Below are 267,622 nucleotides of genomic sequence, written 5' to 3'. Positions count from 1 at the left end.
CCTAACCCAACCTACCCCTAACCTAACCCTAACCCTAACCCTAACCCTACAACCCTAACCCTAACCCTAACCCTAACCCTAACCCTAACCCTAAAACCCTAAAACCCTAAAACCCTAAAACCCTAAAACCCTAACTCTGTAACTGCTGTTCTAATCTCGTAAATTTTCGTAAACAACAAAACCACCCCTATCTCTGAAAATATTCCCTATCTTCATCTTTAATTATGACTATTCCCTCTGCTCTGGCCTTAACCCTAATCCTTTCACCTGTCCCTAACCTTGTTCTTTTATTCTATCCCTAACCCTTTCCTTTCATCTAACCCTAACCCTTTCCTTTCATCTATCCCAAACCTTGTTCTTTTATTCTATCCCTAACCCTTTCCTTTTATCTATCCCTAACCCTTTCCTTTTATCTATCCCTAACCTTGTTCTTTTATCTATCCCTAACCTTCTTCCTTTCTCTATCCCTAACCTTTTCTAATTCCCCTGTCCCTAACCCTTTCCTGTTGCTCTCTCTCTATCCTCTCTTACTCCTAACCCTAAACCCTCTTAAAACGCCTTTACTATCTAAATTCCTGTTTTTGTATTTTCCCTTGTCTCTGCTTCGCTCCTGCTTTGTCTCTATCCCTCTAACTCTTGCTTTGTCACTAACCTCTTTGCTATATACTAACCCTACCTTTTTTTTTTCTCTTCCTTCTTCTTTCTCTCTCTTGCTCATCCTTTATTCCTTCCATCTGTATCTTTCTCCTCCTAATTCTTTCCCTTGGACCTCTGCTTTAATTCTCGTTCGTCCTTTATATTGTAAACTACCCCCTTCTAAACCTTACCTCTTCCTTTCTACTATCTCTTCCCTTTTATATCTTCACGCCTTCTCTTATCCTGAACTTATACTTACGGTTTACCTTACTATATTTTTATCTACCTCTTTTAAACTTGAACTTGTTGATTATTTTTACTCCCTTTCTTCCCTAACCCTTCTGTCCTTATGTACTGAAATATTCTCCTTGCGATGAACTCCTTACTTTGATATCTCCTCTATCTACTTATTATCAACCCCTCCCCTATCCTAAACTGATTCCCCTGTACTCCTGCCTACTGGTAAAATGTGTCCTGCTTCCCCTTCTTACCATGCCCCTGACCTTATGATAAAATGGTTGTCTTTGGAACCTTATTCGGCTTGTTCTGTGTTAATTTATCTGGTGCTTACTATTCCTCTATATCTTGGTGTTATATAATCTGTATATATTATGAACTTGGAATTCTCTATAATGCTGCCCATCCACTTGTATCTGAATGGGAACTTTTGACTCTGGCTTTGGACTGGAATCTCTCTCTCTCTCTTATTTATGCCTGCTTATACTAACTACCTTACTTTATTAATATAAACACCCCTCTTGTTTTTCCTTTACTTTATCCTTAACTTTTATCCCTACTCTATTTTGAACTTTTTCTCTACTCTAACTCTTACTTTTATTTCTGCTCTGTTTCTAACTTTCTATTTCTACCCTATCCTTAACCCTTTTCTTTTAACCTATCTCTAACCCTCTTCCTTATTCTAACCTTTACCTTTACTTCTGCTCTAACCCTAACCTTACTCTTTTAACTTATCCCCTACCTTGTTCTCTACCCTATCCTTGACTTTTATTTTTACTCTATTTCTAACTTTCTATTTTCGCCTTGTCCCTTACCTTTTCCTTCATTCTAACCCTCACTTTTATTTCTGCTTTACTTCTAACCCCTTTCCTTTAACCTATCCTTTATCCTTTTCTCTGCTCTAATTCTGCCCTTTATTTCTGCTCTATCCCTAACTCTTATTCCTGCTCTATCCCTCACCCCCTTTTTCTTTTACTCTATCCTAACTTCTAATCCTGCTCTATCTCGAACCCTTTCCTGTTGACATATCCCTAACCTTAACTTTGTACGATCTCTGACTTGCTTATGCTCTCCATCTGTGGGTTGCTATATGAACCTTCCTCCTTCTTTCTTACCTAACTCTGTTTACTTATTATTCCTCCTTGTTATCCTGTCTGTGTATGTTTCCTTTCTCCCTCTAACTCCTTTCTTCCCTTTCCTACTCTATTATATATATTAACTATCTACCTTATGAATCTGCTATCTTTCGTTTGTTACTTATTAACTTCTCCTCTCTTACTTACTCTTCTAACCTTTTGGTTTATAACCTTTCTCGTGGTACATAACCCTTGTTTTGTGAATAACTTATAACTCTTTTTTTACTATCTTACTCCCTTATCTCTCTCTCTATTTACTCTCTAATCTTCTTTATAACGACTCCTATACTCTTACGAACTCGCCTCTACGGACGAACACCTTACTACTCGGCCCTTTTGTTATACTATGCTACTATGCTATCTAATCTAAAACTGGTCCTGTTATCTTCAACTCTGTATCTGTCTATATTATGCTTATATTCCTATGTTCCCTTTTCGCTCCTCTCCTTGCCCTCTTTACTTTTGTCTCTTTCTCTGCTCTTTATATTCCTCCCGTCTTCCCTATCCCTTCTCTCCTCTCTATACTTTACCCTTCTTGCCTCTACTTTCCTCTGCTCCTTGGATCCCCCCTTTCTTGTTGCTTGCTAATTGTATGTCCCCTCTATTATCTGTTTCTTAACTCTATCCCTCCTGAACTTTGCTTTATTGCTGACTTCTATTTCTGCCCTATTCTTGACCCTTCTGTTTGCTGTATTCCTGACTTTGATTCCTACTCTGACCTTAATCCTTCTCTTTAACCTATCTCTGACCTTTACTGTGTACTAACCCTGGCTCCCCTATACTCTACCTCTATGGGCTGCTAAATGAATCTCCCTCCCTCTCTTTTACTGAAATCCGTTTTTTTACTTTTCCCCCCTTGGTCTTCTATCTGTTTGTATTTCTATTTCTCTCTGTCTACTTTCTTTCTACCTCCCTTTATCTTTAACTACTGTCTACTGTATAAATCTGCTATCTTTGGTATGTGATTCTTTAATTCCCCCTCTCTTGCTGACCTTGCTACCCCTTTTTGGCTGTAATCTTTCTCGGTGTACTCTGCTCTCTTTCTATAACAAATCTTTTACTCTTTCCTATTATCTTAATACTATTCTCTTTCCCTCTGCTTGCCCCCGAATCTGCTTTATTATAACTCCTATACTCTTACTAATTCGCCTTTGTTAACGAACCTCTTACTGTTCTGCCCTTTTGTTCTGCTATGCTATCTAACCCTAAAACTGGCCCTGAAATCTTTAACACTACATCTGTATTATATTCACGCTCTTACATCCCCTTTTTACTTCTTTTTTTTCCCTTCTCTCCGGCCCCTTTCTCTGCTCTTTCCATCCTTCCACTGTTGCCTATACCTTTTGCTGCTCCTTGTATTCCCCCCTTCTTGCTCCTTGCTCATGATTCATCCCCTCTGTTACTCTTTGTCATCTTCCACCTCCTGCTCTCTTGTGCTATTAAATCTTTCTGTGTGAAAAAACATCTGATGCTCTGTTTTCTATTATCCTTTACTACTATACTTCCCTACTCCCTACCCTAAACTGTCGTACTCCTATGTACGGCCCCTACTCGCCCCGCCTTGCCCTGCCTGATCACCCCTCTGCTACGCCCTCTACTGCCTTCTGCCACAACTGGCTTGTCAACCGGCACAACTTGCTTGACTGCACCCCTCCCCATTGGATCATCTGCCCTAACCACTTATATACCTCCTTCTCGCTCGACGCCCACTCCTCTAACCCGTCCGCTCTGCGCATCGCCCTCACCGTCTCCTCGTACACCCTCGACCCCACACCGATCGTTGCGACGGCGAACATCGTAACCATCAACCCTTGGTACTGGCATGAACCGCCCTCGACCTCCGTGAACCGCCCGCCGTCCTCGCCCAACGGCTCCCATCGCCGACACCAACCCTGCGGCAATCCGCAATGGAAACAACTGCTGAAATTCTCCATCATCCGTCCGTCGAACATGGCCTCTTCCATCTGCCTCCTGTACTGCGCCGTCCACCCCCACGCCTGCTCCCCGCGGCCTGGGCAATCGTCTAACGTGTGCCCGTCGCTCTCTCTCCGGCGTATCCCGCAATACGTGCACCGTCCCGCCCACCGCGCCAACTGCTGCTTGAACGTCTCCCCCTCCTCCCCTAACCCTGAACGCTCTGCCCTGGCCTGCCACTGGCGGAACTGCCTGGCTTGCTGACTGGTCTCGAACGCGGCCCTGATCTCTTCGTCTTCTCTGGCTCCATGTCCCTCTCTATCCCCGTCCTTGTCCCTATCCATATCTCCATCCCCGTCGTCTACCCACATCACCTCCGACGCCCTCTGCCGGCATATGTCGCATGCCTCTTCGCCCTCCTCGCACCCTGGACGGTCCACCCGCCCGTCCATGACCTCGTCTAACACAATCCGCCGGCATACCTCTCCCCTGATGTATGTCCTTGTTGACACCTCCCATCCCCCTCCGGCTGCCCTCCCATCTTTCTCTGCCTCCCCTGCCTCCTTCTCCTTCTGCTTCTCCTTCTCCTTCTCCTCCACGGCTGCCCTACTGCATATAACAACCGACCGGCTTGGCTGGCCGTCTCGCCCGGCACGCCCGCTCTCCTGGACGAAATCCCGCAACCGCCGCGGCATGCCCGCGTGGACCACCAACCGCACGTCCGGCACGTCGATGCCTAACCCCAACGCGTTCGTCGCCACGATGACGCCCCCATCGGCGCCGTCGCCCATCCTCCACGCCTCCAACCTCGACGCCTTGTCCTCCGTGCTGCCGATGCTGCTGTGGAACGCTGCGCACCCCAACGCCTCGGCCATCCGCTCGACGCCCTCGATCGTGCTGCTGTACACCACCGCCTTGCCGCGTGGCTGCTGCCGCAACCAATCCCTGACCTCCTGGCAACCGCGCTCCTCGACGGCGCTCAACTCGCCGTCCTCACCCTCCCGACCTGACCCTAACCCTAACCCTGACTCTGCCCGGCGCCTGTGGCTTGCCGCACCACGACCACGACCACGACCCCCACCCCCTGACCCTAACGCAACGACAACAACCCCATACTCGATATTCCTCCGCGTCGTCGCCTCGCGGAACACCCGCACCCGCTCCTGCCGGATCCCCGTCACGGCGAAAAACTCCCGCTCCTCCGCCGGCGGCAACGTCGCCGTCAAACACACCAACTGCGCCCCGAACTCCTGCACCGTCCGCCCCAACGCCCGCAACGCCGGCCGGAACCCCCTCGACCCATCCAACACGACGTGGCACTCGTCCAACACCACCCGGTCCAACTGCTGCCGCCGCTGCAACCGCCCGACGAAATCCCGGAATCCCTGCGTGACGGCCGACTCGGGCGTCACGAACACCACCGTTGCTGCGGCCGTGTTGGCCCGCCCGCCGCCGCGCCACGTTGTCGACGCCAACCCCGACCTCGAACACCGCGCGTCCATGTCGGTGCGCAACGCCACCAACGGCGTCACGACGATCGTCACCCCGTCCGGTGCGCAATACGCCGGCAACATGAACGACAAACTCTTGCCGCCGCCCGTGCCCGTCACCTGCACGATCGGGTCGTCCCCGCGCATGATCGACCGGATGACCCGCTCCTGCTGGCCGCGGAACGCCGCCCGCGGGTCCCCCATCATCTGCCGCAACTGCCCGCCGGCGTTGGCTAACTGCAACCGCGTGAACCGCCGCCGCCGCTGCCCTTCGAACTCCTCGTCCGCCGCCGTCGTCGCCGTCCGCCGCCGCTTGGTGGGTGCCCCGCCGCCCCGGTCCTCCGCCCCGAACCCCAACAACCGGTGCCACTGCCGGCTGACGGCCCGGAACCTGTCCCGCAACGCCGCCGTGCCGAACGGTGCCTCCTGGTACAACCGCCCGTATATCATCCCCGCCACGTGCGTGCCGTGCCCGGCCTGCAAATCCAATGCGCTGTCCTCGACGCCTATGTCGTCGTCGTTGTCGTCGTTGTCGTTGTTTTTGTCGTCTGCCCGTCCGAACGCCTCGTTCAAATACCGGTTGGCGATGGCGACGGCCATGTGCCGCCACCCGCTGATGTTGATCTTGCTGCCGACCAACCGCTCGCTGTGCTGCTGCATGATCCGCCTTGCCTTGTCTGACGTCCACAACCGTTCGTCCGTCCACGGCGCCCGGCCGGGGGTGGCGTTGGCGCTCTCGTCTGTGATGGTGTTGTCACGGGCGTCGTCGTCCTCGGTGTTGTCACGGGCGTCGTTGTCCTTGGTGTTATTGCGGCGCTCGTCGCCCCTGGTGTTATCACGGCTCGCCTCGCCCGCCGCCCTGCCCCTTACAACCACGTCGTCCGCCCATAAAAATGCGCTCTTCCGGTCCGTCTGATGGATGATGCCTCCTACCTGCTGCCAAAACGGCAACACTAACCATAAATACCACACCAACAACTCGCCGACCTCGCGCGGCAAATACCGGTGTATCACCTTGGCCGTCCCCGTCTGGCGGTAATTCTTGTGGTACGACGTGACGAAACATATCATGCCGTCGTGTGCGAACACGTTCCTGACCCCGCCGTTGGCCGTGTTGCTGTGTCTGATGCCTGCTAACTCGGGCGCCCGCGCCGGCTGCCCTGCCACCATGTGCATCAACATCCACAACCGCTCCCGGAACGATTCCAACGCCTGTCTGTATGCCTGCACCGTCCTCTCGCGGTATGGGTGGTGGCTATCGCTGCGGTTGGACGTGACCTCCTCCGCCTGTCCTGCTGCTGCTGCTGCTGCTGCTGCCACTGCCGCCGCCGCCGCCCCTCGCGTTGGGTCTAACCACGCCCGCCGCCGTGCCTCCGACTCTGCGATGCGCCGTGCGATCCACCCCTTCCCCTTGCCCACCCACGCCTCGTTGCGGTCGTCGTGTAAAAACGAATACCCCGGCCGGTCCTGGCTGTGGTCGTCGTGCATGCTGTCCCACCTGATGGCGGGCAACGCTGCTGCTAACGCTGATCGGCCTCCGTACCCATCGCCGTGCCCGTCCCTGTCGGGATCATTATCCCTATCCCCATCCCCGTCCACCACCGCCAACTGCGCCAACAACGTCCGCGCCTCCTGCGCTACCCCGTGGAACATCTCGGCCAACTCGCACACCCGCACCCGCACCCGCCGGAACGATATCCGGTCGCCGCTCCAATCCACCATCCCCGGCGCCACCGTGTTAAACCGGATATGCATCCCGTACGTGCGCGCGTCGTAAATCCAATTCATCGCCCTGGGCTCGTCGTCCGGCCGCCCGGGCATCCGCGTCATGAACCGCCGCACCTTGTCGCGCACCAAATGGAACACGCTGCTGGCCTCTTCGTACGCCGCCTCGGCCCCTTTGGTCGCCGTCAACGCCACCACCTCGTCCTTCCGCTCCAACCACGCCTGGTACACGACGAACATCTTGGCCACCTTGATCACGGCTGAATAATTCGTCGTGTACTCCGTCGCCTGGTGCCACCCGCCGTCCTCGCGGATGCCCAACACCGCCAACGCGCCGATCATCGCGCTCTCCTTTTGGCTCTGCTTGTACGGGTCCTCGATGATGGCGATGATGGCGTCCAAACACATCCTCTCGACCTCCTCCGCCTGCGCGGCCTGCCTGCTGCCGACATCCGCCTCGACACGGCTGGTGAACGCATCCCACAACGACCCCTGACGCATGGTGAACCGATACGGCGGCCGCTCGCGCTCCGGCCACTCGTCCATGCGGAACCATATGCTCACCATCTTACGCCAAACCTCCTTGTACCGCTGCCACGTGTCGTCCTCCATGCGGTTGTCGAATGGCCGCACCGGCTTCTGGCCGATCTCCTTCCGCTCCGCCTCGAACAACACGTCGTGCCCGACCTTGTGCGGTGCTGCTGTTGCGCATGCCTTGTCGGCGACGCTGTTGAACACGGCCCATATGGCCTCTAACGTCTCCTCGCCATCCTCAATTGGTCGCGTGGCCTCCTGTAACTGCGTCTTGTTCAACCCTTCCAAATCCCTCGTCCACCCGACGCGGTACAACCACCCGTTCGGCTCCAACTTTTCGTCCACTGTACTGACCTCCTCGCGCGCGTCGGCCTCGAACCGCTTCTCTTGGTTCTCGTGCAACGTGACGAACCACGCCGTGTCGTCCGTCCCCGGCCCCGATGGCTCGCTTTGAACGGCCACCCCTAACCCCCGCCCGACCTCGAACCATCCGCTTGCGGCCCGTGTTAAAAAAAAACGCTGGCATGGCACGCCTGTTGTCCACGGCAAATCTCTGACTGCCGTGGCTTTCTTGCGCACATTGCCCCCCTTCTGCCAATCATTCGCCCACCGGTGTTCTGCCCGGCAATGCTCCTGCATGTTTCGCACGCGGCGGCACACATAACGGCATGCGTGGCAACGCAAACCGTCCGCCCGGGGCGGTGCGATATGGGCAACTGGCTCGACCGTGGGGTCTGGGTATTGAAACGACTGCAAATCGGCCTGGCTGCGGATGATGCCGGGAATATCGCCGACTAATCCGGCGACCTTGCTCCTGGCCTCGGCGGGGATTGACCGATGGTTATTCCGCAAATGCGCCGTGGCTTCGTTGGCTAATACGGCGTACTGACATAATGTGCATATCAAAATGGAATACTGCGTGTTGTGGACGAATGGCTCCATCTTTGGCATGTATTGGTTACTTTCTTCTATCTACTGTTTATGACTGGTTCCTCCTGTCCTCTCTTTATAAACTCACCTTCCTGCCCCTTAATTCCATATACTTTCTCCTTGATCTACTTTCCTCCCTGCCTACGTTCCATCGCTCGGTCGGGCTTTCTGGCCTGGCTGATGGTCCTGTTATATAATTGGCTGGTTAATGCGGGGATTCGGACGACATCACAAAAACATCTACTACCCTATTCACCTATTTCTGGACTCATATCACGGAATAAAACACTGAGAACTGGGTTCCTATAATTATACCGATTGTGGCTTTAATTGCATGCTACTTTTACCTATTTTACTACGGAAAATCTCAACGGCTTCCACCTTGCTGTGAACAACGGTTTCCGCCCTTGTCTCAACGGACCCACCTAATTCCATGGTGGGGCGTTCAATGGCTTCCGACGTCAGCCATCGTGGACGTGATGTTAGCAACACTAACTATAAATATTATACTAATAACTTACTAACCTCACATAGTAAATACTAATATATCACCTTAGTTATCCCTATCTAATAGTAATTCTTATAATATAATATAATAAAATAAATTATACTATTATATATAAATATATTCTTAACCCTACTATTAGCTATATTACTATATCTAATACCTACTAACTTAGGCACTTATACTAGCTACCCTACTACTATATATATTAATATCTATAACTACTCTTAGAATAATTCTAATACCTATCTATATACTTATACTATTCTCTTATAATATAAATAGTAATTATTACTATAATTAGATATTACCTCTTTTACCTCTCTTATTACTACTACTATTATTATTACTACCTCTTATGTTAAGTTTAACTATACCTACTACTATACCTCTAACTCTATAATATATTATATAGTCTACCCTTTCCTCTTACTTATTTATACCTTATTATAGTTATTATATAAAAATAAATACTCTAGCTAGTCTTAGCTATAGTTATTATATATATTATCCTACCTAATAGTAAGTAATACTACTATTAATACTAATTAGCCTCTATACTTATTACTATACTTATCCTTCTTAAGATTATTATCCTTATCTTTATACCTATTTATTATTACTAATTATACTAATAATAATTATACCTCTTATACTAACTTATAGAATATCTCAGCTAACTTATATACTTATACTTATACTTATTAGAATAATATTTAATTACTACTCTAATCTATTATCCCTAGCGCTATTATATTAAACTAGATATATATCTTATATATATATATATTATAAATCTAATTTATTACTTTAGGCTTATTATCTAGCTAGCTAGGTATCTATATTATAAACTACTATACCTTATTACGTACTAAATAGAATATACTACTAGCTACTTTATATACTACCTCAGCCCCTTTAGTTACTATTAATACTATTACTTTATCCTACTACTCTATTTATACTTAATATATAATAAATATCTTAGCTACCTTAATTATAGCTAAATAATTTATTATATACTTTATTACCTAATACTACTTACTATCCTTATAGATACTTAACACTACTAACATACTAATTATTATGCTCTCCTTCTAGCTCTACTTATATAGGTCTTTAATAATAGTAATAATAGCGTCTAAATATATCCTCTTAACCTCTTCTACTTATATAGCTTACTTACTGCTAATATCTATTATAATATAACTAGTAAATATATCTTATAATAACCCCTAACATATAGTAAACTAATATAGTAGCTACTTATAGTCTAGCTACTTATCTATATAAAACTATATACTTACTATCTTACGCTAAACCTCTTTATACTACTACTATATATTATCCTCTATATAGTTATTAAATAGCTATACTAGTTTTTAGCTGATCTCCTTCTGCTTTACCTTAAATAATATATTATACCTAACTTTATATAGAGCTACTATTATATATACCTTATTAGTAATACTATTAAATATAGCTTATATAGACTATAATATCTCCTTATTATCCTTAATTAGTTATATAGCTTCTTATAACTATATCTTATTTAACCTTTCTAAATTCCTTATCTACTTAACGTAGTATAACTACCTATTTAGCTCTAACTTTTTATCTATTATATTAACCTCCTTATATATATTAGCCTTAAACTACTTCTATTAGCTATTATATAATATAATAAACTATACTATATTATCTATCCTTAGCTTTAATAGCTTACTTCTAATAACTACCTCTAACCTCTACTTAACTTTAAACTACTAGCTCTTAGTATATAATAAGAAAAACTATTAGTATAGTACCTCTATTATCTATAGTAAATCTCTTACTACTATAGCCCTTTTCTATATATTACCTCCCTTCTACTAATTATTCTACTATCTATATTCTACTTAGTAATACTCCTATATATTCTATATATAGTAATATATATAATAGTATAAATAGTAATATAATCTATTAACTTAAGGTAGTATAATATAGGTAATAGGTTTAACTATAGCGTCTAAGTATTAGAATAACTCTAATTCAGCTTAGCTATAAATAATATTAGTTATATTACTAACTAATCTAATAACTTCTACCTTAGCTTTAGTAGTAATTAACTAATAGTAATTATATAAATATACTATAACTTTATTAGCTACTACTATATATTTATATAATATATATATTAAAATAGAATACTATATATTATAAATAAATAGCTCTATCTTTAGCTATATATATTAGTTACTTTCTTCTATTTACTATTTATAACTAATTCTTCTTATCCTCTCTTTATAAACTTACTTTCCTACCCCTTAATTCTATATATTTTCTCCTTAATCTACTTTCCTCCCTACTTACGTTCTATCGCTTAGTTAGGCTTTCTAATAGTCTTATTATATAATTAGCTAGTTAATATAGAAATTAAGATAATATTATAAAAATATCTACTACCTTATTTCCCTATTTCTAGACTTAAATAATGAAATATAACACTAAAAACTAGATTCCTATAATAACTTAGTTTATAGTTTTAATTATATGCTACTTTTGTCTATTTTACTCTAGGGAATCTCTATAGCTTTATACCCCCTCTATATACTAGCTTTAACCCCCCCTCTCCCTAGCCCTACTTTTAATCTTAGTAGTAGCTATAATAGCTTTAATATATAGCTGTTATAGATATAATAGTAGTTATAGAGGATAACTATTATTATATTAAGGAGCTTATATTTTATTAAATATTTAAAGCTACTTCTAAAGATTAATTATATTATTTATTAGCTAAATATAATATTAAAGCTATATTTTTACTAAGTAATATAGTATAAAAAGCTAAAAGATTAATAGAGAAGCTTAATAAAGCTTAATACTTATAACTAGCTTTTTTTATAAAGTAATAAAAAAGTATTATTAATAAATTAGTAGGGATAAAGATTATTATTATATAGATATAGATCTATATATAATAATATAAGCTATAGAAGAAGTAAATAGAGTTAAGAAGTATTTTCTAAGAGAAAAAGCTTAAATTACTTAAGCTATAAGACTTCTTAAAAAAGAAAGCTTTAATACTTAATAAAGAAAAGAGGTAAATAGCTACTTAGCTACTTATTTTATAAAGAAGCTTAATTTAAGAGAGGGAAAGAAATTTATAAACTTAATTTATAGGTTTATTATACTTAGAATTCTTATTAAAGTTTTTAATTTAAGTATTTTAATATTTTTACTTAAGAATATTAAGTTATAGTATAAATAGTTAAAAAGTAAAAAGGATTATAAGATTTTTAGGTTTTAAAAGAGGAAAAAGATAGAGTTAGTTTATTATATTTTAGTAGAAAGATTACTATTTTTATAAGATCTTTATAAAATAATAAAGGAAAGTATTATAAATAAGGTTAAAGTTAAGAAGAACCTAAAAGTAATATAAGCTTTATAGTAGATATAAGAGGGAAAAGAAAAGAAAGAGGTATTAAACTTATTATTATTAGCATTTATATAAAGTATTAAAGAGAGAGATATTATAGAAATTAAATAAAAAGACTAAGAAGAAAAAGAAAAGTAATTAAAAGATAAAATTTAAGTATAAAATATATTATTTTAATTACTTTTAGTAATTAAAAAATAAAGCTTAGGTATAAAGTATATTATTTTAATTACTTTTAGTAATTAAAAGATAAAACTTAAGTATAAAGTATATTATTTTAATTACTTTTAGTAATTAAAAGATAAAGCTTAAATATAAAATATATTATTTTAATTACTTTTAGTGATTAAAAGATAGAACTTAAGTATAAAATATATTATTTTAATTACTTTTAGTAATTAAAAGATAAAGCTTAAGTATAAAGTATATTATTTTAATTACTTTTAATAATTAAAAAATAAAGCTTAAATATAAAGTATATTATTTTAATTACTTTTAGTTAAAAAATAAGGCTTAAGTATAGAGTATATTATTTTATTTACTTTTAATATTTAAATAATAAGTTAATTATATTTTTTTAATTTTAAGCTTTATTAGAATTAGAGTTATTTTAATTTATCTATAAAGAGAAATAATATATATTTATTAAAATACTTTATTATATTATAGTTATAAAATATTAAATAATTAATTTTAGGAAAAGGATATTTTATATTAAAATTTAAGTTTTAAGTACTTATTATTTATTATTTTTCTTAAAACCTAACCCTTTATACCTTAAGTGATAAGCTAGTGCTAGTATTATTTAGATTATAATACCTCTTTAAAATACTTATATAAATTAGTAGTTAGTAATATTATTATTAATTAGTTTAAACTAAGTAGGTTACTATTAATAGTTTAAGATTATTTAAACTTAGATTAAACATTTATTAATTTAACTTAATATTATATAAGCTAGAAACTTAGCTAAAAAGAATACCTTATTATTATCTTTAAGTATATCTATAATATAGATATTTTAAGTATAGAAAGTTTAATAACTAATATTTAGTAATATTTTAATAAATCTTACCTCTAGTTTTTATAGACCTACTCTTTTTTAAGTAGCAGTTTTAATAAATAATTATATTATTTATTATTACTAGTATAATAGGCTAGAAACTCAGCTAAAAAGAATACCTTATTATTATCTTTAAGTATATCTATAATATAGACATTTTAGGCGTAGAAAGTTTAATAAATAATACTTAGCAATATTTCAATAAATCTTACTTTTAGTCTTTATAAACCTACTCTTTTTTAGGTAGCAGTTTTAATAAATAATTATATTATTTATTATTACTAGTATAATAAGTCTCTTTTAATTTATTTAGGGTTTTCTATAATCCCCTCTCTATAGTATACTTCTTCTTTAGTTTTAAGTAATCTATAAAGTTAGTAATAAGGAGATTAAATATTTAATTTACTTATAAAGTATTATTAGAATAATATAAGGATTTAACCTTAAGAAAAATAAGAAAGTATTATTACTTTTAATCTTATTTAGCTTAAATATTTAGTATAAGTATTATTATCTTATACTTTTTAATTAGTATTATTATTTATTATTATTATTAATACTTATTATCTTTAATTAGTATTATTATTATTATTATTATTACTATCTAACTTATTTAATATTCTCTATATTACTCTAATTAAGCTATTAATATTATATACTCCTAAATAATAAACTAAGAGTAACTTACTATTAAAAGTATCTTTAGATAGTTAAAAGCCTAAAATAAAAGTTTTTAAGTTTTAAGCTAAAAAGTTATTTTAGTATTTTATTACTACTAAATAGTTTAATAAATTATTTTTATTACTAAGTAAATAGATTTATTTTTAGTATTTTTACTCTTTAATTAAACTAGTTAAGAGTTTAAAAAGAGAAATATTTTAAAAGCTTATAAATACTCTAAAAAGTATAAAGAAAAGTATAATATTACTTAATTTATTATCTCCTTTAAAACTAAAGCTTCTTATTAAAGTATCTTAATTAAGATAACTACCTATTAACTAAGATATAAAAGTATAAAAAGTATACTAAAAACTTTATGCAAACTACTGCCTTATTCTAATATTTCTTCTTACTAATTAATATATTATTAAAACCTTTCTAATAAGTTTAAGTAAAAAATATTTCTTAAAATAGATTAATTAATTTCTTTTCTTTTTTAAAGTTTATAAGAGAAATAAAATAAATCTTATTACTTTTATAATTTTAGCTTTAGAAATAAGAGTAAAATAAATCTATTTTATTTTAATTACTCTTAAGTTATTATTATAATAACTTATAATAAAATAATATATAATAATTTTAAATAAATAAATAGTAAACTAATAAAGAGGATTAACTAAGTTTATATAGAATTTTACTTACTTTTTTCTATTTAGCTAGATATTTTTCTTCTTAAAGCTTTTTAAATTTCTATAAGTTTAGTTAATCTTTAATCCTAGATATTTAAGCTATTACTTTTTATTTTAAGAAAATAGAAATTAAAAAAATATTAGCTAAATTTTCTTCTAATATAGTAATATTTAACTTATTTCTTTTTCTAAACTTTTTTTATTTTAGTTTAATAAAGTAGTATAAAATAACTATAAAAGAAATCCTCTATAATAGTTTAGCTTATTTCTTTATATTAATTACTAATTTTATAATAAAGTAAAAAAGAAAACTTATTAATTATACTAAATATTCTACTTTAAATAAAAAGCCTCTAAAATTACTTAAATACTTATATATTAATTTTCTAAATAACTATAAAAAAATATAAAAATAAATATATAAATATAAGCTTAATAAATTTATACTTTATCTATATTTTTTACTCTTTTTATACTTTAAGTTATATAATCTCTTAAAAAAAATAAACTATTAAGAAGAAGTTTAATAGTATTATTCTTATAGTATTTTACTCTATCTTTATTTTAAATAATTAAAGAAGTATAATAAAAATTAAAAAAAGAGATAAAAATAAAACTAACTAAAGCTAGAAGAGCTTAAAAATACTTATATTTATTTAATTTTTAAAAAATAAAAATTAATAAACCTTTTCTATAACTAAGCTAAAAAATCTTAAAAGCTCTTTTAAAAAGGTAGTTATTAAAGTTATTAAGAGAAAATAAGAATTTATATAAAAATAAGTATATTTCTTATTTATCTACTTAGTCGTTTTTATTATAAGCTAACTAAGCTTCTATCTATTTATATAAGCTATTTCTTTCTATAGTAATACTTAATACTTATAAAAACACCTATCTAACCTCTTACTTTTAAGTTAAAATTACTAAAAATTCTAAGTTCTCTACTCCTTTTTAGTATAAGAAGATATAGTTATTTATTACTATTAATAGGAATTAATAGTTAACTTACTAAATAGGAGTAATTAAAGTATTATAGTTAGCTATCTAATAGTAAAGTTTATTAATAGAAGTTAGAGATTAATATATAGTAATAATATACTAAAGTTATAATTTAAGTTATAAGTTATAAGCTATAATAGATTAATCTTTAGAGACCTAAGTAATTAATCTTAAGCTTAATAAGTAATTTATAGTAAAAATAAACTAAGAGTATTTTAAGGATAAATACTAAATTAATTACTAAAGAGCTATAGAAGTCTAACTATAAACGAAGCTTAAGTTATATTATATATAAGTTTTTTCTAAATAATATCTTTTATTTACTCCTAAGTAATTACCTATATATATAAAGTAATTATAATTAGTTAGTAAGGCTAACTAATTACTAAGTACTCTTTCTTATACTCTACTAATTATTTCCCTATCTTATTATTATATAACTTATACTATAGTTCTTCTATACTAAGTAAGTCCTTACTATTCCTATAATCCTATAGTATAAATATCCTATCCTAGCTGCTTAACGCCTAAGTAAGTTAGTTAACTATTATTTATATATAATAAGTTATAATAACTCTACTATTAGATAGCTAACTATAACACTAAATAGGTTAGTTAACTATTATCTATTTATAATAGGTCGTAATAATATAAATTTATACATACTAAGCGCCTAAATATATACTTAAAAGGCGCCCCTATAGTAGTATTACTTATGCTATCCTTTAACTAGATATATATATAACAGCAGGAAATTAGTTAGTGCAGCATAAAATAGATTGCCTAGAAAACAGACAGCAATTTAAAACGTTCGCTAGTTAACATCATCTATCCCTAATCTAGCCCCACAAACCCCAGCTAGTGGCGCGCCTATAGATCGTCAGAACTTCATCAGAGCTAAGCTGAGTTCTGCTGCACTCACAAGTCTGCTGCAATAACGAGCAAACACCTCACCCAATTGACGCCAAAGCGCAACCCCTATGCGCTCAACCTTATCCTCTGATGCTGCCCTGATGAGCTGAAAAGACCGCACAGAGACATGCCAGGCCCAAGATCCCTACTGCCGGGCGTCAGCGCCGTCGACAATATGTGCTGGAGGTGCTGCCGGCGCCGCCTGCCAGCCGCAGGGCAAAGATTTCTGGCCCCTCTCTCAACCACCGCACGCCCGAAAGCTGCGGCCGCGGCTGCTTCTGCGGCCGGCACGGGCAGCACGCCCGCCCAATCGCCCCGTGTCAAGGGCGCCTACTTTCTGTCAAACACGCTGCTGGAGAGGTTTGGCGGCATCCAGTTCCGGACAAGGGCGCGGAACATGGGCGCGGCTGCGGTGACGTCGCCTCCAGCAGCAACCTCAACCAAGCTCCGCTCAACCTCCTCATCACAAGCTACTTCGGACGCGTCCTCCCCCGCGACCGCCGCCGCTACCGCTACCGCCGAACCATTACCACATCGCCGGAGACAGGCCGCCAAGCAGAACGCCGAGGCCTCTGCTCTTTCCGCCGCCTTAGCCTCCAGCAAGCCAACACCCTCCTCACCTCACGGTGCCCAACTACCTCCCGATGCGTCCTCGATCCTCGCCGAGGCCGCGGCCAAGCAGCCGTCCGACTCGATGCAACGCAAGCTCTCAGCGCTGCTCTCGCTATCGAAACCGCGTCTAACCTTCGTCGTCGTCCTCTCGGCCATGGTCCCCTACGCCATATACCCGGTCCCGGCCTTCCTCTCACCAGGCGCCGCTGAGGCGACCCTGCCCTCCCTCTCGCCGCTCACGCTGCTCTTCCTGACCACTGGCACGACGCTCTGCTCCGCCGCCGCAAACGCTCTCAACATGCTCTACGAGCCGCGCACCGACGCCCTTATGAGCCGCACGCGCGCGCGCCCCCTGGTCCGCGGTCTCGTGTCGACGCGCGCCGCGCTCCTCTTTGCCGCCGGCTGCGCCCTCGCCGGCGTCGCCGCCCTGCACCTGGGCGTCAACCCGACGGTGGCGTTCCTGGGCGCGGCAAACATCGTCCTTTACGCGGGCGTCTACACGCCTATGAAGCGCCTCTCCGCCGCGAACACGTGGGTCGGCGCCGTCGTCGGCGGCATCCCGCCGCTGATGGGCTGGGCCGCTGCGGCTGGCGAGTCGGCCGTCGGCGACGGTTCGTGGCGCGAGCTCCTGCTGGCGCCGGACGGCTCAAGCGTGGGCGGCTGGCTCTTCGCCGCCCTCCTCTTCGCCTGGCAGTTCCCCCATTTTATGGCGCTGTCGTGGGGCGTGCGCGACGAGTACCGCGCCGCGGGCCTGCGCATGCTCGCCTGGACTAACCCGGCCCGTAACGCCCGCGTTGCTCTGCGCTACGGCCTGCTCGGCTTCCTCCCCGTCTCCGTCGGCCTGTGCGCCGCTGGCGTCACCGAGTGGTCCTTTGCCGTCACCTCGCTGCCCGTAAACGCCTGGATGGCCCGCGAGTCGGTCCGTTTCTGGCGCCAGGGCGGCGCCGGCGGCAGCGCCAGGGGCCTTTTCTGGGTCAGCATCTGGTACGTGCCCGTCGTCTTGGTCCTGGCCCTGCTGCAGAAGAAGGGCATGTGGGGCCGCGTCTGGCGGAGCGTCACAGGCGAGCCCGACGACCAGGAGGAGGAGGACGACGACGCCTGGGAGTACGTCGACGACAAGACCGAGGGCGCGGAAAAGCAAGCCTAGAGCGCGGGGCTCTCATACATGATGCCTATGCCCCTCCCCCGCGCTCGCACCGGCCGGCGAATATCGCACTTTTCACAGACTCGAAATTAGTCACCCACGGCGCGTCATCTTGAGTCTGCTCTCATCTCTTCGCCTGCATTCGACTCTGACCGCGCGGCTCTGACCGCGGCGGCGAGGATTCCGAGCGCGCGTCGCTGCCATCGGCTGGTCCTCGGGCGGCATGCTGGCCCTGTCGCTGGCCTGGACGGCGCCCGCGCGCGGCCCGCCGCCCCCCACCGCCGTCCTGGGCTTTTACCACCCGACCGACTACACGGACAAGTGGTGGACAACGCCCATCGACATACCCGGCGCCGCGAGCTCGGGCCTCGCCTTCGACGTGCTCGAGGGCGTCCACGATGCGCCCCTGACCAGCTACGGCGTCATCGGCGCCCACGCGGCCCTGCCGGACCCGCTCATCCTCGAGGACGCGCGCTGCCGCATGATCTTGCACATGAACTGGAAGGCCCAGACCCTGCCCGTCATCGTCGACGGCCTCCCGACCCGTGCCGCCGCCGACCGCGACGATGAGGCCGCCGGGGCCGGCCGCGTCACCGACTGGAACGCGGCGCCGCAACCCGACCTCGACCGCGTCCGCGCCGTTAGTCCGCGCGCCCACGTCGAGGCCGGCACGTACGCGCCCGTGCCCACGTTCCTGGTCCACGGCACCGGCGACGACCTAATCCCGTGGCGCCAAAGCCAGGACACGTACGACGTGCTCGTAGCCCGCGGCGTGCCGGCCGGCCTTGCGCTCGTCGATGGCGCTGCCCATATTTGCGACCGGAGCAGCGACCCGGAGTCTGACGGCTGGAAAGCCGTGTTGAAAGCTTATACTTTCCTTAGCAAATATGTACTTTAGTAGTTTTAGTAGCTCAGCCTCACGCTATTTTACTTGGGCTTTATGTTTGAATATGTAAAAGTTTATAAAAGTTGGATAATAAGTAGAATATTGCGGGGGTGGATTTATTTATAGTGGTTTTGAAAATAAAATAAAATATTTAAAATTTATTGAGTTTACATGGGCCCTCCAGCGTACCAAGTGGCCTCTGGCGTCCCTTTCGTGAAGCCAAACTCGCTGTCGAAAGTATCACGACCCTTCGCCAACTTCACCATCGTCGGTGCTGGCAAGACGGGCATTGACGCCTGCCTGTGGTTACTTTCGCGAGGCATTGGCGCCTCAAAATTGACATAGATCATGCCCCGAGACTCGTGGCTTTTTGACCGCAGTGAGAGTCAACCAGGTCCAGAGTTTGCTGAGAAGAGCCTCAGTGTTATTCCCACGCAGATCAACGCCATCATGGAGGCCACGTCTTTGAACGATCTTTTGAAGCGGCTGGAAGGAGCGCAGCATCTTATGCGCCTTAGTGACGACGTCTAGCCGACCATGTTCCGATGTGCCAGCGTGTCCGTGGCCGACTTCGAGCAGCTCAAAACGATTACGAGCATTGTCCGCCAGGGCCGGGTCGTCAGCATCGGGCTTGATGAGGTCAAGTTCGACAACGGGAGCAGCTATCAGCCACAGCCCAACACTCTCTTTGTCGACTGCACGGCGGATGGACTGCAGAAGCGCGAGGCAATTCCAGTTTTCAACGGAAACCTGATCACTTTGCAGGCTGTCCGTGCCTGCCAGCAGGTCTTCAGTGCAGTCTTCATCGCGCACGTCGAGGCGGCTTACAGCGGAGATGAGATGAAGAATATGCTCTGCCGTCCGATTCCGCATCCGGATCAAGATCTCGACTGGTTGCTCATGACATGCCTCAATCTCGAGAACACCATGCGGCGGCACGCGAAGCCCAAAACCGCCAAGTGGCTTTCCCAGGCTCGTCTGGACTGGGTCGGCGCCATGCTGGCATCTCCCAGTAGCTATGACGGCTCGGCGAAAGAGCAGGACCCAATGCAGGCTATGGCTTCGCCAATTCACGCAGCATGCGAGAAGCTCAAGGTTTTGCTTGTTCAGCTTCCGCCGAAGGATTGGGAACCTGTCAAGGCGCAGATTATTGACGCGTAACTCTGAAATCGCTGAGGGGCATTCACGGAGCGCTTGATTTTACGTGTGATCCTGTTGCCGCCTCTTACAGGTAGTAAAAGCTGGTTAGCGGATTTCGCGGTGGGGTGTGGTGAGCAAACTCCGATTATCGAAATTGTGGACTGTAGTTTTAGGGGAAGCATTGAAACGTGGACCGAGTAACGCGTGAATGAATAAGTCTTCTTGAAATTGGTCAAACAGCTCTCAGATGGTTTTGAAGGTTCGTACCGTCTATTATCATGGTGTTCACAGGAGCTTCGAAGGCCACGGCATTCAAAGGTGCCATCTTTGAGTGACGGTTTGGGGATCTTAAACATCTTTTCCGTCTCGCGCAGGCTTGGTCGGAGATACTTGGGAACAAGTCTGGAAATCCCGCCATAAGCATCTCTCGATCTTGGTTCAACAGCCCAAATCTCAAAGTACGACTAGCATAGAATTCCTGTTTAGAGACGAATCATGGTGGCCTTGACCACCTGGTGTATACTGTAAGTTTACTAGTTAACATGTCACCTTTTCTCCGAGAAAGACTCAGAAGCCGATCAGTTCGTTGGGAAACTAAGTGTCGCATACATTGGATAAGGAACTACCTGTGATTGGAGACACAAATTAGGAAAAAAGCAGTTAGACGGGAAGAAACAGCGTACGAACTATCACGAAGAATTGCTCAAATTGAGAGATTTAGTAGGAAAAAGAAGAATGTAATATCCATGTTTGGTTTACTTGGAGTTTTCCCTCCTAGCAGAAGATGCGGCGAAGGCCGGCAATGACCGGTTCCGGTCCGGTTGGACGACAATCGTCGATTTTCGTGCTTTCGCCGGGTTTGCCGTAGGAGCGGCTTGCGGGGCACGGCTGATCGGCATCCCCACACTGTTCTTATCGGGAGTTCGGCGAACAGCCTTGCCAGGTAATTCTGCATCTATCGTCATCTGATCCTCTGCACTACTACCTAAAGATGGTACCGTTGATGTGCATACTCACCAATAGAGTCCAATGGCGCGCGGAGAGATTTCCTGCAAACCGGCCATCCTCGGGACGAGCTCATGCTGATCCAGAGCTGGCACCGAGCTTCGGCTGGCGGCTTCTAAGCTAAGAATTTGTCGGGGCTTAGTCGATGACTCTAGTAGTTCATCAGTTACTTATCGTGGGAAGCACTGCTCGCTGCAAAAACAGGCTTGGTCCCCGTCTTAAGACGCGACATTCACTCGCCCATTTCACTCTATGGAGTTAACGCAAACAACCCATCATGTGTGCCTCATTTAAAAGTCTTCTTTCGATTAGTCTGCTTGCTTGGCTCACTGCTATGAACTTAGCAGTTGCAGTCAAGCTATCGGATCACACTCAGGACCTGTTTGATGAGTCGATGAACTTTCTGGATAAGATCTATGATCCTGTTGCTGGTTATCTTTACTTCTTCTACTTTCCGCTTGCCGCGGGCAAGCATGAAACTCGCTCCTCCGTCTGGTACGCAACAGGTCTTCTTCAGCGCAATGAGGGAGACGACGTGAAGAAGGCCGTCAAGATCATTAGAAACGTCATCGCGGACCAGAAGAAAGTACCAGGAGAACAATGGTAAGAGTGGCGGCTAGCTCCATTCTGTATTTTGGAACTTGCTAATCAATCCTTGCTGTCTAGGTATGGAGACTACACTGCATATCCTGAGGAACCAACTGTGGGAACCCCGGCATACCCGAAGAACGTATGTCTACTTTTTCGAAGCAATGTCTTTTGGTCTATTGACTTTATAACAGATCTTCAACTCTTGGGACCCAAATTGGCGAGGGTTCATCGGCAGCAATCTCATCGTTATTTACGAGGAGTTCAGGCACCTGATTCCCGAAGATGTTCAGATGCTCATCCTCGAGAGCATGCGGAACAATACTATTGGCGACAGTTATCGCGTCGGGGGCGTGGACGATGATGTCTTGTATCCATCTTACAGTAACCCAGCTCTTATGAGGGCTGTGGCTTCTGGATGGACTGGCCGTATACTCAACGACTCTAACATGACCGCAGCTGGAGAACTGTACGCTCGAGAAATTCTGGACCTTTTTGACCGCAACGACACGCTTTCTGAGTTCAACAGTCCAACCTACGCAGGGGTCAGCCTCTACGCGCTAACAATGTGGGCCAAGTACATGCCTGAGTCGTCTCTCATGGGCCAGAACGGGGCACGCATGATTGAGGCAGTGTGGGAAACCATTGGGAATATGTACAACGCTAATCTTCGCAACATCGCGGGGCCGTGGGACAGAACATACGGGTTTGATATGAACCAATACGTCGCCATCCTCAACATATACATTTGGTCCCTCGTCGGCAAATCCCAGGCGCCGGGTATTGATCAGACTTGGAGCATGGCCCATGCTGACGATTTTGAGTACGCACCGCTCATCTCTGTTCTGGCTCCATATCACGACGCACTCGTGCCAAAGTCGGTCATTCAAAAACTGGTGTCGTTTCCGGGGGAGCATATGTACGAGACCGCGGCAATTTCCCCTCCTCACGACTTGGCGCCTCGCAACGTTACAGCATGGCTTTCTCACAACGTCACCATTGGCGCTGAGTCATACGATGAGGATACTCTTGGTGGTCCCCGACAAGACTCTTTGCAGTGGTCGCCTGCTGCAATTCAATGGGCACGAAATGACGGCAGCATCGGATACATAGTCCTTCATGGGACTGAAAAGGCGATGGAAGTGAAGGTTGATCCAGGGCAGTTGACATTGGCTTACCCACGCGGCAACGTTTCGAGCATCTTTACATTCATTGTCAGCTCCAACTCCATTGGCGGCAAACGTGATCTTCAAGGATTTGGGGATTTGGACGGTATTAATATTACCACCACTGGATCAGTTCTCCCAGATCCTGACATCAGTTTCTGTGGGCTCGTGGGCGGTACGTGCTCCATCATCCAGTAAGTAGACAAGGGTCCCCCATTTTGAATTCATCTTCTGACCAAACACAGTGGCTTTGAGTTCTGGAACATTACCTACGCAATGCCTCCGAATGCTTCTGCAACTCCTTCCATCACATTCAACATCAATCCGTAGTTTAACATATGATTAAAGAGCTGGCACGCTGCACAGAGACGTATTTACAATTGGCTAGCGAATATACTGGGCTAAGAGGTCCAGTCTCAGTCAAAGGATCAGACAAGTCAGGTCCTTTCGACTTTTGAAATTGGGTCATGAAGGGTCATATGTGCACATTGATTTATTCATGAGCGTCGTTATAAGGGTTACGGGGGGACAAACTGTTTAGTGATGCCTCCAGTGATAGATAGCGAAGGCCACCTTACCGTAGAAAGCCTCGGGGCTGATGGGGATTTATTTTTTCTGTCACGTATTTACAGGCCCAACTGACACGTTGTGTCTTGGCCACACCTCGGGAGCCTATTAGACAGAGATGGGCGATGTATGGAACAAAAGTCCCCATAGCCTTGACCATCCCTTCCTAGTAGGTACCGATGCGTGTCCAAGAGATGCATACTTATTCCGATGACGGGCAAAGATCATAGTAACCATCCGCATTGTTGCCCCACCACGTTGGGAAAGGCTTTGAAGAGCCTCCCGCCCCAAACACAGCGAATGACAGAATGAACAGAACAGTAAGGCTAGCGCCGTCCATTGCACCTGTCACGAGATACGAGTAGTCTCTGAAAATTCGCGGGCGATAGTTCCTGAGATAGAACTGCGTGAAAAAGCCAGCGATGATTTGACTGAAGATGACGCAAGTCTGCGATTGATTATATGGAATGAATCCGGCATACTGGATGAACTGGGGAAAGTTGATCTCAGACAGCGAGAATCCACGGATTTTGGGGACGAACTGGTGCGGGGGTAAGCTCGTCAGTACTGTCTGTGACATGGGTGCCGATATATCGGTGTCTTCTGGCATTACTCACGTGAACAACGAGCCTATGAACGGCAACAATACCAAAACCGATTCCCAAGCCGATGGGCACCATTTCGTACTTGCCACCTAGCTTGTACAGGTAATGCGCTAGCGCCCAGGAGGTTGCGTTGGTGTTGTATGACTGCATAGTCGCACCGCTCCACGCGTTATTACCGTCGCTGTCGACAAGCAACTCCCGGTTGCCGTTCACAATTGAAATCATGACAGCGTAGTTGATAAATCCGCCCAGTATAGTTCCATACACTTGGGTCAAGAACATAACGCGGGGAGGAATTTTAACTGTGGGAAACATCAGTGACACTGTCCAGATATAGGTATTGTTGCGACTCACGATATTCGCCCATCTTCAAGTCATTCGACAGAGTGACGGCATTAGAAATCACGTTGTGCGACCAAGCCGCGAAGTACATGTTTCCGATGGGACGTTCAGGCAGTAGAAGTCCAGCAAGCATCTTTGAGAGGTTGTTGGTCGCAATGCCATTACCATACCGAGAGTAGAGAATGGTACTCTAAGCACTGGTCAGCAACATGACTGCCTCAATGTGAATGCAACATACCAGAGGGGCAATAAAGATACCCAGCAGCAACGCCACAATGTATGCCCATGCTGGAAGGGTGATATTCTGAGTTGTCACCACAACTATACCGAGGATGAAACTAAGAACAAGCACTACCACATACCACCACCACGGGGTCTCTTTGTAGTGCTTTGCCATGTGCGCGTGATGCCTGTCGTCGTACCGTCCGCTTCGGGCGCTCTTATAAGCATTAACGACATCTCCGCCCCAGAACAGAAAGCAGTGAGCAATGAGAGCGCCAATCTACTAGTTATTAGCATAATTCTAGATGGCTCGAACTTTCCCAGTCAATATTATGACTTACAGCAGCATTTGCCATGAACATTGCGTACGCAAAGCTACCCGTGAGCCTTGGAATGCCGTAAGTCGCCAAAGCCTCCTTGTTGAGCACTCCGCCAGTGAAAACTTTCGCGATTGGGTATGTCGATCCATCTTCAGACCTGAGACGAGTGGACATGAATGGCTGGGACTTCGCATCCCAGGCGTTGGAGTAGTAGATACCCAGCATCACAATAAAGCACACGAAGTATCCGAGAGCCGCATGCGCCTGCAGCGCCAGAGGAAGGGAGGTATTAAAAGAGGTGATCTGGATCCAGTTAGAGATGTGAATATGTTGTAGCACTGGGAAAGTCCTCTCTTACGTATTGCCAGTCGAAGGATAGACTGAAGAGGCCAAGTCCTTCGTTGTTGATAGAGCCGCCAAAGAGGTTTGTCAAAGTAGCAGCTTTGGCACCAGTTGCGTGCATCGCGGCAAGGCAGGGGATTGAGACCGAGTTGAGCCAGGGCCATATATACGCAGGCAAGAACTCATATGCAAACATGCCTGCAAAGCTGTACCAGAACCACCTCAACGGTTTTGAGTTCTTCAAGTCTTGCCAATGGAGTCCTTGAAGGGTTTTTACCGTAGGTAAAGTGCTCCAGTACACCGCATCAACATGCCATACAGCAATAGGTCGCATGATGCCGCAGATTCCGTAGCCAAAGAGTCCGATGGAAATGACGCTCAACACGACGGTCGCAGGGCTGAGAGGAAGGTCGTAGAAGAGGTCCTGAGCAGCAAACACGGTGATGCTAGCAGCAGCGTTGGACGCAGATGTTGCAGTAATGGCGCAAATGGCATGTTCCTTCAAGTTCCAAGGGCCATGGTTCAAGAATGAGACGGTCCGAATCCAGCGAGGAGGCGTTCCCTCCCCACCCTTCTCCCTCCACCGAGCTTCGAGTTTATCGCCTCGGGGGAGAAAGTTGGCCCATGCTTTGCCCATGAAATAGGCAATGAGAACGATGAAGGTTCCCGAGATGGTGACCTGGGTGGGTTTGAACTGGAACGAAGTAGAACTGTCAATACGTTTCGTCCACCATCTGCAGAGGATATTGCACGACTAGACATACCGTGTAGATCTGACTCATGACAGCTTGAAAGGCCGACAAGCAAGTGGCCAGGAAGATGCTGCGAAATGTCAAAGAGGGTTGAAAGTCATCCCGGAGAGGCAACAGGTGCTGAGCAGCATCTGCTCCAGTTCTGATGATAACTTCTTCGCTGCCATTGTCCTTTTCATGACTACCACTCTCCGATTGGGGGGCCACAGCTTGAATTTCCGCTTGCAACTCTTTACCAGCAGCAGTATCATCGAAGCTGGCCTTCTCGTTGATGGCCGCGTGGTTTGGCACAGAGACAATCTTCCCTTCAACAGGGTTGAGAGCACCGGCGACGATGGTGTCACCAATTGGGTCTGGCGCTGGCATGGCTGCTGCGCCGAATCCTCCGAGGGACTGAGGCTCGAAAATAATTTGAAAACCCCGCTATCTGGGGGAGCGAATGTAACCGTCTGATGTTCAGGAGAGTCGTGAGACCAAGATGATTCTCTAGTCGCATCGGCGACGGTCGAGTCTATAAAGGCTTTGAACCCCTTGCTGGTGGTTTCACAGACTACATGTACAGAGATGATACGGAACCTGTCGTTCTGGAACCTTTGTCTTGACAAGGTGCAGACGTCTGGTGCGATAACTCGTCAAGCTGGGCGGCGACAGATGGTGCAATGGGAGGGGGGTGTTGTGCCATTGGATGTCTTGGGAGGTCCGCCCAGAATTGTCGGCGACACGTTGCGTTGGACAGGGGCGTCCGAGTTCCGACAGGGATCCTCATGCAAACCCAATGGCCCGGTAAATTGGAATGTCACTTCATAGACAGACGAAGCTACACGCAATTAGGAAGGTGAATGTCTACGCGTACTGACGTGATAAGGAGTTTCCTGATGCAGGCTGTTCTTGTTGGTCGTTGATTTCCCTCTGCCCCAGCAAGTGGCGATGCGAAGCTGTTCTCACATTGCTCGTATCATATTCGGCGGCAATTCCAAGGTAAGTTACATGGTGGCACATACAAGCAAACGCCCAGCCGGGAAGGTTGTGCAGAAGCGTCGCCAAGGAAGTGTCGAGACCACCAGTCGAAGCTTTTCAGTGTGCTGGCCGACTTGGCGAGCCTCGGATTCGTGACCTGCCAATCACGAGTTGGGGACGAGGAACTTTTTGTCTCCTTGTCGATTAGTGTGGGGGTGGATCCTTAATCTGGACGAGTCGCAACAGCATCCTACACCTGACGTGCTCAGTCGTCAGCGGTCCGGATGTCTTCTGGAAAGATTTTTTCCGACTTTTACATCATTTCTTGTTCCTTTAGCAATCCCTTCAGTCGACTTGCCCGTGCACATCATAGGCAAAAGTTCCTCGCCAGTGGCGGAACTTGAGGGAATTGAGCGCAGTGGTTGCACACCCGCTTCATTTTGGGACGAGGGCTGAGCCGGAGTTCCGTCCTGGGAACACAACGCAAGAGATAAGCAATGTGATACCATAGCGATAAGGGCAGCTGGTGGGAAGAGGATGCCGAGAGATCCCGGGTCTCAGTGATCGGGACGTGGGGAGCGTTGTAGCTGGAACTTTATCTCGGCCTCTCCCTCGGGGGCAGCCCAAAGTCGATTAGATCAGACGCCCAAATGGAATGGCAGCGCATTGCCAAGTTATCGGGGTCTTTTGTCAAGCCGCACTGAGTTGATGGTCAGGTTGCTTCTGGCTGAATGCCAGAGACTGGGCCAACGGAGTGTGTGACAAAGTCGTACGAACCATCTACGTATTTACGCCGTCACGCGTTGATCAAGCTGGTGCAGAGACATTTCAGTACTTTGAATGTCTGTTTTCGGTCCTGCGCCGGGCACCTTCGTACTCACGTGGAGGATAAGGCCCAGAGATGCTAAGTAACGCGTGACCGTGGAGACTGGGGGCTGGAAGACGGGACACTGCCGTGCCCACAACCTGTGCAACGGTACACTGATTGGGCCACGGCACCTCCAGGTGAACCTGATAGCAGCAGTATCTTCTCTCGCTGAACATGGCCGCACTCAACGCAGTCAGGGAAATGAGAGAGGCCGCACCCGAAACGGCTGGGGCTGGTAACTCCACCTTTGCTGAAGCAGCGCATCAGCGTGTGAGGTCGAGAAGGGTCGTTGATGTTTGTCCACACACCTATGCCGAACAGTGGTTCGCTTACGTACGTACGTGGGCCCGCGAAGTAAGCACCTTGTATTTCCGAGACCATATTGGAACTGAGGGGTCTCGTCGTCGCATCAGGCGGCACCATCCAGCGCGCTAATTAGTGCCGCAACCAAAGCGCTTGCATCCTGCCGTTTGGCTTTCAATTCTTGGGGGCCATTACTCAAATCGGGAAGAGTCAATCTTGGATCCTGTAGGTTATCAAAATTCGGTATCAAACGCCAGGGCACATTCTTTAAACGTTCTGTGTATTTCAACGGGATCCGCCTTTCCAACATTTAATGTTTTACCCGCGCCACATGCTTCCCTCCAGACATTCATTTTCCAGTGCATGCATCCCGCCCGAGTCATCAGATAACAAGCTGGTGCGTGGGGTCAATTCTCTATTTCTTGGGGGAGCGATTCTTTGGGGTTGCCAGTTTCATCGGATTTTTTCTTGACGTCCGTGCCGCAGAAATTCAGCACAGTATATGGAACATTTGAACCCATCGCTAGTGAGGCAGTAGAGCATCTTGGAAACACCAATGAAGCTAAAAACAATTAGAACCCTTGTTGGGATGAACTCTCACTTGCATACTTAATCAGCTCACTAGTATTGCACCCAAACTGCAGAATTGACGACTCACATAGTGCCGACTTAGTGAAATGGACAGCGCTTATGAAAACGAGCGAACCTTTCTCTAAGCAGTAATAAAATCCTCACTACAAAAGCTGATTAATAGTATGGAAACTCCTTGAAATAGTTGCTAGATCTAGGGATAAGCTGCTCAGTAAGTCTTTGTAGGATTTAGATACTTTGTTGTGTATATGATAGGCTTTTATCGATCGCCTACTATGCAATCATCGCCTTGCACAGTAGATGACCTCTAGTAACACAAACTACAGGAATGTCTTATTTTCATATCTAAATCATCTTTAAGATACTGTTAAGCAATCAGATAAGGCTCATTTTCACATATATACCAATCTAAACATATTGATATACCTATGCTATCTTTCGACGTTATTGAAATCATCAACCTGATCTTCACTATGAAGACTTCACCCGCCTTAAAAATGATTTTGCTCCTTTCGCTGTTCAGGAGGCAGGAACCATATAGCTACCAGCTCTGCGCGAGCGGTTAATACCAACGATTTATTTCATGACCACAACAGAGAGTTTCAAAAGTAACATACGTATATCCACAGTCAGTTTCAGCTATCATTAGTAGGGCTACGTCCGAGGGACAGATTCATAAGCGAACTATCCCCTAGGTGATGATGATTCTGGGAGGAAGACTCTCCCGTCCACAACACACCTAGCAGAAGTTTCATTAATATGGTCGTGGCTGGAGTTGTGCTATTTCTGCTCCTCTTCGTCTGGGACTCTCGCTGAGCCAACCAGCCGTTTGTTCCTTTCCGGCTTGTCAGACACAGGACTGTTGCAGCTGCTTGTGGGCTCTGCGTCCTCAATTTATGGCCCTACTCCATGTTTTCGGTATTTTTCCCAGCTATCTGCAAGTTGCAGGTCATTTCTCCGCTGGGCATGCGACTAGAATTAAATAGGTACCTTTCAATCTTATTGATTCTCTTAAAACAAGTACTCATTTTGCTAACCTTTATTACTCAGCAATTCTTTGCGCATATTTTTCCAGATCTCATCTATGATTGGTGCTCTTCTTATACAACATTCTAGAAGGGCGAAGCCTTAGGTCTTAGATAGTGTTCCCCTTTGCGTCCTAGGCCGGGGCCTCCAAATCTACCTCGTCAATATGCGCGGAGCTGGTCCCGCAAATGAGGCGTCTTTCATCATCGCAAAGACGCTAGTTGGATTCGGCAGAGGGTTATATCAGACTGCAGTCCAGGTTTGCATCCAGGCGGTGGTTGACCAGGATGACGTCGCCGTCGCTACAGTAGTGTTTTCTGCGAGCATGAATCTTGGTGGTGCTATTGGAACAAGGTACGTGACTTGCCAACCGTGATGGGGTATGCTTGGCCTGGCCTGTCCTCAGTCTTTCCGGTGCCATTTGGCGTTCAAACCTTCTCAAAAAATTTGAGAAATATCTCCCATCGACTTCCACGTCAAAGGCAAAGTTCATCTTTGCGTCTGTTGTCGTTGCACAGAAATTGGCCATCGGCACGACTGAGCGACAAGCAATCGACCTTGCATACAGAGAGACCCAGCAGCTGCTTGCTATTTCTGCTACACGCGCGCTAGCTCCGATGGTCATTATAATATGGCTGGTCAAAAATGTTGATTTAGTTCAGACGCAAGGATCGAGCGTACCGGAGTTGGCGTTCAATTTCACGGACCTCCTCCGTCAAGATATATTGGTTGTTGTACCAAATGCTTGGACCGCTGGTCAGAAAGCAGTCGAAACTATTCGGTCTCCTGAAAAGGCCATGTAGAACGAAAAGCCCTCTAAGAGGATGGCCAAGGAGTGCCTCCTTCCCAATAGTAGCGCCACGCGTGTCCCGAAGCCTTCGTTCAACCACCAGATCTTTCACCTTACCTTGAATCAGGTCGAGAAAAGCATCAGCTCCTCTTTCCAATGCGAGCGTGCCTTCAGCAGGCGGGGTGAGGTTCTTTGTCCGCCGAGGACACATCACTGTGCTTGAGTCTGGAAAAAGAGGATATCCAATAGCAAGGATAACTCCGTCGCTGAATGATTGTAGTATCAGAAAGAAGCGACGATCCAGTGACTCGAGCGCGGTAAGAAGGACAGAGTTACCGTCCACGAGGTAGCTGCTACGAATTAGTCGTCTTTACGTTTTCAGCATTCTTCACATCAACCTGCAGGACTGGAACGCAAGGCTTGGCAAGGGCTGGTAAAGCTTGTACTCCAGTAGGTCCAATCTCGGGGTTAATACCTGATTTGGTTCGTATAATGCTCTCCCATAGCCGTGAGACTGTTTACATTCCATGATTCGGAGCAAACGTATGATCGATTAAACTCTGAATTAACATTGGATGCAGTCTGGATATTTTACTACTGAATCACCATGTAATTCGGGATGACTGAAAAGTCTCAATCGTGCTTCTTTGAAGATGACTCGTCTCATTACCGAGGCACATGTGACTTGTGCTTTTAGTGCGTAAGGATTCTGTGTTCTTTCGTGGCTTGAAGTGCACATTGCCCTCGTGCGCGATTACGGACGATACGGGCGACACGCCTAGGACAACACCGGCGCTGCCATCGACAGAAACCATGAGAATGATCGGGATTAAATGGATTGCAACACTCCCACTTCGCAGTATGGTAATCCAGGCACAATTCTGGGGAGAAGTTTTGGAAATTGGGACAGTGTACCTTAAAGGTAAGAATCCTCATGCCCCCGCACTCACAACAATCACCAGCGCCGCAGGTCCTGGGTATCAATGTTAGTATGTGGTAAATAGTCTTTGCCACTCTACCATTGGCTAACGTCCATTGCCGTGCAATTAGTTGGGTCTCTTTTGACTTTCCCGTTCAGCAGTCCGTCATCCATCCCACTGGCAGCTATCTATTGGGTGGGGGCCCCAGAGCGTGTCTAGCGTATCACCGCAATCCGCGTAAATGGCGTATCCCCAGCATCTAGATCTGGAATTGACTGGGGTATCCGTACATAGTACCACCTCCAATGGACACTTGCTACAGACACGCCACCTTGCTCTTGCAGTTCTGCCAGCTATTTCCCCACGTCTCTCCGTGTTCGCCTATTCTGTGATTCAACTCCTGTTGAAGCCTGAACGAAGGATAAGGGAAGAAAGTGTCAGTCCCATTAACGAAGTCATTAAATTGACACGAGGACGAGCACGAGCATCTGTTCCCCCAGAGTCTCAAACCTCCCACATAATGTGTGTTTGACTAGAAAGTCGCATAAAAGGTCACCAACATTAAGGATGAAATTACGGTAGAAACTTGTCATTTACAATTTGAGTGCACAATAATAGTTTCAAGCTAGCGCGTTTCGATGCCATCATTAACTCAAGCACCGCGTAGGTACTCGCAAACCGGCTTTCCCCATCTGACAGCGCTTTTATACTTCCACATTCCTAGGCAGTTTCCTTTTTTCAAACCTTCAATTGCATCAGCAAGTGCAGAACCCATGCCCTCCGCCTTGATCTCTTTCAGGGGGTACAAGTATGTCTTGAAAGAAAAGAGAATGCTGTGTGACTTCGGGAGTCGGCTCAAAGTCTGCAATTCGCATCGCACAAATGCCTTTGCAATTGTTAGCTGGCTCATCTCATCCTCGGCCTCACAAGTCTTTCTATATCTACCTTTTCTGCATCAACATATTCTTCGGGATCAGCCTTGTATTCGCCGTGGATATGGTTCCCCTTCGCATTATAGAGACTTGTGTGAGTCTGAATTGTCCACTTTGGTTCTACTGCGTTAGCTTACACATTCTGAGCCTTTTTTTTGTCGCGAGATAGACTTTACATTGACACGTTTAACGCTCTCTCCAACTTTCAGCTTTGTGAAGAAACGTTCCATGCTAGGTCCTATTTTTTCATACGCTGGAACAGTGGTGTGAATGGCATTCATATGTTTCCCAAGCTTCGAGGCAGGGTTCCACCCTGATGGGAAGCAGCACATGAATGCCACACACTGATGTCCACCAGGTGTTGGTTTCAGAATGAAAATGTCCTCTTCGACCGACGTGCCTACTGCACGTAGGTCAGCAAGTGTATCGATTGGAGTTTCGACTGAGTATTCATCTCGTGTTACCTGATTCCTCACGATGCTGCCGTTTTCCGCGAGTTCGAATAATGTGGGATATCGGGTGGGTAGGTATTCTGCCATCAGGTAGCTGTACAGCTCTTGCACAGCATCCTGGCCGGATGGAATATATCCATGAACTGTCTGGCCATGTTTTTCGATGAGGGTTTTGCGAAGATTGATTCGTTCAAGATAGTCTTTGTCGATTGTGATAAGATCGGACGGCGTATCGGACTGCAGGGCTGTACTCAGAGCTGTCAGAACCAGTCTCGCCGGCATTCTTATGAAAAACACGAACCCATGGTGATGTGATAAATTGGCTTGAAAGGTCTGAATTTCCTTGGTGATGCGGATTTCCAGTCGGAGTCTTCAAGCCGTTCCAAAGGGGCCTTGGTCGTTACTTTATGAGCGTGGTTCTCCGATTGTCTGAAACCAGACTTGAGCTCGTTGGAAAGACGCCGTTTTCTAATCTTCATGGTCGATGTCAGTCATGAATACAGGATGAGATATGAGCATAAACCTACCGTTGATGTAATCCAGGCAAAGAAACCAATGAAAAGTACAAGTGCTGTGGCTGGTGCCGGACTGAAACTGGCTTTGAACTCGTAGTTAAATGTCATTGTAGGTGGCGTATGGATTTGGCTGATGTATTTGTTGAGTATCTATGTCGACGACCAAGAATCCCATCTTCTTTGGGGGTTCACTACTTTATATGGAAGCGAAAGAGCTGTAGTTGACCTCCCTGGGAGTGCGGGAGTGAATCTATTCAGTAGGACCCCACACCCCCCACCCCTTTTAGACCGGAGATGCACCCGTGTGGCGGGTTATCAAGGCGGGGAAATGACACGGCAAAACACCCGAAAGTCCTCGAATCCAATCTTGTCTGGATCTAGACCAGAAGGTTCGGGGTTAGAGGTGGATTTTCTTCGGTGTTAAAGAAATTGCACAGTCCGGTAGCGTTGAAATGTCTTTCCTCGTGACGCCGGCATGGCAGCGTGGGCTAGGTCGTACGATGTACCTATTTTCTTTGCCTAAGATGGTTTACTAATGTCTCAGAGATTACCCTCGCCCTCTTTGCTACAAGCTTGCTTCGACTCCGTTGTATGCGAGCAGATTGGGCGTGTACTCCGGTACTCCATCAATGACGTCCGGCTTAGCCAGCTCTAAAATCCTGGCAGTCACTGCCTCAATAGACTCTAGGCCTCCTTCCAGGCTCTTCAGGTACAGCACCAGGCCAGAAACGTGGGGCGAGGCCATAGATGTGCCAGTCAATGCTACGTCTTTTCCTGCTTCTAATGAAAGCGAGTACACGTCAACTCCTGGAGCATACAAGTCAACTTTGGATCCGAAGTTGCTGTAGCTTAGAACAGTGTTGTTTGCAGCGCTAGCTGCGACCGTGATAGCACTGACTACTCCCGCTGGAGATACGCGGTTCACATCAACACCAGCGTTGCCGGCGGAGACGACTGACAAAATCCCCTGCTCAGATGCTGCGTGCACCAGGCTATCAAATGCGTAGTTGATTGGGCCGCCTTTTTTGGGGTCAGCTTATCCGAACCAAGTTTGCCGTCACATATGACTCACCCAGGCTCATATTGATAACTGACACTGCAGCACGACCAGGGATCGACGTGATGTTGTTCACAGCCCAAGAGAATCCATCCATAAAGTCCGACATGACACCCTGCAGATGTATGTGAGCCTCTGTGTCTCCGTCATTCCACTTAGTTACTCACTCTACCAGGTGCAATTACTTTGACAGCAATGACACGCGCTTTCTTCGCAACTCCCCATGTCTTGGACGCAATAGTACCAGCAACATGCGTGCCATGGCCAGTGCTATCTTCGAAGGGGATGTCCGCGAATACAGTGTATCCTAGTTCGGCGCGCCCTTCAAAGTCGGGGTTGTCGATCCAGACACCGGTATCAATCACATACGCGAACGTACCTTCTCCTCCATTTTCTTCGTGGCGATATTCGAATCCATCTCTGAGGTTGTCATTGGCATCAATGGGGGCCACGTGTGAAATAGTGCCCAAACCCCATGTCGCCTGCTGCTGGGACACAACATCAAACGGATAGATGGAAGTGTCTGGCTCCACACGCTCGACCTGTCACAAAAGTCAAACATAATCCCACTATTCTCTTTTTTGACTCGACGTACGACTTCATCTCCTTGGATCTCCCTCAAGGTTTCTTCGTCGAAAGAACCCGTATAAGCGTGGAAAGAGCCGATACCAAAGGTCTTTTCAACTCCGACGAGGTCGCGACGGGATAAATCCCGCTTGTTGTGGACTTCCTGCACCCATCTGAGATGGTTTTCAACAGCAGTCTCGGGTATACTCGTCTTCAGACTGATGATGTATTTATCCGGAATCACAAGTTCTTGACCTGCCAAGATTTGGGCAAGGGCAAATGGAGCGCCGTTCAAAATAATAGAAAGACTGAACCTCATTTTGACGCAGCTGGTGAACTGAAATTGAAAGGAACTAACTTTTCCGGCGGGAGATTTCACGTTTTATGCTCTAGCTTTGATCACGCAACAATAATAGAAACTGCTGGTTACCCGAGTCTGTTTTCTTGGCTCTCGTATTTCTAGCTCGCTAACCCTCAATAGGTAGGTCAACAAGGATCATCACAAGGGGATCTTGACCGAATGTTACCTTGCCATGCCGCTTCACAAGATGCAATCACACAGCCTACACGTTGGCGCCATCTCAACTTTTAAGGACAGAGTCAGGACGCATTTCTCAATTTCTCGGACACGGGTCACACAGTAAATGTCGAGCGCTACGATTGTCAGAACCCATTTGAGCAGCAGCAGTAGAAAATTACCACCCGGGCTCAGTAACTTGTCAAGCTCGGCCAGACGGACCTTTGGTAACCATTAATTCAATCCCAGTTTTCATGGAACTGAGAACCTCATTCTCAGGAGGCAGCCTTGTTCATAATTACTCCCGATGGATCTCGAGTAACCTCGTCACCCCACTGCGCCTCCCAGTTGTTCTCCTGCAGATATTTTTTCCAAGCCTCATCGTCATCGTTCAGCCGGCGGGACACGTCCGGAATAACAAACAGCGCGATTATGGCACCTAGAACAGCAAACCCTGAGCCAATTAGGAAAGCTACTTGGTTTCCTTTGGAGGGATCCGACGTGTAGGAGTTGAGAATGGCCGTAAATACCTTAGATGAGTCAGTTTGAGGAGCAAAGACCACAATCTAGCGAGAAGAGACGAAGTTACCTGTGTCCCAATAGCCGCTCCAGCTTTTGAGAAAGCCGAGATTAGACCCATCATCTGTCCTCTGATGGACGTTGGAAAACACTCAGAAGCAGTCAAGACAACCGTACTGGATAGCTTGTTAGTCGAGCTTTTCCGCCGAATCTAGGCGACTCGCCCTCGTCTCACTTACCTTCCGGGTCCAACTTCGCCCAGCGTCAAGAAAATACCGTACAACACGACGAACAATGGGAAGATGTTTTGGATAGGGTTCATCGCTCCACCGAGAACAAATCCGAGGATTGCCTGCAGTGTGAACCCCAAGGCCATAGTCTGACGTCGACCAATCTTGTCGGAGAGATATCCTCCGATGAAGGGACCGGGTACGTAAAAGCAATTGATTACGACACCCCATCCAAGTGTTTTCACGAGGCTGTCACCGGCGTTGGCTCGAGACATGATGGTGGAGCTGAAAATACCAAAAGGAATGCTGATCCAGTTGTACAGGAACCAAGTCGAAGCGGAGCCGATGAGAGGCCTCCAATATCTTTTCAAAGCCAGCCAGTAAGGTGTGCGCTGCTTACGCATTGCTGACTTGCGGTATGCTGTTGAAACGGCCATGCGCATTCTGAACCAGAAAATAAGAAGCGGGGGCGCCATTCCAAGAGCAAAAGATGTTCGCCAGACGATGTCATACTTGGAAACTTGCTGACCAACACACAGCAAGAGAAGCAAGGGCACCAAAGCGCCCCAAATATATCCCAGACTGCTTGACAGATCCGCCAACATGGCGAACATGAAGCCTCTCCTCTTGCGATACTTGGCGTCTTCGTCTGTGGCTTCGGCTGCACCAGCGCCTGACACAGGATACTCTCCACCAGCACCAACGCCGGCTATACCGCGAGCCACAATCAACATCCAGAACATTCCAGTCGGGTTTGTTCCACTGGCCGCCGTGGAGAGCGTGATGCCCAGCACCAACAGAACTGTGGTTGCAACGGCGCCGGTCTTTCGTCCAAGCTGGTCAACTACCACGCCAAAAAGCAGCATGCCAACAATCATTCCGATGAGGAACGCATTTGACAGACGCTGGTAGATTGTGTCAGTTAGTTCGTCGGGATATAGAATAGCGAGTAGCAGCTCCACATTGCCAATGACGGCGGCATTGCTGCAGAGACAACTGTTAGTTTCGGACGTCAAGAGGGATTAAGACTAGACATGACGAGAGTTCGGAAAGAGTCGTACTATCCGTCAGAACCAATCGCCAAGCCAGAGAATAAGACCATAAGCCAGACAGAAACGGTGCTGTAATAGGTCTTCTCAGGCTCCTCCGTCATGATGTCTATTTCTCCTTTCTCCACGTTCGCAGCCACCTTTGCATCATCGGTTGCAATCTTGTCGTTGCCCGCAAAAGTCGTCGGCACCTTTGCGGGCGCGTCGATGTCGTGTGTTGGTTCGGCGCTCATAATGCCGGTTCGCTGCAGTTCCACGGGCAAAACATAAGATTGATGGGCAAAACCGGGAGAGAAGAGGGTAACGACAATCCTCCCCAAACTCCGGCGGACCACCCATCCATTTTACTCATTACCGCGGCTCGATATCTCACCCAACCCTCTGGACCGGGTTCCTCAGGTCTTCGGCAAATAACAGGCAGCGATTGCATTCCTATCTGCTGGTCCGGTTCGGCGATGTAACCCGAGGGAAACACGCATGCGTTATCAACACCCTTGCGAATGATACGAGTTGGCCGCTGCAAGTGTTGGTACCTGCTGCGTGGCTGGCATGACTCGTGTGGGGAACATTCCAAAGCCAGGAAATGATCCGCATCTGCTGCACCCCGGAGAGGGGTTGGTGCGCGAAGTCGGACAGCCCCCGACATCCGACCTCTCGGCAGTTCATCCTCCGTTGTCTCTGCATTTGCCTGTCATTTTCTCACTCGCGAAAAAATTAGAAAGACACAAATCTGCAATTGTCTGTTGAAGATACAAAACGACCGATGCCCAATCCAGAGAAGCATCCCATAGGCGCTCCAGCCTTTCCGGCTCCGATGCCGCATCCGAAGGCGAGCCGCACCCGAATGGTTCCCCTTGTTGCGACTGCGCTCTTTCTTTTGGCTATCACCTTCTACAAATCTTCTTTGTCCCACGTCAGCCAACAAACAGTCTTCCAAAAGGTTCAGCAGTGCGCCATCGACAACTTGAAGTCTGACTTGTCATTTCTCGACTCTGCTGTGCCCATTTCCAGCGACGAGTTCATTGAGCGACGGGATCGTCTCGCCAGGGCCTTAGCCGCTACAGGTGTAGACGCCTTCGTACTTGAACCCGGCTACACTTTTCAGTAAGCTAGTCCGCCCTGTGAAAGTAGCCTTTCTGTCCGTTCTGACGTGGGAAAAGATACTATGGCAATATTTCCCAGGTTGATTGGGAGCCATGGGAGCCTGAGGAGCGACCGTTTCTGATGTTAGTCTTGCCTCAGACCTCATCATCTGGTGAAGTCACTGCCAAAACAGCCTTTCTGTCCCCCCATTTCGAAGAGGGCCGAGTTCGCATGTTGGGAATTCCTTCTAGAGACGAGGATCTTGACATTGTGATCTGGGAAGAGCACTGGAATCCATACGATACACTACTTAAGTCGCGTCTCTTCGATGGCCACAAGGCCAAAGTCATGGTTGATGAGGAGATGCGTGATTACATCGTCCGTGGTCTGGGCTCCGTCGGATTTGAGACCGTCGGTCTGAACCCGGAAGTGGAGCTCGTGCGACAACAGAAGACTCCTGCAGAAGTAGAGCTGCTCCGCGCCGTCAACACTGGGACCGTGGTTGCGGTTAGGGCAATGCGGCCTTGTCTAGTTCCTGGTCTCACCGAAGATGAGGTAACCGAAATCCTGAACGGTGCTCTTGTGTCCATCGACTTCCAACTCTTCTTCAACATTGTTTTGTTTGAAGAGCACGGAGCCTTACCCCATGGCGGCTTCGTCACTGGTTGGAAGAAGTTGACGACCGAGAGCATGGTCGTCATTGATGTTGGCGCTCACTATTTGGGTTACAGCTCGGACATCTGTCGCAGTTTCTTCATTGACCCGCCCAAGATAGAAAGCCGCAGCATGATTGGCATGCTCCTGGGACTTCTCGGGAAGTCATCAACAATGCATATCTCTGAATTGACCTCCGAGCTCCGAGCGGAGAAGTTCAAGGTCTGGGACATTGTGTTGGAAGCACAGACTGCAGCTGCTGCTGCCTTCAAGCCGAACAACACGGCTGCCAGTGTTGACATTGCCGCGCGCACTGTTATTGAGGATGCAGGCTACGGTTACGGTTTTACTCACCGTCTGGGACATGGCATTGGTATCAAAGGTGAGTTTTCGTACCCGCCGCCGAGACCCACGTATGATTGCTAACGTTTCTTAGCCCACGAGTCCCCTTACTTGAATAAGTGGAACAACCAAGTTTTGCTTCAGCCGGGCATGACCTTCACCAATGAGCCAGGCATCTACCTTGAGAACAGGTTTGGTGTAAGACATGAAGACATCTATCTCGTCAAAGAGTCTGGAGAAGCCGAACTACTCACAGGTCGCCGAGCTACAGGACCGTATGATCCGTAGCTTCTGTGCGGGTCTGAATGAGTAAGAAGGAAGGATATACACTTGAGACTTCCCTAGACAATAGATATTCTCTCCGTATGAGACAGATCAAAAGCATCAAGTCCTGCCCCTGATTGCGGTGTAGAGAAGAATATCCCAACCCGGTAGAACTCTCCACTCACGAGCGTCGGGTAGACCACCAACCCATATGCCGTTCGATCCTTCTTTGCTATAGGTCTCGACGGCTGTTTTCCTTCAATGGGATGACGCACTCCACGCTGCTCATTGTGATCAATGCGGCATTCTATCCATTCGTCGCTCTCAGCATCGTCTTCACAGAACTCATTAGCCTTGGGCTCTTCGATCGTACTCCCAATGAGGATCAATCGAAGTCTTGAAGCCTCCACCCCCAAAGGAACCATTACGATATCATTTTGGAGACATTCAAAGTCCAACTGTATATCGATGGTGGTTTTTCCATCGCATTGAAGCCGGAAAATGCTTTCGTCGCACCACGCCGCCTGTTCCTGTGTCGTCAACATGCTGGATTTAAGAGAAAGCGATTTGGCGGTAATTTCCAATACGCCGTTGGATACTGCACCAAATTGATTGGGCCCGGAAGGCGTAGCCTCGAAATGATGCAGATCATACTCTGGCTGGCAGCGGGTGTGTGAAAACACAGCGTACTCTCCGACTTGATACATGGGGAAGGCAACTCCGTCGCACATGTGGGCAAGTCTGGCCCAGCTCCATGAGGGTCCCATGTAAGTCCTGGGGCTCAATAGCCCATCCAGCCAGACTCGGTCATCTGCTGCCTCAACGCGCATCCATACCAATGCCCGGTGGAGATCCCCTTTCCAGAGTCCTGCTACATATTCGTCACAAACTAGATCCTGGAATAGGCGAGCTGTGCCCGCAAATGCTGGCAAAACGTCCGTTCCAACTGTCAGGGTTTTGGTCCGGTCCGTGTAAGAGGTGACGAGGCGGGAAGACCACCTATCATAAAGTTCAACGCGGTCATACTCCATATGCTTCGCTGATGGAAATTGAAATGATTCGCTCCCAGCCCAGTGACGGCATTGCTTGGAAACGTGAAATTCGGAGCAAGAGAAATGGACACTGCGTTTCCCGAATAGCAACATTCGTGTTGAAAGCACGTTTTCCTGGAAGGTCCATCCTCTGTCGTCCCAGTTACTCTCTGCGACATCATAGTCCATTGACCAAGGGTCCAGACAGTGTCCTGTCTCGCGGATGACTGGCTGGTCAACTGCAAACGAGCCTGTGATGCTGGGATGAAGTCGGGATTGAAAAGGTAGAGTCATCTTTGCTCGCTTCTGCAGAAACCCTTGCTGACAGCTGGCCGACCCTAACGCGCAGACAGTCACGTATGCATTGCGATAAATCTTGTCCATGATGGCGCACTGGATGGCCCAGTCGCTTCCAGCACCCTGAATGATACAGAGTGCGTCGACCCAGAGATATCTCAATCCAAGAGCTCTAGTGACCATTATGGATTCTTGGATTGAAATAGTGAGCTCTGAAAAATCAAAATTCTGAAGCCTTTGGGCCATGTTCGCCGTGGTCAGTTTTGCCTGAGCTAAGGCATCTTCTTTCTTTCCCCAACAGTAGCTCAGGGCCGCATATCTTCGGTCAAATGTTTCGGGTCCCTGCCATATTTCCCTTCTTGGAACGATTTTGAGAGCATCATTGGACACGTCTATGAGTTTGTCGGGGATGAAATGCTCTCGTGCCATGGGATGACAAACTTGTGTATGGTTTTCGCACAAGGAAAGCTTCTCTTCCATCCATTGAACGTATTCAGGATCCAGGTAAGAGATTGGGTCGCCAAGACTGAGCCATGAAGCAACGGGTTGTGCGCCTAGACTATCTACAAGGCCAGGACATTAGTCTTCCTGCTTTTTCAATCGAGTGTCATGTTCAATAGTTACCCGATGATGTGTTGGTGGGAATTACTCTGCTGGACGTGATTCGAAAATCAACGGAAAGACTTTTTATCAAATCTGTATAACTGGTCAATGTCTAATCATAAAAACTACGCCATTTCTTACTTTTGCTGTAGGAGTGAAAGTGGGCATTCATTACTAACGCCCGAAGCCCGCGTCTTGCAGCTCCAGGAGACAGGCCCCATGCGTAAGATAACGATGTCTTGACAAATCCTCTGATTTCATGCAACTCAAACATTCTGTCCGCACGAATCTCAGTGAGTGCTTCTTTAATCCAACGACAAATTGGACAATAGAAACTTTGCAGACGAGCATGGAGTTGTTCGAGCGATGGCCAACTGATTTCGAAATGCCAGTCAATCGGAATCTCGAAAGATTCACACTCGCTGTCAAAGTCAAGATACTGTGACCCATCTGCTGCTACTGTTCTATGACTGCCGAGTTGGTCGTCGTTGAGAGGGATCGCTTGGCAGTGACTGCAGAGAATCGACATTGGAAGGATCATGTCATACCGGTATTGGTCCATTTTGACAGGCAGTTTGGTCCAAATCTTTCATGGTGACGGAGGGCAAAGATAACTTTTGGCCTTTTGCTCCGAAGCACCAAATGTTTGGATGAGTCAGACGGGAACTGTGCAGTAATTGGTCGCGACGACCTGCCATGCTGACGCCCCCACCTCCTACGAACTTGAGTGGGCGACATGACCTGGTTCTGCCGAGTTTCGCATCGCAGCATATGGCAAACTAGTATGCTGTTATTCGACATCTCGAATTCTGTCCAGTCCACTGATACTTCCAGCTTAAATTTTGGCTGGAGATATTAAGAGCTGGCAGCTAATGCCTACAATTCATCATGCCCAATCTGGACCCCATCCTGCTCTGCCACTGGCAACTGACCATCCCAAGGCTGGATGTTGCCCTCGGAGATATCGACAATGAAACCTTCCACGCTTTTGGCGTCAATTTTGCCAATGTACGGGAAAATCTGTCCAGTTTGGGGGTTCTGAAGCGCCAATGCTTCAGATACGTCTCTTGGAAGTCCTAACCCTACTAGCATGTCGGGATACTCGCTAGAGTCCACAGTAACAAAGTTGAGGTACTCCTGAAAGTTTCTTGCGAGCTGTCTGATGTCGCTGGAATACTCTTCCCGTCGGTTGTGGTCAGAGGCGAAGAAGGATACAAGCGATTTGCCAGCCTGGTAGCAGTAAGAGCCCACTCAAACACACGTCTCGACTGTGAAAACTTACACTCAAGTGTTCCATCTCGTTCCTCCGCGTGAGCTGTGCCACGAGAGGCGTGGAGCACTGATGGATGAGCGACTGTAACGCATCAACTGCCGAAAGGTCGTTTGCATTGAACTGGAGGCTGTCGAGGTTGTTATGGCAGCTCACGCTAGACGATGTATCTGAACCTTGCACAACACCAAAGGAATATCGGTCATGGTAATGCTTTGCTAAATTGTCGAATCTCACTCGCAGACTGTCGTCGTTATTCGCCAGTCTGGCGACGAGAACAACATTGTCGCTTTTTGAGAAGTCACTTGCAGCATTTTGCGTGACATATGTGATTACTGGACGCGACAATCTCTTCACAAAAGCCGTGATACTGTCGGTATCCTTTAGCCATGAATCCCTCAGATTTCAAAATGGGACAAATACTCTTTAGTCCTGCGGGGCCCGCGGTATCTTTGCATGCTGCCGTCTTTAAGATACAGTCTGATGGCCGGGAAAGACGCTAGATCAGTCTCGTCGCAGAGAGAACGGTCGTGGAGACAGTCGACTGCGATGGCGTTGGGGTGTTCTTGATGGACCTCTGCCCATTGGGGTTCGAGGCTGTCGCTTGCAGCGCTGCAATACGAATCAGTACAAGCGTGTTCGGCGTCGTCTTCCTGACAATGGGAGACCATACCTTGAAGGCTAATGTAGATCAGAAAACGGTTTTCTGTAGCAGTTATCAAATCCAAGAGAAGAGCTCACCGCAACGACTGGGGCAGGTCAGAACTCATGTTTGGGGCCATATCAGGGATAATGTACTCACAAGCAACCAACGTGTCTTGGTTCCTCGTTAAGGCACTGCGAAACTCGTCCGCGGTCGCGAATTTCCAACAACGCACGAGTTGTGCAGCGCCTAGCACCAAACCGACTGTGTTCAAAAACATAATCAAATATTTGGATCCCGTGTCACCTAGTCAATGACTGAGAAGAGAATGAGAAACCAGACGACGTTGAAAAAGAGCTCGGGGGAGCTTTAGGTTCCAACACGTTCCGGGGGATTACCCCAGTGCTTTGGGGGCCGACGCCCCATGATCGCACCGTTTTCACCCCTTGAGCCACGAAGATCAGACAAGGAAGCCCCTGAACTAGCCTCCGACTTGCTCAGAGAGTTAAGCCACCAGCCTGTGAACGCCAGCCCCAAAACACATTGAGTTTCATCAGCTCCTGAATCGGATCCGTCATCCGACTTTAGCTGTTGGCTTGACTGATTGATAAAAGGGATATCGTGAGACTCCCACTCCCGAACACCATTTTCCATGTACTGATACGTCGAAGTGAGCGAAATGAGGTTCCTTACAGCAGCAAAAAGGTTGGCCCTCGTGGCAGCACTGGCAACCCCAGTTGTCGGACAAGATCAGAAGCCAATGACCAACTACCAATGCACTCACCCACCATATAAGATGCACATAGTCTCGAAATCGCCACTGGTCATTTACATTCCAGATTTCGTTACACCAGCCGAACGAAAACATCTTCTGGAGCTTGGGTGAGTGAACCGAGATATCTATTCCCATGCTTGCCTGCCACCCCGCTGACAGCCCATAGAAGCGAGACCTTCACCCACTCCGGCGTCATCGACGCAGCCGGCGGAAAGACAACCCATCAAGTCCGCACCTCGCAGAGCACAGCTTTATGGCGGGATGATGTCGTTCGCTGTATCGAGGACCGTGCCATCGCGTTCCAAGGCTACAGCATGCCCAAGAGTCACATTGAACCCCTGCAACTAGTCAAGTATGGGCAGGGCCAGCGGTATCACTTCCACACCGACTGGTTCACAGATCCCAAGCACACGACGGCATCTCAGGGGGGCAATAGGATATCGTCCTTCTTTGGATATGTCTCTGTTGTCAATGTGACGGGCGGGGGAACCAACTTCCCCATGTTAGATGCCCCTCACGACGAACGGTGGTGCGAGTTTATCGACTGCGACGAGCCTTGGGAGAATGGGGTGACGTTCCGTCCGGTGGAAGGCAATTTTGTGTACTGGGAGAATCTTTTGTGGGATGGCACTGGAGACCAGCGAAATCTGCACGCCGGGCTGCCTGTGACCAGTGGGCAGAAGGTTGGCATGAACATTTGGACGCGACAGGCGCCTCTTAGCAAGGAACTCCGAGGAGAAGAATAACCGCAACCTGGTGAATAATTTCCATACATGTATCCGTAATGGAAGGAACCAAAATGTCATTCGTCAGGTGGCGGAGCAGACTAGGATCATGTAAACAACCATCTCTAGTTTGAATAATGACTTGAACCTGGGGAGACCCCATTCCAAGCGGTATTTAACGGCGGCTTCGAGTTTTGCGCTTGCACTTGTATGAGGGTTTCCGTAATTGGTGTTTCAACGGACGTACAGCTTCTACCACATCATCTCATCGGGGATCAAGAAGGAGCGTCTGGCGCGTAGGTAGAAGACACTTTCTGTAGGAATTGTCCACAATGCCCCGGACAAAACTCTATCAACAAAACCGTAACATAACTGCATAACGTCCCAAGGGAGTCCAAGCGATGACAACGAGAGCAACATGATAACATGGAGGCCATGCGGTGCTGTTACCAAAACCAAAAGCGATCGCCGGCTTCAAGCGGAACAAGATTGGCCAACGTGCTGTATTTTAACACACAAGCTGCCTGGTGGCTCGAAACATTGTACCATGGCGGGAGAAGGAACAACCTATGAAGAAGTTGAGAGACGTATCAATAGACGTGGGACGGCATCGATGCGGGGTTCTGCAACCCGAGCCGCTGGGAAGATGAGATGAACCTGGCAGCTCAAAACGGGAAGTTTCATGCAGGCGCATCAAGTCAAGCTAGAAGTATTTTTCTGATGCGACGAGAGCGGCAGTTTGTAGCTTGTTCCCCTCAAACAGCCACAGACATGCAGCTTAAGTAGCTGATGACAGAGTGTTGCGGCCCATGGTGGATCGGCCGGATTCTGAAATGTAATGACGATAGTGGCAGCAGTACGCAAAGGAGCATTGAGTACGAGAGCGGATGAGCATTCTGAATGGCAACGAGTGGCGGGCTCGGGAGATGAGATAGGACCCGAGTATGATGGCAATGGGGCGGGTTAAAGTCAAATAAAGTGAGATATCCGCGAGGGAATTTCGGGATTGAAACGGATGAATCGGCGTCGAGATTGGGGTCGTAGCCAGGCCGGGTGGCTGCGACGGGACGGCGGTCGACCAGGATGCTGGGTGATGAAGCAGCCGCGGAACCCGACTCAGGCGATGGGGAAACGGGGCCATCTGCATCAAAGACAAGTCTGGTGGGCACATTTAAAAGGAGAGAAACGGACGACTGCTCACTGTCTCATCAGTATGGTGACTTGGCACAAGTCATGAAGGTGGGCTAGGAAGGTGGCTACGCGGTAACTAGTGCACATGAAAATGTGTCCGACAAGACTAGTCTGTGGTTGACATGCTCTTGGCTTGGGGATTGAAAGAAGAAGAGGTGCTCTGGACGTGGATAGCCAGAGATGGCAGAAGATGGCGGAATCCCGCAGCCGAGATCCAAAAATAGGGGGGGGGGGCGCCTTCCGCCCGGATTGATTCGCGTGGCAAGGCAGGCTGGCGCAGAGCAGCTGAATGTCAGCTGCCAGCTCATGAGGCGGCAGGCTGCGAAGCGACCAACTGATATGAACAACTTGTCAAGAGTCTGACTCTGGATTATGTACTGCGTATCCGTGATTACTTCTTTCCCAAGGTTTTGAGCGCGAATGAAGACTGGGGTTTAGAGTTGATTGAGACAGGCGCGATGAATCTGTGGCAATTTCGCGGGTGCAGCCAGGATGAGGACGGGCGCATTTTCAGGGGCACTGAAGGCAGTTTCCTTTTCAGCAGGTGCGAACTCACAGAGTGGCGTCATGGTGGAGCGACAGGGACTCACTGATGCACCTTCAAACCACCTAGTACTCAAGAGGTAAGTAACGAGGAACATGGTTGACTGCCTAGTACCTACCTATGTAAGCAAGATCATTCAAAGTACGTAGATGGGAGACTGGGAAAACGGCAGCAGCAGCAGCAGCAACAAGAAGCGAAACGAGAAAGAGAAAGCTAAAAAAAAAAAAAAAAAAAAAAAAAAAAAAAAAAAAAAAAGGTTGACTTGACTCGGGGACTTGTCGAGACTCTCTGTTTCTGGGCGCTTTGTAGCAGACATCCTTCCGTAGAGACCGTAGGTACGAATAGGCATGGGGGTTTCTCTCCTTTTGCCGTTTTCCATTTGCAGTGCAGTACAGCGTGATGTCGTTTGGCGCCGTTGGTCGGTCGGCTTGGCTTTCGGGAGGCTACAGATCAAAAGGAAGTTGGTGCGAGGATACGGCATGGAAACGCAAGGGGGGGCACAAAGGAGAGTCAAACGGCGCGGGCTTGGGTTGGGTTTGGTTGGGGCTACACGGCGTTGTGTAGCCGCTGGTGAAAGCAACGAACGCTACACCTGTCGCGAATGCACATGCTCGTCTTTTAGATTTTACGCAGTAGAGGGAGGGAGGGGTTCATCTGACAGACGGTGCAGTGGCGCGCTTCTCCTTCTGCATCAGTCCCATTCTCCGGTCTGTCAAGTTGAGGCGAATTGCCAGCCTAATGATATTTTCCCTTACTTTGGGGGCCTGCGTCGTGTCGTATTGGCAGATTGCACCGTACTTGTACACTTCCATCCATCGCGCCTGCCGTCTCGCCGTCTGTCCGTAATTAACCGAGCTCGCCTTACCGTCGCGAGCCAACCAAACGGCGCCAATCCAGCACAAGCACCGTCGCCCCTGTCGGTACGTGGGTACCTATGGATACCAGGCGAAGGTCACAGTGGTCCTTAGTGTTCTTTTTCCATCGGGGTGTGTGGTGTCCACATGCCCACAGTCCACAGTGCCTTTCCCGCCCTGCTCATGTTAAGGGGCTATATTCAGCACCCCCCAGTCGCTTCTTCAGCACCTAGTTAAACCCCTTTTAGCAGTTTATAAACGTTATAGCTATAGAAAGTACCTACTACCTTATAGCTACTTAAACTATCTTTATACTAGATATTTTATATAATAGCTATATAAATTAAAGTAAGTTACTTAGAACGTATAAATATATTATTTATTAATAACTTAACTTACTATATATCTCTCTAATACTAAAGTATTAATATCCTCACTAAATTTATCTATTTTTTTATTATTACTATATTCTTAGTATGAAATTAACTAATTTTACCTTTAATAAGTTTATTAAAAAGGTCTATTAGTATTAGAAGCCCCTTAAGTATAATATAATTAGAAGTAAATTATAATTAATAGTATATAGTGTTAAATATTAGTAGGATCTAAACTATAAGTATAGAAGCTACCTTAAGAAGTTTATAATAACTTCTAGAGATTTAATAACTAATAAAATAAGTTATTAATAGTCTATATAATTATTATAAACTTTAGAGGGATAAGCTACCTCTATAGTTAATAATTAATATAACTACTTACTTATTACTAATAAGTTAAAGCTATATAGTTAAGCGTTTTAAGCGATAGTATATAAAGTAGTAAGTAGTAAGGAGGTAATATAAGTATATATTAAAGACCTCTTAAAGTTAAGTAAATTAATAGTATATAATATTACTATATAGATAAATAAAGAGGTAGGTATTAATTATATCTATATAATTAATATATATAATATTTAATATTAACTATATTATAAAAAATATAACTCTCTTTTAACTACTTAGATATTTATATATAAACTAAAATAAAGTATAAACGTTAAATATCTAAGCTTCTATTATAATGCTAACTTAGGTAGGATTAATATAGTTTTTTAGATATATTCTTAGTGCTTTAAGTAGTAATAGTAGAATCTAAAATTATTGTTAATAGATACTATATATAAGGTTAGTTATAAAGTTAAAAAAAAGATAAGTAAAACTAACTAATAATAAGTAAATTACTTTAATATACTACTTTTTAAGATTAATAGTCTTACTATAGTGCACTTAACTTTTAATACTACTTTCTACTTTATTTTAAGCAAAAATACTACTATATATAAATAGGTTCTTAAGCAGCTTAGAGATATAATTATAGCTAAAAAAATCATAGTTCTAAAAGTAATAATAACTAATTTTAATAAAACACTTAAAAAGGCTACTAGAGTTATATTTATAAATATATAGTAGTAGATCTATATTTAGTATATACTAAAAAATATAGTATTAAATATAAAAAATAAGTAGGATAAAATATTAGAGAGAGATAATAATAACTAAGCTGAAAACTAGCCTTCTACTAGGTCTAAAAATACTAATAATCCTAATATACCCTATATTAGGAATACTTTTAATTCGCCTAATTTAACTATAAATAGGGCTAAAGAAACTTCAGTTAATCTTACTAACTAGGATTTTAAGGCTAATATTATAGAAGATCTTATTAACTTAGAGGCTAGCTATAAAGTATAAAATTTAATACTAACTACTAACTTCTTACTACTTAATAATAATAATACTAGTAATATTAACTTTATAACTATAGTATTAAACTTAGTTATTTTATTAACTATTAATTCTAATAAAATTAAGTAATTACTAGATAGGGTTTTATAAGTATAGAAGTTATATATTTATATACTAACTAAGGTGCTATTTTAAAAGCGCTAGAAAAACCTTAAAAAAGCTTTTAAAGTAACTTAGCTTTAAATTATTAACTACTTCACTACTACTTACCTTCTATTTTACTTTTAGTTTGCTAATTTTACTATTAGAGAGTATTATAACTATAGCTTTAAAGTAATATTATATATAAAGTCTATTTATGTTAAGTTAAAGTTATATTTATATAACTACCTTATTAATCTCTATAGTTTCTACTTTATAATCGCTAAGATAATTAAAACTAAAAAGTAAGTATTATATAATTATATTAATAAGGAGAAGTTCCTATTTAAGAACGTTTATAATAAGATACTTATATTATATTAGTTAATCTAAGCTATTTTATTTAAAATACTTAATATAGTATATTAATAATATAAAGTAGCTTATAATATCTAAATTAATAAATTATAATTAAAAAAGCTAAGTTCCTATATAAGCTCTTTTTTACGTTAGTAAGGCTTACTTTATTACTATAATATTCTTAATTACTTTAAGTTAGTAGATAATAAATACTACTTTATATAAGAAGCTATAAACTATTATTAATAGCTTAACTAAACCTTAATATATATTTTTTTCTTCTATTTTACTAAATATACCTCTAATTAATATTTCACAGCTAGAGATTATAGTACTTAGAATAGTAATAAAAGAGCCTAACCTTAATATTATCCTCTAAAAAAGGAACTACTAGTAAAATATTATATTAATTAATAATAATAACACCTTTATAGATAACATACTATAATATTAATTAACTATACTAATACTCTTCCCTTATACTAACTATAATATATCTATTAAAAGAGATCCCTCTATATTTAAAGTAGCCTAAGTTAATATATTTATTATACTACTACTACTACTAATATAGCTACTAAAAAAAAAGAAGAAGTTAGCTATTAAAAAGTAAACTAAAAAATAGGAGGAGAAGATATAAATATTAGTTAGCTAGTAGTTCTATTAAATAAGCTAATAATTAGCTTAAACTTTATAAAATTTTACTTTAAACTAGCTACTACTACTTCTACTATTATTACTAACTTTAATACTAACTCTTTTTAGCTAAAATTAGCCTTAATAGTACTTATAGACCTTCTTACTACCTCTATAAGTATACTTTAAAACTTTACTACTCTTAAATTAGTAGTAATTTAAGTAGTTTTTAAGTTAGCTAAAGTAGTAATATAAATATAAATAGTATAAGTAGTATAAGTAGTATAAGTAACCTTAGCGTTAGATTAATATATTAATATATAAATTTTCACTCTATATCTTATAAAACTATATATCACTATATATAATAAATTTTTTAGTAGCTAATAAGGTTAGAGATTCACTCCGCTATATATAGTATAGCACTAACATAATAACTTACTAAAAGGGGTTTAACTAGGTGCTAAAGAAGCAACTAGGGTGCTGAATATAGCCCCTCCTCGTGTTAGCAGTTTTAGGTCGCCAAGCTTCTCTGTGGCTTGCCCATTGGCCCATCCCGAGCATGGCTCTTTCCCTCCTTGATGCCAAGCGAGAGAAAACCGCATAGGAAGTGCAGGTACTTGAGAGCGTCCCCACTTAAAAGTTAACATTGAATTCAAAGTTTCCCAAGCTCCTGTACCTCCAACACTGTGAGCATTCGTGGTGGGGGTCTCACTCTCACGAGAGCCAGAGAGGCCTTGAGGCCTACATAGTATAGTAACGTCCGTGTATCAACCACAGAGCATCGACATCGTCAATTCTTGGCCCCCGGTCCCTGCCTGTTCCCATCAATGCGCGAGCCTGCCTCAACGCGTCAATGTGAAGCTGGATACCTACTTAGGTCCGTTTCGAAGGCAACCCCGAACGGACAGCGGGACCGAAGCATCCAGTACGGTGATATACCTGGGTAGGCAGCTGAAGCTAAACACTAAACCAAAGTATCCTGCCGTTTGGCCCGTCCACTCCCCCTTCTCAAGTTCTCCCTCTACATAGTACACTCTACACATGCAGTGATAGCTCCCCACGCCATCCAAAACTCCAGGTCCCGCCGCCCCGGTCCTTTTTATTCTAGCGCAGGCCTTGGCTTTGGTGGCTCTTTTTTCATCTCCAAGAGGCTGCCTGCCGTGCCTGCCTACCTGCCATCCAAACCGCCTCAGTTCCTGCGTGTCATCCTCTTTTTCTCTTCCTTCGCTTCCGCCTCTTCGTCACTTTGGCTGGATACCCTCTTCCTTGCTCACTCTCTCCCTCGCAAGCAAGGTTGGTTCAGCTCCAATCAATCCACTTGCGACGGCCCGTTTCCTCCTCCACGCATCTCGAGCTCGGCCGCACTCCTTGTCCGGGGCACCCTATCTTCTTCTTGTCTCCGTCATCCATCCGTCCTCTCTTTTGGCTTTGCTGTTCTTTTTGCCCTCGACGTCCCTCGAACTTTCTCTTCCTCCTCTCCAACGTCTCTCTCCGATTGCGATCGCGCGCGCCACGAGTACGACCCGATACCTCACGCTCGCTGTCCGGCGCCATACATAGTACCCGCCGCGATACCTCCTGTCTCACGCAGCGCTTCCCGCGACCGACCGATCGACTTGCACCACCGACCTCCGTTGTGCCCGTCGTTCCCGTCGGTACACCGTCCTAGACCCTGGGCGATACAGACAGATCATGGGCTTGACCCAAAGACGGCATGACGGTTTTGTAAATCCCATACTCGCTTCCAAAATGTTATCCCGCCGTGCCCTCACCGTCCTGGCGCTCGTCACCGTCACCGCCGTCGTCTTCCTCATTTCCTCGCGGAGACTCGGCGCCGACTGGGCCATCGAGGGTCCCAACTACCATCCATTCCAACAAGGCCATGGCCCGCCTCCTCCGCCAGGTCCGCCAGGAAGTTCACCAAGCGCCGGTCCCGGAGGGCGTCCTCCCCCACCCGGCCCGCCGCCTCCCGGAGGCAAGCCCGACAAGCCCAGCGCCGAAGATGACCGCCAAGCGCAGCACAACGTGACGAACCAAGACATCCCTTACCGTCCTCACGATCCCATTTGCGACACCTTCCCCGACACGAGCAACATTCTCGTCATCATGAAGACGGGCGCCACCGAGTCCTTCGACAAGGTCCCGACCCAGCTCATGACAATGCTCAAGTGCTTGCCCGAGTTCTTCATCTTCTCCGACCTCGATCAGACCATCGCCAACTACCACATCCGTGACAGTCTCGACAGCGTCCTGCCAGAGGCCATGGACGGCAACAAGGACTTTGACCTCTACCGCCGCCAGAAGGCCTGCCAAGCCGACCAGCAGAGCTGCAACAAGCTTGCCGTGTCCAAGGATGAGGGATGGAACCTCGACAAGTACAAGAACGTCCACATCGCCGAGAAGACATATCACATGCGCCCCAACTACGACTGGTACGTCTACATCGACGCCGACACCTACGTCCTGTGGCCCACGCTTGTTCAGTGGCTTAAGAAGCTCAACCCAAAGAACAAGCACTATCTCGGCAGTGTGACTATGATTCGCAACTTCATCTTTGGCCACGGTGGCTCCGGCTACATCATCTCTCAGGCTGCCCATCGCGACATGATTGCTGGCAAGGAAAAGGTCGGAAACCAGTGGGACGTCCGCGCCAGTAAGGAGTGCTGTGGTGACTACATCTTCGCCCTCGCCATGAAGGAAAACGCGGACGTGGACGTTCATAATGTGGTAAGTATTGACTTCCCGGTTTCAAGCGCGCGCGCAACCTTCTAACCCGTCGCAGTGGCCCACGATCAACGGCGAGAAGCCCTTCACGCTCCCCTACGGACCGACGCACTGGTGCCACCCCATCGTCACAATGCACCACATGAACGCCGAGGAGATTTCGACCTTTTGGGAATTCGAACACGAGCGCTACGCCGACCCAAGCCTGCCGAGTCCGCCCCCTGTCATGCGCATCAAGGACATTTACCACCGATTCTTCGCCCCGAAGATGATCCCCGAGCGCGCCGATTGGGACAACCTCGCCGACGATCGATTCTACCTCGACCAGGCAGCCAACAAGCACGACGATACACAGCTTAGCCGTGCCAAGCTGGACGACCTGTCGCCCGAAGAGAAGGAAGCGCACAAGTCCTTTGGCCAATGCCGCAAGGCATGCGAAGCCGACCAGAACTGCTTCTCCTTCCAGTACAGGGACGGCGTCTGCGGCTTCAGCTGGGCCTTCAAGCTTGGCCACCCTGTCCGGAAAGAATCCCAGGAGGAGAAGCGCCGCATGTCCGGCTGGGACGTTCGCAAGATCAACTCCTGGATCGAGAAGCAAGGCGAGTGCGGACCCGTCAAGTGGCCCGATGTCTGAGAGATCAAAACTCGACGAACGAGACGTACGCCGATTGTCGCCGGAGATCATCCGTGAGGTTCGACGACGATGGGTTAAGATTGGCAGATTCGAGAGACGACTGCGAAGTTACGACTGCCATCCAAGGCTTGAGACGTGACGTATGTTTCACGTGGGTCCCTATACCATGTCTCAGGGCGCCAATGTCTTGGATACACCAAAGCGGACTGTCTTGGAAACGGCAGGGGGAAAGAAAACGGTTTCTTCCCCAATTCTGAATTTCCCTGGTCTCGCATTACGGTTTCCGTCAAAGAAACCGATCGACGACGAAAAAAAAAGCCACCCGGCTCGGCATATAGAATTTCCCAGCCCAAGCGTGTGTGTATGTGTGTTTTATTTTCTGTATGTACAACTATTACGAAGACGGCGGCAAGAGTTCTTGGAAATGCTCTGGCGTTCACATTGGAAAGACTTTTGTTTTTATTGGAGACGGTGTCTTTGGCTAGCAGACTGGAGCAGGGAAGGGGCCGGGTTCGTTCAGCTGGGCGCCAGACGCCGATGCTCCTGATAGAAAAGCTCTTTTGGGTACCGATTTACTATCTTACGTACATATATTCCGATTCGCATATCATATCCTCATTCTACCATGTCCTTCCTTTCTGCGTGCGTGCTGCCTGTCGTTCGACTTGACGTGTGAGCTCTCCCTGCTGACCGGCAAAGAGCGAAGGTTTCAGATGGCAACCGGCGACTTTCTTGACTCAGGCCTTGAGACACTAGACAAGGCGGCCGCGGCCGAGATGGTACAACCTTGCACACGACTCTCTGCTCGCCCGCTGTCGACTCTGGAACGACGGTTCATCCGGCATTCTGTGTGCTATTTCTGGCTTCCGCTGACTGGAATGCTGATCACTAGGAAAGAAGTTGCGGGGGTTTGATGCGGCACTGATTCAATCTGAGAAAGAATGACGACGGAACGAACGCAATCATGGTGGTGATCATAACATCATGAATTATCTATTCCTTGTTTTGCTTTTTTCTTCCTGTCTTCATCCCTGTAATATTTGGCCTTATTTGCTCATCAACTCTGCGCCGCTGCGAATGACGCCGACCACGGCACCCGTCTGCACGGCTTCGCTGCCTCCACCCGCAACGCGGTGCTCAATGTCCGCCAGCCCGTCAAGCCACTTGATCATCACCTCTGGCTTGACCTCCAACGTGGCCAGCTGCTCCGAAACCGCCGTGATAATGTCCGCCAGCGCCAGGCCCCGCGACACCTTGAGCGAGTTGATGGTCGTCAAACAAGTAGTCACGTCGGTTGTGCTCAGGAGGGTGTCGAGGATCTCTTGGATGGCATCGGGCTGCGGGGCGGCGATGCAGTTGTATATCGTCTCGGTCGTGATTGTCTCTCTGACGATCTCGCTGTCGGGGACCTTGGGCTCGTCCTTGGTCCGGAGTGGCGTACCTTGACATGTTAGCTTGCGAAAGATACGGCTGCCCGCTACTGCTTACTTGATGCATGGCAGGCCTGAAGCACGTTCAGCGCCCGTCTCATGTCTCCCTTGCTCAGCTTCACCAGCGCCTCTGTCGCCTCGGACATGATCTTGACGTGCTCCTCCTCAATGACCTTGTCCACCAGCACCCTGATATCCCGCTCCTTCAGCGGGCTGAACCTGAACCGCGTGCATCGCGACAGCAGCGCGGGCGACAGCTTGTGGGAGTAGTTTGCGATGATGCAGAACCGAGTGTTGACCGTGTACTTTTCCATGATGCGGCGAAGAGCCATCTGGGCCGTGTTGGTCATGGCGTCGGCTTCATCGAGGATGATGAGCTTGTACGACGCCATGCCACCGGCCTTGGCGGCGGGGCCGAGGGTGAAGATCTGCTTTGTCGAGGCAAAAGTTTTGATCTGCTCGCGCACGACGTCGATACCACGGTCGTCGGATGCGTTGAGCTCGAGGACCATCTGGCGCATGTTCTCGGCGCCGTAGATGCGTCGGGCGAGGGCGAGGATCGTGGAGGTCTTGCCCGTTCCCGGGGGCCCGTAGAGGAGGAGGTGGGGGAGGCGGTTGGAGTCCACAAACTTGTTGATCGTGGCGAGAATGTCTTGGTGGCCCGAGACGTCGTTCAGGTTGACCGGACGGTACTTTTCGACCCAAGGCAAGCTGTCTTCGGCTTCGACGGGGAGGTTGGCGGCGCTGCGTTTGCCCTGCTTGGCGTCGGACGAGAAGGTGATGTCTTTGGACGCCGGAGCGTCGACGTCCATTTCATCTTCGTAGTCGGACATGGCGACAATTTGAGAGGGAAGATGGTCAATTTGGAGGTCCGGGGGTGTCGAGCGAGTACAGCAAAGGAGACCACCGTACCTACGGACGTAGCTGGGCGATTTGGTGCGTGATGCAATTGAAGCGTGAGACGCGTTGCGACGCGTTAGGGAATTGGCGCGCACGTGACCACTTAAAGTGCTGGTCCCACCTACCACGACCGTGCGCGCGCTTGAGTAAACACCGTACTATTCGCACTGCCATGGGCACTTTGCACAGCATCATGTCACCTCAAGCGCAATTTCAGCCGCCCAAGGCATACTTCACATCATTGTCCACCCGTGGAATCGTTCATCGGCGTTCCAAGTGTGCAACTCTTCCTTCATTATATCTCAAGACTTTAGGACAAAACACTGGTGTCAAATGTGTGGACAGATGGAACTACGTGCTTTCTGGCATGTTGAAGCTCTTCCGCTTACCTAAACTTCCGCATGTTCGAAACCTGTGGGGTGCCGTGGTTGAGTTGGAAGACATGCTAGTGCTATATCATGAGTAGCGGTCTTACCGGCGGTAATTCGATAGTCGTTCATCAGAGAGCTCACAGTTCCACGTCGTAATCCTCATTACGTAAACGATGTATGAACATCGGAGAGACAATGCCACGGGACGTTTACGAGTTCCCCCACTTTGAGGTATGGATGCCATTGCTTCACCCTTTCAAGAATCTCACCTCATACCCCATCCTGTAGGATTGAAGCTCGGCACCAGCGGACAGGTGCAGCTTCCTTTTTCGCAATGCTCGTATCCTCAACACTCAATTGAATAGTTCGGTTGAACGCGGACCGAGTAAGAGCCGTTCATAGCTTGCTTGTAGTTGGGGGGACCTAGGCCAAGGTGTCACGATGTCACATCCGCCACAAAGTTACCACTCAAGGCCCGTTGAACCCTGTAAAACCAAGGCTTTGGTCCCTCAATTTTGTAAATGGCGGAGTCGGGCTCGGCCTCGCAGAACCCCTGGCCGACGGGACACCAGATATTCAAAGGGAAAAAAGTTTATGTCAACTCCCGCCCATCCTCCCACCGCCTTTCATCTCATTTCTCCCACCCGAACCGTCTCACTGCTTATACACAGTTCGCTCGCACCTCGAAAACCGAGGGTCTTACTCGTCAACTCCTCGTCCCATCTCATTCTTGCTTTCCACGCCATCCGCGGTAACCTCAGATTACAATGGCCACTCCCGTAGTAGAGGCTGCCCGGATTCAGGACGCGCCCGCGCTCGCCGAATTATTCTTCAAGTCTTTCAATGACGAGTTTTTCCAGACCCTGTTTCCTCAAAATGAGTTTGGACGAGACTACATGACCAAGGCGTATGAGATGTTCATGCGTTCCAAAGAGAACCATAGCCAAGAGGGTCAAGTCTACGTGATAAGAAACGATGAAGGTACGCGGATCTACGGGATATCCACTTGCCCCATCTCCGAATCCCGCTCCCGCTCCCGCTTCCTTCCCGCAACCCACCCCGCAAACGCGGGAGACTGGGGATGCCGAGTGCCCGCCAACAGGTACATCTCCAAAGACTGACAGTAGTCCGTCACAGGTGAAGTCGTCGCATCGTCCCTTGTGTGGATTATCCGTCCCGAGGACAACGGAACCTGGTCCTGGCGGAAGCGCTGGCCTGCCGCGAATGCAGGCCAGAAGGATGAGCTTCTCGATCAATTCTTCACCGACATGGCCCTTCAACATGACCAGAACATGGGAAAAGACGCACACGTCTGTAAGTTGATGAAACTCACCCCACACCTCACCCCACACATTCAGTTCAAACAGGGTATGAATGCTAATGACAAGGACCGGTAGACTTTGAATTGATCATGACGGACCCTGCTCACAAGCGGAGAGGTTATGCTCTCGCACTCCTCCAACACGCCTCCGAAATTGCGGATCAGCTGGGTTATCGGATGTACCTCGACTCCGACCAGGATGTCGTGCCGCTCTACGAACGCGTCGGGTATGTTGTTCGCGGCAGTGCGGGCAAGGCCTCACTCATGGTTCCTATGGTGAGACCAGCGAAAGTACAAGTTTCTGCACGAGCATAGATCGACTCCGGAATCCGCGTGGCTGTTTTCCGTAAACCATTCTGTTCTGAGCTATGTACCAAAGTGCCCGGCGTGTAGCTCCCCACCCGGAGGGTACGTTCTGTGGCTAGTATACATCAGACGGAAGCCCAAACGGACTTCGATTTCATTCGCTCGCTATCGCTCCAATGCTTCGCTTTTCTCTTTGGACTTTTCATCTCAAGTCTACATTTTTCATCGCCTCCTTCTCGTTTCCATACGGAGGCGAGGCACCCCAGTACTGCTGGACTCGCTGATCCGGCCGGGAGTTGTTATACCCCTGGCCCGTCTCCATTGAAGAGTACATGGACGGCCTCATAGGGCGTCGGGGAGTCCTCCCGTCATCCATCTGAACATAGAAGTCCGTAATGTCCGGATACATCGTGGGCTCACGCTCAGGACGTGGAGGCGGTGGTCGGAAGGCGTCGATGAGTGTTTGCCGCCTAGTGATTCTCCTGGGTCTCTCCGGGAGAGGCGTCTGTCCTGGACGTGACCCATTCTCCGAGTCGCCGCCAGCCACCACGGTGGCATCATCCGAAGAGCCGTCTTTAAGGTCCTTCTTCTCGTCCTCCTCCTTCTTGGCTGCAAAGAAAATTGCGAACACCATCTCCATGTCTTCCGGGCCCTTCCTCTCGCGCATGATTTGATGTGGAACATCAAGATCATCGATGAGGCGCTCGATCTCTTCAACAGAGTAGTTGCCCTTGTCTCTGTCGCCGGAATAGTCTCCTGGTCCACTGGCACCGTTCGGAACATGAAATCGTAGGTCAACTCTGCCGAATGCATATACAGCCACAACAAGCAGCTCGAATAAGAAGCCCGTCGTGTAGAAGACCGCCTTGCCATAGATGACACTGTCCGTTCCAGGCGGCTCCTTGTTAACCAAAGCATAAACACGAATGGCATGTCCAGCCATCAGGAGAAATGAGCCAAAGAAAAGCAATGCGACCTTGACACGCATCGATCCTGTACCAAACTTTTCCGGTTCGGGTCCCGGGATACAAAGACATCCTGCTACCACAATCACCGGAAAGGCGGCAAGGAACATGTTGTATCCAGACCCGAACTTGATCAGATCATCTGTCGCTTCAAGCCGATCAAGATTGCCAACGCTAAAGAAGCTGATGATCAAGTTGACGCCATTGAATAGGATGAAGACTGGGACAGAAAATAGCAACAGTAGGAACGTCTGGCTAGCTGCAGTACACCATCCCGCTTTTGGGTGTATGGAACGGAGCAGGCGCTGGGCAAAAAAGATGTTTACTGCAAAGAGCAGCGCAGCACTAACATTTTGTTAGTCATATTCTCACTCATCTCAGTGACAAAGTGAGTACTCACCCGCCGTTCTCGGTGATCAGCGCCACAAGAATGACACCACGTGTTGTGACAATTGACCATGTAATTCGAAAAATACAGGTCACAGTCCGGAGCATACAAAAATCGAAAATGATATCCGAGATCAAAAACTTATGTCCTCGCTTCGCGTTAGCTCTGTAGATGCTGATATGGACATATGCCCCTAGCATGAACAGAAGCATGAACATGATTGTGACAGGGAGGTCAAGATTCTTTGTTGGTACGCCACCCGGGAAAGCTCCGTTGGCTGGATCAGGAGGTCCCATTGGAGGACCTCCAGAAGGCGGGCCAGCCTGAGCCTGCGGATTCGGCGGCGGCCCTCCACCTCTTCCTGAACCAGGGCTGCTCATGACGGGAGCGAGCACCGGAGGTGGGGGGGTTTGGTTTATTAGGGTAGTCGCTGGAGGCGAGGATGACTCTTGAGCAGGAGGAGGGACAAGTCCAAGCGCCGGAGGAGGTTGAGGTACTGGTGATGCAGCTGCGAGCTGAGGAGTTGTCTTTGGAGTTACTGAGGACTGTGACAAAAGAATAGGCGCTGCTATTGAATCGGGATTGGCGGCAAGAGGGACTGCATTAGGAGGTCGAGGAGGTGATGGTGGCTCTTTTGGGGGCGGCGGTGGTACTGGAGGAGGAGGAGGAGGAGGCGGAGGTTGTTGTGTTTGTGTGACAGTTACGATGGCGGGCGGAAGTGTCTTTACCGTCGTATAGATGATGTAGTTTGTTTCAACGATGACTTGCGGAGGTTGGTTCTGCACAGCAGGTAACGGTGCACCATTAGGGCTAGAACCAGCTACTGTTGCTACGGCCGGCGCGACGAAGGCTCTCGAGGTTGCTGGTGAAAGTGCAGCTGGAATCAATGCAGGTCTGGATGTCGATGCGTCTGCTGGTCTTGCACCTTGCTGAGCAAGATTAAACCCTTGTGCGAGGAAAGGGGACACAGCAGATAATAACTCGGCAATGCCAGCCATGGTTGCGTGTAATACGAGACGTTCCCGTCCGTAGTTCCCGTTCGGTTGCCTGAATCAGGGATGCGGAAGAACGGCTGGGTTGTGGAGACAGTCGGAGTTGGGATCGATGGGAAAGGAAGGAGGATTGCAGAAGCAAAACAAGAACGGATAGGCAGGGTCTCAGGTGAGAGAATATGGAACCCAGTGTCTATGTGCCGGTATGCGTGTTCCTAATGGTCGATGGTAAATGAACCCGGTGCTGCATGGCGCCTCATCTGTGATGACGAAGTGAATGCACCAAAGCAGTAAGCGGGTCCTCCTCGTAGTAGTAGACAGGTCCAGCTGAAAGGGCTCAAAAGGAGGTAGGTAGTGATGGAAGAGAATTCGGTCGACCGGACTGGCAAAAGTGCGATGGGTATACCGGAATGGGTAGAGTAGTCGTGGGGCTGAAGCCAGGCGAATACGGATCGTTGTAGGGCTGTTGAGGCTGTAAGGCTATGACGACAGCACGTATGTCGTAAATGGGACCTGTATTTGCTTGATCTGAGTTGATTGACTGGCAATTTTCTCAGCGTGCTCGCTTGTGGAAGCAATAAATCGTTACTGGTGAGGCTTTGGATTGGAGTCGTTTCGTTAGCTAGTGGTGCTCTTGTTCGTTTTCTTTTTTGTCCAAAACTGCAAAAATGAAGACTGGCTCAAAGTGCCAGTGACACCCTTATTAGAGCCATTTCGATCCCATCTCATCAGCCTTTTGGCGCTCCATCCTTCTCCCTCTTCTCTTCATCCCACCCTCTCGCAGACCCATCGATGCCACTCAAGTACGACGATGGAACAGCGCCTCAGCGGCGGGCCGGTATTAGGAGTAGAAGTTGACTCTAGACTTTCCGCCGAGTTTCCCACTGAGGCAGGTCGAAGCAGGAGGTTCGGCGCCAAACCGTTTCAGGAGCCGTTGGGGAACGTCGAACCATTTCCACTTCGGGAGCAGAGGCGCGGGCTCCAGCCTCTTCTAATCGCAACGACTTGCCACCAAAGGGGCAATCAGCTCAAAAGCTCACTTTTCATCCCGTCTTTGCTGAACTGTCGTGTGCCTGTCCTGCCTGTCGCCGGGCTGTCTCTGCATGTGTCCAGGCTGTCTGGGGCGTCTGTTCGCACCCATGGAGGTTGCGAGCCAATGCGACCCATTCTGACGGGACTGTCAGCCTGATGCGGTAAGTTACTGTCATTTTGACTCGAGTCCACAACGGTCGTCTCCCCTATTGTCAAAAGAGTCTCGGATAGTGCGAGGAATGCGAGCCCGATCATTGCGGCTGTTGCGGCTGATGTCCTGTCTACGGCCCGTCTTCTTGGGTACGATCTATCTTCCGTTCCACCGTGTGGCTCCTCTCTGGTGGCTCCCGATTCTCCCCATCATCCACCTGTTGTGGTAATCGTAAGCAGATAGCCAGTGTTTCGATCCATTTAGACGCCCGACGTGCAATGCGATTCGCCTTTCAGAGAGCCAGCAGCTCCACGATCTAAGCAGGGAATGGACTCAAAGCTATGAGCTTCGCCTACACCCTCCAGAAACCATCACGCAAGGTGTGTTGATTGATAGGGAGAAAAACTACTGAAGCAGGAGCCAATCTTGCAGAAACGTCTTGCCATGTTGTCCGAGCTCTCTGGGGCCAATTGCGTAATGTGCATCTACTGCAGGCACGAACGCTGCCCTGCATACTTGTCAAGGACTAGCGATGATCCCGAAGCCATGAGTGATGAATCGAATCCCGCTGTCTGAGACTTTTCAAAGGCGGGGTTGGATCTTTCTTTCGCCGCGGATATCGGATTTGCTTCTCGGCCGTTGCATACGTCTTTTACTCTGTTACCTCAACCGCATCATGCGTCGGTCTCGGTGAACAATTATCTCCCACCGGAAGTGAACACATCTGTAAACATCCACTGGCGATGAGAATCACAACACCATGCCTGCGGCGATCTGCTTCTCGCTAGCTTCAAGCTTAAATCACGCCGCGTGTAGGATCGCAAGGTGGCCATTGCACCTTGTGCTGCAAGGCCCGCGCATATGCCGGGAGAGGGTGGGATTGCTGCCACTCCGTAATATGATCGCCCATTAAGGCCCCCTGATCCTGACGCGGATCGGCCCAATACCTCTCTACCAACGCTTTCGGTTTCGTACTACGATACTTGAAAGTGTTGTACAAGACATCAGATTTCTCTTCGGATTTTGGAACATCTTTGACATCTCCGCACAAACTCCTGTCAGCCCTCCTGGGCGGCCCGTGGAGGGGTTCACAGAATGATCTTAGGAAGCGGTGAGGACTTGTAACCCGAGCCAGGTATAGAGTTAGAGTGCCTAAGTGATACACATGCCATGCGAGGGGGACAGCCAGAGCCAAACTATGGCCCATTCATCGGAAGCAATCGGACTCAGGGTATCCTGGCAATAGCCCACATTCCGACAAGACCTCTGGGAACTCCTGCGGCAGAAAAACACCTGGACAGACCCGTCTAAGGTTACCCCGGACAATGGAGAAGAAACGTCAGGGTCCGACATCTGCCATCAGCGTGGCTTGCTCCCGCTGTCGAGTCCACTTCTCGAGTCCGAATTCCGCTTTTACGTACGCCTGAGACAGTCAGCCCCGGACTGATGTAAGGCGGAGCGGGTTTCGAAAGATTGCGCAGCTGAGGCTGCCTCGAACCGGCCGAACATCTATCCAGTGGAGACGGAATGACTTCAACACATATATCGTTGGGAACGAGTATGAGGATCCAGCGGGCCGGGAAAACTGCTGAACCTGGAGGCCTTGCGTACTGACGAGGCTCACTAACAGCATCCTAGGGATATGATGTAGTTTGGATTGACATGTTCAGTCTTTCTCCCCGACCTTGTCTTCAGAAGGGCAGATCGCGTCGAACCCTGATCCTGGTATCTGTGTGGTCTCAGAAGGCACCACACCATCACCATAATTGACATGGGTAATGGCCTTCCGGCAGATACCGCACAAAGGCAGGAATAGCCACAGCCACGCTTGTTTCCAGACTTGGTGGTTCATTCGAGACTGTATACAGCACTATGCTTCCCTTCTGGGCGGAAAGGACGAGTCGCGATAGCTTCAGCGATTTATCAAATGTTTTGGGACAACAACCCGAGCGGTAAGTCACACACATTTGTGTCTTGGAAGACGCAGCGTTGACCGGCCTGGCCATTTCGTAGCTATCCTACAATACTAGTACGAAATTACATGCTTTGAAAGATCATTTCGACGCATTATCTCAAGACGTCCAAGATGGTACGCGATTTGTCCAGTATCCTTTCGATGCGTTGGTCACAGCCGGTGTGATCACTGGATGTGTCCATTCTTTGTACAATGCGATACCGAGTTGGAGCCTACGGATTTTCCGATGCCAAAGACGGCAGTGGCATCTGCCTGCAAACGAAATCCTGAAGCGGAATTGGTATCGCCAGTCTCGAAGAGTCGGCTTTTTCAGCTGCTCCTCACGGGGTGAACTTTGTGGCATCCACCGCAGACTGAGAAGGGATTCGGGATTCTCGGATTGTCCTCGCAGAATTATTCTGCCTGACAAGCCCGGCAACTGTTTTTCTGGTTATCTGTGCCGAGACCGAGTAGGTTATGTATCTTGTCATGTCTGTCAGTTCTTGTGGGTTCGAACGCGTCAACAAACAGCACCATCAGATGAATCGGCGAAACCGACAGCAACTGACTCTGACTTTAAGGAAGTTCCGTCATCTCACGTACGTACGCAGTCTGAAGGTCTGAGAATATGACCACTGCCGCTCCTGCCTCGGGCCAACCCGAAAATGCCGAATAACATCCCGAACACGTGAAGCCGTATTCGGCCGCCGACCAGCATTGAACGCAGAGCATCTCATCATCTTTTCCTCCCATCGCCGCCGTTGGGCGGAAATCTTATTCGGGATGCGAACGCTTCATCGCGCCTAAAGAGACGAAAGATGACTGCCGTTCTAGGCCGGCAGCTGCACGAGCTTAACCCCGATGGGTGGTTTTGGCCTGAGAGACGGCCAAAGACTGAGCGCTTCAGTCTTGAACATAAGACAAAAGGACTGGGCACCTGAGCTACTAATGCGGCAGCCGTTAGCTCCATTGTCGGCGCGTCACTAGTGATTTGTGACACACAAACTGCCAAGTTTGTTGAGAAACGAGTTGCTGACAGCCGGCACGCTAATCCTACGACACTTGTGGAGGGAAGCACAGGAATAGGACGGAACTTCCCTCTAATGTCCCCCCTGCGAAGATCTTCAAATCAAAAATAAAACGTCACCTTCCTAGAATCCATAGAATTGGGAATAATACGTTCCGCTCCCAGCGTGATTTCAGAGAATAAGTGCCGCTCGTCCGCCGTTCCAAACCGGAAGGCTTCTAGAAAGCGTCCATACGAAAGGCGCCTTTCCTAAAACGGTGGTCTGTTGCGTTGGTTAATAGGTGACCAGGTTTCAGAAACACCTATCGTCTTCGCATGGAATTCCGGTTTCACGCTCTCAGTTGGGAGCGACGCTTGGGCTTACCGTTTCGTCTGATGTTCCTCTCTCGCATCTTGTCAACAGCAATTCGCACTCGCAATGACCGCCGACGGGGACGTATGCCGAACTGCGTTGACAGCTTCCCAACCCAAGGTTCGACAGGCCGGGTTCGACGGCACGCCGAACAGACATGAGGTGGGCTCATCTGCCATAGCCTCCCTTCATGTCCCCTCCCCCCTTCATCCGCCAGCACATCATTCAGTTGTATGCTTTGATCGAGCTGTCTTCTGATCCTCCTACACCTCAAGCTTCTCCAATTCTCCCCCAACCATGACTCGCAACGTCATCGCAGGTGCCATGTAACCCGGCGATGTCTTTCTCAATCAGCAGAATACCACCAACAAAACAAGCGGGGCAGTGGTTTTAGAGTTGAAACATATCATCGTTCACTTGCGGCTTCTTCCATCTTCTTCTGCCCACGAGGGGGACAGATCCGCCGGTTCCCACGCAGTCCACAACTACGAGCGTCCTCGGCCGCTCTGACACATGTCTGGCCCTGTCTGCCCATTTTCCTTTTATTGCCGTAGGGAAGCACGTCCGCCTCCTTATTCCTCCCAGAATTTCCTACTTTGATAGGGGTTTCGCCCACATGACACACGGTCCGTCAAAACTAAACCCGCACACGTCGACCGGCATTGGAAAGTTGGGGCCACTGCACAGAAGACTTTCCATCTCCCTCAACCCCACGCGCGAAGACGGACATAGAGACGCGCGTTACCACGGTACCATTGCATACTGCATCGCCCAAACAGAAACATGGTCAACACGGGACACCCGAGCAGGGCATGCAAGCTCTGCCGAGCGAGGAGAATCAAATGTGACGAGACCAAGCCGTTTTGCTTGAAGTGCGCAAAATCAAAGAGAGTGTGTCCTGGGTATCGCGACGCATTCGAGATCAATCTCCGCGATGAGACGCAATCAACTATTCGAAAAGCCAAGTCGGCAGCTTTGAGGAAAGCCATAAGGGAAGGACGCGCAACGGAACAGGACGCGGAGAATGAAAGTCCAAGTCAAAGCCAGAGTCAGAACCAGATCCAGAGCCAGAGCAAGGCGAAGGTACAGGAATGGACGCCGCCGGCACTACCACCGCCTCGAAAACAGCAAATTGTCGCCATCCCCGAAGACGACTGGTTCGACCGACACTCCATGTCTTCGGGGTCTTCCGACGTATCACCATCCATGTCCTATGCGTCTTCGCTTTCGTACATCAGTAACCAGGCACCAGATACGTTTGTGTCTTTCAAGGAGTTGGAAGGTGGGACTTACGGGATGCCACAAACGTTGCAGACACCACTCGACCAACAGGCCACCTGCTTCTTCCTCGCAAACTACGTGCTCGCGCCTCCGACTGGTGTGGGCAGAGGAATCCTCACATTCGTGCTCCCGTTGTTGAACATCCCGAGTTACCAGTACTCTCCGCTACAATCGGCATTTTCCGCAGTGTCGATGGCAGCTTTGGCAGGAAGACCAAACTCGAGACGACTCTTTTCGATGGCACATCTCCATTACAGCAAAGCACTCGAAGACTTGACGCGAGCAATGCAAGACAAGGTTGCTGTGAGACAAGACACGACTCTTGCGTCTGCAATCTTGCTTGCGTTTTATGAAGGTCTGGTGTCAGACGACGTGGAAATGTCGGGATTCAAGAAGCACATCTCGGGAGCAACGGCTATTGTGAAGCTCCGCGGACCTCAGCAAACAGCGACTGGTGTGGGATTGAGCATGTTCGAATTTGTGCGAGCAACATCGGTAGGTCCTCAAACGTGAAAAGCTTCATGCCCCTTTTGCTGACACACTCAGGTCCGACAATACACGTTCTTTGCAAACATCTCGCTGGAAGATTTGACGTGGTGGGCGCGGCAAGCAGTCTGCGATACCGTCGGTCATCAGGCTCTCGTCTTGAACCTCCAGACTACAATGATTCGTGCGGAAGCCGACAGTCTGCTGAAAGGCGCGAGGACAACCGACAAAATCGACAAAGCTCTGAAGCTGCTCCAACGAGCTCGGAAAATGGACGACGAACTCGGGATGTGGTTCGACAAGTGTCCGCCAGCTTGGAGAAAGGGCATCTCGGGCTCCGCGATTGACGTGCCTGATGACAAGATTGGCCTTGTTTCAGCGTTCCCCGGGCCTATTTACGATTATCCTAACGTTTGGGCTGCAGGAAAGCACATCAACACCCACGTCTCTAGGTTGCTGCTTAACCAAGTCATCGTTCGTTGCATCGCGTGGGTATGCGCACCGAGCGACCACACCTTGACCAAGGAGTACATCGACGCCAACAAGATTGGCAAGGAGCAAGTTGCAGACATCATCTCGAGCACACCGTACTTCTTCGGGTGGACGGGCGATGCCCTCAGCACCCCGTACTTTCCCTGTGGGACGTCAGAGATGCCCAAGGGTCTAGCCGGCATCTCTTGTATGTGGCCACTTTTGGCAACTGGTTCGAGCCGATTTGCCACCAGAAGGCAGCGCATGTACGTCAAGGCCCGTCTTGCAAAGATTGCAGAAGAGATGGGCATCCGCCAAGCCGATGTTTTTTCAAAGGTAAGAATCACGGGTTTCCCCCAAAGTTTGCTGTGACAAGCCAGCTAACAAAAACAGCAAATTATGCTAGGTGCGCCGGAACCAGACCCAGCCAACAGTTATTGCCCTGACACTTATCTTCATTTACGTACATAGCTTAGCGTTGAAGAATCATACCCCTTTTGCGATGTGAATGGGCTTCGTTCTTTTCTAGACCACTATTTTGCTGTCCTCGGCTGGGATTTTCATAGTGTCCACCGAGGCAAGGTTGTTGAGTTGTCCCGGAAGTGCAGCGACGCCATGTTATTGTAGATAAGATTGAAGCTGTCGCCACGGAAGTCGTCTTTCAAGTACTGCGTGCGATCGCTGAAGAACCAAAGAAGCTGGTGATCCTCGCTCCACTCTGGCCACTTCGCATAGCCGCCTGTGCCGATGTTGGGATCCTGATTGTACAGAAAGTTGAGATAGTACGTCCTCGTACTTTGCCTCGCAAACGTCGGCAATACCCCGAGAAACACCTGCACGATGTCCGACGCGTGAAAAGTGCCTAGAAGAGGAGTTCCGTAGCTGTAGCTATTGAGATACGACCAAACCGGAACCGAAGGATATCTTGTCTTGGCTGCGTACAAATACGAGCGTCGAGCTAGTGTAAATACGAGATCGCCCAGAATGGCCGCTCTTCGTTTGAATCCAGGGTAGATTTCGTTCAGGATACCTGTTCTGAACGGACTCCCCGAGGAAATCCGGCGGTCGTAGGTGCTGACAAGGGTATTTAATTGGTCTCTAGACGCGTTGTGGAAGTAAAGATCGGACAAGTAGTCGACTAGTTGGGAAGTTGTCGCGACTAGAGGCTGAAATAGGGCAAAAAGCGTGCCCTCATCCTCTTGGTTCCCGATGATCATGGGCACAGCCGCGTACCGCCCATCCCTAGCCAGAATGTCGGGACTATCTCTTAGAACGACACCATCCGGTCTTGGGACGTATGCGAGAGCGAGCGATTCGAACGACAGAATACTCGGTACAGAAGCAGCCGCTTTCAGGAAAGTTTCGTAGCTAACGGATCGAAGACACTCCAGTGTATTGACAGAGTCAGAACAACCAGCAGCTCGAGCCACAGTATCGTAGACAAGCTGCCCTTTGGGGCAATCAACAGGGTCTGCTGGGACAACACTCCCGGAGTTCATAATTGCTCCACGAAACAACGGTCGTCCATTGTACTTGTTATCGCCATCGTACAGAGCCATCTGATCGAACACCGAAATTGCGCCGGCCGATTCGCCCCAGATAGTCACTCTGTCTGGATCACCCCCGAACGCATCGATATTAGTCGCGAGCCATTCCAGAGCCATCCGTTGATCCAGAAGCCCGAGATTCGCGGCGCCGTCCTGGAGGATTTCTCTTCCGGGAAGAAAGCCGAAGCCTCCTAGACGATAGTTGACCCCAACAAACACGAAGGGCTGCTTCAAGTCGATCGCATCGCGAACAAAGCTAGCGCCGTTATCAGAAGCTGTCGATCCAAATTCGAAGCCTCCTCCAAAGATCCAGAACATTACGGGCAACTTAGAGTTTGGTGTAGTACCGGCTGGTAGTTGGACGGTCACCGTCAGACAGTCTTCCTGGCCGGTGATGGGCTGGAATATCGGAAGCGTGAGCAGCGATCCGAGGGCATCGAGGATGATATTGCGACTATCGGTAGAGAGCACAAACTGTGGACAGGCGGCAGCGATACCAGACGCGTCGAACGTCCCTAAAGACCCGTTGAGCCTCCGAGGGGGCTTCAGCCGTAGCGGACCGATGGGCGGCTTGGCGTAGGGAATGCCGGCAAATGTCTCAACAGAGCCAAACGTTCGTCCAAGAAAAGTGCCAGCCCCGGTATCGACAGCAGGTTGGGCAGTGCGTGGACTGTGTTTGTAGTTCTCGGGGTTGGCCGCAACTAAGGGCGGAAGCACCAAAGATGCCAGTACCAATACAGAGGAAGACTTCATCCTGGCAGCAGGTTGCAAGGGCAGCTGGAGACAGACAGGTGTCGCGATGTTGGATTTGGAGAGGAAACGTGCCGTATTTGAGCAAAGCAAAGGGCCAAGTATTCCAACAGAAGAAACATCGTCGTCGTGGGTCGAGAAGCGGTCTCCCTCTCAAGGCCGCTGGTTCTCCGACCGCACAAGACATTGTCTTGTAGAGACAGCGTTGCAATGGCTCTTCCGCCCGCTGATTCGGCCACGGCTACGAAGGGCAAGCGCGGCGGGGGGTGAGGCTCAACTGCAATAGTCTCGCGAAAGACAAGCACGTGAAGGGATCAAGCCCAATCGGCGGGCCGCTGATCGTGTGCCTCCCGAAGAATAAGAAAGCGCCTAGCGTGGGTGACGGCGGTGTCATCTTGTGATTTGCAGATCTGACAGGCGACTGGCTGCGCTAACACACCACCGCGGACAGCTGTGCAGTGCGGCCATGCATGTCGGGAAGACTGCGTGACCCACGAGGCGCATTTGTGCCGATTTGCGTCGTATCCTGACATCTCCAAAGCCCTGTCCACCGGCGCTATTGCTTGAGGGCGCGGAGCGGGCAACGAGAACACTGAGATGTGATCAAACTTGAGCCAGATCTGGTCCCAAAGGCAGGAACGCAGGCAGACGTTGCTCCAGCGGGAGCCGAGGGGGATCGACGCCGAATGCCCTTTTGGGGCATGTGGGTGGCAGGCAGAGGCCGACTGCCTGGAGGGGGGCCGAAGCCATCTCGCATACGGGAAAGCGCATGTCGGTACGCTGGATTCTGGTTAGGTAAGTGCACACGACACACGAGGTTATTCACGGCTGTCCTGTGTCTAAGGGGGTTTTCAACTGTCATCGCAAAGTTTGTGTTATTGAATGCCAAGCGGCCGAGCACTTCCTCCAAGAGGATACCGAATCCTCTCCTGCCATCTGCCTGCGCACGTCTCGAAAAGCAAAACCACCATGACGCTAGCCGTAGCTGAATGCCCGATGCCTCTTCATCCGTCTATCCCAAACACAAGTTTGAATCGTAACCCTCATCAATGTACTGTACTGTTTTCCCACAACTCCGATTGCTGAATGAGTCAAATGTCCGTATCTTCGACTGGTTGCTGACCCTCAGCACTGGAGAAAATGCCATGCTCCATCTTTAAACGCCTCGTGGCTTCGTTATGCAGAGATCAAATCGCCGCCATGCAACGTCTCTAGACGACTACTCCCACCTGCCCGCTTTCCTCGTCAACTAAACATCTCCGTTTCCCACTGAGAGGCATACCGTCGGGTGCCTCTTCGTCGAAGCTGCCGTTAAACACTTCGGCGAGGGCTTCGCGATCTCGGCGTCGCTTGAGCTTGTCGCTGCTCTGTTCCGCTTCTTCCTCCCATGTCTCCATGTTGTCCTCGTCGAAGTGTCCCACAATGTCTTGCCCAAGAACCTTGCCCAGCCGCTCCTTGAGTCCCAAAATTGGCCAGACTGGCACTCTGGCGTACTCGATGCGGATACCGCCGCCCTCGTTGGCCTCCTCCCCCATCCTCTCAGCAAGCGTCTTGCCAGCCCCGGCGCCGGGGTTCTTGGTTGGCTCGTGGAACTTGCGCAGCAGTTCCGCTGTCACCACACCCTTGTACACAATGAACTCGGATGCGTCGTTGTCGTTGGTCAAGATGTGAACCGTGACGTCGTGGAAATCTGGCTCCCCAAGCCCCAGTGACAGGGGCTTTGAGGGAAACCATTTATTCGCGGTAGGCTTGGGCTCCCCATAGAAGCGTCGCTGCGCCAGGGCAAGAATGATACCGACGAAAAGAGGATCGTGGTTTGGGTTGGGGGGGATGAACATCTTGGAACGCAATTGTTGCAAACGCTCGACTGGTCCGTTGTACGCACGGTTGGGGCCGGGTATCACGCGATACATGTTACGCCGTGTTGCGGCAACCGACGCTTTGCCGATGTAGGCCAGAACTGGCTGAGTGAAAGGCGGTTGCTGGCTGGCATTTCCACTGCTGGCTCCGTTGCTGCCATTCGTACCTGTAGGGACACCGAAAGACTCGGCAGGACGCGTCGATGCTGATTCGAATGAGGCGATCGAGCCGCTACGCGACGGTGTCGCGTCCCAAGCCACTTGCACGCGGCAAGTATCACGATAGACTAGACCACCAAAATAATGGTGGAGGTCGAGCTGTGTCCTGGCGCGGGACAGCTTACCGGGATAGAGGGTCGAAATGACGGTGCGTATCGAGTTGGTGTAGAAGGTTCTGTTGGATCCAGGGGCCAGCATGTTGGTGAGCTCGCGGCTCAAGGTTGTTGCCGCTGGAGAAGGCTTCATATGGCATCTTGAGGGTGAGACGGGGGTGCCGCGCGGTGACTGAGGGGGAACTGGAGTATTGGAAGGAGGAAGCTCGACGAATCGCGCATCGAGAAGGCGAACGTGCAAGTCGGTCCAGCAGATGGGGCGCACGAACAGAGAGATGCCGGCGTGTTCCCACATGAGATCGTAGAGGGAACCTTGGTCAGGACTGTAGACGCGACATGTTCGTTTGCGCTTCGCAGGCGCGGTCATGGTCGGAATGGGACTTGAGGAGGGAGGGGTGGCGTGGATGGGTTCTGGCGACGACATTGTCGAAACGGTCGGCGCGCTGCTGGGGAGATCCATCTTGGCGATGGGTAAATCGGCGGTGTTGCGCAGATGTCCGAGGAAGCTGCTTCTATTGAACACTGATCTTTTCGCTTGTTAGCATACTAGTAAACGCAGAAAGGAGGGTTGTTGCAAGGGATGGTAAAAACAACAGCGGCGAGTAGGACAGGAGGGCGGCGACAACAATGGAAAGGATAGTCTTACTCTAAAATGAGCATCGGTGTGTGGCGCACTCCCTTTCGTTCTTTTCGGGGCCTCTTGGGGGCCCTCTGTGCCTCTTGGGGGATCCCACGTTGGACGCGACTGTGGACGGTGGTGGTGGGTGATTGACGGGGCAGAAGCCGGGGGTTTAGTCGGCGGAACAGGGTGCGCGACGCGGTTTTTTGAGAGTCGCAGTGGGAAAGCGAAAGAGAAAAGAGGAGTCGATCCGCAAATGGTCGGAGAATACCCGTCTTGTATGCGACGTGACCAAGGTATTTGAGTAGCGTCGGTATGCGTCGCAAATCTGTTGAGATCGACGATGCGTTTGAAGCCGGCGCCGCAAAAAAGAAATTCTCGCAATCCCGGGGTGGTGCTTCGCTCAGAGAGGAGAGGGGGGCGCACGACGGAGAGAGCGAGGGCGGGTTAAAGAGAAAAGAGGCGATGCGATCGATGCGCTGGTTGATGTGTGACGGAGTTGGTGGAGCTGAGGCGGTTGATGGGGGCTGAAGGTGGAATAACAGGGAAGCGGAATCCAGAGAAGGGGAAAAGGGTTGATCGTGGGAGAGCAGTGACTGCTGAAACGCGGGATGCGCGAGTCAAATAACAATCAATGGTGACCACGACCACGTCAATCGCTCTTGCTGTTCCAGTTTGTGGGCGGTACGAATCCAGATTAAAGAAAAGCTGGGAATGGCAGGAAGCACTGTGACCTGGAGGTGAGGGTGTCAGTGGTGCCTGCCTGCCAAAAGGGCCCCCGAAAACGGGCCAGACTTGCCCTCTGCAACGGTAGGAGAGACCTTGTTGGTGGTGACGGTGACAGTGACAGCGTTGTCACCGCTTCGCCTGCAGCCACGCCCCGCTCCGCTGCAAGCACTGCTGGACGGGCAGCGAAAGGGCGCGACTTGCCACCCTGCCGGGCCTGGTCAACGCCAACAACCAGACACGCCGGATGAGCGAAGTCATGTGATCCCAGGCACCAGCCCCCTCGCTTAGATGGTGGCCTGTGCCTTGGCCCGTGAGGTGGCCCGTGTGGCGTCTGCTGACAGGGAGCAGCCTGAGTCATCATCAAGCATAGATCCCGTGACTAGACTAGTCACGTGATGCCTACAGAGCTGCGCCACCTTCCCCCCACGGCTGATGGCTGAAGCAGTGAACAGGAAGCTGAGGTCAATGCACCGCTGGCGGTGCAGTGAGAGCACAGGTGCGGTGGACGTCAGTCAAGCCCCACCACTCCTCCATCGGCCGCTGCTTCGTGCCTCAGTTGACGTCTCCCCATATTGCGCCCAACCAACCATCACGACCAGCTTCATTCCCGACCGGACCAATCTCCTGGTCACGAAGCTGTCAAAATGCCGGTATGTCCAATGATCTTCCAACTGCCATCCAGCTCAAGCATGGTGGATGAAACGACACCGCTCCCCCATCATCCATCGATTGCTAGCTTTCTTGGAGCTCACTCCCGGGCATGAACCGAAGCTGACGATACACCCATCCAGGCCTACAACTCCATGTTCAATGCCGACCCCAATGTCCCTCGATTAATAGGCAACTTCCCTCTCCTGCCACTCCGAACAAAGACCCGTGGTCCTGCCTACACCCTCCCCTTCCCGAACCCTCCTCTGCCCGCCAACGAGTCTCCCGACCCGGACAGCGAGAGCTACGACATCCTCGACGAGGTCCTCGCCCTCTTCCGCGCCAACACCTTCTTCCGCAACTTCGAGATCCAGGGCCCCGCCGACCGTCTGCTTGTCTACGGAATCTGGTTCGTCAGTGACTGCCTGACCAAGATCAAGCCCAGCGCTGGTGTCCGCGATGCTACCAAGGATGTCCTAAACCTCGCCCTCGACACCAACTTTGCCATTCCGGGCGACCCGGCCTTTCCCCTCAACCAGGTGCGACGGACTGCTAACATGACCCACTCCCGCTTCGTCCACTGACAACTCACCGCTAGATGTACGAGCCTCCCCGCGACAGACAGGACGCCGAGCAGCTCCGACAGTACATGTCCCAGGTCCGTCAGGAGCTGGCGGCGCGCTTGCTGGCGAGGGTCTTTGACGAGGGCGGTGATGGAAAGCCGAGCAAGTGGTGGCTGAGCTTCACCAAGAGAAAGTTCATGGGCAAGGCGCTGTAAAGAGGCTGTTCAATATCAAAAAGTCCCAGGGGGATGACGACTATCAGGAAGAACTCATTTTACGTGTTTGACTTTAGAGCGACCGGGCCAAAGATGATGCCATTATACTCATACGGCTCTGAAAGCCTCAATAGAGATGCCAGGGTATCTATATGCAAGCTGCTATGTTTTCCCTGTTCGCCCCGCATCCACCGTGTTGCGTGTATTCTGTACTCCACGTAACCGTCACATTCTCGAACCATGTCCCTCTATGCCTCAGTCTTTCTTCTCTTGAACTTTCCGCGGGCCTCGACCTTGCCCTCCGCTGGCACCGCCTTCCAGCCTGTAAACACGTAGCCCTCCGCTCCGCCACGACCCATCATCAACGGATGCGTACGCCCAGGGAGCACCTGCCAGCGCTTCGCGCGACTCGTCTGCACGTTGGCGCCCAGAAGTAGAGTCGGGTTGATCGGGAAGTCATCAGAGCCCTCCCAGCGCTCCAGCTCCTGAAGAGACTTGCCAACCGCCTCCGCAGGGGGGTTTGACGACCAACCCGCACGACGTGCGATGCTAAAGCAGTCGGCGAGCTCGGTCAAGGGCTCAATGCTCTGCGAGTATATCGCAATGGGAGCTCCGCCGGCCAAGAGGGGCAGAGTGTGGCGCAAGACGGAGACAATGTCCATCGTGGTAGCGATCACGAGGCCGGAGAAGCCGCCCGCACGTGTAGAGTCGACAATGTAGCGAGTGCGAGCCCAGCGTCTACGCTTGCGGTGGTAGTTTCCTCGGCGGTTAGCCTTCCAGGAGTGAAGCACCTCGTCAGAGACATCGGGGGGCGGCGTGGAATATGTGATGTCCTCCTCGGGCTCCAGCAACTGCAGCCAGGAGATGGGGAGCAAGTTGGTGGCCAGGGGGTGAAGGGGGTGCGGTGGGTTCGGATTTGTGCTGTCGAAGTTGTAGTACTTGAGGAGGGCGAGGTTCGGTTGGCTGTTGGGGTGGATGAGGGTCAGGGTGTTTGTCGGAGCGAAGATAGACTCGAAGTCGTCGCGGCGGGGCGGGTGCCTCTTGCGAGGAGCTTGTTGCTTCTGCTCCTCCCCATTATTGACCGCAGATGCGTCGGGCATGGCCTCGTCGGGCTTCGCGGTGTCCACAAGGGCAGCATCTGCGCTCGTCTGCTCCGTCTTTGTCGTGGTCTCTGCGAGCTTGTCTGCGGTTACGTCGGCGTCGGCGCCCTCCTTCTTCTCCTCGGAATCCTCGTCCTCTTCAGTCTCGCTCTGGTGCAAGATCCCCATCCTCTCGGCCATAGCAGCGGTAACAAGACCAGCAGTGTCATCCACCACGAGCCACCGGCCGCAGATTTCTGACTTGTCCAGCATACCGGAGCCGTCAGCCGTCACCATTTCTGGCTTGTCTGTGGGAGGTAGTCCGCCGAAGTGGACGTTAGCCCAGCAGCCCAGCAGCCCCATCATCTCCTCTCTCATCTCAAGAACCTTGCCGGCATCCTTCTCCTCCAGCAACCACTTGCCCAGTGTCAGGGTGTCCAGCGGCTGTATCGTGAAGCGACGGATGTACTTCTTCGTTTTCAAAAGCTTATACTTGGCCAGGGAGAACGAGGTCTTCTGGTCAATGGCGGTATGCGACAAGAGCAGCTTCGCAATGATGTCCTTGCCGGCATCGGTGTTGCCCTGCTTCAGCTGCTCAATCTCCTCGGTTGTCAAGGTCTGACGGGCAGTTTCGTCGATGATCTCTCGGCGGGATCGGGCGACAACATCGCCGCTCTCGTTATCAACGACGGCAAACTCGGCGCCGTCTGGGGCGGCGATCACGTTCTCGAGGTTGACACCATCTTCTTCGGCAGGCTCTGCGGTCGTATCGGCGAGGGCGTCGGCGTGGATCTCGCTCGGGGGAACAACTCGTAGTCTGCTGTAAGACTCGCCTTCGCGCTTGTCTTGAATCTCGTAGGTGAGGTGGTAAGGTCGATCAATTACGAGGTTTGTCGGGAAGGAGCCGAGTTTGCCCAGGGAGATGGTCCTGGAGGCCATTAGCTGAGGTCGGAGACGAGAGAGGCTCAAAGCTGAGGACGAACGTGTTCGGGACGATCTGCAAGACCTTTGTATCTTCCGATAAAAGCTTTATGGACACCCATTGGTTTGGCTTCACGAGGGAGTACATGATTGCGACGCAGGTTCACCAGGCGAGGTGGTGGTGTTGGTGGTTCAGCCGACGGAAGCCTTTGCGAAAAGGGAGGAAAAAAAAAAAAAAAAAAAAAAAAAAAAAGGTTGGTTGGGGTGAAGCGCCAGTTGGGCTTATCGTTATCGGGGAAATCAGCAGAGGCCAATCGAAAGTTAGCAGTTCGTCCTTGTCACTCAGGTACCCCGCGCGGGGCAATTCTAGTGAGTGCGCCGCTGGAACCTTGCTTATGAGAGCCCCTGAACTAACACCCGCCTAGCTTAAGGTACCTGGGCATCACCTACGATCGTCCGAACTGTCACTTCAGACGCCGCCACGAAACGGACATGCAATGTCATTTATCAAGAGCATGTGTTTAATACCCAGCTGTTTAACAAATTACGAGCGTCAGCATGATGGCATGCGCCGGTTCATTGGTCAATCCAACTCAATCATCGCCTTCGCGTCTGGGAACGTTTCCGGAACCCAAGACAACTTTCGCCCTTTCTTCCATGCCCATCAGCCGGAGAACGCCAGCGATCATATGCAGAACGATCGTTAAAACTCCAAGAACAATTATCGGGAGCAATGTGTAGGTTATGAAGACTAAGCGAGCGATAAGTTAAAGAGAAAATCAACACGAGCAATGAGGCCGCCAGGATGACTTACACACTCCGCCTCCGGTCTGCTTCGCCATATCGAACAGCTCTCCGCGCATGATGTCAAGTGCTCCCTTCTCCCACTTCCACGGACCGACAAGACGAAACTTGCTGTTGAAATTTGATCCCATGGCCCATGTCAAGAAAGCCTTGAAACCCTGGCGTCTCATGAAGGTGAACGTTGGGGCGGCACCCATATCGAGGGCAAGCTGGTACGCGTACGATTCCTGCTCAACTCCGTGCTTGGTCTTGAAGAAATCATGGCCGCCTCGTGCTTTTAGTGCATAGTCGATTTCGTAGTGAGTTACAGAATCCGCGTACTCAGAAGGCGAGGCAATCTGCTGTGGATACTTGTGACGAAGGAGATTGAAGACCCAAAGCTGTGCTTGCAACTCTGCGAGCGGGGGTATGGCGCCTGCATTCAAGTAAGCATCTTTTCGGGGCCTACGATAACTCCAGGATGACTCACCTATTCCAGGCCGCACAAACCCAATGAAGCCAGCCGTGACATCTCCACGTCTCCATATGCCACGAATGTTCAAATCATCTGGTTTCGGGTAACCCTCCCCTAAGAAACCAAAACGGCGAACATATCCTGTAGCGAGCACAAGCAGGTCTGGTCGCAACGCCTTCGAAGTCGCTTCCTTCTGATCGAGTCTTTCACTGCGGGGAAAGATTGCAGTCCCGGATTCTGTGAACGAGGTGGGCCAAGGTGCGGTCATAATCTTTCTTCCCCCGGCATCCTTCAGCTCAACATTCATCACAAAAGCTCGAATGCGGGAGATAATGTCTGTAGCGCGGTGACCTTCATTAAGATATGGGAGTGCGCGATCTGACTTAACAAGAAACACTAGTGCAGTGAGCTGAGTTGTCAGGAGCTTCCGCTGGAGTAAACCTACGAGAATCGGCGTTGTTCCGGTCTCCTTCTATTTGGCCAACCCATTGGTCAGGACCTGCGAGGGTCCCTCCCGATATGAAATGAAGAAACTTCAACGTCTTGTCATACAAGAACCATGGAAGTTGAGAATGCTGCAGTCTCTCTGGCAGGTATGCTGTATCAAGGACACTGGCAATGGCCGTGTCTACTGGCTTCTGATAAGGAGCTGGTTTCACAACCCTCATCACTATCGGGATTGGCAGTACCTGGCAAAGTAAGCCAAATGAACAGCCGTGCTTCTGATTGTATGTGACATACCTTCTTGGCGCAGTAAAACCCATCTTTGTGGCACATCACCACCTGCCTAGCGTTCGAGGTAACGGCCAAGTGAGCCAAATCCATGGCAGTCTCGCCCGCTCCCAGAATCATTACTGATGTGTTTTTGCCAAATTGACGTCTGCTCTTGACCTCCGAAGAATGGAGTACAGACGACACGTTTTCCAAACCCTCGATGGCAGGTATCGACGGGATATTGTTCAAACCAGAACAGATAGCGACTGCGTCACAGTCCCATGACAACTCTTCAGGTCTGGCTTCGTCATCACCGCCAGGCCTTCTGTCAACATGAAGCTTGTAGAAGACTCTGTGGCTGCCCTGAGTAAGTCGTGACACTTGAACAATCTCAGTCTGGGTCTCGATTAATTCCCAGAGTCCGAACTTCGTGCAGTACGCTTCAAGATAGCGCACATACTCTTCCATAGGAAGAAAATCTGGAAGCTCCTTGGCGACCCTGAAGTCCGAAAATGCCGTCAGATACTTGGACGAAACCATCTGTCTCCAAAGTCAGCCTATTGTGTGATTTATCCATACTCTCTCCGATGACGGGCGTTGCAATAGAACAAGCCAAAGCTTGATTCAAGGAGGCCAGAGTGACAAATCATATACATACTTCTGCATCCTCGTATACCTTGTGTCTGTACACGCCTCCTATGCTTTTTTCCCGCTCGAAGATCCGAATTTCAATCTCAGGCACGCCGAAATATTGCTTGGCCTGGCTTAGGTACTTGGCAGTAACAAGACCCGAGGCGCCGGCGCCGATGATGGCAACTTTCATCGACTTCATGCTCAGGTTAGTCTGTCGTTGACAAAATGTTGTTCTGGGAAAGAAGTCTGCCTGATGTGACTCTTGCTAATATTCAGATTTTCAAACGTCAGTGGGCTGTGGTCGGGTAGTTGCACCAACAAGCACCAGAACAAATCCTAATTGTGTTGATGTCCCAGAATAGAACAGCCAATCGGAATGTGCAAAACCAGAAAAAATAATCGTTTCAAGGTGGTCTCTTGGGATGGAAGCAGGGTGCTGTCAGCTCAATGATATAGAACACCAGATGCTCCTGTGGTCGCAGGGGAATCTCGGTAAGAATCGGTGCCTGGATGTTGTTCAGCAGTCATGCGGCGCGGATGGGCACACCCGGCCAAGAAAACCTATTGTATTGGGGGCCGAGGGGGCCATTCTTGAAGCGGATTTCACGGGGTGCAGAGGCAAGGGGAATTTGACATGAAAGACTTTCAGCAGAGTGACACATGATCAGCGGTGTGGTTGACACACAAAGATAGAGCGATCACGGTGTGGTACCTAAGAGAGGTTATTCCATTCATCGTGAACAGCTCCGCATATTCGGTGATGATGATAAATACCTGGCTTTGAGATAGAAAATTGGGACTCGTCAAGAGACAATACCGCAGGCCTATCACAGCTCCAAGTGCCTCATTTCCGGGCGAAGGAATGAGACACTATGCCCCTTACTGGAATGGTATGCTATCTGAATGTGTATGAAGGATCTGGGCTTACTACCATAGCGAATGACTCCTGCCTCTTACTTGCAAGCAGGGCTGACAGTAGCTGAATTGGATAATGTGCCAAGGTGGCGGAGCCAGCCCCCAACTTAATTCCGAGGTTTCGGTGAAGAGTCCAGTTGCGTAATTAGATTTCGGGCGAAGCTGAACCAACTTCTGGCCATGATTGGTCCGTCACATATTGCACTCAATCGGGCGCGGGAACAGCCAAAATGCTACGAGTTCCTTTCCGACCTGTCATATCTCGATCATATTATCCATGTTTGCTGAGGTGGCGATGATGACTCTCAAAACGAGTAGAAAACAACGAAATGATTTCTGCATGCGTACGAATTTTACAGCTATTTGAGTTTACTGTGTGACGGATAATCGTTCGGCGGGTGTTACATCCTGTACGGAAAACACGCTTTCATCCCTAGGACAACTCGTACCACAGAATGGCATATCATGACATATTCTTTGTTACTCTTCATACACTTAGATGTAAATCTGTTACGTGATGGCATGATATAGGTTGTAATGACAGCCTGCAGTTGCAGGTAGAACATCCGACGATGCAACCAAATTGATGTCATTGTATTATGCCGATGCTCTCAGTCTCTTTTCCTCATTCAACCTCTCTATTTCCTCCCTCGGCCACCGCAGAAAGTCTGCAAACTCTGGACCCAAGTACAAAGCGACCCCATGAAGAATGTGACTGGCCCAGCCATCCATGTACCATAGCCACTCCAGTGTCTTGAGGAGAACAACGAAATGCGCCAATATCAGAAGCGCGACGTTTTTCTTCTCCTTGAGACATTCCACAAACTCGTCCTCCATGCGATAAACCCACGCAATTATAATTTCCATCTTTCCATCAAAGGCATGTCGTGGCTTTTGCGCTGTGCCAAGTGTTTTCGCAAAGCACTCGGACAGATCGGTCACCACCTTCTCGTAAATCCGTGAGTTCTGGTCATTAGTCACAGCTATTAGGTCGGAGATCCTGCGTACAGCCGGTTCCCACTCGACAAGTCTCTCTGTCATCTTCTCTGCGGGTGGCTCCTCCTCCGGTTGCTCTGTCGGCATTGGTCCGAGGACACCAGCGAATATGGCATGGAAACCAATCGTTTCCACAACCATCCTAACTCCCCGCAGAAGTTCAAACCATGCTACTTCTGCGCCATCAGATATAATGAGAAGATGACCTGGGCTTGGCCGTTGTGCAAAACTATACGAGCACACCAGTGTTGAGGCTATGTACAGCGCCCCGGCATTCTCTGTGTTCAAGTTGGGTAGAATGTCCATGATTTGGCGAAGACCAGTAGAGTAATGCCCATCAGCAATTAATTCGAAACGAGCTGCTTCATCAGACCTTTGTCGCGCTAGGTGTAACGCAGACACTGCTAGCAGCAAATGCAGAACGCAGTGGTTGCTGAACGCAAGGCGTGGCACCTTTTCTCGCCAGAGACGGAAATCACCAGGACAGAGATCATCCGAAGTCATATAGTGATGCTGCAGTTCCATATCATCAACTGTCCACATCCACATCGGACTTGGTAATGTTGGCGGGCAGTCTGTAGAGAGGGGCAAGTCGCAGGGCGTCGACCCCAAGCTCATGATATCTGGCAAGTCTGAGTCGGCAACGCTAGAGTATGGAGGACTCGGTCCTTGAAGAACCGGGTCCCAGTTCTTGCGAGGGCGACCCCTTTTCCTCGGCTGGAGAGCAGCGTTTGCTTCGGGGGGTGTTTCTGGTATTGAATGAGGGTCCGGTTGAGTAGCGACAAGCGCGAACTCGCACGTAATGAGTGCTTTCAAGCACTGCCCGCATCTAGGTTTGACTTCGTCACACTACATGTATGTGAAGGTCAGCAAATGGTCAAAAAAATAAAAAGTAACAAAAAAAAATCCCCCTTCCGCGGAGGATGTTGCTTACCTTGATTCTTCTTCTTTTACAACTTTTGCAGCCGTTTCGTGATTTTTTGTGGGATCTCCTCTTCGCGACGTGACATGTCGTGCATGTGCAGCCCGGGTCGCCATGTTTTGGATTTGAGGCGCTGGCTTCGCTCATTTCAACTACTCAATATTGCAAGGATTTCTCAAGTTCGTATTGACATGGAAAAACGACACTTACTGCGCTGGTGTGCAGCAGGCAAGGAGAAAGATGACGGTTGAAGAAACCACCTCATGGCAAAGCGGCGGTTGGCACCGCTAAATAAGGCTCAACAGGCCTCTAGCTTCCCCTGAACGGCACTGCCACATGTGGTGCCAAACATGCCAAACAGGGTGGTCCCCGCTGTGGAGGCGGCGGTTGGCCGCAATCGAACTTCGGGTCAGTGGGTGACTCTTCCACTAACAAATGCAACTTCGTTTTTGTTGAAGAGGTGCGGTGCGGCCACAGAGACTTCCAGTGATGTATGCTTCTGCTGCATTGGAAATCAGTTCAATATCTGCCTCTCAAAGCAGAACAGACCTGTAGACTCTATTCATATCGCTGGTTTGGCTGTTCCTTGTTTCAATGAGGACTGGGCCCAATGAGTTCTGTTCGCTCTGTACGGATGGCGCGTTAAGAGTGTCGACGAAGCTCGGGAATAGCGATGACTGTGGGGTGAGGCAGTTGACAATTCGGATCCACAGACTCCGAGCCATCGACCAGACCATTCGGCTTGACAAACTCCAGCCGAGCTAGAAAAGAGAAGAGAAAGACGTATTTATGTTCAGAAACAACTCTTCACTCATTGAAGAAGTACCGTGAGATGCTCATGTCTGTAGCCTCCGTCTGTGGCGGGTCGTGCTGGAGCCTAGGCGCCTAGCGCATTCTTCTGGGGGGCAGAGCTGCGTAAACGAATGAAGCGTGAGAGGTTTTCGTATTAATACGAAAATACGTCACGGCCTGGGTCCGTCAATAACACACCCAGCCAACCACGCTCGTTCTTAACGAAAAGGCCTTGCGGCCTTCTATTACTCTCTTTCTTTATCAAACTAACACATTACCCCCTCCCTAAACTAACTATTCTTCACCCTAGGTAAGAATAAGCAAGCATTCAACCCCCTGGATGCACGTACCCCGGCGGAACCCACTGAGGAGTATTCGCAGGAACCATTTACATTCCTTGCATTTTCATACTGTCTCCCTGAGACTGGTAGCCTTCAGTAACAGGTGCGTATTGGGTTCGGCCTATCACCTCATTCTCGTGCTGAATCAGGACGCAGCAAGGGCACCAGTACGCCGTGCAGCAGTCGCCACACTCGCTGCCGTCGATTCCAAACTGCTGACGGATGTCGGTTCGCTTGCTCATAAGATATCTTTTATTTGGAAAAGAGAAGTTAGCAGCTGGTCAAGGCTTGTTCGGCATGTGGAAACCCGCAAATTTAACGGGAGGAGTCTGGGAAACGGGCATTACTCACAACCAACCAAATCCAATAGAGCCTAGAGCAGATATCATACAACATTCTCCATTGACAGGCGAGTAGTTTGTTAGGTTGGGATCTCTCATGCGTTCGGACGTCTTTCCGAAAACTGCGCACCAGGGTTTACGTTAGTACATAATCATTAGATTGATGGACCCGACTATGTTGAAGTTTACTAACCCCATGTGGCCATCATGCAAGTGCCGCATGGGGAACAATCCATGAGGCTGCTGTTCCACTCTCGTTGCGCCATGATGCTTTTGTAGAAGGAGTATTCTGGTAGTATGGATGCGTGCCACGTGTGGAGCTTGGCGTGGTCGGCAGAATAAGACCGTAAGTTAGGTCTTGGAGAGAAGTTCGGGCTAAGATATGAGAACCAGTAGAGATCGACGAAAAGTTGGTTTTGATTGTCAATTGGAAGATGAAAGAGCGACAGCCTGGAGCAACAGATTTCGTGGCCTATTGTCAGCGTCGGCCATCTTTATACGCTTGCTGGCCGCCGGCGAAAACTGACAATTCCGTCGAAGAGCTCGAGCCTCCCAATCAATACGCATTGATATTGCCTGATTTTCCAATGGGGTTACCAATCAGCTTCTCGAAACGTCTTCTTTGCGGAGTGTTTACCGGATTGTGGATCGCGGAAAGGGTGCGATCAGTATCAAAAGCACCGTATCGAATACGAATTATTATGTCAGCAAGGTCTAAACCTCAATAGCGCGGCGAGTCTTTTGACATTGGAGATAGTTAACGGCATGTGGAGGAAATGTTTTACTTGAGCTCATTCAATCGAATCGTTTTATTCGTTACACATCTGTATTTGACTCAATAACTGCAACGATTGCGCTGATGAATGCCACCGACCCACCCTGGCACAACTACATGCGATGTTCACAATCGCACCAAGACATGGCCACTAGGAGGAGTGCGTCACTGACAACCTGAGACGCTTGTCGCCATTGACATTTCAACTTTGCATTAGTCTGACAGGTGAGATAGGACGTCCCCCTATTAAAGACTGGGAAGATTCAAAAGGTACAGAGGCGATTCTACAGACACGAAACAAGGTGAGGCGCCAGTACAAGAGCTACATGGGCCTTCTCCCATCATTGTTTATTGCCATGTTCTAGCTTTTAGACTTGGAGTATAGATATACTTAATTCAATGGTAAAACGAATCTTGATAGCTTCGTGACAGCCCATCGGTGATAAATGAACGTGTCGCGTGTGCCCTTAACCCTCAGCACAGGATGCACTCGTCGTGGTGATATCGTGCCAAGAGGTGCTGTCTCCCGAGGAGGCATAGATCACGCGATCAAATGCCAATTGCGTCAACTACCGCATACCGCCGATAGAAGAACCCCTCAGAAGCCAAATCTTTGATGTTCTTGGCAGTCTGATGCAAGAGCTTGGCAACTTCAGCTGGCAGGCGTGACCGTGTGAAGCCGTGACACTGGCATAGCCACGATGAAAGCTTGGCGCTGCCCAATGCCTCCGAAAAAGAATCATCCAACGTCCAATTACAATTCAAAATGCTCCTGACAGCTCTGTGGTTAGTTGCAGCGGTCCGAATATAAGTTTGCCAAGCTTGTGCTATCTTGATTAAGATACTTATCATTGCGGATGATGTGCACTACGATGCTCCCGGTGTTTCTTCAGTAGCATGGGCTGCGGTGCCAATGTTTCGAGTCAATCGGAGGAGTACACAAACATCGATGCATTCTCAATAGCCAACGAAATATCTTTCTGCTTCTTGACTAATTCTATTTCTATCTAAAATAAGCAAGCCACCGTTGCACCTGGCTTCACCAAGACAACCATCGACGGTTCATTCAGGGGTGCCGGAGTGAGCGAAGTGCCGTGGAACGGCCCGTGAAGTAGCAGTAGCACCGTATGCGGTGGATCATGACCGGATCCGTCACCGAAGAAAGGGGGGTCGCAGATATTACTTCTTCAGGTTCACTTCGCCAAGCACTTGGCCGTTGTCAATGTGACGATTCTTTGTCATTATTCTTCTGTTTGATGCTAGCGACATACTGCCATCCTGTCTATGCTATGCCAAGTCCCCTTTTTGATGTACATTAAATCTAGTAAAACGTTGCGATGACACATGAGTCAAGTAAAAATATTCCCTATACTTGGGAATGGGTATAGTGCGTTTAGAAGTGAGGAGCGTTGAGGAAAAGACCCATGAGGACACCACCAAGGGTACCAGCAACGGGGATGGTCATGATCCAGGAGAAGACCAAGAGACCGACACGCTGGAAGTTGACGGCCTTGAGGGTGCCGTTGCAAAGACCAACACCGACGGTAGCTCCAGTAATGCACATAGAGGTGGAGACAGGCAGGGAAAACTGGGAGAAGACGAGGACGGTGATGGCGGCACCCATCTCCATGGAGCTGCCACGACTGGGGGAGTGGTAGGTAATCTTGTTGCCCATGACTGCTTCTTGTTAGTGACTTGTTCGAACATAGCGCTTGAACCGGTAGCTTACCCTTCATGATGTTGTAACCGTAGGTGATGAGACCGAGAGAGATAGTGGCAGAGAGGACAGCAAGCTGCCATACGGGGACGGGAGCCTTGGCGGCAGCAGCGTTACCAGTGCTCCAGGCAGAGTAGATGACAGCCCAGGGACCGACGGAGTTACCGATATCGTTGGCACCGTGAGCGAAAGAGGCAGTGCAGGCAGTGATGATCTGGACGAAAGAGTAGGTGTGCTCGACCTCGTTGGGGTACTTCTTGGCGGCGCCGTAGACACGCTTCATGCGCTCACCCTCGGGAGTACCAGCAATACCAGTCTGGGCAGCGTGGATGTCGTAGTGGAGACCGTAGAGAGCACCGACAGTGATCATGGCGGGAATGCGCTTGAGCATAATCTTCATGTTGTGGAACTCGTAGATCTGGCCGGGGCCCATAGGGTTGTCGCGGAGGAGGCGCATGGCCCAGCCGAGAGGACCACGCTTCTTGAGGAGCTTTGCGTGCAGCTTGGCCTCACCTTCAGCCTGCAATTGCTTGTAGGAAGGTCCCTGACCAATCTCGGCGGCGGCCAAAGACTTCTCGTGGGGGACGGAGGTCTCCTTGCTCTCCTTGAGAGGCTCGTCGCCAGACTCGGAGGCCTGGGAAGACTCGGTGTGGCGGGGAAGCTGCTCGTCCTCGTCCTCCTGGACGACGGCGTAGTTGGGAACCTTGGCCTTCTCAGCGTCGGCGGGAGCGGGGCGCTTGAACAGGAGGGGGCCCTGAATGAAGTGGTACCACTTGATGGTGTAGTCCTTCTTGATAACCTTGGCATGGACGAAGGGGACGAAGAAGAGGGCGGCCATGACAGCAAGACCACCGCCGGTTCCCATTGTGACGGCGGCAACGTACCAAGAGGGCTTCTTGTTCAAGCCCAGGTTGGGAGATCCCTTGTAGACGATGGAAAGCGTGCAGACGGTACCGGCGATGAGGAAGAAGAAGGGCGAGGTGTAGACAGCCCAAGGGACCGGGTTCTTGCGGACGTGGACCACGAGCTTGATGAGCATGAAGATGATGGCACCGAAGCATCCCGAGATGGCGGGAGCCATGCCCAGACCAGCGAAGATGGCACCGAGACCCTTTCCGTTGTTCCATCCCCATTGGACCTTGTCGGCGCCCGCGGTAGCAACACCGACACCAGCAACGGCGGAAATCAAAGAGTAAGTGGAGGAGACGTGGGCGGAGTGTCGCGTGCACCACATGACCCAGGAAGAGGCAGCGGCGAGGGCGCAGGTGAAGGCGAGCATCTGGACACCGGCATTGTCGTTGAAGGCGGAGTTGGGGATGATGCCGTTCTTGATGGTCTCGGCGGTACGAGCACCGACGGTGATGGCTCCGAGCATCTCGAAGATGGTGCCGAAGATCATGGCCTGTCTGTAGGTAATGGATCGCGACGAAACACTGGTCGCCCAAGCGTTTGCAACATCGTCTGAAGGTTCATGCGAGTCAGCCTCTGAAAGTCTATCTCATCGCGTGCAGGCCGGTGATGGAGGGGCACTGAGGCCACCTTCCGTTGCACAAGCACCTCGGCCAACCGGATCGGAGTTGCTACTTACTAGCACCGTTGTTGTATGCGTCAAGCATGGCAAAAAAGGTGCCAATGGCAAAGACGTAGGTGTACTGATCGAGCGCCATTGTGACTGACTGCCGCTAGGCTGTGGCTTTGCGAGCAGAAGTGTTGTTGGTCTCGAGGAATGAGGGGAAGGGGGCGCTTGCTGAGGATCAGGACGGACACAAGAAGCGATTGCGACCAGGGACGAGCGCACACGATAGACCTTATATGTGTCTGCTTGGCGGATGCTGGTTTACCGCAGAACGAGGGCGTGGCGGCCATCAGCGGATGCAGAGACCAAACTCTGACTCCAAAGACTCTGGCCACACCCCATGCCCATGCCCCCCCATGTCTCTCCAGGTTCAGTTGCTGAACCATGTTCCCCTCTTCGTCTCGATTCCTTGACTGCTGTATTCGTAAAGAGACGCCTCTCCCACATGGTTGTCCGTGGTCGATGAACCAGACCCGATGGACGGATGGCAGACTGGACGGGATGGATGCATCAAGGATGATAGATGGGGTTAGCGTGCCAAGATGTCGGTATCCCTAGCATACTAGTTCGGATCCACCCAAGAAGCTTTATTTGGGCGAAGAATCTCATCCCGCAAAGATTGGGGGCATCTGGAGTTGGCGAATCATGAATCGTTGCCCCTCCACGTGTGGCATCTCTTCGCTACAGTTGTTTGACTTGGTCTCAACCCCCCTGCTCGTCGAGGAGCATATTAAGAGAGCGCCAAGCCCTCCTGGTCTTGGCTTGTTCGTCTCTGCTTGTTGCTACGCCGTCCTGTTGCTGATGTTGCACACGACTCTTCTGCTCAAAGTATGAGAAACAGCGTTACCACCGACGAAAGACCCCACGCACGCCTCCTCCGACCGACGCTCGACCTACCGATAAGGGTTTGCCTCTCCGGTCCTTTTGAGGCTTTCTCGTTTCTCCGTATCCACCAACATGAAATGTTTCTCCTTTGGATCGCAGCTAGGCCCGTCCTGAACGGGGTTTTCCCTTCCCACTCAGCCACTGTCGCCCAATACCCTTCCGATCAACGCTTAGCCCGGTGTCTCTCTTGACCACCCGGAATGCGTGTCCCAAGCACGTTGCGAAAAGTCTGTCGCCATACCTGCGCAACCAACTCTTGGCGCCTCGGTGCCCGGTTTGGTATAGCCCCGTAGTATGACCAACGACCGACGCCTTGACTCAGCAGAATAGGCAAACCAGGTGTCCGTATTGGCTGGCCGACGTTGCGATGCATTCTAGCTGAGGCCAAGAATGCCCAATCGTGACCGAGGACGCATGAGTTGTTCGGTTTGACAAATCCTTCGTCAGTGAGCTGATTTCCGCGAAATCCACGACCCGACTCGGTCCCATATGGAGGAAAAGCCGCCCGCCCGCAATGTCGCGGCCAAAGTGAACTATGGAGTAAAGGGTTGTCGCTCCAAGCCCATGACTAGTCTACCGCGGCAGGCCGGAGAGCTCCTAATTGCTCCGGCCCTCTGGGACACGTTATGGTTACATCCTGGTTCACGTCCATTTGCCTCCATTCGAAGCTGTCACACGTGTTTTTACCCTCATCTTCCAAGGGCACAGTTGCACCCGGCGAATTCTCTTCAGAATTCCATGCATTGACGTTGATAATTGCGACACTCCAATATCCAATTTACGACTGACGTTGCAGAGACGATGAAAATAACACGTCGCCAAGTCGGGTACGCGATGCCAGGACGCACCCAAGCCTCTCGAACCCGCCGATCGGGACTGAAGGAACAAAATACATGCCACAGCAGTGGGAAAAAAAAACCTGGCAAGGCTTGCTACAGGCTGACAATCGAACCAAGCTTTCCGCCTCCCTGATGACAAGAATCTCGGCGCTCCAGTGTCAGGCGCAGAAGGATGTGATGGCTGCATGCCGCAGTATTGGCAAGGCTTGACGCCTTCTAGCCGTGTCCAGACTCCCTGGAGATGACACGGCAAGTTCTCGGCGACCCGAGTTCTCGGATTGAAGTCCACATGCCATCCGTGACAATTTTCTTCTTCTTCCCATCTGGGTCCAGGTCCAACCAAGGCCGCGCCGCCTCCGAACCGCGTGCTAGACGGCCAAGACTCCGACCCCCACCCTCCCGGCTGGCCCGCCCACACCCGTTCGCCGCGACCGAACCCACGTGCTCGCTTCGTAGGCCAGGAGAGACCGCACCCGTTCGCGAGGCCAAGCCGGCTCATTTTGGCTGGGCGATGCCTCGGCGATGGCCCTGCAAGGGGGTTGCAAGCCGGCCCTGGCTGGCTCAGTAGCGCAATCGTCTGCAGCAGCGGCACGCCACATTCGCCTGCTCGCCTGCCAGATGAAGCGCGTGTCGAACAATCTCACGCGCTATTGGATCTTTTGACATTGGTGGCATTGGCCGTGGGCCAGCCTAGAAGCCTTTTCGAATCTTCTTCGTCCGCACAGCTGGGGTGCTGCATTGCTGTCTGCATCTGCGAGTTGCATCCGCTGTTGAGACACGTTCTGTTGCCCGACTTGGCGAGCATGACTGATGTTCATGTAAGTTTATCGCCACCCCGGATACGAGTGGTGTCCTGAGGCTTCCCGATAGAGTTCGTAAGTATGTAGTATGGTTCCTTGGAGCCTTGGCATTCCTTCATAATGCTGTTGTTCGCCGCCACTTTCGTAGACTGCTTCTCAACGGCAGGCGCAAGAATGGGAACTCTTTGATCCTCAAGAGACACCTGAACATGAGGAAAGCAACTGCCAACACCTGTATTACAGACTGGGATAACGCTTGCTGCGGTCGAAAACCACACGTGACGCCGCACCGCTTTTGACACCTATGTGGCCCCCAGAGAGGAACAAGGTTGCAGTAGTTCAAGACACATGGGTCAGAGGGTCCCTGTGAGACCAAAGCAACATCGACATGCGAACCAGCTGCGGAGACCCAGTACATGTTGCCGCCGTGCATGTCAAGCACCCACAGGCATGGTCACCGCCAGCCGGGACCCGGCAGCCCGGCAGGGTTGTCCGTCCGGTCTGCCATGGTGGGTCGCCCATGCCGATGGGCCGACAGCTGGACCGCCTAGCGGCAGACCTATCTCTATGTTTATTTCCACTTCGACTCTTTAAAGACATGATTCGAAAGGCCGGGGTTCGTGCAGGTGTGGCAGGCCAGTGATGCACCACTCGGGTGGGAATGCCTGCTTCGAATTCGACAACCGAGTACTTCGAAATGGGGCTTGTCAAGGCAGCACCTACCGTAGCAAGCATGCTCGTCACTGCACCCAGATACATGCCCATTTTGCGGAGCGAGCAAGGTGATGCCATGTGCGTGAGTACATGCAGCTTCTCCGTGAAGCACGGCGAAAGATGTGGGGCGCGCGGGGAGGTTTCCCGGCCCGGAAAACCACTTCCCCCGCCGCAGCGGCCGTGACGGGTTCGGACCGTTTGTCTCTTGGCACGGCTCACGGTTTCCGGCAGCCAACGGTCGCGGGAACAGAAGAAGGGTGTTTGGATAAATCAGGTCTGTTGCGCACTCTCCTCAAGACTTCTCAGGAGGTCCCGATGTAGGCGATTTATTTGACCAATCCCACAATGACAGGAAAGAAAACAGCACTTGTGTTTGGAGCCAGCGGCGTCTCCGGCTGGTCATTTGTCAATGAGATCCTCCATGACTACCCCACTACCGGCATCTGGGACGGCTGCATCGCACTCACGAATAGGCCACTTGATCTCGAAAAGACTCTATGGCCCAAAGATGAGAGATTGTCCGTCGTCTCCGGCGTTGACTTGCTGGGAGGGGGTCAAGATGAGTTGAAGAAGATAATGAAACAGAAGGTCACAGGCATCGAGAAAGTTACCCATGTCTTCTATCTAGGTGCGTTAACCAGAGTCTGCGATGGAGATATGGGAATACTCACAGACATCCGGTAGCTTACAAGGCTCACACGGACCGCAACTATGAGGCCGAGTATCACGAGAACATTGACATGTTCAAGAGGGCTGTCATCGCTGTAGATGGCCTCTCCCCGGCACTTGAGTTCGTCGTTCTACAGACAGGATCCAAGGCCTACGGCTGTCACCTCCTTCGTAATCGGCCAAGCAACATGGTTCCTCCAATGAAGGAGACGCTACCGCGAATGAGCCCGCCGCATGATGCAGGCCTCTTCTACTACCCGCAGCTGGATTGGATCGCCGAATATGCCAGCGACAGGTCTTGGTCGTGGTGCGAAACGAGACCCGATATTGTCGTCGGATTCGTCCCCAACGGCAACTGGTACTCTCTTGGGACCGTCTTGGGTATCTTCTTCAGCTTGTATCGCTACATCCATGGTGCCGGCGCTGAGTGTCCCTTTCCTGGGTCCGAGGATAGCTGGAACGCGCTGAGTGTAGATGCTTCGGCGGACATGATTGCGAGGCAGACACTTCATTTGTCAACCACGGCCGCCGGGTCCATCAAGAAAGGGGATGCTTTCAACGTCGGCGATGCGAAAAGGGCGTCGTGCTGGCGAGAGAAATGGCCAGTGCTGTGCGAATATTTCGAGTTGAAAGGCGTAAAGAGCAAGCAGGACAACCCTATTGAGGTGCGCAAGTTCATCCGGGAAAACATCTCGAGGTGGGATGAGCTGGAGACCAAGCATGGGCTTGAAAAGGGGCATGCCGACAATCCCATGATCTACCCCGGATTTGAGTACTTTCTCCTGACGCAGTTCGACACGGACCGGCAGTTTGACATGTCGAAAATGTACAGCACCGGCTTTGGCGAAGAGCGATCGACAATCGAGGCTTGGGGGAAGGTGTTTGATCGGATGAGGGTGGCCAGAATCATCCCGCCGGCGTTCTGAGCATCATGTCTGGTTAAATGCATGGGAGTAGACACGCGGCGCATTCGATGACGCGACCGCGACCTCTGTAGTGGTATCCCGCATTTTTGACCCTGAATTTCAATCAAAAGAGAGGATTTGCCCTTTTTCAAAAACTGGTGTAGGACTCATCGCGGTAAAAGGGTCTTGGCCGATACAAAGCGTGCCCCCGATGCGGTATTTTCGACGTCCCTCGGTGACGGTTTGGGGAAAAGGGGTGCGCACCCTTGCCTGTCACGCCCAGTGTGCTCAAATTGACCAGCTTTACACTGCGGCAATGATTCGAAACGCGCGGGATATCAATACGGCGCTAGCCATCACGACTGCTTGTCAGATCTTGGCATTAGAGAGAGCTGTGTTGGTGCCAAGGAGACGCGATGGCTTCTCTCGTTGGTCATCGAGCGGCCGTCGCCGAAGTCAGCCTTGGCATAGAGAACCAGTGAACAGATGGAAGCAGCTGCAAGCAGCTGGCGATCTGGGGAGCAGGGATTGAGTCGCATTCAGCGTGAGCGGCCGCCCACTCTCGCGCGCGCTGCGAGTCATGGCGCAAACTCCCGTCCGATCTCCAACGGCTTCGCGTTCGGCAGTTCACCCTCAGTCCGCTCAGGTCACATGGCTGTCCATGCTTGGCAAAATGACCAAAAAATACCACAGAGGACTGTGAAAGGCTTAATTGATGATAAGATGCAGAATTTTCCTCACACTTTGGGAACTGGGTTCTACGGTCCGCATTCGCGCTGAATGCGAATATGAGTGAAGGTTTGGCTGACGCGCAATCCACTGTTGATTCTGCGCCCGAGACAAGTCTCAAAGGTTAGCTGTTGGCGCTGAGCTTGTCTTGCACTCATTCGCATGTTAGCCCGGATCGCGATGTAAGTGATCTTTTGTCGGCTGGGTGAGACCCAGTCCTCAGAGTCGGGCAGTAGGTTGAGCGCACAGCAGAGCATGCTAATTCTGTGGCATCAATACCTGGTGATCGTCTGCCTATGTTGTCACATGGATACTCAGATCTGTCAAACAAACATTCCAGCCTCTCGGGTCTTCTCCAATCTGACACATCGCGAATGCGACAATGTCAGACATAGACTTGGAGATGGTGGAGGGGAGGTCTATTTTTGATGTGCTTGACTCCTCACGACGCGTTTCGCCAGAACCGGGGATCGACATCGAGCACAAGCCTGCAGGTTGTCTCTGATGTGCGGTATTCATTGGACCAGACCAGGGCACAACATCCACAGAGACGAATCAAACATGATGGAAGAGGAGCAAACATCAAAAGACTGCTGCAAGTGATGTCACCTTCTTCCCCAGACCTGGCGCGCGAGTCCTTCAATTGCCCATGGCCGGACTGCTACGCGAACCGTGTGTCCGCCTTCGGGCCAACATTGCGTCGAGCCCCGGACTGTTCAAACCAGACCCCAGGAAGTGCCGCTGATATCGCCCAATCATTGCCTTGAGGACTCGGCTCTGTTCCCACTCTCACTCACATGATGCCCGCCCATCTTTGTCTTTCATCCGGGGGAATTCCAACTTTGGGCTTTCTGAATGGACATGCCAAGGATGCCATGCGAACTTCGAGGTCTCCAGATATCCACCTCGTCTCTCTCAACTGGCTCCCCCAACCTTCACCCCGCACTTGAACCGAGATGGATGGGGGCACAACCAGCTTCCCCGGCGACTCAGAATCCGCCGTGTCCACCCCCGCAATCCTCTCCAAACACCCGTTACCCCAGACAAGCGCAACCGACTGCCTGTCCGTCGCCATTAATCTGAAGTGGTATGCGGGTTTTGCCCCCTTTGCGAGGGTTTGCTAGCCATGGCAAGCAAGGGGGGTGGACGTGTTCGTCAGCTTAGCGAATCGGCGCATGGGAACATCAGGCTCGAAACGACCGAGAGTACGGCCGCCTCGACCTTTTATAAGCTTTCATCTGACCCGGTTCCCCTCGTTCCAGAAGACTACAGCTCTGTCCGACGTGCGTTAAGACCCGAGCACCAACAAAAGCCCGAGCGACCAACGGCTGCTAGCGTCCGATTCCCGTGTCTCGCCCAGAGGTTCTGACACTGCTGCAACTACCATCACCGACGTGCGACCTTCGTCGCTATCTTATCCCGCATCCAGAGACACACCTACCTTAGAACACGCCGTCTGCCATCGACCGTCCACGATGGGCGTAAAAGAATTCTTCAAGAAGCGGTCCCTGCGCCAAAAGGACAATGTGCGGACGAACGCGGCCGAGCTGACTCTGAAGGAGTCGCTCTTCCCCATCTTCTTGGTCACCATCCTGTTCTTCCTATGGGGCTTTTCCTACGGTACGAGTTCATTGTCATTCGACCCAGTCTTGGCTCGTGCGATAGCTGACATTATTTGGACAGGCTTACTTGACACTCTGAACAAGCATTTCCAAGTCACACTTGGCATCACTAGGGCCAGATCTTCTGGCTTGCAAGCCGCTTACTTCGGGTACGTCCATCCGCACGCGAATTCCCGCATCTTTGGGCTCGGTGCCACTTGGCAGTTCGCCAATCTCCCACGCTACCTCGCCGCATGCCCGAAAGCGGCACGAAAGCTGGCCAAGTTTTTAGACAATGTTCAAGAGCCATCATGTACTGACTCTGCCTCCACAGTGCCTACCTCCTCGCCAGTTTGGGTCATGCAGCCTGGATTTTGAGACACTGGGGCTACAAGGCCACCTTTGTGTTCGGCTTGTTCCTCTATGGACTCGGCGCCGTCATCGCGATACCATGCATCATCGCAAAGAGCTTTGGTGGCTTCTGCGCCGCCATCTTCATCATCGGCAATGGTCTGGGATCCCTCGAGACGGCCGCAAACCCGTACATCACTGTGTGTGGCCCGCCGAAGCATAGCGAAATCCGAATCAATATCTCCCAAGCCTTCAACGGTATCGGCACCGTTGTGGCCCCCGTCATGGGATCATACGTCTTTTTCAACTTCGACGACGAACGTGCTTTGTCGAACGTCCAATGGGTCTACCTTGCAATTGCCGTCTTCGTTTGGTCTCTAGCCATCGTCTTTTGGTTCTCCCACATCCCCGAGATCACTGATGCCGACATGGAGTTCCAAGCCTCCGAGACTCACGCCAACACCGATGTCAAGCCCTTCCGCAAGCAGTACCGCCTCTTCCATGCATCCTTCGCCCAGTTCTGCTACACCGGTGCTCAGGTTGCTATTGCTGGGTGAGCTTTTTCGCCCCTTTGTACCATTGTGTTTGTCACCGCTGCTGACATCTTCTTAGCTTCTTTATCAACTATGTGACTGAGCGCCGAGCGGACACTGATGATGCATTGGGTGCCAAGTTTCTGGCTGGTGCCCAAGCAGCTTTTGCAGTCGGACGTTTCGTCGGTGTTGGTATCATGCACTACCTCAAACCTCGCTTGGTCTTCATCGGCTTTCTCACCTGCTGTGTGATCTTCATCGCCCCCTCAATCACACAACACGGTAACACCGGTATGGCGATGCTTTACATTGTTCTCTTCTTCGAGTCAATCTGCTTCCCAACCATTGTGGCTCTGGGTATGAGAGGTCTTGGCAGACACTCGAAGCGAGGTAGTGGCTTCATCATTGCTGGTAAGTGACTTGTTTTATTCCTCACATATGCACTAGGCTCTGACCCTTCTCGCACAGGTGTCTCCGGTGGTGCAGTTGTCCCTCCTTTGCTTGGTGTTGTGGGCGATCACAAGGGCATGGGAATTGCCATGGTCATCCCCCTCATCTTTTTCGTCTTAGCATGGAGTTATGCTTTCGCCGTCAACTTCATCCCCGCCTACCGAAATGTTGTCGATGCTTTCACAGAGACCGAAGTCGGCATCCGACCCGTCGAGGAGGAGAAAGGAGGAATTGAGGCCATCGAAGAAAAGCAGACCAAGAACGCCACCCCCACGTTGCCGTAAATACGACTCGGAGACTGGAAGAAGGGGCTTGAAACAGACAAGATGATTGCCGGAGCAGTGTACTTTATTACTGAGATACCACATGATTTTGAATCGAAGATCTGAAGAACGTTTTATCTAGGGAGGTTAGGAACGTATGACCTTACGACAAAGTGTCCCACCAATCGGCAATTACTTCAAAAGATTTAATTAGCATGGACAGATACCAGCTGCTGTAATTCGGAGTGGCCTCTTGGGAATGGCACTACCAAATGCTGTGGTGATCATTTCTGTTATCCCGCTTCAAAGGCTGCATACAACTGGGTAACGAGCTCAATTCTTTTGATATAAACCGGTGGGTTGCGCTCAAGTTTTCAGGAAGCACAGGATTGCTCATGACTAAGTTCCATGATGTTCTAAGACGATAGAGACTATTGATATAATACTTAAACTGGGGCTAAAACAGAGAGGTCCGGTGTGATGCGGACTATATGTTGCCCTCACCTCCTTGATACTGGAGGCTGAGATGCTACTGTACCATGGCATTTGGTGAAGTTTTCATTCTCCTTCTACCATAATCAGTATAGTCATATTCGGCTGCAATACTCTGTGCAATACTTGAGAAAGCCGTACTACGGCCGCAGGACAATCAGGGTTCTGATGGGGTTTCATTGGGCGTAGCCGTGGTACAAGCCTTGTGAAGATCCTCTGAGCCCTCTCTCTTCTGAGTCATGCGATAGACTTGACGTCGTAAGCTGTGGACAGTTTCTGGGTAATTTAATTTATTAACTTCTGTTAATGCGGTATTAATCCAGCACCCAGCTGTCGCCTGTCCATATAATCGGTCTACGAGGGCGATCATGCTGGATGCCCAACTGTCGCCGAACCAAGGCTTGTCCGAGGTTTATGGGACATCTGCGATGAATCTATCGAAGAACTCAAAGGAAAAGTCATTATTCAAGAGAACATCAGTTTTATAGCCGTAGCATCAACTTTTCCAAAATATCCTCAACGCACCTTGAGAAAGACCTGCTCGCCTGAGAAGCATTTATTTGCAAAGCAGTTGTTTATTGTTGAATGCGTTTGACCCATTCTTGACGAAAAGTCACATTCTCGGCACAGGAAACTAAGGCGCGGCTCATTGTGTCTTGCTAATGGCTCTTGCTGGTGTCATAGCAATGGAGGGTACCAAAGGTAAAGATCCGTGAATACTTACTATGGCCCGTTCTGTCAAATAACTACAACTAGTACTTCACTCTTATAGACTGGTGCAAGTGTACCCAGATTTGCTACTGATATTCAACAAATGCACTCTTCCAGGTCGAATCCTTTGCCAACACGCACAAATGAGAAAGCCTCCCCCAAACGCATGTCCATCAAAGTCAACAGCCATGGGTTTGTTTTGGGTCAAGATGGCGGCGCTGTTTGAGTTGAAATGGTGCTTCGGAACTCTCTGACCATTCTCTAGCTCCAGTCTCCGGCCATGACGTCCCCGATCGCCGCCGTTCCGGCCTCCGACCCCGCATCAGCCCCCGCCGACGCCAGCCAACCTCTTTCGGAGCCGGCACCCCCACCCCCGGCCGAGCTCGGGCTCACGATCGACCAACTTTTCTGCCTGAAGGCTCCTAGTTCCACAGCCAAACGAACAACGTCGGCGCCCGACCAGATAAGAATTCCGCCACTCGCTTCTGCAGCAGCGGCGGGCCCGTGGTCGAAAGAAGAAACGCCCCCAGGCCTTCCAGAACGCCTCGGCACCGCGGCCAGTGCCGAGTGCGGCGGGGGCACCAAGTTAACCACTTCCAAGGTTTTCGAGACTTGAGGTCCCACCGGCGGCGTCACGATCCGCGCTGCGGCCCTCCTGCGAAAAACCAGGAATACGGTTACCGCCGCAAAACCGCCGACGCGGCGAGTTTAGCGAGCTCGGTAGCCGCTGCGTATCGATCGGATCGTGATCGTCAGTACCAAGCTGGTTGACTCTGCTGTCAAAGGAGAAAAAACTGGTCTCGGGAACAGGTGTTTGCAGATCGATGTCACGGAGGATTTTGTTGGGCAAGAATTGGCATTTTGAATCGTTGGGTCCCAAAACTGGAACCTGGTCGTTAAATCGACTTCACTTCTTTGGCATCACGACGGTCTTATCAGAACATGCCGATTTACTTGACGCAAAAGGGATCCCCCGAGATGTTGTTGATACAAAGCAATGCAGCAACAGTTCCGCTTCTCATCGGTGTTGAGTATTGACGTCATAGCCTTATCTACCTTGAATAACTCGCCCGCGGTGAAACCATTGACAAAAATCGTACTTTGTGACAGAGACTGGTACCAGTGGTTGCCAGGCAATCACTGTGGAATCCTCCCTTGTTGGCGATGTACACTGTTGTAGGTACGGCAAGAGGTTGTAGTTGCTTATTCATCCAAATACCAACCCAGATGTTCGGTTCGCAGCCGCTGTAGCATTATCGTGAGGCTTTCTTTGGGACCACTTATCCACACGATGTGGAGGTGGAGTTTTTCAACGACATGCGATGGCTGCGCGGCTACGAGGCCTTCGAAAAGAAGACGACTGATGCTCAGATATGCGAAATACTCAGTGAGTTAAGTCTTTGGAGCAGCCTGTTCGTTCTGAAACTGTCTCCTAGCGTCGAACTTAGTGTTGTCCAGCAACAAGGCCCAAAAACACCGAAATGGCCGTTTGACAGTCTTGAAGCTGATAATATGGCAGGATATCTATCAAGACATCAGTTCTGATGCTGTCGACGTCGCGGTTTTCCGAGGCTTTGTGTTTTGACGTGTCGGTATTTCGCGAGAGGTTCTGCAGTCGTGACCCATAAATGAAGCCATCGTGAGTTTTTTGATCATTGTGGGGTGCGAAGCATTCGCGTTTTCCGGGGTTCGCAAAGTGAAACTATATCGCATGTAAGTCAAGCTCCATTCCAGCAGCCCTTCTCAATTTGCAAGTTCATCAAACCCTCAGTGATTCCGACCGAAAGACTTTTTCATCGTTCATCAGAATTTTACCCTCATGAGGCCTCCACGTCATTCTCCGGCATCTTCCTCTCCTCCGACTTTTGACGCGAAGGCCGTTGGGGATCGGTGCTGATCAACATCTACGACTCGTGGCGCGACATGCGCAAAAACGACTTGATGTTACTCTACCTCGCCATTTTCTATTGGGATGCTCTCATCGACGTCTGCCCTGACTCGTGCCACGTCGGGCGTTGATTGCAACAATTCAGCGTTATCTTGCGCAGCTATCTACGTGTACGGCGTCGGCCACGGCATTTGATGACGAGTATGTCCGAGCTCAATGGCATTGTTGAATGCGTTGTTTTTCCCCTCCATTTGCGCTTGTAAGATTGACAGGCGCAGTGCGTCTCACTTTGCGCAGACTCGGTTCCATTCTTAGGATCTTCTTCCACCTGGCCGTTTCGCCATTATTCTCGGCTACCTCGCGGGAGTCTTTTTTTCCTATCCCAGCCTCCCGCAAGAAACCTGCCTCATTGCCTGATCCCGATGCATTAAGACGTAATCTTACCGCAGCAACTTAGCTGTCGGCGTGAAATCCCTCATGAAACCAAGTTTGACTCTGCAGCCTCTCCAGGGATGACATCCAGCAGAGTTTGAAGTTTAGATCATCATCCAATGAAGACGGGCGCTGCAACGAGCAAGAGGTCCTGAGAGGAAAATCCATTATCAATGTTATGCTGGCAAGGTGGACCCTTTTGCCCCATTATCGGTGTGTGAAGGTCAACACACCGCCAATAGCACCGAGTCCTATTGGGATTTTTGGTCTTCATGCACCGTGCTGAGAGGCTGAAGGGTGAGGGACATTTTTTCACCTTGCATCGGGGCTCCACCAGAGATCTGCCCTCCAGTCTGTGTGTTGATACCTCCCTATCATTGATCCTTTCACGGCGAGACGGGGGTTCCTTTGGGACTCGACTCTTGGCCTTAGCGCCAGCCAGTCCCAGTCCACATTACGAGGCATTTACCCAGTAATAAACTGTGTTTCGAGTCCACAATCACGCCAGGCAGGCTGGCAGAACGAGAATGTGCCTTGTTGCCTTGGACGAGATAATAGTAAACTGGAGAACGCGTGGGTCGTTGATAGGGCCTTGTCTCAGGGTGCACAAGCACAAGCACAAGCACTGCACTGCAAGCGCAATCACGTAGATAGATGCCTCTTCAGGCAGATAGGGGTCGGTATCGATAGTCGCCAGCAGGGATCTCGGGAAGGCTCTGCTTGGCTGCTTGCGTTGCCTGCAAGGCGGCGGCGCGGCTTCCTTTCGCGGCTTTGAGAAGATGTACAGGAAAATCCGGATATCTCCTGCCGATCTACTGCCTCGACAAGTCGTAGGCGCGTCCAATTTGCTGGGCTGGTGGCTTGGCGCACATGTGAAAAAATTCTTTTCTGTTTTTCTTCTTCTTGTCTTTTTTTGGTTGACAGCGAACATCGATAGGGCTCGCAAACTTGGTCAATCAGGGTCTCTCTGCAGAGAACATCCTTTCTCAATCCTTCGTCTCATGCTTTAGAGCCATGCAGAAGACGGCAAACAGGGACATACCACCCAAGGCCTCACCGACCGTGGGCATGAACACGGACACGGCACACAGGGAACCGATAGCGATACGGATGCTGGACGGAAAAGAGGCCGATAAGGCTCAAACTTCCAATGGCTGTCAAGCTGTTGCAAACGCACAGATTGTCGAGTTCCCAAGAGGCAGCCAAGTCGTCCACCTCTTCGCCCAGGCTGGAGGAACAGCGGGCCCTTCCGAACACTCCCGATAGGACATAGGGGTCCTGCAGGCTACATGCCTCCATTCCGCCCTACATCGGATCCTCTAATGACATCACGGCGTGGCCTGAAACCACGTTCCTGAGTTTCGCAGGGGTGGAAGGCCAATCAACGATGTGAAGCAGGGATCAAGAGTTTCCTGAAAGGCCCCAGCGTTGTAAACGCTAGAACAACTTTTCACCGTCTTCTCCATTTCCCGTTCAGTTCAACCAAGTCCGGGTACGTACACGGTACGGGCTGAGTGGGAGTTCTGCGACACGGTGACAGCCTGCTCATCCCAAGGAGATGCCGATTGGAGGTGTACATCATACATGTGATGGCAAACTCGCGACTCGCATCACAACCCGTCCCGCATCGCGCTTGCCATCCGTTCATACGCCATACGCGCAGAACACCATTTCCGGGAACTTCTCGGGCTTCAGTATCCAGTTTAAGATGGAGCTTGAGAAGCACCACGTTTTAAAAGATCCACCACCACTGTGAGGGCCTCCGCGGCCTGACGTCATGAGCAGATGGAGTGTTGCCGTCGCTAAGGGCGCTTCATTTCAGACACCTTACCCAGAAACCCCGTACAAAGTCCCTCATTTGCGGGTTGCACTCCGGAGGAGGAGGAGGAGGAGGTGGTGGTGGTGGTGGTGGTGGACAGCCACCACTTCTGCCTCGGGTTTTACGGAGACCATCTACCTACGAATACGCATGTCTTTAGCTATCGCAAACGGCGACGGCTGAAACGGCGCCAAAGTGGCTGTCTGTCTGCAATGTCTCTGCAATGTGTCCTCGGGAAAAATAGACCGAACAATGTTCCTGGCTAAGGCTCCAGTTTAATTCTAGAAAACTTCTCGCGTCCGACCGTTGCGAGTTATGATTGAATGACAGATTCACGCTAGAGGCTGAAGATCAATTTATTTGCCACCACCCGAAAAAAGCGATGGGAAAAAATAGAGCAAGGCACAGATTGAGGCTCAACAACCAAGATCTTGGCTGTGCTGAACCATACTTCAGCCTCATAACGGGCATAACCAGGACACCATTTCGTCTGATACAGCGCCCGTGCCGGTATCGATAAGCCATGAATCGCCCTTGTCAGGCTAGGCGGGATTCGGGATGGTCCATGGAGAGGGAGGTGAGGGCCTCAGTCTACGGATACGCAGGCGGCAGTACATACGAGCGCGCTTGGCCGCCAGCCTTCAGGTAGGTATGTATGCGGGCACGCCCTGACTCGGTCGTTGTCCATCGGCTCAGCACCGGCGGAGACACGGCACGTCATCGGCCCATAGCACGGCGGAGCAACGGCCCAACGCCGGCGGAGAAGTTCTACGTCATTGGCTCCAGTTGTGTGCGGGTCAGAGACTGAGAAGACCCCGTTATCGCTGGTCTAACGGGGCCTCAAGACGGTTCAACCCAGTACCGTCGAGACAACGGACGGAGACCGACTGGGGAACCGCCGGCACCGACTCGAAAAACAACATCGAGATACCGTCTCAACACCAACGAGGTACAGACCCAAATTCTACGGGGCACTGTCCCCAGCCTCAACGGGGCATCAACCTGGTAGGGACGGGACATTTACGGCGGGTCCGCCGCAGGCGACAGCAAGACGCCATCGGTCCGAAAAAGGAAACAGGAGGCCATCCACTGTTGTTCTTCAAAGAGACATCGAAAAGGATAAAAAGGACGAGATGAATCTGCTTCAATGGGTCCCTTTTCGATCCAGCATCACACACCACTCCAATCCAATCTCATCACATTCAAATACTCTTCTCCGCGCCTCTCAACAGCTTCATCTGATACCCATCTCTCTCCAGTATCAACAACTTCGACACTTTCGATTTACACCACCACCACACACATTCAAAATGGCCGCCGTTGAGTTCGCTTCCCGCAAGCCTGAGCTTGGTATGGAGAAGGTTATCAACCCTCGCCGCCAGGACTCTGGATACGCCTCTCCCTGCGACTCTCCCCGCCTCACCGTCCAGCTCAACGATGGCAACGAGATCCCCCAGATTGCCCTTGGTGTCTACAAGGCCCCCAACGGCCAGGAGACTGAGGAGGCTGTCATCGCCGCCCTCGATGCCGGATACCGCCACATCGACTCTGCTGCCAGATACGCCAACGAGGAGGCTTGCGGCCGCGCCCTGAAGAAGTGGCTCCAGAAGACTGGCACTCCCCGCAGCGAGGTCTTCATCACCACCAAGCTCTGGGATGCTGACCACGGCTACGAGGCTACCTTCAACGCCCTCTGCGACTCCCTGAAGAAATTCCAGCTCGACTACTTCGACCTCTACCTCATCCACTCCCCCTCTGACGACAAGGAGAAGCGCATTGCCTCCTGGAGAGCTCTTGAGACTGCCCAGCGCCTCGGCAAGGTCCGCTCCATTGGTGTCTCCAACTTCGGTGTCAACCACCTCGAGGAGCTTATGGCCGAGACCTCTGTTGTCCCCGCTGTCAACCAGATTGAGGTCCACCCCTTCCTCCAGCGCCAGGACCTCGTCGACGTCTGCCGCCAGCACGGCATCGCCATCGAGGCCTACTCTCCTCTCGCACGTGGCAACAAGCTCGAGGACCCCGTCATTGGCAAGCTTGCTGAGAAGTACGGCAAGACCCCCGCGCAGATCCTCCTCAACTGGAACGCCGCCAAGGGCAACATCGTCCTCCCCAAGTCTTTGACCGCCCACCGCATCAAGTCCAACTTCGAGTCTTTTGACTTCGAACTCTCCCCTGAGGACGTCCAGGTCATTGACAACCTTGAGGAGGGCTACATCACCGGCTCTCTCCACAAGACCGAGGACTAAATGCCTTGTATGGCATGTGCTTTGACGCACCCCTTTCGTTCGGCACCCCCACCGCTGGATCCTCCAGCAACATGAGCTTTCCTCCATCCTGAGAGGCTACGGAACAGCCTTTACGATTGCCGACGACGAGCATCGCACGTCGTCCACCCAGGACATGATAAGGAGTTGATTGCTACTGGCGCCATCGCGCCCTCTTCCCCCGCCGAAGAGCATTTATTTCGGAGTATGGGTTTGGTTTTGGGATATCATAGAGATTGCATAGATCTTTGTCTAGACTAGCGTGCTAGGCATCAGTCAGGCTTGTTCTGATACGAATTTACGTCTTCATCTTTTACAACTTGAGCTTCAATCGTGATAGTGAGTAATGTACAAAGTGACAAAACGACGAGATCCCGGGTGTCTTGATGCTGCAACGGTTTCCTTGGCTGTGAATGGGTCCACAGTGCATTCATGCCTTCTGCCTGGAGGATGGCTTGACGAAAACTGGGTCACCCCAAGGCTTCATGTCCTGTCGTCTGAAGTTTCTTCCTAGCTGACGTCGATCACGAATTAGAGTCGGGAAAGCCGCTAGTCAGTCAAAGGAGCACACCGCAATTTCAAGGTCAATCAGTAGCCCGGGCCGCCTTTTTGAAAACGAAATTGAAACGAAATTCTGAGGTTGAAGATCAGCTTCTCAAGAATCGCCGATTCCCTTAAGTTCGAAGCAGGCCGAGCGTAGATTTCGCTTGGCATTCCCATGTGTGATCTTCCATGAACACCGTTCGCGAACTTGTCCGGATTGATATCAAACTCAAACTGCGCTGATGTACACAAGCTGCCAAAAGCTAGTTCTTCCACTGATGTCCGTTGGCTCCGTTTGTTCTGCCATCGTATTGGTACCGTTCCTCCAGCTCAAAGTATTTGTTGAATCCAACACCGTCGCACACTTCCGCATAGGAAAGAACGGTTGGTGGTTTGCCGACAGTGAGGGAACCCTTGAGTGCCTCCAGTGTTTCCCGAATGCTTCTCAATTTGGCTGCGACGAGTGTCCATGGATATGCCACTCCGCAATATCCGAGTTCACCCAATTCCTTCGCGGAAAGGTTCTCCGTCTTTCCGCCCTCAATGATGTTGGCGAAAAGGGGGAAGTCGAGATCCTTCCGCAGGCGCGCCATGGTCTCACGATCGGGAAGGGCCTCTACAAAGACAGCGTCGACTCCAATCTCGATTGCCTTCTTGGCCCTGGCAAGCGCCTCATCATACCCAAGAATGAGACTGTCGGTTCGAGCCATGATCCAGATATCCAATCCTTCGTTCCTTGCATCCACTGCAGCCTGCCATCGGGCGTATGCCTCACTTCTGGAGACCACACTTTTGCCAGCGGTGTGACCGCATCCTGGAACACTTAGCCCCAGTTCATCATCAAATCATCAAGGGGTGGCTAAAATATCTTACTCTTCGGCCAAGTCTGGTCCTCAATCATGATGCCGGCAGCTCCTGCTGTTGCGAAGCTATTCAGAGTAGGTTAGCCTGCATAGAGTACCATTTGGCTAGATGTCACTGTACCCTTCCACAGTTCTTTTGACGTTCATAGGACCGCCGTATCCAGTGTCGCCATCCACAAGAATCGGGACGCTGGTCACTCGTGCAACTTCTTGGACCTTCGCTGCGACCTCCTGGAATGCAATGTATCCTGTATCAGGCAGGCCAAAAGCAGAAGCCATGGCGTAGCCAGCAAGGAAGACAATGGGAAATCCGGCTTCCTCGCAAAGTCGAGAGCTGAGAGCATCGTAGCTGCAGACGTGTGCAACAATTTTGGAAGGGTCATCATGAGCTTCCTGCATAAGGGAGCGGAGCTTGGACGCCTGCAGGGACGGAATCCGTCCGCGAGAGCTGTCTAAGCTTATGGTTGCGCGGTCGCCGCTCTTCTTGACACTTGGCAGGCTGTTTGTCTCGAAGTGAAAGGGATAAGGGTTTGTGTTTACAATTGATTTGGACATGGTGTGTGAGTTCGAAATGCTTGAATAAGTGAAACTGAAGTCTGTGAATGTTGGGCCGGATGTCCACCTGCCCATACCAAGTTCACCACAGAAACTGGCATCTTATATACACGATTGATGATGGGTTCTGTGCACCAAAAACAATATCTTCCCCGTCCGATTTTCGGAGTGGTGAAGCGCAAACTGTGAACTTCGGCAACGTGTTTCCCTAAGGTCTTCGTAGATGCCTCTTGGCCAGGCCATCGTCAGCGCCGCTTCGTGCGGGGATCCAAGCACGGATGGTGCTGCGCGGCGGGGCATGCAAGGGCGGACCGACGCGGATAGTCGCGGAGCGTCGCGGGCATGATTTTCCTCCTCATCACTTTCTTCAACTGATCGTCAACAACGTCGGCTTACTGCTAATTGCATAGACTGGATACTTGGGTGATTCCACGAGGTAAGATCAGTCCCAATGGCCCACAGCTCCTGGTTGACTCAAGCAGGGCCCCCATAGACCATCTTTCATATTCATGATTGACACTCATGATGAATGATGGATCAAGGGCCGACCTTGGGGATGACTCGGCACCGCAGGAGTCCCCACGGTATAGACGGACATATGTCGCTTGTGATTCTTGCCGAGCTCGAAAAGTAAGATGCAACATGGGAGAGAAGCCGCCTTGTGCGAAGTGCAAACGAGAGCATCGCGACTGCCGATTTGACCGTCGCCCCAGAACCGCGAAACATAGAGATGTCCCGGCCTGGGCAGGATCGACAACAGCGCAACGTACAACGACATCACCGGCACAGCAGAGTTCATCCGACGTAACCCAAGCGGTATCCTCGGCAGCATTGACTCAAGCCAATGTTCGACCTCATCAGCAAGAGGTCTCTCCTGAAGACACTATTCCATCAACCGATCCTGATAACCACTCCATCGCATGGCCTCAGAGCTCCCTTCCAGACAGCAGGTCAATCTCTGATAGGGTCATGTCGAGTCTTGTGACGGGTTCTAATGATGCGCTCGACGTGTTGTCTGACGCGGCAAACTTGCTTCACCACAATACGGCATCGCCTGCTTCTGGGCCACCCACACAAACAACTCTGGCCATGCAAGATGTCCCAGTTGCTGTCCCTGCGGCTAGGAGTCCAGGCTGCCAGAGCGGAGCGGGGTTCAACATAATAACTCTGTCGGAGCCGACTGATGCCATCCTGGACATGTGGGATAAATGCAGATTTGTCAGACAAGGCTGGTTTACCTCACAAGAGGCCGTCACATATGTTGATCTGTGAGAGGATAAACTGCAATGAAGAAGATTGATCACTGATCCTGATAGCAGATTTTACAAATACCTGTCTCCATGGTCACCAGTCGTCATTGATCAGTACTGGAATCACGAAGCACACACCGCTCTCATATGTGAAGAGTCAATGCTTTGTTGCACAATATTGATGATCTCTTCACGATTCTTCATGCTCCCAGGCGCAGGCGGAGTATCTAGAAGCCACCTTATACACAACCGTCTTTGGCAGTATTGCGAGTCCCTGATAAAGCGAATCATACTCGGCCAGGAGAAAGTCTCATCTGCCAAAATGAGAATTATTGGAACTATTGAAAGTTTATTACTGATATCGGATTGGCATCCCCGCGCTGTACATTTCCCACCGGATACAGAGGGTTGGGATGCCGTGCTAGTCGACACCGAATATGATCGCCAAAATCGCAAGCGTACAAATAATGAAGAACCACTCCTCCGGTGGCGTAAAGATGTATTCGAGCCAGCAAAAAGAGCCAGTCGGATGTCTTGGATGCTTCTTGGCTTGGCGACAAATCTCGCATACGAGCTTGGGATTTTGTCCAGCGACCATCAAGGAGACGCGTCTGGCCTCAACATAGCTGAGCGTCGGAAATTTCGAGCTCAAAAGCTTCTTTACACCTACATGACACAGACAGCGACACGACTTGGCTATCAAACCGTGTTCCCAGAAAGCATTTCAATTGTAGTTGCCCGATCATCAATGCGACATATAGATGACGAGGCACAGGTTTCATGGAACACTCACGTGGATGCGTACCTGGAGCTTACCCGGCTTTCGAAAGTGGCATCGACAATGTTCTTTCAATCCAAAAATCACCTGGAGGCTGTTCTTCAAAATGATAACTACCCCGATCTTCTGGAGCACTTTCTCGCCTCGCTGTCGACCTGGAATAATACGTTTGGGTCGACTCTGACAGGTTTGAAACCCCACTCCCAGCTGACCAAATCGCCTTCTATGTCTGACTAGTTTCGTAAGATACTCACGAACCTCTCAAAGATTCGCTGCTCATTGAATTGTACCATCTAAAAGCCTGCATTGGTTCTATTTCCGTACAGGCAGTAGTAAAACGGGCAACTGTTTCGGGGTCAGTGCGGCCACATCAAGACGGTCTGGCTTCGTACATGACCGTCCAAGACGCGAAATTTCTGCAAGGTGTCCTTTCAGATAGCTGTCAGGTGCTAGAAATGGTAACCGAGAGACCATTCAAGGAACATCTGGCATACGCTCCTGCCCGTATCAGACTGAACGTAATTTCGGCATCTGTTTTTCTGCTAAAGGCTATCAGCCTTGGGTCGCCAGCAACAGATGTGGATGGAGCTCTGCGTGCGCTGGATCGGTGCACTTTTACCCTGAAGAACTATCCGCCAGACGACATGGACTTCGCGATGAGATACGCTAATCTCATTGAAAGACATGCGTCAAGTCTCCGTGGCACGCTGTCATCGATGTCTCAACCTTTGAGAGAAGGAAGAAGGCCGAGCCAAACTTTACCACATGGCCATACGGGCAGTCTTCATGGCGGACTTGATCTCACAACTTCTCATTCAGAGACGACAGCGATAACTGAAGCAGCATTACTGGATCAGTCGGGATTTTGGCGAACGTGGCAATTTGACTCCAGCATAGCTCCATTTGGCGATACAGCAGATCAGCTATCCCACGGTTTCGATGTTGATTCTCTCAACTTCTTATGGAACCTGCCGGATATTAGCTCGTGAAGCAATCAAAGGTCCTGTATTGCAACTTGAAGAATACTTTGCCCTAGTCAAGTCACATTGCCGCCGCTTGTGTCTGGAAGCTTGCCCAGTATCGAAAAGAGCAGTCAGAGAAACCAGAAGTCAGGTACCAGTCAAATCCAACGCCATTTTGATCCGTGTCGATCCGCATCGGACCTCATAGGTCCGTGTCAATCCGTGTCAATCCGATGGGCCCCGCACCGGCCTGCTGGCCCTCGGCCCCGCTCCTGCGATCCGTGTAAGGCCGGACTGAACCTCACAGAGTACATTCGGCATATGCCATAATCCGTCTGCAACCGAGCTTATCGAGCCATACTTTGTCCGGGCTAAACGACAATCAATCGAGCCAGCGACAGTGTCGCTGGAGCCACGGACGCTAGCGGACGGAAACGTGCAGGATCTCTGGGGTAGTCTGGGGTAAATTTGGGGGAAATCTGGGGAAATATAGCATACGATTGTCATCATCAGCAAAGATTTGTATAAATAGTTCACTCGACTTTCCGAGATTTTTGACTGGTTTCTTGCTCAGATCGCCTCCGACTTGGAAATTTGCACGTATGACCAACGAAACCCAACGCGAATTTCATGAAATGGCCCCTATCGAACTCAAGGAAGATACGCCTGCTTGCGATCATGTTGAGAAAGGCGAAAGCCTTGGGCCAGTAGCCAGCAATATTGGCCATACTGGCACAGGGAAAAAAGCCAGTCCAGCAGAGATCAAGCTTGTGAGGCGCCTAGATTGGACCATTCTCCCTGTGCTTTGGGTCATGTATTGGTTCAAGTAAGCAATGTTAGGACCAACTAAAGCGCCGCGGCTGATTACTACAGCTACCTCGACCGGAATGCTATCACTGTCGCTAGGTTAGACGGAATGGAAGAAGAGCTCAACATGACGTCGACGGAGTACCAGACCTGTGTCTCCATTCTTTTCGTGGGGTACATCTTAGGGCAGATTCCAAGCAGTAAGGCCTCCCTCACATGCCATTCCCAAGTCTGACTTTTACAGATATGCTCATAACAAGGGTCCGTCCTTCCTGGTTTATGGGAGGAGCGATGGCTCTATGGGCCATCGTTAGCACCCTCACAGCAGTGACCAAGGACTACAAGGGTCTTCTTCTCACACGCTTCTTCTTGGGGATTACGGAAGCCCCCTTCTACCCAGGAGCTTTGTACATCCTCGCCATGTTCTACGATCGACAGGAAATCGCCACTCGAATTTCTATTTTGTTTAGTGCTAATATTTGCGGCACGGCTTTTGCGGGTCTCATCGCCATTGGAGTCTTCCAAATGGAACAACTAGCCGGCCTGTCTGGCTGGAGATGGTTATTTATCATCCAAGGAGTCATTACATTCGTCATTTCTATTGCCTCCATATTCATTCTACCGAACGAGCCCCTTAACACGCGATGGTTGTCTGAAGATGACCAAAGACTTGCGCATGCCCGGGTAGCGAGAGACACCGTCGAACTTGAAGATAACACGAGCACTTGGGTCGGCCTGCTCCAAGCGACACGCGACCCGCGTCTTTGGGTTCTTGTCTGTTGTCAACACTGCCACATGGCTGCAAGCAACTTCAAAAACTTCTTCCCCACGATAGTTGAAACTCTGGGCTTCGATAGGAACGTCACTCTCGCTCTTACTTGTCCACCTTATCTAATCTCTGGTGTTATATCTGTGATTTGGGCTGCTAGTTCTGGTGAGCTTCTTGCGTACTCTTTCTTCGGTTTTATTTGGTTAACAATGAATTAACCAACTTAGGGCGTTTCAACGAAAGAGTGTGGCATATCACGATCGCCAAAGCTATTGCGGTCTTCGGGTTTGTCCTGGCCTGCAGTACGCTTAATACCGGGGCTCGTTACTTCGCAATGTGCGCGTTCGCAACCGGAGTCTATGCCTGCAACAGCGTGATCCTGGGATGGGTATCGAGTACTTGTGGGCAAACGAGAGAAAAGAAAGCTGTGTCTCTTGCGTTGGTAAATACCATCGCCACAATCGGACCCATATACACTCCTGTAAGTACACATACACATTGTCTCAAGGTTGCGTCCCTCAGGCTTGGCTTACAATTCTGAAGTACCTTTGGCCGGCCTCAGACGAACCCAGATATACTACTGCTATGGCCTCAAGTGCTGCATTTTCTGCGGCAGCTGCGGCCTTAGCATGGCTTCTGAGACGGATGCTGATCAAAGAGAATCAAAAGGTACTGCGCTCAGGGACAAGCAATGTGTTACTGTATAGTTATTAGTATTATGGCGGGCTAGTTACAATCTCTTCAAAACCCGTCGTTCGTTGCTCAAATCCATCTTCCCTTTCCACCGCTCGTGTATCTTTTGCCTGTCCGTGTTGCAACCAATAGCATATTCAATTTCATTTCGTCTTTCATCCTTTCGTGGCTCATGTACCGTGATCCACGGCTCGGTTTAGAGTGTTGCAGGAAATGCGATGTGCCCGAGGAACCCGCTACCAATGTTTCCGATTTCTGTCTACGCCGTCCATCTTTTGCGATTGGGCTCTGCTTGGAAGGTCCGTGAACGATTTCACCTTGACGAGCCGATGAGGTGTGCAAGATACCGGTGTCGCAGGGGTTGATGCTGAGAAGACTCTCTCGACAGGGCGAGATGATGGATGAAGGCTGTCCGAAGTTGCCCGGGTCAAAGTCGGGATGAAGAAGGATCCTTTGCCAGCGGAAGAAGTGACATCGTCGGAGTACGATGAGACACGCCGTGGAGGCTGGTTCGGGGTAATGACCAGACTCGGTCGTCTTTGAGTCTTCTCTTGCCGTTCCTGGTCTTGTTCAGCTCTTGAGTCGGAAGCAAGGTTGTCATCAAACCGGGTGATTGGCGACGAAAGATCACCAACAAATGATCCCGTTCTGGCTTCCTTGGCTACTTCGTCTCCAAGTTCAGCTTTCCCGACCGAACGATACCAGTTTGCAACGCCGTCGTGCCCCGTTGTGCTCGAATACGGCGTGGAGCCTTGCGAGTGACTTCTAAGGCGCCCAATCGAATTGTTATGTACCTGTAGATGGGTTGAAGGTATCATGGCAGACATCCTCCGTCCCCGATCAAAACCAACTCTTCCGGTTGCCATATCCGTCTCTCCCAATTCGTCGTCAAAAAAACGGCTGGCAGCATGCTTCTTCGGGGACTCTGGCCGGGGTGGGAGGCTCAATGACCCAAAGGACGTCTGTGAAAAGCTCAGGGCTTGATTCATGTTCCCACAGTTATCCTCTGCAATCCTAGATGATAGAGTTTCGTCTTGGTCTGGTCTCCCGCTGGCTTGCACGCCTCCATGATGGTCAGTTGTCTCGTAAGGATGCTTCCGTTCATCGATCTCCTCGTCGAACATGTCGAAGTAGATGTAAGGAACGTTGCGAGCTGCGATCCCCATGTTCTTTTCCGCCTCGGACCCGGGTAGTTCTTGGTGTGCCTTTCGAAGGGAATTTTTGATCATGCCCTCTAGCTTGTTAAGCTCCTGGAATAACCTCTCTTGAGAAATATTGGTTCTGAAGCTGAGAGCACTAATAAATCGTCAATTTGAAGAAACCAAAGATCTTGTTCGGAACTAGAATGCTTACATGGTTACCAACTGCAAAGTCATCTGAATAGCCCAGTTTGAATTGAAGATCTTGACCTTGTAGTCTTGAATCTCTTCCTTGTGGATACTCAGGATGAAATAAAGGTTTGTTTTTCTGAGAAGTGTTGCAAGCGAATTGCCCTCCGCGTCGAAATGTACGCTGAGTTTTCGGAGGAGCTGATCGAGACCAGCGATGTTGGACTTGCAGTCTGCTAAGGTGTCTCCAATCTGTCCCCATATGTTGTGATAAAAGTAAGAAAGTGACGGTACGTGTGTCTGACACTGCCTCACTGTCTTGTCCACGGACACAAGGAGTCCAGACAGCTTTTGGACCTCTTCGCAAGTCTCTGATAGTTTGATGTCCACATTCTTGACCTTTTTGGCCAGTCGAATCAACACAATAGCAGTCTGCAAAACGTCAGCAAGCATGAATCGAACAGCAAGCGGGTATTCCTATGCTCTGCCTCTCTTCGCAGACCAATGAACCGAAGGACATGGAGAAACCACTCACACTTCCAGCAGCTCCTGCTAGTGACGCTGCAGTCGCAGCAATCGATATGGGGTCCATTTCAGATGTAATGAAGACCGAAGAGGCATTGAAAAGAACACTCCTCGTGCAAGCTCAGAGTCTGTCAAGAAGAAAGACACCATGCTTCTAGAAACGATCAGATATAAAGGATTCTGGAGAACGATGAGCTATTCTAGTGCTGGTATTGCGGCTATCTGAGAACATTCCAGATCAAGTTTAAGCATATCAGTCGGATCTTGGAATGGGTGGCTGGCAACGTTAACCGTTGGCGCCACTGGGCGCCTCATACCGCTGAGGCTGAAGCAAGAGCTGACAGCGGATTGGGACCACCAAAATACAGATCTGTCCGATTTGGGACACTTCAGACGTCTAGCACGATTGAACTAGAAGGCTTACTTGGTTTCAGACCACACGCCAGCACACCAAACGGTTGGATAACAGACTAAGTAAAGGGGATAGGTGTGACATGTCGAGGCCAATCTCTCTTGGTACACCAACCACTCTTAGTCCCTTACTCCTGAGGTTGCTTTAGACTTGAATTAGTCGAACAGAAAGAAGATGCTTCCTCCTTTTCCGGAAGGACAACCTTGCTTTTTCCCAGTATACTAGTGTTAGTCGATGCTCAAGTACAACCGCCATATTTTCGACCACAATTCTATTGTTACACCGAAAGCAGCCACCACAACCCCTGCAAACGTATAATTGACCGTTTAACATGCGCCTAATTGAGTTCTTGTCTCTCTGGCCTCCTTTTCTTCCGGCTCGATCAATTTGTTTCAGTCACCACTGAGGTAGTTCAACGCTCTTCACAACCACGAAAGAATCCCTGATGAGCCAAAATAGAGTTCACCCCTGGGAAAAGATGCAGCCACGCCAGATCTCCCGTAGATCTTAGAGGAGGGCGCTAAGCCTTAGGCTCTATGTAGCGCTCGGAAGATTTTTCCGGTCCATGAGAGGTAGCCTGTAGCATTCTCAAACGAATTTCGCGTTTCCAGCACCCGACTCAACAACGTGGTTGGGACACGTGTTGACGGGCACATTCACGAGTTTTCTGTAGCTCTCCCAAATGATCAACGCCATTCAATCAACCCCGGGCCGTAAGACGTGTTGTGTGTCGGGATGCAATCCAAATATTTCTCGAGCATCCTTCCATCATTCTTGGCTTGCAAACTACCAGGTGCTTTTATAAAGTATTCTTACGAGTGCATAATGCTCAAGACACGCAGTCATAAATACTCAACCAGCCGAATTTAGCAATCGTGGACACGAAGTAATCTAAACTTCAGATAAGGAATATCACATAGACGGGGAAAAATGGGACTGTACAGGCTCGAGTGCAATTTAAGCATTAACTCATCCGCTGCATGGCATTATGCAGTGAACTTTCACACCTTATTCAATATTAATGCTGAGAAAGTGCTCTGATTTGCGCAGTAGACGTTTTCAATTCTTGGCCTCGAACTTTGTTGTCAGATTCTTGGTCCCTTAGCCTTTATAACCTCGCTTGATAACGCTCAACAATTTCGATCATTGCCTGGTGATGTTCACCGCTGGTGAGCAGCACCTTCTCGGTGAGCATGGAAGAAGAAGGTGAGGAACACTGAGAAGGTACACTAACTGGGGTTCCCCATATTTTCAAGCTCAGACACAGTGCATTCCTGAGTCTGGCCACATTGCACGTGACCTGCGCCACAGCTCACACCAGTGAGCGAAGCCCGTGCCACTCCATCTTACATCACCAGCCTCATCAGCCTCGCGGACGTCGCGCGTCAACCAGATCTCGAAGTCTTATCTAGAACCTCATCGTCGCAGATCGCAACAATGTCCACCAACGCCCCCGAAGCAAACGCAGAGCAGGCGCCGACCGCACCCAACTCGCAAGAGGCTCCTGCCCCCGGCGCCGCTCCGGCTGGCGGTGCCCCGGCGGCAGCCCCAGCTGCTGCTGTTCCGGAGGCAGTCGCGCCTGGCCCCGAACCGAAGGCGATCACTCGTAAGGACATGTCTCTGCGCGAGTTCCTGACCAAGATGGACGACTATGCTCCCATTGTATGACTCCTCGCCTCCCAGACTCAACGACGCATTTGAAGCTAACTACGATGGTCACAGATTCCCGATGCGGTTACAAACTACTACATGACCAAGGCCGGCCTACCCCCTCCGCCGCAGACCGATCCCCGCCTCGCGCGCCTGCTCGCTCTGGCGACGCAAAAGTTCATCGCAGATATTGCCGCCGACGCGTACCAATACAGCCGCATCCGCGCGTCCAACTCCAACGCCAATAACCCCATGGGCAACCTCGGCGCCGCCGCCGGCTTCCCCATCCCCGGCCAGCCGACAGGCCCCGCTGGCGCAAAAGACCAGGGCCGCGGTGGCCCGTTGGGTATTCAGCGTCCCGGCTACGGTGGCGGCGGTCAAGGAGGCAGCCAGAACCGCACGGTGTTGACGATGGAGGACCTCGGTATGGCCGTGGGCGAGTACGGTGTCAATGTCAAGAGGAGCGAGTTCTACCGGTAGAGGAGTGGGCTTCAACGAAGGTTTCTTTCCGGACGGGTGTATACATATCAAGGCGTTGGATGGTTTGCTTCGGCGTCGAGGGGCCAGGGAACATGGCAAAATGATTTTACAGTTTCAGCGGGCAAGTCACGCACGACCAAGAAAGAATGATACAATAGAGCCCATTCGTATATGAAGCAGAGGGTCATCATCGGCACATGGCCTGGCATTTTGATGCTACAATGCATCGCTGGTATCTTGACAATGTTGTACAAATGTCGGTCGTCATTTTCCTCCTCTCGCCCGAACATCCCCGGCTCCTCAGCAAACGTCCTCTTACAATCTGGACCAGATGAAGGGCTTTCTCGTACTAGACAGGCGCGCATTAGTTCCTGCTCAAGTCGTTTGCAATGTATGTGTCACTCACGGCGCGAATTCTCCAAGCTTGTGTCCTACCATATCCTCCGTAATGACCACATCGAGGAAATATCTTCCATTGTAGACCTGGAACTTGAGGCCGACGAAGTTGGGCAGAATAGTGGCCGATCGAGCCTGCGTTCTGATGGGAGGGACCTTCTTGCCAGGTGCTGGGCGGACGATGGCGAGACTGTTCGCATCAAGGTTAGGATCGAGGGGTGTTGGCCGAGGGGTATCGCAAAGGGTTCTCTTACGGGACGATGTTCGGTCCTGGAGGCGCAGCTGTCAGTTCACCATTTCCACATCAATGCAAGATGATTGCGACTTACCCTTCCACACCGATCTCTTCAGGAGGGCCAACGTGGGTTGCATTTTGGCGGCTGATGACCCTGTCTTGGGTTGATGGCGCTGCTGCTCTTCGCGATTCAACGCCTTGCTGCTGCGGCGCGCGGGAGGAACTTTCCGAGCTTCGAGAATTTGTCCGTGTCACGTGATGAGCCACTGTCGCGGTACAGCACCGCTGCCCGCCCCCAACGGAGACCCACTTCAAGTGCCGTCCCTCGTGCTGCTTGGTTCAACACATGGGCCTGCAGATTGTCACCGAATTGAAAGTCGAACGCAACAACAGAAGTTTTAGTCGCATCACAAGTTCACCTGATGTTCATTGCATTTCCTCCTCATCGCACAAATGGCCGAGCCACTGCGGTATAGCTGCAGCACACAATGCGCTGAATGGATACCTACCCATCGTTTCAGACGGCCAGAGAACGCTGGACTCGGTCAACTTTGTTTCCTGTCACGAACTGATGAAACGACTCAATCATAGTTTGGACTTCACACAAGGCCCACCCTGCTCCCCTTTGGAATGCGCAAGCCGGCCAGCGGGCTCAAAAAGAGAAAATCGCCTGTGCTGGGAGCTCGCAGTCAGCCCAATATGGCATCTTCCCCTTGTCTCATATCCGTAAACCAACGTCATGGACAGGCAAGAGATCACATTGTCTCCTATTCACCACGAGCCGTCTCCCGACTTCTATATGGATGCCAATTATCTTGCAACCGTGCTAGCATCATCCTCCCGGCCTCGCGGCTCAGTCTGGGCCTCTATGTGCTCCCACTTGATGATCAATGTGGGGAAAGTAGTCAAGCTGGCGATCCCTTAATTCCAGCCCACTCACCCGGTTGACAAAAAAAGCCGCACACTATACGCCACCCACCTCACCACTCTACCACCCATTTTTCCCCCTCAACACCACCCTCTTCGCCGTTTTTTTTACTGATTTTTTCTCTATTAATTAACCTATATAAAAATAGCTTACAATCACTATAGTACACCAAAAAAGGCTAAGATTCAAGGCGTAGTCAAGTTTATATAAAAAATCAACCCTATATACCCTAAATAGCAGATTTTTAACTACTATAATATAAAGTAGTAGTAGAGGTATAAGATATTTAAAGACTCTCCACGCTACTTCTATAATAACCCCTACTATAATAAAACTAAAAGGTATAAACAGCTTCTATTAAATAAAGATATCTATTAAATAAAGTAGTTACTATAGGACGCTAGATAGGATACTTAAACTCTTACTTAGTAAAGCTTACTTATAGAGATAAAGCTTAAAGTTAATTACTACTAATAAACTATTTAATAAGCTATAAGTACTCTTAGCTACTATAAATATATTACCTATTATAAAAGCTAAGTTAACCTATATACTACTAAAGACTATATTAATAAGGCGAGAGAGCTTCTAGAGTAATACCTTACTATTAATCACTAGTAAATAATATATTTTTCTAATAAATATCACTTTAGCTTAAGCCTAGAGGGAAGGATTTATATTATATATAAACCTAGAGAGCATTTTTATTTAGAATATATCTAAGAGGTTAACTTCCCCTAAGATAAACACTATAAACATATCTACATATAGAGGGCAGTTAAGTATAAGTTTAAGAGCAAATTAGTCTTCTATAATATAAGTAACTATAATAGTAAAATAAGCTATAAATATTATATTAAGTAGATCCTTAAGCCTCATATTAAGCGCTAGTTTAACTATAATAACTTATTTATATTAGAGGAGAATAGAGACTTTAGCTATAGCTCCTTATAAAGAAATAAGGTTTAGACTTAGAAAATAAACTATAAGCTAAGTTATTACTTTAACTATTATAATAGTCTAAATTAAAGTCTAATTAAGAACTACTAAGAAGTTCTAAAGGAGACTATTAAGTAGTACCCTTACTAAAAAGAGGGCGACATTAAGTAATTAGCAGAAAAGTTATAGTACTATAAGCTTAAATAGTTATCTATTAATAAGTAGGTAGATTTAATACCTTCAAAGTTTAAAGAGATAATTATATAAGAGGGCTAGATAACCTATTAGTAGTTTAAGTAATTAATTATTAAAAAAGGTTTATTTTGCTAGCTAGATTAGTATAATTAATACTAGGTTACTAGCGCCAAAAGGGGTGTAATAGGGTGGGTATGTTATAGTGTGCAGCTTTTTTTGTCAACCGGGTGCCACTATACCACGCGGAGGGAGATTCCCCAGCCATATGAAACCAGCCCAACTTAATTCCCTCTTTAGACCAACATCAGTCCATCACTCAACTGAATCCTGTCGCCGGGAAACTCTGCCAAACATGTCATTGTCTGCGCCATATTTGCTTTTGTCAGGCCGTCACGGCACTTGGCTTGCTCAAATTTGCTCAAGTGCCGCTGCTATCACTCCAACAAATTGCTCCGACGCCAGATATATATACTCAGATGGTTACGCAGACAGACTGCATATAATCTAACCCCAACGTGACTAGACTACCACGACGGTAGCTGTTAAATTAACGGGGTCGTTTTGTTAATTTGCCCACGCTAACCACTTCTAGGTTAGCAGTTAGAACAAAATATCGCTAAATCCAGGTTAGAAGTACTACTACTAATATTAGAAGTACTATACTTATATCCTATATTTAATAAATTATTTTTTCTCCCCTTTATATCACACTTTAGTAAATAGTTTTCTAAAAAGCCCTTAACTTTTTAGTATATTAGACTTTAAATATTAGAAATATTAGAAAACCTATTCTTACGTTTAAAAAAACGCGTTTTTAATATTATATATATATTTTCAAGGCTTTCTAAAATAGCTAAAGATAGGTAAAAAGAAAGCTTAATTTTGTATTATTATAATAGATATACGCGTCAGAGGTAGTACTTCAGGTACTTATGCTTTTTTTCCGGCGGCGGCGGAAGGGTTCTTCCGCGAGATCCTTCTAAAAAAGGCTTAGCGCGGGTAAATTAACAAAACGACCCCGTCAATTTAACACTAACCACCACGACCTGAGCAGCCGCAATCCTCGGCATTCTCGGCACCAATAACCACAACGTGACAAACCAGGAATGATGCAAGGTCCAGAGGGAAAAGCGCCCTAGGAGGTCCAGGTCCCGAGATCTGCTCTTCCCTGCCGGGACTACCCCACACGGCACATCACCCATGCCAAGCAAGCTTAGCCGGAGGAGGCTCTCTCTCTCTCTCTCTCGTCTTTATGTTACAGGCACACTAGCCAGGTTCCCAAATTTTCCTGCAAATCGCGTGCCTTTTTGGCTCTATACATGGGACGGAGCAAGGGTCTCCGTCACGATGGGCCCTGGACGAAGGCAGCCAGCCCCCAAAGTTCGAACCACACCCCCTAAAACTGTAAACGAGACGAAAAAGAAGAGGGGAACGATGGGCGATGAGGACAGCCGAGTATAAAGCCTACGGTGCCTCTGGGCTGATCTGGGGTGGTGGTCTTGGCTTTCTGGACCTCATCCGACCTTTACCTTCTTTTCTTAGTCTGAACCCCATTTTTTTGAGCTTCTTCCAAATTTCCATTCTTTCTTCGACAACATGAAGTTTTCCAACTTGGCTCTCGGAGCTGCGTCCGTCGCGTCGGTCCTGGCGGCCCCCGTCGACGGCTCTGCCAAGACGAAGCGTGCCGGCAAATTCACCTTCACCGGTGTCAACGAGTCTGGTGGCGAGTTCGGCCAGGCCAACCTGCCTGGACAGCTGGGCAAGGACTACACATGGCCCAACAAGACGGCTATTGATGTGAGTATTTGTGGTGAACGAGGTGAAGCAGGTGGCTGACTGAGAAAGACCCTGAGGGCGGCTGGCCTCAACACCTTCCGCATTGGAACTATGATGTAAGTGTCAGAGATGGGCTGTGAAGTTCCTGCTTATTGACATGCAATAGGGAGCGCATCATTCCTGACAAGTTGACGGGCACCATCAACGAGACCTACTTCTCTGGTCTTGAGGACGTAAGTGTTGCTCGTTGTCATTCAAACACCAGCGTAAGCTAACCCAGCCACAGCTCGTCAAGGACGTTACCTCGAAGTGAGCACCGAAAAGATTCTCGACCGAATCACAGCGAACTGACATTTTCAGGGGCTCCTACGCCGTCATCGATCCTCACAACTACGGCCGCTACTACGGCAACATCATCACCAGCAGCGCCGACTTTGGTGCTTGGTGGAAGACCGTTGCCGCTCGTTTCAAGGACAACGAGAAGGTCATCTTCGATACCAACAACGAGTACCACGACATGGACAACACGCTGGTCCACGACCTGAACCAGGCCGCCATCACCAACATCCGTGCTGCAGGTGCCACGACCCAGAACATCTGGATCGAGGGTAACTCGTACTCTGGTGCTTGGCACTGGATCGAGAGCGGCTCCGGCGACGCTCTCAAGAACCTGACTGATCCTTCTGATGCCACCGGCAAGAAGCTCTTCTACGAGATGCACCAGTACCTCGACACGGACGGCTCCGGCACCAACGAGGCCTGCGTCAGCACCACCATCGGTGCTGAGCGTCTTGCCGTTGCTACCAAGTGGCTCAAGGACAACAACAAGCAGGGTGTTCTCGGCGAGATTGGTGCCGGTGCCAACGACCAGTGCGTCACTGCCGTCAAGGGTGCCATCCAGCACCTTTCGGACAACTCGGACGTCTGGAAGGGCGCTCTCTGTAAGTTTCCAACCTTCTGACCTCCTTTTTTCACGACTCTAACCTTGAGAAGGGTGGGCTGCCGGTCCTTGGTGGGCTGACTACATGTACTCTATGGAGCCTACAACTGGTAAGGCTTTCGTCACATACCTACCGGTTCTCAAGACATTTGCTTGAGGCCGATCGCGATATTCGGATGTGGGGCCGTACCCCGTACCCCGTGCGCCCAATATGTATGGTTTAGATGCATATCTACCATAGAAGCGCATATGGTACTGGGTGCGTTCCCTCTGAATCAGTTTCAGTGGTAGATATTTTCTCAAGAGGGGCAAACCCCGTGTACATATCTGGAATATGAAGGCGTCTTGCCATTGAAGTGCAACCACTTTGCCAACATGACACACGATTGAAGGGACCAACCATCGCCAAAGCAAGCAACTGAATGCATGACCAAATTTTAGGTGCGAGATGAGGCACGGTGGAAGCTGTCTTGAACAGGCAGGTGGGTGGGTATCTGACAGGATTCCCCACGTTGCAATCAATGAACGTGTCCTCATCGCGTCCCTGAACTTTGGATCCTGGGTGTCGCCTCACCAACATGGAAGACTGAGAACCGCGGTACAGGGACCGGAGTTTTGGAGATGGGGGTGTGGCGTTGGTTCATCGGCCAGACGGACGATTTAAGCCACCGAGACACATGTCACGAAGACAGATGGTAGCCAGCCAACGGAGATTCTAGCCTAGCTCTCATGGCCCAAAGTTTGGCGTCTTTAGAGATCCATGGTTTGTTGCATCGAATGCGCCTGCGGTTAACATAGTGTATTCTCCGTTTGTGTAGGCAACCAACATACCGCGCAACAAGAGGCGACATGAGCCTCACTGCAACCCCTGCAGCTAGGCACCTTATGTGACCTGAAGAAAGACGATGGTAGAAGGTTACAGAATCCCCAGGGCAGCGCTGAAAATTGTGCAATTCGCAATTCGCCATCCCGCTGGACCCCGAACTCTGGGCCAGACCTAAAGACCTAGCTGGGCACAGGTACCCTGAGCGGCCTCTCACCTCTGCAACCAAGCGCAAGCCGCGAATCGGACCGCGCTAAAAAAGCAGCCGGCCAGCAAGGCTCTCCACTAAAGCACCTCTCCACCTCCACCTAACCCAGCCGTTTCGACCACCTCACCCTCAGGGCTCTCTCTGCTGCCAATACAAAATCTCGCAACCTCCACGTTCGCGCCTCTCGTACCCGACCTCATCCAACCAGCCACCCTCCTCCGTCTCTCTCCATCAACCCTCGTTGCATCTGCAGAGGTCTCGGTTCAACTTCGTCCCTTTCGTCAATTCCAGGAGTCAATCGTCAACACCGCCAAAATGGTCAGCCCTCAGATGTGCGTTTGCCTGTCCCCTCTAAGGCCTCCCGCGCCGCGTCGCATGCAGACCCTGCGCGGAGGCAAAAAGGAAGCCATCACAAGATGCCAAAGCTAACAATGCCACAGCACCAACCTGATCATCATGCTCGGCATGGTCCAGGTCTCGCGCAAGGTCCCCTTCGATGACCCGAACGTCCTGAACATGTGCCGCGCCGGCTACATTGCCAGCAACGTCCTGATCGCCATCCTGTACCTCTACGTTCAGGCTCAGATCAACAAGAAGAAGGGTTCGTTGCCTCCCGTTTGCCGATGCCACTCCACAAACCACTGACACAGTTCCTTGACAGACCTCACCACCCTCAAGTACGTCGAGCCCGCCCCAATGGGCTCCTCTGAGGAGGGCAAGCTCGTCACCACCACCATCCACGCCTACGACTCGACCCAGCTCCGCCAGGCCTTCCGCTCTCAGGCCATGGGCATCGCCATGATGGCTTTCATGCACATCTACATGAAGTACACCAACCCCCTCCTCATCCAGTCCATCATCCCCCTCAAGTCCGCCCTCGAGAGCAACCTCGTCAAGATCCACGTCTTCGGCCAGCCCGCCTCCGGCGACCTCAAGCGTCCCTTCAAGGCCCCCGCCGGCATCATGCAGGGTCTGCAGTCCGGTCCCGCCCAGAGCGACAAGAAGGCCGTCGAGGCCGCCGAGCGTTCCGGCCGTGGTGGTGCCAAGGAGGAGTAAACTGGTTACTACAAGCGGAGGGGGAAAACTGTGTGTGTTGGGATACAGGGTACTTTTTGCGTTGGCGCAATGCGCTTGCTTTTCGCCTGTTGCTGGGAATGTAGCCGCAAAACAGCTCACGGCATCCGTGTAGATGATAGTCCGAGATACTGCACATTAATCGCAACAATCCGTTGACCAACCCTTCCTTTCCCTTTCATTCTGCCGTATCTACCCAGTAGTTTCTTTAGCGCATGTGGGTGGCAACCGCAGCTGCCGTCGGTGAGCTCGGTCAGCGCGGAAACGGCACGTGCGTTCGCGCTTCAATTGGTGACATAATCGACCCTAAGAACTTGCCCCTCCAAGATTCACGTCTCCCATCTTCAACACCCGCGTCTCACCACCACCGTCGCACAGCAGAAGCTCCCAGATACCCGAACCCATTTCCTCATATTCTACCACCAAAAATGGAGCGACCCAAGACTCCTCCGGGGAATCCAAGGCCCACCGTGCCTGCCGGAACACCCCCAACGCCAGCTGCAACTCGTCGCATGGTGCGTCGCCCTCTTACACCAATCTCCGTTGTCATTGTTGCCGCAAACATCACTAACTCCCAAACCAGGAAGAATCCCGTCTGAAATCAAAAGCCCTCCGCGACCGCCGCGAAGTCGAAGCACCCTCCGCCCCGGTCCCTACAACCTCGTCAGGCTTCATCGCAACAGACACAGTCCACATCACCAAGGCCGGCGCAGCAGCAGGCACCGGCGGCGGCGCGGGGACAAAACGCCCGCACTCTTCCATCTCGACGACGACAGCGCCCGAGACGAATCGCGATGCCCGCGACACCACCGCCCTGCGCCCGGCGCGCAACTTTGCCAAGTTCGTCGATTACAACATGTCCGCCATGACGGACACCAAAGGCGGTTTCCTCACGGCCGAGGACGACCCGCACAATACCGCCCTCGTCCCCAAGGTCAAACCGGGCGGGCCGCCGACGGAGGAGAAGCCGAAGGGCATGTCGAGCCAGGAGTGGGAGCGCCTGCAGCTCCTCCGGAAATTGCGCAGGCAAAAGGCCGGGCCGTTCGAGCCCGGGCTGAGCGTCCTCGCCGACGACGCCACGCGGAAAAAGTGCCGCGAGTGCTCGTCGGTTGAGATCGACTGGGTGTGGGACGAGGTGTTTGGGATACAGGTCTGCCACGCCTGCAAGGAGTCCATCCCGGACAAGTACTCCCTCCTCACCAAGACGGAGTGCAAGGAGGACTACCTCCTGACGGACGAGGAGCTCAAGGACGCGGACCTGCTGCCGCACCTGTCGAGGCCGAACCCGCACAAGTCGCACTGGCACGACATGATGCTGTTCCTGCGCTTCCAGGTGGAAGAGTACGCCTTCAATACGAAGTGGGGTTCGGCGGAGAAGCTGGACGCCGAGTTTGAGAAGCGGGAGGCGGACAAGAAGCGGCGGAAAGAGGCGAAGTTCCGGGACAAGCTGAATGACTTGAAGAGGAAGACGAGGACGGAGGCCATCCGGCGACAGCAAGCCACGCAAGCAGCCGGCGCCGGACCGAGGAAGTTTGGCGATTCCGTTGGTGGCGGGAAACACGTTCACGAATGGGGACGGGCGGTTGAGAACGAGGACGGGATGACGGTGAAGAAATGCAACGGCTGTGGGATGGAGGTTGAGGAGCTAGAATTCTAGCACCTTGTCTTTAGCTCCCAAGTCTTCAATTTTTCCGTAACAGCCAGTTTTCTCGAAGCCAAATAATACCCAGTCAATCATCTTCTCATTTATGGTAATTATATGTACGTCCCAACGATCAATATCAAAAGAAAAGTCACGACAGGCATAGCGGAGGGTATCGACAGTTATAATGAACAATGCCCCAGTACAATATTACAACAGGACGGCTGGCACCACAGTCACGCCCGTATCCTGTCCCCGTGCTTCTCAAAGGCGCCCCAGCCCACTACCGGCCGCCCAGAGCTCACTCGTTTCCTCATGCTAAACGTCCTCGTTCCCAATCATCCCATTCGTCTGTCTTTCTTGCCAGGGTCTTGCATCAGAAGTCAAGCTCCGAGAGCATCCGCATCCGCATCCGACCCAAAGATAACGACGCCATTCAACGGACGCTATGCTGCTGTATATTTTTCTCCGTTCCTTCGTATACGCCGTCTACCGTGCAAACACCTTCACAACACCATCACCGCCACCGCTGACAACCCACTTGCCGTCCTGGCTCCAGACGACGGAGCAAACTCCCTCGCCGCGCATGATGCGGTGGCTCGTAATCTCCTGCGTGCAGGATCGCTTCTCAAGACTCCAGAACCGCAGGGAGGCGTCGTGGCCGGCGCTGATGAGCTCACGGCCGTCTGGACTGAGAGAAAGGCTCGAGATCGATGCAGGGTGAGCGAGCATGTTGTACGTACATTGCCCTGACTTCATTAGCAAGTAGCCTTCTTCACAGGATCCGCCAGGACTTACCGCTGTTTGCATCAAAGAATCGCACGAACCGATCTTCGTGTCCAGAGATGATGACACCCTCGACGCCAGATCCCGCCATCGACCTGCCGCCTCCTGTAGGTCCGCCACCAGCACCACTGTCCTCTTCAGACATGCCGCTCTGGGGCTGCTCCAGGCCGACAGTGGTTGCCACAACAGCATTGACGCTCGTGTTGACCGTTCCGTCGTACGTCTCCAAGCTATCCATGGTTCCCGTCTGTTCCCCTGTCCTGGTGTCGTAAACAAGAATTGCCGCGTCAGAGTAAGAAACGACGAAAGATTCGCCATTGGGGCCAAGGGGTGTGATGCAAGTCGGGGTACCCGTGGCTCCCTCGGGTCTCTTGATGTTGTGTACCATAGTGTGGTTAAATGGGGAGTTGGTAGCCATATTGGGCTGCGGAGTGCTCGAGAAAGCGCTGCCAGAGCTCATAGAATTGCCGCGAACACGACCTCTGCTACCCGTAGGCCCAGCCCTGTTCGTGCCTGGCTGAGGACTAGTCAGCTGAGGCGGTGCGCTGACCGCCCAGAGACGGACAGTTCCATCCGCACCTCCAGACACCAGCATGATGCGATCAGGACTACCGTATTGGTTGTTCTGTCCAAAGACTGAGCCTAGAGTCGTAGGCAACACACACAAGGCCCATACGGCATCAGTGTGTCCCTCGAGAGTCGCCTTCGGGTCGACCCTGCCACGCTCCCAGACTCTGATGGTGGCATCTTGGCCGCCAGAGAAGATCCAGCCATCACCTTGGGCGCGCCCGCCAGTCGAGAAGTTGGGGGATGGAGACCAGGATGTCAGACAGAGGACCGCTCCATTGTGACCACGGTGAGAAAAGTTGGCTGTTACATCGAGGTCAGAGGCGGCGTTGGTTTGGCCATGGCCGTCGACGCGGGGGATGTGGAAACGCTTGATCATGCCGTCGTCGCCTGCGGTGCAGATTTCAGGCTCACCAGGACTGCCGCCGCCGGAGAAGATGACTGTTCGCACGGTGTCGAGATGGCCTCGCAGACCGAAACGCAGCTTGAAGTTGCCCGTCTCCGCCTTCTGGGCGGCTGCGTTCAATGAAAGTTCGTGATCGGCACTGCGCCTCCTTGACATAGAACCTTTGCGGCGATGAGATGCTGGCCCGCGGTTAGGCGACTTGGGAAGGTTATCTGCCGTAGGAAAAGCGTCCGTATCAGGTCTGTTGGTCAGTTGCTGTAGGGGTTGCGATGAATTTGACTCGGGGAACGCGCCCTCGGGGAACTCCCATCCGTCGGTCTCAGGGGCAGGTCGGCTAGTTTGCTGAGGCTCGTCTGTTGGTTCGACACTATTGACCGACTCAACGGCGTGGCTAGGCCGCTGCTGCAGGTTGTCGTCCAGCATACGGGCAGTCACGGACATGGGCTGCGGCCACTCGTTTCCGGCTGCGTACATGACGGGAGGAGCAGGCTCGGGGTTCGGAGGCGGCATTTGTTGCGGCGGCTGTTCGGCCGGCCTCATGGGGAGGCTCGTCGGCTGGCTTCTTTGCATAGGGGGCGCGTGATTAGGGGCGGGGGGTGGTCGATTGGCCTCGCGGACATGGTTCTGCGGCACGAGGGAAGAAGAAGCGAATGGGAAGGGCGGCTCCTGGAAGGGCTTGCCACCGGGAACACCGAAAGGCTCGCCCTCACGAAGATCTTCAAGAAGCGGCAGCGGCGGCGATTCGCGAGGAGGCAAAGGGTTGGCTGGAGTGATCATCAGGTAGGTGAATTCTGCCTGGCACTGATCCAGGAACGACTTGAGGTCGGCGCGCTGCGACTCGTCATCGCCCTTCTCGACATCGATTTCGTTGCCGTCGGCGTTGGTGGGCTTCTTGTTCGAGGCTGCGAGCACCTGTAAGCAAGTCTTTGATCCACATTGCGCATCCCGAACTCACGTCGAAGCTTCTCCTGGATCATGGCGGCGCGATCCTTCTCGGCCTTTGCAGCTTCCTCGGCTTTGGATCCTCCCTTGAGCTGCGCGGACTGATCCTTGACCTTCTTCTCGAGAATTGTGACGTATTTCTTGAGGGCCTTCTGGGTGGCATCGGCCCGTCGTGCCTGGCCTTCGAGGGCGGCTATCCTGGCCTTCATCTCCTGGCGCTCAATCTCCCACGCATTCCTGTCGCGTTCGTGACGGTGCCATTCGGTTTGGAGGAAGCGCATGACGCCTGTTTGAGGGTTGTGGTCAGCGGAGGCATGCTCTCAACTCAGTGCCTAGGTAGGTCGGCGATGATAACGTACCCTGTAGCGTATACTCGGTCGCATGAGGCTGGCCAGAGCCGTTGCCCTGCATGGCGCCGCCCATCTCGTTTCCTCCAGGCCCCATGCCGTTTCCCATGTTCGTCCCCATGCCCGAGACCACCTGCCAGCTCATACGCGCGCAAGGGAAACTGGTCCCCAGCTAGCAGCTCAGCACTGCCGGCAGACGTCGAGGTGGAAGGGTGTTTGATGGGTGTGGGTGATGATGGAGCTCGATCGAGGTCCTTCTTTGCTGGGCTCCCGCTGTTGCGGCCGCGCCTTTGATGTGCAAAGAAATAGAGACAGAGAAAGTGGTGATGTGTTGTCTATGGCATCTGCCGGGCGGGAAATGAACGGCGGCAACTGGTCGGGGTGTCGATGCTGGCGTGGGCTCGGTCGGCCGTCGTCGTCGTTCGTTCCTTCGTGTCGGCGTGTCGTCGTTGGCGAGTTCGTCAATTCCAAACCCCCCAAACCTGGCAGGATGGATGGTGGTTGAGAACCTGAGGTGGGTGTGGTGGCAGTCGAGTCGGAGCTGCGGCCCCCCTGTTCAATTGGAGCTTTCCGCTGTCCTGCTCCTGTCACGTCGGTCAGGTCCAGTAGGAGGTATCTAGGTACCACCTCAGTCACCTAGTCAGTGGAGGGCTCTGAACACTCTGCTCCACGCAATTGGCCCGGTGCTGTTGGGGGTTCTCAGGATCGTGGCAGACGTCGTGGGATCGCAGCTGCTCGCTTCAGATCGAGTCGAACGAAGAAAGCACACGGCCAAGGAAGAGGTCACACCAAGGAGGAAGCTATGCGCGGGAATGGGTGGCCGCAGAGATTTCGTCGATAAGTCGCGTTTTGGTGGCTTTTTCGCAGCGCAGACAGACAGACACAAGCAAGAGAGACAGGCAGGCAGGGCTGAGGTACCGTCGGGTACCTTAGGTAGGTAGGTGGTCACTCCCGTCCAAAGTCAGGTCAGCGCTGTCACGCTGTACAACTGCACTGCACTGGCTGCCCTGCACTGCACTGTCCGTTTGTGACTGAGCTCCCCCAACCTGCGTTGCCGCCAATTTTTGGCCCAATCAGACGGAATTTGCACAACACTCACACCCTCAGGCATCAACATTAGCAAGGTTCCACCCTCTATTCAGGGGCACAGGCCACATTGCTCCTTTATCTCTTGTCGCGGCATTTGTGCAGCGTTGCATATCTTACCTACAGTACCTACTTAGGTATGTCGACATTGTGCAGACCGTTGTGCATCATCCAAGAACCCAAATAGCCACAACACAAGGCACCGAGTAAGCTTCGCACTTGTTCATATCAACTGAAATCGTTCCTATCTAAGACGGCTATTCCCCCTGAATGGAACATCCAAACCCAAGAATAGTCATGGGCTGGCGTCCAAACGCACCCCCCTAATCTACACCCAAGCCATCTGACGACACTTATTACAACTAAGGAAAAAAAGAGAAGAAAAGGAAATTTGGACTTTTTTCCGCCCGGCCAGAGATCGATCAAAGCCCAAGCGACTCCATTCGCATGCCCATATCACGCCGCCCGACGAAACGCAACTCAATGAAACCAACCCCATTCTCCAAAGCCAAGCAGGGAAACGCGGCCACGAATGCACTCACTGCCCGACTGCCCTGCCTCTGGTATCATGTCCGCCGCCATCCCAAGCCCTATCCCCCCAACAATGTCGGCCCCGCATAGCAGCGAAGCCATCCTGCAGTGTATGATGTCGAAATGTCCTATGTACTTGATATCGTCATGTCGTCAAAGGCTCAATGCCAGAAATATGTCATCCTCCATCCCTTTAAGCGTAGTGAGGCTCGTCTTGGCAAGCGTCCATGACGCGCTTGGCGTTGTTGATGATCTGCGACAAGTTCTTGAGCACCGGGTCATTGCCGGCACTGCTGCTGATGCGAACGAAGAGCTGCTCCACACGAGCCACCAGCATACCCATAATCTTAGGTGTAACTGCGCGGGCATCCTCATCCTGGATCGTTGTTAGCATTCGCGAAACTATAAAGGTATTGTGGGTGGATGCCTACCATGTTGCCAAGAGATACCTGCAGGCTGTGAACAACCATCTCAAGCCAGGCAATTCTCTCGCGAGTGCATGACTCAAGATTCAAGCTGACGGTGGCAGTCACCGTCAAGAGAACCAAGTGAGGCAAGTTGCGGACAAACTCGGGACTATACTTCGACATGTACTTCTCAAACACCTCCTGCTCGCGGCCAGACTGCATCCAGCGGACAACAGCCTCCTCAGCTCTGCCTTCCTTCATTGACTGGTTGACAACAGCAATGCGAGCCTGCAGGTCCGCGTCATATCCAGAATCAGGCTTCGCAACAGTCAAGGCCTGCGAGTGACCGTAGCCCATGGACTGGTGCGAGGCGCGGTCGGGGCTTTGGACGTTGCTGTAGACCTGGCTTTGAGCTTGGCTATGAGCTTGGCTGTGGGCCTGGCTTGGAACCTGGCTAACGACAGATGGAGCGTACGATGGAGCGGCGTGGTGATGGGGCACCTGCGCCTGCTGCTGGGCCTGCTGCTGCTGGGCCTGCTGTTGCTGTTGCTGTTGCTGTTGCTGTTGCTGCTGGGCCTGGGCCTGGGCGCGAATGATCTGCTGCTGAGATACGATGTGCTGCTGGAGCTTGACAAACTCGTTCTGGTACTGTTCCTGAGTAGCCGCCATGCTGGAGACCGTGCCCATGAGCTGAGTGACCACGTTGGTGAGCTGGTCAATCTTCTTAGTCTCGGCAAGGCGCTGGGCGTTGATGGCCTCCATCTCGGTGCGGTGCTGCTTCTGAAGCTCGCCAGCGACGCGTTGGCAAGCCTGGACAGCCATGTTGGTGAAGGACGGGCCAAGGCGGGCGGTCAACGTGTTGACAACCTCCTGCTGAACATTAGCTGCGACGGTCGATCCGACCCTGTCAGAGATGGCCTTCACAAAGTCGCCGTTTTGCAGCGCGTGCTGGGTCGCGGAAGGAAGGGCCTTGTGAATCTCCTTCTGAACAGAGTGGGAGACCTGAGCATTCATGCTCTTGGAGAATTGGTCAGATACCGCCTTGGAGGCGACATCGGAAATGGCAGGAATGACGGCAGTGCTGAACTGCTCGTTGATGAGAGCGTGGAGCACCTTCTGGGTGTTCTCGTTCAGGACGTCAGACACCATGTTGAGGAGTTGACTCTGGCGCTCGGTGAAGTCAGCTTCGCGAGCACGAAGGCCATCCTCAATGCGGTTGTGCAGGGTCTTGAAGGATGTGTTGAGAAGACCGTTGAGACTGTTCTGCAGACGAGACTCCATGCTGCTGATTGCAGATTCAACCGACTCTTGCGTGATGGCGTTGGAAGATTGCTGCTGCTTGTCCTTCGAGTTGTTGTTGGAAGAACCGACGCGAGGAGATCCGTTGGATTGCGGGTCTGTAGAGGCGGCAGCAGCAGCAGCCGCCGCGGCGGCAGCGGCCTTCTTCTTACGGCGCTTGCGTTCCTGCTTCTCTTCCTTCACAGGCGGCACAGGAGCCGGCGTCTCCTCGTCCTTGGCCTCGGCCTTCGCGATCTTGACTGGGGTAACGGATTCGGGGCCGCGGCGGGGGGTACCATCGTCCTGGGAAGGCGTGGTCTGGAGCAGAGATTCCTTGGCAATGTTACGGGCCGAAGGATGACCACCGTCGTTGTTTTGGTGGGAAGGCTCGGCGGGCTGAGCGGCAGGAGGCTTAAGCTTGGAGATGGTGACAACACCGGCTTCAACAGCATCAACGGGAGCCAGGACCTTGTTGTCTTTGGACCATCCGAGTTCAGCCTGCTTGATGAGAAGGCAGGCAACACCCTTGGAGTGCATGGCGTAGAGCTCGAAAAGAGTCGGCTCGTCGGTCTCTTGGCTCATGGCAGGGTTGCACAAAATGTCGAGACTGCGAAGAATGCCCCGGTTCGCAAACGAGTACTCACGCACGCCACTAATAACAGCAGTAGAGTCGGGTTGCGGGATGGAGGCATCTTGGGCCACCAGGCGCTGAATGTACTCAACCTGCGACACGCTCTTGAGGTTGTACTTAGGAGCCGAAAGATGCGCAAAGTAGATCGAGTTGCGGGTCGGATGGCCAATGACCAGCATGCCAGTGGGAGGGTGGTACATGACACTGCAGACAGCGTCTGACTCCTTGCTGTGCGGCAGGTTGAACTCCTGGACCGGCTTACCGAGAGCAAGATCCCAAAGCTGCAGGGTGTGGTTCTGCTTCATGCCGATGATCATGTAGCGCAGGGCGCAACGCTTCTGGTAGGGGCGGAGCTTATCGACCAAGAGAACCGAGGTAGGCCACGCCTTCTCACCCTCGGGAGTGCTAGTCAGAGTCATGAGAGGCTCCTTGATCTCGAGCGAGGTATGCGCGGGCAAGGGCCAACGCGCGTCGCTACCCTCCTCAGCGGCAGTGAGGTCGCGAACGTCCCAGAACTTGACGCGACCAGACTTGTCAAGAGACACTATCACGCTGTCATCCTGACTGAACGTGAAGTCTTTACCGGCCTTACCGGTATTGATCTTCAACGAGCATTGCTTGGCCAGCTTCTCTGTGTCAACGACGCGGTCATGACCAGGCTTGAAGAGGTTGTTCTGCATGATGTAGGTGGGCCAGATGATGTTGATCGACTTGCCGCGGCCAACAGCGAAGAACTCAGGGTGGATGGTCGAGGTGCGGGCGCGGGTCTTGAGGACACCACCAGGGGCGTCACCACCTTCGTGGGAAGCCATGGGGGGGAGAGCAAAGCCATACTGCTCGGGGTGGGCGTCTTCAATGTGGTCCTTCTCGCCACTCTTGATCTGAACCCAGTAGACGGTGCCGCTAATGCCAGTACCGATGATGGCCTCGCGGTGAGTGCCACTGTGGTCAGCGGGCGTAACCGACATGGCGACGTTGAAGATGCGATCCTTGGTGTCGGTAAAGATCTTTGCATCCTTGCCGTCGTCCTGTCGGATGACACGGAGACCTCCGGCCTTGGACATACCGTAGGCCATGTAGCTCTCCGTCGCGGTGTACAGGTTGCGATCGATCTGGTCGAATTCCTTCTTGAGACGAGCAATGTCCATGATGGCCTCGTCGCGGAACTGGGGACGGGGCTCGGTGGCACCATCCTGCAGGCCAATTGAGATCCAAGGCTTCATGGGAAAGTTGAAGACCTTGACGGGCGAGGGAGTTTCCTCCTCAATCACCACGATCTCATCCTGGTCGGCGCTCTCCCAGCTGTCGGCGACGGCGTGCGCAGCAGCCTCCTCGACAATCTCGCGAACCTCTTCGGCGACCTCGGCAGAGACGACCTTCTCGAGGAGATGTCTGTTCTCCTCGCGGTCCAGCTCCTTCTTGATGGCCTGGGCAGCATGGTGGGCGCTCGCCTCGAACTCTCTCTCAGTCCGGGCGGTGTCCATGTCTTCCAGATCCTGCAGGTACTCGGGCCGCGACTGCTCTTCCTCAGCGCGGGCCAGAGCCTGCTGAGCCTCGAAATCTGCCTGCTCGGCGATGTCGTGAACAGCTTCCGACACGGTCTCTTTGTTCTTCTCCGCGGCGGGAATGCTTGCAAACGAGGCAGTTGAGCCGGGGGTGGGGTTAGCAAGTTTATCGGCGGGGGAAGAACCGTGGCCAAGGTTGTGGCGGGCACGCTCGGGGGAGGCGAGAGGGCTGCGCTCGTTGTTGATACGCTTGGATTCGCTTCCGTGATGAGAGCTCGGAGAGTCGTGGGTCTTTTTCAGGATCTGGAAAGCCGGGCCTGCAGGTGACTGGCCAGCAGAATGAGGTGGGGCGATACCCGAGATGGAACCAGACTTGGGGGTGCGGTTCTGTGGCGAAGTGATGTGAGGCTCATCGAAGCTGCTGCTGGCATTGTTGTAGCCATATTGCTGCTGCTGGTGTTGAGGCTGCTGCTGCTGCGAGTGAACAGGCGGCAGATTGGCCTCCTGCGTCGAAGGATAGGAATAGGTGCTGAAATTGCCACTGGATTGGGCGTAGGTGTTGGGGTCGTATTCGAAGGAGGAATTTGAGGGCAGGTGCGACAGGCTGGGGGGAGCTTGTCCAGCCTCGGCGAGGACTCTCTGGAGAATGTTTTCACCGCCCTGAGGCAGAGGAGAACGAGTCGACTCGATCAAGAGCATGTCGTTCTGGCTAGGCTTGGGGCGGTTCAGCAGATTCAGCAGGTAGGCGCGGGTGTCATCGGGGGGCGATGCGGCGGCGCCGAAGTTCGCGAAGGAGCCGTTCTGGGAAGGCTCCGGTCGCGATTCTTCGCCATCGTGTGCTCCTTTCATCAGAGCGGCGAGCAGACCGGTCGGGTCGGCGGGGGCGCGAGCCGGTGCAACGATCTGGGTCGGGATGGACGAAGGCATCGTCTGCTGTTGCAGCTGCTGGTGGTGCTGCTGAGGCGACTGCTGGTACTGATCCGGCTGATGCTGGTGCTGGATCTGCTGAGACTGCTGGGAAGACTGCGAGGCATGCTGCTGATGCTGCTGGTAGCTCGGAGGGTCCTGGCGAGGCTGAGGCTGAGACTGCGACTGCGACTGTGACTGCGAAGCTTGGCCACCACCTCCGGCACCACTGAACTTGAGCAAGTTCAACAAGTTGGTGGTGCGATCGCCGTTTGAAGGCGCGCTGCCTCCGGGGGGCGTCGGAGCCGGGGGCATGGGCGACACCATGATGGCGTCTGGGGCGGGGAGGGGAGGGAAGGGATTAATTCGACGAGGGAAACGAAGGACAATTGACGCGATGACCCTTCCGTCGTGACGCTGAATTGATGGTGGTTGATTGGAGATGTAGAGAGAGTTGAAGGGGATGGAGGAAAGGAAGGCGAAAAAGAGGATCTGAAAATAATTTTGGGACGGGATCGATGACTTGGGAGGCTGGAATCTCAGCCCAACCTAACACAACCCTGTAGCGCCAGCGAAGGTGGTGCAGGGGGGTGACGTGGTTGAATTGAATGGGAAAGACCTGCCGCAGGTGCAGGTGCAGGTTGCCCAGGTCAGTCGGTGTCGGTGTCGGGTAGGTAGGTGCGTGTGGTGGTGCGGAGGGAAGGAAGGGCCGATGGGGAGCACCTCAGAGCAGCAGCTTCCACGGGGTTTAGCTTTGGCAGGGCAGCTTTGGCGTGTGGATTGGCGCGTCCGCGTGCTGAAGAGAGGGCCGTTCAGTGGGTGGTGCAGCACTGGTGCGGATTTCCATTGGGATTTGGGGGGGGAAGCGATGGGAGGGAGGTTCCTGGACCAGGGCAATGGAGCTCAGGCACGCTGGGGGGCTGCTGCTCCTGCTGCTCCTGCTGTGAAGCTGCTGAAGGTTGATGAAGCTCCTACTCCAGTACCTTAGGTACGGATACCTCCCGGTCGCCGGAGAAATGCAGAGGTGCCTGGTGATGCCTGGCCATAGCTCATTGGCCCGGGCGCGCCTCAGGTAAGCAACGAGCACCTTCTGTGTTGGTAGGCCAGGGACACTGGACAGTGGACACTGCTTGGAGTGGAGATGGTGGATGCTGGAACCAGAGAGACGTGGACCGTGCGCCTGCTCCAGTCACAGTTCAAGTGTTCAGTGTCGTGGGTGGTGCAGAGCAAGGGCCCCCCCCCCCCACTTCACATTCGAGACTTCCATTTTCTGCCCGCTTGCAGAATCCGAACATCACAGTGTCCAGTGTCCTGGTCGTCGTGTCTGACATAAGCAAGTCTCCGGTGGGCTGGCTACCTGGTGCTGGTGCTGGTGCTGATCCAAGAACAACCGCAGCGCAGCACAGCACAGCGCAACACAACCGCACGCATACAGCCGAGTCAATGAACCCTCGTACTTTGCTCCCCTCTGCCTTACATTCCACCAGCTGTTGACGGCGTCGCTACAAGGCAACCGGCCATTGTCTGACACACACGCAAAGACTTTTTCGCTCTGCCCACGGTTGCGATCGGCTGGCATCCGTGATATTCCCCTCCAGCCTGTCAAAACCCACGAGACTCCGTTCGGCACGATACCGCAAACCACGGCACGAGGACCAGGGCGCAGTCCCTTTGCCATTCGGACGTCAATCACACATCCTCCTCATCGAGAGTTTGCGCCCTTCAGAGCCGCCACTCCCCCGTCCCGTCCTGCCCTGAGGATTGCCGGCCGGAGAAACCCAGCGAAACAATCCCGTCAAGGGACCACAACCCACCCTCTTCTACGTCACCACCTCAACCCTCCACCATGTTTTGCTTGCGAAGGTAAATCATCCATATCTACCCAGTCGCAAAGTCATGCCTGCTAACAGCGCAATTCAGCTGGCTCCCGCTCCTCTTCATCCCGACCAACGCTTCTCCCGCTTTCATCTTCCTCTTCTTCATCTGCACCTACTTCCTCAACCGACCCTGCGTCTACTGCAGCTTCCTGCTTCTCATCCTCTTCCTCACCTCGTGTAACTGGTCCGACCGTTGCTTCTTCGACTTCAGCAGCAACTGGTTCCAGCCCCGCCCGCCGACCTCCCTCTCCACCTCCCCGATACCCGACATCGATCCGAACGCGAGCTTCAATGCCACTGTCGTCGAGGTGATCAACTCGACTGCCAGCGCCCTGGCCGGTGCTGCTGCCGAAGAGCTGGCACGTCAAAGACAAGAGTGGACCGGCTTGGGCATCGAATGGCTGCGCAGTCTCCTGGGACGGAGGGAATGGCGGGTCGAGTGTCTAGACATCAACATCCGACTGTAAGCGTGAGAACAGCAAGAGGGGGAGAGTGCGTGCAAAGACTTATGAGTTTCAATGAGTTCGCGCGTTTGAGGGCAATGCCACGGCCGTAATGGGGCGGCCTAAAACAAATGCGCAATACCAGGCGGGTTTCGGATGCATACTACGGCGTTGTCATGGTGCGTGTATTCTTTTTGTACTGGATAGAGCAGAGTGAAAGGTATGCTCGGGGATGTTTCCTCGGTATCGCTGTCGAGCCAGTGTTATCATCGTCCGAGTACACTCATGGCTCGAATGTATAAACAACAGGTCTTTGGATCATTGGCCGAGTATGGCTCCTATGGGCGAGTCCACGGGCAGCTGAAAGGGCTTTCTCGCAAATACAAGCAGGTTTTATACTATGCCGGATATGCTTGATAGTCGAGTCGTCTTCCTCTCGCCGTGTACAATGCTTTTGTCTGCTTACCGCAACAGACCTTCTGACCGCGCGCCTCCCGACTCTACGACTTTTAAAGGGTTGACGCCGGTAGTACAAACGAGTATGGTCTTCATACTAGTCTTCATACTGCCTTCCTCTCGTCCTTTAGTGTGAGATGGCACTAGTCAAGGTGCCAGTGCGACATGTATGAATCGTGCCCACGTACCAGGTGAACTTGATGTAAGGTATTACTCTGGGCGGAGGTTGCTCCGTAACTTCGAGATCACATTCGGCTGACCAGGCCAGACGGTGAAGTGAAATGAGGACAAACAACCTTCCTGCGTGGCTCTGACAGCTTCTCTACATACCCAACGTAGAAAATTGGTTACATAGCCGAAGGGCTCTTGGCCGTCCTCCGCCATATCCTAGCCCAGGTATCTCGTCACCATGTATATCTCACGAAGAGCGAGTTTTCAACTGTCTGGGTTTCTACGCTATCCCTCCATATTGCCTACACAAGTACAGCATCTCAAATGGCACATTCATCGCAAACGTTGTGCTAAAGAGCTATAATATTGAAGTCATGCAAAAATGGAAATTCCGCGTCATCTTGGCTTCTCTCCTTCAACGTATTTTACCTTAAGTATGTCCGTAACTAAATTATACTGAACCGATGGCTTTGATAACCGTGGATTATAGCTGTAAATGATATGAAAAGGATCGCAGTGGAGATCCATGTGAATTGTTGTGTTCATAAACCCATACATACCTACCCAAAAAACTCAAGCCAGTCCGGAAAGAGCAATCAAATCTTGTATCGTCTCCAACACCAAAATGTTTCGATCTCCTTGAAAGCTATAAGAAGAATAAAGTCTAAACATGGACAAAATAATCATGATAGGCATATCCATAACACATAATAAGTTGAACTAGAAGTCGAAATCTGAGGTCATGGTTCTGCAGCCAAAGCGCCCCATGACATGTTCATGATGTTCGACGTCCGTTCAAGGCAAGGCCATCACATTCTCGCCGTGACCAGCCCGTCGCATCACGTTGCCATGTATCCATTCAAGGTTAAGATACTGGGTCTCAAAGGGTCTTCCCAGACCCATTCTGATGCCGATATTCCGACAAGCTCGCGATCCCAGACATGGCCGCTGCAGGGGAAACAAGCTTCTGGAGACACGTCGCTTGCGTCTCCGCTCACGTGGGCTGTGCCGATACGCCGCGCAAACCCTCGCATGAAGATGAAGAGGGTCCTAAATCAGCCTCATTGACGACACGCCGAACCAAGATGACGGAAGAGGGGCCAAGGCCTGGAACAAGCCGGCCGGCACTTGACACAGAGAGACATCAAGTTCGGCACTCAATTAAAGTTTGGCCTCATTCCCGCGACAGGAAGTGTCCCCCGTCTAGCCACCGGCGTCTAGCCCGGCGCGGCATATCCTCTATGAGCTTGGAGGCCGGATAGCATGACCCTGTCCGAGAATTCTCATCACGGCCGTGGCGGTGACGAAGGAGCGGAATCGCATCAGACCCACTCGACATGCCCGGGTGCGGAATCGAGGCGGTGCGGCCGCTGCGGCGGCTGTGCCCGAACCCCGGAGCAGTCATCCCAGCCAGCCCTGCCCACATTACGGGCACACGAGCGTAACCGTAACGGGAACACCGGGCAATTAATATCGAACTGCGGATCTTCGCGGTGGTTAATTTTTGTTTAATACCGCGATGGTGATGCAATCGGGTTGTGGCGTCAAAGACCCGGGAGGTGGTGTAAACGTTTGACAGCGCTTGCGATACGTGCGCACCGGGCCTTGATTACCATGTTTGTCATGATTCGGGCGAGTGACGAGGAAGCCACAGTTAGGAAGGAATCGGAAACCACAAAAGAAGCCACGAAGCTTGTTCGCCCTGCTTAACCACTTTGACTGTGGCTGCCACGATCAGGCCATGCGTGAACGAATGCGTACACTCGACCAGTGCACTGGACCAAGAACGGTCTCGACGACAACGTGACAGAACCATCTTCGGGCTTCTACCTATTGTCTCGCTACGGGATATAGCTGTGCTTGGCGGAGCTAGCCTTCGCAATGACCAGTTTGAGCAAGAGATGGAAATGTTTTGGGGATGATGGCCTTCTCTTTCCCCTCCAAGGTGTGGTGAATTGAGAACGTTTACCCCGGTTCTTGGAGACCACGGGCAGAGCCACGAGGACATCAACGCTTCCGGCGAATGTCTCGCGATGCACTTCCCGCAACTCGGTTCAGCCAACCACGAACTCATGGCTCTATTCTTATTTCAGTGCACTGTGATCTGGTTCTCCTCCAAAGGTCATAATAATCCTGAACCTTTGACGACGGATGGAAAATCGTCAGATGGCGTCTGAAGGAAGGTCCAAATACGGCTCTGTTTTCATCAGGCAGCCTATGATAGATGGCTGGCTGAAGGGATTAAAACCACTCCTTCAGAGAAAAGAGATATCACAGTCCTAAATGGATGCTTGCAGAAGACAATAAAGTCGTCTTTTGCTGGCCGTGGTTTAACCGCTGCCATTGGCCCTGTTCGGATCCAAACCTCGAAAGCCATGGGCCAGCCAAAGACAGTATGGAGCATTCTTGGCCAGAAATGACTGCATCTCGAAGGATTCCGCGACGGTCGTTGAGACATTCCACTTTACGCCCGACGGTCAGTATGCATCAGTCGTTATGGCTGTATCCGAACATCAGAGTCGATGCACGACTTGAGCCGGGAGAGCGGCAAGAAGCCAAGACAATGCCAATCTCCAGCCGCCAACCACACTGTTTCCCCAGCCTTTCTTCGCGAAAGGAAGGCCAACATGCGACAAGGCGATCATGTCGATAAGGTGCGGTGAGCGGGGTGGAAAGGTTGCCCAGCAGGCTGCAGCTTTTCAGTTGGTTGCCCCCGTCATGTCATCACCGCGGTGTTGTTACCAATCCGCCGGTTCGGTGCCGAACATGCGAGAGGTTGCCATGTTGAGATGCAGACATCGGATAGCCTTTCCCAGCTCTCTCTCCCTCCGTGCTCGCTGGTGGCATTGCTAGATCTGAATTGCTGCAGCTAGCTTGCAGCGTAGCGGTGCCGACTTCCTTCAGTTGCGTGGCCAGTGACGAGTACCGAACAGTGACATTAGGACCTGAAACCATGTGCCACGAATGCGTCTGCTGCTAGCCGCCAGAGATGCCATGTTGCCGTGGGCCTAGCGACTAGGAGTGCTGGGAGAGCGTCACAGAGGCGGTAGCTCAAGCCCTGGAAGGCAGCTTGAGGGCCACCGAAGCAGCCCAGAGAGCACTGTGGCACAGCCTTCCTCCATGCTGAAAGCTCCGACAGGGAGCGCTACCCCGGAGGCGGACGATGGGCGGGCGGAGCGGAAGCGCTGTGTCGCGCCACAGGTACCTGGTGGAAAGTCAATCTGAGGAGTGTCGAGTTATGCATCAAACAGAGAGGAGTGATGGGCAGAAGGGCAGAAAAAGAAGAGACAAGATTGCATCGGACGTGCGCCGACCTGGGGCCAGACAGCCGTTGTCCCAAAGAAGGATAAGGGGTGCAGGGGGTAAGGGAGCAGGGCCACGCGTCTCTGTGGGACTGTGCAGCAGCCAACGGCCAATGGCACGAAATGGAGGCTGACGCTGAGAATGCTGGGAAGCAGCTGTGCCGGGGTTTTGGGTTTGGTTTTGCTGCTGCTGGCCATCCCAATTCCGTTCCAAACTTCCATCAGGCGCTGGCTGGCTGTTCTGGCTCTCTCGACTTGGGACGATTCAATCAAGTGGTGCGGTTCGTCAGCGGCCACCTCCTGTCTCGGGCGCCCATTTCCAGACGTTGCAGAGCTGCAGAGCCGCCCGCTGATCGCCAAAGGGGGATGTTCCCTGGGAAGTACGGAGGGTCGCCTGCGAGTCTCTCGGATGGGCGTACGAAGACACACACGCTGCGTTCGGATGTTACAGCATGGGATGAAATTTCGCGATTCACGAGGTGGCTGACGGGAGAGATGCAAGATGACGAGCGGCTCGTATTGCAAGACTCTGTGCTGTGCGTACGGTTTCTTGTCTGTGGTGGCCTCTTGCGCATAGGTGTTCCATGGGCAGAGTCCGAGGATGACAGAAGGCCAAGCGGCGGAACGGAGTTTGCATATATCGGTGATGTTGGGGAGGTTGAATCCGTTCGGTATGGTCAGCCTGGCGACGGGATTCTGCCAGCAAGCGACGCCGAGGATGGCTAAGATGAGGCCCCGGCGCAGGGACTCGGCTCATTGGCCCGGAGGCACAATGGCTGGAGTTGTGAAGGCAGCGCCAAACGTGCCAAGCGGGCGGATTCGCTTTCCCAAGGCCGTGCCAGTTTGCCAATTTCTGGGAAATGGCGTCGAGCTGGCGCTGGCAGACCGGCACCATAGCCGTAGCCGTAGCCGTAGCTGTAGCCGCCTTCTCGCAGTCTTTGTCTCTCCCCGCGTACGTATCATATCTTATCCCGTTAAGCAGATATGCAATCCTTGGGAGTGATCTTCGCTGTCAACCTTGAACAAGTTGTTCGCTGCGCTGCTAAATGAGATGGAATGGGTCGGGATCATGGATGATGGCTGCAAATGAGATGACGGGCACGCGACAGTCGCCAGCGGACGATGGACGGTCGACGGTCGACGGTCGACGGTCGATGTCCCATTCGCTGGGCATGGAAAATGCGCCCGTCATCGATATCTTGTCGGTCGCAGGAGCGAATTTCTGTTGATTACGCCCAGATTGGCTCGGAGGTAGGCGACAGGGGCAGCTTCCATTTGATGGGGGCCGGCTGTGAGAATGGAACTTCCATTGGGGGGAAGGGTTGGTTCCATTGTGACGTTGACGCCAATCCATGGCCGTGGACCGTGGTGGTGTGGTGGTCGTGCTTGACCTTGACCTTGACCTTGACCCTCGGGAGGCAGGTCGGGTGCTCTCCTGCCAATTTCGATATCGGGAGCACCGCAAAGTCCGGGACCGGATTGATGCATATTCTGTGATGACGCATACCTATGGGCCATCTCTCCCGCGTATTGCTTCTCTCGTCTGAAGAGTCTTCCGCTGACTGCGGCTGATTGAGAGTTTATTTGTACGGCTATACATAACGCTTCAGCATCTGCATCTCTGCGCCTGCGCACACAACGCAGCAACAGCTGATATATCAGATGATTCTATGTTATTATTGGGACAGACATGATGGCCAGTCTAACGGCACCAGAGCTTAGGCTAAGAGGGTTCGGGTAGCCAGAGACAACGGCGGTGCATGGGAAGATCGGCACGATAGTGAGCGCCTCTCGGGAGACATGCATGTACTTGATAAGGCAAGGTGAGGTATTGTGTATCGGTTAAGTGCAAGGTGTCTCTTAGGTCGGTGCTGACGCCGGAGCCACTCCTTATGCTGCCAAGACCGCTAGCGGCTTATGCGGCGACCGGGACCAAGAAACACCAAGGAAGGAGAGCACACGACCACGACACCCTCCCCCCTGGCCCCGTCCACCTTGTACTATGTAATCCCCCTCCCCTGTCCAGCCTGCCGTCTGCAAGTGCGACTGTCCAGTGGCTGTTCAGTGGATGAAAGGGGCCTTTCCGAGCGCTGTAGGCGGGAACCCTGCGACCTCACGCGATCATCTAGCACCTATCGAACCTCTTGTCCTTCTCAACCTTGACTGAGGGCAGTGAGGTGACTCGGGTCCATGACAGTCAACTGTGAGCCACAGGAATATCAAAATCTGCCGTCTCCATCCCGCCCCTCCGAGGCCCGGCCAGTCCAGCCCCAAGCTTCTTTTTTGGTCGCCTCTTTTAATTAACTCTATGTTCCGTAAATGGGTGTTTATCCACCCTCCGCTGGAGACTCGTCACCTTTTGCAGTCGAAAGCGCGGCTTGTCACTGGCTCCCGTGCGCTGGTTCAAGGCTCAAAGACTAGGGCCTCCTTTTCCTGCGCGGGATTACGTATGCCACTAATCATGGCACATACGCGCAGACGTTGGAGTCGATTTTTTCCCTTCCTCCCCTACTGGTGCAAGCCAAGGAATGTGGGAGGACGTCTGACGAGGAGTGACACTGGGGACATTGGGGACATTGGGGACATTGGGGACATTGGGGACACGGGTGGCACCACAGCAGCGGTGCCCTCACCAGTCACCACGAATAGACTACTTTACTCTCTCTACCTTATTGCTGCGGACTGAATGACACTGACCCTTATTACGAATGGAGGTATCCATCTGTCGGGGCTGGTGACGGTGGTACGTAGGCGCGAGTACGTACCACAGTTTATCTGGCGGCGGGAGACTCCCTGTTCCGCCCTGCCCTTGTCTTGTTGCGTACCTTGGTCCGATGTCTGGGCTGTTCAGTCCGATGTCTTGTCCTGGCCGTCTCGTCTTGTTTGGCAGACAACGTTTCTTTGGAGAAGGGGTCTTTGTATGTGTGTGAAGGATCCAATGTTGGAAAAAGTGCCATTCACTGTCTGGCCTGGGTGTTCAAGATGCAGAGAAAAAAGGAACGAGTCTTCGGAAAGAATGGATCAAAAAAAGACGGCCCAGATCTTGGCAAGGCAAACAGGGTCGCAACAAGTCAAGAACTACCTGCTGGGTATCCGTAAGGTATGCATCTACTGCGTACGGATAGGTAAGGTATCCGTAGGTTACCTCTGTAAGAAGGCGGGCCTCGGGAAGCAGAGGCAAAGGAAGGAACGGTGGACGCTAAGGCAGGATGATGCGGCAACACCCACGACGTGCAACAGCCCAACGCCTCCTCCCCAGAAAACGCCTCTCTCCCGTCCCTCGCTGCAGACACACCTCTCGGCGAATCCCTCTCCACCCCCATTGGGACGGGAGTCCACGTCCACGTCCACGTCCACGTCGGGAGGAGCTGGAGACTGCCCTGGACGTGGAGTTGGGGACTGGCCTTGGCCTCACTCACTCACTCACTTACGAAGTACTCCATGTACTCCTCCTCGCCATCCCATCCCACATTTACATATCAGTCTCTGCCTCGCCCTGCCCGCGCTTCACACATGTCCACTCCGGTTCCTCCTTCTGCCTCTACTACTTCTTGGCATTCACCTACTTCAACGTCCCAGTTTCCTGAAAGCCTGGACTTGACATCGTCTGGACATCCTCCACATCAGGGTCCTCCTCCATCTCCATCTCCATCTCGTCTTTCCTATCATTCCACGGCAATCACCGCCTCCGCTCCCGCTGTCGACGCTTACACCGAACCGCCCACTCACATCAACAACTTATATCGCCTTACCTCACCTCACCTCACCGGCCTTACGATACCCACAACACCGAGACCGCGTCTACTACAAACAACCTCCCGTGCTTTTCAGTTATTACTGCGCAGTGATACCCCTCGGCAAGTTTGGTTATCAGTCGCCTTTGGAACCGCCCTCCTTCTGTCTTGGCTTTGGACCTGCCTCCTACCTTCATCGTCTCCTATCCACTCGACGACTTCTTGGCACTGCGAACCCTCCCACCCAAAATTCGAACAGACCCAAAAATCCAACAAACCGTCTTTCCTGTTTCTTGGATTGGCAACTCTTTTTCTTAATCACCCGTTCACGAGGTCGACAATTTGCTCAGCAACTTGACCACTCACCAGAGCAATACATTTTCACAGCCGCCACGATGCGCTTCAGCTTCGCCCTCCCCATCGCCCTATTGGGTCTTACTGCCACAGTCGCCGCGGCGCCCTCACAACAATCACCCAACGCAGCATCACCGCCAGTCGTCGCTAAGCGCGCAGACACCAAGTACTTCCACGAACCCTGCTGCGGCGAGGAGCTGGGCCACTACGACATCCGCTACTTCACCGAGGCTGTCCCCTACGACGAGCACCGCGTCGTCCTGCGCAACCTCATCCGCTCTTACCTCACCATCACCAAGAAGCTCAACATCGAGACATGGCTCGCCCACGGCACCCTGCTCGGCTGGTGGTGGAATGGTAAGATCATGCCCTGGGACTACGATCTCGATGTTCAGGTCTCTACTGCAACTCTCTACTGGCTTGGCCAGAACATGAACCGTACCGAGCACGAGTACGAGTGGACCGACGCCGAGGGCAACCCCCAGAAGGACCGCTACCTGCTTGACGTCAACCCCCACGGCACCGACAAGGACCGTGGCGACGGCCAGAACATCATCGACGCCCGCTGGATCAACATGGCCAACGGTGCTTTTGTCGACATCACCGGTTTGGCTGAGCGCGATCCCTCTGGCATGCCCGGCGTCTGGAGCTGCAAGAACTACCACCGCTACCGCACCACCGATCTCTTCCCCATGCGCGAGACTGAATTCGAGGGTGTTCCCGCCATCATTCCCTACAGCTTCGAGCGCATCCTCTCCGAGGAGTACGGTACCAAGAGTCTGGTCACTACTGAATGGCAAGGGTAAGTCAAGATCAGCGCGGAATTCCGTCCGCCTATTTAAGCTTCTTATGTGCCGCGACTAACAATTACTTGCAGACACAGGTGGGAACCTGAACAGAAGGAGTGGCTCAAGGTGCAGCAGTCCTCCTAGAAGGCGACGGCGGAAGACCTTGCGGATGATCTCGAGTGGTCAAAGTAAGGATCGTATTGGATTTGGATCAGCACAAGCGATGGCCGCGACTTGTCTTTTTTCCACAAAAGCACATGGGAATATTTTTTTTTAACGGCAGCATTTTGCGTTTTGCACGCTTACATGCATTGGTGGCGTTCCGGACATGGTATGGCATGGCATGAGATTAAGGTGTTCCAGGGTCAGGGATTTTTGACAGGGAGGACACTCGGGCATTACCTCCCTTTTTTTTCTCTTCCTTTTGTCACATCATGAAGATGGAGAGTATCGCTACGATGAGCATCGCCCATTGGGTAGATATGGCGCGCGGGCTGGTTGCCATATGAAATGGAACCATCCGCAAAGCCACTAGAGGAGTCGCATGTGCACACTAGATACCCAAAGATACCGAGGTGCCAAGGACCTCGAATTGAACATTTGACAAACGCTTTTGAGATTTCGTGTTGGATCGTGCTGAGATTATCTTTCCTCGCTATGGAAGCCCCAAGCCAGCCAGTACAGCGACATCATACATAATATTTACCAACGCCATCGCAATGCCCAAACCCGACGACCAAAACAACCTAGGCTAATGTGTGTAAATGCAGACCATGACCAAAAGTAGAACTCAAGGTGATGCTCCTGAATCCGGCTTTCCGCCATCCCTCCTTTCCATATTCATCTTTTTCAGGCGTTCCTCTGCGGCTCTGGCTAGAATCTCCCGTCGGCTCAAGCCCTTGTTGTCAGCGGCGCTTCCGCCGACAACAAAGTCGCCCCCTTCCCAGCCCCCGTGGTCCTCGAAACCTTCCTCCTCGTCCTCTCCAGCCGCATAATAGGATGATGATTGCCCGACGGTCTGCCCGCCGTGCTTCCAGTCCGCGGCGTCAACCTCGCGCTCGATCTGGTGGCACAGGTCCCAGAAGTTCCTGTCGTGGGGGCCGTGAACATTGTGCGCCAACTCATGGCACAGCGTCTTTCGAATCGTCTTGTAGTCCCTGTATCCGTCATGCGCGTCTGTCCTCAGACGCAACTCGATGACTTCTCCCTGGTTCCGGTTCAGCCCCAGCAGCCTCGTCGTGCCCTCGTGGCTCGACTGCGTGTTTGATAGCGGCTCCATCTCCGTCAGCAGGCCGACGCTGAACTTGTGCTTCACCATCGAGGCGCGGATCCCCGGGTCCTCCTTCAGCTTCTCCAGCAGCGCCAGCGACCGCTCCGGGTTCGGCAGCCCCGCCAGCGGCCTGACGGACAGGAAGGTATACGTGCTGTGCGCCTGCGACCGCGCCTGGTCCCGCCTCCGCGACGGGCGATTCGCCCTCCGCGCGGCGCTGCGGGCGGCGTTGCGGCGTGCGGCGAACTCGGACGCGGCCTGCAGGGAGGCGACCTCCTTCGCCTCGACGCCCATGAGCATGATCTTCTTGCCTTGCAGGTCGGCGAGGGACATGTCGGGGTCCTTGAACGGGGGCTTCAGCAGGCCGAGCTTCGGGACGATGAACTTTTGGTTGGAGGCGGGGATGGAGAGAGCGTCTTCGACATCTTCGGAGAGGTGGGTGATAGTGCCGTCGCTGGGGAACTTGAAGGTGTGCGGGGTGTTGCGGTGGGTGAGGGTGATTGTGATGGCTTCGTCGGCGGAGTCGTCGAAGTCGGACTCGTCGCGATGGGGTTCGGCCATGGTGGGTGGGTTCGTGGTTTCTTGGAGCTGTGGTGTTTGAGAGGCGCTACCGCGTAGATCGGTGTATATGCAAGTATGTGATGATGCTGTGGGTAGATGCGACAAGGTCCGAGGATTGAGAGATGCGCTAGGGATATATACAAACGAGATGACTGCGTAGAATGTGCACGAAGGCGGCGTTGGGGCGCAGGCGCAAACGCAGACGGTCACCGGTGAGGCCGTCTGGAGCGTATTCGCAGTGTTTGTCATTCAGGCAGCTTTGTAATACGTCACTCGCTGGCAGGTGGACTCCGGGCCTTCGGGCTGGACTTAGGGGTGGGTCCGAAGGCACGAAGGGTTCTTCTTTCCCGTCAGTGCTCTCTTCGGAAGCCAAGACACCGGGAAAGCTTCGGGTAATCCGAGAGATTACCTCAGCAAGGACGGGCAACGGAGCAGAGAGAAACAGGGACGGCGTCACTGCTTCCGCGAGGCCATGGCTCGGGCTCTCATTGGTTCTTCGATTGCTGAGGTAAGTGACCAGGAGATACCTAGCGAAGTGGACCTACCTATCCTCGCGGAAGCGGCAACTGGCGGGAATGCACCCTCCAAGCACCTGCAGCGCTGCAACACGGCTGCAGCTGTCTCACAATCCATTAGCTAAGCCGAAACCAGGGACCTGCCTTAGGTAAAACAGCCAGCGGCCAGCCAAACAGGACGCGGCGTCGCTGTCAGTGCTTCGCTGCCACTGGTCGAGAGACGGGAGGTGCCCTACCGGGTTGTGGCTTGGCCTGTCGGTTCCAGCTTCCAATGAGCGTGCAATCGCGTTCGTGTCCTTTCGACCTCCTGGAACCACGGTCCCAAAAAAATAGCTGCCAGCTCTGCCGCACACAGTTGAAGCTCCCTCCCTGGACACATCTCAACGCCAACGCCAACGCCAACTCATCAATCGCGACGACAGACGACACCGGTCACCACCACGACCACGACGACAACAAACACCACCCATCCGCGCACTGCGAGTCTACGCCGCTCCGAGGCTGCACCTGCTTGACCACAATCCCCGCTGTTGAGGCAGCTTTAAGCTCCGATCCGACTCGACTGAAGCTCCCGTCTCCCGTCCACTGCGACCGATCCCGCCGCCCCCCGCCAAGCCGCGACGATGCTCAACCTCTTCCGTATTCTCGGTACGTGTAGTCTTCACCCTGCGCAGCGTGCCGAAGCATGTCTGCCCCGTCTTGCGATGGCTCTGTCGACTAACACGGCTTCCAGGGGACTTGTCCCACCTTGCCAGTATTGGCATCCTCCTCCACAAGATGGTTCAGCTGAACGTGAGTGTTTGCGATGCCAACAATGCCGTCACCCGAGCCTTATCTAATCCTTCGGCAGAGCTGTTCCGGTATTTCGTTCAAATCACAAGCCCTCTACCTTTTGGTTTACATCACCAGATACCTTGGTATGTCGACCCTCATCGTCCTATTGCCGCCCGACCTCACTTAGCTGACATCTTCCGTCAACAGATCTATTCTCAACCAGCAGCCTTTGGAACCTGGTCTTCAAGATTCTCTTCATTACCTCCCAAGGCTACATCGTCTACCTGATGACGACCGCCTACAAGCCCACCAACGACCCCAACCAAGACACGTTCCGCGTCCAGTACCTGCTTGGAGGCGCCGCCGCCCTGGCCATCGTCTTCCCTTACTACTACACCTTCTGGGAGATCCTCTGGGCCTTCTCCATCTGGCTCGAGGCCGTCGCCATCCTGCCCCAGCTCTTCATGCTCCAGCGTACTGGCGAGGCCGAGACCATCACTACCCACTACCTCGCTGCTCTCGGTATCTACCGTGCCCTGTACATCCCCAACTGGATCTACCGTTACTTCACAGAGGTGAACCACAAGGTCGACTGGATCGCCATCGTCGCCGGCATTATCCAGACCATCCTGTACTCTGACTTCTTCTGGATTTACTACACCAAGGTGATGAAGGGCAAGAAGTTCAAGCTGCCCGTCTAAAGTCTCTTTACCTACTCTTAAAAGAGTTTTCTTCGTGCGTTACCCTCGCGTGGAAACTTCCGCGACGGGCGACGTGACGGAGCGGAGAGTCATGGGCTGCACTAAATACTCCGAGAAACATCGGAGACTCGGTGTTGGGCATGACCTGATTTCTTTTCGTCCAGTCTCATCAAACACAACACATCGGATTTCAGGCACACACATACAAAAAGTTGGCCAGGTGCTAGGAACGGGATATCCTCTCCGTGCAGGATGGATGCATGACAGGCGTTGGGAGATATGGTTAGTTTTGCATGGGGCGTGCCACGCAGCCAGTCAGTCACGCCACGTTTTTGGGTGTTGGTTGGATGGCTGATTCTTCTTCTCACAGATCGACGGAGATCGTGAACGAACAGGAAGAAAGGCCGGGACACCACTGGTATATAGATGGTCAATGTGAAGAACGTTTCTAAATCTCTTCAGCCCGCTTTCTCAAGAACGTTTCCGCCGTTCCCCCCCCTCCTCATCGTATGCCAGCCGCCCGCACGCGCCATGGGGCGGTTACCGCGTGCTGCGATGACTCGTTCTTTTTCGGTTAGTTCGCCGGCTTCCGAAAATCTTGATCTTGTTTTTGGGTCGCCGACTGAGGTCGGTCCCTGCTCAGTATTTGTCTCTCGTCGTCATTTCCCAACTAGGAGGGAGGGGGAAAGGAAAAGAAGCAGACCCTGAAGGAACACCTCCCTTCTTTTGAGTTAGGAGCGATTCAGGAACAGACTCTGCAGAAATCTTGTCAGTTCCCCTGGAGTTCCTCCGGCTACCCCGACCTTCGTGGTCTTGCCCGCACGCCGGGCCCGAGTCAAGTGACGCCGGACAGGGATATGCGACACCAGGAGCACGAGAGGATCGACGCTGGTTAGAGGGGCAATCCCGCCATTGCAACACCCCTCCTTCAAGAGCCTCAACCTGACCAGGGATCCAGACCAACTTTGGCTTTTGAGACAATACCAAGCTCGGAACGCAACCGAATATTGATGCCGCGAGGGTATAGCAAACCACTCCCGTTCGGCAGGCATAAACTTTTCTGTCGTTTCTGTCAGCTTTCTGTTTCCAAAGCCCCTTGTGAAACCATCTGTGCATTAACCACCAACTCGAGCCTGGGCGTCTGACCGAATGAGAAGATGGGACGGTTCGCGGCGGGCCCAAATCTGATCTATGGGAAAGGATACCATTTCACTTCAACTCCACTCCTTTGAGAGCGTCCGAAAGGCAACCAACCGGGCAACGGGCAGTTACCAGCGTCTGGCCCAACCCCGTCCGTCTCCGCCCCCGTCCCTCTGCCAATGAAGCCGACTGGATAGCGACGGGCGTGATATCGAAGCGGAGTCAACCGCACGGAAGGGGAGGGATGATGGGGTCAAACCAAAGAGGAATGGTGCCGTAGGGCGGCGACAAGAGTCGTGGGACTGGGGGACAATTAGGACGAAGCGGTCCATAACATGGGCGAGGGCCGCCGACTAGGGACGTTTCGCGGAACCTTTGGCTCTTTTCTTGGATTGGTCTTTTTTTTGTGTTTTCATCTTTCCTTTTGTTCGTTTCTTGTGTTGACGTGAATCTAGGAATTATACATATTTTGTGTCTTGTGTGTTTTATTACCCGTGGAAGAATAGGGATAATATGGTTACAGCAAAGAGGAGGCATACATAATCCGACATGAAATCATGGTGAAGGCTTGCCTCCCACGAATACTACTACTATCTGCTTGGGTCTGCTTCGTGTTAGCGGCGGTAGCAAAGGCAGATGGGGCCAAAGGACGGTGGGCACGATGGGTCGACGCGGGGGATCATCAGTCACCGGCACAGCCTCACCGGAGGCGAGGGGGAGCAGGAAGACATATCATGATGGACCTCTTGGGGAGGCGGGATATGGAGCCCCCAACGGCGTCGGTGGACATCAACAAGCCCATACCCCTCGAAGATCGCGTCGTGCTGGCAGTACCCACGCCGGCCGCCCTCTTTGGGAGACAAGATAGCTTCAACCCTATCGACCAGATCAACCAGGCGTCCCGGTCCGCCCAGCAGGCCATCGCCTCGGCATCGCAGTCGGCGGCACAGGCTGTTCAACAAGCCAACGACCAGGTACGACAGGCCCAAGACAGACAACGACAGGCAGAGGAACAGGCAAGACAGGCCAACGACGCCGCCACGAGGGCGTCCATCTCGGCGAACAATGCCGTAGTACAGGCACAGGCAAGCGCGAGGGAGGGCATTGCCAACGCGCAGCAACAGGCGAGGGAGAGTGCGAGCAGGGACATTGCGGCAAATCTGGCGTCTGTGACGAGCAGTGCGAACCAGCAGCTGGCGTCGCAGATTGCGAGCATCCAGGCGAGCGCGAGTATCAGTGCTGCCCAGGCCATTGCATCTGCTACAGCTTCCGCGAGTGCTGCTATCCAGAGTGCTCAGCAGCAAGCGCAACAGCAGATCCAAGCTGCCAGGGTACGTCTTTACAACTCACTCACACTTTGCATCACTTACACAACTAACACATGAACAGGACGACGCCAACTTGAGAGTCTCACAGGCACAGGGAGCAGCCGTCTCCGTCACGCAAGCAGCACTCGCAGTTGTGGGCGCGATCATCGGCTCTTCACTTCTCACAATCTTGGGCTTCTACATCTGGACACGCTATCGCCGGGGCAAACGCAAGGAGGCAAAGGAGAGGGAGTTACGACGGGAAATCAGCTACCCGAAACAGAACACGCTCATGACGACAAACGCATTAGCGGCCAACAACGGCTACCCGCCAGACTTAAAACGTTCTATATCACCGACGAGGCCAGACACGGCACGGACGACGGGGTCGGGCGGGATGGGGTACGCGGTGAGTGACTTTGGCGACGGGGCACCAAATTTTTCGAGAACGACGACGTTCGTCAGTCAGTCGGCACCTCAGATGCAGACGATACAGCGAGAGCCGTCGGCGAGTCGAAAGCCAGTGGTGCCGCCGTCGCCGAGGAAACAACCGCCGTACTCTCTCTTCCCGCCAAAGTCGAGAGACGGACCGCCGAATACGGCTCTGCCTCCCACTCCGGCTCCAGCTCGAAATAGAGAGCAACAACAGGAGCAGCCACCGGGAACAGGGGGATCACAAGGACCTCCTCCGCCATTTGCTTCAGCCACCAACACCAACCCGTTCGCTTCGACCAACAACGAGAAGCTGAGCAAGGTGGACGAGGAAGGCGAACTTGTGGAGGGTAGCAAGGGCTGGTTGAGACGGACGCAGACCGTGAGTCCGTTTGGGGACCTGGTCGACAGCCCGACAGGGGAGAAGGGTTCGGACTGGCCATTCAGGAGGTCAGATTCGCCGCCTCCCAAGTGAACAGGGAGGGAGGCCGAGAGGAGGGGGAGGAGGGGGAGGAGGAGGAGGAAAAAACGCCTTTGGACGACTACCTATGATTAATGCGCTCAAAAATAACGTTCACTCTTTTGTTCTACTATTACTCTTCATGTTATTAATTACTGTTCTACAAGGGGGCCTTATGGCACCCGTTATCAACACCACCAGCTCAATATAATACAAAATGTATTATGACCCTTTGACATTCATGCCACCCAACGACCCCGCCCTCCAACATGCCATCACATCACAACCCGTTGCTGCATTAACCAACCCCAACCATCGCTGTCTTGTGTGCTCGAATAATAATAATTACATGTGCTTGCTCCCCGTCTGTTCGGAAGCGTGTCGTGTCTTGGAAGTCAAAAAAGAGAAGAAAAAGGCTTGGCAGAGCATGCAGCAAGCAGAGTTTGGTCTCAAGTCCGAGGCCTCCTCCACAGTCCCGCCGCTACTGGAGCCTCTCCCCCGGCGCCGCAACCACCGCTTACACCACGAACGACGGCACCACACCCAGTACCGACCTGCTGGTGCTGGTGCTGTCGCAGGTTCCTCTTGTCGTCTGCTGGTGCTGGTGCTGCTGCACGACAGCTGCCGACGACGCCGGTGCCCGATTTGGCTTTCTTGGAATCCCACAGACACCCGGCGGGCGACGAACTGGATTCTGTGTGCAGGGTGTTAGATGGGATCTCTCATGTTTGATCGACGGCCAGGGAGGAGGGGTTTTGGGAGGTTCATGGGTCCAGTCATGTTGGTGGTGGTGGTCCCCCGGCTTCCCACTCTTCAACTGCTGAGACAGGCACATGGCCAAGGAAGAAGAAAGAAAACGTGAGAAGAGGGCGAGGGTGAGTGAGTCTTGACTCGTCGTCGCCGTTAGGATGGTTTGGGGGGTGGGTGTTCGTGACTTTACCTCTTTGTTCTGAACCTTGCGGCGAACGACTGGACCCGAGGTCGAGTTTGCGGTCAAAGTCTAAGGAGATGCCCAGGATGGAGGGGAGGGCCGCGTCGATCTGCACGTCCTCGAGTTCACGTCGCATTCTCTCGACCTCGTCGTCGTCTGCACCACGGGATGCCGCCTTGAGCCGTATGATGGCGATTTGCTGTTGCAGTTGCATGGCGAGATGGCGATCCAATTCGCTTGGCGGCGGCGACGAGTTCACCGAGATGGCACCCCGGCGCCTGCTGGTGCGCCTTGAGGAAGTCTCCGGCGGGAGCGAGAAGGAGCGCGGGAGGTTGAAGTCGCGGTGGTCGCTTTGGCTTCGAAATAACCTCTCGGTGTCTGGCCAGAGACCCTGCGGTCGCGGTTCATCTGGATGTGGTGATGGCGCCCAGAGCCATTTGAAGGCGGCCGATCCAGCGCGGCCTCTCTTGTTAGGGGGACTGTGATAAAATTCGTCTTCTTCGTCATCCTCTGCGACGCGCTTTCTGCGCATTTTCATCTCGGTCATGGCGTCGCATTTGGTGGTGAAGCGTCTTCTTTTAATTGACCGGGTGGTGATCCCTGTTGGCGGTGGTGACAATTCGCGGTGAGACAACAAGAATTAAGTTGCGGATATCACATTCTGCAAATCAACGAACGCGATAAAGCCCACTTCCACTCTCAGAATTCGATAAGGAAAGAGCCAGCCAGCCAGAGAGAAAGTTCAGGTGAATAAAGGCAACGTGGTGGAGAAAACGTGTGGACGTGTGGTGTCAATGTGAGAAGTGAGCAATGAGCAGCGAGCATAATGAACAGCAAAACACTGCAAGGAGCAGCAAGTGTCTCGGTCGAGTTGAGGTTCGTGCGCCGGCGGGGTCTAATTGAAATCGAAAGGAATGTCCCCTGCCTCACTCCGGCCACGGTCTGGCGCGAGCTCTCTCTCCTTTTCTCTCTTGTTAATCAATCAATCAATCACACCTCCGGATCAAGACTAACTCGCCCCAAACACCACCGCCGCTAACAAGATCTAGGGTCTCGCTGAAAGATGCATAAGAACAAGTGTGCGGCCTGACAGCAACAATGCATGATTCCGCTCGGAAAATACATGAGACCTGTCACTTCGGCACCTCGGGAGTAATGACTGGTGATATTGCTGCTGGTATAGTTCCCTGAATTCCCCCCTCCACTTCCTCCGCTCATTACATCCTCCGTCCCAATTCTGTTGCGGATGACAGTTTCAGCCGCGCCAAGCTATCGAGGCTCACACAGACATGAGGATTGCAACTGCCGGGACTAGTCTTCCGACTACGGGAGGTCCCGGTTGGGAACCAGGCGATTAAGACCCAGAACGAGGGGCCTGGTTTCACTTCCGTTTGTCCTCACTCGCGCGCTATTGGTTTGTTCTGGTCCAAGAAGCAGCCCTACATATACGACCCTCCCCGGTCGGATGTCAACCGGAATAAGGTGCGGGGCTCTCGAGATTGTTTCTTTGTCGTCAATGGGCATAATGAACTCGACGTGCCACCGACACGGCCGGTCCATGGTGTGGCCTGCTCAGTCGATCTTGGCCTGTGTTGGGAGGCCACTTGGTGTCATCTGCGTCTGAAGCTATTCCAAGATCTGCTCGAGTGATCGGCCGACGGGCAGAAAAAGCCATATGCGCGCATCGTCGTCTCATATACGTATGATCTCCGGATGACAGGTCGGAATTCGAGCGAAACGCTAGCTTTGAACCTTCTCGCCCTCTCATGCTGACGATTATGGAGTTGCTTGCGCATATAGCTATATCATGCAGCCGAACAGAATCGGCCACTTCCTACGTCAGACTTTCAAGCCGATGGGATGACTACTGGCTTGCGATCTACTCGGCAATCTCGCATTGCCATCAATATGCAAGGCCGGCAGTGGAGTTTCTGTCAAGAATGGCCCGCCCCGCGATCGACTTGATGTCATCCCTTGTACCGTGGAACCCGTCTGTTCAGTTGCCATCTTAACTTGCGTCCAACTCCTCGTTGCTCGAGACTAACAGTGGGAGGGAGCAAGGCATTCCATTCAAGACAGAAGACTTGACGTTGCTGGTTCTAATTCCTCATCCACTTAGAACTGTCAGACTTCGAAGACTTACTCAGTTGGCGACAACGAGGACTACACCAACAACTGGCTTCAGCTATCATGCACGCAAGAGCCTCATAAGAAATAGTTCTCAGAAAAGTATTCCATTGGGGTATCGGCCGACTATGTACGCGTCAAGGAAATATAATACAAGGTAGGTTGCACGTCTGAGGCTGCAAACTCAGATGCATATGTTGTTCATCAACGACGACCACCACTGCTGGCACTGCTCCACTGTCGGTCCCACGCAGCCATCTGGCCGGCCATTGACTGAGATGATCTGCCTGTAGGCTGCCCGGTGGCGTAGAATCTGTCCGAGGGGCTGGACGATGAAGCGTAGGAGGTGTAGCGTGTCTGACTGGATGAGCTGCTCGATGTGCGCCCTCCAGTGTTGGAAGACATGCTGTACGATGACTGCTGGTGTCTAGTCGATGTCAGAAAGGGACGGCCCGGTTGAGGGTGTGACGTGGTTGCCTACCTAGAAGAAGAAGCGCCGTACTTGGACCCTGACATGATTATGAGAGGTGGAGTAGTGGTAGGGTATGTGGATTGATGTTGGTGCGGTCTAGTTTGGGTCGCTGAGAGCAGGGGTAGTTATCGTGGTGATAGGTGTGTTGGTGAGGTCTGAGATTCAAGGCCGACTAATCGTGGGTCTTATACTCACCTGGACATGTTGAAGGAGAGAAGGGTAGGCAGTTCGACAAAATAGAAAAAAACAAATACAATTACCAGTATCTAACAACTCCGTTGCGAATTCCCTATGTTGAATCATCGCAATGTGTGGGGTTAGGATTCAATGGCGGCGCTTAGGAACATGAAGTCGAAATATCGCGTGTGCGATGTACGCAGACAGAAGCTGTGTGGCGGCGTCCAGTATCATGGTCAAGTTGCTGTCACTTGACCAGCTAGCGCGTTGGAGTTAGGAACAAAATTGGGGCCCCGGGCCATCAGATCTTCTCTTCTGGACTCTAAAGAATGCAGACGACTAACAAATGTGGGAGAAAGACGATATGGAAATGCGCTGTTGAGCGAAAACAACATCAATTGTAAAAAGACGTGGCCAAGTCAAGGGGAGTGAATCCCTGAAGACAGGAGCGCGCACTCGCGCGTTTGGAGCTTGGATGTGATGCGATATTCGCCACCTCGCCTGGAAATTGTCGATTGTGAGCAACACATGAAACAAACGCCGCCCGCGAAACTGCGCACAAGAGGGTATTGGCTTCTGCTCCATCAGATGGTGGCGGTGGCATAGAAGATTCGAAGGTGAGGTGGAATGGGGGGAGAGAGATGGACGGCCGGGGTTAAACGGGCGGGAGCATCAGGGCGCGACCTAGCGCCGGAGCGGGACGGGAATGCGGATGAGAGGATCCTGTAAGATCGTTTGCGAAGTCGAAGAAGAGTCGAAGGATATTCTGCGCTAGACGTTCGTCCAAGGGCGGTCAAGGTTAGGGGTTCAACGGGTGAAAGCTTGGCTTCGAGACTGTTCTTGGCTTGGCTCTGGATGCTTCGCATCGTCACTGGGGAGCAGTTGTTGCCACTGAATCTGACGATGTCCTGCCCCAAAAGGCGGGTCATTCCCGTGCCCTGGCCCTGGCCAACACGTTGGAACTGGGAATTATTAGCCAACATGCGTGTTGGCTCAGATGGGTGCAGGGAGGGTAACCGAACCGGAGGCACAAGCAGCGGGGAGGCATCCGGCGGCTGCCAGTGATGCAGAGGTTCAATGACGGGATGGATCAAGGCAAGGGAAGGGAGGGTGTGGCTGAGATGATGGAAATCTTTTTACTAGGTACCAAGGTGTAAATGGCTACCCGAGGCCGCCAACGATGGAATATGAGTGCTCTCACTGCCGAACTCGAGATGTCTTCCAAGTTGATGAAACGAAAATGCAGAACTAGTGGCTGTGGCTGGCGGTGCAGCGGAAGGATTGAGGGGCAGAAAGGCATGCATGTCACAAGAGGCAAGGCATGGGATAGTCTCTTCCGCTTCTTCTGGTTGAAATTCTCATCCCTCTTGACATCCTCGGGAAGATTTGCCGTCCCAAGGAGTAGTTGAGGCCAACAACTCATTTTCTCTGTCAACCAAGTTGATATTGGGCATTGAAATTTACAAGATCACGAAGGGGCTTGTTTGTACAACGTCTGTGTTGGCTACACGAGAAGTGGAAAATACCCTTGTCTGAGGCCGACTTGGTGTAGACTGACGTGTCAACAACGCTATTGAATCGAACAAGAAGACCAAAACGAATAACTTGTGTGTGATAGAACAACGCAGCTCTTTGTAATATCCAAAAGTGACAATCTATTGTCGTTACCTATTTGCTTCAAAATCCAACATGAGCTTAATCATCTCAGATGGAGATGCATGCAGACAGACATGGGTCAGGGTGAGATGGATACGTATCTCTCGGTCTGGCCCAGCACAATCGAGAACGAACAGCACGGCACAGCACGTCATTCCTCCCCCCCAGTTCATGTCCCTTCAACTGAACTGCTTGCACGGTGCACCCGGAGGCCTTTGGGGACACTGCCACACAGCGATTCCCCTCCTTCGACTCTGCCTGACAGGGCTGTTTTCTGTCTTCTTCCACTCATGCATCATTCTCGCACTCTCCCGAGTGACAGCAGACAAGCTGCGCCCATCTCGATTCCACTGCGGCCCAAACGGCAGACCTCCCGCTCATTGTTCGTTGTACGGCGTCCAGGATGAAGTCATTCCTTGCAATCGAGTCTGCCCCAGCGGAAACAAAGACCGTCCTCGCTCTTTCGACTGTAACCGATGTCCAAATTACCGATGTCGTCCTGACGAGGGGTTGTTGCTGATGCCTTGAATTGTGGACGCGGGCAAGGATGGCCAAATGCTGGTGCCTTGAGCTGAACACACCAAAGAGCAATCATCAATCACGCTCTGCCGGCGGTTGCTTCGCTACGCGGATGGCTTCATCGGACATGCTGCTGCTTCGAGCGCACGTGAGGGACCTTCTTCGCGCGCGAATACCCTCAGCGGGAGCCGCTTCCTGGCCCTCTGCAATCCTTCGGCGAGCTTGTTCTAGCCGCTCCCTTGTTCCGTGTGCCATGGCTGCAATAAGTGGTCTTGAAGTCACGACCTCATGCTCGTCAAACCCCGTCAATATCTCACTCGTATTGCCCAGAGTAGTCAAGTCTGGCTGCTCCAAGGCACACAGCTGAGCCCCCGTCCCCTGCAACCCAGCCTACCGGCGACACCACCATCATTCTTCCACTTGGGAGACACGGAGAAGTCATTGGAGCACCCGACTCCGCCAGACCACCTTCGAGACCTCCCCTCCAGGCTCCGAGTGCTGTGCAACTGCAGACCCCGGTCATCTCTGGGGGCCGGCCAGTCAGTCTTATCGTTGTTGGCGAGCTTCCTGGGCTGCATCTCTAGGCTCTAGCTGCGTTCCATCCTTGCGCCGTGCCGGCTCCTGTCTTCTCCAGCCTGAGCCGCCCATCCCTCCTCTCGCACCACGGCGCCACGGCGGCGCGCGCCAACGTTCAGCTCCATTGAATAGCCTGGTCATCCCCCCTCACTTCCCATCGCAGAAGTCCATTTCGAACGCTCTTGTTCGCCCGTCATGTATCTGTCCATTTCCTGAGCCTTTTGCTTCAATCTTTCCCTTGGCTCTTGATCCGAAGCGAATCTCAACGTCCATCCGGTTGATTTACCCTCAGACGCTCACTTACACGCTCTACACTGTCCAACACCACAAGGCTGTGGCCGCCGGCCTCAAACCAGAGCGCAATGTCGGAGTCTCCCTCCAGTCCCCACGCCACCCAGACCGGTCGCCCTTCGTTGTGGACCGAGTCGGCCGAGCGCAAGCTGGCTAGATTATACGTTTATACTACTCTTCCTCTGGTCAAGATTGTAGAAGTCGTCCACAAAGCAACCCCAGGGAACCGGGACTGCCCAGGGTATGCGCGCTGACATTGCTGTTGCGCCGGCGCTTATGCTGACATTTGAGCTCGTAGAAAGGATTCTGCCAACAAGAAATTGAATGCGATCCTCGACAAAGAACCACGATGGCTTCACCCCCGAACCCGAACCGATATGGACCGTCGCATTGGTGCCCTCGATAGTTCCCCCACACGCCAAGCGCCCCCAGAGGATGCTTTTTCGCCCGACTACACGCGCTCCGCCTCCTCCGGCTCCAGATCGCACTTGAGCGTTAACCCAGAATTCAAGGTCGAGGCCGGCAACAGTCCGAACGTGAATGACTTCCAGTCCTTTGACCACTCCCGCGCTTCGTCCGCCGGGTGGAACCCCGCCGCCCCCGGCCCGCTGCCGACCCTCATGACCCCCGAATACGCCTCCGTCGCGCCGCCCGAAGCCGGGGGCCTCCGCCGCTCAGGCACCATGCACACCCTGGGAGACGTTTTGTCAGAGTATTCGACCGGTTTCATCCGCCAGGTCAACAAGTTATTGAAACGCTATACGATGCCCAGCAATACGATGCTTAACCAGTCGCCGATGGACGACCACCGCCCCGGCACCGCCGACTCGAACCCGGCTTCGTGGATTTTTGAGTACGACGCGCCGCAAAGGAGATCTGAAACCGAAGCCAGACCACTTCCCGGCGATTTCCTCAGCCTTCATTACCGTCTTCATACTCAGGGTGCCTGCTTACCAGGCCTACCCGAACACGACACGAGATCTTGCTACTGCCATGTGAAGGATGAGCTCCCGGAAGAGGCCTGGGTATCAGAGAGGGGACCGGAACCTTTTGCCCAGCAAGTCCTCGCGTTTGGCAGACCCGCGGATGGCAACTTTGCGCGCCGCGACGCCTTTGGCAACACCATCCTTCACCTACTCGCAGCCGGCAATGCACCTCACACCCATCTCTCTCACGCCTTGAAGCAGGAGCTGTCGCCCAACCCATCGGCAGTCAACAGTGCTGGGCAGACCTTTATGCACGTTCTCAATGATTCTTGGTTTTCGTCGCCTGCCAACGATCTCTACCAGCTCATCGTATTCCTCAAACAACAACGCTTCGAGTTGTATACATGCGACGTCTACGGCCGCAATTTCTGCCACCTCATCCACAACAAAGACCCGCGGATCATGAACCAGGACACCAAGAACGCTCTTCTGGCACTGCTAGATCCTTTGGAGTACTGCCGTCGCGATGCATTCGGAAGCATTCCCGAAACCGCAATCCCAGGCCACCTCCGCCGGGCCTACACCTCCGCCATCGGCCAAGAAATGTCTCCTACGTGGGACGCAAGCACCCAGCGACAACTTTCCTCACCCATCGAACAGCAGGCCAGTCTTCTTCGAACCGTCAATGAATCATATAAGAACCCTCGTGTACAAGACTCCCAAGGCCGCAACGGTCTCCACTGCCTCGCCGACGCCATCCTCAGCCAAGAATCCCTCCTTGCCAAGTTCCCCGGTGCCGTTTCCGTTGAGCAACAAGAGCAAACATCACCCGTCAGCCGCAAGCGCAAGCACAACAAGCCGATCCTCCAAAAGTCCCTCTCCGACTCCTCCAAAGAGCGCCTCACGGCTCGCGAAGGCGTCGTCAGAGACCTCATCGAGCTTGACGTGGACCCGAACCACTACGACAAGTACGGCAACACGGTCCTCATGGCCTTCGTTGCGCAGCTGCCCGAAGATGACGACTACAAGAAACCCGTAGCAATCCTGGAGTTCCTCATCCAAGCCGGAGCCAACGTCAACGCGCGCAACCGGTCTGGGGAGACGGCACTGCACATTGCCGTGCGCAAGGGGAAGAAGCTGGCTATGCGGACATTAACGCAGAACGGTGCCAACGTACAGGCCCGAGATGTTGAGGGTCGAAGCGTGTTGGATGTCGCTGATCGTATGGTCACCTCTGGTAAGCGTGGCATTGACCACCCGAGATACGAGGCCTGCCACGCTTGGCTATCGGGTCAGGGTAAGGCGGTGCAAAACCCATCAATACAGCAAGAGTGGGATTTCAAGGAGTCATGAATTGGACGAAAGCGGATTGGTATAGGTTTGGTATACATAAAAGTTGTGGCTTTGAGTTTTGGATTTGCTACTACCATCAGTTGATGGTTAGGTGTATGGCGTTTGGATAAGTGAACCTACGATTACAGCGGATTTGCGCTTATATGGATACCCGGGGCCAGTGGTACTCTTCTCTTCTTCTTTAGGATTGCACGAAGCTGGCTTGTTATCATGAGACCGCCTATTTTTCCTGTGCTATAATGAATACTTTGTCTGTGGCCATACTCTACCTTACCGTTGCTATTTCTATCATTGTCGTTTCTATCGTCGTCGTCGTTTCTATCATCGTCGTTATCGTCGTTGTCGTCGTCGCTATCATCGTCTCCGACAGGAGTAATTGAGTACACAGGAAATAAAACCGCGCGGAGTCAGGAAGGATGGACGGTCTCTTTATCATTGTAGTTTGAAACAAAGACAATGAGCGCTAGCCCTTCAGCCGGAATGCCAGCATGCCGAAACTGGCTACAAATGCTTCTTCAACAACATGTTTGTGCACGAACCCTGATAGTTCAATACAACGTAGGTTTGATTGAGTAAGTTTCAAGCTTGTAGAAGTCCAAAGACAGTGTATGTACATGTCCAGTATATACAGTGAATGTAAGTATGCTCATGGCCCCCCTGAAGGGCTTGCAGTCCCCAGCGGGGCAACAGGGTTACCGAACGCCAACAAGACAACTTAAGAGTTAGTGCTAGTCGTCTTTCCAACACCGGCGTTGGCCTTGACCTTGGCGGGGACATCGGCAACACCGATGTGACCGATGAGGGAGGACTTGAAGGCACTCAGCTTGGTGAGAGCTGTGGTGCTGGTAAGGGAAGTAACGGTGCCAGAACCACTTGCACGGTTCCATTCGCAAATATAGCCAAGGTAAGAGGTGCAGCGCGAGGCCTCATCAACAGTGTTGACGACGTAGATCTGTCCTCCGTTCGTGGAGCTGGCTGGCGTGATGGGTGTGGTCACAGAGTCGAAATAATTACCCTCCAGCAAGACAAAGGTATTTCCGTCAATGTCATAGGCATGTCCCAAAATACCTGAGAAAAAATTGTTCTGCCGCCCCCGGATTAGCGTTGTTCTTCATCAAGATCCCCAGGGTTCACTTACGACTCCGTGGAAGTAGTTCTCAGTCACACCGTTGGTTGTGCCCATGTGGGGCGCTCTGCCGGACAAATCGTGCAAATAGTTGCCAGCGAAGGTGTAGTAATCCTTCGCTCCAATGAGAAGAAGAGCCCAGTAGTGCTTGCCGTTGCAGCCAGCAGACCAGGTAGTTTTGCCGTCGAACTCGTTGTTGGAGATAGTGACCTTGCCGGCAGCACCCCACCCTGAAACAATAAACTGACGACCAATGAGAGAGATCTTGCAGTGATCGATCCAGATTCTGTCGGAGCCGTCGAGGGTGATGGCATCACCTCCCCAGACGTATTGGGGGTTCAAGTTCGTGATGTGAACCTAGGTGTATTAGTGCGGCCTGGAGAGGTTGAGGAAGGCACCAAATGGACCTACGTTCTGGATAATAACGTTGCTGTTTCCACCACGAACACGCAGACCCTTGCCGATAATGACACCAGAAGTGCCAACACCGACAATGCTCTTGTTGCTGCCAACATCGATCGGGGTCCGAGCCGCGTTGTCGTAGGTGCAGGAAACCCAGGTACCACTGGCAGCATCACAGGTATCCTGAATCCAGGCCTGGCCTGCAGATGTGCCGCCGGGACACTTCGTGGTCCGGTTGTCACTGCAGCACTGGGTGGATGTCGTGCCCTCGGTGTTGCGGAAGTCCCAGGTGCGGTTGATCATGATGACACGCGGCGTGCTGTCTGTGAGCCATGTCTTGAGCCTTGTCGCTGTTAGTAATCGTTCCCCGAAACATGGATATAGAATTTCTAGAGTAGATTCGCTTCCCTACTCACTCAGCAAGAGAGGACGGGTACTGAGGAGTGGCAGAACCACCACCAGTGGTGCCGGCAGCGAAGCCGAAGGGCTTGCCCTGGACCTGAGCGTTCGCCGCGCTCGCGAAAGCGGCGACGAGAGAGAGGAACGAGACCTTCATGATGTCTTGCCAACCAAAGACTGGCAGATACAGCGGCGGAAAGCTATTCACAGAAGAGAATGAAGACAACGACCAGACTAAGGACGGTATTTGGATTCGCGTCGGGGGAACCCAGTCTTAAAAGGCCATCTATGAAGCTAAAGGCCATGCAATTTTGTCCTCTCAACACCATGATGGTGGGGTGACACGAGGAGGCCTCGTCCCGACCTGCCTGGGCAGCAGCTCACTTCTCAGAGCCCTCATCTCTCAGCAATATGCAATGGTTTGTGCCAAGCGGCGCTATAGGGCTGGGCCGGCATCTCACAAGCGGCTTTTTGTGAGTCTATTCCCACCAAACAAGGGGTGAATATGGGTCTGTCTGGCCGCCGGGGTCACCATATTGTTCACCGATGGAATGGTCCCTGGATCTTGGGAACCTCCGTGTGATGGGAATATTCAGGCCCGCAGCCCCGGCGCTTTAACCCAGCCGTCGGAGACAATTCCATTGGCGGGCGGGTCCGGCTAGTCTTCCCTCATCCGGGAGTTGAAGGCCGGGGGATATTCCAGACAGGGGGCTGTCAAGCGGGCCACTCGGTTTAGGTTGCTCTAAATGACACACCGAAAAGACTGTTTTCTCCGCTTCATTCCCAATTGCAGCTCAGTCGCAAGGATTCAATCAAATGAAAGGAGCACGGGATTGGGAATCAACGATGCTGTTGGATGGAATTTCCCGCTGCTTGCACCTCGCTTTCGCTCTTGAGCAACCATGTTCCGTCCCAACTCGGGCAAATACTTCGTCACCACCTGTCAAAAGAAGGTTAAGCTTAACGTTGACCCTCTCGGCCGATCTCCATCGGTCCTGAAGCGATTCTAGTCCGAGGGTGGAGCAGCGAAGGATCGTCGCACAGGACCGGAAACCGAACTGCCATATGGAAGCTACGGTGACAACGATCCGAACCTCAAAATGGACAGTTTTGGATCGATCAGGTGCATAAGTCTGCAAGGGGATACGACAAGCGTCCAATATGCATGTACTTGTCAAGAAAGACGCAATCAATCGTCATTATGAGAGCCTTCAACTGCCCCGGCATTCACCGGCCCTCACTCGCTCGCGTGGAGAAATTGTCGGTGGCTGTAGACAGCCGTACTTTCTGTGTTTTCTTAAGACATGACATGGGCATGGCAGCGATTGATGACTGGAAATTTGAGGGGCTCTGTTGTGCCAGACGTGCAGAGCGCCAAGCCAACAAGCTTTGGTAGCGGTCCAGTTCCGAAAGCAAGTCATCTCCTCAAGCTTTTGAATTCGAAGTGTGCTTCATCATCATTTATTTGGATACCAGAGTCAGAAATTGCTTGATCGGTGTTACGGAAAACAAAATTGCCGCTGTTTGAGCTCGCGATCATAAGGAGGTCTCTACCCATGGAGTAAGCTCTATCGTCCCGTCTAATCATCTGGGAACACTCCAATAGGTAGGTACCTTCCTCTTTTTCAAGTCCACACGGACGGCTCCGGAGTCCTCTCGCCCGATACATGCGCGCCACTGTTTGCGCATAGATTGCAGATGCATCTGACAGCTACACTACCGGCTAGCTTGGTCGACTTAAGCTTCACATTATCCAGGTTCGGGATTTCTGTCAAGCGGGGGTGACAACCGACCATGCAGATCTAGCACCCCTTTTCGAAGTCCCGGCATGCACCTAGATATGGCCCGAGGTCGCATTTAAAAACCAATAAAGTGACTGCCGCACCAGTCAGATACACGGAAAAGCGAAGGTACGCGTAAACACTCGGGGGATAAATTGATTAAAACTTGAGGAAAATCATCGTCCAGCGCCACTGAGGGGAATTCTATATTCATATTTGGACTCAAGCCGCTATGCTACCATTTTTGGTATCTTGCCCGGTGATAACGGTTTGCACTTTCCCCAACCATTGACTTTAGGAAAGTGAAGTCGGGAGTGGCGTCGCTAGGCACACTATCATGCTTTTATTCGACTGCTGGCCTGAATCAAAGAGTTGGCCAACTCATCTTCCCATGAAGTCATTGAAATCCATGGAAGTCTTTGACCGCCCACCATAACTCTCGAATGCGGCAGTTGTTCTTCTCATTCAAGCAATGAGTGATTAAACGAGTATCTACTTAGAAACCCCAGATTTCAAAAGTCGTAACTCAACTGCAAGAGGAGACATAGCGACATTAATCCCAAAGCCATTCCTCTGATGCTTCATACCGAACTTCTAGTAGGCGTAGAGCTTGACGTTCTCATCCTCACTCTCCCGGATCTTGTTGTTGACCCGGATCAGCCATACGCGCATAGCCCAGGCGCACATGATGCTGGTAGCGGCAAAAGCGATCATGCTTGAGAAGCCCATCATGTACTTAGGCCCGTCAGAGCTGGGCCAAAGATAAGCACAGTAGATGTATGCGAGGTTAGCAGTGACATTGACCAGTGAATAAGCCACAGCTTTCTTCTCAGGCGTTTGAGAAAGCGTGTTGCTGACCCAACCGAGGATTACAGAACCAACACCTGATACCAAGTTAGCGGTGAAATTCTGGAGGAAACCACACAATGACTTACTGTAAGCTCCCGTTGCGTAGAGAAAGGTGGCCGTGTAGCGAACGGCATTGTTCTGGCTGCCGCAGGTCATGGCAAAACCAACAATAGCCAGGCTTAGGCCAGCAGTAATGTGCCAAGTCCTCTCGTTGAACCTGCCGCTAGACCATGCAAAGGGAATTCCTAGAAAGCCAGATACGAAGTAAGGTGGCGCTGTTGTTTGTCAGTCCCGTATTCCAACGCAGCAGGAAATAAAGGCTTACCTGTGAGCAGAAGAGCGGTAGTAGATCGGAAGCCCCTAGCAAAGGTGTAAGCATCATCTTCGCCAATAAGAAGTTTCTGTCCTGTGTCGAGTAACTCACATGCTGCGGACAATGGTAGGGAAGAAGTTGTTGAAAGAACAAGCCGAAATGTGCAAGTTCTGCATGAGGCAAAAGAGCCAGGTCTTCGGATCCTTGCAAGCTTGCTTAAGACCCTCCCAGGTCGATCCTCTTTCTTGATGGCCGACAGTGTCACGACGGATGCGCTCAACGGCCAGCTTGCGCTCTTCCTCGGTAAGCCAGCGCGTCTCGGATGGGTCGTCGGGGAGAAGGAAGAAGCCAAAGATGGCCACCAAGGCAGTGACGGAGCCTTCGATGATGAAGAGCCTTCAAGCGTGCTGTCAGTATATGCTTTACCATGAATGGAGCGAAAACTCGTACCATTGCCATCCAGCAATTCCCTTGACCTTATCAAGTGTTGCGAATGTAGCAGCAGCGATCAGACCTGAGCAACCAGTGCTGACCACCTGGCCTGTGTAGAGAAGTGAAATTCGAGTCGCTAGCTCCTTTCGGGTGTAGAAGATCGACAACATGTACAGCGCGCCGGGGTAGAATGGCTATATAGTTGTTAGTATGGACGAAACTTTTCTCCTTCCCTATAAATACTTACTGCTTCGACAAAACCAAGGAAGAACCGACATGCGACGAGCCCAGAATAATTCTTGACGCCTGCAGTAGCAGCAGAGATGGCCGCCCAGCCAATCATGCAGATTGACATGTACGCGGAAGGCTTCGTGCGAGTCAAGAACATGTTTGAAGGGACTGCTCCTGGTCAGCTATGTCGCTGGTATCATTGACAATAGTCTTCGGTGGCGACTAACCTTGCATCAGAAGATAGCCGACAAAGAGGATGGAGATGGCAGTGTTGTATTCGACACCTTTGAGGTTGAGGTCCTCTTCGAGAGTGTTCAGACGAGCTTGGGGCAGGGCGTTTCGGTCGAGCTATTGGGACGAGTGTTAGCAGAATAGCTTAGTGGAACGGCACAGGACGATCGACATACGTAGTTCAAGAAGTACATGGCCCAGAGAATTGGCTTGCAGAATGTTAGCGCTAGATCGTCTGATAGTTGAGCTACCAGACTCACCATAATTCTCCTGTCAAGCTTTCGGACAAGAGCTATTTCGACAGGATCGGTCTTCTCAGCTGCGCCAGAGTAGTCTCCAGAGACAACAGCCTCCCCCTTGACCGACTTTTCGTCATGTTCGATTTCAAGGGGGCCGCCAGGCTTATGGTCCAAAGTGGTCGACATAGTGACAAAGGCAGAGAGTCTCGGAGGCCAGATTCTTTGTCGATAAGAAAATGAGAGAATAGAACAGGCGAGCTGGTCTCTTGGAGAAAAATTAGAAGAAATCAAGGAGAGAAATAGCCATAATTATACCTTCAGATATCTACCTGTCGAATCGAGCCCCGGGTTTGCGGGGATGGTTCGACCACACTAAGCACACTAACCCCCAGAACTCCAGATTCCCCGCAACGAGCTTATCCCACGTTTGCGGTGGGTGGCAGCAGACCCGGGGCTGGGGATCGTACGGGGCCAAGACCAGTTCGCCGGGCCTTGGCCCGTGCTACGCCGTTACGCCGCTACTCCGCTACTCCGTGTGTGGTTGGCCGCCGTGCTTATCCCGCCCTCCGGCCCCCCGTTATCGCGTTATCCCGTGCCCCACCGCGGGGTTCGGTGTAAGACCGGAGCTGGCAGAAGGATTCCGTCCTGGGAAAAAATAAAAGTGTTCGAGGGGAACACTTGAATGTCATTGGGACATTTGAACCGCCGCGTCCTTCCTCCTGAAAACGAACGAGTCTCTTGCCTGTTGGCTTTCTCCACAAACATCCCTTGCTGCAGAACCAACAGTAATACCAAGACCTTCATTTCAAACCAGTCCTTCACCATGTCCGCCGCTACCGTCTTCGACTCCACGTTGTTCGGCAACATCTTCGGTACCGAGGAGGCTCGTCAAGCTTTCTCCGAGAGATCTTATGTTGCCAACCTGATCAAGGCTGAGTGCGCTCTGGCTGAGGCCGAGGAAGCTGAGGGCATCGTGCCCTCTGGTACGGCTGCTGTTCTCAGAGAGCACTGCGATGTCTCCAAGATTGACTGGCAGTTGCTTGCCGCCCGCACTGAGATTGTTGGCTACCCAGTTCTTCCCTTGGTTGAGCAGATGTCAAAATGGGTGCCCGAGGAGACCTGTAAGTCGGCCAGTGAGCTCGGTTGGGTGTTGTATACGGGAGCTAACACAAGGTCTTCTCAGCCGGATACATCCACTGGGGTGCGACGACCCAAGATATCATGGACCTTGCCTCAGTTTTGCAGATGAAGCATGGTCTTGAGATCGTCGAGCGCCTCCTCCGCAAGGTCACCTCCACCCTCGAAAATATGTCCGCCGCCTACCGCGACGTGCCGATGGCCGGCAGAACCCACTTGCAGCACGCCCTTCCCATCACCTTCGGATATAAGTGCGCCGTCTGGCTTGCTGGCTTCCGCCGTCACGTCAAGCGTCTCGAGCAGATCAAGGAGAGCTGCCTTCTTGTTCAATTCGGCGGTGCTGCTGGAACTCTGGCTTCTTTGGGTACTTCTGACAGCGGTATCCGCGTACGCAAGCGTTTGGCGACCATTCTTGAGCTCCAGGACCCGGTTATCACCTGGCACGTCGCGCGCGACACTGTTGCGGAAATCATCAACTACCTTGCCCTGGTTGGCGGCAGCTTGGGCAAGATTGCTCTTGACTTGATTGTCATGTCCTCAAATGAGCTGAACGAGGTATGTCTATCATGACGTCATTTTCGATAGGTTCCATACTGACATGACTCTCTCCAGGTTGCAGAGCCCTACGTTCCTCACCGTGGCGCGTCCTCCACCATGCCTCAGAAGCGTAACCCAATCTCCAGCGAGGTAATCCTCGCGCAGTCCAAGATTCTTCGTGCCCAGGCTGGCCTGGTACTGGACGGCATGGTCTCCGATTTTGAGAGAGCATCTGGCCCTTGGCACTTGGAATGGGCTGCCATTCCCACTGCATTCATCTCCATTGTTGGTTCTCTTCACCAGGCTGAGTTCGCTCTTTCTGGCCTGCAAGTCAACAAGGATGCCATGTTGGCCAACCTGAAGTCTACGCGTGGTTTGATCGTCGCTGAAGCTGTGATGATGGACCTGGCTAAGTACACTGGTCGCCAAGAGGCACATGAGATTGTCTACAAGGCCTGTGTCGAGGCTCATGAGAACAGTATTTCCCTGCAAGAGGCTTTGGAGAAGTCATCACAAGTCACAGAACACCTTGCCTCAACGGATCTCTCCAAGCTGTGCGATCCCACCAAGTACTTGGGATGCTGTCAACTGATGCTTGACGAGCTCCTGGGACAGAAGACTGTTCAAGTCAATGGCAATAGCAACGCCACAAATGGCACACATTAGTTAGTGGAAGGGAGATTGAAAGTGAAAAAGGTGAGCATCAATTCATGGCGAAGGCGTATACCAACATAGAATCCATATCAATCATTTGTCTTATACCATCCAACGGTGTTTACACCGTAAACGTGTTCGCATCTTGAGACCGACTTCTGCTACACAATTCACGGGCTAGAACTAAATTTGAAAGATATCGAGAAACGGTTTGGATTGTTTCATTCATCTATGAAAACCTCTGGTTTGGAAAGATAGTCTCGTCCTTACTTTTGGACGCCTAGCGTTGCATCTCACACCCCCCTGTATTTGCCTACGTACGTGGCGATTCTCTCATGGTTCTTGGAAACGCTCAACAACTTCCTTGCATATAAATGCGAAGTTCTTTTCCACTAAACTTGAAGAGATGAAGAGTCCGTTTGGACTATGAAATGGACTATTATGACGTTGCTCAATGGGGAATGGCCCTCTTAGGCGGGAAGTGCTGTGTTGGGTCACCCAGCGGCATGCAACTAACCGAGTCATGCGGGAACACCACTGCAGAATTTCCGCTGTGGGCGGCGCATCCTGAATCTTCTCCACAACATCGCATCACCATCGACAGCTCATGCGCGCGCGACTCCTCTCATGCACTGTCGCTGGCATCTGGGCTTGAAAGAGTTTGGGACTCCTTAGACTGATGATGTCGACGGCGCCGGTAGCATGAATGGACAGGAAACCCCGGGCGGAGCGCAGTCTGGACAAGTTTGGTGAGAACTCCGCCCCTTGAGAAATTTACCGTCTGCTGACTTGCACCGCAGTGACCGCTGTCGGCGGTATGTATTTGACCAACTGTTGGATGCGTCTTTGATCGAAAGAGCGCCCATAGGCAATGGAACCAAACCACTGACATATATTCACACTTACAGAAGAAAAATACGCTGCTATGGGGATGGCGAGAAGGTGAGCTATTCCCTCGGACTGCTGCAGCAACCCGAGAGCCATCTGCCGATTCAACTGACGTATCCACCTGTAGTGCACGCCCTGCACCGTGGGCGGTGTCGCCTGCGTGGTATCAACCAAGCTCAAGCGCAACCGAAAGAGAAAAAGGTAACCAACAAGAAGTCTCTCATAGCTGCAGATTTCAGCTAATGGCTTTCAAGTTACTACGAGAATGAAGTTGTTGATGAAAGACGGAGCGGGTCAGCTCCGGTGAGAACCCCCGAATCAGCGGCCGGTGTGGTGGACTCGGCTTTGAATCCAACAGAACCTTCACAATCGCGAATGGTCGGGCAATCCCAGTCAAGCGTTTTAGTATCGAACGCCTCCGACAGGTCGACATCAACATGGCTACGTCGTGCAGACCTGGTATCAATCGCGAGGTCAAGACAGGGCCCTGAGCCTGTGATTGGCCACATGGGCCGACTGATCTCCAACGATGATCAGATCGCCATGTTCGCAGGGTCTTCGACTGGGGTTCACTTCATCAGTCAAGCTGAACAACAGTTGCAGATGCTCCGGATACACACCGACACGTTTCCAAGCAGTGTGTATAGCCTATACTTACACAACATCTGGGGTAACCCGCCGAAAGACTCCGAGGCGCACTTGATTGGTGCGATGGTTGCTCAGTTCCCTCGCAACGCTGCCGATATCCTCGAGGCCACGATTGATCGCTGGACACCGCTTTATCCTATCGTACACAAGCATTCGACTTTGGAAGCATTTAACAGGCTTCGAGATGATCCGGAGAATTGCGATCTCAGTATTCTGCACCAGGTTCTAGGGCTTCTGGCTTTGGGAACTCTGGGTCTTCCGGGGACTTGCACTCAGGCCCACGAGCACTTCCTATGCTTGTCTGAGAAGTACTACCACATGTCTGCAACTCTGACGAGCAAGCTGCATGAGAGGCCCTCGTTACCAACGCTACAGGGACTAGAGATTGCTCAGATTTACCTCCAACTTTCGTCTCGGTACTCAGTCGCATCTCAACTTGGTGGCATGGCAACACGCATGGCGCAGAATCTCGGACTTCATCGACACTCTCAGCGATTTAAATTTGATCCCTTAGAGACAGAGCTGCGACGCCGCGTCTGGTGGTGCCAGTACTCTCTCGACGCGTTGGTAGCCCTCTCCCACTCATCTTCGCCAATCGCTAACACCTCCGTCAGATTCTCGAGTGCCTACCATGGAATGCCGCGACTAATACGGGACCAGGATGTGGACACCGATCTTCCTTCACGCGTAGACCATGATCAAGTATCACGCGAAAGTGTTGCTTTCCCTCTTCCGGGGGAGCGGTCACAGGTTGACACAGCCTTGTGCATGTTCAAGCTGGCAGTCATTGTCGGAGAAGCTCTGGAAAAGCTGTACACGACAACTCGTCGACGTGGTGGCGTAGCCAAAATCACGCAGTTGCAGGCCGAGCTCACCATGTGGGAGCGAATGTTGCCGACTGAGAAACTGACCGATGCGGACGACGATGGGGGAGACCTGCTTCCGGCAGTCAACATCGACACGTTTGAAGTTGCCTTCCTGCGCGCCGCCTTCTGCAACGCAACGGTTCACATTCATCGACCAGCACTGGCTTTCACGACGTCTGATCCGCAGTTTTCGGTCTCTCTTATTGCTTGTGGCCGTGCCTCCGCGGAGCTCATCCGTCTGTTTACGATAGGAATTGGCGACGAGACCACCCCTCGAAGACTGGACGCCGTCACCATCGCACACCTTTATCCAAATGGCATGCACATGCTTTGGCAAGCTGGCTTGACTATTCTCTTCGCAAGATGGAAGGGCCAGCCAATTACCACGGACGAAGAGGACGAGGATTTAGTCAGGACATGCGCGACGACCTTGCGCCACCTAAGAGCGGACGATGCCAACGGCTACATTACACAATGCGCCGACGTACTAGAAATGCTCCAAACAAAGACATTCTCGTCGAAAGAAGCCCAGCCACCGGTGCTTGACCAGTTGCAATGGAATGTTTGGGACTGGCCGATGGCATCGGCGTTGGAGCTCGCAAACACACTCGACGCCATGCCGTTGGATCTCCAGTTCGAGCCTGGCTTGGGACTTTGAACAACACGCCCAAGGATTATCATAACCTAATGTTCTGTTCAGACGCCCAAAATGTACTCTGATGGTCATGTCAAGCCTTCAGCTGCCCATCTCGACTCGCTGCGGGCTGTCGGAGTTCGGCCCTAAACGGCCTAGTGTCGCCACGATCGCCAGCATTCAGCCCCTCGCATCCTACCTGTGTTTTTTTTAATCACATTGGTCTCTTATAGAGACGAACAAAGTGGCACGAAGATGGCGCTGAATCTTCCATTTGATATAGAGACCGCGACGGTTGAGGACCTTAGGTGCCCCTTGTGGAACACGATAGCCCTCCTGTCAACTCAAAACTCCAAGAATACCCAACATTCCCACCACATTGCGCCTGAACCCTCCATTTGACTGTCGAGACCAGTCCAAGGAACTCCCGCAGCGAAATCGCTGATCATGGTTCCACGGGAGAGCCCTCGAATACCATCGTCGGCACCCTTGACGATGGTTAGTCTCCTCTTACTGGCTCCCCTCACCTTGGCCGCAACCACCACAGGTGCCCTCGCAAGAGTCAGCATCTTTTCGGAAATTGCATACTCGACCGCGCGAGCCTGCGCAGCTGGCTGCCTCGTGTACAATGGCGCCTATCCTTGCGGGGTCGGCGGGTATCAAGACCTCGGGGTTGCTTTGCAATGCGGTTGCCAATCCATCAACGGCTGCTACTGCAACACTGGGCTGGGTAGCTCTGCCACCTCATACATCTCATCGTGCGTCAGCAGGGGATGCAGCAAAGTCGAGAACTGGTCAATCGATCTGACAAGCATGCTGGATCTGTACGACTCGTACTGCGCGACCGCCAACGGGCAAGCAGCCAACGCACTGAGTGCGCCAGCAACTCTGACGAGCGAGCGAACGTCCTTGAAAACCACGGCTAGTAACGGCGCAGGTGCCTCGAGTAATGGGCAGGCAACGCAGACCTCGAGGCTCGGCTCGAGCAGCACGTCGTCTGCCGAAGCACAACAGCCGTCGGCAGCGGCGGAGAGCGGAGGGCTGAGCCGGTCAGATATTGTCGCACTCGCCGCGAGCTTGGGCGTCGGAATACCTAGCCTGCTTATAGCTGGCATGACGCTTTACTTCCAGATCAAGAAGAAGCGCAGAAATACTGTCGGTGAGAGCTATCCTTCAGCGGAGCACAGCATCGCGCATCATAATGTGCCCGGTGGACACATGCACGGGAGCATATTGCCTCCTATACCTCAAGCAGCTCATCCCAAAGCCTGGCATTAGCCATAACGAGTGAGCATACAGTGAACCAGGGAGGGTGGCAGAGTCCACAGTTGTGGGCTGGAGATGGAGGCTGCCACGGTTGTGCCTCAAGCTAGGTCGGCGCTGGGAGAGGATAGATGTAAATAGGTCAGCTCGAAGCTGTTTGTCGCTGTAGACCGTTCTAATGAAGGTGTGAGATGATTTCAACAACCAGAAAAAAAGCAATGATGCTTGAAAGTTATGCAAGGTGATACAAGTGAAGCCTGGGTGAAAACTCAACAAGGGCGACGTGCAGCTCGGCTAAATTGGTACATACCAGTCAGCTCCTTGAATTGACAGCAAGCTCGTCGTCATGTCAGCGGCTTTTGGGATTCGGCAGTCCCGTCCAAGCCGTTCAAGACAGTCGGTAGCAAACTGGCGCGCATCGGGCGGCGTGATGGAGACTTCAGCGATGACTGACAGCGGCCAGATCAAGCAGCGGGCTGAAACAGAGAACCTTTCTTCGGCCGGCTCGAGATACTCACCGCAACTGGCGAGTACCTCGACCACGAGCGTTGACATGTTTCTCTTGGCGGACGTCTGAAGCTCCTCATAGTCGGTCTCATCGTCAAGGTCAGGGCCCTGCTGGAGAATCTTGGAAGACTGCACCCAGACAAGATCGTTAAGGAACATGCGGATGATCCGAAGGGCGTTCCAATATCGCAGAGCTCGCAGAGACGGGTACCGAAGCGAAATGCCCTTGTATGTCAAGCGTGAACTCTGCCCCGGAAGCCTCGCTGTAAACTTCCAGTCCTCTGCAACACCTTGGCCAAGCCTCAAAGTCTCGATATCCAGATCAAGTGCCTCCCACACTAGGTCTCGTCTGTTTTGGTCATGGACGCGCTCTATCCTTGACCTCAAACTAGCCACTCGGTCGACAATCGGAGCTGTCATGAGAAACGGATCGCTGAGATCCAGCATCGGCTTCGCACTCTCAAACAGCTGCAGGAGTCGAGGAGGAACCGCTCTCTTGGTATGCGCACAGCTGGTCCGGATGTTGCCACTTGAGTGGAGGAAGAGAGTGCGCCCGAGAGGCGTCTCCAGCTGCTTGGGTCCACGCAGGCGGAGAAGCTCCACGGCCCCGACGGTGTGGGCGTTCCAGCTGTCGAGAGACTGCTGGCCTGTGAAGACAATTGCCTCGAAAAGGCCCAGTAGAAGAACGGCAGCGAGCGTTGAGTCCTGGACGGCAAGGTCTGTGGAACTGAGACATTTGTTGGTTTGGCAGAGTGCTTTGGCGTAGTGCATTCGCGCTTGCTTCATGAGATTCCCATCAGAGCACTTGAGGGCAAGGCTAGCGACGGAGGCGGCCATTATGGCGGCCGACATGGCATTTTGCTCATTCAACCCGTGGGGATACAGTTTAGGTAGGTACTCGAAAGGCGAAGATGCGATGTATTCGACCATGAAATATGTGCGGGCAAGGTCTTCGATAGGGGTTGAAACATTCCGATAACGAACTACAGATACATCAACCTCGGAGGAGGGATCTGCGGGCGATCTGAAAGCGGTATTCAACTTCCGAGCGGCATGGGGAGCGGCGCCGGCCGCTTTCGCCCCCGCCGCCGACGTCGACGCGACCGCCTCTGCATGTTGCCGTTGAGGAAGTTTCAGCTGAGAGGACGACGCATCCGCCGACGGCTGCGGCCGAACCTTGGCCTCGTGGCGCCTTCTCGGCTTCCGGTTCTGTACCTTTAAGGCGGCGTTCGCTGTCTCATCCCGAAATAAGAAGTCTGAAAGATCCCTGTAGCCGGGGCAGGTGATGTTCTTGCGGGAGCACTGAGTACATCCGGGCTGGATCCGATCACACTGCGGAACGGGAACGAAAAAGGAACAACGTTAGCCTTGGCCCCCTTTGCGTCTCTCGGTCGGTTATGTGCGAAGTGCGGCGATGCGCACTGCGGAAGTGGTGCGTTGCCACCATCGTAGGGCTGACCTGACCGGTTGAAGCCCGAGGATACGAGCGGACCAGTAGGCGAAAGGGGGGGTTTGGACGGGAAATGATGGGGGATGGAGTACGAACCCGGAGTCTTCCCTTGCGACAGGGGTAGCACGCGTCTGATGGCCGGCCGGAGAAGACCATGATCGGGACCTGGCCAGACAATATAATCTGAGTTTGGGCAACTGGCCGTGGGGGACTGTGGTCCGCCGGTCGAAAGTCCCTCACCGATGAATGTTCTCCTTGACTCGGCGCGGGGACTGGAGATAATGTCGAAGCAGACAGACCAAATGGCGGTGCGTCAGTGCTTTCTTTCTTGTTGGTGGCTGTGTTTGGGGGCCGTTGCTACGCCGAAAAGCGTCGGAAGAACGGCGTTGGCTCCAACATCCCGGCTCTTTCACAACCTGGGTTCCACGTCGAGACGCCCACCCCATTTGGTTTAGTCTCGTATTTATGCAGAGCATTAATGAACATCTTGAGTCTTTGTGAACGAAGACCCGCCCGTATTGCTCCATATTTCATCCCTGCAAACACGACTTTGAACAAATCAATCCAACCTCTCTACGGCGGTACGCGGGAGGCCTTCTTGGTGTCGTGAAGCCCACTACATTCGGCGAAGACTTCAGCTGAGCTGGGGTTGCTGAGAAGCACTTACACGGCAATGGTAGTAAATCGAGCCCCATTTGCTGCGGTATCAAGATAGCGGATTTTCTTTGCAATAAATCCCTCCACTTGCTTACGATTTCAGGTAATGGTCGGATATCAGTGCCGGTCGACTGTAGCGAGTGCGAGCGGCGGGGGCCTCTTCATCAGTCCTGCTCTGCGGTCTATGGCTGCCTTGGCGTATAAAGACCAACATGAGCTCTTCAATATGGTGGCTGAATATGAATCATAAAGCCTGTTGAAGCCAAACTAATCACTTTTCTTCTCTTGCTGACTTTCCCAAAATCTTGCACAACAATGGGTCGCCCTTTTGACGGTAGAGGAGGGGTCTCAGTAGTAGAGGTGGCTATCTACGGCCCAAGTCTATTACTCGCAGCCTACATTTCTTCCAAACTTGGATTCAATCGCTCCGCTGGCTGGATATATACCGTCATATTCTGTATCGCTCGATTTCTTGGTTCAATCATTCACCTAGCCACGTACGACAACTCGTCTGTTGGCTTGATGCAAGCTGCCCTTATTCTCAATGGGGTTGCTATTTCGCCACTACTCCTAGCAACGCTCGGAATGGTTTCCAGACTGTATTTTAACCCCGAACACCAAGAACGTCTCAGGAAGCTCACACCTTGACAGCTTTGACTGGGTGAAGGCAACCAGAGGTTCTTCACTCAATACTAAGCACTTCAGAATTATCCAGGCCGTATTATTTGTCGGCCTAATCCTAAGCATCGTTGGTGGCACGAGTATGAGCTACTCCTCAGACGGCACGTACCAGCCCCATGCCATCACAAAAGCATCTATACTGCTATACCTTGCTGGCTTCATTGCAATCACGGCTGTCATAGTCGTCTCCCAACAAGCCTTCACGCCCCTCAGCCAAGTCCCTCATATCGAGCGACGCTTGCTTGTCGCGATACTTTTGGCATGGCCTTTTCTATTGACTCGAATCATTTATTCGATTCTGGGTACCTTTCTGCACAGCAAGACGTTTTCTATGGTCAAGGGAGATCTGGGCGTCTACGTGACCATGGCTGTCCTTGACGAACTTGTTGCTATCGGCATATATATGGCACTTGGGTTCTTCTTGGTGAGAAACGACTCTCCTGCGACAGGAGAAATTGCCAATCGTGCATGGAACAGTCGGGCCGCGGATTCCGTGGAACCGGAACGCATCCAACATGGCGAAGAAGCCGAGCAAGGTATGCCTCTTCGGCTGTGAGAGCGTGGGCCAGTAGTTCGAAATGACAGAGTTCTGTCCCTTATCAAGTACCTTAATAGTGGACATGGGAGTATCGTCTAGATTCGTTGTCTCTAAGAAGTTGTGAGATTACAGTGTTTCAGAATTATCTATGTATTGTGACGGCTACCCGGGAAGTAGAAACTGATTGATGGAAGCATCATACAGAACCCGACTGATTGTATAGCATACTATACTGGCGCTATGCTTTGGTAATGGTTTGCGGAGGTGCTGCCTTTGCATCCATCCTAGTCGTGGCCCCATGCTTCTTCAACGGAAGAGTTGACAACTTGCGGCGATGGAGGTGCTGCAAAATAAGTCAGCCTAGGCTTACAAGTCACAGATTGATACGATACATACCAAAGCCGCCGCAACAACTGCCATTGCCTGCGCTGTACATTGGTTGCTGTCGATGGAGTAGCCCCAAGCTGTCTGCTCCCCTTCAGTACATGTCGCCAATGCACAAGTTTTGCCTTGATCGAAATCGGACGTAAGCTGTTGCGTGTGACAGACTTCGGCATCCACGTCCATTCCCTTCATGAAATGAAGCCCCCTAATGACTGCGGACGCAATACTGCTGCCGGATCCATTGACCCGTATCGTCAAGCCGTCCGCTGGATTGACTGTTCCAGTAACGTTCTGGAGGGTTCCGTCACTAAAAACGCTGATATTGCCGGTACCATGTCTTTCTGACGAAAGTGCGTAGCTGGCGATGAACAGGTTGATGACCTCCTGATGACTGATCTCCCGAGCCAGGGCTTCGCACATCATTTGTACACGGCGACCGAAGTCAATCTGAAGGTCGACAGGAAGATCGAGCCCCCATCGTCGGCTGAGAATCCAAGTGGCGGCTGCCTTGCCGCTCTGCGAGTTCACGCGGATAACTTGATCCATCGGAATACCTAGATCCAGCGGGTCGAGAGGAAGATAGGGGATGTCCCAAGCCGGCTGTTCCCCCCTTTCGAAAGCTTCGTTCCGCCACGCAAGCCCTTTACGGATGATATTCTGGTGGCTGCCACTGAATGCTTGTAGGGCAAACTCACCAGCGTACGGTGCACGCTGGGAGATTGTCAGTCCAGTGAGTCTTTCAAACTTTTCTCTGATCTGTGGAAGATTTGAAAAGTCCAGGCCAGGGTGAATACCCCTCGAGAAGAAGTTCAAAGCCAGAGCAACAAGATCCACGTTTCCACAGCGTTCACCATTGCCAAAAAGGCAGCCCTCAACCATACCAGCGCCGGCTAGCATGCCCATTTCCGCCGTAGCAATTCCGCATCCACGATCATTATGGGGGTGAAGCGATATTCTGATCTTTTTAGGCTCAGATAAGGAAGCCTGAAAAAGTTCGACCTGGTCTGCAAACACATTTGGCGTGGCTACCTCTGTGCTGGTGGCTAGGACGGCAACCAACGGATCCTCTTCAGTCGCCCCCCAGGCCTCTTTAACAGCCTCTGTGATCAACAACGCAAATTCGGGGTCAGCTTCGTTGTAAGCTTCAAGACCAAAGGCGAGAGTCCAGTGGGTGACGGAGGCAGATTCCGGATCGTCTTTCGTGAGAGACCGTAAGAATCGAACTGATCTCACAGCCTGTTCTACAGCCTTCTCGCGAGTGAAACCTTGGTACTTTAGTTGTTTGTCGCTGGTGCATATGTATGTGCAGATTGCGGCTCGCTTGGCTCCCCGTAAGGCTTCGACCGTGCGGGCCAAAAAGTCTTCACGCGTCGGAGAGAGTCCTCTGATCCGAACGTCATCTGGTACCGCCCCAGGAGTCTCGATGAGACGGCGCGTGAAGTCGAATTCGATTTGGGAAGCCGCAGGAAAGCTTACTTCGATCTCCTTGTAGCCAATTGAGACGAGCATCTGAAAGTATTCCCACTTCTGCTCCACAGTCTGTTTGAACGGGTAAGCACCACTTCTTGAGTCAAAACAGGCGTACCGCGTACCAATGGGTTGATGAGAGATTGGTTACCATCTCGAAGATCTGTAGACAGCCATATAGGCGGTCTTTTCAATACTCTGTTGGGCCATTTCCGGTTTGGATTTTCAAACTGCAGAAACCCAGCATACTTATTTTGGGGATCTGATAACCTCCGTGAGAGTGAGTGTCAATTCATGTCTTAGAGAGTGAACGACGTACATCTTGACAATTGATATTTGGCGTCTTGACGCAGTAGAACCTTCAATACAGAATGTCGTTGACGCAGAGCACCTACTTGACCGAGGCGACGAGGGCGGTTTTGAAGAAGCAAGAGGAATCATAGTTGCCGGTCCCACATCTATATGTCGTAACATCATAAGCCCTGCAAACCTTCTTTGAAATGGAGCTGATTCAGTATCTGTTGCATTTCCACAACGGCCCTACTAGGAAAGTTCGGACTGTGCAGCGTCACAGTGTGATTAGACGTTTACCAAAACCACCGCCAATGAGAGAGCTTCCTGAGACTGAACCCCATGGCAAAACAGACTATGCAGTTGTCTTCTCGATGCTTTCTAAATTGTCCGGCCCCTCGGCACACCGTGGTCCTGGACAACGCGGATGAACCTGACCAAGTCCAGATGAAACCTTTCGGTTGGCATCGAGGTGTGGAGTTTTCTCACCATTAGATCTGTCTAGCCCAGTTGCATGACTGGTATTTTTGAACTCTATTTCCATTTTCTACGTGCCCAACCCCAATGAAGAACTACGAATGTATCGCAAGCTTTCGGACCTGGGATGTCCCAAACGAGAAAGCACCGAAGACCATGAGTCAGGTCACTTGGTTCGTCCCTGGAGGTTACAACGTTACCCCAGGTGTAAGCATCGTAGGTTGTTGTGTCTTGCCGCGTGGCGTTCCATTCTATCGGATAACACCTCGGACCGGTAGTTTGCCTCGACGAACGCAGTCTGACTGAGGCAGGTTATGATATTTGGTTGACCTCACCTTCGCTACCTGTTCTAGATGGGACCTAATCTGACTACCCCGAAAGTCTCTGCACGGGGTGGTCGGCACTCCTGCCCCTCATTCTGATCCCGTAGCTTGCGTGCACATAGCCACGTGCATCCTCGTCTGCATGCGCAGCCCCATCATTCTCCGACTTCGTTAAATTGGACCCAAAACCTTATCCAGAACCCTGACAATTGCCTCAACCTCGTTCACTAACACGTCTTGGTGTAAGCTCTCTGGGAAGCATGTCTGCAAAAGACAAGAATCACGATGTTACTCACCGGTGTTGTAGTGCACTAGGCTGACCCGCACTACACCATCATCGTCGAGACCAAGAGCCTTTTCAGCCAGTCTCTTGGAGAAGAAGTGACCCCAGCGAATTCCGATATTCGATTGTGTTTCGATGGCCTCTACTACGCTCTGTGAGGATCTTCCCCTCACCGTGAAACTCACAGTCGGTAGTCGAACTGCGGCCTCGGATGAAGTTTCTCCACGGATGGAAATGTCTGGTCTTGAGTCGAGGTACTCAATGAGGCGCTTCTGAAGCTTTTCTTCGTGCTGGGTGATCTCATCCCATGTCTTCTTGGGGTTCTTCCCAAAATAAGCGACAAGGGGTATGATAGATTGCGTCAGCTCATAGCTGGCACCGGCGAGCTCCAGTTTATCCATCAAACTTGCAGATGGATTGAAATAATGTCCTAGCGGTTTCAGTTGTTCCTGGGCCTTGCGTGAACCGTATAAAAGGGAGATATGAGGCCCATAGACCTGATTTTCCACGTGTCAACTCATGTGATACTGATGCCAGATGCTTTCATTCTCTATCAATAATCTCATAGACTCGGGGAGCTCACCTTGTACCAAGAAAAGGCATAAAAGTCTGCGCCAAGTTCTTTTACGTCAATCGCCCGGTGTGGAGCGTAGGCAACGCCGTCCACGCAAAGAAGGGCACCGGGAATCTCGTGCACCGTATCGGCAATGGCTTTAATGTCATGAATGCTACCAAGAATATTACTAGCATGTGTACATGCCACAAGGCGTGTCTTGGTAGTCAATAGACTTTGAAGAGTCTTGGTATCAAGCTTCGGGTTCGATCGATCAGCTGGCGACCACCACTTGATGTTCGCGCCAGCGATTTGGGCGTAGTGAAGCCATGGATCAATATTCGACTCATGGTCAATTTCAGAGAGAATGACCTCATCGCCAGCTTCGAGCTTGATGGAAGCCGCGAGATTCCGCAAGACCTGAGTGGTGGATGCTCCAATCACTCGAAGTGAAGAAAACCTATTAGTCTTCAGTTTTCTTGGATGACAGCGTCGGTCTCACCAATTTCGTCAATGCCAGCATTGATGTACTGAGATGCGATCCGATAGGCCTCATCAAACTTGGCGGTTGATGTGCGCGATGTGCTGTAAGTTGCTCCAAGCTGGACATTGTTGGTTATGAGATACTCTGAGATACTGATCATGGTAAGCTCTTACACGATAGCACGTCGTCGTCAGAGACATCACTTACCTGTGGGCAACACTGCCTAGCACTTGACTGCCACCAGCGTTATCGCCAAAGATCTGGTCCTTCTGCAAAGACGGAAATTGCTCCCTGGCCTTCTCGACCGAGAATAACGAATCCATGGCACTTGCAGTAGGAAAGTGGAATCCTCCAGTTCCTATCGTTGGCTCTGATCAGCGTTGCTATTGGGTGACGATGCTCACGAACATCCGGCGGGGACCTGATTGATGAAGTAATAGTGGACTGGAGTAGTGCCGACCCCTCTTGTTCACACCGGATCGGTCTGGAGCCTGCGTTTGTGCTGTCGCAGAACCCGCTCTGACCGCCAATGAACACCACAGCAGTGGCCGGCCTCGGCTATCTTCTAGCTGCATATGCAGAAAGATGGCGACCGAATGAACCTGTACAGCCGAAGTTTCTTCTTATCGACATCTCACCCCTCATTAGCAGCTCCAACTACCCCTCACTCCTCAGTATCTCTGTGGATAATGAGGCCTTTAGGCTGACCTTTAAAGTATATCTCCTTTCAAGTCAGCTCTAGAATGCTTCGCGTCTCGCCATCTTACAGTTAGCTTTTGTACTGAAGAAAAATATCTTATGGAGCAGCGTAAGTAGACAATGATCCATGTACAAGAAGATGCTTGCAGCTTCCATGCCTAACCTAGGAAATCTAGTCGTCGAAGTAGGAGGAGTCCCCGTTCGGGTTGCTCCAAACGGAGATAGTCCTGAAGCAATCGCATCTTTTGAAGGTCTCATACGAAGATTGAAAACGACTTCAGTTGTTGCTCAGATTCCTCAAGCAATAAGTGCGCCATCTCGACACGTTCGAATACTACTATCGGTCGACTTTGATGCAGTCTCTGGATGGTTAGGCACAGGACAGCACCCACGTAACTGCTTGGCAGACTATTCCTCAGGCTTCTTCGCAGGCCATGTTGGAGTGAGCCGTCTGATCCGTCTTTTCAAACGATTGGATGTTGCCGACAAGATGACTTGGTTCATTCCGGGTCATTCAATGGAGACATTTCCCGTGGAAACCCAGTTGATCATTGATTCTGGAGCAGAGGTCGCATTACACGGCTATTGTCACGAAGACTGTACGAGACTAAGCACACAGCAAGAGAAGGACATCTTCGAGAAGTGCATCAAACTTGCTCAATCTCTCACTGGAAAGAAGCCTGTTGGATACCGAGCGCCCCTCTATCGACTACGAGAAGAAACGATTGAGTTGCTCGAGAGTGAAGGCTTCTTATATGACTCTTCACTAAGCGATCACGATTCTCAGCTATATCAACTCACAAAAGGGCCGTCACCAGTACCGGTAGACTATTCACAGCCTGCACAGACTTGGATGCGACCCTGTGCTTTGCCAGAGCCTTCCAAAGTCGTCGAGATCCCCGCCAACTGGTACATGGAGGATATGACACCCTTGCAGTATCTACCGAACGTGGAAAACTCGCATGGATACGTGCCGTCTCAGTCGATTGAGAGGATGTGGCAAGACAGATTCACTTGGCTTTGGAATCATGGACCGGACGGCGAAGGTCCTGCGGATTTCGTGTTTCCGTTAATCTTGCATCCTGATACATCTGGAATGGCACACATTATTGGAACTATTGAGAGCATGGTGCTGTGGATGAAAGGTCATGGAACACAAGTTGAGTTCGTCACCTATGAGACGGTAGCGAGATCATATTTGAGTCGAAAGGGGCATGCATGATAATATCTGGTGCCTCTCCTGGTGGATAGCAGTACAGTTGTTTCCTTGTGTCGAGAGGGAAAAAATGTAATCCGCAAAAACGTTAATAGACGTCTAGACACTTCAACTGAGGGCTCACCGAGCTTCGAGATTGAACAAGGAGAAAGTAATACTTACTATGGTCGGAACCCCACGTCAATTGCGTGGAACGCACGGATGAGACTGCGTCGTATTCGCCCTGACTTGCGCATCCCAGGCACCCCGGATGCATGTGTTGTAATACGGGCCGAAGCATTGGTCCAGCCCAGCAAGTTTAAACTTTAACATATGACCCCAACCACTGAAAAGGCACCGGCTGGCCACCCCAGAGAGCATTTCCCCGGAGCAGATGTGAAGAACGCTGTGGAAGTGGGCAGTTTCTAAGTTGAACCCTCACGATTTTCGTCGATCTACCTTAGACTTTGCCAGTGACCACCGCGAAGCTTACTACTCCACAATGGCCGCGAATAGCTTCCAAACGCGGGTCCTAGAAATACTGAAAGCAACCAGAAATGTTGGCATCAATGCTGGCTGGGCTCCAGCAGGTCCGAAATCCCGTGCTTCCTGGCGAACCATTGCGGAATCGACGGTGGAAAGACCAAGTTCCTCGTGCTGACTATAAGTAGACCAGGGTATCAATGCTCTCTCAACTCTATCGTCGCTCTCAAAGAAGCTGCTTGAAGATGGAAATCCTAAAGAAGCAGGCGCAATCCAAGAGGTTCTCACTATCGCCACGGGATCTCCTGACTACGGAGGCATGGGACTTTCAACGGACATGAACTTATCAGAAAAAGACATAGATGAGGTGGTACTTTTGGCATCCGCATGTAAGAACTCTCACCCCCTCGTTCTTTGTTATATAGTGCCAAGAACGTGGTTGCTGTTCGGGTCGTACTGAGAATCGGATCTGTAGGGCTTGAGTCTCTCAACTCAGCCGAAAGGTGCGGTGGACCAATCGTGCCCTTGGTCAATAGGCCCGCTGGCCGCCGTCCTATGAACGTCACGGAGAAGATATTCGCCTTGCACGATGTAAATCTTCCAGGATGGGTACGCACTGGGGACACCATCAGGATTTCCGTTGACTGGGTCATGGCCAGTGAAGCAACTTGGCACGTAGGTTTGGGCGCTTAATTTCGTGGAGAGCAACCCCGATAACGTATGACAGGGCATGCTTCAAGCGTACAACAAGCTTGGAGATCCTGGTATTTTCTCGAACTCCAGGTTTTGGCTTGCAGGCGATCATGTTGTTGATCCCAGGATTATGGACACACCGCTTGTCCAGAAGCTTGTTGGCCAGATGGACTTTGCAAGAAAGAGGTTCAAAATGACCGAGTTCCAAGGCCACAACTACACCATCATGCATACAGAGTTCTACCGCGAGCGTGCACAGCCTGGACAGATAATCATCGGTTCTGATTCTCATACCTGTAGTGCGGGCGCTGATGGATGTCTTGCTATTGGCCTAGGCGCCACCGAAGTCACGATGGCGCTCGTCACTGGCGAGATCTGGTTCAAGGTTCCAGAGGTTGTTGAAATTCGCCTGATCGGCAAACCACGACGAGGTGTAGGCGGGAAGGACATTATCCTATATATACTGCAACAACTCAAGCGCAACACCGTTGCGGCGGACAGAGTTGTAGAGTACACTGGGCCAGGATGTCGATGGCTGAGCCCCGACGCCCGCTTCGCTGTTGCTAACATGACAACTGAATTTGGTGGCATCACAGGCATCTTCCATGCGGATGAAGTAACCAAGCAGTTCATCGATTCTCGAAAGACGGCTCATCACAAGACCGCTTCTTACTACTTCAAGCCGGACGAAGGTTGTTCATACGCTGAGTCTCACATCATTGACATATCTCTGGCGCAGCCATTCGTGGCTCGATATCCTAGTCCCGATGATGTTGTGCCCGTGTCAGAGGTTGCAGGCACACATCTCGATGGCGTATTTATCGGCGCATGCACAACGGCGGAGGAAGATCTCATAATGGGAGCATTGGTTCTGCAAGCTGGTCTCGAGGCAGGAAAGCAGCCCGTTGCGGGAGGAAACCGCCGAGTGGTACCGGGAAGCCGTCCTATCGCGGACTACTTGCGAAAGTCCGGACTCGCAGAGATCTATGAACGTGCTGGCTTCACCATCGGTGTTCCAGGATGCAGCTATTGCGTGGGTATGGGTGCGGATATGGCCCAGCCAGGTGAGGTCTGGTTGAGCAGCCAAAACCGCAACTTTGAAAACCGAATGGGGAAGGGTAAGTGGTTTTGAAACACGGATATGTCTTTTTGATATTTACTAGAACTGATGGTGTGTTGTAGGGGCTATTGGAAGTTTGGCTTCCGCCGCAACGGTCGCTGCGTCGTCCTTTGACATGGTCGTGACATCGCCGCAGGAGCTCATCGATCTTGTTCCAGATGAGCGATGGAACAGCATCAAAGGCAAAGGCTCACTTCCCGAGGGACCTCTCACCCAACCGCTCTGGGTCGAGCCACCTGGACAAGATGCCGAGAACCAAGAGGGCGCAGAAGATGAGCAGGAATTCAAACTGACTGACGCCAGAGCGGGAGACAATGGGGCAACAGGATCTGGCACTATTAAGAGCAAAGTCTTTCGATTGGGAGACTTTATTGACACTGATGCGGTACGTCTCTGACCCTGCTTTTAAGACAGATATTAGACACTGACGTTACTGACTGCTGCTTATCAGCTTGCCCCGGCCCAATATCTCCTTACATCAAAGAATAACGAAGAGTTAGGAAGCCACTGTCTTGAGCACACCACCCCAGAGTTCCGACAGAAGGTCAAAGAAGGTTACGAGGTGGTCGTCGCCGGCAAGGCGTTTGGGTGCGGATCTAGCCGCCAGGAGTCTGTTCAATCACTGCTAGGTTTGTCTGTCTTTGACTGGATGCAACGCGCTTCTCGGCCTGGAGTAGTAAGGACCATGCTGAACATTTGACAACAGGTGCTGGGGTGAAGTGTGTTATAGCCCAGAGTTTTGCCTTCATCTACAGCAGGAATCAGCCATCTTTGGGACTATGGGGGTTCATCATCAATGATGCTCAATTTTACGAGAAGGCAAACATGGGAGCGGACATCGAGATTGATCTTGACCGCAATGTTGTGACCGTTGATGGGATGTCTTTCGATTTCCAGCTTTCTGAGCTAGAGAAAAAGCTGACCAAGATGGGCGGTATGACAAATGCATTCAACCAATTTGGACAGCGAATCTACGACGTCTTGACTGGGCGAAGCTCTAAGAATGGCAGTGTTCTCAAGGAACCTAAGGTTAAGGCCCCACAGGACGCTATGGCTTGGTAAACTGGAAAGGGTTTTGGACGCCACTTTGAATCGGTATTTTCCTGGATTTCCCGGCCTTTTGTCTATCCCCTCTAGCACTTAGTTAGATGATGATTTAGACCAACCAGTTTCCATTCTCGTCCTCGTATCCCATGTCAACGTAAGTCCAGCCCTGCTGAGTCATAACGCCATCGATGACCATGTGCTGGGACTCGATGTTGTTAGAGAATCTTTCCTTCCTGATCGTCTTATGGGCGTCGTTGATCTTGTTCATCTCCTCATCGGTGAGCGTTACCAAGCGGATGTTCTCCTCAATGCGCGATTTGTTCGCGCTCTTCGGGATAATGCTAGTTCCACGTTGGACAGCCCAGGACAGCGATACAACGCCAGTGGAACAGTCATGCGCCTTAGCGATGCTGGTGAAGAGTTCGTGAGTGAGGATTTCATTCTGCGCGGATCGCGATCCGCCCAGGGTACTAATGAAGTTAGTAATCTCTGGTGCCGAAGGAGCTGACGGTCTCACCTCCAGCCCATCACATGAATGCCCTTCTCTTGGCAGTAAGGCACCAGCTTCAGGTTAGGGTTGAATGCGTGCATCTCCACTTGGTTTATGGCAGGCACAATCTTGGCCTCAGCCAGGAGCTCATCCATGACCTTCGGCATGAAGTTGCTAACGCCAATGGTCCTGCACTTCTCCCCAACCAGAGGCTCCATCAACTTCCAGGTCTCGATGAAGGTAGGACTCTCCCACTTCTTGAGAACCTTCTTCTCAGGGGCGGATGTGGTGGCCCACGGCCAGTGCATCAGGAACACATCGATGTAGTCGAGGCCGAGAGCATCGAGAGAGATCTGCAAAGCTGCCGCCGGGTCGTGGTGCCACTCTCCCCAGAACTTGGTCACCACAATGATCTCAGACCTAGGAACCCCACTGTTGCGAATGGCCTTGCCGACGACCTCCTCGACACCATAAAGCTGGGCAGTATCGATAAGGCGGTAGCCGACCTTGAGGGCGTGAATGATGGACTCTTCTAGGGCCTTGGCGTCATCCGTTCCTTGACTGCCTGTAGCTTGTCAATCCATTGTGTTTAAACAAGCCAAGGCTTTTTACTTACCTTGCCAAGTTCCCAATCCAACGGCAGGGAATTCGAGTCCTAGGATTTGCCCTGTCAGTTCGGCAACCTTTCCCTGGCAAGAAGCAGCGCACCATTATTGAGCTTAAACGTCTTAGTGCAAATTGGCGGCGCCATAGTGTCGCTGTAGATCTGTGAATCTGTGAAAACCGACAGGTGATCTTGTAGTTCCTGTAATCGGAATAATTCGCGAGGCGTCAAGAGGTGGTAGTGGTAGATCGGTGCGTCTGCTGTGCGACCTCTACTGCGGGGAAGCAATGTGTTTGGGTATGACGTCATTCGAGCTACTTGTGCTGTCATTGGCTTATACAATGAATTAGTGGTTTTCAACACTCATTGAAATTGAAAAACGGCTGGTTCTAGGGGAGAAGATTTACCCAGGCTGTAGATCTAGCATCTAACATACATATCCATATCGGAAACGAAGTCAAGGGTGCGGTGTTGCAACGGGGATAAGCGCAATACCATGGTACCAAGCACAGGGCCCCGCAGCATCAGGTCACTTTTTTACATGCCTATGCACGTTGGTTCTTGGACCTTGCGATGGCTTCTCATATTATTTCATATTTTTCTTCGGGAACTTGAAATCATGCAAGATTCCTCAATGTTTCCTCGACCGATAGTTTAGTTCTCCGTGTTAGCAGGTCGGACCGATGCTGCTGTCGTGTTGGGCCGCGTAATCCATCCCCCAGAGCAGCCTCATGTCACCCAACATCGACTCGGCGCAGGCAAACCCCTTTCCTGCGATGTCTGAGACCACAACTTCCACCCTCTTCTGATATTCCACCTGCCTGACCTCCATTGCAACACCCATCAAAATTACCAAGTAGCACCATGACTCAAGACCTAGCATAGGAACTCTTTGCTCTAGCCTTTCGAGAACAAAGACACCATGTGCTTCAAGATCAGGCATGTCGTGCATATGCGGGAGGTGCTCGTCGATGAGTTTCCATGTTGGGTCCCAGAAGGTTCGGGTGAGTCCCATGAGGGCAAAATGGTAGAAGACCTCTCTCATGCAACCAAAATCGTTCCCTTCCACGTCGTCGCTTGCATCGTCTCTGCCTCGAAACATCTCCATCACGTCGATCACTCTACCAGAGCTTTCGACAACCTCCTTTCCAGATTTCAGCAAACCATAGCTGGCTAGAGCCTCCTTAAGCTCGTCCTCCGTTGCTTCAGATTCGGTTTGACGGTCTGCGATGATTTGACGCGCTTGTCTCACCCATTTTGTGGCTCTGTATTCAATTTTCCCAGGCTTAACATCTCTCCAATACACAGATATGTTGTTTATGATAGTGAGGCTTACCTGTGGTGCAGTCGAGCAAAGTTCACGACGTATTTGCAGTAATGATGGAGGATCGCGGCATTTGCGCGGATATTGCTGGTAGCTGAGTCAATGTCTGCGAATGGTGAAGGATCGTAGAGGTCAACATCGACGAGATATGTGTCTTCAAATGAGATCATGGCGTGGTAGCCAGCCATAAGAGAATAGTTGATGAGAAGGCCCCTATCGAAATACAGATGAGGGCCTCGTCGCTGTTTCTTTAGTTGATCCTGTATTTTGTCTGATAACTTGCGCAATACTGCTTGGAAAAGGAGCCATGAACGGGCTACCATGGCCTGGAGTTGTTAGTTAAACCAATTTTCCACATCCTAACGCCGGGATCTCTTGACTTGCCTCCATGTAAGCGAGGAGAATGCCAAATACCAGCGTCAGATGTTGATCATGGCACTCTGGCGATGTGAGGATATCCAAGAAATCATTCAACTTGTGACGGTCTGAGGCAGCCACCGCAGCTGCAGCCGCCTGCTTTTTGCTCACGTCTCCCCCTTTTTGAAATTCGAGAAGAATTTTGCCGATGGTCATGACAACGGCCCTCACGGGTATGGATGTTTCCAGGTATGTTCTCAGAAATGAGAGTGAAAACACATCTGTGAGGGGCGATGGCGAATCTCCGACGAACGCAAAGAAAGCAGTCGTGATTTCATGCGGCAAAGGTTCCAATGCACCCGGCGTGGTGTTGAGATCTCCAGGTGTTGTAATTTTTGAGCCAACAGTAGCTGGAGATGAATGGCTCATTGGCGACGCTGAGGTGGAAGACGACAACGATCTCTTCCGTTGACGGATCCGTCGACACTCGCACTATAAGTCTGGTAAGTATTCTTCGTGTAACAACGAGTCAGAATATGACTGACCATTGCCCATAGCTGGCGGCAAGATGGACATTGTCGAGCAGCCGCGGCCGCTTTGCGATCGCGAGGTCCGGTCGGCTTTCGTATCCTGTATCCATCCATGGCCATCCTCTTCTCGCTCCTCTGCAGCCCAGGAAGACGTTGAAGGCGCGCGCACTTAAAGATGAAGTGCGAAGACCGATCGCGATCGGCCAATTTCCGGAGCTGTAGTCAAGTGCCGAGAAGGAGCAACTCGTATCGGCAGCTTTCCCTGTACGCCGTAGGTCACAGGTGTTCATGAGATCCGGTCGACTTTCGGCTCAGAGGACAGGGTTCTGGACGTTCACATCGGCGTGGAAACTCCACGTGTGCATGAATCTCATGTTACCCTCAAAGTTTCCAGGTTGTGAAAGTCAATTATCATTGGGCGATTTGCTGGCGAGGCACCATAGGACGGCATGAGGACAGGGCGTCCGGACGGCCAAACCAGAATGTGAACAGAGAGACAGAAAAGACGGGGAAGAGATGACTGGGAGGAGGTGCGACGAACAACTGATTTTGAGTTTAGGCCCCATTTGCCGGGCCGCACCACGGGGCGAATTGCTCTTCGAAACGAATAAGGACCCCCCGCTGCGTTTGAGTTTTGAGTAGGGTAATGTTTGCCCGATCCGTGCTGTGACGCAGAGCAATGAAGTTGCCAAGCAAGGGGCGTGCGCTTTTGCCTTTGTCTTTAGTTCGCTGATGATGGCACCGCCTGCCGACGAGTATGTGCAGCCGATCTCCACGCCTTCAGCCTCAATTGTGCATCAATGCCAACATTCATCCCTACAACCGGAAAAGGTAAATGCGTTTCCGTCGGACTCCCACAGTTCTCCGTGAAGGCACAATCGCGTATTTCGTTCAACAGCCCAACGCAACCTGATGCACCTTAGAATACCCACTCTGTGACAGCAACTTTAGACGACCTGACTCAGAACTCTGGGTAATGGGGCCATGGCCATATCGCGGAAATAAACCCCAAACAAGAGGATGCCCAAGGCCTTGGCTGAATAAGGGATGCCGGTGCTGTCACCGGCTTAGTTGCACGGTACTGCGCCGGGCAGATAGGTAGACAGGGAAGACAAACAGACAACAGCGAAAATAAGCATAATCTGGTTTCTAGATCTGGCGGCGGGTCAAGGTTGGTGAGCCAATACATTAGTCGTGTTTACGAACACGGAGCAGCCCGTAGCGCACGTTGCAGACAGTAATGTCTTGCTGAAGCTGATTCTAGCCTAGAGTGACACGACTCATATCATTGTTCGCTCTGTATTGACCCGTCGGAGTGCTGCATGCGCCGAAGCTAAGTTATTGAAAGCTTTTCCGCGTAGGAACTGCAAGATCTTTGTATTACGTTTGGGGTAATAGCTACCGTGGAACAGACTCAACTTCCATGTCATTATGAAGAAATGAATTCGCTCAGACCTGAGTCAATTGGACGTTGCTCAGCGCCGTTGTGAAGCTCACGAAGCTTGTTACTCCGGTATACTGCAAAAGTCGCGCGACTGTTGCGACTTAGTCTAACCGGCCACCCTGGTAGCTTGGTTGGCAATGTCAACTAAACCGACACCACTCCTTTCTCCGTCTGGTCCCTCTCCTCAAGTCCAAACTCAGTCTCCAATTCCTTCCTCAACTTGACCTCTCGCTCAAGAAAGCTCAGCAAGAAGGCGAGCCCCGCAAACGAAAGCGCAATAAAAAATACCTTCCTCAAAGCTTCAGTGAAAACCTCAATAATCTGATCTCTGACGGGTGTAGAGAAACTCTCAACGAACACCTTCGTCGCGCTCGCATAAGCATCTCCATGTCTCAGCACATCCCTCGCCCCAGCGTCATCAACAATCTCAGCAAACTTGGCGGTGTAGGTGTTGAAGATGGCAGCTGGAATAGCTACACCCCAGATCTGACCAAAGCTCCGGATAAACGACCAGCTCGCTGTTGCTGCCGCCTGGTCCTTCTCTTCTACGCTAGCTTGAAATGCCGGCAGTAGCGTGTTGAGGAGCATCCCTGACCCCAGCGCTGGCACAACTTGGACCAACACCCATGCCGCTGTGCCGCTGTGTCGGTCTAGCAGGGTCCAAACGCCGAAGCCGACTGCAAGGAGCGCAAAGCCAGAGATGTGGAGGGCTTTATATCTTCCCCAGCGGCTGAGTACCACCGCAGATACAGCAGCCCCTGGAATGGCAATAAGGCAAACCGGTAGTAGCTGCACGCCGGACCGTGCAGGGGTTGATAGCTTCACGGCTTGGAAGTAGAGAGGGAGAAAGAAGAATGCCCAGTATATCATTGCCGAGTTGAGAAAGGTCGTGGCATAGACCACAGCTGAGGTGCGGTTGGCAAACAGGCGGAGGGGCATCACTGGCTCTGGGACGATTCCGGATCCTTCGAAGACGCAGAAGACAGACAGACCCAGAAGACCGAGAATCAGGGGGACGATGACCTTGTAGGAAGACCAGGGATGGACGGAGCCTGCCCAAGTAAGAGCAATGAGAACAGATACTGCCGAGGCTATCAAAATGGCGTTTCCAATCACGTCGATCCGGCGAAGTTTGTTTCCAGTTGTAGAGGTCCTATCCCACTTCACGTGGAGGAAGAGGTAAAGAAGGACAAGTGAGAAGCCGCCAACAGGCAGGTTGATGTAGAATACCTGCGTGAGTTAGCATTTGCCACAGAAAGACCAGGGGAAATCTGACCCATCTCCAAGACGTCTTCTGCACAATGATTCCGCCCACGAAGGGGCCTATCGCGGTTCCGATCCCGTAAGTTACCAGGATGATTGCAATATAATTTCCTCTGTCTCTAAGCGGCACAAGATCTGAGATGATGATGTCAACAATCATGTTGATACCCCCACTTCCGGCTCCCTGAATCGCTCGGCCAGCGATGAGCATCGCAGGGCCATTTGCACCGCCACAAATGCCGCTTCCTAAGGTGAAAAGAGATACGATGGCAATGGTGAGATATCTGCGACCAAAGAGGTTCGAAAGTTGGCCGAAAAGCGGTTGTACTGCTGCGCTACGTCTCAGGAGATTAGATATGTGTTGGCATGAATACGACTGGAAAGGTTTACCTCGTGAGGAAGAATATGTTGGCGACCCAAACGTAGCTGCTTCCAAAGTTGAGCTTTTCGACAATTGTGGGCAGCGAGGTGACGATGACTGTATTCTCTAGCGATGCCAGAAGGGAGGTGATGCACAGCGCAAACAAGATGGCCCAGAAACGGTAGTCTTTCTTGTATGAATCTGATGCATTCAACCCAGCTACCTCGGGGGTGTCACCGGATTTCTCGTCAATGTGAGGCTCTGTCATGTTGACGAACGTGCTAATAGTTTTGTGGATGTGGTTCTCTGTGTCAGCTGCTGTAAGCTTCGCCGGCGGTTCTAAATCTCGTGAGCTTAAAATAGTTCACAATGAGCTTTCGAAGAAGATGTGTTCTGTCGTTGCAAGGGACAGCAGCGAATATTTCACCTCTAGTACCCCTGAGTATTTAGCATGGTAGCTATGTTAGCTGGAGAGTTTTAATCCCCCGACCACGATGATCGGAGGCTTCTTGATGATCAGGTTGCTGACGGGCTTACGACACGATCCTTCGACAAGCAGTCGGAGGCTTTCGCCAAATGTCTTACGCTTTTCATCGGGGCCCTATTGGACGGTCTTATTACATCAGCCATTGGTCACAAAGAGGATCAAGTCAGACCCCGTCTGGGCCATCTCATATGAATTTCCTGTATAGTGGGAGAATGCACATCTTTGTTAGTTGTAAAACGACACTATTCAGAACTCGAAAACCTAAATATCACTCTGCTTGTATTTCCAACTAATGGGCCAATAATTATGATCGCTTAGCAATGCCTTATGACTACTGGGCTCCCTTTATTGCCCCTTGGGGCCCCGCGCCCAAAGCAGTAGCGAGATCTCTTATGTATCGGCAGATACATGCACATGCTTCCATTTCCGGGGTTTGCGTTGGCCGCAAGATTGAGAGAGTCGCTGTTCACTGGTATCTAGAATCATAATATTCGTCAATCTCCAGAGCCGGCATAAAAGGGTTTGAACAGAACATGATAATCCAAACATACCCTGGAGCCACCCTCATTACACATAGTGAAGAAACTACCGCGGCAGGGCGAAGCGTAGCAGGTGGAATTGTGCAGAACAAGTGTATGAGTTCCAAAATGGTGCTTGAAAGCGTCGACGAGCTGTTGGAGGATGCGGCGGTCCCCGCCCCCAGTGGATCTGTCGCAAACCCATTCGTCCAAGGGGATGTAGTCTTGTCTATCGACTAGTTCGAAGTCATTTCCACTTTTTTCCGAGGGAGACATGTCCCCTTCGTAGCCTTGTCACTCCAAGTCTTCATGGTAGGATGAAGCGTCTTTTGCCAGACGACTGCCACGAATGAAGGCCGCTCTAATATTGACCCATGGCTGCGATGGCAAGAGAGAAGATTAACTTGACAAGCTTATGGAAGAGATGGTCGTTATGAGAGACTAAGGAGATACTCCAGGCTAGAGAATATACCATGTTCAGCGATGTTATAGCTGTGGGCGTGCGTTGTGTAGAGCAGTTGAGTGGAAAATAGCCTTTCGGGTCTCCTTTTGAGTCTGGGGGAAGGGGAGAAAGACTGTTGTCGCCCACATTCATCACTTGCGGCGTCTGGTATCTTTATCAGTTTCTAGTCAATGGAGAGTGGTCATGTCCATGGTGTCTTAATTACCTCGAAAGCCTAGCAAGTCCACCCAGAGCGAGGCACACCGACGGTCACACGAACTTGAGACGTCATGAGGCTTCAATTGAAATCTCACCCACTGCGTGCCATATTGTCTACGTTGGCAGCTTCAGCCAATCAACGCCTCCTTTTAAATCTGTCTTACAACACCATGGAGGATGCCATACCCAGAAGTGGGCAGTGAACTGGCCAAGGAAGACATACATTCATTCCCGCTACAATTGGTGGCAAGACATCGCACCACCGCGATTCGTCGTTGAACAGACCGAAAGGTCACTGACCTTGGCACAAATACCTCCTCATTGAATTATGACAAAAGTTGAATTTTCTCCCGAGGAGTGCCAGCAAGATAAGCACTTTTCCTTATTCAAAGATACTCGCTATATCCATAATTGGGATATTGTCCAACATCCACATCGAACCCGTTGTAAGCGTACGACATTGTCGGCCCAGAGCTGACTCCAACAAATCCGCCGCCCGCACCCTCGTAGCCATTGCCTGGGGCAACCATTCTTCCTCCTCTTATGCGGTTAACAAGCTCCGTAAGCTCCTTCAGCAGAACACTTGCCGCAATCACCTTGAAGCTCTGCAGTTGCGTCCCGTCCTCGAGCTCGAAGCCCTCGTTGGGCATCAGGCCCACCATCAGGCAGGAATATGACATCTCTAAAGCCTCCCTGTTTGGCGCGAGCATGCGGGTGACGGGATCGTCCGACAGAAAGGAGTACTGGTTGCTAGTGCTGCTGTTGTAGATCGAGGAGGCTTCCTGGTCCACGGTGCGGAGCTTGCGTCGCATTTGACCCACGAGCCATTCCGAGAGACGGTCGAATTCGGCCTTGAGCTTTTTGGAGTTGTCTTTCTGGCGCCTCGTTTGGGCACCAGCCTTGTTAAAGATAGACCCGCAAAAGACCTCAATCTCAGTCATTCGTTTCACGTGATTGTCGGAGTACGTGCTCATAGCTTGTATAACGGTATCCTCGTATCTTGGGGGGTTCTGTCAGCAAGCTTTGAGGAGAATTTGATCGGGGTGCATACACATCACGAAGCCTCTTGGCCTCGGCTTGCCTTGTTCTCCACGTCACCCTTCCACCAGTGTAATCGTATATCTTTCGTTCAATTAGCCCGATAAACTGATCCCAGACCGAAGGACCAGCTCTGGTCACAACTCGCTGGATATCCTCGGTCCAGATGTGCTTCTCATCGACGTTGCGGTAGAGAATGCCAAGGATTTTCTCTGACTTGTAGTATTGATGCGGCGGCAGCATGTCTTCGTCGTCCTCTTCCAGGGTTTCATTTTTACCGATGAACTCGATCTCGTTCCGGTCAAAAATATGTGCGGGTGGAGCAGGCGCCAGACTAGGCCTCTGTCAGCAATGGTCATAATCGGCAAGCAGCTCTTACTTACAAGTCGGGGCGGAATCTGGGAGCCTTGGGGATCTCTTTCGTATCGACGGGAATACCGGTCTTGGAAAAGTCGACGGCTGTCGAGTGCAGCCCAGCGAGCGTCAGGCAGTCGTTGCCCAGCGTACCATTTGGATCTTGATCAGACACGACCAGATGTCTCGTCGCGATCAGGCCCAAACAGTCTGACTGCATGAAATCGACAAACCAGTTGGCCATGTCTTCTCTCTCCACCGTCCTGCCGAGAGCCGCCGGAGTCACTCGCGGGTAGTCGGCAGCTTTGTAAGTGACCTTTGGCATGGCGTCCCGATCCCAGATAATGTTGTAAAGGTCTCCATCCAGATCGCCACCACTCAATTGGCTGGGCAAGTCTCGCCTGCCGAACTGACTGAAAGCTATGCAATTGCGCAAGTTTCGTAGCGGGTGCCCTGCGGGCGGCGTCCGCATCTTGACCAGCTGGATGTCGCCGGGATGCAAAGCTGGAGATCTTGTGACGAGTACAGGACCGTCTCTCAACGATCCATCAATGGAAGTCCTGCCAGGTCGTCGGTATGTATCGTAAGCGATGTACACCTCCCCTTCTCTCAAGAAGCCGGTCTCATCCATGACTCCGAAGACAGTCACGCCTTTCGGGACAGGGATTCTGGCTTTGTGTTTGAGTAACCGCAGTTCTTGAAGCACGACATTCTGGACTACTGTCCGCAGGAAGTCATCTCGTCGATAGTCGATGCCATATTTATCGAGGCTCTTGATAAAGGATGGTAGGAAGCAGTTTAGTCCGATGCCTTGCATATGCAAAAAGGTTCCGGTGTTGTAGGCGTCCGCTGTGACAGCTCGAAGTCGATCTAGTTCTGTCTTTTGTAACCGAAGGAAGAAGTCGTTGCGCACTCCCAAGTCTTCCAAGATCTTAATCATCTGGCGATTGAGGACCAGCTTCAGTGGCTTGGATGCTCCGCCGCAAATCTCGAGGTTCTCGGTATCCTGACTTGGAAATTTCTCCATGGACTCTCTCCTGATACACATGACACGGCCTGGAAGACGCGTATCAAGCGATAGCATTCCTTTTACGCCTCCCCACCGAATTTGAAGGCAGGTAGGGATGAGAGAGCCCCTCGGCAGACGGGGCCAGATCAGTTCGAGGGCTTCCCTGGAAATGGTGCCCACCCCGTCGCTGAAGACGCGGTCGTCGCCCCCAATGGAAGACTTAATGTCGGGAATGTTCCAGGCGCTGATGTCGCTATCAGTGAGAGAGATGAAGGCAGGTGTCTCAGAAAAGGTCTGCCCAATCCTAGCGGCACACTTGGCCGGAATTTGAATGTGTTCGAAATCACCGAGGGACTTGATGATGTGTCTGTAGAGCTGCATTTCTCCGCTGTCGTCGACGAAAGGGGCCATGAACCAAGCTGCGTGTGATCGGAGAGAAGAGTGTGAGAAGCCGAGGAACTGGTAGATTCGTCCAGCAACCTGAATTCCTTTGTTCAGTACATTCTTGTAGCGCTCGAAAACATCTTCGTAATTGACCCTCGGATTGAACCAGAGGTCGGTGCCGTCCTCGTCACAGAATTGCACTCTCATGAAGTAGTCTGTGTGGTTTCGGTGTTTGCGAAGGATGCGGTTGAGTGGTTCCATCTCGGGCCCGTGAAGAGTGACTCTCGTGGGTGTCACCATGGCTTTGAACACCCATGCGTGGTGATTGGACACATCCGGACCGTACAGGGTACTCCTGTAGTCACCCTCCGCCTGTATTCTTCTTTCCATCTCGAGGAGGAACTTCAGAATCTCATCTGGATCCAAGACGTTCGGATGTATGTCGTGAGTGGGGAACGGTAAACATTCTCGAGGCCCATCACGAAGGCTTTGAAGCGCCTGGTCAGATAGCGGGTCTGGCCGTTTCGCCTTCCTTGCCTGCCTGAAGAGAATCTCGATCTTGAGAAGCAAGTCATAGGCTACCCGGGGATGCAGGTAATTGTTCCAGACCAGAGACTGCATGAGAAAGAGGATGCGAAAGGGTAAGGCCGTCTCTGTTCCTAAATGTGTCAAGTGCTTGTAGAAAACATCCCATGAGCTTTGATAGTCAAGCGTCCAATGAGCCGGGCGTCCATCGTAAGAAATTTGAAAGTGGACGATGCTGAAAAGTTGCCTGTTCTTCAGCGACATCATTTTGTGGTCAAAATCAGTATCGAGAACACTGAGTTGGTAAACTAGACATTTCCCAGCGTAACCGGCATTCAGTGGAGCATCTGGTATATCGGTGCAGCGTACGAACTGTTTGTGTTGAGGCGCCGGTCTAGAAAGGGTGAGTTGTGAAAATTGGTCTTCCAGCTTGACCTTGTTGCGGTAGAATTTGGGAGGTTCGGATAATATGAAGGTAAAAGTGCATGGGGATGAGGAATGAATTAATTCAAAGACAGAGGAATACGGAATCTCAACCTTGAAATCATTTGTGAACTTGATGATAATCATCCTTCTGCCGAATGATGCCACAGCTCCAATATCAAGGCGATACTGCTCAACAAAGGTCAGGGTTTTGGATCCGTTTCGAAAAGAATTGTGACCGCAAGCCAAATGTCTGACTGGAAATGCGATGGCTTCCTCAGCAGAGAGAGCATCGAGTCGATCCCGATCTTTGACTTTCTCCTGGAGACGATGATGCAGGCTCTTGAGCATGAAGGGGTCCGGCGCCTTGTTTCCTGCTTGGACGAATATGGGGGTGTTCATGAGATAGAGCCTGGCCCTCTCCTTGGGACCCTTTCTGGCTTTGGACGAGAAGCCGCGGCCGTCTGTTGTGGCTGGATCAGCGATGATCTGTTTGCCATAGCGTTTGAGAAAGAAGACGCCATCCTTCTGGTTTAAAAAGGTGACCCAGCCGACGTTTTTGTTGAGTTTGGAATTACACGTCCATGCAGTGATGCCCAGGGCATTCATGTAAGGTTTGAGCTGTTTCTCCAAGGTGCGATCCGTCAACTGCTGAGGGACGTTGGTCATGAAGACCTCCATGATGATAGATGGGTTGCGGCTTTCGACCAGACTGCAGTGGATAAGATAGAATAGCGGTGATGAGGGAATCCCGTGAATCCGATGTTGTTGAGACCGTCAACTTGGATGTAAGCATTGGCAGAGCAGACAGCTCGTGGCTCAATTCGGCATGTTGACGGGCGATTGCATCTAAGACGGATGTCAGTCTTGGTCTGAGTAAGGGTTCCTCTCGAACAAGAGATAAGGTACCTTAACAAGATGATGACCTATACGGTATGAGTGATGTCCCGTAGCCAGTCTCATGAAAGGCCCGTAGAGGGACGTAAGATAAGATTTCAATTAAATGGCCAGCAGGCTGGACGAGCGGAAGCTTTTCAGGCGTAAACGACGGCGCTTGCTTCTGTGGTGACGGACGCGAGCTGGCAAACGACCACCCGAGCAGCAAACAAGCTGGGATGAGGAGCAAACAATGCTCTTCTGCAGGCCAATGAAGATGCCACTCGAGACTAACGGGGGCCACCGGGCAGTTGGCAGGATGGGAGCCTGATGGTGCCGTCCCTTGGTAAGGTAAGGTAGGTACTTGGAGTAGCTTCCGTTCGCCGTGTCGGGTCGCGTGCGATTAGCGAGCAAAAAGTGTCCTCCCTGCTGGGTGAGTGGCCCCTCCCTCCAACCTCCAAGTAGTGTGTGCCCCTCCGTTGCTTTGAGCTCCCGATTTGGATTAGCGCAGGCTGCTGCACTCTGTCGTTGATTGGCTTGAGAGGCAGATCTCCACCACAGAGCGGGGGCTTTTATGGTCAATGATTGGACGGCCTCCAGCCGAAGCGAGGAGCTGTCATTGGTCGTCAACTCAGCAGGAGGGTGTTCCGGTGCTGAAGATGAGGCAGGAGAGAGCGGCGTCCATTGTCGCGATGGTCCTACCTTCCGGTCAGGTAGTCTATGGCGGGAAAGAGCTCTTTACACCGCCATCTTCACTAAGATCTAGGAGGCTTGACTCGACGTTCTCGCACAAAACAACCCGAGCAGGAAGACGTCTACCCGGAATGAGTCGCAGCAGTGTGTTCTTCGATGGACACCAACTCAGAAATGGATACCATCTCGCCTTCTCCAACTGATCGAATTGTGACTGAAATTGGACATCAATCCTTTTTCTCGTTTTCGCAATGCTCTGATCACAATTCCCAGGATTACGAACCGAGTCAACAGATCTTCATGCGACCGACATCGCTTGAGATGTTCAGCAGGAAAAACCATCAATCGCGGTCGCAAGACCGAAGATGCCCTGGCAGAACACTTTTCCGCCTGCCTCCGATTATTTATCTCGACGATGCCGAGCAGCAATGGCCCTCCTCCGCGCGAATGCTACCTCTGCTACACGAATACCCCAACCAAGTCGCCAGACAGCACAACGGACGGTGACAGTTCAGCGTCGTTGACCCCTCACCACCGCTGAAATCAAACCTTTATCCCTGCTGCCACTGGCTCGTTGCGCTGCGCGAGGTGCCGTGCCATCATCCCGAACCTACCGACCCTCCCCCAAATCGACCCCGCGTTCGTCATCTGCCCCGCCCACTGCCGAGCAGCACCACCGAAGTCGCCGCTGAAGATTCCGGGTTGTTTTTCTCGGCATTCTCCCAAGTCTCACTCCTTTTCGTTATTTTCCCAAACCACAATTGAGTCCCGGGAACCATAATCGAAGCATTGAGATACAATGGCGACCCCTGGAATGCTCTACGTTACTATGCAGCCGAAGCCTACCCTGGCTGAGGAGCAATTCCACGAGTGGTACAACAACGAGCACGGCCCGACTCGCCTGCGTATTCCCCAAATCTTCACCAACGGCTTGCGGTACCGCGCCAACGACGGCAAGGAGCCAACCTACCTCGCGAGCTACGACGTGACCGACATGTCTCACTTGGAGACACCTACATACACCACGCTCAGAGCAAACAGATCTTCGCGCGAGGCCGAGACCATTGGCCAGGTCGCTGTCACCAGATACTTCTTCGACCTGGTTATCGAGCGCAAGGCCCCCTCTTTCCGCCCCATTGAAGAGCTTTCCGATAAGGAGGCTGAGGGTCTCGAGCTGGTCGCTATCGAGACAAACCTCAACGACGAGGCTGCCGAGGAAGAGTTCAAGAAGTGGTACGAGGAGGAGCACATCGACATGTTGTCAAAGGTCCCCGGGTGGCTAAGGACGAGAGTCTTCAAGATCTCCACCCTTGGCGACGGTGCCGGTGCCAAGTCCACTTTCTTCGTACTCCACGACTACGCCCGCGAGAATGGACTCGGCGGCCCCGAGCACAAGGCCTCCACCGCTACGAAACGCGCCGGCGAGATTGTCAAATACGTCAAGGGCATGAACCGCCGTACCTACTCACTCTTTTACGTTTTCGGCCCCGCGCCCCGCGATCTGAATAACCTCAAGAAGCAATCAGACTCGGTGGCCATCTGGGCGGCACCTGATGGCAAGACCAACACCGTCCCCGGCAAGGACGGATCTATCAGCTCTTACATCACCGCGGAGGAAAGCCTTGCTATTCCCTACAGACTCGAGGGCAACCCCGCGGACGATGCCCCTACCGTCGCGTTCTGCAACTCCTTGTTGACCTCGCTGCACATGTGGGATCCTGTCGTCGAGATCTTGAAGGAGAAGCGTCCGGACCTGCGTATCCTGCGTTATGATAGCCGTGGAAGGCACTCCATTCCCAGCCCGCCCGTGCCGGCAACACTGGATTTGCTTGCATCCGACCTTCGCACCGTTCTCGATGCTCTGCGTATTCCCAAGTTGCACGCCTTGATTGGTGTATCAATGGGAGGTGCGACCACGACGAACTTTTCCCTCAAGTATCCCGAGCGTCTGGAGAAGTTCATCGCTTGTGATTTCAACGCCACATCAAGCGCTGCCAACACCCAGGCGTGGAAGGATCGCATTGCCGTAGCGGAGGAGGATAGTGGAGCTGGCATCGCCAAGCTGGCGCAGCAAACGGTGGGCCGTTGGTTCCATCCTGCGACGATGGAAAAGGAGAGCGTTGTTAAGGCCATGACTGACATGGTAGCCGCCAACGACGTGGCCGGATTCAGGTACAGCTGTCAGGCGCTGTGGGACTACGACCTCAAGCCAGCCCTCGGTTCTTGCAAAGTTCCCGGCCTGTTGGTCGTCGGTGATGGCGATGCCAAGGGCGCACTCGTGAAGGCGATGGACGGATTTAAGGGCACGATCGGTGAGAAGGGCGCAGAGTTGAAGATTGTGCCGAATGCTGGCCACCTTCCCATGTGGGAGAGCCCTGCCGCATTCTGGGAGGCTATCCAGGGATTCCTTTAGAAGATAACATAAGTTTCGCCGAATGAATCCTCGCTATGGCAGCAACGGAAAGTCAGTCGCCAAGAATGTTCTCGGTTTGTCGAATGTCGACAGGTTTGGCCGTCGACCAGAAGGGGGACGTGATGCAATCTCAATCTGCCGTGATACACCGGCCTCGAGCCGAACAAAGATGTTCCCTGAAGTCATGGTCCAGGCAACTCAGACCACACTCACCGCCATCGTCGTCAACTCGGCACATTGAACTGTCGAGGAGCTGTCCGTTCTCAGCAAACATGACTGCCAGGAAGGCTTGACGACGACTGAAGTCTATCCAAAACAGACGCTAACCCCGGAAAGGTCGATGCTGGGGTTGGGATTCGCGGCGCTGGACTGTGTAAGCGACGACAGCCCTGTCAATGCAGGTGGTCCCAGGGATTCCGCGCCGTGACGCCGTCTGCAGCGCTGCAGGAGGTGTGGCCTCCTGTGTCACGGGAGGAGGGGGAGACCCGACGGCCGCAGGATGGCCACCGCGAGCGGCGGCGGTTCGTTGGTTGGTGCTGATTGTGAATGATTCAATGCTGACTGTTGGCGACCGTTTGTTCGACGGCCATGCAGGCCCGTTTCATCGAAAGTGCCCTCGGACGACGGGTTCTCGACGACGAGATGAATTCGCAGTTGCCAAAGTCTCGGCGCATGAAGAAGAATCGGTCTGGCGGCTGTCGTGTTCATCTCGACTATGAGATCGACGCAAGGAAATGCCCGAAACGAGATCACATATTGCTGGGCGCGCCATGGAAAGGGGAAGAAGAAAATTCAATAAAAACGTGGGCGGCAAATGTGGAGCAATAATCCAGGGGTGAATGGCGCCAGGAACCACACCTTAATCATGAGTTCGGATTCTCTTGCGCTTCTGTCTGTCTTTGCGCTCGCTGACTGACTGGCTGGCTGTAGGGACAAGAGGGATCATGCATAATTGAGTCCCGGCATCATCACCACCTTCAAATAACGGCACGACATTAACCACAACTCAACGACCAAGGAAAGCCAGGCGCTAACGAGATAGCGACATCATGGGGGGATATGCATATTCCATCGGGACCTGGCTCCGAAAATTCAATTCCAATCAATCACGCACAGGCCGGCGGCTCTTGGGTGGAGCACGATGCACACGCACATCTTCTTATGATCTACCTTGCCTTATTAAGGGCGCCATGAGGGGCTGTTTCATGGCCCGCGCTACGTCTGAGATTCCGGTGTGTTGCTGTGCTCTGCTGGAAACGGCAAGTCTGCAAGTCATGAATCCCCACGCGTCCCACGCTTCACGCGACCGACGCTCTATCAGCGACTCTTTCAGACGCTTTGCTGATGCCCAGCCGGGCTCGAGACGCCTTTACGGGATCCCCTGCCGCTGGCCAGGCACCAGTTCTGGGCAAAGCCGTCTTCGCTTGCCAGGGGCATCGCCATCATCAGCCAACAACGCTTGCCAACACCGCCTGCCAACCAGGCCAACGACTCCATCATGACCGTCACCTTCCCTGTGCCGCAGGACCCCGGCTGCGATCCCGGCTGAAGCCCCTGGGCCAGATCAATGATCCTCCTTTCCATGATTTCCATAACGGCTGAGCAACCGGAATCGACCACGACGCTGGAAGCGGCTGGAGCTGGGCGCCACGCCGCAGCCCGGGTGGAACAGTCCATCTCATCTTTGCAAGACCGGTCACCCTTCCAAATCGGAGTACATCCGACGACGTCGATGGTCCCCCGGCCTTGACCGGGTGCCACCCCCCAAAATTCCACCACTCTGGTTTGCATATTGGTGTTTCGGTCTTATGAAGTTTCTTCCATCTCCACCCGTCTCTCCTCCAGAGGCTCCAGGGTGAGCGCGGCTCAGTCGTCGGTGTCTGCGAGTCTATCTTGGCAGCGGCAAAGAGGAAGAGAGAGATGTTGTGGAAAGGGGTGCCCTTCAGTATGGCCGGTGGGATAAATACAGCGACGACGCCCTCGTTTTTACATCTTCTTTCCTCTTGTTCAGCATCCAACATTGCAAGGTCGCACACACTCTTTGGTTCTTACCACCTTCATTCTTTTCCAATCGTCTAACCGTCAGTTCTTCACTGTGTGAAGCTGGGACATTCTTTTGCAACACTTTACATCCACGAACAAGCTCATTCATTCCACTTCAACCTCCTTTTTCAGGACCCATCCTTCTTTCATCCAAAATGCCTTCCATCAAGAACACCGTCGCCCTTGCTGGCGCTTTCGCCGCTTCCGCTCTTGCCCACGGTACCGTCACCGGCTACGAGATGGACGGCGCCTACGTCCAGGGCTACAAGCTCGACTACTACTACCTCAAGCAGAACGGCGGAACCCCCCCTTCCATCGCCGCCTGGTCCGCTGAGAACCTCGACAACGGCTTCATCGCCCCCGACGCCTACGGCACCGTCGACATCAACTGCCACAAGAACGCCGCTCCCGGTGCCTCCTCCGCCAAGGTCGCTGCCGGCGGCACTGTCGACTTCCAGTGGTCTGCCTGGCCCGAGTCTCACATCGGTCCCGTCCTGACCTACGCCGCCAAGTGCGACGGCGCCTGCACCTCTGCCGACCCCGCCACCCTCAAGTGGGTCAAGATCGATGAGGCCGGTATCGACCTGGACACCCAGGAGTGGGCTGCCACCAAGCTCATCAAGAACAACAACACCTGGACCTCCACCATCCCCTCCGACCTCGCCGCTGGCAACTACGTTCTCCGCCACGAGATCATTGCCATGCACGGTGCTGGCTCTGAGAACGGTGCCCAGAACTACCCCCAGTGCGTCAACGTTGAGATCACTGGCTCTGGTACCTCCAACCCCGAGGGCACCCTCGGCACTGCTCTGTACAAGAGCACCGACGCCGGTATCCTCTTCAACCCCTACTCCACCCTCACCAGCTACGAGATCCCCGGCCCTGCTCTGTTCGGCTCCGGCTCTAGCTCTGGCGGCGGCTCTGCCACCCCCACCACCCCCTCCAACGGCACCGCCTCTGCTGTTCCTACCGCTGCTGCTTCCGCTTCCGCTTCTGCTGCTGCTGCTGCTGATGCCGGCTGCGCCAAGAAGCTCCGCCGTCACGCCCGTGACCTCTTCCACGCCCGCCACTAAGCGGAGAATCGCCGCATTCGCGATCTGATGGAGAAGAAGGAAAACACACATCCAAACTTTTGAATGAGCCTTTGTTCGTTTCTCGACCATGTAAATAGATTATACCCGGTGTATATATCGCTGCAAGCACCCACACCTTTTTTAGCCGACCTCCTAGGCGCCCAGCACACTTTTCTTTGTTGCTGGGTGCTAACAAGCTTTGCAATGTATCAACTGTTCAGTCAATATCTTCTCTACTTGCCTCTGTGATCGTGAGTGTCAAATGCTGTAATCGCAATCTGCCTCCGTTGGCTACTCTCAGAGTGGGATGTCTTTTGTCCATCCACTCCATGCCTTGGTTTGACTCGACATCGCGTTGAGTTCGTTCCATGGTGTTAATCCGGTGGCTGACTCGAAACTGTGAGACGAACTTGACGTGAGGGCGGGCGTCAGAATGCCGGCGGCATGGATGTGGTGGGTGGTTGCGGTCGACTTTAAGCATTTTTCAGCTCTCTCCCAAGTCATTGAAGTTGGAAAATGTTTCATGAAATAAGTCTGAGCAGCGAACAGAGTTTTTTGGACGTTGCGTTGAGGAAGGGCGCCCATGTCGGTTGATATACTTGGCGGACGATGTTATGGAGTGGGGCCAGTCTGAGCAGATTTGAGGTCAAAAGAGCAGTCTAAAACGGAACAAACTGCAGCGGGACGATGGGTGCCGCGTGCGCCCACTTGGTATTCTCCGTGGGATGCCGAGTTATATTGAGCGGGTAAATCGGCCGATGCCAATGAGTTCGCTGAACGGATGATGATGGAATTTCTTTATGAAGCCGAGTATACGATAGCATCGGGATTCCAGACATGGACTTGATGGCCCTGTCGTTTTGTGTTTGCGGTTTGTTTGTTTCATCAACCGGTGGTTGGGGGCGGTTGAGGACTTGGGCTCCAGATGCTTCGACAGCAACCTGATCACTCGAATTCGGGTCCGTCAACGCTCTCCGCGCACTTTCCCTATGTTAAAAAAGAGCGTCCTAGGTATGATGATGTCCCTGAACTCCCTGCTCCTAAGAGGGGCCAAGGACGCGAATCTGTCGTCAACATTCCCCGCCTTTTCAAGGGCCACGAAGCCGACTTTCCGGACACGTCGGATATCCCACCGGAACCTCATGATCTTCGGCACCACGCGTGGGGCTTCATGGGTTGAGACCTCAAGTGATTTCCACTAGGGTCCGACGCGCATTGATCGCCAGATTTGATCCACTGATTTTCAACATTTAATGAGGCGCAAAGTCTAAGTGCTCAGGGCTGATGCTTCCGTGAGACGTCTTCTCATGAATTCGAGGCTGTCTCTAAGCTTTTCTGTCCGCAACAGCGAGACATCCGCCACTTCCTTGAGTTGGCCATGCAGTATATCGCGCTGGTTATTAGACAAGATTGCTTGATGCGGCGATGTGCCCCACCTCGAAGTATCATGGTCTCGCAGGCCGAGAAGACGATCAGCTCTCTCCAAGAGACTGGTGATGATTTGGGTGAAGATGATGCCTTGCAGATGTCCATCACCAATCCAGAAGGCGCCGAATTTGAGACCCTCAACTGGCGTCAGGGGATCCACGGCGAGTGATTCGAGTCTTTTGTGGATGTGGAGGGTGATCGACTCAAAGAGGGTGATGATTTGGACGAAGCAGCTTGTGATGACGAGAGCCAAAGGCGGACCTACGGCTTCGGGCGCGGAGGTTGCGGTTGACGGACTCATGATGTCCGGCGATGGGAAACTTTCCGACGGAACGATCCAGCCTAGAGCAGTCGGCAGCCCGCCAGAGTTATCCCACGGCAGAGATGGAACAGCGTCTTGGCTTGGCAGGATGGTCAAGTCAACTGCCGCCTGTTTCATTGACTTGGCCAGAGTCGAAAGAACAGTCACGAAGTCTTGGAAAATGACGAGAGCGAGCTCAGCCAGTGTGACAGAATCAACGCTGAGCACGGAATCGGGGTAGATGAAGGAGCACAGATCCATATGCTGCCGGTGGTCATGGACCTTGGACAGGTGCAAGTGGAGGTCGACGTTGACCTTGGACAGCCTAACGAATGCTTCGTGCTGGATTGTCGCATCCAGCTGTGACAGCGGACGTGCAGCTGTCTCTTGAGAGCTCGTTAAGTGGTCGCCGACGTCAACGGCGAAGTCCGTTTCATCCCATTCAAAGTCGCAAAGAAGGGGGTCAATTTGAACGTCGACACCAACTTCGGCCACCTCCTCTCCGAATCTCGCAGCCACTGGCGGCGTGGTCTCCGCGGTCGCATTTTCAGCCAACAACAGGTTGTCCCCGCGGAGACCCGCAGCCTCATCCTCATCCCCATCCCCATCCCCAACTCCTTCGTCCGCCTCCTGCGCTGCCTTACGATCGCAGCCTCGGTCTCGGTCATTCGAAACATTGTTTCCCTGGTTTTTGGCGCGCGAGGGCCGGCCGATCCGCCGTTGCTGGCCGGCGACACAAGGGAACCCCAGTCGCGCGCACCGCGAACAGCGGGCTTCTTCTTCCGTGTCTTGGCGGGAGCATCGAAGCTTTTGTCGGCGACACCTCTCGCACGCGGACCGTTTTTGGTTCGGATGGCGGGCGATGGTCATATTTTTTCTTCCTTTTGTTCTTCCAAGAACAGAGAAGGTGCTTTGCTTTTCTGGGTCAGTGATGAACGTTATGCACTGTCGTCTGTTGCAAGACGCGAACCCCTCGTAAGACGCGTTCGGAGGCTTTCCCTCCTGGCTGTTGGGGGCCGTTCGGAGGCTTTTGGTGGTCAGACGGCGGGGTCATGCGTCGGCTCCGAGCCGGATCCGGGGCGTCCGCACGTCCGGCCGTGGGTCGTTTGGGTCATCCTCGGAATTTAATACACGAGCGGAGAATACTTGAAAACGCGGGCTGTCGCACCGTTCAAAGGCTAACGTGCTCGGCCTCAGCAAACCTTGATGTTGGTGTGGGAGAACGGGCGCCGCGGCTGCGCTCCCGGCAGGCCAATCCGGCAAAGGCGACCCCGCATCCGGCTGCTGTTGATAATGCATGGGATATTAGGATATATGGGTTCTTCTGATCTCATCAGGAACACCTCCTCAACAAGAAATGTGCGCTCCGCCACTCAAGTCGATATCTTCCTCCGACGTCGGGTTATTAGACCCGATCAACCCTCCCAACCTATCGCGAACCCCCTCGTCGCTCAGTCTCATGGAGACGGACGAGAAGCGTCAACCCAGCTGGAGCCATGAACACGAGCCGGAACTTGAGAAATGGAACGGGACTCGGACGAACGCCTTCCGATATGTCGCCACATTGTACAGCTTCATCGTGATGGGCATGAATGATGGAGCCGTCGGTGTAAGATTCCGTCCTAAACGCTCATCCGAGACCATCGCTGATGATATCACAGGCCTTGCTGCCATATGTGGGCTGAACATCTCGTCAAGATGCCGTTGAGCTTTGCTGATCCGGTGACAGATTGAGAGCTACTACGACGTTTCATACACGGTCGTTTCTCTCCTTTTCCTAGCACCATTTGTCGGCTACATCATTGCCGCTCTCACGAACAACTTCATCCATCATCAACTGGGCCAGAGAGGCATTGCGATCATCGGGCCAATAGCCCGAACCATCGGCTTCCTCCCCCTGGCCCTACACCCACCGTACCCAGTCCTGCCGTTCGCCTTGTTGGTGACAGGATATGGCAATGGCCTCGAGGACAGCGGCTGGAACGCCTGGATCGGCAACATGCAGAACTCGAACGAGCTACTCGGGTTCCTCCACGGCGCGTACGGGCTCGGTGCGACCGTTGGTCCCCTCATCGCCTCTGCCATGGTTGCAAGGGCCGACCTGGAGTGGTTCAACTTCTACTACGTCATGACAGCCATGACGGCCCTCACCTTCATCCTCACCTCGACTGCATTCTGGAAAGCCACGGGCAAGGTGCACCGTGAGAAACACCCTTCGTCGACGGACGGCGCCAACCACACGTCGACGGTAGCAGTGATCCGTAAACCGATCACATGGCTTCTCGCGTTCTACCTGCTCGCATACGTGGGCATAGAAGTCGCATTGGGCGGCTGGATCGTGACCTTTATGCTGCGCGTGCGGCACGCCGAGCCGTTCCTCGCCGGCATCACCACGGTGCTGTTCTGGCTCGGTTTGACGCTCGGTCGACTGGTACTGGGCTTCGTCACAGGTCGCGTGGGAGAGAAGCGGGCCATCGCCGTGTACGTCCTCCTGTCTATCGTCCTGCAGCTGCTGTATTGGCTCGTTCCGAACTTTGTCGCATCGGTCATTTTCGTGATGCTGCTCGGTTTTTTCCTCGGCCCGCTGTTCCCAGCAGCCATCGTCGCGGCCGCGAAGCTACTGCCGAGGGATAACCACGTCAGCGTCATCGGGTTTGCTGCAGCATTCGGCGGGGCTGGCGGTGCCATCATTCCGTTTGGTATCGGAGCCATTGCGAACAGCCGAGGAGTTTGGGTGCTTCAGCCCATCGCGTTGTCGGTGCTGATTGTCCTCTTTCTTTTATGGTTGTGTTTTCCGGGCGGTTACCGGAAGGGCGGGTTAGAAGAGGCGAGGAGAAATCGGGAACCCATTGGAAACGATTTCCGGGCTGCTGTGCGTTGGGTTAAGAATCTTGCATCATGAGAGACGCATAGCATACCATCTTTGCGCTGTGTCGTTGTCCTCTCTTCTAATAGAACATTATCGCGGATGAAGCCCGTCGGTCCCATGCGATGCAGTCTATGCTATGCAATGTGGTAGGTCGTGGCATGCAGCATTAACAACCAGGAACTTGCATGCTGATGACGAGCGTCGGTGAGATGGGATATTGGTGAGGCAGGCGATGGGTTGTAAAGGCGACGTGTGAGGCAGTAAGGTTCTTGGTGGTATTTCCCATATTCACCAAAGAGGCAGGCAAGGCAAGGCAGGTACGGACCTTACCCACCCGTCTGATTTGTTCCTGCCTAATAAACCACACGTGGCGTGGCGGGTTCGCATTCACTTTGGGCAGTGACAACTCATTCGGGTTCCCGCTTTCCCTTTCCAGTCTGCCGGACTTCATCCAGAACCGAGATGCAACTTCCCGTCCGCAACGTCGGGTCGAGGTTCACAAGGTGCCGTTGACCTCTTACCTTCTTTTCATTTCCGCTCACCTCCTTGAGGTTCCTTCCTTACGGAGTCATCGAAGCAACCACAAAGAAGAGTCATTCACCGAGGTCGAGACCGAGATCTGGACCTGCATCACTGACGTTCGCTTTCCGGCCCGGCTCCCGACTACATCTTCCACGTCTGCCAACACCATTATTGTATCGCTCCATAAAGTCTTTCGCTGATTACCCAAAAGATTAATCGAGTCACGGAAGCGTCCAGCATGGCATTCGCTCTCAAGTTCGACATTCCGCTTTCTGTCCGCTCGTTCGCTCCGTTTCCCAAACTCCCCACAGAGATTCGACAGCAAATTTGGGAGCATGCCATCTTTGAGCCTGGAATGCAATATCTCCGCATCGATACGAAAGCCCGCTCTTTTGTATCCCACGGGTCCGTCGCCCTTGGCCCCCCGGACAGCGATGACGAGGATGACGACGTTCTACCCGACTTTTCCCAGGAGAGACGCCATGGCCCCCTTGTACCAGCAGCGTTGAAGCCTCGATTCGCGGCGCCTCGAGCCAATTTGTCCAACCACGTCTCCGTCAACCAATTCATGGCCACTCTTTCTGTCACCTGCTCCGAGGCAAGGTCCGTGGTTCAGCGTCTGGCCAGCCATCCAAGAACTCTGAAGCTTGATGACGGCCGTGTGGTATCTCTGGGTGCCGCAGACGATGTCGTTTTGTTGGAATACGTTCCGTTGAAGTCAATGGGAGCCGGCTGTCGCTTGGCTCTGAACATCAGCTGCGACCAGCTCGCCAACATTCGTCGAGTCGCCGTCCAGTACTGTCCTCAGTGGGAAGGCGCGACATCAGGCTACTACTGTCGACTATGCGGGGAACATCACTTTGGAAGCCGTAAGAGAACGTATCCCCTTCACCTGTACGAATTCCTGGCTCGACACCTTCCAAATCTCGAGGCTTTCTACTTCGTTGACTACATGATCCTGCGGAAACCTCGACCGGAGGACGATGACGACTTCGATATCCCCATGGCTGATTGCGACGACCCTCAATCGTGCCCGCGCGAGGGTGCCAGCAAAAGTAAGGAAGCCTACCAGGTTATCTGAGGCAAGTTGCTGACGAGTCTGTCTTTGTAGGCACAGGCAGATTGAAGGCTGTTGATGACGGGTCACCTCGAAGGTACAAGAGCGCGCGTCACCTGTTTGAGGAAGTGGACGAGGATGACTGGGTTGTCAGGGATAAGGTTCTCGATACGCTGTCCTGGGTCCGTAAGAGATTCAACCAGTACGCCACACAAAGCAAGTTCAGCAAGCACAAACATCCCAGCAAGGTCCGCTTCGGCGTCTTAGCTTGTGAATGGATCAAGAATAAGGAGGAAAATTTGATCTATTCGACCACACGAACGGCGCAGAACAAAAGACGAAAGATATCGGAGCCGACCGAAGCGAGCCGCAGTCGACCACCCCGAGGGACTCTCTCGACACAACATACAGGAGGGCGGCAGCTTGCAGCGAACTTGCCTGTGCCCCTTCCTGTGCCTATGCCCACGGAAGCAAGCTTCGTGTTCGGACAGATGATGGAATTTGATTTCAGTTTCGGTATTCATCCTCAATAGCCTGTGGGAAGTGCTGGACGAATAAGAGGTGGCCACGATTGCAGGCGCGCTTTGAGGAGGAGACGAGTGGAGGCAGCTTCTCCTTATTGCCCTACAGTACAAAATCCATAGCGAACCATCGATATTGATGGCATTCCCGACCCCCTAGATACCAACACAGTAGTAATGATAATACATGATGAGCACTTGGATCTTAGGGCGCATACTGCAGTGGTGTGGCCAAGACAGCGTGCTTGATTCCTAGAGGTGCGGGGCAGTGCAGAGCCGGTGGCAGCGGAGGATTTCCGTGACGTCATCAGCTGAGAGACACTGGTTGCATCTTAGGTGGTCTTCAGAATCATCGCTCGTCGTTTGGTTGCCTTGCCTTGCCTTGCCTTGCCAGAACAGGCTGCGACAAAACTCCATGGGAAAGGGAAGTCATACGACAAACGGTGAAAGGACTGCACATCTCGGACAGCCCAGGGACTTAAAGACCGGCCTAGATTGCGCTGTTCGGTCGATCCCAGGGCTTGGAGGCGAGGCATCCGACAGATTGGGATTGGCGCCCTCTGCCCTGATTTTGAAAGCAGATTTCGGGGTGCCATGCGCCCGCTGAGCACCCCTGCACACCCCCAAATGCTCTTCTCAGGGTCCATCCACGAGTGAACCGGATGGTGGATTAGCGACTTTTGATCATGGGAATTTTGTCAATCCCCGATTTCTCGAGTGCGCGATTTCGAAAGCCTTCTTCGTCGGGAAACGAACTGGATGGCTGATCCTTTTCTGGAATAGGCATCGTGTCAGGAGCCCAATCCCGCGATCCAATGCACGGCGCTGGCAATATCTCCCCAGTAGCAGCAACATCACCGTCGCAAACCCCTTTGGCTTAGCATGGAGCTATGTCTGTTTTCTCGTGGCCAAGACAAGCAACACTCGATTGAAGATAATCGAGCAGCATACGTCATTGCTCAACAAGCCGTATGCTCCACGAAATCGTCGGACCCGAAGGCGCGAGGCAGTGAGACCAACCAACCATCAACAGCCTATGGCTGCCGTGCCGGCGCAGGGGGGGCTGATGCCCAGGGTCCAGCCCCCAGTCTGGACCCTTTTTCTCCAGGACCCTTCCATCCGATTCAGACCTTACTGCTTCCTCTTGCCGGACACAGCTCCGGATTTAATTGAGAGATCTCCGTGACGTCAGCGTTCCCATTCTGCACGTTGCTTGGCGATTACGAGAGAAAGGCCTGGACGGGTCTTTTTTACACATTGCAAGCCGGATCCCGCTGCGGTGTGGTGTCTCATCTGCAGCGAGCCGGAGCTTGGTCCGCAGACACGCCGTTGTGGTTCCTCCATTAGGACGTGAGCGCAAGGGGCCGAGTCAGCTGTTGCAGTAACACTGCAGACCATTCATGGCATTCTCAGATTCCCTACCCCAGACAATCAAAATCGAAAAGTCCAGACCACAGGGGAGGGTGTAGATCTTTGTGAGATTCCCGGAGTTGTAGGGGCGGGTGACTGCTGAGTCCACGCTGTCGACGCCTCGCAGACTCAATTGAAGTGGCCGTGAAGCGAGTTCTCGTTGTCTGAGATAGGCCGCGACCCGTTCAACGGCTGTTCAAAGTGGATGATTGCCTTGCCGGAGATCGTTGACATGGAGCCCGGCGCAACGGCCTAGAACACGGCATCACGTCACTTGCTGAGAAAGCCACGATGTTCATCCCCCACGCCAACTCTGGCGGTGGTTGTCGATGGCAGGAGGCGTACCTTTAGCGCAAGGCTCCCTCCAAGTCCTCGGGTTTGGCTTTCTACCCACCATGAACAGCAGGTCCATCTATGCCTCTCTCGTCCGGGTGCGATGCTGATGACGTTTAAATACACCAACCCATCCTCTTTGGCTCGATCGTCGCGAACGATGGAGTTCAAGCTCATCGTGCATCTTCATCGGCTAGTATCGCGAACGCCCTTGACATCACGGTGCTGGATCCTCCCTTGTCTTCCCTCCAGCTCGGTGCACGACAACCGGGAGGTATTGAACCGGAAGACCCACTGTTCCCGGGGCCCACTCATTGAATGCCGCCGGCACCGCCCAGACGACCCACTGCTTCCCCCGAGCCCTACCCGAACAGGGTATGAAGCCATCAGCATGCCCACCTCATCAACAGCTGCAGTTTGCGGCTTCAATCAAAGGTTTGTACATCGCCACCTGTAGACAATGTTTGCGAGCGATTAGCTAACACTTGCCCCACAGGTCCGTTGAAGAACAGCCAACATCCCCGCCGCTCACTCCGACACGGCCGGAGGAACGCCCCGCAATTCCCGTCATGTCGGATCCGGGGTACTCCATCGGTCGGTTCTTGGGCTCACCGGCCTCCCAGCAGGTCAGGCCACCGCTTTCCCAAATGGCAACATCACCCACAACAACAGACGACGCCGAAAAAGCCGGTTGCGATCGCATGGCGGGTATCCTGGCAGAAATTGGATTTCCAGCGTCGGATTGACAGATAATGAGGCGAAAGATGGTGCGCATCGACGGGGAAATCATACGTCTGCATCTGCACGTGGTCTTGATTGCTTACCATAGAAATACATCATATACTTTAGCAAACCTTCCGCAGTGCGCATGATGTACTGCATCATCTGCCTCGTCCTTCGCAAGAGGCGAGCTCGTGACGTCAATAGGCTCTACTGTGCTTCGCTGCGTGAGATGCTGCTCGAGAGGCGAGAGGCGAGACTGGATGATTCTTGATCAGCAGCGGCGACGAAGCCTTGCCTTTGCATATCGGTCTTGGCCCCTTGGTAGTGATGTAGGAGAAGAGAAAAGATTTCAGCGTGATGCGCACCTCAACGAAGACACTGGGGTCCTGCCGTCATACTCATAAGACGATGTACACGTATTGCTTTCAGCAGAACGGCTGACTTGATCATGCGCAGAACAAGATGAGCAGAAGATGGCAAGTAATTCCTCAGTTACACGGCACCCAGCCCCATCAAAATCCGGAGGCAAATCACCGGACCTCTCCTCCTACGCTCCGGAAATACGCCGTGCACTACAAATTCGCAATGACATTCTTCTTGGGGAACCGGTAATAGGCATGTGATGCTAAAACTGCAGAAGCAACAGCACGGGCTGCCCTGACATGTTTCGACGCCGTGCAATCTCGGCGCGCAGACCGAGCCACACCTTTCCCCCTCCTCGTTCCCCTGGCAGGATTTGCCGCTAGAGGTTGGCCTCCCGGAGACGGTTGGTTGGGGGCACGGGCCGCTAGTTCGCGCGTTTTCTTTCGATGAGAGAGAAGACGATCTCATCGCTGTCGGATGTGAAGAGTTCCTGCAGAAAGTGCGTCAGGACCTGTTTTTTCTTGGCACTCTGGAGGTTTGGCCGGATGTTTCCTTGTCTTCATCCCTAGTCTTGTGGCCCTGAGATGCACATGGTGCATGGTCCAACTCTGAGCGCGCCGAGCTCTTTCTGCTGCTGCTGCTGTTCTGTTTCTGCAACCCCGTTGGTGAGGCACCATAGCGAACAGGAAAACAGCTCGCTTTCTCATACCACAAACGAGAGGCCCGAGAAACACACTTCTCGGCTTAACACATCCTTGTCGCCCCTCTCTGGTTCAAACGCGGGGTACAGCTTGCAGAGGCACAATGCTTGGATTTCGGTTGATGTTTTGTGCTGCACAACGGCCTCCTGCATAACCTCCTGTTTGGGGCTTTTAACCCTCACGAGCATGCACATCATGACATGCTCAGCCACAGCTTGCGAAGCATCTGCAGATGTTGATGCGGACTCAGGGTTTTGATCGCCTGGCAAGCTTCACTGCAAGGCGGAAGAACCAGGCGCGTGGGAATGACTTTCGACCCCTTGCATCGTTGTCCGCAATCCTGGTCGCGGGAGTTGAGATGGCTGGAAGCTTGGGGCAGAAGGGATTTACCCGTCGACAAGGTACGTGATGGTTGGACCTTGGACGAACTCGCCATCAATGCCGTTAATGCATGCCTGCCCCTGGCCCCAGCTTTCAAATATTTTAGTACTCACGGCATGAACCCGTCTTTCGGAGACTGCAACTTTGCCCATGTGTCCGATGAGAACACAATGGCGGGATCCAAATAACATTGAGAGGTCTTCAGCTAAGAAGCTGCTCGGTCTCTTGATAACCGAGGTGGACGGACGAGAGAACTAGATCCCGGCCAGGATCTTGGCTGGTCGAATTATCACAGCTAAATCGAGGTCTTGACAAATTGGTGGCGCCGGGCTAGAACTTGAATCGAAGCTTCTTGGGGGTTGGTCCATTGAGGGTGGCGTTCACGACGGACGCTACTAATTAAGAGTTGCCTAGGCAATCATCCGCCATGTTTCTCCGTGGCCAAGACTTAGTCTTAGTCTCAGCGGGAAGCTTGGAGAACACGAGAAGTCCCAACTCTTATTCTGCGATCACGATTCAAAAAAGAGATATGATGATTACTCAGTCAAAGGATGCAGTTCCTGTGGCCTTGCGGCTTTGCGGTGACTCACGGGTCTGTCCCTGGACAGGTGTCGCCACAATTCGCAATGCCAAGTGGGTAATTGAGCCACACTGAAATGCGTAGCACAGACTGTTGTTGTTTCCCAGGGCCAGTCGAGGCTCGGGCTAGCTCGTGACAGTTAGTCGTCTTGAATCATGCTACGCCTCAACGGGTGCCACAGATCTGGAGAAAGCTCTTGAATCACCAAATCAGCAACGGTAAGCCGGCAACTCGGTGTGACACAGGTCGTGAAGTGGTCAATATCTGCGTGGCACAGAAGCAGATTCAACGGATGAATTGGGGAAACGCAGTGTAGTGTTGAGAAGAGAGCAGACCGCAATATGGTCCTCGCGCGCACGGCCCGGTGCTACGGCGGCATGTGAAACTCGACAGCGGCTTACTACGGGGAGATCGTCGGGACAATGGGGAGGCTTGAGAGCCGCGGCGCGGATGTCCAGACTGAACCTGGTGGTTGGAACTAAGGCGAGCTGCGGAGGGAGGGGGGAAGTGGGCAAGTGGAAGTCCTACAGTCAGCGCCATGCGTATCTGAGGCTCTGAGCTTAGCAGGGTAATGCCGAGGGCGGGCGGTGGCCCAAACCTCGCTCCTACAACAGACCGAAGCTCCGGAGGGAGTAAGAGAGAGAGCGGCCCTGGAGAGAGTTGAGCGCTGGCAGCTGTCCCTCGTCATTTCCCGCAACCTTGTAGCGATAAAGTATGCTCTAGGGGCAGGATGCGGAACTAGACGTGGCCAAGGCCACCCACGTACTCCGTGCCTGTTGGTCGGATACCTTCTCCAGGGTAACGGAGCATTGCTCAACCCTTGAATTATCTTGATCCCTTTTTACCATGGAGGATTTCAACATGGACCTCAGACGGTCGCCCTCAAGATGAAGACCAAACAATCAGTCCCAGCACCATGCCGTGGTAGGCCTCTGGACGAGCAGGACAGGACTGGGATCAGGGCAATGCGCCGCAGAATCTCTTCTGCTAAACCACGCCGTGCGTTGATTCTTCCTCTCCCTGCATGGTACCTCGCTCTCCCAGAAATGGCTGGCGAGGACCCTCAAGTCCCTTAGCTTAGAGGACTCAAGATAGACTACCGGGCCACGCTAACAACAAGGTTTGAGCAAAGGCACTAGTCCATGTCGGTTCACGTGGAGAACAGAGGCGACAGACACGGTTGACAAGCGAGAAAGACGTTTCACGATGCTATGCTTCGACAAGACGCTGCCTACAGCTGCAGATGCTCTTGGGCCGTCCTGTGCTGCACTGCGCCCTGCGCCTAGAACGCTGCAAGAGGTACTTCTCTGCCCCAGGAACGAGACACTATGCTCCTCTTTTGGCTGAACACTTCGGGTTCCCGATAGCGTCAATGACTTCTCGGTCTGAGGCTTGGACAGCTCGGGGCCTCTGCCATGCAGCTTGGCTACGCCCACTACCACAGCCCTGCCTGTGACCGGAGAACCTCTGTCTGCTTCCTTCCCCCATCAGTGCCACTCTTCGTCTTGTCATGGCACAAGCTGCCGGCTGTTTCGACGCCTAGGGGCCTCCCGTGTGATGCCGAAGCGGATCTCCGGCCCTGCAGTGTGGGAAGAGGAGGAGCAGAAGGAGCACCGTTCACGCAGGGCATGAACTGTTGACACCCAGAACATAAATATCCTATCACGATCCCGTCTCTACCCATCTTGTCTCTCACCTCATCACGCACCATCAGCTTCACTTCGCCTTCGACAGCTAGTCTCTCGCCCTTTACAATTCTTAGCAGCCTCGGCTCATTTCAACGCTCGCTCAGCATTTCCAACCTGTTCAACACCCTTCACCTCAACAACAACCCCCCAACCTTCAAAATGCAGGCCAAGATCGTCGCCCTCTCCGCCATTGCCGCGGTTGTCAACGCTGACCTCCGCCTCAACACCAACGACATCCCCTCCGACTGCACTGCCATCTGCCGCCCCATCCGCGACCTTGGCAACATCTGCACTGTCAACTTCATCCCCGGCCAGACCAACAACAACAGCGACCAGCTTCAGGATGAGCTTGACGCCCAGTGCGTCTGCACCAACAGCTCTTTCGATGTCAAGAACCTGGCTGCTCAGTGCTCCTCTTGCATGAACGAGAAGGTTGCCAGCGACCAGCAGCGCAGCCTTGAGGGTGAGCATTTTGAACATCTTCGCAGGCTTGCACACATAGACTGACTCTTCCCACCACAGGTATCAACTCCATCATGAGCCAGTGCGGCTTCCAGTCCACTTCCTACGCCTCCTCCGCTACCTCCTCCGCCAACACCGTCATTGTCTTGGCCACCCGCCTGACTGCCAGCTCTCAGCTGACCACCACCATCGGCGGCGGTGCCACTCCCGCTCCTACCTCCGAGCGCTCCCGCACCTCCGAGGCTCGCACCACCACCTTCCTCACCTCCAACGGTGGCGGCTTCCCTTCCATCGCCACCTCCACCATCGGCGGTGGCCGCGAGACTGGCTCCCCCAACGCCGCTGCTGGCGTCGTTGCCCCCGGCAGCAACAGCGTCCTCGGCGCTGCTGGCCTTGCCGTTGCTGGCGCCTTCGCCCTCGGCGCTTTCATGCTCTAAACGCCTTGCCTGGCTGGGTCTTTGCCTACAAAGCGGTATACAATACACATATGCATGATTGGATGACTTGTTAAGATAGTGCGCTGCGATACACCGGGTAAAAGTGGAGGATAATGGTAGTCTGATTTAGTCTTATGATGTTACGGTTGTGCTTTGGAGTATTGAGGAAAGCGTCACTCCTTTGGTAGTTGGATCTGGCCTGTGTGGAAACATTTCTGTACTGTTTAGGGAAGATTGCTATTGGATAGACGCCTTAATCAAACCGGTTTTGACTTATAAACACTTTTCTTCCGATTAATATGTGCCTAAAATTTCATAAGTGATTTGCAAAAATCATCTAGGCTAGGGATTCTTCCTCAAGGATTGTATGGATTAGTCCTTTCTTCCCACATGGAGGGTCATGACAACATCTGACCCTGTTTCTACATCCTGCTTATTACTGCTGACGTGTGCATCCACCCGTGACAAGTCCATCTGCTGAAATTTTCGCAAAGGAACTTCCATTTCAAACAGCGTATCAATTTCCTCAAGCGTTCGGCCCTTGCACTCCGGGACGCACAAATAGACAAACACCAGGGACAGAAAACCGATACTGCCGAAGATCAGACCGACCTTTGACCCCAGGTTTGCATATGGTGCGTTCAGAAGATATGGCAGCGTAAACGCGATTGTGAACTGCATTACAATGTTGACAACGCTTGCGGTACGATACGTGATATCACGAAGACGCATGCTCGGAATCTCGGCAGACAGGACGTGCGAAGTGGGCGCCCATCCCAGGGTGAAGCCAGTGGTCATGACAATCATCATGGCGACGATGGCAGACTTGACGGGAACGCTCGGGTTTTGGGTGAGTCCGAGACCACCCATGGCGAACAGACCGGCCGTCTGAATCGATCCGCCGAAGAAGATGACATTCCTGCGATGTTGGTGTCCGCGTCAGCCAATCGGTCTTGCAACTATCTGGGAGAATCCTTGCGGGGCGCAGCAGATGAGAGCACAAACTTACCTCCGTCCCATCTTGTCCAGCAAGACCATTGCGCACAGGCACATGAAGATGTTGATGATTGATGTAATGATCGTTACGGTGAAGGGGTTGATGAAGCCGAGTTGTTTGACAAAGATGGCGCCATATACGCTGGCGAGGATGGAGCCTGTTGCCTGCATGAAGAAGTTGACACCGATGACGGACATGGTGCGCTTGGTCATTTGCTTTCCATGGAACATGTCCTTGAATTTGCCCTTCTCGACTTCTCTGTCTATCCCGGCGCGAATGTGGGCCATTTCAGCGGCGATCTCGTCTTCGGTAAACTTGCCTTCGCGGAGGCGAGTGAGGGCGATGAGGGCTTCTTCGTTTCGACCTTGCATAGCAAGCCATCTGGGAGACTGTAGACGAGTAAGGTCAGCATTCCACCGGCTGCGAGACTCTAAAACGGGGGGGCACATACCTCTGGGACGAACCAAATGCCAGCTATCACTATCAGCGGCACTAGATAGAAGAGTCCATATGGGATCAGGTACGCGGCCGACGAGTTCAGACTACCCGTTCCCCGCGCGACAACATATCCACGTCAGTATTGTGTCCGTTCATTTTTGAAAAAGAATACGTACTGCAAGACTTAGTTGGTATGTCCCGACGACAAAACCGCGGGCGCACTGGGGTGTGATCTCGGATTGGTAGATGGGTACCACGGCTAGCTCCATTCCGATGTAGATGTATGCCAGGATGCGAGCCGCCAGTATCTGATCTCGGCTCTTGGACGTCATGATGACCGTAGTCGCGATGCAAGACCATACGCTCATGGAGAACATGCACATGCGTCTGCCGAACCGTTTGCTTACGGAGCTTCCGATCAAGATGCCTATCAACATCCATTGTCAATCTCAGCTTTGCCCCACACAACCGCCAAATTCGCATACCTATCCCAAAACCAATGTAGGGCAAGCCTGCAAAGAGTGAGAGCCACCAGCTTTCCAGGTAGTACACCTTCTTCTGAGGGTTGTACCACCCAAACTGGCGTTCAAAGGCGTCCATGGCTTGGGTAGAGTTGAAGCCCTGTTGGTCGAAGCCGAAGTTGAACTGAGACACCGCGATCAACATGACCGTGGTGAACAATGACCTGTTGAAGGTCTTTCTCAACTTCAGATGGCCAAACATGATGAATGATTTTGCCGGAGAGATTGTCGTTGTCCAGCCCGTCTCAACTGCCTTGCTCTCCGCGAGGAGTCGACCGAGCCGATTTTATACTGATCATCCCGGAGAGCTGGCATCTCACAACTTTCCGGGTTGCAATTGCGCCATAACGACTTCGATTGACGATTTGCCGGTCTCAAAGTCCAGAAAGTTGGATGCCGGAGAAGTTGACCCAGCATCAACGTGCGAAGTTGCGACTCGAGATGCCAAGCGAGCTGCCCTCGTGATGGGTCCGCGCCTCCACTAGTGTTAGGAGGAGGTTCTGGACTAAACCGAAATCGACATAGTGCCCGTGTCTCAGCGACATTTCTCCCCGTCCTTCCCCGTTGACACTCCCAGCCAGGAACGGGCAATGCCCAACCTTTGTCGAAGAATGATGGTTTACGCTTGCGGACAGTCAAAGAACACATTCGAATTTTCTAGGGAGTAAGAAATTCATCTAGGAACATTTCATTGGCAAGTTTGCGAGATTTGTGCCGGGCAAGACATGTTGTCTTTGATTTTCCTAGGGCCCCTGAGACGATGCTGATTGTCTGAATGTGACAGATGTGAGAGGCTTCTGAGCTACCCAAATGTCCGTCTCGACAGCATGTCAAGAGAAAAGACGAGGAGGATACAGCGGGCTACATCACTGGTCACAATACTGTTGCAGTTTCCACCCCCGGATCTCGGCGGATCTCGAGTGTGGGGTTGATGCCACCACTTTTTTTATCGTCAACGGGGAAGCACGGGGAGATAACTTTTGAATTACCCGCGGATTTGGAACGACTTGCGCAGACTCCGTTTCCTTGCAGTTTCAGCCCCCCCAAAATCAGGAAAATAATTTCCAGATCAGAACTAGCAGTCATTGCGTCAGCTTAAAATGTGATTGCGACATGCTGTTTGGATTTGAATGCTCTAGTCGCCATTGATCTTGCCATGGTGAGAAGTTCTTGAGCAGCACCACCGCCAGTTTCCAGCCCGCCATCTGCTTACTCCAATTCCTGAACTCCCCGCTCTTCCAAGATGACAAGCAAACGACCAAACTTTCTGGTTATCGTAGCCGATGACCTCGGTTTCTCTGATATTAGCCCCTATGGCGGAGAGATCAACACACCCGTATTGAAGAAATTATCGAAGGACGGCATTCGCATGACAAACTTTCACACGGCATCAGCATGTTCTCCCACTCGCTCAATGCTGTTCTCTGGGACCGACAATCACATCGCAGGACTTGGTACGTTCTCAATTAGAGACTTCCCGACAATAAACTGACAGCGAGCAGGCCAAATGATGGAGCATATGCGGCATTTCGGTGACTACTTCAAGGACAAGCCCGGTTATGAGGGGTACCTGAATTGGAGAGTTGCAGCTCTGTCCGAGATTCTTCAGGACAACGGTTATCACACGATTATGTCTGGAAAATGGTAAGTGCGAACAAGCGCCAGTTGGTGCTGAAGACATCTGAATACATACTGATCAATGGCGTAGGCATCTCGGCTTGTCCAAAGAACTCGCCCCATGTAGCCGCGGGTTCACCAAGAGCTTTTCCTTCTTGCCCGGATCTGGGAATCATCACGCATACGAGCCTCAGCTTGACGACGACGAGTTTAAGATTCCATGTCTCAATACCGAAGGCCACTGGATGGACGGTAACAAGTTCATCAACCACAGAACGGACCTCCCTAAGGACTTTTACTCGACAAGGTATTTCACCGATCGCATGATCAAGTTCCTGGAAGAGAGGAATGGAAAGGAGAAAGACGAGCCTTTCTTTGCCTACCTCCCATTCACTGCCCCTCATTGGCCCCTACAAGCTCCTCGTGAGGTTGTCGAGAAGTATGGTAAGTTGAAGATTACCTTTCCTGGTGAATGGTTGCTAATAATGATCACAGCTGGAAAGTACGATGATGGCCCAGATGCTCTGACCCAACGGCGTTTGCAACGGCTCGTAGAGTTAGGCCTTGTGGACAAGGGCATTGAACACGCGCCCCCTACCGGCGTTTTGGGGAAGGATTGGAAGGACTTGTCGGTCCTTGAGCGCAAGGAGTCAGCAAGGAAAATGGAAGTCTTTGCTGCGATGGTTGAGCTGATCGATGAGAATATCGGCCGCGTGATTGACCACCTCGAGTCCACTGGCGAACTCGACAACACGTTCGTGCTCTTCATGTCTGATAACGGAGCTGAAGGAGCGGCGCTGGAAGCAATTCCCGTAAGTCATGCGTCATTCTCGCAAACTCGTCTCTCGACCGTTCTGACAATTGTCGCAGATGATGGGCGGAGAAACAACTTTTGCCGGCGTGATTCAAAAGTACTACGACAACAGCCTTGATAACATCGGGGAGAAATCATCCTTCGCTTGGTACGGTGAGTGACTTGAACCACCCTCAGCATCTTACCCCCAAAAGTAGCATCTAACGAGAACCCAGGAGCCCGATGGGCTTGCGCAGCGACCGCACCATCCAGAGGATCCAAGTGCTGGATTACAGAAGGCGGCATTCGATGCCCATGTCTCATCAGATACCCCCCTTTCCAAGCTAAGGAAGAAGCCATCACCCATCGTTTCACGACAGTCATGGACATTCTCCCTACCATCCTAGAAATGGCTCAAGTGCAGCATCCCGGAACCTCGTTCAGGGGCCGCGAAGTCGTCATACCCCGCGGCAAGTCCTGGGTGTCCCACCTGTCCTCCCCAGACTACTCCGCAGCCGACTCGACAGTGCATGGAGAGGATGTTCATGTTCACGGTTGGGAGCTTTTCGGTCTCAGAGCCATTCGCGAGGGCAAGTGGAAGGCAGTCTGGCTCAATAAGCCCAGGGGAAAGGACGATTGGGAGCTATATGACGTTGAGAAGGACCCGGCCGAGATGAACGATGTGTCAGACAAAGAGCCCGAGGTGATGCGCCGGCTTGTCAATCACTGGGAGAGGTACTATGCGGAGACAGGGATGACCCAGACACCAGAGTTCCCCATCACTAAGGCTTAGCATACGAGTGAACATCAGACGACTCAGTTCAGATGAGTTCCGGATTGTGGGGTTTACCCCTTCCAGCGTTTTGGTCCCTCGAGTTTACGGTCATCGCCAAAAGGAAGGGGGGACTCTCTTCATGGACCATTGGGAGTGGCTGATTTGTGACAGATGTAACATCTTGAAAGAAGGAGCGTTTGAAGTATTCTCGCAGTCTACATTGAATCCAATGACGGCTTGCATCGCCGCACGTTTTCAAATCCATGCCAAGGACTCCGCACTGACCCTCATTATTTGCTTCGGTGAGGCCGTTGCCAAAAGAGCGAAAGAAGCACCGCGTACCCCGTCCTCATTTGTGACATGGGTCGCCAAGAAAGTCATTTTCATCATCAAGAAATTTCACGATTTGCACTGCGAATTGTTGCGTGGAAGTAATTTTCAATTTGTCGTGGGATATCTTGCTGGGGGCCTTGCAATGCTGCCAACTCTGCGACGGTAATCGCGACCGATTTGTTGTTATGAGTAGACCGTCCTAAACGCCTCAACTCCGCTTGAGAAAGATGCCTGGTGATTCCGAGTGCCGCTCAAGAACGACCACTAGCAAACCCATTGAAGGCACGACTCCTCCGGCTTGGCGCAGACGCCGCAGGATGAGTTGCAGCAGGTCGTGCCGATAGGGCAGATGACGCTACCACACGCCTGGGACTCCTCTGATACGGTGCCGTTCGCCTGGCAAGCCACGGGCTTCTCGAGACGGAAGTCAAAGACTTTGCAGTATGAGTTCTCAGGACAGGTGACGCCGGAGCAGCGGTCCTCCGCCGGGGCGTCGGGGGTGCCGGAGGTTTGCGGAGCCGGGGCGGCAGAAGCGCCGAGGGCAGCGAGAGCGACGATGAAGGAGTGAATGAACATCATGTTGATGGATTGTTGTTGTGGGAAACGAATGACTAAAAGACTGACTGGTTGAGTTGGACTTTGGTTTAAAGAGAGTGATTGACCGATTGGAGTTGGGTGGCAAGCATCAACGACACTGATCAGTAAGGCGGGAGACCATTGGCCTTTATGGCTCAGAGAGGCCTTCGTAAGGCGCAGAGTTTGGAGCGACTCAGGTCCAGTGCCACTTGGCGGTTTGAGAGTAATTGCTAGGAGACGCCGTTGGCGCGCCCCAATAATATCATCAGGAGGGCCTAACTCTAAAACAACGTGAAAGACGGACTCTCGGACGGCCGTATTACGGCCAGGGAATAGGGAACAGACCTTTTTGATGGGAGTCATGTGTAGTAATCACCGTGCGGCACGTTCGGGCGAAGATGATCAGCGCGACTTGGCACATTTTCGTGGGCGATGATGGTTTTCAATTAGCTTCTAAGCAATTAATAGATTCATGCCTCAGGGGCTCCTTTAGAGTTTAACACTTTTCCCAATTACCAATTATTTCCCCCGCTAATTATAAGTTCACGTTCCTTAAGCGCCGATCCTATTAGTTCCCATTACCGCGGCCTCCCTTGTTTTCAATCTTTGTGTGGGGTACATCTGCCGGCCAAGCCACCCCCCGTCTCCTATTCTCCGGTGTTCGTCTTGCTTTTTGTCGAATAACTTGTTGACTGTTTACTGAGGAACAGCAGACAGGATTTCGTCGATCTTTCCCTGGACATCGCCGATAACTCCAGCGGTGGTGCGCTTGCCTGCGGTGAACTTGCCCTTCAACTCAGGGGTTTGGACAGCGGGCAGCTCGATGGTCTTGCTGATGGAAGGGACTTGAATGAGAGTGCTAAGCGGCAGGTCGATCGCGGTGCGGGCAGCAACGGGCACCGGCACGGGAACGGTCGCGGTGAAGGCGGGAACGTCAACACCGACAGCGACAACAGCGGCGGGAACCTCGGGGAGGGTGCCGCGAGCAGCCTTGATGGGCAGCCCAGTGCCTGCGGCGTTGCTCAAGACAGAGAGGACAGAGCTGACAATAGGAACCTCGACGGTGACGCTGGGAATGGTGACGCCAACGGCCGCGAGATCGCGAGAGTCGATGATGCTCTTCAAGACGGCCATGACAGTCTTGACAGCGGCGATGTCGACGGTGGTGCTGGGAACCTCAACTGGCAGCGCACGAGGAAGAAGCGAGGCCTTGATGTCGCCGACGACAGAGGCAACAGAGCTGACAATGGGGAGTTCGGCAGGAGTCTCGCGGGCGACAACGGGACCCTTGATGCCGCCAACAACCGAGCTGACGATGGAGAGCACCTCAGGAGTCTCGCGGGGAAGAACTCCGGCCTTGACACTGCTGAGAACCGAGCTGATGATTGGAAGGATCTCAGGAGTCTCGCGGGCAAAAACGGGAGCCTTGACACCGCTCAGAACCGAGCTCACAATGGGGAGCACCTCGGGAGTCTCGCGGGCAATGATGCCGGCCTTGACACCGCCAGCGACTGATGCAATAGAGCTGACAATAGGAAGCACATCGGGTGTCTGGCGAGGAATGATCGCGGCCTTGATGTCGCTGAAGACAGAAAGAACCGAGCTGACAACAGGAAGAGGCGTCGGTATCTCGCGAGCTGCAACGGAGGCCTTGATGTCGCCAAGAACAGAGAGAACACTGGTGGCTGCGGGAAGATCGAGCACCACATTCGCAGGCTGAGGCTCAGCGTTGCGGGCAGTGACGAGGCCACCCAGGGCTGAGATGATGCTGCTAATCGCTTGGAGATCCACGGACTGGGTGGGGATGACGGACTCGGGAATCTTGATGTTGCGGCGAGGCAGCTTGGGAGCATTGGGAACCTTTGGGTAGGAGATGACGACGTCAGGGATCTTGACAGACAGGGTTGGAGTGGAAACGTTTGGGAGAACAGGCTTGGGTGGCTGGATCGCGTTGAGGTCGACTGGGAAGTCATCCTCGCGAGGAGCCAGTGCCGGAAGACCCGCGCCGGCGGTGGGCACGACGATGGGGGCGCTGACCGAGATCTCAAGGCCTTGCGGAGTGAGCTTGACCGGAAGGTCTCGTGCTACCTTCGGGCCCTTCAACTCCACATTCGGCAAAGCCGGCTCGAGGATTAGGTCCTTGTTGATGTTGATCGGCGGGACAGTCGGGGCCGTGGGTTCAATCGTGGGGAATGCCGGAGGGGTGACACTGGGAGCGTGGACCTTCGGGACGTCGGGTTTGGGAGGCTGAACCGGAGTGAATTGAACAAGCTGAGGGGCTGCCGCGGCGCCAAGGGCGAGAGCAAGAGTGGTGATGCTGCGAATGGTAGACATTGTGAAGAGTGAAAAAGGTATTGATTAAAATTAGGAATAAGAGGAGGTATTATGAGTATTAAGTATTAATTAAGAGAGTAGAGGTGGTAGTAGTAATAGTATTGAAGACCTGAGCTGGTTTGTTGCTGGTGAAGAAAAAAGAGCTCTTGAGAAAGGAATTCTTGTCCAATTTTATAACTGTTCCTCGTCGTGATTCTCACGATGAAGCTTAAGATATTCCCGTTGCAGGCAGCTTCAATGGCCGAAAACAGTCAATGTCTAGAGGTGAGCTTGACGTGATCACCAACTTCCAGCCCAGGCGTTTGTTCTATCACCAACTTGGCTGAAGCTGAAAGCTCAACAACCTTTGAGCTCTAAAACAGCTCCTCCCGGATGGCTGGGTCTGGTCCCGGAGATGGCTCACGGCCGAGACGGGAGGAGCACGCCAAGATCGCACATGGCCGTTGATGCTGGCTAGCCCACCAATCTGGAGTCCGTTTCCGAGACATGGCTCTTGACTTCTTTCTAGCAGATGGTCGGTAGATCCCGTTAGTAGTGGACGAGGCCTATTGCCGTGGCTTGCTTATGACGAAAGTGTAGTCAAATGGTCGCATGCAGCCATACCTTAAATTTCCTCATATTGCGCAAATCGGTTTCCAACTGTTTGAGGAAGTACCGCAATCATGTCTAAGATGGAGTCCCTGTGCAATTTCGGTGATTTCCTTTGAACTCCTGGCAGAAAGGTCTTCTCTCGTGGACATCTCGTGGTGTGAGTGTGGCCTGCATGTTGCTGCCCGTTGTCGTGGAACGTGAGGTCAAACGTGGGAGTAAGCATTAGGACTGCCGATCACTCAGGAGAAAACTTTTTGATTTGCCGTCATTCTGAGGAAGCAGTGATCGACAGGACGTTCAACCGTATGCGTAAGTTCAGACCCTTGTTCCTTACTTGGCACCGCCTCCGAAGCGCCACTGACTGAGACAAGATGACCTAGATCAAGCCTTAGATCCCGCGGCGTCCAAGGGAGGGTTTTCTTCCACCCATCTCCACACATCGGGTTTTCCCGCCGTCAAAGCAAGAAGATACCGTTCACAGTATCCCGTCACAGGCTTCTGAGGTAAGACCTTTTCAGAGACACAGCCCCACGGCGCTTATCAACAAGCACCCACCGCCATTGCCCGACCCTGTCCCTAACCGGATAGAGTTTTCTGTCGAACTCGCCCGTACCAAGATCCGACTCCCTGGGTCTGAAGCTTTTGATCTGATTTAGTTCGGAGGCGGTCAAGCCAGACCCGCGCTCTAGCTTCCAGAGCGCACTGCCGTCCGCCGCCCGGGTAAGGGGCTTGCAGTCCCAGATCTCTGCATCGTCAAGAGCAAGCCCTTGGCAGGCTAACCTGACGCGAACGCTACTGTGGATTGTTTGGTTGGTATTCAGCAGAGCCTCGCCGCTGTCTTGGTTTCTATCTGGGTAAGTACGCTTGAAGATTCCAGGATGTCAGACTGTGATCCCGCCAATGGTTTGGAGGCGGCCGCCAGGGTCTCGCATTAGGCCTAGTCCCCAAGGTCGGGCAAGCTTCCAGAGATCTTCCTCGCTGCCTGCCGGTTGAGAATCCTTGCCATTACGTTCAGCCGCATCGCGCTTCACACTGGAGATCTTCGCCGCACTGATCTCGGGCTTAGCCCATGGGAGGAACTTCTTCGCCGACCGCCATGAAACCCATGAGCCTTGAGGTACGCAAGAGAACGGATGACCTACAGAGTACCGAAGACCTTGATTGAAGATGGCCTCCATGCGGCGTGGGTCAAACTCAATGCCGACACTCGATGACTAGTCACACATCCCTGCGTATGTCAGCTGAATGTCTGCTCCACTCATTTCTCAATCACAAAAAAAAGCACGTACAGGCGAGAGATATGTTGGGAATTTGCTGCTCGTGTCATCCGCCTCCAAAAGTGTTATGACTTTCGGGAAACCACACCTGTTTGAGATTTGTCTTGATGTTGTCAAGCCTTTCCCAAAGAGCTGGCCTGAATGCATACCTGGGCTCATCAAGAGGAAGGGCATGGAATGCATTCTCTACGTGATCTGAGATCTGAGTACTTGAGAGTTTCCATGTACATGAAGTCAGCAGAAGTCTCACGCTTAGTAGATGGGTAATTTATTGTTTGGAGGATCAGCATAAACCGATGACTGGCGCTGGGGAGATGCCCGGTGTTCCAACAGAATACAGACACCGATCGCCTTGATTTTGATCTCCGTCGTACCATCTTGGTATTTGTGTCTAGTGTAGCCATTCTGTTGGTGTAAGCCACCATCTAGATTGCACTACTTTGGAGCACACCTACCTTTGTAAGCCACTCCTCATACTGCAGCTTTCGCTTCTTTTCCCACCCGCGCTTGGCTTTTACTTTCTCGCCGTCATATGGCAGAACCTGGGGATCCAGGAAGAGAGTGAGATCGCGATTCACGTCAGTCATGCTCTCATAATCTTCGAACACCGCGTAGAAGTGGCCTAGCCCCGATGGCGTCAGTAAGCTGACTGTTGCAATCATGTTGGCAACAGAGCGCGCAGTGAATGCCCCCCGAGGGAAGCCGATAAGGACTATATCGTCTCCGTCAACATAGTTGGCGCAGATGAAGTTGTCTTCTCTGATATTCTGGATGCTGGTCGTCAGAAGTGGAAACTTTTGATTCATAACGGAAAGGGCGTACCTGAGCAAGTCCAGTCCCCAGAAGGCCACCGGTGAACTTGTCTAGATAACCTGCATAACTATGCGAACTCCCGACGCCTGGAATAATACATGATGATCTGGTGGGTGCCGTCATGGCAGGTTCTTCGGAGGACTCGTGAGATTCGCGTGACGTTGGATTGAGGCCCAGCCCTATGTTTACTGCATGAGACTATCAAATCTAAATGGATTGAACGGCTCTTCTGGCTTACCCTTTCTTTCCCCGTGAGTCTATTCATTTTCCATCGGGGCAAATGATGAGCCGCTTGTGTGCTCCGTGTGTTGTCTGAGCCATTTTGGACGGGATTTACGGCTTTCTGACCGCGAGGCTTGATGAATGAGGATTCCTGGCGCAGTGAGGATTTGCCTCTCCATCGAGCTGGTTTTATGTTTGGTGGCTCAGTGTTTCAGGGATGCGTTATGGCCAGGAACGATTCAGCTTTCTGATGCCACATCACTAGTTAGGGTTGGTGGCTGCCTTCATGCAGGCAGCCGCATAACACACTACATCAGATGTAGGCATTTTGAGAAGTTGCGGTTTGGTTGAAGTCCCTTCCAAACAGCGTCATTTCACAAAAGTTATCCTCCCCGCTAAATGGATCTCTAAATAACCCCCGCCCCCTTACCGTCATCACATGGAAGGCGATAGTACCCACATTACGGTACAGAAACGTCCGTTGCTCGGAAACATGCACGCGAAATACGCAATAAACTGTCGATTGTGTTCATATGGCGATCAAATTTGAACACACAGTCTGCTATATCATGCTGCATCCGAAGGGCGGGCTCTTGGCTTCGTATCCTTGTGGTCGTTCGTGAGCGGGTGCCGACTCAATCCAGCGCGTCAATCTTGCAATACACGCTTCATTGGAGTAAATCAGAAACATTGCAGCCACTGCTGCCCTTCGTGAGTTAGTGCTTATGTTGCTCCCTTGCTGTGCCTCAGAAATGCTCTGCCTGCCAAACCCTGTAATTGTCCAGAGCTGAATGCGAAACCAGACCTGGACCATTGGAACAGAGAGGTCCACGGGGGCCAGTTGAGTTGAAACTTACGGCAATTCGCACTGCTCGTCATGTTGGATGCATCTTGGACGTGCACGACTATCATTATTGATTGTCCCCGTTGCGCTTGCTGTTGCCTATTCTTTATCTATCCATCATTTGTGTTATTTTGTCTTACTTTATATCATCTAGATAATTCAATGATATGTGAGCCAGAGATTGAAGAACACAGAACTCTGGAAGAGTCTTGCTTTCCGGGCGGATACTTCTAGCTAACCGGGTGGGTAGTAGATGTATGACGATAGGGATAATGAAAATAACGACGACGACGACGATAATAATAGGGACAGAGAGAGGGACAGGAATAGCGACGAAAATAATAAAAGTGAATTGAGATCAAATTAACTCTCAGACCTAGTATAGGTAGTTATCCGCCCGGATAGCAAGACTCTTCTGGAATTGGGTCCACCAAGAGCTCATAGCTTTGGCCCAGGAGGAGCAACACCTGGCGCCAGCTCTATGTTTTTAAGAGCACGACTACTACGAGAACCTTCCATGAGCTGGTTGACAGGCGTGCTGTCATCGTCTAGAGACCTCCATTTCCACGCCTTCACCGCCGGTCTGTCCAAACCCACTCCTTCAATAATGTCCACCACCCAGTTGCCAATTGTGGGCAGATATTTGAAGGCATGGCCGCTTCCAGCTGTGGCAACCATGAGGCCCTTCTTCTGGGACACTCGATCGATAATGAAATGGTTGTCAAATGAGTCAGTATACCAACACAAACGCGTTGCTAGGATGTCGATGCCTGATAACTCTGGAAGAAATTCGTTGATGAATCTTCGTATGACTTCGAGTGCCTGGGTAGGGATTTGACGAATTGTTTCATCTTCGGTCCATCGAGTAACTGGCATGCTGCGCTCTATGCCATCTGGTTGCATTCTCGGGTTGGTGTACTTAGTGCCGCGGTACCCAATTTTCAGTACACCATTCTCATCCACGGGGAAGCCGTACAGTCCGCCTTCTGCACCATCACCAATCTTGTATGACCAGGCTGGGAAGCGTGTAGGGGCAAAACGTCCACGAAGATGTTCTGGGACGCTCAACATGACGACAGACCCTGCAGTTGTCTCCGCAAGCCCATCTAGAGAAGGAACCAAGGTTGGAGTCCATCCGCCACTCGCAATGATCGTTAGGGCAGCTTTATGTGACTTTCCATCCGTGGTGCGCACACCGATGATATCGGACCCCTGACCTTCCATCAAGGAATCCACCTTTCCAGCCGTTGGATCGAGAACAAGTCGAACACCAAGACGTTTTGCCTTATGCAAAGCAAAACGACAGGCTCTATCGGCCAAAGTAATACCGCCAGTGGTGTCCAGCACTCCCAGAAGGTTCTTGGAGAATGGGTGCATCATTGGAAGAAAGCCCCTTCTCGTTGCAGATTCCAAGTCCTGTGGACTGTCGTTGACGAGTTGAGTATCTCCATGACCGGCCCTCTCCATGCTATCAATTGTCGCTTTGTCGGAGTCCGGCAAACTGTCGCCGTCGGTACACGAGAGATCGCCATTGTTGATCCAGAGGTCGTCCGTAGCGCTCATTCCCGGAGGCACAGCTTCTCCTCCTTGTCGAAGCTCTTCAGCCCATGAGTTCCAATATTGAATTGCCTCAAAACTCAGGTTTTGGTAGATAGTCTGAGAGCCATAAGCGGAACGAATGATCTTGTTGATATCTAGAGTACAGGTTAACCAAGAAGAACGATCAAACGTATCCTCGCATATCTCACCTGCAGATGCAGCATCGCAGCCTTCGAAATAGGAATAATGAGTTTTTTCATACGGCTGTTTATCCAAGAGAGTGATGTTGGTGTATCCGCGCCCCGCTAGGTGGATAGAGGTACTGAGCCCAAAGATGCCAGCACCGACCACGACAACATGGTCGTCTTTGGCCAAAGGAGCGGTTTCAACAGCCATAGTGTTCCTGTAGATCAGAACGAAAATCACGACATGGAAACGTCCATGAAAATCTTTGCAGGACATGAGCGTTTGTTATGAACTCGACCATCAGTCTTGATATCCGAGGGGATCATACCTATGACAATATCATCTGATTAATTGAACTTAGTCCGGTACCCACAGCGTCGAAGCGAAGCGGCAATATGTGGTGTTTTTGCCGATGCTTCCCCTACTGAACCTGCCACAAGTGACTCTTCTTGCAGTACTTGACCCGACTACTGCTCTTGAAGTGGGCACACTGGTCGTGACCGGTCGGGGGTCAGGACTGCCGCGCAACGTTCACGTATCGGAAATTGCGCCGGGAAGAACCGATGCACAAGACTAAGATCGCGGAATTCTATTGGTCGATGAAAACCAAACTGTCGTCCGAGTGCTCCATCATGATGCAGTATCTCCAATCCAAGCGTCATATTGCAACGAATCGGAAGCCGAGCTCGGGTACACCCGATAGCTACTTCGACTCTCCTCCAAGTGCCACCGGCCCGTCGGAAACATGTAACGAGATGTAGCAAACCTTCTACCTTTAGAGAGCGAGGATCAGCGTCACCCCGCGCTGTTCTGCGGGGCTAACATTCATCACAAGCGTTGCGATAGCGTCCGTCTTATCTCAATATTGACGGGGATGCCATCTTCTCTGACACAGGTTTCTTGGCGAGATATCATAATGCTTAATTCTACAACTGTCAGGCTGCTGATCATACCATGCATCAGGATATTTGTTTAAAGTCCGGCAATTACCTGTGCAAAAGACTCACCTTCTTCGCTCCTTGGAGTTGACCTCGCCACACCACATCTAGAAACAACAAGTTATCAGACCTCTTGGACATTCATAAATCACAGCAGGGCATTATTGAGCAACTGTGTTACAGATGGCTTCTACTGAGGAACATGATGATCCCGCGTGGCCGCCCGGTACCGTGCGACTGGAAGGTAAATCATCATCTTTCTTGTCGGTTCTAGACGTCCAGACAACAGACTAAAGCGTTTCCTCTAGAGGAAAGTGGCTCTATGGAGATCATTCCACAGCCGCTACCATCACGAGACCCTAACGACCCTCTGGTAAGTCGCCGCAGCTGAGTTCCACCTTACATTAGTTCAATCCCTGTTGACCCCTTTATGACTTACCAAAATATCAGAATTGGCCCAGACCCTTGAAATTTTGGAATTTTGGCCTGGCCGCCTTCTACACCTTGATGGTGTTTGCACTGTATGCTTGACATTCCCGGCTTTGACACGCTGCCGGCCCGCCACTAACAAGACCTCAGTATCGACGCGGCCACTCCGACTTGGGCTCCTATGCATGAGCAATTGGGCTTCAGCTACGACACTCTCAACACCAGCTATGCTGTAGGTTGTGGTGCTCTTGCCATAGGAGCTGTCATCTTGAATCCGTTCGCATTGAAGTATGGCCGGCGACCAGTCTACATCCTCAGCACAGCCATTCAGTTCGGTGTAACGATCTGGTCTGCACACCAGCAAACGGTGGCAGATTTGATGATGGTCAACATAATAAGCTGCTTCGTGGGCGCCCTCGCTGAAGTGGTTGTGCAAATGACCGTGGCCGACGTATTCTTCGTCAACCAGCGGGGCACCATGAATGCTTTGTTCTTTTGGTCAACTCGAATAGGGGCCTCACTCACGCCCTTGGCGGCTGGCTATGTGACAACGTCTCAAGGTTGGCGCTGGGTATGGTGGTGGATTGCCATCTTCTTTGGTTTGCTTTTGCTGGCCATGGTGTTTGGCTACGAGGAGACGAAGTTCATCTTGCCTCCAATTAGTGGCATTAGCCATTCTGATGGGGGTAGAGGAAAAGTCGACGAGAACCCCAAAAGTCCTGACTTACATAGAAATTCTCCATCGAACAGGAGGACCAGCCTCAAGCCGAACGGCCAATCCATTGGCAACGAGATTCAACGTAAGAGCTACAGGCAGCGCCTGTCACTCACGACTTCATCACCCGGCTCATTTCGCACCTTTTCCCGTCATTGCTATCAACCATTTCAAATCTTGTTCTCGGTACCGGGCGTTTTGTACATGTCTCTCGTCTATGGTGCGATGATGATCTCATCCAACATTCTAGTCACAACAATGTCGAATTGGATGACGCGGGCACCATACAACTTCGATCCTGACCAAATAGGTTTGATGAGTCTGGCTCCCTTCACAGGGTCGACCCTGGGAACCTTACTTTGTGGTCCGCTCAGCGATTGGTGGATTCTGTTCGCTTCCAAACGCAATAAGGGAATCTATGAGCCAGAAATGCGACTCTGGGTTATGGCAGCATTTGCACCATTCGCGCCGATTGGCATTATATTGTTTGGTGTCGGGCTCAGTAACGGCTGGTCTTGGCCCGCCCTCGCTGTGAGCTATGCCATGTGCAGTTTCGGAACAGCTCCAGCAGGGACCATATCCTTGACGTACATAACAGATGCCTACACAGAAGTAAGCAAATTTCTTTCCTGCACGATGAGTGAAAACAACTGCTGACACACCCTACTTGCTAGATTGTTGGCGATGCTATGGTCGGAGTTACCTTCGTTCGGAACATATGCTCCTTCATCATCATCTTCGCTTTACCTCAGTGGATCGCTTTTTCAGGAGTTCAGACTGTGTACGTCACAATTGGCGTCTTAATCACTGCCATTCTGTTCGGAAGTGGGCTATTTATCGTCTTTGGGAAGAAGTGGAGGTTTCGCTTTCGCTTGATGTACCGTCACTTCGCCCGGAGACAGTTTGAGCCTCGAGCGCTGTGATATCCATGAATCTGTTTGGCATCATACCGAGACGTGTCGGCAAACTCAATGCGATGGGGACAGGTTCCTTTGAGGAGATATGAACCCAAATAAATGAGATCCACGGACACGATTGACCTTCAACTTTCGCCTACTAATTGCTACAAAGCGGAGGGATTCCACGTGGTTTCAATTCCTTATTTGCCCGCCTGGCGAAGTCAAAGTGCCGCGGTGGCCAGTGCTTAATAAATGCATGAACTCAGCTAAGAGCCGGATAAGCTAGCCGCCTATACGTGATCACAGCTAAGGCGCGGCGGTGTCGGATGAACATTAGTTCTCGAAATTAAGGTTATCTGACACTTTAATTGAGTATTTGCCGACTGCCATAACGAGCGTTGGCGTGACGTCCGGCCAATAGCAGCAGGACGAACCCCTGGAACTACTCTGATAAGCTTTGGCCCGTCAACTTCAGAATCAAAAGAGGGAGGTAGAATGCAACTGAATATGCACCAATCCTGACCTGCGGACTTTCAGTCCATCTCGGCTCAGTCGGGATCTTCAGATACGAGAACTCTACTGCTAGTAATAGGGGCTTGTGCATTGGAAATGCGCTCACTCTCTTCTTGACGGGGCATCTGGTCCCGGAATGGTGGTCAATAGGAGTGAACTATATGTATTGAAGGTCTTTCCGAGCTGCATGTAACAGTTGCATCTTCTGACCAGACTCTCGGGTCCAAACAACATCAGATTGTCGCGCACAAACACCATGGCGAGAACTTCTTGGCTGCTGCTCCTAAGCTCCCTCCTCACAAGGATTGCTTCAGGGGCTGAACTGAAGAAAACGTACATTGTCACGATGCGCGACACACAGGCAAGCGGCCTCCTCCGCAGGTCTCTCATTGACACTTCTTTACAATCTGTCTCTGCCGACCCTGCTGCGGTCCTTTACACCTATGAACACACCATCAATGGGTATGCAGCCAAAATCACCGATGATCAAGCCAATGCATTGAGGGCACAACCAGATGTTCTCTCCGTCAGACCGGACAAGGTCTACCACCTCCACACCAGTCGTACTCCTGCGTTTCTAGGACTGCTTGACTCTGAGGCTTTGCTTGGTCGCAGCCCCGGCGTCGAAACGGGCATGTACCTCGACGCGCGTGACGACGTGAACGGTACAAGCGCCGAGTCAAACTTGGTCGTCGGCATCTTTGACACTGGAGTCTGGCCCGAAAACCCAAGCTACAAGGACGATGGCATGCCTCCCGTCCCTTCCCACTGGAAGGGCGAATGCGAGACTGGCCCAGACTTCCCGGCCACGAGCTGCAACAAGAAGCTTGTGGGCGCCAGGGCCTTCTACAAGGGATACGTTGCCGCTGTCACCAACGGAACTGGAGCTTTCAACTGGACTGGAGAGTCTCAGTCTCCCAGGGATGAAGACGGTCACGGAACCCACACTTCGACTACCTCTGCCGGCAATGAAGTCCCTAACGCCAGCTTGTTTGGACAAGCCTCTGGTACAGCTCGTGGCATGGCCAAGGATGCACGCATCGCTATGTACAAGGTTTGCTGGAAGGAGGGTTGCTTCGATTCCGATATTCTCTCGGCCTTCGACCAAGCGATCGCGGATGGAGTGAACGTCATGTCTTTGTCGCTGGGCCCCGATCAGCCAACCTTCAATGAGGAGGAGGGTATCGTGGTTGGCAGCTATGCAGCTATGAAGAAGGGCATCTTTGTTGCTGTGTCGGCTGGAAACAGCGGCCCAGGACCTGGGACCGTCACGAACCTTGCCCCATGGGTTTTGAACGTCGCCGCCAGCACGTTGGACCGTGATTTTCCTGCCCACATCACACTCGGCAACGGCAAGAACTACACCGGCTTTTCTCTTTACAGCAACGGATCAGTGACAGACATCAAGCCGTTAGCCGACGGAGAGGTGCTTCCTCTGATTCACGGTAGTCAAGCGGGCAAAGGAAATGCCACAACAGCGTCACTCTGCCTGGCGGGCAGTCTTGATCCTGCCAAGGTGGCCGGCAAGGCAGTTGTCTGCGTCAGGGGCCAGAACGGAAGGACAGAGAAGGGCGGCGTCGTCAAGTCTGCTGGAGGTCGTGCGATGGTACTTGTCAACTCCGAAACCGATGGCGATGGTACCATTGCTGATGCCCATATTCTTCCTGCTCTGCACCTTGGCTATTCAGACGGATCTGAAGTTGAAGCCTACGCAAAGACGGGCAATGGGACGGCAGTGATCGACTTTGAAGGTACTAGATTGGGTGTTCCGGCTCCTCTCATGGCATCTTTCAGCTCTAGAGGCCCTAACGTTGTGGTTCCCGGTCTTCTCAAGCCGGATATCACTGGCCCAGGCGTCTCTATCCTGGCTGGGTGGTCTGGCACCGGTCCGACCGGACTTGACATTGACACAAGAAAGATTGACTGGAACTTGATTTCCGGTACAAGTATGAGTTGCCCGCATTTGTCTGGGATTGCTACTTTCATTCTTGCCCGGCGCCCTGAATGGAGCCCTGCAGCCATCCGGTCGGCCATCATGACTACTGCATACACCACGACGAAGGGCACCCAGTCTCCTCTTTTAGACTCTGCCAACGATAAGGCGGCCTCTGTATTCGATTACGGAAACGGCCACGTTGACCCTGTCGCAGCTCTGAACCCGGGCCTCATATACGACATTTCTCCGGATGACTACCTTAACTTTCTCTGCGCGGTCAACAGCACATCTGCCTTTACCAACGGCATCACAAGAAGCAACTTTACCTGCGCCTCCAACCAAACATACAGCGTCTACGACCTTAATTATCCTTCTTTCTCTGCCCTTTACGATAGTTCTACAAACGGGTCCTACACTGCCACGTTCAAGCGCACCGTTACCAACGTCGGAGGTGCTGGTACTTACAAGGTTGACGTCTCTCTCACTGACCCCGCACTGGTCAAGGTTGCTGTCACCCCTGAGACTCTCACTTTCAGCGATGCGGGCGAGAAACAGAGCTTCGTCGTCTCCGCCACCTTGGGTTCATCACCCGGTGCCGATGCTAAGTCTCAAGGAAGGCTTGTCTGGTCTGACGGGACACATGTGGTCGGGAGTTCGATGGCTTTCATTTGGGGGTAGTTGTACTTAGTGTCATGCTGAGTCAAGGACATTACCACGAGCTCGTGCTAGATTTAGTGTAGTCTGAACGCTGTAAGGCGCCAATTCAACGACCTGTGCCAAGTTAATAATCCCTGACATGGCGGCGAGATAAGGAAGATAGCACCAATCATGGCTCCAAATCCCTTATCAATGCATTGTGTACACTCCGTTGCGTTGACAGCGTCCGCCCCCAAGTTTGACCCGGAAGGAAAATTTTCCGCTAGCCCAAAAACCCCCTAAACCCCCCTAAACTTCACACTTAGATAACTCTATGCGTACGTAATGCGTGTAAATGAAATATATATCAATCGATAGCCCTCAATTAGGTGATTATAATGATATCTTTTTTATCTACGCGCACTGCGTACGCATAGAGTTATCTAAGCGTGAAGTTTAGGGGGTTTTAGGGGGTTTTTAGGCTAGCGGACACTAAACGCAACGCTGAAAAGAAAAAACGAAACCCCTTGTACGTAGTGTTCACAGTGTCCTCCTTAAAAACCCCTTAAAATTAGCCTTAACTTCACACTTAGATAACTCTATGCGGACGCAATGCGCGAGAATAAAAAAGATATCATTATAATCACCTAATCGAGGGCTATCGATTGATATATATTTCATTTACACGCATTACGTACGCATAGAGGTATCAGTGTACGAAGTTTAGGGCGTTTTGGTGGTTTTTTGGTAAAAAGCCCCTTTTTTTGCCTTTTTCGGGCTAAAAACTGCGGGGTGGACGCTGTCAACGCAACGGAGTGTATGACAGCGAATTGAGTCTCCCATTGCTGCAAAATATCTTCCTCCTCCAAAACCTCAGCGACCAACAGTCCTTCAGCCAGGATCCAGCTTTGGAAAGGTTGAACCCCAAACAAAAAAGCAAGTCCAGGCCATTTAAGGGCTAAATGACTCTGACTATGGCGTACTCAGCTTACGCAGCTTTTTTACTGGCCCCTCAGGCTAACCATTGCGCCAGATGAGCGATCGCCAAAGACGCCCGGCGCGTCCTCCGCGTCGAACACGCACCAGAGCCCAAGGAGCTTGCATCGGCTGTAAAGAAAGGAAACCGAAGGTAAACTCGATCAGGGATACTCTGCACCAGCATTTTCATCTGGATTTCCAGTGACTCAGATCACTAGTGCGATGACCAAGTCCCATCCTGCGCCAATTGCAGTCGTCTGGCCATTGGTAAGTCAAGTCCCCTGGAACGCCGATTTTTAGTGCATGCGCATGCTCAACAGCCGCTAGCATGTCTCGTGGAAGATTCCTCCACCAAGCGGCACCTCCCACGGAATTACGTTGAGACTTTAGAAGAGCGCATTCAGCTTCTGGAAGGCATGCTGCAGCAGCAAGGTCAATCGTCTTCTGTGTCTGGGTTACCTTCCTCATCTGTCATCTCTGAGCAGTCTACGGATACTCCGAGCGGTAATCAGGGTGACCAGGATGATGCTGCTGATCTTGTTTCCAAGGCAGGCATCTTGAGTCTACATGCTTCCGGTGCCGAACCACAATACCTCGGTTCGTCGTCGATGTTTTCGTTCTCCCGGATAATTCACGCCTGCGTACGTCAGGTCGCACAGAGCAACCCTAATGACCATTTCGACTTACATACGGGTGAGATGAACTCGTCAGTATCACCGTGCCGGCTACCACGATATGAAGTGGGACTGCTATTGAGCAATGCTTATTTTGATAACGTTCATTTGCAATACCCATTCCTGCATGAACCTACTTTTAGGCAGTGGGAGAGAAATGCGGCGGGACTAGAGTCAAAGTCTCCAACTCCAAGCGAGTTGTTTTTCGTCAACATGGTGAGTGATGTGGGATCAAGTCATTGAATTGGCCTCTTCCCGTAGGTTTTACCACTAAGACTAGGCAGGTTTATGCTATTGGCGCGTTGTTGAAGTCGAATCCCAAATTGCTCTCACAGGTCAGTCACCGATTCAAATGCGCCAACATGGATCGCATAAATCTAAATATAATGCTGTTTTAGCAACTCTATGCCTCAGCGCTGTTGCACTTGGAAAGTGTTCTCTCACAGAAAACCCTTGAATCCATTCAGGCTTTGCTATGCTGTGCACTATTCTCTATCAGGTCTGCTACTGGCCCGTCAGTGTGGTCAGTTCACCAACAAACCTAGCCGATCATAAACCATGAGGCATGACTAAGATACCCTCAACAGGAATCTTTCAGGACTTGCTCTTCGCCAGTGCATTGAACTTGGCTATCACCGCAACGTCAAGAGGTTCCATCTTCGGACCAACCTTCTGCGTTTAGAGTTGCGAAAGCGAGCCTTCTGGTGCGCATATCAGATGGACTGCGCTGCCTCCGTAAATCTTGGCCTCCCTCTCACTCTTCCAATCCAAGAGGTGGATGCCGAGGTGAGATCCAATAGATCTATGTGATACGTGTACTTTCTCACTGACCTGACAGCTTCCTCTTGATATTGACGATTCCGCGATAAGCGAAACAGAAATCCAAGGCACGCCGCGAACATCACCAAGTGGACCTTCCACCACCGTCTCGCATGCGCTCCACCAATTTGACATCAGATGCATCTGGGCGCGCATCTATGCTGTTTTCTACTCCAATATCTCCATCGAAAACTCAGATAAAGATAAGCACCAAGCCCAAGTGCAGATGTTTCGCAGAGAACTCGATGATTGGATGGCACGTACACCTCCAGAGCCGCGTCGAGCAGCTGTTCCACTTACTGTGTTCTCCAACATGGAAGACTACAAGTTGACCTACTACGAAACTATTCTCTTCCTATATCGCGGCCAGCTTACTGCTAAAAAGAATCAGGAAGACGATGTCTTTCTGGAGTGTGCTCAAGCAGCTGCAAGTATCTGCCAAGGCTGCAAACGCCTGTACATTGGCAAACCGATCAATTACACGTGGTCAACGCTACACCTTCTCTTTTTGGCAGGTTTGACCTACATGCACTGCCTTTGGACCTCTTCGGCCGTTCGAAGATCAATCAGAGTCGACAACGTTAGCACCATCTTCACGACTTGTACAATGCTCTTGGCTGTCATGGCGGAACGATGGGAGGCTGCGGCACCATACCGAAACCTGTTCGAAGCGTTGTCTGCTAGAACCATGGCAATGGTGGTAGATCGGAATCAGGTTGACAGACCGGAGTTTCAGCCGTCTTCGTTGACCTCCAACGGCCCGAATATGGAAGACATGGCAAATTGGGCGTCCCAAATTGCGGATGTCAATATGCCTGATGCATATGGGAGCCTTCTAAGTGGCATCATGGGCGACTTCAGCACAGAAGAGGAAGCAACCGAGTTTTATGACAGTCTTTGGAACTTCTGAAAGGAGTCTAGTCCCTTCAAGCCCTCTGCTTAGGTCCCAGAGTCGCTCTTTGGAACATCTACATCACAGAAGCGCAACATTGAGCCAACAGATGCTAGTTCTACTCGCCGCCTTTCTTTCGGCGATGACAACACTGCATGGAAGTAACTCGTGAGATTTGAGAAAATACAAGAATGAAGTTATGACTAGACGAGTTGCGGATCCGGATGGTAAATACCTAGTTTTGATGAGATTTCGCAACAATATTTGATCCAAATTCAAGAACCACTCTCGCGCGGGTTTGCATGCGAACTATTTTCAGTGTCTTCCAGGTTCACTGACATCATGCATGTACCCAGGTGAGGTCGGTACGGTTCCTGAGGTGCCTCGTAAATAGGCTTCAGGCGACCCACTATGCTCTATCTGTAATTCCTTAGTGCGATCTCGGGGCGCTGAGTGGTCCGGCCAAGCCTTGGCTTACGACTCAGGGGCTTTAAAACCGAAAGAAGCCCAGCCCAACGCGGGGTGTACACCTCGCAGGGGGGTCTACAGACTTCCTAGGGGGCTGTGGCCGTGCAAGCGCCACACACTTATGCAAAAAAATGCAAGTTACACAGTGAAATTCAAAAAAGCTCTCTAAGTGCCCTAAAGTTTATACGAGGGGAAAATGGATTGATGATTGCGCATATGCTCAGCATATGCGCGCCCTTAGGGCCCCTAAGGCAGGGCCCCTAAGGCAAGGCCCCTAAGGCAGGGCCCCTAAGGCAGGGCCCCTAAGGCAGGGCCCCTAAGGCAGGGCCCCTAAGGCAGGGCCCCTAAGGCAGGGCCCCTAAGGCAGGGCCCCTAAGGCAGGGCCCCTAAGGCAGGGCCCCTAAGGTAGGGCTTATGCTGAGCATATGCTAGGTATAACCTCTAAAGCTTAGAGGGTAGGGCCCCTAAAGCTCCTAAAGCCTAGGGGGCATATACTGAGCATATACCTTAGAAAGTTTACGTACCTTAAAGTATAGAGGGCTACGTTAAGGCTAGAGTATATACTAAGCATATGCTAGACTTCGTACTGTGTGGGCCTTTTATGTATGCATAATAGAGGGCCGAAGTTCCCCCGCGCCCCCCTCGGAAGTCTGTAGACCCCTGGGCGAGCAGCACTCCGCCCAAGGCGGACGAGGTGCTTTTTCTTCCACAACTCCACAATTGTTGATCTGGTTAAAGAAATGTCGAATCCTACAGAATTGAGTGCATCGAGTAGCGCAGATCCGCCTACCAAGCTGGAGCTCGACTTAATACCCCATCAGCTGGAGATGAAGGATCCCGCAGACAATTGGACCGGGGTCTCATCAAGTAAAGAAAGGCGGAAGATACAAAATCGCCTTAACCAGAGGGCGCGTCGTTAGTGATCCCAAGGCTCTACGTAGATCGTCAACTTTGGTCGCTGACACTTTCCTTGTGCGCATAGGAAGAAGAAAATTGAAAGAGTTATGTAACAACTTAGAAAGTGGCGAAGGGGAGGGTGAGTCTTCAAGCTCACTCGATGGAGATGGAGGCTATGTGCTTCTTCCGTGTCCGAATAGGAGGGCCGAGATGATCATTCTCGCAAGAAGTGCCCAGACAAACTACTCGCTGGGAACCCCGCAACCAACCCAGCTCTATGCTCTTGTTGGCCTGAACCTACTGAATGCCTTGGCTAGAAACGCCCGGGTATTGGGGTTCATCCCTCAATCTCTCTGCGAAGATCATTTCATTTCACCCTTCAACTTGGAGGGACCCAAGCTTCCTTGCGGGCCGCGGCAAGCATCACTGTGGCCTCCATTCCTTCGACCCACGGAAGCCCAGTATCAAATCACTCACCACCCGTTTCTGGACTTGTTCCCAATTCCCTCGCTAAGGGAAAGTGCGATACGGGCTGAAGATCTTGGCTTCTTCGACGAGGACGAGTTCTGTGCTGATGTCTTTGGCGTTGGCCACAAGTCTAATGATGGAGATGAGCGACCTCGACTCTTGGTCTGGGGCGAGTCTTGGGACCCTCGGGGATGGGAGGCAAATGAAGCCTTCTTCAGAAAATGGGCATGGCTCATCCGCGGATGCCCTGAGATACTAGAAGGAACAAATTACTGGCGACAGAGGAGAGGAGAAAAGAAGTTGAATTTCGGACGGCTTGGGAGCTGACACGGTATGGTGATGAAATGAGATGTACGATGGGTTTTAGGTTAACTATGTACATAGAAGTGATAGACTTGTCCTAGTCTGCATTCGATGGTAAACAGAAAGCGGACCATCAACTGCATCACTTTCCCAAGCATACTTGGCCTTTAGAAGGGCACAGCCGTGCCGTGCCAGAAAATATCACCCACAGCGTAGCGATCGGTGAAAGGCTTGACGTCTTCGTGGACGCAGGTCTTCTCAACGGGAACTCCTTCAAATCTCGCGGCGATCCAAGCAGCGATATCAGCCCTGGCAGCCTCCAAAACCTGACCGTGTCCCATATCCGGATACACGCGAGCATGTACTGGACTCTCAGGGAAGGTGGTGCATGTCTGGTTGAAGTCGTCCAATGTCAGGTTGGCCGGAGTGATTGTGTCTGTCGAGCCCTGGATAACAAGCATGGGAGCCGCAATAGCATGAGGCCCCTGACCGTTGTATCGGACGGCCCAGTCGTTTGTTGCGGGATGCGTGAGCCAACTAGTGTTCTTGTAAAGCTGATCAGGCGTAAAGCCACCGACAATGGCAAACCCTGTCTGGAAGCATGACTTATCCAGAGCTCCGAGTCTTTGCAGAGGAATCTCGCCGAGATAGTCCTCTACCTTGATCTGGTCTGGGTAGAGCCTTGAGAGAGACTGAAGGAAGTAGACGGAGAAGGGGTCCCGAGCGGCTTGGCCCTGAGCTCGTTCAAGCGTTGCTGGGATCAGCTTCTGAGGACGCAGGGCAGGGGCTGCCGCAACGGAACCGACGAACTCTCCGGCAGCCAAAAGGGCCTCTTGGTCAGGCATGGCCAAACGCTCGTTGGTTCGCCAAGCAGTCATTCCGCCTTCACTGTGGCCGTAAACCATCCACTTCTGGCTGAGAACATCTCCAAGACCCTTCCTCGCAGCAATGAGAGCATAGGCAACATCGGCAGCATGGAGGAATCCAGACTCGTACATAAATCCTTGGTGGATGTCTGACCCCTGACCTGCATAGTCCGGAGCAACAACAGCATATCCCGACTCGGCGAGAATGAATGGAGCCTTCCAGTCGTAGTAAAGACCCTTGTTGTTAGTGGGAGCGCAGAGTCTGCTGCGGCCTGCTGTTCCGTGCGTCCAGACAATGGTTCGCAGCTTGTTCTCCTCCGGCGTTCCCTGGGGTTTGGCAAACGGGTTGGTGAATGGTAAGAGAACCCAAGCCGAGGCCGGAATGGGCTTCCGATCGATATCTTCGGTCATGTACAGAACGCGCGAGAGCGACAGACTGGCCGGGAGTGTCCAATTGGAGGCCAGCTGAGCTGCAGGGACATTCTCCCAGCGGAGAATATCTCCAGGTTTGGCTCCCGTGACGTTCGCAGGTGTCGAATAGAAAGGATCAGAGACAATGTCGCCGACCCAAAGTGCTGCTTCTGCTTCGTAGGTCGTCTGGATGGCAGTCTGGCATTCCGCGTTGCAGCTGGCCTGGCACTCGCTGTCGCATATAGGATCGAGGGCCATGGCAGCACCAGCAAGGGCCGCCGATAGTGTGAACAGCAGATGCATGATGATAAGAACAACGAATGAATGAGATGGTTATCCGAATCTCAGATATGATGCTGAAGCGAGGATCGATGCTCATTATATACCTGTTGTACGAAAGGACTAACAGGGTCTTTTAGGGGGGCCACAGTCTGCATGTCGCCCGTGACGGGTGTGAACCACGATCTGGTTCTCTATGGATCCAGAATTATTGGACGAAAACAGTCAGTTGAACTCTAATTTGACTGCTTGTTTGCAACCCATATGTTTGTTGTGCTATTGATTATCAAGAAAGGGGTGATGGGTGGGTAGCGTCCTCGGGGCGCATGTACCTTCCCAATCTGGTATAACTACCCGCCGATGGTTGTAGTTGAGGATCACTGCTGCGGGACCCTCGCGCATAGACTCTGTCATTTACTCAGATCTACTGCCAGGTGAAGATGGACATGTAGAATCAGCTAACCGTAAGGATAACATTCGGAACCCTTCCGACGTGTTCCGGAACTCTTCAAGGCAGACGGCGTTCCAGCTGAACAATCGATGCTCTGTGGTGATGCGGATGTCCTGCCAGCAAGTATTGGAATTTTTTTGCGTACCTTGCGTCCGGAAGCTCTGGGGCGTATCCCACCGGCATTGAAGCAAAGTGCAGTTCCCAGCGCACGTGATATTGATTAATCAAAAACAGCTTTCATATGCCCCGGCGGTTCCTACTTAACAAAAGATGAGATGCCATTCGGTATTCCGTCACTCATTCCGAATATCCAATTCGTGGCTTACTTGGCCAAGTTCATGATAGACATCTTTTCCAGGAGATATTTGTTCGGGGTGGTATCCGCACCATCTTTTGTCGTGCTCAGGGCGACCTTCTCCCACTCATCGCACAGCCTGAGTTGTTCGTAGCACTTCTGTCTGACCACGGCCAACGCATCGAGGCCCAAGGGTACCCGAATAGGGAATGGCTTCCCCGCAGCCATACCTTCGCTTTTGACTACATCCCAAACAGCCGAAGGGAGCTTCTCGACGGTAGAAGGAATGCTTTCCGACATTTCCGGTGAGGAGAACTTTCCCATTATCTCCCCAAACAAGCCTTGATAGTCAGAGATGCTAGGTGCTCCTCCGAGACCCTCATCAGCCGCGGTCCTCGTCTGCCCGATGCCGGTCACGAAGGCTCCAGGCTCGAAAACAACGACCCGCAGTCCCAAGTGGGCAGTTTCTCTTTGGAGATTCTCGGCAAAAACTTCGACAATCAGCCATCTCGTGTACATTGATCAGGAACAATCTCTATGACTTACTAGAGAGGCCAGCTTTGGTGATACCATAATGGGTAAAGAACGGGAAGGTTTGCCAGCCCATTGCAGAGCCAATGAAGGCGAATGTACCGGCCTTCCTCTCTCTGAAATGAGGAAGCACGGCCTGCACAAGCCTAATTGCACCAATAAGGTTGGTATCAAGCATCTTCTGGGTGAACGCGTCGCTGAGTAGAGTATCGGAGTCAACTTCACGTCACAATAAGGTCAAATAGGTACTTACTCTGCCTCTTCAATCGTCTGAGGAACTGAGATACCGGCGTTATTGACAACGAAATCGATGTGACCGAAGACCTGGATGGCCTTTTCGATCCGTTCTTTCACAACAGCTAGTGATGCAGTAGCATCCAGATCCAAAGGGAAAATGCTGCTCGACTTCTTGTCTGCGAGTCTGACGCTTGCGCTGCGCCCAGTTGCTATCACCCGGTCGCCACGTGCGGCGAACTGCTCCATCATGGCAGCCCCCATGCCCGAGGTTGTCCCGGTGATCAGCCAAACCTTTGAGTCTGTCATATTGTTGTAGTTTTGATAGGTATTATTTCCGGTTGGCTGGCTGATGCGGTGCCGTCTAGTTATCCGTTCTAGGGCTCGGACGTTAAAGTTCTGATGCTGGGTTGTAATGGAATTGTATCAGTGAAGCAGAACAAGATGGCAATACATATATACACCCTGTGATTTATAATTCGGCACTTGGCACGGACCGAACCACCGATCTCAGCCGGTGGGATTGAGCTCGTCTGGGGCCGATTGGGGGTGGCCAAGGATCGCAGACCATTTTCGAACACTTCTTACAAATCTTACAGACATTTCCAAAAGGCGGTGAGAATATTAACGCGTTATCACTCTTAAGGGTCTAAAACGAGATAGACGATTGCTCTGCCTCGGTGAGAAGGGCGAAACAACTTGTCTTTTGCAACTTTTGCAACTTAATTGTGGGACTCCTGGTCTGTGGGGATGAATGTACACGAGCAGACGAGTACCATAAAATTCATTAGGTAGGTTAGGAGTTTGGTGACCGCGAATGTTTTGAACGTCTTTTATTCTTTGTCTCAATCGTTTTAAGCACTTGTAAATGGCAGGCGAGCTATGACATAGACAGGTTCTTGTACAGAATTGAAGACTGCTTCCTTCGGACCTCAGGCACGACCATATCAAACATGAACAGATACTAGATAGTATTTCTAGCTAAGGGGTGTAGACTTTATGTATCTTAGCCAAAGCCTCTGAGGCTTTTTTACACGAAAATGCCCCTAGACCTTACCAGCTCAACAAATCTGAGCACATCGTCAAGGAAAATCTCAGGCTGCTCTAGAGCTGCAAAGTGCCCGCCCTAATCAAGATTTAGACCTATACACTAGCGTGACGTCATGTCTCTCTTACCTTTTCCTGTCTACTGTATTGGATTAAATTGGGATACACCTGATGTGCCCATGCCTTTGGCATGAGAACACACTCGAAGGGATATGCCGCATACCCGAACGGCTTTATCGTGGACTTGCTGATTGAAAGCGAGTCACCGGATGCTAGCACTGGTGCCAGGTGGCGATACGGATAAAGACTCCGTGGAAATGTTTCCGTCAACCAGTATAGTGTGGTGAGCTCGAGAATGGTTTGGATGCTTAGTCGGTGCAGGGGATCGGTCCAGTGGACGTATTTCTCACCAATCCTTCATGGCAATAATCAGCGGATGCTTCAGGTAGATGGGCTTAAAGCCGCATAAAAATGACTGACCAAGCTAGTAACGCAATTGGGCTCGACGCAATGCAGTGACCTATGGTTGCTGGTCTGAAACCGTGCTCGAAAACGTATGCAGAACCACTGAAAGCGAAGTTCTTCCCTCGTTCCATCTGCTCCTGTTCTTCCGAGGTTGGACTCTGGACAGTCGACAAATCGTCCCCAGGTTCGGGGCCTAAGAAGTTGACTATGTGTGCATTAGTCCATGCCCATCTCGGTACTTCTTGGTTTTGTCTGCTTACGATGATACGCCTTGCATTCCTCGAATCTTGCGGACATCTGTCCAGCCAGATTGCTACCAACGTCGCCTCCCTGTGCGACGTACCCAGTACCAAAACCAAGCTCCATCATAAGTTGGTGCATCAGTCGCGGCGCTTGATCCAGAGTGAGTTCATTTTCCAGGTTGCCACTTGACGAAAGTCCGTAACCTGGTATCGAGGGCACGATAATGTGATAAGGAAGAGTTTCAGGAGTGAATCTTTGCGTGAGTAGTCGCAGCATTGGTCTGAATTCAAGGAACGACCCAGGCCAACCGTGCATGAAGATAATCGGAACCGCATCATGCTTTTTTGAAAAGAGACCTACGAAGTGTATGGACACTGTACCATGGTCAGGGTCTTCGATGGGTATTCTGAAGTTGGGAAAAAGATTGACGTCGTTTTCGAATTGATGGAAGTTGAATTCGAGCCATTCATCTCTAGCCTCGATCATCCATCGGCGACTGAGGCCAAATTCAAGATCTTCTTGCCTGTTGTACCATGTTTCCGGGGCTATGGGACAAAGTCGAAGAAGCGTTGTAAGGGTTTCGATTTGCAAATTGGAGATTTGGAAGTTGAACACTTCAGGCCTCTTGATGGCAAATGCCGGGACAACTCCAAACCCTGTATGCGACATGTCCGTTTGTGTCGAATGCTCCTGGAACGACAACCTGGTGTTCTTTGACCTGGCTCTATCATATCAGACTGTGCGCAATTGGCAGTTTATCACTAGTTTGTGCCGTTTACTACCCCAGTTCGGCTACTATGCAGCGCTGCTTCATCGTGCGGTGGGTTTTCTCCGGTGGCTTACTTCCTCAGATCCATGCACCGGAGTCCTTCCAGCGGCCCGTGATGCATGTTTCGGTCTATCGAAGGAGCTGCCCGCGCCGGCAGTTGCTCCGCACTTGTCGGAGAAATCCTTGGTCTAGATGTCGGTTGGCTGCCGATCGAGGTTTTGGCTGAATCAGAACTTACGCAAGCTCATGATCTGCAAGCTTTGTCAGCGGGGACGGGCTTCTGAGTATGAGCGTAGCAAGTAGCCGGGGAAGATGCCTATTTCGGTATCGCATTCGGCGGAGCCCAGCGGCCGGACTCCGGTCTTTACGGCGGCTGCATAGGGCGTAGAATACGACTCGACTTACAAGCGTATCAAATGAATCACTGTAGAGATTTTAGATAAAACGCCCAGTTAGTTCATTGAGAACAGGAGATTTAGAGCCCAGCCAGATTTACAACACGACTATTTCCTCTGCATCGCAACATTTGAACTCTTTGCCTGACACCTTACGGCCCCGAAAGGTTTACCAACATGAACTCTCGACCAACGTGGTGGGAGGAGCTGAGGGTTGACATACCCTTTGCTGACCAGCCGGCCGTCTATATTCTCACTCTGGCCGTGTTGGTGTTTTTTGCGCGCGCCTTTGGTGACCAGAAGAGCAACCTGCCAGAGCTTAACCCTAAGAAGGCATTTGAATTCACCAACAGACGTCGAGTTTCCGAATTTTTCCCACGAAGTGCTGCACTGCTGGCTGAGGGAAGATCTCGTTTCGGCAACAAACTTTATAAGGCGTACTGCGACTGGGGAGAGGTTATCGTACTGTCGCCTCAGCACATCGAAGAGCTTCGAAGTGATGCGCGACTGTCATTCCTTGTCCCAGCAAATGATGTATATGATATCTTCTCAATGATGCCCGTCACTGATACGGTAGCTCACATAGACTCACAGGATACTCATGGGTATATCCCTGGCTTCGACGCTTTCTCGCTGGATGATAAGTTGGCCAAAATCGTCACGAAGTACTTGACCAAGGCTCTAAGTGGGTGGTTCAGGACTCGACAAATCACAATTTTGCAAGACTACTAACTAAAGTTGTCGTTACTTACAGCCAAGCTCACGGCCCCAATTTCTCAAGAAGCAACGTTTGCGATGCGGGCAGTGTTGACAGACTCCCCAGGTACGATTGTCCTCCAATTCTGTAGCAGAAGCCAGCTAACCTTGTCAGAATGGCACGTTATGAGCCCCAAGGAAGACCTTGTTCGTGTTGTGTCGCAGATGTCTACAAGGATCTTCATGGGCGAGGAGCTCTGTAGGAATGAGGAATGGACAAAAGCATCCGGTGACTACACCATCACTGCCTTCAAAGCTACTGATAAAGTCAGAGCTTGGCCCCGCCTCCTCAGGCCCATCGTTCACTGGGCCATGCCAGTTTGCCAGGATCTTCGGCAGCAGCTGGTCAAGGCCAATAATGCCCTCGAGCCTCACATCAAGAAGCGAAATGCCATAAAAGCTGCTGCTCTGGCCAAAGGACAACCGAGCCCATTCGATGATCTGGTCGAGTGGTGGGAAACAGAGTACGGCCCATCCAATGAGCATGCCAGGCACCAGGTAAGCATCTCAGCTTAAAGAAGAATAGCAGACTAGCAGACAACTAACCCTGAGTCCAAGCTCACACTAACCGTTGTTGCAATCCACACGACCTCTGATCTTCTTCAACAAACGATGATTGACATTGCCATGAACCCCGAAATCTTGGCCCCCCTCCGAGAAGAGGTCATCACTGTCTTGGGATCTCAAGGATTGAAGAAGACGGCGTTGTACAACCTGAAGTTGATGGACAGTGTCATCAAGGAGTCTCAACGTATGAAGCCGGCGCTACTGGGTAGGTCTCCGAGTGAACATGGAACTGTCTTTAAACGAAAGTTGCTAATGGATTTTCATCAAGGACTGTGGAGTCGACAGGCACTTGCTGATGTCGAGCTTTCGGACGGCTTCGTGATCAAGAAGGGCCAGAGGGTCCTTGGAGAAGGGACTCACATGTGGAATTCCGAGTATTGGAAGGATGCCGACAAGTTCGATGGCTATCGGTTCTTGAGGCTGCGAGAGGCGGCGGAGGGTGAAAGGGACGAAGACAGCAAGACGGCACATCTCGTGAGCACAAGTTCAAGACATCTTGGATTCGGGCATGGTATTCACGCCTGTCCTGGTCGCTTCTTTGCCGCCAACGAGATCAAGATCGCCTTGTGCCATATCCTACTCAAGTACGACTGGAAGCTTCCCGACGGCTTCCAGCCAAAGGCCACTACCTTCGGCATGTCAATCATTCCCGATCCAGCCACCAAGTTTCTCATCAGGCGACGGAAGGAGGAACTCGATCTGGACTCGCTTGAGTGTTAGATGATGCTCTTCAGGTTATTTACCGGCATGAAGCTTTTCGTCTCTTCTACATAGTTTCCCTTTTTGGGCTCTCCTTTTCTCAGGGCCGTGTCTTGTTTCGCGCACTTTTCCACTGAACTTCGATTAGAAAGTAGATCAGGAGTCTTAGTACAACAAAACCCCGCTCACTCTCGATACAGGTAGAGAATTCACAGGTGTATTGATAGACCAATTGAGCGATGGACGCTATCTGATGCTGATGACGGATACTGCTGCAGGTACGCGGAACTCCCGCACCTGTCAAGAATCGAATTCCATTCTCAACGCCAAAAGCCACCAATCGTAGAGTGCGAACTAGTAACTGACCCAGGTACCAGGTGCTTCGCTATTATGGGTGTGATTGGGTGGGCTGGACCGAGTCGTCAAATAACGTTAGGCGGATGAGACCTCGCCATGAGGTAGAAAGAAGAGCAGAATTACGTGATGTTCGCTGGAGGTCATTGGCGCTTAAACCATGATTGCGCGGGCACGGCATGTGATGGCGGGTTTCTTCCTTGAGTGCAACCTTCTGCCCAAGTATCACAATCAAGGAAACAAGGTTGATGAGCGATTTCTCCAGATGCCAAACCCCACATGACATGGTGTGCCATGGGGTAAACTACCGGAAGAGTGCATCTTCCCCATACGCTAGTCCCGTTGACGGAGTCGATTACGCCGTTTGTGGAGTCGCCCATCCCCGCATTGCGAGAGAGCTCGGCAGGACGCTACCCCGACAGTGAACTAGAAGTCTAGCCGCGCCATAGAAATGCATTCCGTATATGAAGCTTCACGCCGGCTGACCTGAGTGATCTGGCGCAGTTAAACTGACTCGGCTCAAGACCAATGCCAATATTGCCAAGGCCACGGAGCTCTGCGTGACTGCGATACTACATCACCACGACCGCGTGTATATAATGTCGATAATATCCAACAAATTGAACATGAGTCTTTTAATCTGTGACGAAGTGGAATCCGTGGATCCACCAGGCTGATTCGGTTCAAAATGCGCGTTCTCTCAATACTCACCGCCGTTGCCTCGGCCGCTCTCGTGGCAGCGAACCCTGTTCCCCGTCAGGCCACCAACTATGTTGGCTACCTTATTTCGACGTTCAGTGATGCCAACCCCAAGGTTCAATTTCATCTGTCAAACGGGAACAGCGCTTCGAGCTTCAAGTTCTTGAACAAGGGACAGCCCGTCCTCACTTCAACAGTCGGCACGAAGGCAGTCCGCGACGTGTTCCTCACGACCAATGCTGCTCGATCCGAATGGTACATCATTGCCACAGGTGAGTACTTCAACCTCACGCATTGCCAGAATGTAGTTGATGGATGGTGAACTTAGATCTCGATATCAATGCCTCTGGCTTCAACTGGGACAAGGCCACGCGGACCGGCAGCCGTGGTATTGTTGTCTGGAAGTCGACTAACTTGGTTGACTGGTCTGCACCCACTCTGAGAATGTAAGTACTTCAGATGAAGTAATATAACCATTGCTCACACCTTTTTCAGCGTCGAAGCCGACACGGCTGGCATGGTTTGGGCGCCCTCTGCCGTCTGGGATGCCGACAAGGGCCACTGGTACGTCTTCTGGGCGTCTAGACACTACCGCTCAACCGACACCGGTCACACCGGCACCGCAACGCTTGATCGAATTCGCTACACGGCCACCAAGGACTTTGTCACTTTCAGCGCCGCCCGAGACTACGTTGCCCTCGCCGACACCCCTCTCATTGACCAAGAGTTCCAGTATCTCGGCACACCTGGAAGTTTTGCTCGCTTCCTGAAGAACGAGACTACCAACCAAGTCTACCAGGAAGTTACCACCGGTGGTCTCTTTGGAACCTGGACGCGTATTCCTGGATATGTTCGGAACGAGAGCCCGCGTGAGGGCCCCGCAGCATTCGCGGATAACACGACCCCCGGCCTGTACCATCTCTTGCTCGACGATTACACACAATATGTGCCTTTCCAGACGAGCAACATCCAGTCACCTAACTGGCAGGCTTCAAGTACCTCTGGGTTCCCAAGCGGATTGAAGCATGGATCAGTCACACCGTTAACGCAGACTGAGTGGAACGCGCTCAACTCTAGATTTCCCGCCTGAAAGAAAATGATATAAAGCGAAGACAGCTTGTAAATATGAGCCATACAGAATGAATAATGAAAGAGCTATTTTCTTAAGAAAGCACTGGACTCAGTCCGATGGTGAACGGAGCATCTGTCCTCTACTTCAACGAGAGCAAAGGCTCCTAGGCTAAAATGCCTGTCATTCCTGTCGAGTAAGAAACGCCAAGCGTGCTCTGTGGATTACCGGGCCTTGAATAACGGGCGATGATCTGTAGATCTTGTGAGCCATCGTCAACGTGTGAGAGGCAGCCCATCTCCATGTCATTGGGTGCGGGCGCTGACATATAACGTAGTTTTTGGTGCCGTTGATATGCCGATTCCAGTATAGGCATTTCCGCCTCCTAGGTAAGGCCCCAGTTACGACATAATCGGATTTCTGTGTGGCGCATGTTCATTGTTGCCGGTGGCATACTTGGCCCCCTTTGAAAGCCATGGCTAGATCTTAGTGTGGGATCCGCAGCCACAGTCAGACTGTTGGTGCTTACGTTGAGTGGTTACCCAGGTCAACTCCGAAGCTATGATACTGGCTTGCACTTCCAGCACTCGTCCTTTTCAAAGTCATCTCTCAAACCATTGGATAGGAGAAGCTTTAAGATGTCCAGGTGTGTTAGTTTTCATCGTTGTAAAGCCAATTTGAGCTGCTCAAATGGCTGCTATAGTAGCCGTATTTAAACAGCAATGATCGATAATTTTGCCCGAGATTGTCCCACTTGGATTCTGGCTAACCTTGCCACCGTTAGTAGCTCGAAAGAGACACTTGGTCACCGCATGCTAATGGATGTGCCAGGCGATTTCGGGCAAATCGGAGTTGGCGCCATGAGCCGATAGTCCAGCCCCAACATCGACCCGGTGGGCCGGGTATCTGCTCCGGTAGACGGCTCAGGAGAACGAGATCGTTATGGAGTATCCTTTGGAGCACCATTGTCCCTTTGGCTCGAGGTTGAGCGCCCCTGCACATCAATCTGGGGCTAAGGTGTCTGCTCGGAAAGTTTGAGCTGGTCGAGTCTCGTGGTTGGCTGGTTCCTGTGCAACTGAACTTTCGACAGCAATGCCAAGTGTTTAGCGGCTTCTCATATGCAAAATCTCGAATCAAGATCGAATTTTGCCCGTAAATATGACGCCCACCGATTCAGCTGCCCGTCCCTGATGGTGCTGGGATCGCTCGTGGCGTTTCCGCATGCGGTGAGACATACGATGTTCCCACGCCACGGGCAGAAAACTCGCTGAACACGGTCAAGTGCCTGATGACAGCCCCAGCCCCATGTTGTTCCAGATTTTCTTCTGCCCTCTTCATATACACGTGGTCGCGTCCTGCTCATGTCGCCGTTCAGCGTAGCACTTCCCCGGCTCCATCTTGCAGAAAGCACACAGTTTCGTCGCAGCCTGGCCGTCATCAACATCATTCGTGCGCAGCTTGCTGCACGGATTTCAAATCGGCTGCTTCCATATCTCCGCCTCAGACCTGTATTTGAAGGAGAGGGCTCGGGACGCATCGTTATTTCCACCAGGTAGTGGTGATTGGAGACGACACATGGCCACGATGCATAACGAGTCGGCAATCACGTCTGGCGACGGGACCCCGCGGTACACGGACGCCAGCCGAGCGAGCTGGCTCATTGTTTCGACTGCGGTATGCTTGTCGGTCACTTTGATGTTCGTCCTACTGCGGGTATACGTACGGGCAATAGTCATCAAGAGCTGGGGCGCCGACGATACTCTCGTTGTCATCTCATTTGTGAGTTTAGTCGATGGAATCGGAGTGAGCATAACCTCTGATAGGATCCCAGATACTTGCCATCTTGACTGGTGTTATTTTCTCCATATGTAAGTTTCGTTGAGATCTTTGCGGCAAGGATCATTGCTGATATCCATTGCAAGGTACGACCAAAGGACTTGGGATGCACATCTGGACCATCCCGATCGATGTTCAACAAGATGGCCGCAGGGTGAGATGATTGAAAGAGAGAACTCAAAGACTTTTCCCCTAACATTCTGGGATAGATAACGATCGGGGCTACCTTGTGCTATAGTGCCACGTTCATTGCAGTCAAGATGGCAGTCCTGCTTCAGTTTCGACGGGTGTTCGCGGTACCGAAGTTTCGACTCGTCTGTAACATCATGTTCGGGTTTATCTGCTGCTTTGGAATCGCCGTAGTTGTGTCGTCCATCGTCATGGCAGCTCCGACTTGGAGGGGTGACACCTTTCAGGCAGAGAGATATGACCAATGCGCTTGGTGGCTGGCGACATCCTCCGTGCATCTGGCGACCGACATCATCATCTTTTTGATGCCAATTCCAATGTTGCACAGATTGAAGCTCAGAGCAATGCTCAAAGTCGCGTTGATGGTGAGCTTCGGGCTTGGATTCATGTGAGTGAAGCTGGCACTGAGTGTTTGCGACAGAGCTGATGCGAAGCAGAACGACGGCGATCTCAATTGTGAGGATAGTGACAATCACGCACGTATTTACGGCGGATGTTACGTGGGATGTCATCCCAGCGCTGGTTTGGTCCCAGGTGGAGGTCTGCTGTGCCGTCATCTGCGTATGCATCCCAACTCTCCGCCCTCTACTACGCGTGATGGGTAGAAACACGGACAGCCAAAAGATCTCATACGAAAGCGGCACTCGACTCACTCGGAGGCCACTGAAGGCGACGACAACAGTCTCAAGCGAACAAACGATTACGAGCCCAGACTATCTGGATGTGATGGAGGTTGAGCCAAGGTCTAGGGTGGTTGAACATTCACCAGAAGGTGGCCTCATGGTCCGAACGGCGATCAGCCCGGCTTTGACAGCAGGAGGAGAGTCGGATGACGGGTCTGACGGGTTTGGTGAGGCGGATGAAGAGGTCGGCACGCCACTAAGCCCGCCGCCGAAGTCCTACTCCAGTCCGACGAGGAATCGATTTTCATTGCCTGAGACTCCGGAGGATGAGGAAAGTATTGGATCTCGAAGATGAGAATGGCATCGGATGGTGGTTGAGATTGCTTCTTAGCACGGCGTTTGGGGATACCAGGTCATCACAACACAGTAGGATGTGATGTGAAAACTCGTAATGAAAATCAATGCATAATACTCTCCATGTGAAAATTTTGATGAGTTTGACGCGTTCGGGATGATGACTTCATCCATGGATGTCTTAGAGACGCGTCTCAGGTCACCATCCTCTTCGGCAAACGGTGACACTTGTCCGTCTTTGGATGTTGAAAGCGGATGTTTGGTTGTGAAACATATGATTCATTGACGACTGAAAGGATTGCAGCGCGACTTCCGCGACTTCGCCTTCTTGATGAAGGGCGAGATGCAGGACAATGAGCCGACGCTGAAGAAAGAAGAAAGAGGAATGAATTGCCGAGTCAGGAACGGTTGGTCACGGCGTTACCTGCATTTTCGGGGTCTTTGGGCCGCTAGACCAAGTGGAGAATTTCACGTGCCGGACCTTCCCTCTTCCGGAAGGCGGTAGCCGCCTGATCCGGCAAAATGGGAAAGATGTCGCCCGCCGCACGTCCCCCGCCATCGCCGCCTCCGAGAGGACACCGAATGTCTTCCGTCTTATGCCTCCCCCGCCGCCGCCGAAAAAAGACACCACGTTCGACCTTTTTCCTCCGCCCCATATACCCGTAATTGCGACGCGCATTCCTCTCGAGTATCGCCTGGAATCACCATGATTCACGCCCAAGGCCAGCACGCCGTCAGCGCTGCTCCCGCGGCCAACGGCTACCCCGCGAAACCCCACCTTTCCGAGTCGCCTCCCCGCTCCTTTCACGATGTCTGCGTCGAGCTACGAGATAAGGTCGACGCTTTCCTGGCCGAGGACCCAAAGACAGATGTTCTGCGCAATGTACAGGAGCAGCTCCGCGTATCAATGGGCGTGGTAGACGAGGCGTTAGCGACCTACAGGTGTGTAACCCCCACCACGTGTGCCTCGGCACAGTCCGGGCAAGTTGCTGATGCGCCGACGTGTGATAGTTTGGAACAGATCTCGCTCTCCTACAACGGAGGCAAGGACTGTAAGTGAATATCTCCATGCGACGGGCCCTTCGCCTCAAATGCGCCGCTTTCGATGGCCCATGGCGGCGCATCGTCTCCCAAGTTTCCCGGTCGCAGGAAATCCTTTTCCGAATGGATGCTGACATGTTCATGATCCCAGGTCTCGTCCTCCTTATTATGCTACTTGCCTGTCTTGCGCGTCGATTTCCCTCCTCTAAAACCAACGATTCGAATGGCTCGAATGGCGCTGCGGATGCCAAGTCCTTCCCCGACGAATTCCAAGCCGTCTACATCGTTTCGAAGCACCCGTTCGCCGAGGTAGACGATTTTGTCGCCACGACTAGCTCAATATACCATTTGAATGTGAAGCGTTATGCAATGTCCATGAAGCAAGGACTGGAGGCTTATCTGGCAGACCGACCGAGCGTCAAGGCGATATTTGTTGGAACGAGGAGGACAGACCCGCACGGCGAGAAGCTGACACATTTCGACCCTACGGACTCGGGTTGGCCCGACTTCATGCGGGTGCACCCGGTGATTGATTGGCACTATGGTACGTCTCTCATCCCCAGAATCCGGCTCTTCCGGATGTCGCAGACCTAGGGCGCATCGGCAGCCCACTTGGAGAAACAAAGCTAACCCGGTACGCAGCCGAAATCTGGGCAGTAAGTTTGATCTTAATCTAAGTTGATATGACGGGCCGACAACTTCGCTATCCGCTCCTCGGCCCAACCGAACGGCCGCTAATGACTTTCATAGTTTATCCGCCATTTGGGAATTCCGTACTGTCCACTATATGACCAGGTAAGTTCGGGACTCGAGCATGCTCTTGTCAGCATGCTTACTATATACCAGGGCTACACAAGTTTAGGCGGAACTCAAGATACCCATCCTAATCCTCAACTTAAGAAAGAAGGCCAGAATGGGGCGGGTTTCAGGCCTGCTTATGAGTTGACAGAAGACGACGAAGAAAGACTAGGCCGGGATAAATAATGAAGAATACAGCGGCATGTTCTTCCTGTAAGTTGCGTCAAGAACATATATCTCAACACATATATCGCACAGCGACAATTTGTATAGACTTTTGAGCATAGATTTGCGGCGTTACCTCCCAATACTTCACTTCTCTCTGGGGTTGACTCCCCGTAAACCACCCTGTTCAAAGTCAATGGTTATTGAACTGAAAGCTTGGCGTCAAGTAAACTCAGTTAATGCGGGAGCTTTAAGGAGGGAGGAAATGTTTCAAACGGCTTCTCCGGTGACGTCAGCGAGCAGCAATTTGTCGTGATTAGGTTCCCTAAGGTTATTGGTTTGGTTGACTGGATCCGGCGTGTGCTGAAATTATTGATAGTGCCCAGAAGTGTGACGACTCAAAACCCTGGTGCCAGTCGGCGGGGGTCGAGTCATTGCCAGGCAGTCGGTGAGATCAATATCTCAACGTATGATTTGGTCTTGGCATTACCATACAGGATACGGAATCACGATGCCACAGGACACGGGGGCTTGAGAGGCTACACAATGCAGTATTCGGGTTCGCGCGCAATAGATCACTTGATAGGCAATGATGATGTAGATTTTCCTGTTCATTATTTCGTATTAACCAAGCGCAGGTGCGACGCTCGAATGGCTAACTCATAAGCATTGACGTGAGAGTTCTTCAACCGCCACAAAGCCGGACCTAGCCTCCAGATCGTCACTTCTCCTCCTTGTCGAGGCTCTTCTTCTCAATCGAGCTGGCGCTCTGGTAGTCCTCCTTGTACGTCATGAAGACCTCGTCGTTCATGTGACGGTGTCTAAACCAAAATACGACAGTCTGCACGGCCAGAGCGATTCCGGGAGCAGCCCAAGCCCACACCAAAGTCGGGTCAGCGATCGATGGAAGCAAGATCTGGCCCAGAGCACTGCTCAGCGCCGTCATGAAGAGGAAGAGGGCGACGACCGTCGAACGCATGTGCTCGGGAGCACGGGCGTAGGCCAGCTCGTACGCGGTGACGTTGACGAAGATCTCAGACATGGCACCCAGGGCGACGTTGGGAATCTGCCACCAGATAGAAATGGGCGAGACGCCATCGCAGTCGCTGGCGTAGTAGCCGCTGTCAAATCGTGTTAGCAAGGTGTTCAGCGAAGCGGGAAATGTTTCAGAACGTACCAAGGGCTGGTCTCGTACACCTTCCATTGAACAATGGCACCGATGACGGACGAAATGGTAGCGAGGATGAAGCCAGTCGTCATGCGGCTGATGCGTCCATACTTGATACCCTTGCGCTTGAGGAAGGGGTAGACAACCTGCGCCATGAAAGGCGAGAAGACGATAATGACCAAGGGGTTGAAGTGGCTAAGCAGATCGTTTGGCGCACCATCAGAGGTCATGGCAGCTCCCTGGTTGCTCTGGACGTTGCCAACACCACCATCGTTCAGGTACCAAATAGGGATGTAGAGGAAGATCTGAACAGCTTCCCAGGTACGTCTCGCATCGTCGACGTCCTTCTCGGAGTAGCTGACGCGGAGGCTGGTCTCAGAGTAGATGGTGCTGGGCTGGACTTTGTGCCAGAAGTTCTTGGCCAAAATGTTGCCCTTGCTAGCCTTCAGCGCGGCGACAGTGATCTTGACAAAGCGGTTCAGGTCTGAACCCTGGGGCGGGAGCCTGACAGTGCGCTTATACGTAGCAGCCAACAAGACCGGAAGCAGGAAGTAGACGATTCCCGGGATGAGGTAAGCCAACCAGAAGCTGTGGTACTTCTCGATGTAGACGACAGCGATCGAGAAGAATGCGCCGACGTTGATGAAGGCGTAGAAGATAAGCATAATGTGGCTGATGGTCGTCTCGGGATCGACGATGACCTTTTCACCAGTCTTGAGAACCTTGGTGTACTCCTTCTGGTGCTTGTATTGGTCAATGACCGTTGGAGCCACGTTGGGCTTGAAGATACCGGCACCGATTGCAAGCTTCCCAAAGCCATTAGCTTCACGAACTGACGCCTTGTAGGTTACAAAGAACTTACCAGGAAGTAACTGATGAGGAAGGGAGCGACACCCCTGCCGGCTTGCAAAACGGCCGGAGCCGCGCCTCCAACCATGATGACGTGTGCTACACCACCAATGAAGACACCCCATCCGATAGCCTGGTATCTACCGATCTTGACATCTGCGATCCAGGCGCCGAAGATGGGGATGACATAGGCCAGGAAGGTGAACAAGAGACCAAGCGCCGAAGCAGTACGCAGACCGAGACCGAGAGCGCCAGCGTGAGAGTTGGGCTTGCTGGGGTCGATGGCACCTGTACCGGGTCCGCCCTCGGGGAGCGGGAACTGGAGGTAGTTGTTAAAGGCGGCCTTGACACCATAGAAGGAGGCGCGCTCGGCCATCTCAACGACACAGAGAGACCATGCGGTCAGAGGGATGGAGTCGTGGACCTTGCGCAGCGTCGAGCGCTCCTCCTCGGTCGGGAGTGGATAGGTCTCATAGTCGACGACGCTCGTTGCCTCGACGGAGTTGGTCTGGGCCTCCGGGTCGACTTTCTCTCGAGTCTTCTCGGGGTGAACGCCCTGGTCGGCGTCAGGTTCGACAACCTTCTGGACGTTGAGACCAACCACGTTCTCAGCTGTGAACTGCAGTGTCAGTGGGAAGCTGGACGACAGACGAATAACATCATGGCTTACACATGGTGTCAGACTTTCTATCTTGAGATTGTCAGTGAAGATAGCGAGAAAGAGCAAAGGTGAGTGAAGCGCACATCCAAGTCTCCGGGACTGCCTTTCAACCCCCTATATACAACAACCAACATTGCGCCAGCCGAGGTGCAGTGCGAGGCAGCCCCAGCCAGCGGCCTGGCCTGATCAACCCAGCAATGCCCAAATTCATCAACGGCAACGTTGCTCCCCCACGGAATCGATAACAACCCCGGACGACTCGAGACGAACACCGCGTACGATGCATTTCCTTTGGGAAGGGTTCCCTGGCTCGAGCGGCCAAGGCGGGGCCAAGGCGGGGCCAAGAGGCATCGCGAGCTTGGGAAAGCTTGTTGCGCCATTGCCATTTGATGGACCTCCCAACCCCTGGTCCCAGTAACCCCAACCTGAGCAGATAGCAGTGGGCGTGTTATCTTCCCCGTTGCCGACGTCTTCCATGATTCGGGAGAGATTGCGTGATAGGCAAAGTGGGCTCGCCTTCACCGTTGGACCAAAGAAATGCTCACTGCAATTTGTACGCAGACATCTTCGCCATACACTCCGTTGCGTTGACAGCGTCCGCCCCCCTTTTTTTTCCCCGCTTATGCAAAAACATGAAAAAAAGCCAATTTTACGCTGTGACGCGCATTTCTCTGCATCGCACGCAAAACGCGTCAAAGTCATCACCAACACCTCAATTGCCGTCAATCACTATAGTCCCAGTAGTATTCAAACGTATAACTACACGATAGAGACATAAGGTGTGTATTTCATGCTTCCGTAGCAGTCAATCTACCCATCGAGGCATTGCCAACCCAGCTAGTCACCTCATCCCCATACCATTCGACCAACAAAAGGTCTATTTTCGTCATGAGAGATCAAGATGACATTTGCTGAGGAACAGAAGAAGAGACCTGCTGTATGACTTTATATATCTACTCAGCATACGGTTTGTATGGCTCTGAGTAATATATAAGCATACCAAGGGGCTTGATACGGTTCTTCAGAGCAAATGCTTTGGCAGTCAACAGGATTAATGACTCTCCTGATAGCTCAGCTTGTTCACGATATTGAGCAAGAGTCTACTGCTGTATAGATTGTGCCCTGTTACTTACAGTTTGCCGCTGGTCAGTACATGTCCGTGGTTTATTATATCAGATACATCGAGAAAGACGCCGGGCGACGACGACGATACAATGGCGCCCAGAATATCGAATCTACAGCTATCGACGATCGCGATGATACTGCCATTCGAAGACCAAAAGACCCACGAGCTGGCAAGTATCGTTGGCTGTACCGAACGAACGATTCGACGACATAGATCACGACGTAATATCACTGGCGAAGTGCAGAGATATAAGAGGTGCCGCCAGAGTCGACAAAAGATGGAAATATGGCATCGTACAGAGCTTCTTGAACTACTGCAGTACCGCAGCGATCTATCTCTTGAAGAGATGCAAGATTTCCTATTTGAAGCCTTCGAGATCCAGATCAGTCGTTCTGCAATCAGTCGACAGTTAAACTCAGCTGGCTGGACGAACAAGAAGTCCAAGATTATTGCTGCTCAGCGAAGTGACGAACTACGATACGAGTACTTGTACCGTATACGACGATATCGCCCCGACCAGCTGGTATTCGTCGACGAATCCGGCGTCAATAAGGATACTGGGATACGGAGGACTGGATGGGCGCCGAAAGGGCTTGCTGCGTTTCGAACTGCAGAGATTGATCGGTTTCAGAACTCTCGCGTACAGATCCTGCCAGCCCTCACGTTGAGCGGTATCCTACACTTGACTACGTATTATGGTACGACTGACGGCGATGGGTTCTTTCGTTGGCTACAGGAGTGCCTTATCCCGAAATGTGGGCGTTTTCCAGAGCCAAACTCTGTCATCGTTATGGATAACCTCTCCTGCCATCGTATACCTGAAATCGAGGGTTTATGCCGGGTATCAGGTGTCCATCTCGAGTTTCTGCCTCCGTATTCACCAGACTTCAACCCCATCGAAGAGTACTTCGGCGATCTAAAGCGATACATCAGGAAGACGTATTCGAAGTGGAACAACGATGAGAATGACACTCGGGATTTCATGGAATATCTACGTGACTGCGCTATGGAGATTGGGTATCGTCTACCCCAGATCGAGGGCCATTTCCGCCATTCGTTCGTCAACTTTGATGGGACAGAGCATATATTTGACGATATCGAACTATAAAAGGGAGGATTTGCTGCCAATATTGAACATCAGCAAGCAATCCAAATTTTCATCGTGCGTTCGCGCGCAATAGATCTTAATCGTGTCGTCATATGATGGTCAATCATCAAATCCATGATTGTAGCCAACAAGATTGCCAAAAGGTTAGCCACAAGCGCACCAGAACACAAAAAATATACCGTCGTCCATTGTTTTCGTCGGTAGCTACGTATACATATCAATTTTGCCTGTATAACGGCTGAAACGCGTTGTTGATGCTTGTGACGATGATTTGTGATGATGACACGTCATCACGATCAGAGACTTCAACCATAGTCAGAGACTTCAACTGCCCCTAACCAGTATCGGGATGGACCGAAGTGTATTGTTTGCAGATCCAAAATAACAGTAATTCTATTGCTTTTATACGTATAGAGCGGCAGTGTTGAATCTACGGCTATGGGTAGACTTTTCCGTGGTTGAACACGTCATGCAAAAAAATCGCGCATACAGTCAAACTTCACACCACTCTTGCTGTATCACTCTTCTTCGTTATCCTCCTCCGAGTAATACGTCTCTGTTGACGACGTATCACTCGAGATTTCAATCTGATTGTCCTCATCGCCTTGCTCGATTTCGTCTTGTTCGATCTGTAACTGCGTGGGCAGCATCTGCGACGCTGACAGCAGTGGTGACGAAACGAAACCAAAGAGTTCCGAAACGCCTACAAAGTTAGCCATATTCGACAGTAAACAGCTCTATATACACTCACCACGTCGACCAACTTCAACTGGCGTACCACGGATCTCTTGCTCGATGGATTGACGTGGCACTAGGGCGTCGATATGTCGGGATGACCCCAACTCGCCTGAAACTAGCGCCGCAGAGTTTTCAACTGGCGCCGCCGCCGTCCCTCCTGGCAATCCAGCGTATATTCTTGTATAAACATCTCCTTCTGACTCTCGATGGTTTGAATGAAGTTCAGAGTGAGATACCACGTCGGAGAGGGCGTCAGACTGCCCTCCGTAGTAGGCGCTGTTGTCTATGAAGGATTTGATCGAGTTCCTGACATCTTCGGTAAGATCTTGAGTAAAACCCTGTTCAGTAAACCAAATATCTGGTAACTTGCGAATTGCCCGCAAGCTACTGTCTACTGATCGCAGTTTCTGTAGCTTCTTTCTGAACCCTTCGTCGACGTTATATCGCTTGCCGCGGACGGATATAAACCACTTGATGAAGCTGGCCACTTGATCTAGAGCTTTTCGAGGCGAATCCGGTACCACTGGCGAGGACGAACGAATCGGGAGTGCGATACTTGGTTGACGAGTGCTTGGAAGGTTCAATGGCGGAAGAGTTGGCAACGAATACTGTGAGATGTTCGCATATGGCCAATATGCCGGCGGCGGCGGCGCCGGCGGCGGCAGCTGTACGTATGGGTTAGGATATTGAAGATGACGATCTGGCGCCCCCGCGTTGCCGTATATATTGACGATGGCGTTGCTGTTGGCGTTGGTTAGGCCAGATCTTGACCCTGATGATGGAAGTGCGGCATTTTCAGCCTTCTCTTCCGTCATCACTGTCGTCTCCTGGTTATCATCAACCTCCACGATATTCTTACTTCTCTTGCCCTGGCGTTTCTGATCCTCTATAAACTGGTCGTGAAGAATCTCACCAAGCAGTTCTTTAGGTGGTTCCATATTGTCAACGCCAGCCTGTCCAGTCATAATAGCCTTCGCCCAC

At 51.7% G+C, this 267,622-nt stretch overlaps 82 protein-coding genes across 82 annotated transcripts; 41 read left to right on the top strand and 41 right to left on the bottom strand.

Moving 5' to 3' along the window:
• Positions 1 to 3,583: 3,583 nt before the first annotated feature.
• Positions 3,584 to 8,614, bottom strand: CGCS363_v003963 (Bloom syndrome protein-like protein; the record flags this gene model as incomplete). The annotated part of the gene is made up of 2 exons (XM_036635812.1): positions 3,584 to 8,165; positions 8,217 to 8,614. 2 exons carry the CDS (start codon positions 8,612 to 8,614, stop codon positions 3,584 to 3,586), a joined length of 4,980 nt encoding a protein of 1,659 aa, XP_036499679.1.
• Positions 8,615 to 16,978: 8,364 nt separating this feature from the next.
• On the top strand, positions 16,979 to 18,610 carry CGCS363_v003962 (Protoheme IX farnesyltransferase; the record flags this gene model as incomplete). Its single annotated transcript, XM_036635811.1, has 1 exon — positions 16,979 to 18,610. The coding sequence occupies one exon, from the start codon at positions 16,979 to 16,981 to the stop codon at positions 18,608 to 18,610; it is 1,632 nt and encodes a 543-aa protein (XP_036499678.1).
• Positions 18,611 to 20,030: 1,420 nt separating this feature from the next.
• CGCS363_v003961 (Uncharacterized protein) lies at positions 20,031 to 20,654 on the top strand (the record flags this gene model as incomplete). The annotated part of the gene is made up of 1 exon (XM_036635810.1): positions 20,031 to 20,654. One exon carries the CDS (start codon positions 20,031 to 20,033, stop codon positions 20,652 to 20,654), a length of 624 nt encoding a protein of 207 aa, XP_036499677.1.
• Positions 20,655 to 21,972: 1,318 nt separating this feature from the next.
• On the top strand, positions 21,973 to 23,722 carry CGCS363_v003960 (uncharacterized protein; the record flags this gene model as incomplete). Its single annotated transcript, XM_036635809.1, has 4 exons — positions 21,973 to 22,241; positions 22,305 to 22,368; positions 22,421 to 23,586; positions 23,638 to 23,722. The coding sequence occupies 4 exons, from the start codon at positions 21,973 to 21,975 to the stop codon at positions 23,720 to 23,722; spliced, it is 1,584 nt and encodes a 527-aa protein (XP_036499676.1).
• Positions 23,723 to 24,161: 439 nt separating this feature from the next.
• OPT8 (Oligopeptide transporter 8) lies at positions 24,162 to 26,908 on the bottom strand (the record flags this gene model as incomplete). The annotated part of the gene is made up of 7 exons (XM_036635808.1): positions 24,162 to 24,500; positions 24,577 to 24,866; positions 24,919 to 25,096; positions 25,145 to 25,408; positions 25,470 to 25,751; positions 25,807 to 26,484; positions 26,555 to 26,908. 7 exons carry the CDS (start codon positions 26,906 to 26,908, stop codon positions 24,162 to 24,164), a joined length of 2,385 nt encoding a protein of 794 aa, XP_036500713.1.
• Positions 26,909 to 28,327: 1,419 nt separating this feature from the next.
• Positions 28,328 to 28,748, bottom strand: CGCS363_v003958 (uncharacterized protein; the record flags this gene model as incomplete). The annotated part of the gene is made up of 2 exons (XM_036635807.1): positions 28,328 to 28,617; positions 28,709 to 28,748. 2 exons carry the CDS (start codon positions 28,746 to 28,748, stop codon positions 28,328 to 28,330), a joined length of 330 nt encoding a protein of 109 aa, XP_036500714.1.
• A 4,581-nt stretch (positions 28,749 to 33,329) lies between these two features.
• On the bottom strand, positions 33,330 to 34,004 carry CGCS363_v003957 (uncharacterized protein; the record flags this gene model as incomplete). Its single annotated transcript, XM_036635806.1, has 4 exons — positions 33,330 to 33,332; positions 33,394 to 33,626; positions 33,683 to 33,854; positions 33,909 to 34,004. The coding sequence occupies 4 exons, from the start codon at positions 34,002 to 34,004 to the stop codon at positions 33,330 to 33,332; spliced, it is 504 nt and encodes a 167-aa protein (XP_036500717.1).
• Positions 34,005 to 34,461: 457 nt separating this feature from the next.
• Positions 34,462 to 35,839, bottom strand: SMP1 (Subtilisin-like proteinase Mp1; the record flags this gene model as incomplete). Its single annotated transcript, XM_036635805.1, has 4 exons — positions 34,462 to 34,916; positions 34,969 to 35,068; positions 35,121 to 35,495; positions 35,549 to 35,839. 4 exons carry the CDS (start codon positions 35,837 to 35,839, stop codon positions 34,462 to 34,464), a joined length of 1,221 nt encoding a protein of 406 aa, XP_036500718.1.
• Positions 35,840 to 36,312: 473 nt separating this feature from the next.
• GIT1-1 (Glycerophosphoinositol permease 1) lies at positions 36,313 to 38,068 on the bottom strand (the record flags this gene model as incomplete). Its single annotated transcript, XM_036635804.1, has 4 exons — positions 36,313 to 36,567; positions 36,627 to 36,732; positions 36,796 to 37,770; positions 37,848 to 38,068. 4 exons carry the CDS (start codon positions 38,066 to 38,068, stop codon positions 36,313 to 36,315), a joined length of 1,557 nt encoding a protein of 518 aa, XP_036500715.1.
• Positions 38,069 to 38,649: 581 nt separating this feature from the next.
• On the top strand, positions 38,650 to 40,202 carry CGCS363_v003954 (putative peptidase; the record flags this gene model as incomplete). Its single annotated transcript, XM_036635803.1, has 3 exons — positions 38,650 to 38,939; positions 38,996 to 39,954; positions 40,009 to 40,202. The coding sequence occupies 3 exons, from the start codon at positions 38,650 to 38,652 to the stop codon at positions 40,200 to 40,202; spliced, it is 1,443 nt and encodes a 480-aa protein (XP_036500716.1).
• Positions 40,203 to 42,985: 2,783 nt separating this feature from the next.
• On the bottom strand, positions 42,986 to 44,149 carry pdiA-0 (Protein disulfide-isomerase; the record flags this gene model as incomplete). Its single annotated transcript, XM_036635802.1, has 4 exons — positions 42,986 to 43,339; positions 43,392 to 43,749; positions 43,803 to 43,991; positions 44,121 to 44,149. 4 exons carry the CDS (start codon positions 44,147 to 44,149, stop codon positions 42,986 to 42,988), a joined length of 930 nt encoding a protein of 309 aa, XP_036500721.1.
• A 669-nt stretch (positions 44,150 to 44,818) lies between these two features.
• Positions 44,819 to 45,543, top strand: P4H10 (putative prolyl 4-hydroxylase 10; the record flags this gene model as incomplete). Its single annotated transcript, XM_036635801.1, has 2 exons — positions 44,819 to 44,904; positions 44,964 to 45,543. The coding sequence occupies 2 exons, from the start codon at positions 44,819 to 44,821 to the stop codon at positions 45,541 to 45,543; spliced, it is 666 nt and encodes a 221-aa protein (XP_036500722.1).
• A 7,184-nt stretch (positions 45,544 to 52,727) lies between these two features.
• Positions 52,728 to 54,336, top strand: CGCS363_v003951 (uncharacterized protein; the record flags this gene model as incomplete). Its single annotated transcript, XM_036635800.1, has 2 exons — positions 52,728 to 53,705; positions 53,761 to 54,336. The coding sequence occupies 2 exons, from the start codon at positions 52,728 to 52,730 to the stop codon at positions 54,334 to 54,336; spliced, it is 1,554 nt and encodes a 517-aa protein (XP_036500719.1).
• Positions 54,337 to 55,382: 1,046 nt separating this feature from the next.
• On the bottom strand, positions 55,383 to 56,599 carry RFC3 (Replication factor C subunit 3; the record flags this gene model as incomplete). The annotated part of the gene is made up of 2 exons (XM_036635799.1): positions 55,383 to 55,777; positions 55,825 to 56,599. The coding sequence occupies 2 exons, from the start codon at positions 56,597 to 56,599 to the stop codon at positions 55,383 to 55,385; spliced, it is 1,170 nt and encodes a 389-aa protein (XP_036500720.1).
• A 1,205-nt stretch (positions 56,600 to 57,804) lies between these two features.
• CGCS363_v003949 (uncharacterized protein) lies at positions 57,805 to 58,673 on the top strand (the record flags this gene model as incomplete). Its single annotated transcript, XM_036635798.1, has 3 exons — positions 57,805 to 58,018; positions 58,175 to 58,351; positions 58,435 to 58,673. The coding sequence occupies 3 exons, from the start codon at positions 57,805 to 57,807 to the stop codon at positions 58,671 to 58,673; spliced, it is 630 nt and encodes a 209-aa protein (XP_036499796.1).
• A 193-nt stretch (positions 58,674 to 58,866) lies between these two features.
• Positions 58,867 to 61,015, bottom strand: CGCS363_v003948 (uncharacterized protein; the record flags this gene model as incomplete). Its single annotated transcript, XM_036635797.1, has 2 exons — positions 58,867 to 59,974; positions 60,030 to 61,015. 2 exons carry the CDS (start codon positions 61,013 to 61,015, stop codon positions 58,867 to 58,869), a joined length of 2,094 nt encoding a protein of 697 aa, XP_036499750.1.
• Positions 61,016 to 66,308: 5,293 nt separating this feature from the next.
• On the top strand, positions 66,309 to 68,239 carry CGCS363_v003947 (Transcriptional regulatory protein moc3; the record flags this gene model as incomplete). The annotated part of the gene is made up of 4 exons (XM_036635796.1): positions 66,309 to 67,301; positions 67,353 to 68,099; positions 68,157 to 68,169; positions 68,235 to 68,239. 4 exons carry the CDS (start codon positions 66,309 to 66,311, stop codon positions 68,237 to 68,239), a joined length of 1,758 nt encoding a protein of 585 aa, XP_036499798.1.
• An 84-nt stretch (positions 68,240 to 68,323) lies between these two features.
• Positions 68,324 to 70,063, bottom strand: CGCS363_v003946 (putative secreted lipase; the record flags this gene model as incomplete). The annotated part of the gene is made up of 1 exon (XM_036635795.1): positions 68,324 to 70,063. One exon carries the CDS (start codon positions 70,061 to 70,063, stop codon positions 68,324 to 68,326), a length of 1,740 nt encoding a protein of 579 aa, XP_036499797.1.
• A 1,208-nt stretch (positions 70,064 to 71,271) lies between these two features.
• On the bottom strand, positions 71,272 to 72,711 carry CGCS363_v003945 (uncharacterized protein; the record flags this gene model as incomplete). Its single annotated transcript, XM_036635794.1, has 1 exon — positions 71,272 to 72,711. The coding sequence occupies one exon, from the start codon at positions 72,709 to 72,711 to the stop codon at positions 71,272 to 71,274; it is 1,440 nt and encodes a 479-aa protein (XP_036499756.1).
• A 1,532-nt stretch (positions 72,712 to 74,243) lies between these two features.
• Positions 74,244 to 75,025, top strand: ARC18 (Actin-related protein 2/3 complex subunit 3; the record flags this gene model as incomplete). The annotated part of the gene is made up of 3 exons (XM_036635793.1): positions 74,244 to 74,249; positions 74,391 to 74,786; positions 74,846 to 75,025. The coding sequence occupies 3 exons, from the start codon at positions 74,244 to 74,246 to the stop codon at positions 75,023 to 75,025; spliced, it is 582 nt and encodes a 193-aa protein (XP_036499755.1).
• A 248-nt stretch (positions 75,026 to 75,273) lies between these two features.
• Positions 75,274 to 77,173, bottom strand: trm6 (tRNA (adenine(58)-N(1))-methyltransferase non-catalytic subunit trm6; the record flags this gene model as incomplete). The annotated part of the gene is made up of 2 exons (XM_036635792.1): positions 75,274 to 77,032; positions 77,088 to 77,173. The coding sequence occupies 2 exons, from the start codon at positions 77,171 to 77,173 to the stop codon at positions 75,274 to 75,276; spliced, it is 1,845 nt and encodes a 614-aa protein (XP_036499752.1).
• Positions 77,174 to 77,618: 445 nt separating this feature from the next.
• On the bottom strand, positions 77,619 to 79,829 carry FMO2 (Dimethylaniline monooxygenase [N-oxide-forming] 2; the record flags this gene model as incomplete). The annotated part of the gene is made up of 6 exons (XM_036635791.1): positions 77,619 to 77,776; positions 77,840 to 78,244; positions 78,299 to 78,679; positions 78,729 to 78,972; positions 79,025 to 79,537; positions 79,656 to 79,829. 6 exons carry the CDS (start codon positions 79,827 to 79,829, stop codon positions 77,619 to 77,621), a joined length of 1,875 nt encoding a protein of 624 aa, XP_036499751.1.
• Positions 79,830 to 81,142: 1,313 nt separating this feature from the next.
• On the bottom strand, positions 81,143 to 81,682 carry CGCS363_v003941 (uncharacterized protein; the record flags this gene model as incomplete). Its single annotated transcript, XM_036635790.1, has 1 exon — positions 81,143 to 81,682. One exon carries the CDS (start codon positions 81,680 to 81,682, stop codon positions 81,143 to 81,145), a length of 540 nt encoding a protein of 179 aa, XP_036499754.1.
• Positions 81,683 to 86,105: 4,423 nt separating this feature from the next.
• pho-4-3 (Phosphate-repressible phosphate permease pho-4) lies at positions 86,106 to 88,096 on the bottom strand (the record flags this gene model as incomplete). The annotated part of the gene is made up of 3 exons (XM_036635789.1): positions 86,106 to 86,389; positions 86,442 to 87,890; positions 88,018 to 88,096. 3 exons carry the CDS (start codon positions 88,094 to 88,096, stop codon positions 86,106 to 86,108), a joined length of 1,812 nt encoding a protein of 603 aa, XP_036499753.1.
• Positions 88,097 to 91,588: 3,492 nt separating this feature from the next.
• On the top strand, positions 91,589 to 92,838 carry sirQ-3 (Short chain dehydrogenase sirQ; the record flags this gene model as incomplete). The annotated part of the gene is made up of 2 exons (XM_036635788.1): positions 91,589 to 91,871; positions 91,928 to 92,838. The coding sequence occupies 2 exons, from the start codon at positions 91,589 to 91,591 to the stop codon at positions 92,836 to 92,838; spliced, it is 1,194 nt and encodes a 397-aa protein (XP_036500512.1).
• A 2,183-nt stretch (positions 92,839 to 95,021) lies between these two features.
• On the top strand, positions 95,022 to 96,765 carry gluP-0 (Glucose/galactose transporter; the record flags this gene model as incomplete). The annotated part of the gene is made up of 5 exons (XM_036635787.1): positions 95,022 to 95,166; positions 95,230 to 95,317; positions 95,482 to 96,051; positions 96,111 to 96,442; positions 96,500 to 96,765. The coding sequence occupies 5 exons, from the start codon at positions 95,022 to 95,024 to the stop codon at positions 96,763 to 96,765; spliced, it is 1,401 nt and encodes a 466-aa protein (XP_036500513.1).
• A 6,631-nt stretch (positions 96,766 to 103,396) lies between these two features.
• CGCS363_v003937 (putative oxidoreductase) lies at positions 103,397 to 104,332 on the top strand (the record flags this gene model as incomplete). The annotated part of the gene is made up of 1 exon (XM_036635786.1): positions 103,397 to 104,332. The coding sequence occupies one exon, from the start codon at positions 103,397 to 103,399 to the stop codon at positions 104,330 to 104,332; it is 936 nt and encodes a 311-aa protein (XP_036500514.1).
• An 824-nt stretch (positions 104,333 to 105,156) lies between these two features.
• bcpA-2 (Carboxyvinyl-carboxyphosphonate phosphorylmutase) lies at positions 105,157 to 106,311 on the bottom strand (the record flags this gene model as incomplete). The annotated part of the gene is made up of 3 exons (XM_036635785.1): positions 105,157 to 105,707; positions 105,767 to 105,822; positions 105,878 to 106,311. 3 exons carry the CDS (start codon positions 106,309 to 106,311, stop codon positions 105,157 to 105,159), a joined length of 1,041 nt encoding a protein of 346 aa, XP_036500515.1.
• A 1,089-nt stretch (positions 106,312 to 107,400) lies between these two features.
• On the top strand, positions 107,401 to 108,576 carry CGCS363_v003935 (Transcriptional activator ARO80; the record flags this gene model as incomplete). Its single annotated transcript, XM_036635784.1, has 2 exons — positions 107,401 to 107,579; positions 107,631 to 108,576. 2 exons carry the CDS (start codon positions 107,401 to 107,403, stop codon positions 108,574 to 108,576), a joined length of 1,125 nt encoding a protein of 374 aa, XP_036500516.1.
• Positions 108,577 to 109,936: 1,360 nt separating this feature from the next.
• CGCS363_v003934 (putative transporter) lies at positions 109,937 to 111,095 on the top strand (the record flags this gene model as incomplete). Its single annotated transcript, XM_036635783.1, has 3 exons — positions 109,937 to 110,127; positions 110,175 to 110,308; positions 110,353 to 111,095. 3 exons carry the CDS (start codon positions 109,937 to 109,939, stop codon positions 111,093 to 111,095), a joined length of 1,068 nt encoding a protein of 355 aa, XP_036500517.1.
• A 1,363-nt stretch (positions 111,096 to 112,458) lies between these two features.
• CGCS363_v003933 (uncharacterized protein) lies at positions 112,459 to 113,490 on the bottom strand (the record flags this gene model as incomplete). Its single annotated transcript, XM_036635782.1, has 4 exons — positions 112,459 to 112,532; positions 112,568 to 112,866; positions 112,924 to 113,330; positions 113,434 to 113,490. 4 exons carry the CDS (start codon positions 113,488 to 113,490, stop codon positions 112,459 to 112,461), a joined length of 837 nt encoding a protein of 278 aa, XP_036500518.1.
• Positions 113,491 to 115,272: 1,782 nt separating this feature from the next.
• taf10 (Transcription initiation factor TFIID subunit 10) lies at positions 115,273 to 115,965 on the top strand (the record flags this gene model as incomplete). Its single annotated transcript, XM_036635781.1, has 2 exons — positions 115,273 to 115,497; positions 115,558 to 115,965. The coding sequence occupies 2 exons, from the start codon at positions 115,273 to 115,275 to the stop codon at positions 115,963 to 115,965; spliced, it is 633 nt and encodes a 210-aa protein (XP_036500519.1).
• Positions 115,966 to 116,280: 315 nt separating this feature from the next.
• Positions 116,281 to 116,733, bottom strand: CGCS363_v003931 (37S ribosomal protein S19; the record flags this gene model as incomplete). Its single annotated transcript, XM_036635780.1, has 4 exons — positions 116,281 to 116,314; positions 116,372 to 116,551; positions 116,616 to 116,631; positions 116,691 to 116,733. The coding sequence occupies 4 exons, from the start codon at positions 116,731 to 116,733 to the stop codon at positions 116,281 to 116,283; spliced, it is 273 nt and encodes a 90-aa protein (XP_036500520.1).
• A 3,521-nt stretch (positions 116,734 to 120,254) lies between these two features.
• eglB (putative endo-beta-1,4-glucanase B) lies at positions 120,255 to 121,531 on the top strand (the record flags this gene model as incomplete). Its single annotated transcript, XM_036635779.1, has 6 exons — positions 120,255 to 120,455; positions 120,504 to 120,550; positions 120,601 to 120,667; positions 120,721 to 120,743; positions 120,795 to 121,375; positions 121,428 to 121,531. The coding sequence occupies 6 exons, from the start codon at positions 120,255 to 120,257 to the stop codon at positions 121,529 to 121,531; spliced, it is 1,023 nt and encodes a 340-aa protein (XP_036500521.1).
• A 1,189-nt stretch (positions 121,532 to 122,720) lies between these two features.
• PHO88 (SRP-independent targeting protein 3) lies at positions 122,721 to 123,461 on the top strand (the record flags this gene model as incomplete). Its single annotated transcript, XM_036635778.1, has 3 exons — positions 122,721 to 122,737; positions 122,846 to 123,006; positions 123,067 to 123,461. The coding sequence occupies 3 exons, from the start codon at positions 122,721 to 122,723 to the stop codon at positions 123,459 to 123,461; spliced, it is 573 nt and encodes a 190-aa protein (XP_036500492.1).
• Positions 123,462 to 123,907: 446 nt separating this feature from the next.
• rhp14 (DNA repair protein rad14) lies at positions 123,908 to 125,136 on the top strand (the record flags this gene model as incomplete). The annotated part of the gene is made up of 2 exons (XM_036635777.1): positions 123,908 to 123,994; positions 124,063 to 125,136. 2 exons carry the CDS (start codon positions 123,908 to 123,910, stop codon positions 125,134 to 125,136), a joined length of 1,161 nt encoding a protein of 386 aa, XP_036499537.1.
• A 474-nt stretch (positions 125,137 to 125,610) lies between these two features.
• Positions 125,611 to 128,278, bottom strand: pro11 (Striatin Pro11; the record flags this gene model as incomplete). Its single annotated transcript, XM_036635776.1, has 4 exons — positions 125,611 to 125,870; positions 125,920 to 127,782; positions 127,836 to 128,108; positions 128,182 to 128,278. 4 exons carry the CDS (start codon positions 128,276 to 128,278, stop codon positions 125,611 to 125,613), a joined length of 2,493 nt encoding a protein of 830 aa, XP_036499541.1.
• Positions 128,279 to 129,979: 1,701 nt separating this feature from the next.
• CGCS363_v003926 (Uncharacterized protein) lies at positions 129,980 to 134,840 on the bottom strand (the record flags this gene model as incomplete). The annotated part of the gene is made up of 2 exons (XM_036635775.1): positions 129,980 to 130,162; positions 130,218 to 134,840. The coding sequence occupies 2 exons, from the start codon at positions 134,838 to 134,840 to the stop codon at positions 129,980 to 129,982; spliced, it is 4,806 nt and encodes a 1,601-aa protein (XP_036499540.1).
• A 10,051-nt stretch (positions 134,841 to 144,891) lies between these two features.
• On the top strand, positions 144,892 to 145,782 carry MNN4 (the record flags this gene model as incomplete). The annotated part of the gene is made up of 2 exons (XM_036635774.1): positions 144,892 to 145,652; positions 145,728 to 145,782. The coding sequence occupies 2 exons, from the start codon at positions 144,892 to 144,894 to the stop codon at positions 145,780 to 145,782; spliced, it is 816 nt and encodes a 271-aa protein (XP_036499539.1).
• A 646-nt stretch (positions 145,783 to 146,428) lies between these two features.
• On the bottom strand, positions 146,429 to 147,469 carry CGCS363_v003924 (Ubiquitin and WLM domain-containing metalloprotease; the record flags this gene model as incomplete). The annotated part of the gene is made up of 1 exon (XM_036635773.1): positions 146,429 to 147,469. The coding sequence occupies one exon, from the start codon at positions 147,467 to 147,469 to the stop codon at positions 146,429 to 146,431; it is 1,041 nt and encodes a 346-aa protein (XP_036499538.1).
• A 1,138-nt stretch (positions 147,470 to 148,607) lies between these two features.
• Positions 148,608 to 149,459, top strand: erd2 (ER lumen protein-retaining receptor; the record flags this gene model as incomplete). Its single annotated transcript, XM_036635772.1, has 4 exons — positions 148,608 to 148,632; positions 148,718 to 148,776; positions 148,835 to 148,901; positions 148,966 to 149,459. 4 exons carry the CDS (start codon positions 148,608 to 148,610, stop codon positions 149,457 to 149,459), a joined length of 645 nt encoding a protein of 214 aa, XP_036499545.1.
• A 1,877-nt stretch (positions 149,460 to 151,336) lies between these two features.
• On the top strand, positions 151,337 to 152,813 carry CGCS363_v003922 (uncharacterized protein; the record flags this gene model as incomplete). The annotated part of the gene is made up of 2 exons (XM_036635771.1): positions 151,337 to 151,930; positions 151,989 to 152,813. The coding sequence occupies 2 exons, from the start codon at positions 151,337 to 151,339 to the stop codon at positions 152,811 to 152,813; spliced, it is 1,419 nt and encodes a 472-aa protein (XP_036499544.1).
• A 434-nt stretch (positions 152,814 to 153,247) lies between these two features.
• CGCS363_v003921 (uncharacterized protein) lies at positions 153,248 to 154,276 on the bottom strand (the record flags this gene model as incomplete). Its single annotated transcript, XM_036635770.1, has 2 exons — positions 153,248 to 153,492; positions 153,739 to 154,276. The coding sequence occupies 2 exons, from the start codon at positions 154,274 to 154,276 to the stop codon at positions 153,248 to 153,250; spliced, it is 783 nt and encodes a 260-aa protein (XP_036499543.1).
• A 1,784-nt stretch (positions 154,277 to 156,060) lies between these two features.
• Positions 156,061 to 156,372, bottom strand: CGCS363_v003920 (uncharacterized protein; the record flags this gene model as incomplete). Its single annotated transcript, XM_036635769.1, has 2 exons — positions 156,061 to 156,283; positions 156,338 to 156,372. The coding sequence occupies 2 exons, from the start codon at positions 156,370 to 156,372 to the stop codon at positions 156,061 to 156,063; spliced, it is 258 nt and encodes an 85-aa protein (XP_036499542.1).
• Positions 156,373 to 159,618: 3,246 nt separating this feature from the next.
• On the top strand, positions 159,619 to 161,826 carry AGD3 (ADP-ribosylation factor GTPase-activating protein AGD3; the record flags this gene model as incomplete). The annotated part of the gene is made up of 2 exons (XM_036635768.1): positions 159,619 to 159,788; positions 159,846 to 161,826. 2 exons carry the CDS (start codon positions 159,619 to 159,621, stop codon positions 161,824 to 161,826), a joined length of 2,151 nt encoding a protein of 716 aa, XP_036500583.1.
• Positions 161,827 to 162,541: 715 nt separating this feature from the next.
• On the bottom strand, positions 162,542 to 163,910 carry pelF-1-2 (putative pectin lyase F-1; the record flags this gene model as incomplete). The annotated part of the gene is made up of 4 exons (XM_036635767.1): positions 162,542 to 162,910; positions 162,965 to 163,309; positions 163,364 to 163,697; positions 163,771 to 163,910. The coding sequence occupies 4 exons, from the start codon at positions 163,908 to 163,910 to the stop codon at positions 162,542 to 162,544; spliced, it is 1,188 nt and encodes a 395-aa protein (XP_036500692.1).
• Positions 163,911 to 166,128: 2,218 nt separating this feature from the next.
• On the bottom strand, positions 166,129 to 168,015 carry CGCS363_v003917 (putative transporter; the record flags this gene model as incomplete). Its single annotated transcript, XM_036635766.1, has 9 exons — positions 166,129 to 166,418; positions 166,470 to 166,658; positions 166,709 to 166,743; positions 166,808 to 167,092; positions 167,147 to 167,322; positions 167,376 to 167,527; positions 167,587 to 167,707; positions 167,767 to 167,799; positions 167,851 to 168,015. The coding sequence occupies 9 exons, from the start codon at positions 168,013 to 168,015 to the stop codon at positions 166,129 to 166,131; spliced, it is 1,446 nt and encodes a 481-aa protein (XP_036500589.1).
• Positions 168,016 to 168,652: 637 nt separating this feature from the next.
• Positions 168,653 to 173,217, top strand: TAD1 (Trans-aconitate decarboxylase 1; the record flags this gene model as incomplete). Its single annotated transcript, XM_036635765.1, has 8 exons — positions 168,653 to 168,950; positions 169,013 to 169,521; positions 169,579 to 170,168; positions 170,958 to 170,972; positions 171,066 to 171,099; positions 171,173 to 171,246; positions 171,300 to 172,256; positions 172,308 to 173,217. The coding sequence occupies 8 exons, from the start codon at positions 168,653 to 168,655 to the stop codon at positions 173,215 to 173,217; spliced, it is 3,387 nt and encodes a 1,128-aa protein (XP_036500590.1).
• A 1,533-nt stretch (positions 173,218 to 174,750) lies between these two features.
• Positions 174,751 to 175,800, bottom strand: CGCS363_v003915 (uncharacterized protein; the record flags this gene model as incomplete). The annotated part of the gene is made up of 1 exon (XM_036635764.1): positions 174,751 to 175,800. One exon carries the CDS (start codon positions 175,798 to 175,800, stop codon positions 174,751 to 174,753), a length of 1,050 nt encoding a protein of 349 aa, XP_036500587.1.
• Positions 175,801 to 178,527: 2,727 nt separating this feature from the next.
• LEU4-1 (2-isopropylmalate synthase) lies at positions 178,528 to 182,874 on the bottom strand (the record flags this gene model as incomplete). Its single annotated transcript, XM_036635763.1, has 7 exons — positions 178,528 to 178,632; positions 178,686 to 180,212; positions 180,266 to 180,303; positions 181,528 to 182,011; positions 182,098 to 182,510; positions 182,570 to 182,703; positions 182,759 to 182,874. 7 exons carry the CDS (start codon positions 182,872 to 182,874, stop codon positions 178,528 to 178,530), a joined length of 2,817 nt encoding a protein of 938 aa, XP_036500588.1.
• Positions 182,875 to 183,740: 866 nt separating this feature from the next.
• pgdA-0 (Peptidoglycan deacetylase) lies at positions 183,741 to 184,472 on the top strand (the record flags this gene model as incomplete). The annotated part of the gene is made up of 1 exon (XM_036635762.1): positions 183,741 to 184,472. One exon carries the CDS (start codon positions 183,741 to 183,743, stop codon positions 184,470 to 184,472), a length of 732 nt encoding a protein of 243 aa, XP_036500586.1.
• A 475-nt stretch (positions 184,473 to 184,947) lies between these two features.
• Positions 184,948 to 187,803, top strand: acoC-0 (putative aconitate hydratase; the record flags this gene model as incomplete). Its single annotated transcript, XM_036635761.1, has 7 exons — positions 184,948 to 185,035; positions 185,117 to 185,317; positions 185,404 to 185,603; positions 185,656 to 186,739; positions 186,804 to 187,126; positions 187,193 to 187,370; positions 187,448 to 187,803. The coding sequence occupies 7 exons, from the start codon at positions 184,948 to 184,950 to the stop codon at positions 187,801 to 187,803; spliced, it is 2,430 nt and encodes an 809-aa protein (XP_036499518.1).
• Positions 187,804 to 187,897: 94 nt separating this feature from the next.
• On the bottom strand, positions 187,898 to 189,029 carry CGCS363_v003911 (Glycerol 2-dehydrogenase; the record flags this gene model as incomplete). The annotated part of the gene is made up of 4 exons (XM_036635760.1): positions 187,898 to 188,258; positions 188,306 to 188,843; positions 188,895 to 188,933; positions 188,987 to 189,029. The coding sequence occupies 4 exons, from the start codon at positions 189,027 to 189,029 to the stop codon at positions 187,898 to 187,900; spliced, it is 981 nt and encodes a 326-aa protein (XP_036500584.1).
• Positions 189,030 to 189,549: 520 nt separating this feature from the next.
• On the bottom strand, positions 189,550 to 190,779 carry CGCS363_v003910 (uncharacterized protein; the record flags this gene model as incomplete). The annotated part of the gene is made up of 3 exons (XM_036635759.1): positions 189,550 to 190,147; positions 190,219 to 190,532; positions 190,621 to 190,779. The coding sequence occupies 3 exons, from the start codon at positions 190,777 to 190,779 to the stop codon at positions 189,550 to 189,552; spliced, it is 1,071 nt and encodes a 356-aa protein (XP_036500585.1).
• Positions 190,780 to 192,681: 1,902 nt separating this feature from the next.
• Positions 192,682 to 194,429, bottom strand: FUS6-3 (Efflux pump FUS6; the record flags this gene model as incomplete). The annotated part of the gene is made up of 3 exons (XM_036635758.1): positions 192,682 to 193,767; positions 193,814 to 194,135; positions 194,191 to 194,429. 3 exons carry the CDS (start codon positions 194,427 to 194,429, stop codon positions 192,682 to 192,684), a joined length of 1,647 nt encoding a protein of 548 aa, XP_036499617.1.
• Positions 194,430 to 196,213: 1,784 nt separating this feature from the next.
• RDR1 (RNA-dependent RNA polymerase 1) lies at positions 196,214 to 200,241 on the bottom strand (the record flags this gene model as incomplete). The annotated part of the gene is made up of 3 exons (XM_036635757.1): positions 196,214 to 196,826; positions 196,879 to 197,199; positions 197,249 to 200,241. The coding sequence occupies 3 exons, from the start codon at positions 200,239 to 200,241 to the stop codon at positions 196,214 to 196,216; spliced, it is 3,927 nt and encodes a 1,308-aa protein (XP_036499616.1).
• A 1,687-nt stretch (positions 200,242 to 201,928) lies between these two features.
• catD-1 (3-oxoadipate enol-lactonase 2) lies at positions 201,929 to 203,542 on the top strand (the record flags this gene model as incomplete). The annotated part of the gene is made up of 1 exon (XM_036635756.1): positions 201,929 to 203,542. One exon carries the CDS (start codon positions 201,929 to 201,931, stop codon positions 203,540 to 203,542), a length of 1,614 nt encoding a protein of 537 aa, XP_036500904.1.
• A 2,198-nt stretch (positions 203,543 to 205,740) lies between these two features.
• On the top strand, positions 205,741 to 206,658 carry cel61b-1 (Endoglucanase-7; the record flags this gene model as incomplete). Its single annotated transcript, XM_036635755.1, has 1 exon — positions 205,741 to 206,658. The coding sequence occupies one exon, from the start codon at positions 205,741 to 205,743 to the stop codon at positions 206,656 to 206,658; it is 918 nt and encodes a 305-aa protein (XP_036500449.1).
• A 1,267-nt stretch (positions 206,659 to 207,925) lies between these two features.
• FUB10 (Fusaric acid cluster transcription factor FUB10) lies at positions 207,926 to 209,257 on the bottom strand (the record flags this gene model as incomplete). Its single annotated transcript, XM_036635754.1, has 1 exon — positions 207,926 to 209,257. One exon carries the CDS (start codon positions 209,255 to 209,257, stop codon positions 207,926 to 207,928), a length of 1,332 nt encoding a protein of 443 aa, XP_036499611.1.
• A 487-nt stretch (positions 209,258 to 209,744) lies between these two features.
• On the top strand, positions 209,745 to 211,289 carry CGCS363_v003904 (Bypass of stop codon protein 6; the record flags this gene model as incomplete). Its single annotated transcript, XM_036635753.1, has 3 exons — positions 209,745 to 209,996; positions 210,049 to 210,063; positions 210,117 to 211,289. 3 exons carry the CDS (start codon positions 209,745 to 209,747, stop codon positions 211,287 to 211,289), a joined length of 1,440 nt encoding a protein of 479 aa, XP_036499610.1.
• Positions 211,290 to 212,016: 727 nt separating this feature from the next.
• Positions 212,017 to 213,109, top strand: CGCS363_v003903 (uncharacterized protein; the record flags this gene model as incomplete). Its single annotated transcript, XM_036635752.1, has 3 exons — positions 212,017 to 212,833; positions 212,890 to 213,037; positions 213,103 to 213,109. 3 exons carry the CDS (start codon positions 212,017 to 212,019, stop codon positions 213,107 to 213,109), a joined length of 972 nt encoding a protein of 323 aa, XP_036499613.1.
• A 2,381-nt stretch (positions 213,110 to 215,490) lies between these two features.
• CGCS363_v003902 (uncharacterized protein) lies at positions 215,491 to 215,845 on the top strand (the record flags this gene model as incomplete). The annotated part of the gene is made up of 2 exons (XM_036635751.1): positions 215,491 to 215,534; positions 215,596 to 215,845. 2 exons carry the CDS (start codon positions 215,491 to 215,493, stop codon positions 215,843 to 215,845), a joined length of 294 nt encoding a protein of 97 aa, XP_036499612.1.
• A 3,849-nt stretch (positions 215,846 to 219,694) lies between these two features.
• On the top strand, positions 219,695 to 220,434 carry CGCS363_v003901 (Protein CAP22; the record flags this gene model as incomplete). The annotated part of the gene is made up of 2 exons (XM_036635750.1): positions 219,695 to 219,998; positions 220,058 to 220,434. 2 exons carry the CDS (start codon positions 219,695 to 219,697, stop codon positions 220,432 to 220,434), a joined length of 681 nt encoding a protein of 226 aa, XP_036499615.1.
• Positions 220,435 to 220,806: 372 nt separating this feature from the next.
• On the bottom strand, positions 220,807 to 222,592 carry ght2-0 (High-affinity glucose transporter ght2; the record flags this gene model as incomplete). Its single annotated transcript, XM_036635749.1, has 5 exons — positions 220,807 to 221,353; positions 221,444 to 221,820; positions 221,896 to 221,973; positions 222,046 to 222,296; positions 222,355 to 222,592. The coding sequence occupies 5 exons, from the start codon at positions 222,590 to 222,592 to the stop codon at positions 220,807 to 220,809; spliced, it is 1,491 nt and encodes a 496-aa protein (XP_036499614.1).
• A 1,041-nt stretch (positions 222,593 to 223,633) lies between these two features.
• Positions 223,634 to 225,593, top strand: CGCS363_v003899 (putative sulfatase; the record flags this gene model as incomplete). Its single annotated transcript, XM_036635748.1, has 6 exons — positions 223,634 to 223,844; positions 223,893 to 224,034; positions 224,099 to 224,451; positions 224,503 to 224,819; positions 224,878 to 224,974; positions 225,037 to 225,593. 6 exons carry the CDS (start codon positions 223,634 to 223,636, stop codon positions 225,591 to 225,593), a joined length of 1,677 nt encoding a protein of 558 aa, XP_036500470.1.
• A 579-nt stretch (positions 225,594 to 226,172) lies between these two features.
• Positions 226,173 to 226,487, bottom strand: CGCS363_v003898 (uncharacterized protein; the record flags this gene model as incomplete). Its single annotated transcript, XM_036635747.1, has 1 exon — positions 226,173 to 226,487. The coding sequence occupies one exon, from the start codon at positions 226,485 to 226,487 to the stop codon at positions 226,173 to 226,175; it is 315 nt and encodes a 104-aa protein (XP_036500469.1).
• A 693-nt stretch (positions 226,488 to 227,180) lies between these two features.
• On the bottom strand, positions 227,181 to 228,818 carry CGCS363_v003897 (uncharacterized protein; the record flags this gene model as incomplete). Its single annotated transcript, XM_036635746.1, has 1 exon — positions 227,181 to 228,818. One exon carries the CDS (start codon positions 228,816 to 228,818, stop codon positions 227,181 to 227,183), a length of 1,638 nt encoding a protein of 545 aa, XP_036500464.1.
• A 2,120-nt stretch (positions 228,819 to 230,938) lies between these two features.
• On the bottom strand, positions 230,939 to 231,492 carry CGCS363_v003896 (uncharacterized protein; the record flags this gene model as incomplete). The annotated part of the gene is made up of 2 exons (XM_036635745.1): positions 230,939 to 231,091; positions 231,142 to 231,492. 2 exons carry the CDS (start codon positions 231,490 to 231,492, stop codon positions 230,939 to 230,941), a joined length of 504 nt encoding a protein of 167 aa, XP_036500463.1.
• A 1,511-nt stretch (positions 231,493 to 233,003) lies between these two features.
• On the bottom strand, positions 233,004 to 234,500 carry fap2-3 (L-saccharopine oxidase; the record flags this gene model as incomplete). Its single annotated transcript, XM_036635744.1, has 2 exons — positions 233,004 to 234,259; positions 234,314 to 234,500. The coding sequence occupies 2 exons, from the start codon at positions 234,498 to 234,500 to the stop codon at positions 233,004 to 233,006; spliced, it is 1,443 nt and encodes a 480-aa protein (XP_036500462.1).
• A 911-nt stretch (positions 234,501 to 235,411) lies between these two features.
• Positions 235,412 to 237,295, top strand: CGCS363_v003894 (putative MFS-type transporter; the record flags this gene model as incomplete). The annotated part of the gene is made up of 6 exons (XM_036635743.1): positions 235,412 to 235,472; positions 235,537 to 235,601; positions 235,679 to 235,749; positions 235,808 to 236,457; positions 236,683 to 236,984; positions 237,047 to 237,295. The coding sequence occupies 6 exons, from the start codon at positions 235,412 to 235,414 to the stop codon at positions 237,293 to 237,295; spliced, it is 1,398 nt and encodes a 465-aa protein (XP_036500461.1).
• Positions 237,296 to 238,040: 745 nt separating this feature from the next.
• CGCS363_v003893 (Subtilisin-like protease SBT1.7) lies at positions 238,041 to 240,398 on the top strand (the record flags this gene model as incomplete). The annotated part of the gene is made up of 1 exon (XM_036635742.1): positions 238,041 to 240,398. One exon carries the CDS (start codon positions 238,041 to 238,043, stop codon positions 240,396 to 240,398), a length of 2,358 nt encoding a protein of 785 aa, XP_036500468.1.
• A 2,742-nt stretch (positions 240,399 to 243,140) lies between these two features.
• CGCS363_v003892 (putative transcriptional regulatory protein) lies at positions 243,141 to 243,737 on the top strand (the record flags this gene model as incomplete). The annotated part of the gene is made up of 1 exon (XM_036635741.1): positions 243,141 to 243,737. The coding sequence occupies one exon, from the start codon at positions 243,141 to 243,143 to the stop codon at positions 243,735 to 243,737; it is 597 nt and encodes a 198-aa protein (XP_036500467.1).
• Positions 243,738 to 245,294: 1,557 nt separating this feature from the next.
• CGCS363_v003891 (uncharacterized protein) lies at positions 245,295 to 245,879 on the top strand (the record flags this gene model as incomplete). Its single annotated transcript, XM_036635740.1, has 1 exon — positions 245,295 to 245,879. One exon carries the CDS (start codon positions 245,295 to 245,297, stop codon positions 245,877 to 245,879), a length of 585 nt encoding a protein of 194 aa, XP_036500466.1.
• Positions 245,880 to 246,022: 143 nt separating this feature from the next.
• Positions 246,023 to 247,435, bottom strand: CGCS363_v003890 (uncharacterized protein; the record flags this gene model as incomplete). The annotated part of the gene is made up of 1 exon (XM_036635739.1): positions 246,023 to 247,435. One exon carries the CDS (start codon positions 247,433 to 247,435, stop codon positions 246,023 to 246,025), a length of 1,413 nt encoding a protein of 470 aa, XP_036500465.1.
• A 749-nt stretch (positions 247,436 to 248,184) lies between these two features.
• Positions 248,185 to 249,231, bottom strand: CGCS363_v003889 (Oxidoreductase BOA17; the record flags this gene model as incomplete). Its single annotated transcript, XM_036635738.1, has 3 exons — positions 248,185 to 248,648; positions 248,704 to 248,885; positions 248,942 to 249,231. 3 exons carry the CDS (start codon positions 249,229 to 249,231, stop codon positions 248,185 to 248,187), a joined length of 936 nt encoding a protein of 311 aa, XP_036499430.1.
• A 721-nt stretch (positions 249,232 to 249,952) lies between these two features.
• Positions 249,953 to 251,346, bottom strand: epoA-0 (putative epoxide hydrolase; the record flags this gene model as incomplete). Its single annotated transcript, XM_036635737.1, has 4 exons — positions 249,953 to 250,048; positions 250,099 to 250,384; positions 250,450 to 250,639; positions 250,695 to 251,346. 4 exons carry the CDS (start codon positions 251,344 to 251,346, stop codon positions 249,953 to 249,955), a joined length of 1,224 nt encoding a protein of 407 aa, XP_036499431.1.
• A 672-nt stretch (positions 251,347 to 252,018) lies between these two features.
• Positions 252,019 to 253,884, top strand: eqxH-2 (Cytochrome P450 monooxygenase eqxH; the record flags this gene model as incomplete). Its single annotated transcript, XM_036635736.1, has 6 exons — positions 252,019 to 252,375; positions 252,436 to 252,526; positions 252,596 to 252,664; positions 252,713 to 253,095; positions 253,156 to 253,369; positions 253,433 to 253,884. The coding sequence occupies 6 exons, from the start codon at positions 252,019 to 252,021 to the stop codon at positions 253,882 to 253,884; spliced, it is 1,566 nt and encodes a 521-aa protein (XP_036499868.1).
• A 1,021-nt stretch (positions 253,885 to 254,905) lies between these two features.
• Positions 254,906 to 256,006, top strand: CGCS363_v003886 (uncharacterized protein; the record flags this gene model as incomplete). The annotated part of the gene is made up of 3 exons (XM_036635735.1): positions 254,906 to 255,188; positions 255,245 to 255,362; positions 255,412 to 256,006. 3 exons carry the CDS (start codon positions 254,906 to 254,908, stop codon positions 256,004 to 256,006), a joined length of 996 nt encoding a protein of 331 aa, XP_036499869.1.
• A 1,563-nt stretch (positions 256,007 to 257,569) lies between these two features.
• CGCS363_v003885 (uncharacterized protein) lies at positions 257,570 to 258,988 on the top strand (the record flags this gene model as incomplete). The annotated part of the gene is made up of 5 exons (XM_036635734.1): positions 257,570 to 257,764; positions 257,817 to 257,853; positions 257,908 to 257,975; positions 258,031 to 258,398; positions 258,448 to 258,988. 5 exons carry the CDS (start codon positions 257,570 to 257,572, stop codon positions 258,986 to 258,988), a joined length of 1,209 nt encoding a protein of 402 aa, XP_036499870.1.
• Positions 258,989 to 259,693: 705 nt separating this feature from the next.
• On the top strand, positions 259,694 to 261,012 carry CGCS363_v003884 (putative FAD synthase; the record flags this gene model as incomplete). Its single annotated transcript, XM_036635733.1, has 6 exons — positions 259,694 to 259,929; positions 259,999 to 260,039; positions 260,180 to 260,572; positions 260,671 to 260,684; positions 260,779 to 260,823; positions 260,875 to 261,012. 6 exons carry the CDS (start codon positions 259,694 to 259,696, stop codon positions 261,010 to 261,012), a joined length of 867 nt encoding a protein of 288 aa, XP_036499871.1.
• A 700-nt stretch (positions 261,013 to 261,712) lies between these two features.
• On the bottom strand, positions 261,713 to 263,682 carry PTR2-0 (Peptide transporter PTR2; the record flags this gene model as incomplete). Its single annotated transcript, XM_036635732.1, has 4 exons — positions 261,713 to 262,112; positions 262,169 to 262,965; positions 263,022 to 263,620; positions 263,679 to 263,682. The coding sequence occupies 4 exons, from the start codon at positions 263,680 to 263,682 to the stop codon at positions 261,713 to 261,715; spliced, it is 1,800 nt and encodes a 599-aa protein (XP_036499872.1).
• A 1,390-nt stretch (positions 263,683 to 265,072) lies between these two features.
• Positions 265,073 to 265,903, top strand: CGCS363_v003882 (uncharacterized protein; the record flags this gene model as incomplete). Its single annotated transcript, XM_036635731.1, has 1 exon — positions 265,073 to 265,903. The coding sequence occupies one exon, from the start codon at positions 265,073 to 265,075 to the stop codon at positions 265,901 to 265,903; it is 831 nt and encodes a 276-aa protein (XP_036499873.1).
• Positions 265,904 to 267,622: the final 1,719 nt, after the last annotated feature.

Source organism: Colletotrichum siamense, assembly GCF_013390195.1.
Source record: "Colletotrichum siamense strain Cg363 chromosome Unknown KSG_Cg363_contig02, whole genome shotgun sequence".
Classification (NCBI taxonomy): Eukaryota; Fungi; Ascomycota; class Sordariomycetes; order Glomerellales; family Glomerellaceae; genus Colletotrichum; species Colletotrichum siamense.
The sequence above is the reverse complement of the archived record's forward strand: the minus strand, read 5'-3'. Positions and strand labels throughout refer to the sequence as shown.